At 39.3% G+C, this 229,878-nt stretch overlaps 9 protein-coding genes across 13 annotated transcripts; 5 read left to right on the top strand and 4 right to left on the bottom strand.

Moving 5' to 3' along the window:
* The first annotated feature begins 8,585 nt into the window (after positions 1–8,585).
* LOC134089685 (chromaffin granule amine transporter) lies at positions 8,586–18,918 on the top strand. The gene is made up of 16 exons (XM_062544133.1): positions 8,586–8,624; positions 9,896–10,029; positions 11,172–11,547; positions 11,779–11,837; positions 14,042–14,125; positions 14,211–14,303; positions 16,232–16,321; positions 16,450–16,493; positions 16,873–16,933; positions 17,028–17,123; positions 17,294–17,372; positions 17,478–17,529; positions 17,616–17,679; positions 17,780–17,899; positions 18,030–18,163; positions 18,275–18,918. Exons 2-16 carry the CDS (start codon positions 9,921–9,923, stop codon positions 18,377–18,379), a joined length of 1,566 nt encoding a protein of 521 aa, XP_062400117.1. The 5' UTR covers positions 8,586–8,624; positions 9,896–9,920; the 3' UTR covers positions 18,380–18,918.
* Positions 18,919–24,985: 6,067 nt separating this feature from the next.
* On the top strand, positions 24,986–28,079 carry tti2 (TELO2 interacting protein 2). Its single transcript, XM_062543771.1, has 7 exons — positions 24,986–25,866; positions 25,979–26,165; positions 26,257–26,349; positions 26,447–26,631; positions 27,226–27,369; positions 27,505–27,661; positions 27,763–28,079. The coding sequence occupies exons 1-7, from the start codon at positions 25,202–25,204 to the stop codon at positions 27,844–27,846; spliced, it is 1,515 nt and encodes a 504-aa protein (XP_062399755.1). The 5' UTR covers positions 24,986–25,201; the 3' UTR covers positions 27,847–28,079.
* Positions 28,080–28,129: 50 nt separating this feature from the next.
* Positions 28,130–42,378, bottom strand: mak16 (MAK16 homolog (S. cerevisiae)). Its single transcript, XM_062543772.1, has 10 exons — positions 42,192–42,378; positions 41,883–41,932; positions 41,673–41,782; positions 41,522–41,586; positions 40,880–41,031; positions 40,721–40,775; positions 38,654–38,728; positions 34,067–34,174; positions 33,682–33,747; positions 28,130–28,586 (listed from the first exon to the last, which is right to left on the bottom strand). The coding sequence occupies exons 1-10, from the start codon at positions 42,204–42,206 to the stop codon at positions 28,344–28,346; spliced, it is 939 nt and encodes a 312-aa protein (XP_062399756.1). The 5' UTR covers positions 42,207–42,378; the 3' UTR covers positions 28,130–28,343.
* Positions 42,379–47,235: 4,857 nt separating this feature from the next.
* Positions 47,236–57,053, top strand: coq2 (coenzyme Q2 4-hydroxybenzoate polyprenyltransferase). Its single transcript, XM_062543770.1, has 8 exons — positions 47,236–47,349; positions 49,318–49,653; positions 53,915–54,081; positions 54,214–54,335; positions 54,437–54,522; positions 54,609–54,742; positions 56,402–56,590; positions 56,748–57,053. Exons 1-8 carry the CDS (start codon positions 47,247–47,249, stop codon positions 56,886–56,888), a joined length of 1,278 nt encoding a protein of 425 aa, XP_062399754.1. The 5' UTR covers positions 47,236–47,246; the 3' UTR covers positions 56,889–57,053.
* Positions 57,054–57,850: 797 nt separating this feature from the next.
* On the bottom strand, positions 57,851–77,548 carry gldc (glycine dehydrogenase (decarboxylating)). Its single transcript, XM_062543769.1, has 25 exons — positions 77,182–77,548; positions 76,869–76,947; positions 74,617–74,752; positions 73,169–73,333; positions 73,002–73,079; positions 72,754–72,901; positions 72,335–72,531; positions 72,090–72,186; positions 71,899–72,004; positions 71,652–71,791; positions 71,466–71,546; positions 71,255–71,352; positions 70,894–70,978; positions 70,758–70,799; positions 70,500–70,642; positions 70,210–70,285; positions 67,293–67,418; positions 62,160–62,309; positions 61,947–62,059; positions 61,697–61,838; positions 61,459–61,570; positions 61,243–61,338; positions 59,333–59,505; positions 59,054–59,134; positions 57,851–58,914 (listed from the first exon to the last, which is right to left on the bottom strand). The coding sequence occupies exons 1-25, from the start codon at positions 77,443–77,445 to the stop codon at positions 58,777–58,779; spliced, it is 3,066 nt and encodes a 1,021-aa protein (XP_062399753.1). The 5' UTR covers positions 77,446–77,548; the 3' UTR covers positions 57,851–58,776.
* Positions 77,549–81,212: 3,664 nt separating this feature from the next.
* On the top strand, positions 81,213–92,729 carry mboat4 (membrane bound O-acyltransferase domain containing 4). The gene is made up of 3 exons (XM_062544204.1): positions 81,213–81,331; positions 84,427–84,651; positions 91,796–92,729. Exons 1-3 carry the CDS (start codon positions 81,213–81,215, stop codon positions 92,727–92,729), a joined length of 1,278 nt encoding a protein of 425 aa, XP_062400188.1.
* A 5,803-nt stretch (positions 92,730–98,532) lies between these two features.
* On the top strand, positions 98,533–153,034 carry mfsd10 (major facilitator superfamily domain containing 10). Of its 3 annotated transcripts, none has more exons than XR_009940042.1 (13): positions 98,533–98,647; positions 99,278–99,489; positions 130,811–130,907; positions 131,154–131,257; positions 139,749–139,907; positions 140,254–140,442; positions 141,339–141,447; positions 141,644–141,755; positions 148,528–148,636; positions 148,900–148,920; positions 148,998–149,045; positions 149,929–150,018; positions 151,583–153,034. XR_009940042.1 is itself a non-coding variant. In XM_062543767.1 (13 exons), exons 2-13 carry the CDS (start codon positions 99,283–99,285, stop codon positions 151,684–151,686), a joined length of 1,419 nt encoding a protein of 472 aa, XP_062399751.1. In that variant the 5' UTR covers positions 98,533–98,647; positions 99,278–99,282; the 3' UTR covers positions 151,687–153,034. The 3 variants fall into 3 exon arrangements, 2 of the variants coding, with proteins under 2 accessions (XP_062399751.1, XP_062399752.1); XM_062543767.1 differs by having other exon boundaries at positions 148,830–148,920; XM_062543768.1 differs by having other exon boundaries at positions 98,599–98,632; positions 148,830–148,920.
* A 247-nt stretch (positions 153,035–153,281) lies between these two features.
* ppef2a (protein phosphatase with EF-hand domain 2a) lies at positions 153,282–165,078 on the bottom strand. Its single transcript, XM_062544203.1, has 15 exons — positions 164,953–165,078; positions 164,703–164,757; positions 164,441–164,616; positions 163,945–164,059; positions 163,814–163,860; positions 163,558–163,724; positions 163,429–163,465; positions 163,076–163,225; positions 162,550–162,912; positions 162,261–162,446; positions 161,631–161,773; positions 161,427–161,533; positions 158,573–158,736; positions 154,032–154,119; positions 153,282–153,581 (listed from the first exon to the last, which is right to left on the bottom strand). The coding sequence occupies exons 1-15, from the start codon at positions 165,076–165,078 to the stop codon at positions 153,361–153,363; spliced, it is 2,145 nt and encodes a 714-aa protein (XP_062400187.1). The 3' UTR covers positions 153,282–153,360.
* A 33,415-nt stretch (positions 165,079–198,493) lies between these two features.
* Positions 198,494–229,348, bottom strand: LOC134089324 (N-acylethanolamine-hydrolyzing acid amidase-like). 3 transcript variants are annotated; one of them, XM_062543764.1, is made up of 11 exons: positions 229,104–229,348; positions 217,166–217,330; positions 210,369–210,492; positions 210,138–210,228; positions 209,981–210,054; positions 204,442–204,614; positions 204,156–204,218; positions 204,010–204,076; positions 203,882–203,910; positions 199,482–199,548; positions 198,494–199,374 (listed from the first exon to the last, which is right to left on the bottom strand). In XM_062543764.1, exons 1-11 carry the CDS (start codon positions 229,268–229,270, stop codon positions 199,351–199,353), a joined length of 1,044 nt encoding a protein of 347 aa, XP_062399748.1. In that variant the 5' UTR covers positions 229,271–229,348; the 3' UTR covers positions 198,494–199,350. The 3 variants fall into 3 exon arrangements, with proteins under 3 accessions (XP_062399748.1, XP_062399747.1, XP_062399749.1); XM_062543763.1 differs by having other exon boundaries at positions 198,494–199,064; XM_062543765.1 differs by lacking the exon at positions 217,166–217,330 and having other exon boundaries at positions 198,494–199,064.
* Positions 229,349–229,878: the final 530 nt, after the last annotated feature.

Genomic DNA, 229,878 nt, shown 5'->3' with positions numbered 1-229,878 from the left:
CACTGGAAACGTCTGCCGCGCAGCAGCCGCACAGAGATAGAAAACTATTCTAAAATCTTGCGCGGCAAGCCCAGACCGCCGAACACCGCTTAACGCCGCTTCTGGTGGGCGCCGGGCTTAATGCTTGTTTTTGTGCATCTAATTCAGCTTCAACCGTTTAATGTAGAAACTTCATTCAAACTGTGCTGCGTAGGTCTTACTTAGGTGACTTCAGCTATGTATTTTTCAACTTTGTAACTGTTATACTTTTTGAACTATTAAATAAAAACTATTAAAATGTCCCCATGACTTAACATTACATTATGACATCACAATGGCAATTCGAATCTTACGCCAGATGGCCAGGCCAGCTGCAGCAGCTCTCTCTCTCAGGCTTTAAGCATACAGTCAAGCTCTGATAAGACTACAGATCCTGTTAAACTGTTTCCTGTGCCCAGAACTGTTTCAAAATAAAGGTCCTCACTACTCACTATTTAATCGTTTAACCATTTAAACTACTCAACTATTTAACTGTTTGGCCATTCTAACTGTCTGTTGTCATCTTAAATTGGTTCTTAACTCTCAAAAGACCAAATTTATGTTATTTTCAAGAGCTAAAGTGGCTGATTTTAGGAAACATCATTTTAACTCTGGATGGCTCTCTTATAGAGAGAGTCTCTGAGTATAAATATCTAGGACTTTGGCTTGATGAGAAGCTCTCATTTAAGTCCCACATTAACAGCCTTGCCTCCAAGCTCCGTCAGAAGTTGGGATTTTTATACAGAAACAAGTCCAGCTTTCCCATGATCAGTAGGAAGAGAGTTGTTGAGGCTGTATTTTTATCAGTTTTAGACGATGGTGATGTCATCTATAGGCATGCAACAGCATCTATTTTAAAGCAATTAGACTCTGTCTATCATTCTGCCCTTAGATTCATCACTGGGGATAACTATAATACACACCACTGCACTCTTTACAGTAAAGTTGGCTGGCCCTCTCTTTCTTCGAGGCGCAGTTTCCATTGGCACTTGTTTGTTTTTAAAGCTATTAGTGGTAAATTACCGCCCTATATCTCCTCCTTATTGCAATGGAACCTTGGATCTTACCAAACTAGATTTAACAACTGGCTCACTCTCTGGGTCCCTAGTGTGCACTCAGAGCTTGGCAAAGCTGCATTTCTTTTCGATGCCCCTAGCACCTGGAACGCTCTGCAACAAACTTTAAAGCTAGAGCTATTGCCTTCTGCTAATGTATTTAAGCAATTAGTGTCACATCTCCGCTCATCAATTTGTAACTGTTTTTAGTTTATTTACTTATTTTACTTATTTTATTTGTTTTATATATTTGTTTTATTCTAATATATATATTTGAAATGATGTATTTAAAAAAAAAATTAAATGTGTTTGTATGTCCCTTCTATTGTTTTTCTCTTTTATTAATGCACAACCTTTTCTTGTAAACTCGTCGTCATTGTAAATGAGGGAAACCTCAATGCCTCAATGTTAAAACAATGTCAGGAAAGAAAAGAGTTCATTGTAATGGGTGATTTCAATATAAATTGGGAAAACAACTCCGACCGGAAAAAACTTAGACATAACAGACAAATTCAATCTCACTCAACTGGTTCTTGGTCCCACCCGCATCACTCTCTCTTCTCAGACGCGAATTGAAATGTTTACAAATAGACCAGAAAGGATAAGAAAATCATACAACTTACTAACAGGTTTATCAGACCACAATATTACACTACTGGATAGGAAACTTACCAAAAAACGTTTTAAGAATACAACTACAGTGAAACAATATCATCTGAGCATTCCTAAAAATGATCTGGACAAATTCTGCTTCAAATGATATTAATTGGACTGAACTTCTGGCCATTGAAGACAAAGAGGACAGCTGCAATCTGTTCTCAAGCACTGTCAATAATGTAATATCCTCATATAGCAGAAAAATGGCACACAGACGAAGAAAGAAAAATTCTCTACCCTGGCTCAATGACATTCTCTGGAAACAGATGAGGGATAGAGATTCCTCACTAAAGACTGCACTGAAGTCAGGATTTACAAGTGACTGGTATAGCTACACATCCCTTAGAAACAAAGTAGTAAGGAACATAAGGAAAGCCAAATTTCTATAAAAGTAATTGAAGATGCAAAGGGAGATGGGAAATGAATCTGGAAGAATCTCAATAAATTAATGGGGAAAGACACTCAGCATAGCGCACCGGCACTTGAACTAAAATTAAATGGAATCTTAACCAGAGAAAATGATATTTTAGCAAGCACTTTTAATAACTTTTTTATACAGTCGCCCCGAATTGCATTGCTAGTAATATAGTGAGCATTCCTATCGATATGGACAAGCCTGTTTTTAAAATTGATAAAATTAGTGAACTTGAGGTAGAGAACATCATAAACTCATTAAGAAACTCAAAAGCTAAAGATGCCTTTGGCCTTGACTCTTTTGTTAAAACTCATAAAAAGCCTTTAATCAAACCTCTTACACACTTCAATTTATCAATTAAACAAGGTATTTTCCCAAGTTCCTGGAAAACACTTTGTAACCCCCATTTTCAAGGCCGGTGATAAAACACTGGTGGAGAATTACAGACCAATCAGTATTTTACCTGTAATATCCAAAGTAGCCGAGAAATGGGTGGCGAAACAACTGACTACTCATCTTAGCAAAGGCCATACACCAGTGCATCTAATGCAGTTTGGCTTTCGAAGTATCACTCCACAGAAACAGCCAACTGCTTTTTTATTGAGAATATTAAAATGAAGTTAAACAAAGGAGGCATTGTGGGTGCAATATTTTTAGATCTAAAGAAAGCATTTGATACTGTCGACCATGATGTTTCTTGTCAAAGCTATCTTATTTTAATATTTCTGGGAGCGCAATCAAATGGATGTAATCATACTTAACTGACAGGAAACAAAGCACACGTATTAACAATACTCAGTCTACTTACCTTAATTGTAAAATGGGTGTCCCTCAAGGGTCAGTGCTGGGGCCCCTTCTATTCAGTCTCTACATAAATGACCTGCCCACTATGTGTCCATCTGTACATTTACAAATGTATGCAGATGACACAGTCCTTTATGTGCATACTAAAAATAAACAACAAGCTGCACACAAACTGACTGAGGCTATGAGCAAGGTATCCATCTGGCTAACTAATTCATGTCTACACCTGAACATAAGCAAAACAGTATGTACTTTACAAAACAAACTACTGTCTCTCATGACCCTGATGTAAAAGTCAACCAAGAGAAGATTAGAGTGGTGTCTGAATTTAAATATTTGGCATCATTCTAGATTCACAGCTCTCATTTAAAAACATGTAAAAAAAGGTTTAACCTGACTTTCGCCAGATCCTGTAGTTCGCTGTCTGCTTCACACAAGGATCTGGGACTTCTCGATAGGGTATGTATTTCTGAAGGCGGGTCCTTGTAAAACATCCTCGCATGTGATTTGATAAACCACTTGCCTGTTATCTTGAATGACGTGCTCGGCTTCTTCAAGCTCTTGCCAAACCCGGTCGGAAGAAGAGTAAAAACATCTGCCACCAATAAATGTATTCAAAACTACTCTCTGTTAATCTTTTTTTTTTTTTTTTTTTTTTTAAGTATATTTTTTGGGCTTTTATGCCTTTAATGTGTCAGGACAGTGTAGAGTGACAGGAAGCGAGTGGGAGAGAGAGCAGGGGTGGGATCCGGAAAGGACCACGGGGCGGGAATCGAACCCGGGTCGCCGGCGTGCGGTGCAGGTGCCCCAGCCAGTCGCGCCACGACTGGGGCCTTCTCTGTTAATCTTTTAAAGAATGAATACTCGATAGATCCGACAAAACGGTTGAAATAGCAGAATCAATGTCAGCACAAGACTCCTCGCTGCGTGCCGCCATTGTTATTTGAATCAAACACTTGCTTCGGCGCTCCTGATTGGTTGCTCATTTTTTGAGCAACCGCCAGGGGTTTGGATTGCCCTCGCGTCCAGACCCTTGTGTGGAGCTCAGCGAAACGCCTCTGGTGGAGCATGGCGGAACTACAAGGGTCTGGCGAGAGTCAGGCTAAAAAAGGTTGGCAATACTGTCAAATTTAACCTGGCAAATTTTAAGAACATAAGACCATATTTACCAATGAAGGCGGCAAAGCTCTTCTTGCATACAATGATCTTTTCACATTTCTCCTACTGTTTAACTAGCTGGTCGCAAGCCAATAAAACAACATTGCAACCGCTGGAGTCACTTCATAAACAAGCATTAAAGACACTAGACCGCTAGGATAATAGCTATCATCATTGTCATATTATCAAAAAACACAACATAGCTTTGAAAACTTCAGACACTTTGCTGATGCTTGTCTTGTCTTTAAAGGGATATTCCGCCATTTGTGGAAATACGCTCATTTTCCACCTTCCCTCGAGCAAAACAATCGATATTTACCTTGTTCCCGTTCATCCAGCCATTCTGTGAGTCTGGCGATACAACTTTTAGCTTCAGCCTAGCATAGATCATTGAATCGGATTAGACCATTAGCTTCTCGCCTGCTAGCTTCATGTTTAAAAGTGACTAATATTTCTGGTAATTTTCCCATTTAAAACGTGTGTCCTCTCAAGTTAGAAAGTGCAATAAGACCAACTGAAAATGAAACCTGCCGTTTTTCTAGGCTGATTTGACATGGAACTACATTCTCATCTGGCGTAATAATCAGGAAATTAATTGCTAGACTCTGTAGCTACTCACAGCCATGGTCACACCTTAGATCTGGTTATTTCTAAAGGCTTTGAGGTTTTTATAAATGGCACTTTAGATGTTGGCTTCTCTGACCATCTGTGTATTCTCTTCAGTGTTTCCTGGCCATCGACTAGACAGGCTTCTGGTGTGAAAACACTCTTAAGACGCAACATTAGGGAAGACACCTCTGATAAATTTATTATGGCTCATAGAAATGCTGCTCAGTCATGTGACCTGAGCCAGGTCTCTGTTGCACCCTTAACTTTAATTTCTCCTACTGGTTTTGTGGGTGATTCTGTTGTATCCTCCTGTTCTGACACCTTAGTCAAGTCTTTTAACTCCTCCGTTTTGCAAATCATTGACAGCATTGCACCATTACAAATTAAGACTATCTCAGTTAAACGGAGGCCACCCTGGAGGACCTCACAGACTGTCAGCGCCTTTAAAAGAACCTGCCGCAAATATGAACGACAATGGCGTAAGTCTAAACTGCAGGCTGATTTTATAAACTATAAGAATCATATTTTTATCTATAATAGTGAAATTAAAAAAGCTCGAAGGCAGCATTTCTCTCAGATTATTGCTGACAATTCAAACAACTCCAAAACACTGTTTAGTACCATTGATAAGCTAATCAACCCTCCACATACGATTCCCACAGAGCTTCACTCTGTAGAGAAGTGCAATGAGTTTGCTACCTTTTTTAGCGAAAAAAATTTAACTATCAGGAGCAATATCACGATACCTTCCAATGCAACTGCCAGCTGCCTATCTTCAAGCCACTCTCTATTTCTCTGTTCAACTGGTCTCCCCAGTTTCACTCCTATTCACCAAAGTGACCTGGAAAAGATAGTCAATCAGCTAGGTTCTGCTACTTGCTCTCTTGATCCGATACCTACCAAGCTGTTCAAGCAGGTTTTAAGCTGTCTCGCTCCTGAGGTTCTCAACATTGTTAATACCTCCCTCCTGTCTGGGATTTTCCCTTCTTGTCTTAAACATGCTTTGGTTACTCCACTGCTAAAAAACCATAATCTTCATCCCTTGGCTTGCGGGAGTTATAGGCCAATCTCTAACCTACCTTTTTTGGGTAAAATTCTTGAGAAGGTTGTTTACAAGCAGCTTTACTCTTATCTATCTCATAACACCCTTTTCGATACCTATCAGTCTGGTTTCCGTGTAAATCATAGTACAGAGACTGCTTTGGTCAGAGTTATAAATGATCTTAAAATTGCCACTGATCACCATAAAGTATCTGTTCTCGTTCTTCTAGATTTAAGTGCTGCATTTGACACCATAGATCACACCATTCTACTCCAACGCCTGCAAGATCTAACTGGCATCCAGGGTACAGCTCTAGCTTGGATTTCCTCCTACCTAAATGGGAGAACTTTTTCTGTCTCTATAAATAGATTCTGTTCAGATATTATGAACATCTCGTATGGGGTACCTCAGGGGTCAATCCTTGGCCCTTTGCTTTTTAATTTATACATGTTACCACTTGGGTCTATCATCCGGCACCATAATATTTCTTATCATTCATATGCGGATGATACCCAACTTTACATGTCTATATCTTCTGATGACCCCAGTCCAGTAAATGACCTAATCAGTTGTATCTCGGACATTAAAAACTGGATGGCCCAGAATTTTCTATTGTTAAATGACAGCAAGACTGAGGTTTTAGTTGTTGGCCCAAAGGCCCAGAGAGAACATATTAATTCCTTTTTAACCCCCCTTCTGGTAAAACCCTGTGGTGATGTCAGAAATCTGGGTGTGATCCTTGATCCTGATCTTAACTTTGAAAAGCACATATCCACTGTTACCAAGACAGCCTTTTATCACCTCAGAAATATTTCAAAGGTACGTGGCCTTCTGTCTCTACAGGACTCAGAAAAATTAGTACACGCTTTTATTTCTAGTCGCCTGGATTATTGTAACTCACTTTATGCTGGTGTTACCAAACAGGCACTTAACAAGCTTCAGCTTATTCAAAATGCTGCTGCTAGAATACTCACAAGAACATCCAAATTTGATCACATCACTCCTGTTTTAAAATCACTTCACTGGCTTCCTGTACAACAAAGAATCCAGTTCAAAATTCTCTTAATTGTTTTTAAATCTTTAAATGGCCTAGCACCAACATATATTTCTGACATGATCTCACACTATCTTCCAACGCGTTGTCTAAGATCATCCAATAAAAGTCTCCTGTCAGTCCCCAGAATCAACACAAACGTGGCACATGGTGCTTTTAGCTATTGTGCCCCAACTCTGTGGAATTCTCTTCCTTTGGAATTAAGGTTAGCTCAATCAACTTTCTCTTTTAAAAAGGGTCTTAAAACATATTTATTTTCACAAGCCTTTGTTTGAGTTATGTTTTTTAATTTTTGCCCCTCCGAATAGATTATTTTATGTGCTCTTGCTTAACTCTTTTAACAAGTGAGTTGTATGGATGTTCTCATCTTGGCAAAGTGTTTTATTTATTTTATTTTATTTTATTTTATTTTATTTTATTAAATTGTTCTTTTTCCAGTGCTGCTTTTATTCTTATTTTTTTAACCATTTTGTGTGTCCATATATACATGTGTGTATGTGTGTGTGTGTGCGCGCGTGAGCGTGTGTTCATATACAGTATGTATATTTTCCTTTTCATTCAAAGCACATTGAGTCTATGTATGCCATATGAAATGTGCTATATAAATAAAATTTGATTGATTGATTGATTAATAAGCACCTGATGCATTGATATGTAGGCCAACTAGGCTGTTTTTGACTATTTTGGCAAATTCAGCAAATATGTTTTGTGGTTGTAAACTTATTGCAGTATCATCACAACCTGTGTGTGCATGCTTAGAATTCTTAAGTGCTAAATAGTTTAGGCTTTAGCACCAACATATCCATAGATAAAAAAAAAATCCAGATGGATACATTTAAACATTAAAATATTCAACATTTTCGTACGGAGTAGTCCCCGTACCCCTACGGGGTCTTTTGCCCCAGTGCAGCTTGAGGTCTAGTGATGCCCCTGTTAGCGGCTAAGCACCCCTGGTCTGATCCTGGTCATATCATTTATAACCTGATTTAATATAACATTTTATATCAACACCATCATGGCTAGCAAGCTGCTCACAGAAAAAGTAATCTTGTCCACCAGAAATGGCAAGTGCCGGATACTATGTAATGGAGTTAGATTGAGCAATTTAATGATAAAGAAACATTGTCCAAATGGCCAAAAATATGATGTTAGAATTCTTTGGACACACATACACACACACACAAATCATTAAATGATCTTGTTCAGCAATACAGCACCAAGGAGACCAGGACTTGTTGACAAGAGAAAAGAGCAAACAGAACCTTTACAAGAGAGCAGATTGTCTTTGTGTGTGTACAGGGAATGGGTTAACCACAGTAACAGATCTTAGATAAGTCTCATTGTGTCTCTGGTTGCCTGCAGCTTATTCACTTTTTCCAATTAAGAGCAGCACACACACACACACACACACACACACACACACACACACACACACACACACACACACACACACACACACACACACACATGTAAATACAGAACATGGCTGTAATGTGGCAGAGAGAGGGGGAGGTGGTGTGGTTAGGGTTTTGGATCAAATGTGCTGATGTTTTGAAGGTGAAAAAGATCAACAAGTTATTTTGATTATACATGAGTGTATGGAAACAAGTGGATAGTATTCATATATTTGTACAAGAGAAACAGAAAGTGGAGATGTACAATTCTTTTTGTCCATGATTGCTGTGATAGAACGGAATAATGACTGAGGTATGTGTGTTCCTGGCAGAGGTCCTATATATAGCCCTAGCACAGGCAGATAGCCAGTCTTTGTACCCGCACCTGTGGAGAGTTCACTGGAGCATGCTTTTGAAGGTAAGAATCCACATTACTGGTATTAGCAGAGGTACATATTGTTTCATTTCCTTTATAGGTTTTCCATGCTCAATTTTGAAAACAATATTAACAATATTGTTAAATATTGTACAAATACTATGTCTTACGTTTCTGATTCTATTTCTATTCTAAATGTGATTTCAAAACAGCCGACAGGATATATGAACAAACCTGTAAGATAAATAATAATATATAAGCAGCATCAAAAGTGCACAAAAGTACTTCTTATGTTCCTCATGCCAATGCTGCCTGATGCAGAATTGAGGTATGCAGGACTTAGTATTGGTTTACATTTTAATGGGTGGATGGGAAAGTCATTGAAACCTAATGCGTAGATACTGAAAAGTCATTAGACAGAAAGAAACTTGACAAACGGACAAAATGGAATAAAGGTTTTCTTTTTTTTTTTAAATAAGGTTTTATTATGACGATCATGGTAGAATAATAACAAGGAGGAATATGTAACAGCTGTATTGCTAAGTCAGTCAAAAAGCTATCCCTGTTGATCAGCGTAGGGGATTCAGACATAGATGTATGTACAGTATCAGTTCTAAACAGTAAAATATTGTAAACACAGCACACTATGAGATAGCCTAAGCCTTTGTGGCAGATGTAATTACATTGGTGAGCAAAAACAAAACATGACCTCCCAGATAACTGTATCATGCACTAACTGTCGACAAAGCCAGTATAAACCCTGGCTGCTTCGATTGACATTCTGTGTTTTCGGATTCAGTGACTGTGATCAATAATCAGCTGAGCGTAAAATTTACCCAAGTCATTGAGTCAAAGAAGAAAGGGTTTATTTACTGCAGACAAGAATAATTTGTAGGGCAGTCCAGTGATTTAGATATTTTCTCAACATCCTTTCAGTAGACATCCATACAAGTTGAGCTTGCAGAGTTTCCAAACAAAATGTCATGCCATGCACTTCTATGACATATTCTTCGTCGTCATTATCTTTGCATAATGGTAGAACTTACCCCCCTGACATTATCCCCTTTAAATGACATTTTAAAGGAAAAAGCCAGCGATTTTTCACATAGATCCATCACTGGATTTCAGATAACAGAGGATAGTCACGCTTTATTGTTCCATCTATTTAATCTGTTTGATTAACAAGGTAACTTGTTTCTCTTGACATGTTCAGTTGGAATTAGTGAGAAGTGCCCATGGGTCACAATTCCTTTTAATTCAGTGCTCACCATCTGAGCTTTTCCTTTAACTTGATTTTACTCCATGTCCTTTAGCACTTTTAAGTCAGAGGGAGGAATCATGTTGAATCCAATGTACTGGGTGAGACAGAGCAGGGGATCTCCCAGACTGGTACTGGTAGTGGTGTGTGTGGCGCTTCTTCTGGATAACATGCTACTGACGGTTGTAGGTGAGTTCAGAAGACACAAAACATATTTTTGAACATTAAACTTATATTTAAAACTAAAACATTTTCCACTCATTAGGACACACAATCTAAATATCCTGACTGAAGAGTATTCTAAACTAAATATGACCACTATACAGTCCTGCACATTCTCTCTGCAAAAATAAATCACACATACCAATTTGTCTCAACCTCAACTCATGTGTGTGTATGGAGGGGGATGGATGCTGTGTGTGTATGTGTGTGTGTGTGTGTGTGCGCGTGTGCGCGTGTGCGCGTGTGCGTGTGCGTGCGTGCGTGCGTGCGTGCGTGCGTGCATGTGTGCGTGCTGGGTCAGAGGCAATGGTGTGTGTGTGGTGGAGGTGGGTGGAGGGGTTGTGGGGGGATGTATGTGTGTGTGTGTGGCTGATCCTATACGAGAGCCGCTTCACTATTGCAGAACTCATAATAATGCCAATCACAGCTTGTGTCTTTGAGTAAAAGTTGTTGCAGCACAGGATGTCTTTTTTTTACAAAAAACTATTTTTAAAAAGAAACAAATATGACAACACAAAACTGTAAGGTTGGAAAAAGCCTGAATTTAGATGGTTCTGTGTTGTGACACGATCTGCATCTCTCTGATCATTTAGATACTGGTATTGGTAGCTGCAATTATATTAATGATCTATTTTGCATCTCTTCTTACACAGTTTTACATGAACTGTACTTTTTTAAGAAAACTTTTAGCATCATAATGCAAACTGACTTCAATAGCCCAGGATCATGCAGATTTATGTAAAAGTGCATGTCTGCTCTAGCCATGACTGTGACATTTACTAATGTCGTCCTTTTTTGACCTAGTGTTCCCTTTAAGACTGCAACAGCAGAGAGACCCCTGGGCCAGCCTGATATCTTGCCATCACACATGGACAGAGATCTAAATACACCAGAGGAAATTAAAGTGATACACAGATTTGTCTATTCAACAGTTGTGATCAAACCCTGCCTGATACACAAATTATGTATCATGCAGGGTTTGTAAAGGCCTTTTTGGTAAACTCACACACACTTCAGTAGTCATGTATGCACCTCCCTTCAGCTTTATTTTTAAAAGATCACTTACTAACCTCTTTGGTTTCTGTCCTGTCTGCTCCTATCTCCTCTAGTTCCCATCATCCCTACCTTCTTATATGCCATGGAGCATGAGAAAGAGAACCTCTCCACTTCCCCTTTCTCCTCCTCTTCTTTCAGTATGACACTACGACCTCCCACCAAATCTGCTTCATCCTCCGTTCTCTCTCTATATGACAACACCACCTACAATGTACAAGTCTCTTCCAGCAACACGACTGAGTTCTTATCAGCCCTTCTGCCTAACCAGTCTGGACACAGAGGAAAGGACCTGGGTCAGAAGCAGCTGGAGGGCTGCCAACAGGACAGACAGTTTTTAGAGGAAGAGAACATCCGTGTTGGCCTCCTGTTTGCCTCCAAGGCTCTGGTGCAGCTGCTAATCAACCCATTTGTGGGTCCACTGACAAACAGGCATCTACCTATGTTTACATTTGAATCTGCTTTACAATTTGCTGTTTTATTGTATTCTACTCTAATGGCTTTGCACTGAGTGAATAATATATTGTTTGCACCTCAGCACTATGCCTTGCCTCTACCATTTTTAATGTTGGTACAATATATGAAAGAATAGAACAAGCCAAGAAGCACAATTCTGCAGGGCAGTCTCTAACCAGCCCTTTTCTTTCTCTGTTTACATTTCAGGATTGGATACCACATACCAATGTTTGCAGGGTTTGTCATCATGTTTATTTCAACTATATGTAAGTGTGCATCGTCTACTCCCTAAAGCCAGAATGAATGAATTCAATTAATACATTATTGGTGCTCAATGAAAGTGTATACATAAAGGTTGAAATTGCTACTCTCTTTTTTGTGAGTGATGAGGATGCAGATGGTAATGTTTCAACACAGTACAGCAGATCTGGGCCTTGAGACAATTTAATACAATTTAAGTTATACACAAAGCAATCACAGAATGTAACTGCCTCCTTGGTCATCATCCACTAAAGTAGCACAGGTCAAATTGTTTTCTTCCAGATATATTTTTATAGTTTACGAAATCTAATTTGGAGATGTCTACGCGTACAATTTTGTAGGATTGGTTATGGGTCATCCTTAGAGCACTGTTGGGAGTTTCTCACAAGGAGCACTCCACAAGTCATCAATCCAGTCATCTGGTCATCATTTGACCTGACCATCATTTGTCTCACATCTAGCCTGTCAACAACAAGACTGTCAATTTTTCATATTCATATTTTTATATTTTAAAATTTTGAATTATATAGGTACACATCACACATGTATATATACTGTATATTCAATGTGGGCTGTGAACATTTGATATTTTCATTTTACTTGAAGATTGGCTGAAGCAGTTAACGTTAGGTAGGCCTAGATACTTTGTACATAATGTTCTTCCACCTCTTTTGGTAGGCTGGGTGAACCCTGCTTGACCTGCCGAATTTTGATTTCGCCCAGGCAGCTCAGGCTGGACACCTGCACATCTATCTCCCCTGCTTCCTGTCCACAGCCTTTGAGTCCAATTACAAACTAGCTTATCCAAAAGACGCACCGGTTCATTGGTCTGATCGGTTGAATGATGCCCATTGATCACGCCTCTTGTGCAGTAGAAATAAAGCGCAGACTCCCCATACTAATGATCAAACTTAAAAGATTGAGCTTAGTAGGCTATGGTGATAGCCAGACTGCTCTTTTGGTTGACTTTTTCCTCCTTTTACCTATCCTCTCTGGTTCACATATGGTCTCCCAGAGTGTTGTGCCTGAACGCTATCATTGAACGAAAGTTCATGAACTCGTTCATAATTTTGGTGAACTTGAACTGAACACTATTTCTGCCTGATGAACGATTATGTGAACGCGTTCATTCTGGTGTAGGCTATGTGAACGTCACGTTCACTCTTTTTTAATTTCGTTCAATAAGGTTCAGGCAAAAAACACACTATTAATAGCACTGCCCAACCGTTGCCCAACCGTTGCGTGTGCTTCTTTGTCTATGATACTATGCCTGTCTGAATTCATATTTCCGTATCTAGCCTACCCGAACTTTTCCTGCTGCCGACCTATGTTTCCGTAATGTTGCCACAGCTGATATGTGAATGCAATCGCGGAAAAAATCGCACTTGATCAAGGGAAGTATTAGGCCTACGTGTAGCCTTTTAAAGCGCCCTATGTCACTGAACAGTTCCATCTCTCACGCTGCAGGTAGCTAATGCAGCAAGGTAGCCTCCTCTCCTGGTGTACAAACTACACTCTTCTGACAGCGCGGCCACATTTTGTGAAATGATACTAGAGGGTCATGGATATAATTGGCTGGAGTTTTTCGAGCCCTGACCGTTCCACAGATGATTGACGCGTGTAATTTCCACTTCAGTGCTTCCAACCCAGTGGCTGTAAGTGGGTTAGGAAAAGGATTTCAAGTGATTTTGCAAAAATGACCAAAAAAGAGAATTCCATACCCTACCTTTAATTCCACGATCCAGCTACATTCCCTCTCGCCCACTGCAGTCCTTTGATTAGCGTCTGCTATGTCGGCCTTCCATCAACACTATAGCATCTAAGACTCATCTGTTTACCTTCTGCATAACTTAACAATCATTATAGAGTTGTGGTTTGTATGTGTTCATGTTCATGTTATTATTCTCTAACATTTCATTTGGTCTATGACCATTTGTATTTTTTGTTTAGGCTATATGACTTTAGTTTAAGCTATTCAGTATAATGTTAATGTAATGCTTATTTATGTCATAAGTCATTTTAGATAGAAGAATCTTAACTGGTGTTAATAACAGTTACATGGAAATTGTGGCGTATTGTATTCAGAGCAAGTGTAACTATATGTGTGTGTGTTTGTGTGTGTTTGTGTGTGTGTGTGTGTGTGTGTGTGTGTGTGTGTGTGTGTGTGTGTGTGTGTGTGTGTGTGCGTGCGTTGAATGGGGTGATCCAGTGTTTGCCTTCTCAGAAACATATAGCTTGCTGTTTTTTGCTCGATCTCTTCAAGGAATTGGCTCATCATTCTCCTCTGTGGCAGGTAAGGTGCCTGTGAATGTGTCAGATGATTCAATCATGTTTAAACCTTATGTGAAGCAACAAATGTTCACTCTTCCATTTTATAGGATTAGGAATGCTTGCAAGTGTTTACAAAGATGATGATGAAAGAGGTGTTGCTATGGGAATAGCACTGGGTGGACTGGCCATGGGAGTTTTAAGTAAGTCGCACACAATGACATTAAATAAAGATTTTTAAAGATCATGATGACATTTGGCAGTAGAATTTGAAGTTCTGTTCTTTTACATTGGCATGTATTCATTTAAGAGAATCAAATGGGTAGTGTAGACTAAGGAGCTGGGCAAGCATGCAGTTGCCTGAAATGTTGTTGGTTCAATACCTAGCTTCCACCACTGGGCCCTTGAGCAAGCCACTTAACCCTGAGTTGCTCTTGTGCAGCGGTTCCCAAACTCCCCCACGTACTGTACCTTCTACGTTCTGACTCGGCTCGCCTATCCCCACCATCCGACACATTAAAAAGTAATACATTCTATTGACGTATTCCAGGCATGATGTCTAAAAATCTGCCTCTTTTTTTTTTTTTTTTAAATGAAAACGTATCCTAGAGCTAACAAATTATTTATGTCATGTTTCCATATCATTATAACAAATTATTTATTTATTCATGAATTAATTACAGAACATTTGAAAAGTTAATTTTTAACACCTTTCTGCCATAGCCCTTTTCATCTCGCGTACCCCCTAGAAGCAGCTCGCTTACCACCGGTGGTACGCGTACCACAGTCTGGGGATCCCTGCTCTTGGGAATGGCCCTTGTACAACCCCAAATTAGAAAAAGTTGTGCCTTTGTGTAAAATGCAAATAAAAATAGAATGTGATCATCTAAAAATATTGTGTGTTGCTGGCATTACAGTTTTTCTCTTTGGTACATTTCTAGAATTATCCTTGAGATTTGCAAAACAGTAAGTGCATTTCTCAATACAATTTGTACAAATAGCAAAACACCATGGAATAGGCTACCTGCAAAAGCCAGTCTCTTGCTCAAAAGCCTTAGTTCATCTCGCAAAACTAAATATCTGTGTCAATGAACATCAGTGCATCAGAATGACAAGTCCTTGCGTCATTGTGTATAGATAAGACAGTCAAATGGCTTAGTCATGTTGTCAGTAGCAGTGTACTCCGGAGGGATGTTCTGATGTAAACTATGACTAAAGTTTTGATGACATTTTTTGTAAATTGTAGGTTACACCTTAGTGTATGTGGGAGTGATTGATTGCAAGAGACTGGACAAGATTCACATTTACGCTTTTACTGGTTTTTACTGTAATTGGTTGACAGGCCCTGTCATTGCGACAGCACTGCATAGTACAAAGAAAAAAATAAAATAAAGTAGAAATGTGACCATAGGACAATCTCCTTAGGGAAAACTGTATGCAGTGCTGTAATTGCAGTGCAGTCTTCCTACACCTCCTGGCATTCCTGTCTTTTGGGACACAAATTCTCATATAACAAAATGTTCAACCATTTTGCATGTAAAGACTTATGCCATGAACGGATGCCTAAATGTTGTGGGGGTGAGACTATTCAGCAGAGAATTTTTTATAATAATTTGTGTGGATGTACCAAAACATTTGCAACTTGCTCAACGAAATGAGAATTGATGTGCACAATTGACACAATGATGTGAAGACTGAACAGATAGTTTTGAGAATTTCAATTCTGACCTGAGAAATGTAAAGCGACAGAGAAAAACTGTAAATTCAAAACGAAAATCTTCCATGAAATAGTTACAGTTGTAATTTTCAACATTTGATATGTTGTCTATGTCCTTTTGTAAGATTAGATTAACATATTCTTTTTTTACATAAAGTCCTCACTTTTTCTGATTTTGGGTTGTAATATAATTGATATATGTCAATTACATATATGCCACTATAAGTCGCTTTCGATAAAAGCATGTGCTAAATGAATAAATGTAGGCCTATAAGTTATTAACCACAGAGCCCCCATGGCATAGTAAGACTTTGTTTGATGTAGGAAATGTTTCATGATGCTTTTTATACTCTTGTGATACAGCTGTTATTGTTTTGAATGTCCCTGACCCTGAATTAAACTTGTATTTTCCAGTTGGTGCCCCATTTGGCAGTGTGATGTATGAGTTTGTGGGAAAAAACTCCCCTTTCCTCGTTCTAGCCTTTCTGGCTGTTTTTGACGGAGGTAAAAAACAGAGGAGCAGAACACAATAATATTTTTGTCTGTTCATAAGACTATATAAACTTTATATGACAAACAATAATGTCACATGAATATTAATGAACCATTGATTCTTTATTTCTAATGTGCAGTACTGCAACTCTGTATTCTCCAGCCCTCAAAGATTTCTCCAGGAGTAAGTGTTTGCACACCTTTCCTTGCATATGAACGTTTTCAGCTGACCATGCTTGCATAATTCATTTCCTGTACCTGTATGCCTGGCCATAGTATTACAGTAATTTCCTGTGTATTAGCCACATCGTGTATAAGCCGTAGGCTAGTGTTTTGTGCAAGTTAAAAGAAACAAAACCATATTAATACCATATTAACTTCCTCCATGTATTAACCCAGCTGACGAAATTATGCAAAATCAATGTATAACCCGCGGCTAATAGTTGGGGAATTATGGTAATGCAGTCATAGCATCAGTCCTGTCCTTTCGCTACTTCTTAGACAAACCTATATCTTGACCCAATAATCACACACAATGTTGCTGCTTTTCCCATTTCCTTTAGAGTACAGAGGGAACTCCACTACTGACTCTGTTGAAAGACCCCTACATCCTCATCAGTGCAGGTATGCTCCTCAGAGATCACCATTTTTGTTGTTGTGTTATTTTCTATGTCATGTGTGCAGATGCACCTGTAATTCATGCACCTTTATTATTCAGGATCTTTGTGTTTCGCCAACATGGGAGTGGCCATGCTAGAGCCCACTCTACCAATATGGATGATGCAAACCATGTGTTCTCCAAAATGGCTACTGGGTGAGTGGAGCAGCTAAATCAACTGAATGGTTATTGATTACAAAAACTTTGTGGGAGTTCCATTTTTTATTTTTCCACACTATGCTTTCATTTTGATGGATTTGATATTTTGATTATACCTGAGTCTTCTCGCATGTCCAATTCTTGAATACTGTTATGCAATCTTTCAGGTATGGCGTTTCTTCCAGCTAGCATATCTTACCTTATCGGAACAAATCTGTTTGGTGTGCTGGCTAACAAAATGGGAAGGTACTGAACAGAATAAAAATTACTCACAACTCTGTTTCAAATTCTGGAACGGGTTTGACATTGAATGATCAAAGTGTTGATTTGAGTTCTCTCTTGTATCCTCAGGTGGCTGTGCTCCATGATTGGGATGCTGGTTGTTGGTATTAGCCTCCTCTGTGTGAGCATATCTGATCATCTAATCTGTATTTTCACTGACTAAATCACATCAGTGCGAGTGACCCTAAATAGTAATCAATTTTACAGGTCCCCTTTGCAAAAAATATCTATGGCCTCATCATTCCAAATGGTGGTCTTGGATTTGCTATTGGTAATATGAATCTTTGCCATTGGATAAAAAGACAAATAATATTGCAAAAAAGTTAGCTGAGCTTACTTACATGAAAGAACATGTTGTAACCTCTGTTTAGGAATGGTGGATTCCTCTATGATGGCGATCATGGGGTATCTAGTGGATATTCGTCATGAATCTGTATATGGAAGTGTGTATGCCATTGCAGATGTAGCACTATGCATGGGGTTTGCCATTGGTAAGTAACCTCTTTGTTCACAGGGACAAACACTGCATTAGAACATTACATTTATTTAGCATTAGCATTTAGCCCTTAGCATTCTCTCTCTCTCTCTCTCTCTCTCTCTCTCTCTCTCTCTCTCGTAAAGGTCCATCTACAGGAGGTGCTATAGTGAAAAGCATTGGCTTCCCCTACCTCATGGTTATCATTGGCATCATCAATATTCTGTATGCCCCTCTTAGCTGGTTTCTTAGAAACCCAGCAGTGAGAGAGGAAAAGATGGTAAGTGTGTAGGCCTACCAATAGATACACCTATGATCTTGAAAAGTTAACCGATAAATACATATAATTTGTAAGTTATTAATAGGAGCTGGTGACTGTGGTGTGTTTTAGGCCATCATTAATCAGGAATGTCCAATGCACGTGAAAACTTACGACACGCAGAGACGAAGAGATGTTCCTCTATGTGACACCAGCGAAGAGGAAACTGAAGAGTGACAAAAATGGCACCAGTGACTAAATAAACTCTAAATAATGTAAGGCAATGATAATAATTAAGAAATACATTGTTAAACATTTTTTGTTGACACACACTTGTTTACACAATTAATTTTGTTTAAAGTATTGACAAAAAGTAATGGACCTAGTGGTGTAATTAAAAAGCTCTACTTTAATCTCATCAATCATGTCTCATAGAGACTGAGTAGTGAAATGACATATGATGACAAAACTAACATATATTTTAACACAGTTAACAGCACTGATTCTAGAAATGACAAGCATTGAGGAGGAACAATCAAAATAAATCAAATAATTTTCCTGTTTCACACCAGTCATATGTTAATTATAGGGTTAACCACAGCAGTGCGTTGTTGTTTAAGTTCATGCATCATCTAAGTGAATTAGGGGTACATGTAGTATGTGTCTCAGTAAGTGTTATAGTATTGATAATTAAGTCTCACCATTGCAATCTTGTTTAGTCTTTTGTGTTTAACATACAGTATAATTTGTGGCAAATTCAACTCAATGTGCTATAGACTTTCATCATATTGTTTATTGCCACACACAGAGGTCATATTGTAATTCTGTCACAATTCATTATGATTTCTGATATAGTGGCCTAATAAATCATGTTAGAGTATGTAATCTTGCTGTATTACTGTAGCATGTTGCTGCCAGAATGACTCAGGACATTTTTCTTTGACTATAGGCTAACAAAGCCCCCCTCACAAATACTGTAGGTCCTGAGGTCTCATCAGACAACTGCAACGAGTTTGCATTTTTCAAATCAGACTCAACATTCTGTCTAATAACACTCATTTGACAGAACATTGAACTCTAATAGGAGGTGCGATTAAGCTATTATCAGAATTCAGTTTAATTGACATTTAACTGAAATTTGTGTGGAAACAGTACAGGGTCTCAACTCCTTAACCTGTGTGAGCAAGGTATCTAAACATTCAGAGAGAGCCCATGAGTGACAGGGGCAAGAAAAAACTCCCTAGAATTGGGGATACATATAGGAAGAAACCTCGGACAGATCCACGAGTCAAGGCCCCAACCCAGTTACAGTACAGTAAGGTCATTTGTAGTGTCAGAAACGTCAAATAGTCCAGTTTAGGGAATAAATTGTCCATGGGATTAGGAATTGTTTTAAGGAAAGAATTGGGTCGCTAGGATGCATGCGCCAGGAATCCGGGCAAGGAGACAACGACAGACAACAATAACATTTTGTTACACCGCCTTGAGCACAGGTTTGGTTTTACAGGGACTGTTATTGGTTTAGGTCATATCTAGAAGACAGAAACTTCTATATGTCTATTGGCAACTATACCTCTGCGCCAGCTCCCTTGTCCTATGGTGTCCCCCAGGGCTCCATCCTGGGGCCACTACTGTTTAGTCTTTACATGATTCTACTTGGTCAAATTATAAAGAATAACCTGCTTTCATATCATACCTACTGATGACACCCAGATCTACCTGTCTCTGTCCCCAGAGGAGACTAACCCTCTGGAATCTCTTTATTAAGGCGAGACACGGCAGGTGAAAACATTGTTTTTGTGACCTCCGGTCAATTTCGAGATTTTGTGCTAGTTTGCTACCTTAGCATGTATTCTACCACCCTACTACAACAACAAAGTCTGATTTGTACATTTAGGTGTTTATTTCACGTCATTTTGTCTACTCGTGCTTCTATATTTCTCCACATTTCCTCAAAAGTTCCAATTCTAAAGTGTCATGTACTACCGCGATTGTGATCCAAATCATATCGTGTGTGACACCATTGGAAAGCCCTGTTTCTCCTACCTGACGCTATGCCAAATATGGACATTTCCTTTGTATTAGCAACTAATCGCGAAAGTTCAAAGAGTCTAAGCTGAGAACGCATCTCATTGGCTGTGTTTAAGGCTGTTTTCTCGAAACTAGTTATTTGCGGTTTTGTGTCATTTTCCGGTAGATACTTCTCAGCCTCTGTAGCACCTACGTACACCAAACTTTCCAGTTATACACTTAACAGTATTCTGAAGATATTAACAGAGGGATTTGGTGATACATCATTCCTGGCGTGATTTATGTGACATTTTAATCAAAAAAGCATGGCAAAAATCGTAAGCCTAATAAATCATGTTAGAGAATGTAATCTTGCTGCATTACTGTAGCATGTTGCTGCCAGAATGACTCAGGACATTTTTATTTGACTATAGCCTAACAAAGCCCCCCTCACAAATAGGTCCTGAGATCAGACAACTGCAACGAGTTTGCATTTTTCTTTAAAACCAAAATTGATCAAATCAGACTCAACATTCTGTCTAATAACACTCATTTGACAGAACCTTCAACTCTAACAGGAGGTGCGATTAAGGTATTATCAGAATTCAGTTTAATTGACACTGAAATTTGTGTGGAAACATGTAGGGTCTCAACTCCTCAACCTGTGTGAGCAAGGTAAGTTCAGATGCAAAAGCCTCTAAATCCACTTTTTGTCAAAAATGAGATAATGATGGTGAGTGAATGCTCTTCACATATAGTGTAAGTTAATTCAATAATTTAGCTTCAAAACTCACTAAATACCATTCTCTTCCTGGTCTGAAATATTGATTTGTAGGCGAAACCCTATAGGAGCCTGATACCAAATGCTCATTTAAAAGAAAAGTGGTCAGACAGATTTAGAGGCTTTTGCATCTGAACCCTTCGTATCTAACCCCTCACTGCTCCCCGAGTATCATTGGCAGGCAGCTCACATTGGGATACTACTTGGTCAAATTATAAGTCACCACGTAACGTTTCGGCCCTAGCCCTTCATCAGACATAAGACATGTGGGGAGACACACCTCCATATACTGTATACATCCCTCATTAGACACGTGATCAATTATGTAAAAATGGCATTACATCATAGAAAAACAGTAGCCTATAAGACATTTTAAAGAGACCCTATGCAACTTTCTGCAGGAGACGATCGCTCCTTGTTTACATCTGGAAGTCTGAGACGAAGAACCACGCTTGCAATTTATATATTTTAATATAGCCTACACATGTATAAATATACAAATATACATAAATATACATATATCGGGGAAGCTCTGCAGAGAAAATGCAAGCATAAAACGAGCAAAAACGAAACCGAAACCAAAGATGAAATCGCCAATCCTGCATAGTTCCTCTTTAAAGGTGCCTCTACCACTATATATGAAGTGATACTAGATGGGGGGGGGGGGGGGGGGGGGGGGAATCAAAATGAAAATCAAGAAAAAATATAAAAGGGTAAACATGAATCAGAAACAAGAATCAAAATAAAGACAGAATTAGTCAAGCAAACCACAACAACGTGCAACACCAGTTGATATAAATAAGAGTCAATCCACTGCAATGAGAAGGTACAGTACAACCTGACATTAAATGTCACATAAAGTCAGCAACACATTACCACAATATTTACAAAATGTAAATACTTTTCTTTACGTCTCAGAACGTAGTTTGATATTTCAGGGGAGATTTATATTTGGCTGCTCCAGGGCCGAGGTACTTGAATTGACTCGGGTTAACTCCCTCTCTCCTTCACAACAGCAGCAGGCATGACTTGCACAGTGGTTTGGATCCGAGGATTTATTTTGTGATCTTTAGAACAATATAGCCTACATTCACATCGCTCAGGTCCCTATAACATGCCTCTCTCTCCCACTCCAATCTCACACACACACCCTCGCTCCCTCTCTACCCCTCCCACTCCGCATACAGAGCCTGTGGCTTAAAGGGCATACAAGTTATTGCGATGGAACGCAAAAGTATTGAGAGGTAGGCTAACGCATAAAAGTATTGCGAGGGAACGCAAAAGTGCAGTTAAAAAATATTCACCCACGACCCTTCCCTTAAGTCTCAGTAGATACACTGAGGCTATTAAAGGCCAAGTGAATGTTGCAGACATGTAAACATGGGTTTGATGTTTTTTAATATAGTTTATTTCTAAATGTATAATATAGGCCAAGTGCTTCTCCTGTGACACAGGTCAATGCCTATAGTCGCTACTTTTTACGTTGGTCTACATGTGTTCAATCCTCGCCAACCACAGATTATTTTTTCTAGACCAGCAATGCTTCGACAATTTAGCCTACAGATAGAATAGGTGGCCAGACAGCCTGACCAGCAGTCAGTAAAATGTTTGTAAAACTTAACCATGATAATTTGAAGGCTTACTCCAGATAGCAAAATCAGATTAGCAGATAGTGGGCCGCTTCCCAGATGGCAAAATCAGATTGGCAGATAGTGGACCACTGGTGGCATTCCACTTCTGGTCTGCCATTGGACTAGGCTGGGTGAACCCTGCCTGAACTTCTGGGGAATTTGAATTTCGCCCGGCTAGAAACCAGATCTATCAGAACCTTTGGCTCCAATCAGAAACGGCCATACTCTAGTCCTGGCACACTATTGGCCGATGATGACGTGACATTAGCGAAAAGTGCAGTAGAAACAAAGCACAGCCTCCCCAGACTAATGTTCAATCTTAAAAGATTGAGCTTAGTATGGTGAAAACCAGACTACCGTTGGACCATATGCATATTAGCTTGCTATTATGCTAGACGTGTTTATTTAGCTTTTGCAGCGGAGCTCAATATATGCGACTTACCATGAGACAAGGCTGCTGCCGACTGGCGATTGTGTATGAACTTGCCCTGAACGTCGGCAGAATAGCACCAGTAGATGGCGCTCGAGTTATGTGAAAGCCTGTCTCATAGAAGAACTAGTAGCTAAATGAAAAGTTAAATTTTAATAGCAAGTGGAATTATTTACTCTGCTACACTATTTAGGCATTTATTTTTTGGTGGCATTGGCATATATGGTCAAGTGCATGCATGCAACCTACAAGAGACAATTTTGACATTTAAATCATATTTGTATTTGTTCGTCTCCAGTTTCTAGAGTGACAAATCTGCTAGCAGCCACATCTGTCAAAGACTCGTCATCAATCGTGAAACGTCATCAATGCAGCCAATAGGCGCATTCAAGATGGCTACGCAGCACAAAAACTGCACAGCACAAGATGCACGTGGTTAAAAATCTGTCCACGATGGTCTAGATGGGTGTGTTTTCGACTCGGCAGTCGGTATCACATGGCCTCAACTTATCGCGGGAGAAAGGCGTGACCAGGCAGCTGCTGAGCAGCGGAGCAGCCGCTTTAGAGGTACTGCGGAGCGCAGCGGAGCCTAGACCCTGCCTTCATGACGTCAGGTCTTTGCCCTAATTGGCTTTTACATCCCTGACGTATGTGCAGGTGTTTAGATGCCTCCTCATATCCACAAGGGTCCGTGCGGGTCCGTGCGGGTCCGTGCCTCGTGATTCGTCACATGGTCAAGTCTAGCCAAGTCTAGACTATGGGAAGTAGAGAGTGTACAACTTCATAGCAGCGTTTGTATCCCCTCCCCTGCTGCCACCGGCAGCTCTCGCTGCAGCAAGAGGTCATTTGGAGTTGAACTTGAACGCGCCTATTAACATGGGGCATTTACTTGTCTGAATCATCAGGCCCAAATGATCTGAGTTCCGGTTATACATAGAGTCCCGGCCATAGTTTGAAGATTTACGGTAGTTTATTCCCTGCTGGGCCATTTATTTAAATTAGCCTAATTTCACAGACCTGTTGCTGGGACATTTTCCTACACGTTTTTCCCTATAGGTGCATCTGCAAACAACTGCTGGCTCGAATACAATGCCATGAATTATGATCATCAGCTTTGCATAATGACAAAACAAAGAGGTCTATCGAGGGAGATCCTTTGTTGTGGTAGGATGTGGAAGCACAAAAGTTCGAGAAGACCTTCTAGCCTACTGCCTTAAAAAAAAGATCTCACGAGCTGCGGGCCGCCGTTGCTACAGCAGATCGAATTTGTCAAGTTCATCTGGTCACCACAGACCCAAATCTTCTCAGCTGTTGCTGCTGTCATATGCTGCGCTGTCTCTTCTGATTTACTGATCTCACTTTTCTTGACCTTTTTCACTATGGAAGGTTTTTTTGTGTCAAAATGAAATAAATAAGTGAAATATGAAATAAATAAATAAAAAAGATTAAATAAATAAATAAAAGTTGAACTGGATAAGTAGGCCTAGGCCTAACAGATTGAATAAATAAAATGTGAAATAAATGAATAAAAGATTAAATGTAAAAAAACATATATACATTGATGATATACGTTTTTTACAACATATTTATTTCATGGTGCATTTCAAGGCCGTGCATTATGGAATGTAAACTTTTATTTATTAATGTATTTATTTATTTCCCATTTCATTTATTTATTTCACATTTTATTTAGGCCTATTTAATCTTTTATTTATTCATTTCAACTTTTATTTATTCATTTCAACCTTTATTTATTTATTTCAACTTGTATTTATTTAGGCTATTTTAGCCTATATTTTAGCCTATTTATTTATTTATTATCGGCACAAAAAAAGAAGGTGAGGACTGGTTAACAGTAGCCTATAAAATAACTGAAACAAACGAAATAGCCTAAATAAAGAAAAGGCCCATAAAAAGAGGAAATAGGCTAACATCCGGAACCATGTCATCCGAAGCTTGTTTTTATGTCGGAGCCATTTAACAGTTACTCTCTGACGTTTATTTGTGAACAGAGAGAGATTGATTTTGTTATCTTATCAAATGTGCTATAGACCAACCCTATATTATTTAGCAGAGACGTTGAACTTGCTGAAGTTGCTCTTTCGGTGATAAATGCGTTTTGTCGATGTTGCCCAACTGTTAGGCTACCGCCGTCATCTCCACAATTCTAGTCTATGGTCTCGGTCGGGTAAACATAGGCTACCAAAATGGATTTGTCGATAATCCTGAAAAACCTCCAAATTTCTATGGAAGGAATACAATATGTAGACAATTGTGATTCTTCTGCTGATCGTGGTTGTCCTCTAGCTATGGTACTTAAACATATCCAGGATATGCTCAAGACCTCTGAACAGGGAGTTTTCATACTAGGCACCACTGAACAGCTTTTTCTGAATGCAGATGTTAATTGGCTTTTCCCCGACATTCCCGAAACTGAGTTAAGAAGTATATACATAGACTTCGTGAAATCTTTGATGTATTATGCTGCTTTGCCGGTTTGTGATACGGACAGTGGAAATCTACCCCCGAGTTTCTTCAGGGAAATCCCAGGGCGCTCATGTGCAGTGAGTGCCGTGATGCAGGCTCTCCTTCTCCGACTTGGGAATACAGATGCGCCTTTATCTCACATTACTCGTAATAGGTCACTCACACGCGCACTGGCATCCTTTATGTGCGTGTTTTCGGTGACTCACCTTCAAGACCAGCCATGGACCAGCGAAGCTTCCAAGAAAGATGCCCTTAGTCTGCTGGCTTCCATATCCCAGACTATAGGCCATGAATGTTTTTTGGACATGCTGTGTGGGAAAACTGTAGATGACCATACAGGAGTACTCCAAACTGTTCTGGATATGCTCAAATCAGAGCTGACAAAGTAAGCAAATAAAACTAGCCTAAACTATGACAATGTATAGCCTAATGTAGCCTATAACACAAGATGCATATTTTTTTCTCCATCATAATTTTTACATTTTTCTCCACCTCAGGGAAAACTGGAAACGGAACCAGGCAACAAAGCATGTTTTCTCATGGATCTTGGTCCAGGTCAAGAGGCCGTGGTTGTCTTCTTATCTAGAAAGTGTCTTCCCACCATCCTTGCTGATCTCTGATGATTACCTTTTGGAAAACAAAGTCCTCGGTGTCCACTGCTTGCATCACATTATTCTCAATGTGGTAAGACTATTAAATACTAACTGTAAATACTACACTTGCTTCTGTGGTTCAAGCAATGCCAGTACAGTGCACTTTTCTCCTGTCCTGTCAGCCTGCTGCAGACCTACGGCTGTTCAACCGAGCACATGTCATTTACCATGCACTGTTCAACCATTTATACACTTCTGAAGCACAGCTCTTAGAGGTAAACCACAACAGCAGCATTCCTCTGAAATGGTTTTGTAAATATATAGCCTAATTGACATATTTTCCTCAAATACGAACACCTTTTCCCCTTTTAGGTGGTCCTGCCCTGCCTCTTAGACTTGTTATCTGTTCTGGAGAGGCCCCATGCAGACATATCTTGTCCAAGGAAAAGAAATCGTTATGATCAAGTGCTGTGTCGCATCCTAACCTATATGGAGATGGAGGACAAGATTGCTCTTCGTCTTCTTTATGCTACCACTCTTATTCCTTTCATTGAGAGGTAAGAGTAGTCAGAATGTTAAACCTTTCCCTAAAATGAAAAACTGGTATTATTTTGAGTGAACATAAACCAAAATAGATTAATTTGCCCTTTGGAAATGCTTATTACTGTGAAACATAGCCCCCAGACTATGGAATGATCTGTCCCTTCTTATCAGACTGGCTTTACTCTGAAAATCTCATCTGATACACATTATATGATTATAATTGTTATATATTTTACTTTACTCATGTATTTATTTGTTTGTTTTGTAAACTGATGTTTTTGAACGTTCTTCATAAATAAATTGATGTTGGTATTTAATCTGGCCAAATGGTTAGGTGAAGTTTTAGAATGTAATGCACTGATATAATAGCAAACATCTTAAAGAGATTAGTTGAACTGATGTTATGGATTTTTGGACTCTTGCCTTCATTCGGATTGGATGTGAAGTGGCAGGAAGTGATTGGGAGAGAGGGAGATGTGGCAGGATTGGGATATGACCATGGGTCCAATTCAAACTTCTCAGCATTTGAACATGAATGTGTACACTGACGCTTGTGCCACAGCTATTCCAATTAAGATTATTGTAGTATTTTTATCTTATTTCCAAAGGATGGGCATTGTAATTGTTCGCCATCTTAAACGCCTTGAGAGAGTCATTATTGGATATTTGGAGATATCAGATAGTCCAGAAGAAAAGACCAGACTAACTATCCTGGCTGTCTTAGAGAAAATAATTCAAGTTGCTTGGCCAAGGTAAGTAAATCTAAAATAGTCATGATGTATAGTCTCTGTGTTTTTTAAATACCTCTCATGGTGAGAAAGTAGTAAATTTGAATGTTTTTACTGGTTCTTAATAAAATAAATAAAAAAAACTTTTTTTAAAAAAAGGATTGAGTGCCGGATGCCTGTTCTTGGACGAAGTTTGCTGAGACTGCTGTGTGATGTCACCAGAGAGACACAACCCCCAGATGTTAAAAAGGATCTCCTAGCCAAAACCACTCACTGTCTCCAGATGTTGGATTACTGCTCACATGGCAAACTCAAAGTAGGATAAAAGGTTCTATTTTTATAATTACATAATTATATGTACATATGTATATATATATATATTAAAAAACAAACATGACATCTTTTTTACCATCACAGGGTATCCTTGAAGAGGTGGATAACACCTGTGCCAATGAAACAGTTCTTGAGTGCATAAAGATGATAACTGACCCACCATCCTAAGAATTGATCACACAACAAAGTCCTACTAAGGAATAGATTTCTTTTTGAGGGAAGCCAGTAAGGGATGAACACAGGAAAGCTGACCAGAAGTAAGGTAGACTGTTTATTCAGTCTTTTAACAATCCTTAATAAAAAGTAATCAATGAATGCTATGTTCTGATGGAAAGCAAACTAATTTTATGAGTAACATGTAATTTTATTATTGAAAAATAAAGTCAGAACTTCACATCTAATTATGTGTTTATTATGTTGTACAAAAAAACACTGCCTTGAGAACACACACTTTGGGGTATAAAAAGTATATTTATTACTTCACTAAAGCAAAAATATTCTGCTTCAGAATGGATTGTGAAGTATAACTTCTGTATTCACTGTTAAGTCCAAAGCCAGGCCCAGGACATGGAGTTTGAGTGTTTGGGAAGTCACTGTAGAACTGGGGTTTCAAGTTCACCCCAGTCAGTCCTGAAATATACAATTAAAAGAGGGTGTACACAAATCTATGTAGCTTTGCTCTTTGAAGCTGGCTCAGTCTCTTGCTCATATTCAATTTCCACATAGGCTCGTTTCTTTCTGTAAGGTCCTTTGAGTGGAGCCTTTCCTTTTGAACTGATCTTTGTTTTTGCCTCCGTGTCCATCTCCTCTTCACTGGATTCATCATCTTCCTCGTCATCATCATCCTCATCTTCATCGTCCTCATCTTCATCGTCCTCATCACTGCTTCCCTTAAGGTTGTTCATGTCCTGTATCATTAGTTAAGAGTAATTAGTATATGAACCACACAACACATTTAGGCCAAGTCCACACGTAGCAAAACGATCTCCCCCCCTCCGTTTTCCCTGGCAGCGTTTCAAGAGTATTTGCGTCCAAACGGATCCATCTCAATACGACTCAACACGCTACTTCATATTCCAGGCCTATACGTGGCGCTGTTTCAGTTCACCAAATCACCAAAAACAGAGAGGAAGAGGTTTTAATGAGACGTCGAGGTGAAAACAATTTTTACAGTTTATGAGTGGAGGGCTAGAGCATACCTGCCAAAACTACCGTTTCCCCCTTGTTTCTCTCCTATCTTAAGGTCATCTCCTGGCACCCTCCCGTTTTGTTGTTTCTCATACTTCATTCGAAAATCACTGATCCATTCATTTTCTGCGATTTTCTGACACCAGGTTGCCATACACCCAACACATAGCCTACGCAATCACTTACTTTCAATTTATTGCAACCGTTCTGTCATAGGCTAACACCTGGCAACGTAAACCCAAATAAGGAACCCGGTGCAGTTCACAGCCGAGTCTCGCAAGTAAGCGGGCTAGTTAGCCTATAAGCTACTCCAGAATTAGCTGTTGTGAAATGGTTGGAAATGTAATTGATTAACACAAGACTCTGAACCAGATTTCACATCACTACTCACACCCATTAACCACCCCACCACTAACTCCTCAGGATCCCCTTCATACCCATCACCATCCCCATCCAAGCACATGATGTTCCCGGCAAAAATGGAGAGACTCCTACCAATAGCCAGGCTGATTTTTAGCACCCCGAGATCTTTAGCACTGAAGCGCACTGCACCTCCACACCGTAGTTCATATTCTCAGCTGGTAAATACTGATGGCAGCTGCACTGGACAATTATATGATGAATATGAGAGTTTTGTGTGATGTTCTGAGGGTCCCTGCAATAGAGATGGTAGTGATAGTACTTTTGAGAACATGCCGGGACCCAGTAAGCCTATGTCATTCTCTATTCCTGTTTTGACAAGAAATAGAAGACAAGTACATCGAGACTACAGGGTAAACCAGTCAAATCTCCTATCCGTACCACTACAGCCTCAGATTTCCCCAGTGGATCACAGCTCCCCAATCCTTACAGTAAAACTAGCGCTCCTAAATATCAGATCTCTTTCAAACAAATCATTCTTAATTAATGATCTTATTTGCACACACAAACTTGATTTTTTACTTTTAACTGAGACATGGTTAGACCAAGCAAACAGTGCTGCTATCCTCATTGAATCAGCTCCCCCAAATTTCAGTTTTTTGAGTGCTACCAGAGCAAATAAAAGAGGAGGGGGGATAGCGACAATTTTCAAGGCATCCTTTCAGTGCAATCAGTCATCATTTGGTGAATTTACTTCATTTGAATATCTATGTGCAAGCATTAAGTCTTCTCCTCAGATTTTACTACTGACTATTTACAGGCCTCCAAGACATTCAGCTAAAGTCTTTCTTGAAGAGCTAGGTGAACTGCTATCAGTCATTTGCATAGAGTTTGACTGTCTTATCATATCAGGGGATCTAAACCTGCATGTGGATAATCCTGAAAACAATTATGCCAAGGAATTCATTGCGCTAATCGATACTTTCTCCCTAACACAGCATATACAGGAGCCAACACACTCTCAAGGCCATACACTCGACCTCGTTATCACAAAGGGTCTCAATGTTTCTACAGCTGTTAAAGACCTGGCGTTATCCGATCATTTCTGCGTGTTTTTTGATGTGTCTATGTCTCCACACAGTCAGAACAGATCTATGTTGGTAAAAAGGAGAGTCATAAATGAACAGACAAGTGTTCTTTTTGAGCAAGCACTCTCACAGGCGTCAAGTAATCTGTCAGACTCTGTAGAAGACTTACTGGATCACTTTAATGCAAAAATGGCAAGTATTATGGATGACATTGCTCCATTAAAAGTCAAGAAAGTTAAGGAGAAACAGAAAGCACCATGGAAGCAGATTCCTGCGGTTAAACTCCTAAAAAGAGAGTGTAGGAAGACTGAAAGAAAATGGCGTAAATGCAAACTTCAGATCCACTATGAAATCCATAAAGAGATGCTCCGCACATATAACTCCGAAATATGCAAAGCAAGACAATCATTCTTTTCTAACATCATCAGTAGAAGTTCAAATAACACTCGTGTTTTATTTTCCACTGTAGATAAGTTAACTAATCCTCCCTCACAATTAGCACCCGAACTTCTCTCAACTAATAAATGCAATGAGTTTTCATCTTTTTTTAAAGGTAAGATTGACAAAATCAGACTCAATATATCTGCTAAATTACTCATTCAACACCCGGAACTTCCAGCTACAAATAGAGGGAAACTTAACTTGATGTCAGAGTTCAATTTAATAGACTACGAAACACTTGAAAAAACAGTACAGATTCTCAGCTCCTCCACGTGTGTCTTAGACACCCTGCCTACAAATTTCTTCAAAACTGTTTTTCACCTTATAGCTGCAGATGTCCTTCACATTGTAAATGCATCACTGCTGTCTGGCACTTTTCCTAAGTCCCTAAAAACAGCTGTTGTAAAGCCACTGCTCAAGAAGAATAACCTAGATGCCTCCAAGCTAAACAATTACAGGCCCATATCAAATCTACCTTTTATTGGCAAAATTATTGAAAAAGTAGTCTTTAATCAACTAACAACCTTCTTAACGTCAAATGGGTATTTTGATTACTTTCAGTCTGGTTTTCGGGCAAATCACAGCACTGAAACAGCTCTCATTAAGGTTTTCAATGACATACGTCTCAACACAGATTCTGGTAAAACATCAGTCCTAGTGCTATTGGACCTTAGTGCAGCATTTGACACTGTTGACCACAATATTTTACTACACAGACTAGAACACTGGGTTGGATTTACAGGCATAGTTACCAACTGGCTCAAATCATATCTACAACAGAGGAGCTTCTTTGTTGCCATCTGCAACTGTACCTCAACACCAACGTCCTTGACCTGTGGTGTTCCCCAGGGGTCGATCTTGGGGCCACTATTATTCAACCTCTATATGCTCCCACTTGGACAAATCATCCAAAATAATTTGATTTCATATCATAGCTATGCAGATGACACACAAATCTACTTAGCTCTGTCTCCTAACGACTATGGTCCCCTTGATTCTCTGTGTCAGTGTATAGAACAAATCAACACTTGGATGTCTCAAAATTTTCTTCAGCTGAACAAAGAAAAAACTGAAGTCATTGTATTTGGTAAAAAGGAGGAAAGACTTAAGGTTGCCACTCTCCTTGACACAAAAGGATTGAAAGCAAAGGATACTGTTAAAAATCTTGGTGTATTAATCGACAGTGATCTAAATTTCAACAGCCACATGAAAATGATAACTAAATCAGCTTTTTACCACCTCAAAAATATTGCCAAACTGAGAGGGCTAATGTCAAAACATGATTTAGAAAAACTCATTCATGCATTTATCTCTAGCAGGGTTGATTACTGCAATGGACTGTTCACAGGCCTTCCTAAAAAGACTATCAAACAGCTTCAGGTGATTCAAAATGCAGCAGCTAGGGTTCTCACAAAAACAAAAAGAACTGAGCACATTACTCCAATTCTTAAATCTCTGCACTGGCTTCCAGTAAGTCACAGAATTGACTTTAAAGCACTACTGCTTGTTTATAAATCAGTAAATGGAGCAGGACCTAAATACCTATCAGACATGTTTCAGCAGTACACACCTTCTCGTCCTCTCAGGTCTCAGGAGAAAAACCTGTTAGTAAAACCCGCTGTTAGAACTAAACATGGTGAAGCAGCTTTTAGCTGCTATGCAGCTCAGCTTTGGAACCAACTTCCAGATGACATTAAAAAGGCCCCAACTGCAGCCAGTTTTAAATCTAGACTTAAGACAAAATTGTTCTCAGATGCTTTCTGCTAAATGTCTTAATTATTTCACCTTGAGTCTTTTATGCTTTCTTTATGAATCTTTATTTTTAAATGATGTTATGCTTTCCTTAAAAGTTTTTATTTTGTTTTGGAAATTGAAACCTGATGTGTGTGATCCCTCAACATGCCGGAGAATTGCACTCATGGTGAGTAGTACTGGTTTGTTCCTTTTAAGTACTACGTTCTACCCCTGGTTGGGCAAAGGGAGATTCAGGTGAGTAGGGCCCCCGTTTGGGGATAGTTTTTGTTGGGTGGTAGTCAGCGTCAGGGACGGCTGAGCTATCGGCCCTGGACATTAAGGTCTCTCCAGTAAGAAAGGAAATATTGTGTGCGCACACAGATGGGCCTACGTCAACGAATCTCCAAAGAGTGGCAACAGCTCTGGGTGTTTGAGAAGGATCACTATCACTGGTTTGCTAAATTAGACTCTGGCAAAGTCTATCTGTTAAAAACAGACCTGTCTTCTTGTTATTCCACCTTATGTCTTTTATGTTAATTATTCTTTATTGCTTTCTTTTTATTTTTTTATTTTATCATTATTACTATTATTATTATTATTATTATTCCTCTTTGCTCATCTATGCTTTTACCTGCTATTACTGTTTGGTTTTTTGTTTATGTAAAGCACATTGAATGACCTCTGTGTATGAAATGCGCTATATAAATAAACTTGACTTGACTTGACTTGACAAACTGTTCCTGAGTGTTGGTAGCCTAACTTGTGTCCTCGGAACAAAATCTGACAGCAGCTTTGGAGTTTTGGAAATAGGCTGCAGGCAGCAGTTGGATAGACTGCATATAGGCTCTAGGTAAGGTAAAAACAACGACCAAAATGCAGTAATGTTATCCCGTTATTTTGAAAGCTAAATGTTGACAGGTATGGGCTAGAGGTCGAGGAGTGTGGCGATGACATCATCGAAACGCAGGTATGCGTCTTCCCCCGTCCAAACGAACGCTAGAGGGATGCGTTTTCAAACTTATGCACTCTGGGACCTGGTTTCAGATAGATTTGTTTTAGGGCTATGCGTTTGCAGGATTCATTTAGACGATCGGCCAAAACGATGCAAAACAGCTGCGTTTAACCCAGAACACGTCTCCGTGTGGACATGGCCTTAAATGATCCGCATATTCAAAACATACAACATTTTTACCTCAAAGTCACTCAAATCACTCTCCTCAATCTCATCTTCTGCAACAAACTCTTTCTGGCCAACATCCTGCAAACAACAATAGATTAGCAAAAGTGTTACTCACAGTGTAAAACATGACAACCATGAGAGTGGGATGATCGTACACAAAAGCCTCAACACACTCCATGTACTGAATTTCAGGAATTTTCATTAAGTTTATTATCAGAGTGTTTGTGAAACTTTCGTATTTACAGAATACATATATTGGTTCAAAATAACTGATACCGGTCTCCTTTATTAGAAAAAAATCAGTATTGGAGTCAGCCCTGAAAAAAACCCATATTGGTCGATCTCTACCTTGAAGCGTTGTATACTGCTTAACACAACCCTCCCACAAACTGCTTACCTCATCATCCTCCTCCTCTTCTTCGTCTTCTTCTGACTCGGTCTCCTCATCCTGCTTCTCCAGAGCTTTATCAAAGGCGTGGATGGGGAAGTTATAAATGTCTCCATACTGAAAAAAAAAATACCAGAGATTGTTTGCCATTGTTCAATGAAAGCATTTCAGGCAAAAAAAATGCACATTACACATAATTCTCGCCTTCCTTGAATTAAATCTAGCATATTTTGTTCACATGACTTTCAGGAGAAAAATACCTCAATATGAACTGTGATGTGCTGTAATTACCTCCGCCAAGGAGGTTATGTTTTGATCGGGGTTGGTTTGTTTGTCTGTCTGATCGCAAGATAACTCAAAGTTTTGGATGGATTTCAGGGAAGGTCGGAAATAGGGTTGGGCTCCGAAATACGGTTCTAGTATGGCACCGGTGCCGCTGCAAACGGTAGTAACCACACCAATAACAACGTGGATTTCGGTGCCTCATTTCAGTGCTTCATTTAAATGGCGTTTTCTTTTAATATACAATACATCACTGCAGGTCATGCGCCATATCTAACGTCTTGCTCTGATAGCACGACATCCAGATACAGTTAGCCAACACAAACACTAGATGCTTAAAGCAGAGGCACCACATAGGTTAGTGGACAGTGTTTGAGACCTCACGTGAGCCCATACCAAGTAGCTTAAGCAATATCACAAGCTCTTGTCAAAATCTAGCAGTAACTACACAAAAGGCTATGAAACATCAACAGTTATAGCCTACTTCACACAATAACCTTGCTAATGCGCTAACTGGGATCTATTTGAAATGTTATCAGCAGTTGTAATACGGTGTGTTCCTTACAACATAAAGACACAACATTATTTTTTTCATATGCATGAGGCCAATATAGGATCCCAATGAATATGAAAATCACGCTAAATGTTAGGTGGCCTATGTTGGCGCATTGCCTACATAGTTGCTGTTAAAATGCCTACAAGCCTACAAACACTTAGCCTGGCTAACGCCTACCACTTCTCAAATGAGACGTGGTCTGGCAACCAGACGTTCATTTTCTCGTATTTGAAAAAAATGCCCAGATCCGTTCATTGGGCGCCACGGATGTCTATGAAATGCGCATAGCTCACCCAACTCGTTCGTATGCAACGCTAAGGGCTGCCATTGACATCAGTGTAAATCCTTTGGCGTCGAATGTAGACGCAAGAAGGCAACGGAAACTTCTCGGATGTTCTGTGATTGGTTCGCCAACATCAGGCGAACATTTGGGCGTTAGTTTCCAGACTGGCTTAGCAGCGGGATTGAAATCACCGCGCAAGGCAGTATGGGAACGCCCAGGCTAACAAACACTGGGAATCGAAACACATCATCAGCATATGTAACTTTTTTAAAAACTATTCTGTTAGACGTCAGTTTTCTCGTAAGCATTTGGGAACACACTGAAACATGATCTAAACAAACTTGAAAGCAGAGTCCCTCGACATTACATTAGATTACTCAGAAATGCGTTGTCCATGACCTGGCAGTTCCATGGCAAGTCATTTTAACATACCTTATAGCAAGTCACCTATATGGGGGGGTGCACCCATATTTTTCATTGCATCGCCTTTTTATCGCTCTCCTTCAATATAATGTGAATTTATTTATTATTTATTTATTCATTCATTTATTTTAAAACAAGATGTAAAGCTTCTCTTTATTTGAAACACACACACGTAGGCTATATAGAATTATTTATACATTCTACTAACATTTCTGATATTCATAACAGCAAACTGTATAGCCTACTATTAATATTACAACTCCACCTCTTAAATTCAGCTGTCTGGTTGAAGCCTCAAAATATTGTTAACAAAGTAGCATAGTTGGCTAGCTTATCATCATCATCTACTGGTTGGACTGTTCAGTTTCCCCACGTGTTTAAAGGCCTGAACACACCAACCCGATAATCGGCCGTCGGGCAGTCGGGGGCGGTCAGGGACTTGAGTCTGTTTGGTGTGTCCTGTGCCGTCGCCAGTCGTCGTTGTGGCAAGCTTTGGCCAGTTTTGGGGGTTATTGGCTTATTTTGAGGGCCACAAAAAAAAAAAATGGGTGCCAAAGATATCAGCACAATCTTTATGTGCAGGCCCCTTGCCAGACACACGGCAGGGCTGTACGCTTAGCTTTTTCACTAGGAGGTGCTCCTAAATTAAAAAATTTAGGAGCACTATGAAATTTCCTTGAAAACCTTATTGCCTTAAGCAGGATACAGATCATTCACAGCAGTGGCAATCCTACATTTTGTTAACAATTCATAGAATTATAGGATCTGCATAATTACTAATTAAAAGTAATTTGAAATCTTCATATTGATTACACTTGTCTTTAATGATATTACAGGGGTGGTGTGTAGGTGTAATTGAGTGCCTGTCACTTTAAGTACCGCACCTTAAAGAGTCACTTCACCCCATAACTCAACCCACTTCACATTTCTGAAAAAGGTTTTCAAAATGGGCGAGATGTTATTAAATTTGGAGAGGGAGTGCAGCACTGCTGCAACCAATCAACCATGGTGATTTCGTGTCAATCTGGGAATGAGTGCTGCAGACATGGCTTATCACAGGTAGGTTAATCAGGGCAGCAGGTGTTGGGGCGCTTCATTCCTAATTTGTAACGACCCGGTGACGTAGTGTTGGACAAGAAGTACAGGACTTCGTCAGCATTCCAATAGCATTTTGGAACAACATGCCATGACATGTTTCAACCTGTAGTATGCGCGGAGAGCAATATCTCCAATACAAAATCAGACGAAATGTTACTTTTGTTGAGAAACACGATTTTTGTCAATATTAACCCTGGCAATAGTACAGTTCACCACTTATGAGTATTTTCAATCAATCAACAGCTCAAAAAACATATTTTAGGGTGCAGTGACTAACTCATTAACTGCCATTGACGTCTTTAAACGTCAATTTAGACCCATACGTTGACTGCCATTGATGTCTATAGACGTCAATTGCATTTTTCAATGGGGAGGGCTCATGGGTGGGCTTGGGAACGATCTGGCAGTTTCAGGCTTTTAAACAGACTGTACTAGCGATCCGAACTGCTAGATGGCAGCAGTGCCATTTGGATCATTAGTATCTGCCTTCAGAGTGCACATGCAGAGACAAACAGCAAGAAAACTAACAACACCTTTGCTAGTGCTAGCTTGCCAAGTCTACCGTCCTGTTCAGAGTCTATAGCGACCATCAGAGTCCCTAGCAACCTTGACGAGACTGACGAGATAACAGTGCAATCGTGGTTGACATACTACTGAAACGCTAATGTTAAAAAGTTGATTTTCACAAAAAGATCGTTTTCTCCATTTTTGGTCAAAATTTTGTTTTTTAACAAAACTAACCCATGTTCTACTGACGAAAACTAAAGAACGGTAAACGATAGAAACAAACCGTTTTTTCCTGGTGAAAGCAGAGAGTCTACTCTTTCATTTGGTAGCTTGTGTGTTTACATAGTCATAAAACTCACTGTTCGGTGGATCTTAGAAAAACAGTCAAAATGCTGTAAAACGTCTGGTAGTATGGAGCGCTCTGCACTGAAAATGGCTGGCAGCCAATGAGTTAAGGATTAGGCTACTGACTTTACTCAAGAGTTTTAATCAAATGTGTGCTGCATAGCCTACTAATGATGCTAACTGGATTAAAAAATAATTTTGCTAGTTGTCTTCTGTGCGTCATTACGTTCACAATTGTGAATGGTTTACTTGGATTAAATGTGCATGTCGAGGGGCGGGTGTCCATTGAGTGCGCACGAGAGCGGGGCAAGGAGAATGAGTTTACTTCTATACTGTTTGGTAAAGTTGCATGATAGTCTACAAAACTTGCGTAAGAACTTTATGCTTCCACCTGAGCAGCGTCAGGTGCATCAGTGCGACCACGGGATGATCTCATTGGTTTTCATGGAGACAGACGCGTGAGAGACAAACGCGTGAGTGACAGAGAGGGAGAGCAGGGAAAGGAAATTCAGCGTTAAAAAAATAAATAAATAAAAAATGAGTAACGAAGCGCAATATGGCGGCCGGTGCTGAATCTGTGGCGCACCGCCACAAATTCGTCTATGTGTGGGAAACACTGTATTATGCATAGAAGCAATGAGATATTGATAGTAAATTGAGTATAACAGTTAAATTTCATATTCAAATCGGTCTTATCAATATCAAAAAAAAAAAAAAGTAAAAGGCTTTATGCACAGAAGGCTGTTCAGGTATCTCATTTGTTTCCAGTGGAGCCAGCCAGGTGTGTTTGAACCTTGCTAATGTAATTAGGGTCTACACTGACCTGCTGAAAAGCCTTCCGTGCATATAGCCTATTCATGCTATACCATTTCATTGTAAAAACAAAAGTACCGGTTCAAGCACCATTTTAAAAGTATTGATTTAGACCCGGTATCGGATAAAACCCAAAGGACACCCAACCCTAGTCTAAAATGACTCAAGGAAGAAACTATTAAATGTTGGGAGTGTTCCGCATCACTGTCTGGATGCAGGAGGCGGTTATGTGCTTGCTTGGCGGAGGTTTGCGCTTCGAGTGCTTTTCTAGTTACAAAAATGTACTTACCGTTCCCTGTTTCAGCCTTTCCAAGAGCTCTTTCTCAATGGCATTGTCGAGTTGCGCAGCAATGAGGGCTTTTTCCTAGAGAGAGAAAAGACCAAGCAATACTATAGGAAAAGATATGGTACAATGTCCCACAGATCAGGGATGATCAACCAGTATGAGAACACTACACAACACGGTCAACACTAGGGCAAAAATCTTGTGTGGCCAATAAAATACCATTTTAATTATAGACGCATTTAAATATTCTGAGATAAAATCATATATAGCTATAGGCTTTATCGTTACAACGTGCAAGTGTCCACCGGCATTTTGTATGCGGCAGATTAGCATTCTTGCATATGAGAAAATGAATGGGGTAACGCCCGTGACAGCTAATTAACTCAGATCCAGTGTTTGTTTCCTTTCAACAAAATTGGCATCTCTATTATCTCCGTTTCCATCCATAAATCCATCATTAAGGAATGTAAGACAAAGGAAAGATCTTATTAAATCTCGATTTAAGTTTGCCCAAAGACATGAAGGAGACTCCAATGTAATATGGAAGGTTTGCTGGTCTGATGAGACCAAAACTGAGCTTTTAGGCCATCAGACTAGATGCTATTTTTGGCAGACACCAAACACTGCACTTCACCAAAAACACACCATCTCTAATTTGAAGCATGGTGGTAGTAGCATCATGCTGTGGGGATACTTCTTGACAGAAGTCCCTGGAGGGCTTGTAAAGGTAAAAGTTAAATGAATTCCACGAAATACATGGAAATGTCCTGGGGCCCCCTCTCATTCGTCTTTTTATCTATCCTCCCTTCCTTCCTCGGTCCTCGTTTCCACTGATCTAGATATAGGATGATGGGGCGGCAACAGAGGGATAGTCTGTCCAGTGTACTTTAGATCAGTGGGAACGAGCTGGAGGACCGAGGAAGGAAGGAAGGGAGGATAGATAAAAAGACAAATGAGCGGGGCCTGGAGGACAATCTGATTCAGTCTCCAAGAGACTGCTACTTGGGAGAAGACTTACAACTACGACTTGGGGAGAAGACTTACTCTTCAGTGTGACAATGAGCTAGCCTAGCGAGCTACAGTTTGTGACAAAACATTGAATGACAAATACATATACATAACTCATCAAAGCAAATGCCAAGGTTTTCTGCTGTTGTTATTAAGCACACACATTAGAATAAAATCCCATTCATTTTCTCCGAGATGTTTTTTTTCTAGGGAACCAGTAAGACTTAAAGGAGAATTCCGGTGTGATATTGACTTAAAGTGTGTTGAAACATGATACCGAGTGTGAGCGTTTGTCTCAGAGCTGATCTCGACCTGCCCCCTGCACTCCGAAATCTGACGCTAGCTTGCCAATACTAAAACAGGTTTTCTATAGCAGTGGCTCGGGCATCGTCTTATCCATGCACATAAATCACTGTTTTACACCATTTATGAGGCTCAAAGTAGCTCCACACTTTATTGGTAGACTTCTGAGTGCCCTGACATTTAAATTGAGACATCGAGAACTTTGAAAAAGCACTGGTGGTTTACTTACATGACTGCTTATCCAGGCAGTCACTTCCGAAAGTTTAGCGTTCGCCGCCATCTTGAATTTAGTCACGTGACTGATTCGTGACTAGTTCCATAGATATAAATATTTTATATCTATGGAACTATTATCAATGATATACAATATATAATATGTATATGGAATATTATATATAATTTATATATCTATGACTAGTTCACCTAATAGCTATATTACTATAGCCTCATAAATGGTGTAAAACAGTGATTTATTTGCATGGATAAGCCGATGCCCGAGCCACTGCTATTATATATATATATATATATATATATATATATATATATATATATATATATATAAACCTGTTTTAGCATTGGCAAGCTAGCGTCAGATTTCGGAGTGCAGGGGGGCAGGTCGAGATCAGCTCTGAGACAAACGCTCACACTCGGTATCATGTTTCAACACTTTAAGTCAATATCACACCGGAATTCTCCTTTAAAATGCTTAACAAGCTTCCAGTTGGCCTTCCCACTATAGCCATGCCAACTACCACATACCTCTTTCCTTTTCTCCCTCTTCTCCACTTTCCTACTCAAGGGTACCAATTTCCTCCTGATGAAAGGACAGAAAAAACACTATGAAAGACAATCTGTAAATTAAATAAACCCGAGATTTCAACCCCCAAAGTTTTTGTTTCATTCTATTCAATAACTTACTGTCGCTTAAGTGTGAGCTTGCGAATGCGGATGAGATACTGTGTGATCTTGGTGAACCGCTGTTTGCACTTGTGTCGGATGAACCGTGGCCAATAGATGAGGTTCTCATCAATCTGTTCCAGAGCCTTCTCATAGTTTTTACTTAGTTTCACCTGCAATACAATACAAACTAAATGAGTCATGGAAAAGCAACAGATGCAACTTCCTCAAATCATGTATGCATTATTTTGATGGCTGTTTTCCTTTCACGATACTCTCTGCAATCCTACACTTCATCAAATTCATAAAACTGTTTCTCATGATCCACTCTGAACAGAACAAGTCGTTGACGTTCGTATTCGGTCTTGGTTCTGGAAATGATAGAGGCGCTTAGATTAAGCCAAGGCAATCAACCAACCAATCCGTGTTGCATCAGGAGCACATTTTAATGATATTCAATGGGTATTAAATGGGTTTTACGGTCATATTTTGACCATGAGGCTCACATTATATTTTCTGTGATCTAAGATCATGGTTCGAAAACACCAAAGTAGAGGGCCAAGCAAGAGCAGCACAAACTGTGCGGAACCGAAACAACTGGCATCAAAACTTCTCAAAGAAGGTTCTCGCTCACTCTCTATTTTTGAAATTGATATTGCTTACCTTCTCCCACATACGTGCAGGAAAAGCTGCCCTCTCAATCACCTTCATGTAGAGGAAACACTGACCTGAAAAGAGGAAAATGCGAGTTAGAGATATGGTTCAAAACCTAAGATGTCGAAACAAAACCTTTTTCCAAAACAAAAGCGTTTACCTTTCTCTTCTCGAATGGTTGCATATTGGCTATTGGCAAGTGGACAAGACGACCGATTACAAAGTCCTGTAATGTTATATTCGTTTCGACAGAAACTCTGAGTCTTGGTTCTAAATGAAACACAAGTATAAGGTCACTGTTTGGTAGCGGATATCCGATACCATGTTATTCTCAAACATTTCATACATCAACACATTACACAATACTTACTTGACTTTATAGGAACAGAACTGTTTATTTCCAATTATGTCCCATATAACCTGTGAGAACAACAAAGTGAGACAACGCAAGGCAGCGTTAACATTAGCTCACAAACATCTAGGCCGAGTCTACTTGATGGCTAGGATGATTCAAAGTAGCCTATGTAAACATTCAGCCTAACAGGCCGTCGGGTCGCTTCATTAAAAACACAATTAAGCCTATGTATTAAATGTTTTTGACCAGATGTCTGAAAAGTAGCTAGCTAACGCTAGCTTATTAATCTTCAGAGAAAACTTACAAAAACACATCACTACTTACGTCGTCGTGCTGCATTTTCAATCTTTTTTGTTTTCTGTTTCGTTCTGTCGATAAGATATGTACTGTCGTTAAATACAGTAGTCGGCTACAAAAACCCGGTATTTGTAGATAAACTAAACTGATATATCATAGGAACGTAACCACATGCATTTCACCGGAGGCTGCCATTTCTAAAAACGTGTAGCTTCATCGTGTAACTTCCGGTGGAAACAGCGCAGCTCTCTGCGAATTTGTTGTGCGTTCGAGACAACTCGGAGATAGTGAAAACTCCCAGATACGCGAGTAGACGTTATTTGCGAGATGGGGATTTTCAGCGCGATGTAGTAAAGTGCTCTTGCCCCCATCATGTGCATTTTAATCTAAAGGCCATCTACCCACAGCATATGCTTTTTCAACGTCTAGGAATACTGCCACCACAGTTTCTTTGTTTATTTGAGCTTTCCTTATCTCATCCTCCAAACATACTATTGAGTCAATATAGCAAAGATTCTAGAACAGAGAGCTTGATTTTGTTGATTTTGTCCTTGAATGAAGGAGAAAGGCTCAATCAAAGATACTTAAATACCCTATCCTAATACACAGGGGTGTCCAGAACATCTTAATTGGCGATTTAATATATATTGCCTTCATAATTTCTATGAAAACTAATGTGATGTCAATTTCCTTTTCCCAAAGCGCATCCGAAATGTAGCGCTGTTTTAACCCCCTAACCCTTCAATGCGAGTGTTCTCTGCACCCACGAGTGGACTTGAAAAGGAAGTTCACTCGCTAACCGAGTCGAAGTGAGTAGGACTCCGTTTCGGAAAGGGCTGACTTGCTCCTGGAGGCGTGGTAGCCCCTCTCCCTATAGGCACTTCACTCGACTCAAAATTTGTTTCGGACTCAATGTTGCGGACCCACGCTTGAACGCGCAAACGAAGTGGAAGTGTGTAGGGCTAGGGTTTAGGGGCCCGTTTCGGAGAGGGCCTAGACCTCTGAAGTTCGATCGCCTAGAAAATAGCCACCATCTTTGCCCAAATAAGGAGATCCGGTATCTTGAGATTTGTTCTATGGGAAAATAACATGGGGATTTTCAATTATCACACCTGTTAAACTCTTGCGGGGATGATGACATTGGAAATGCAGACGTTTTTCACTACACAGTTTTGTCCACTGCGTCTAGTGGATACTGTGATCTTCGGTAGGTGAAGACGGCACACTTTGATCTTTGCTACCCCAGAGCTAACTAACCATGCAACTTGCCATAGGCAGTTAGCTTCAATTAACTCCCGGATCTCCTTATGGGCAAAGATGGCAGCTTTGGATCCTTTTTGTAGGCGAACTTCAGAGCAGGTCTCTTCTTAAGTGGGAGAAGCATACAGGTGAGAATAGACTCAGAAATTTCAAGGAAATGTCTGGTAGAAAATGGTACTCCTCAAGGGAGTGTAATAAGCCTATACTATTTAACATCATGATAAATGACTATACTATTTAACATCATGATAAATGACATATTTTCAGAAGTCCATATGGGATTGTTTTGCAGATGATGGAAGTTTGTGGAAAAGGGGGAAGAATGTAAGTTTTATTGTGAAGAAGGTTCAAGAAGCTGTAACTCATGTGGAAGGATGGGGAAGGAGATGGGGCTTTAGGTTTTCTGTAGAAAAGACGAAGAAGATTGGGGAGGACACATAAGGTATGGGAAGGACTTGGAAATGGTGAACAGCTTTACATTTTTGGATGTATTTTTTGACACTAGGTTGACATGGAGGTGCCAAAGTGGTTGACAAGACTGCAAAAAGGTCATGAATATAATGAGGTGTCTTGGAACGGAGTAGGGGGCTGATATGGCATCCTTAAAGGGATATTCCGCCATTTTTGGAAATACGCTCATTTTCCACCTCCCCTCGAGCAAAACAATCGATATTTACCTTGTTCCCGTTCATCCAGCCATTCTGTGAGTCTGGCGATACAACTTTTAGCTTCAGCCTAGCATAGATCATTGAATCGGATTAGACCATTAGCTTCTCGCCTGCTAGCTTCATGTTTAAGAGTGACTAAGATTTCTGGTAATTTTCCCATTTAAAACGCGTCTCCTCTCAAGTTAGAAAGTGCAATAAGACCAACTGAAAATGAAACCTGGCGTTTTTCTAGGCTAATTCGACATGGAACTACACTCTCATCTGGCGTAATAATCAAGGCAACTTGCAAACGTACCATAGGCGCAGTGATATCTTACGCAGCATCTGAAAATAGTCCCCATAGACAACAAGCAGTAGTAGTGCCAGTAGCTGCAAGTTGCCTTGATTATTACGCCAGATGAGAGTGTAGTTCCATGTCAAATCAGCCTAGAAAAACGCCAGGTTTCATTTTCAGTTGGTCTTATTGCACTTTCTAACTTGAGAGGAGACACGTTTTAAATGGGAAAATTACCAGAAGTCTTAGTCACTTTTAAACATGAAGCTAGCAGGCGAGAAGCTAATGGTCTAATCCGATTCAATGATATGCTAGGCTGAAGCTAAAAGTTGTATCGCCAGACTCACAGAATGGCTGGATGAACGGGAACAAGGTAAATATCAATTGTTTTGCTCGAGGGAAGGTGGAAAATGAGCGTATTTCCAAAAATGGCGGAATATCCCTTTAAAACAAATGTATGTGTACCTGGTAAGGTCAAGAGTGGAGTATGGTAGCCTGGTGTATGGATCTGCCTCCAGAACGGTTTTGGCTATAGGCTAGACCTAGTTCAGGCTAGTGCTCTCAGAATATGTACAGGAGCGGTGAAGTCATCTCCCATTTGTGTCCTTCAAGTGGAGACAGGAGAAATGCCTCTCAAGGCCATCGCCCACCGTACACGTACGCGGCGCGCCGCGACAATAAAAAAATAGAACTCCATTGTTTTCAATGGAGCAACGCCCACTGGAAACATCTGCCGCGCAGCAGCCGCACAGAGATAGAAAACTATAAAAAAATCCTGCGCGTCAAGCTTTAGTCTCCGCCGCAAGCATCTGCAGTCCAATTATTGGATAAATATGGCGGGCCAAAGAGACAGTCACCCAGTTAAAGTAGTGTGTCAACCAAGTGGGGAGAGAGAAGTGGCAGTACTGCCAAGCTTTGGGTGGGCAGGTGATGAGGTAGCAAAGGAGATGACTGTGAATGATAAGATCTTCTGTCCTGTGGTATTATGGGCTTCAATTCCCTTGTGGCAATTAGAGGTGCCCAAAGTTGACTTAAGCTTACTTGACTTAAAAGCTAAAGACAGAAAGGTAGATAGTCAGTGAGTTCTACGTCCAAGTAGCAGAGAAATATCCAGGTCACATCCAGATCTTTACTGATGGATCAAAAGACCCAGAGGTAGATGCCACTGGAGCAGCATTTGTTGTTAAAGGGTGGAACATTGAGTCACACAAGAGAACTGCGGACTTCTTGAATGTGTTTAGTGGAGCTATGCTATTTTAATGGCGATGCAGTGGACAGCTCAGTTAAACAACCATAAAGTACTGATGTGCAGTGATGCTGTCTCAGCTGTCAGGATTGTTGGGACAGGCCAGTCTAGAAGTCGTCAAGATCTAGTTTATGACATCATGGCTATAAGGGAGGTGGCAAGGAAAGGTGTTGAGGTCGCATTGATGTGGGTTCCTGCTCATATTGGCATTGCAATGAATGAGAGGGTGGACAAACTAGCCAAAAAAGCTGTTAAAAAAGAAAGTGTGGATGTCAATATAGCTTTGACAAAAGCAGAAGGCAAGACTGTATTGTGTGGAAACAAGTTAACTTAAAATGGCAGCAACAATGGGAGCAAGAGTAAGACATTTATTCTCAATAGCAGAGTGACTGAGTCAGTAACCTGTAAAAGTAGAGGGTGGAAAAGGGAGGTTGAAGTCACTATTACTAGGTTGAGAATAGGATATACCCACCTTAATAACACTCTATTACTTTTAGGAAAACCTCAGAGGATTGTGCTAGTGCCAACAGCCAGAGACAGTTCACCATGTTCTCATTGCCTGTACTGGGTTGTAATGAAGAAAGGCTGGAGCTTATCACAGAACTCAGAAAACTGGGTATGGAAGAAGTGTCAGTGAGAAGCATTTTAGAAATGGGAGCGACGGGGAAGGGAAAGTGTTGGCCTTTTAAGTATCTGAAAGACACTGAACTCATAAAAAGAATTTATAGGCCAGTCAATCTAGCTCAAAAAAGGGCCAAAAATGAAACTAATTGCAATAGTAATGGTTCATACTTTTCATTGATTCTTAAACCCTCATGCATCACATATTAAAAATCTATATTTATATTTAGTGGAACATACTTTTTTTCAAGATCAAAGGTAGCAATTTCCAATGCATTTTGCCATTGGGATTTACTACAGGTGAAATGGGTAAAATTTTAATGATATGGTATGATGGAAGTATCTCAATGCATGCCAAGTCACATAAGGAAGATATTGACCTTTAGACAACATATCAAGTGAGTTGGCATGGATTGAGATACTTCCATCATACCATATAATTGACAATCATTTGTTCTAATCCATTGAAACGCATTGATTTTGACTTGACTTGATTTCCTAATTTCTGAGGTGATATGAAGTGATATCTAATAATCCCTTTATATAGGCTTTTGGTATCCAATATAAGCAAAATGCAGCAATTATTTTGAAGCTGACTGTACCTATTGTTCAGATTTAGCTTTCTAGAAATATATGCAAATTATTGCATATTTAAGTAAAAATAGTCTCATTTGCATTTCTAAACATCACATTTCAGAAAATTTGCAATACCAAAAATCTTTGCCTTAATGTGAGTAAACAACTGTGAAAGTTTCAATTTGATGTTTAAAATTTTACCCATTTCACCCGTAGTAAATCCCAATGCCAAAATGCATTGGAAATTGCTACCTTTGATCTTGAAAAAAAATATGTTCCACTAAACATAAATCGGTAGATTTTTAATATGTTAATAAGATATACGTAGGGATCACAAAAAACTTGGAATGATTACTTGCAGTTATGTCAAACGCTTGACTGGCCTATTAATGCAGTAACGAACTGGACCTAGAGGTGGCAGCAATGCAAAAAATTGGATGCCAGCTGCCCTTAAACACCAAGGAAGAGGAAGAAGAAGAACTGTTCATACATCGAAGATAGGCTATTTTCTTTACAGTCAATGGCTACATTGTACACATGGTGAGTTTACCAAAGATTTAATGGGTCTAAGCAAAGTCTTTGGTTGACACCAAATCGTTCAATTTTAACTGTAAAACATGTTCGCCAATGTTTTCCGAATTTGATTTGCACCCCTGGTTTGGTCCAACTTGGAGACGTTAGCCTAGTGCTACATGAAGTTAGTGAGAGTGACCCATAGACCGGAGTGACCTAACTGTAAAGGAAAGAGGGTTAATTCTCAACCAATGTCATTGTGCTGCAGTTTTTTTGTTTGTTTGTTGAAATTTATCGCTGTCATGTAGGCCAAGGTTAGGCTAGCTAACCCTGTGCTTAGGACGCACTATAACCTGATTTTAACATTGCTGTGCTCTAGAACTGACAGAGATATGCATTGGTCCCTGCTAGTCTGAGGTTGACGGCTCTCATTGATTCCCACTCATCCAAACGAGTTCCAAAATGTGTTCGAACTAACGTCGGTGAATTTTGATAGCAACCATTTAAACTAGATTTATTTACAAGAATAGTCAGGGCAATCTATCTATTGACAGCAACTTCTGTCTGCGTGTGTGCATTTGTTGTAGCCTAGCTGTATCAGAGAAGCTCTCAAAAAGTCACAATTTGTCATGTCCATGAGCAATGTTGCAGTACAACCACATAACCTGCACCATGTGTTCCGATTGGATTAAAGATATCAGTAATACACAACATGTCTGGGCATATTATTAATTAAATATTGTTTTCCATTGTGTTGCCTTAAGCGATGGCCTACATGGGGCAACTTGTTGCAGGGCAACAACAGAACAGGTTAAATGTGTATTGGGAATTGGACGGTTAAAGTTCTCAAGAAACTTGAGGTTGCTGTGTGTGAGAGCAATGTACACATCTTGCTCTGAATCATCTTCCTGAATCTCAATGTCCTGATCATATTTCTGGGCAATTTACAAGTCAGCACCAGTCAGACTACATTCATTGATTGCACCTTAATGAAGCCACTACAACTACAAAAAGACACCCATAAAGTAATTTGATAAAAAGAAAAAAAATGAAGCTATTTTCTTTTTCATAGGACACATAAGCATGTTGAGACTGTAAAGAGATGTTTCGATAGGCAGACTGAGATGTTTCTGGTATGAATGCTCACAGTAGCCACAGAAACAGACAGAACACCCAAGCCACGGCAGTGGTCTGAATCGGGCCCTTAAGCCCAACGCCCACCAGACACGTACGCGGCGCGCCGCGCCACAAAATAAATTAGAACTCCATTGTTTTCAATGGAGCAAAGCCCACTGGAAACGTCTGCCGCGCAGCAGCCGCACAGAGATAGAAAACTATTCTAAAATCCTGCGCGGCAAGCCCAGACCGCCGAACACCGCTGAACGTCGCTTCTGGTGGGCGTTGGGCTTTAGCCCTTGCACACTGCCTGCGTGACTTTGCATGTCTCATGTGGCTTGAGCTGTGCTGCGGCCATGTGCCAACTAGAAATACTTTAGAGGAGGCGAGGCAAACATGCTTGCAGCGTTTTCAGCCGAGTGCATGGGAGGTGTGTCACCTTTTCATTTTAGCACCCATCTTAACAGGTCAGAGCTTGTACACTGCCTGCATGACGTGCAGCTCAAACTGTGCTGCATCCGTGTGCCAGCTAGAAATAGGAAAGGCGACTGTTTATCATGCAAGAGGAAGGCATGTTGGAGGCGTTTTCTCCAAAAGAGACAGTGAAAAGATGCTTTAACAGTCAGGCTGGCAGCAGCAGTGCAGCATCAGTAACGGTTCTGGTATGAATGCTCGCAGGAAACTGTGGCGCAGTACTGACGGTACAGAGATGGAACACACACACCACAGTGGCCGTATGAATTTTGCAACACTTCAAGACCCATACAAAGTTTGGGGCTTGGCACAAAATGTTTTCAACTATTGTTGGCATGCCTGATTTGCATTTTAAATGTTAAAGATTGGCATTTCTGCTTATTCAATGTTTCTATCCATTTGTAGATGTGAAGGAGAGGACCTCCACTGATTGCGTGATGGCCATCCTAAAGCTGTTATCATCACTGCACCACCACTGCAGATGGAAGATGCCTTACAGAACCCTCTACACATGCACATACCCAACTTCACATCACAAAAACAAGGACTCAAGCCTTTTCATTCCTCCCCTACGAGTATCATGTCCTAAACAGAATGACATCCATGCTCGCTCTCTGTGTGGAATAGAGCAGAGGCCTCTTGGGAAAAGACAGTTCAGCATATCTGCTGCGGCTATTGTGAACTCCGCTCCCTCCTCTGTACAGCCATACCTTCGTTTAATGCGACTGGACAAACCCATTGGTGAGGGAACCACACACACATGGACACTCTGCTGCACATCTGCTTTTATTGCATCTGCATATTTATTTGATATTGTGTGATCTTTTAGGCATACACCACATAGCCATATTTATCTGGTATTGTTATTTATTTATTACCTTGGCCAAGGAGGTTATGTTTTCATCAGGGCTTGTTTGTTTGTTTGTCTGTTTGCAAGATAACTCAAAATTGTCAAAAAGTTATGGATGGATTTCGATTAAATTTTCAGGGAAGGTCTGAAATGACCCAAGGAAGAAACGATTACATTTTGGGAGCCTGTATCACTGTCTGGATCCAGGAGGCGGTTATATTTTCGCTTGGTGGAGGTCTACGCTCTCTGAATGCTTTTCTAGTTAGTATTACGTATATTTTTTTCTACACTCTAAAAAATGCTGGGTTAAAAACAACCCAAATTCAGTTATTTTCAACCCAACTGCTGAGTAAAATGGGGTCCAACACAGCATTGGGTTATCTTAACCCAGCAAATTGGGTTACTAAATTTAACCCAGCGGATGGGTTGATGTTTTAACCAATGTGTTGGGTTATTTTGACACGAATGTTTAGTTCTATTTACATAATGTTTGGGTTATATTTGAAACCAAATCCCCCAAAAAATCCACTGGTTCATTTTTAAAACACTTCACTTAAATAGCCAAACTTAAAGTCACACATTTTGTTGACAGCTTGGATACAGACAAAATATTATATGAGAAATGGGCAAGAATAGCCATGCATTGAAATAAAACAGTTAGACATGATTATTTATTTTATACTTTTCTTTATTTTTGAACAGTCTGTGATACTTCCATGAAGGCAGGCAGATTCCATGGTCCGTTTAGGGGGTCAGCCCTGTCAATCAAAGAAAAAAAAGAATCAGTCAGCTTTATATCAAGACTTCCATGAACCATTCCTCATTGAGCTCAATGCAAATCAAACAGGCTAATAGGCCAACTGGAAAAAGCACCATGCCAATCTCTAGCTATGGTGAAGGGTATGTGATGATGTGGGGCTATTTTAATTCCAAAGGCCAAGGGAACTTTATCAGGATACATAATATCCTGGATCCATGAAATAGCTGGCCTTTAGAAATAAAAACATAAAAAATCCTCCTGTTCCTACGGGAATTTAACATAGGGGTCAAATACGTATGCCCCCTGTATTATTTAAGGAAGAACATTTGTGACCATTCATAGCGAAATCAGTCGTTTTGCGCACAACGTTATTTTGAGAAAATCAACAATAACAAACTTCCGGGTTAAAATGTTGAATTTCACGTTTTCGCCTCATTCGACTGTATACAGTCTACAGTTTCATATCGTGAACGCATTTCACGGAAAAACATACGTTTTGACTGTTAAACCCGGCGAAGATTCAACACATTTGCTGTCATTCCCGTTGTGCACGCGCTGCTTAAAAAGGTGATTTCTCCTCTTCTGGCATATCGTGACAGGAGAACCATGTCAACTTTGGATGCTGTTATCTTAGCGATAGTTTGTGTAATACCCTCGATATACATATCGTTGGAAAGCTTAGTTTATGGCCGTTCACGTGAGCACAATAACTTAATTTAATTAATTTTACCGAAACGACTGGTTCCGCTTTACAGGGTCACATTTATCTATTTACGATAAATTCTTCAATCACAAAGAAAATTAATGTCTTTAACGGTTAGATTTTTACTAATTTGTTTAATTAAGGCATTACAATCAATTTTCAAAAGATGATTTTATATTCCTCTTTTTAGTCAACTTTAGCATGGGTGCAAATACTTACTGAACCCACTGTAATATGAAGCTACCCTAAATGAGATAAGATGTTGTTTGCCATGATTATTACCGTCAGTTACGTGTGTTGGGCAGAGACTACTTCACTGTATTAGCTAACATTAGCTGATAAACCTTAGCTGCACCACGAAGCATAATTTTGTTTCTTGTCTGCTAACATTACCTACAGCTGTTATGCTAATTTTAGTTCGTTGTAAAAGTTTGTTTTGTTTCTGTTCGGCGGTTCATACCCAGTGAACACAGAACTGTGTTTTTTATGAGTCTGTCTTTGTGTAGATTTAACATGAACAGAAATTGTAAGTTAATGTTAACTTAGCTTAGCTTATATAGCTGGCATGCTTGAGGCTGAATTAAATCGTCAGGCAGAATATTCATTCATATCACAAAGGGTAGTGGGGTACGAATTGTCATGAAATAATGGTCCCGTAGGATTTTTTTGCTAAAATTGATTTTTTTTTTGTGTTTCATTTGCTATATTTGGGGTCCTACTGTTGAAAAGTGACGGGGTGCAAATTTTCTGACCCCGTTTTGCCCCTCCTCTGGGGGGCGCTTTCTCACCTTGGCCAGGATACTGACTGCAATCATACATCTACTAATAAGGATCACATTTTCACAATCTTGGTGTCAATTTAGGGGTTTTTGAGGATGCTGAGTCCATTTATGACTCAGAAGTGATCATTCGTTTCATTGTGATCAGAAGTTCTGACTCAAGACCAAGTTCCGTTAACATACACCAAAGCGTTCCCAAGATATGAGCTCACTTACTATGTTGTGACAAAATGAGTCATAACAACTTCTGATCACAATGAAACGGTCATAAATGGACTCAGCATCCTCAATAGCCCCTAAAATGACACCAAGATTGTGAAAATGTGATCATTATTAGTAGATGTATGTGTGCAGTCAGTATTCTGGCCAAGGTGAGAAAGCGCCCCCCAGAGGGAGGGCAAAACGGGGTCTGAAAATTTGCACCCCGTCATTTTTCAACAGTAGGACCCCAAAGAAAGCAAATAAAACGAAAAAAATCAATTTTAGCAAAAAAAATCCTACGGAATTACCATTCGTACCCCACTGTCTCTGGGTGGACTTTTAAAATCTGTCTGGATTTCTTTTAAAAAAATAAGTTAAAAACAGATACATACCTTCCGAAATCGCCTGATTTCCATTGCATTTGTTGGCAGCAGCTGCTGGACTGGATGGTTGAAAGAATATGTCTACCAATTTTTTTCTTCAACCTCTCAAATAACTATGCAGCAGTGTTAAAGTCACCCAGGTGCTGGGTAGTGTGCTCCACATCAGGTGGGGTAGGAGGGGCACAGTCCTAAATGGTCAACCCAGCAGCGCTGTACTATCAACCCAACAAGCTGGGTTACAGAAACGACCCAATATGAGTTAAAACAACCCAATAAAAATGACCCAGCAGGCTCAACCCAGCGGTTGGGTTGAAAAAATAACCCAGCATTTTTTAGAGTGTAGTTATTATTACGTACGGTATAGCCTATTTTTTTATGCCTTTAATCAGATAGAATAGTGGATGATAAGAATGATAAGAAGTGAGTGGAAAAGAGAGTCAGGATGAGATCCGGAAAGAACCACAGGGCGGGAATCGAACCCTGGTCAACGGCGTGCTGTGCAGGTGCCCCAGCCAGACCTCCACAGCTGGGGTCTTGGTATCTTTCATTTATTTATGTATTGAGTTCCTAGTAATTAATGCACAGGCAGGTGGTAAGTCAAGTGAGTGAGTCAACTTGTGCAGTGAGATATTGCTCCTTGTCCTGCAATCTTTTACTCTTTTCTAACATAAGGTTTGTGAATAGTCGCTATATTGATATGTTGGAGAAGAGTCAAACCACATAGTTGGATGTACGTACAAAAAGGGACTTTGAGGGAGTGTCAAGCATGGCAGGAGCACAGTGGGGGCAGTCAATTGCTGCACAAGGTGATGCTGTGCTCATCTTTCTTATTGCCTTTGTTCCATATGGAACAATACCAGCATACCATCCACATATTTTTGTGGCACATTTTTAGTCTGGAGCCAAGTTTTGAGTGTTGTTATAAAACTACTCAAACTTGTGCATTCTGTGATTTGGGTGGGAGTGTCACTTAACCTGCTAGTTGACTGAGAATGTTGATTATCTGAAGGCAGTTTTCTTTAGCCAAGCTATCAGCTCTGTGGGGGGGAAAACGTTTAGTCTAGGACTAGACTTGGTGGAGGCGGCAAGATTGTTAACTAATCATCAGGCACACAAGCAAAAAAAAGCACTTTTGAGGAATAATAGCTGTGTGTTTTTAATCAATAACACAGCTTTCACAGATCATTTTAGCTAAGACATTGCACACTTCTTTTCTCACTAGTTTAATTCTCCAAGGGCTGGGAGGAATAAAGAACTCCTGAACTGCATGCTGTATCAACATAGAAATGACATTATTACTGACTGGCTCTTTCTGTTGTGCCACAGGGACGTGGTTACTCTTCTTGCCCTGCACATGGAGCATAGGGCTGGCTGCAGATCCTGGCTGCCTTCCAGACATGAGCATGCTAGCCCTGTTTGGAACTGGTTCGTTGTTAATGAGAGGGGCTGGTTGCACTATCAATGACATGTGGGATAAAGACTATGATAAAAAGGTAAATATTGTGTAATTAGATTTTCTTGTGATCCGCCATAACTGGTGACTGGGGGATCTCCGTTGCAAGAGACGTGTTCTTTTGTATTTCTATTTGAATGATCTGTGTTTCATTACAAACTCTCTTTTGTAGGTAGTTAGAACTGCTACCCGGCCCATTGCTTCAGGTGAAATCTCACGGTTCCAGGCTCTAGTGTTTTTGGGAGGTCAGCTCAGCCTAGCCCTCTGTGTCCTCCTGTGCTTGAATTATTACAGGTGACATCACATACCACATGTCATCTTAAAGTAGAATACATACTAGTTCATATACCTCACTTGCAGATATTTCAGACAAATCAAGTAGTTTTTTTCTATAGTGTAATCCTTGGAGCTGCTTCACTGATGTTTGTTGTCACATACCCCTTCATGAAGCGCATAACATATTGGCCACAACTCATGCTGGGTAGGATACAATCCGAATTCTATTTCAGAAATGATGTATTACAGTGTTGTTGTACTCATCCATCACCAAGTTATTGTTTTTTTTAGGTCTTACCTTCAATTGGGGGACATTGCTGGGATGGTCAGCAGTGATGGGATCGTGTGATTGGTCCATTTGTTTGCCGCTCTATTTTTCAGGTGTGATGTGGACACTTGTCTATGACACCATTTATGCTCACCAGGTAATACCATTCAATTCGATTCAATTCAATTCAATTAAAAAAAACTTTATTTATCCTCAAGGGTCGATTTCTCCATGAAGGCATAGTGACATATAAGACACACAACATATTTAAGTTAGTCCTAGTAAGAGGACAGCGCAGACGCCTGCCAGAGGGCGCTCAGCCATTCAAAAACTAAGACATGGGTAGAGTCTTCTAAGATGGAGTTGGTTGTCTTAGTGTTGCCTTCTCATGCAGAGGTCAGAGACTGAAGAGGGTGATTTTAGAACATGTGTACACAATGAGGTGTTTCTGGTCTTTGATTGATCGAGAGTGAAACCAGCATATTAGTCGCGTTCCCATTACTAATATGCGCAAAAACTTTGTCGATATTGTCTTAATGTCGAAAATCACAATTTTTGCAATTGCGGTGTTTCCATTAAATTATAAACTAAATTAAAATCTTGAGTATTCTTGCGTGCTGTCAGTCATTAGGAGACATGGCGGATATGAACACATCCCAGATTTACACTAAATACAATCAAATTGCCACCACGGCACTGATTATCAGCCACGAGCCACATTTAATGAATAAAAAAGTTTTTTTTTAACATAATTCTCCCGGTACCACTTCCTGTCGACAGTCTTCTTCATCGTTTTCGTTAACATCCGGTTGTTGGATCACGTGACGAAAAAAGTGTTTCCATTGCCGTTTTGCGAAATATACAAATTTTGATACGCTCTAAAAACCACCTCACCCGAGCGCAAAAACTTTTTATCGAAATTTTTTTCTAAGAGTTTTTTCGAAATTTGTGTGTTTTCATTGAGCACATTTCTTTTGCAACTCTTAATTTGCGCAATTTAATGGCCAATGGAAATGCAATTATTGATGAAAAGGTCAGTATACTTTCAGTAAAGGTGATGATTTTCCTCAGAAAATACTGGCGATGTTGACCTTTTTTAAGAATCACCTCTGTGTTGGAGTCAAAACGCAGTTTGTGATCAATGACGGTGCCCAGGTATTTGTACTCCTGTACAAGTTCAACCGGTTCCCCATGTGTAGTTGCAGTCCAGCATCCTCCATGCCTGTTGAAGTCAATGAATATCTCCTTGGTCTCTAGATACACCTATCATGCACCCCAACCCCCTTTCCTAACAAAATCATGCTTTTCTTCAAAGGTCTGGATGTGTAAAATATGAATGTGAATGTTAACATTGAAAATGTTGGGTTGCACACCTTTAGCCCCACGAATAGGGAAACCCTAAAAATTATTTTAATGGATAATCTAAAAGCTGTTCTGATTGACTGATTGTTAAAATCGCTTCAAATCGGTTTTTAGGGTTTCCCTATTCACAGGGCTAAAACAGGTAGTGCAACCCAACACCTTCAATGTTAACAGTCATATTTATATTTTACACATCCAGACCTTTTTTTAAAAAAAAGCATGTTTGGAAAGGGGGTAAAAGGGGGTTGGGGGTGCATGATGCAGGGACATTAAACGTTAAAAACCCTGTTTAAACAACCAAATAACAAAAAACACTATGCCATACACAGCAGGTCGCCACAAGAGCAGCGCCACAACATCACAAGTGTTTACTAAGATTTTTCCGTAAGGGCTCAGAAATTCTCTAGGCAAGAGACTGCACTTACTTCCATAACATCTTTGTTGTGTTCATCAGGATAAAGAAGATGACATTAGAGTGGGTATCAAGTCGACAGCCCTGAGGTTTGGAGAGCAGACTAAACCATGGCTCTCTGGCTTTTCTGTGGCCATGTTGGGAGGCCTTATTCTTGCTGGACTTAATGCCCAGCAGACTCTGCCTTATTATGCAGCAGTCTCAATCACGGCCATTCATCTGACCCACCAGGTGAGTGGAATAAGTAAACCAATGCCATCACAGGTAGATCAAATACCTTCAACTTTTACTGGTGAATGGAAATATGACTAGGAACATAGTATTTTTAGAGTGACTTGTTCCATCATGTGAAATGTCTCTGAATTGATTGTGTTGTTTCATCACACAGATCTCCTCACTGGATATTAATAAGTCAGAAGACTGTTGGAAAAAATTTGCTTCAAATAGAAATCTTGGGCTAATTTTGTTTTTGGGAATAGTTCTTTCCAATGTTATCAAGAAAGAGAATGGATCCATGGAAAAAAATTAAACTTGTCCATTAATATTACAAAAATACAATTATGCTTATGTATGAGCATCATTTAGAGTGTCAAAAGCAAAGGAACACTTTGGACAAAAGGAAAAGGAGGAGTCACCATCATGTGTATCAGAGTGATATATATATATATATATATATATATATATTAATGAATAAGCTGAATTCACTGATAAAGCTGCTTCAACAAAAATGTGTCATCGCTATTCATTTGAAAGAGCTACCATATGGTTATGTTGACTGAGCAGACTTTTTTTAAGCACAGTTCTTGTGTCATGAGTCAGTTACTTTTTCATAACCATTGTGTCAGTGAAAGAACTGAATGTCTTGTGAATTGATAACTAAATGTAACACTAGCTGTCTTTCCTATTAGATATGATACTAGCACCATTTCCCCGAAAAAGGGTCATGGTGCAGAGAAATGTCTCTGTATGACGATATGCTAGTTGTGCGTATATGATCAAATGAGCAAGTGTAAGTGTACCAAAGTTTCACATATTTATGTTAGGTTGTTCTTCTTGATATAGACATGTGGTGCCCCATAAGAACAGAATTTCACAAAAAATAGAATGGGTCCAAAGAATGGTGTACTAGTTGTGTGAACCAAGTATGGTTATGATAGGACCAGCATAGATACAGTCAACATAAAGGTTACCGTACCGCCCCCACATGCACAATGGGAATCAGTGGGTGAAATCGCTAGCAGTTAGTGCCTTGAAGTGGCTGGCTCCATTAGCCTACACCTCTCAATAGTGACAAAAGAATTCCAACATTTTCCTGTTTACACACTGTTATTTGTTTACATTGTAACTACACAAATCACAATGTCATGAGACACAGCCCTTTTGTAAGCATATACATACACTACGGTCAAAAAGTTATCTGGCTTTTGGGTGAAAGTTAGAAAGAGGGATTGTTTATCTCAAAAGCACAGAATTAGGACACACTCGCCATCATGTTGTCAGATTTCTTATTTATTTCTACAGGTTGTACTTGAAGAAAGCTACATTACTTGAGATTGAAAAACCTCTTAACATATACACTATGTGAAAGAGTATGTGGAATGTATACTACCGTAAAACTTCAAATAATAGCCCAGGCTTTTATTTTCCAAAATTGACAAACTTTTCCCTCAGTAAAAAGATGAATGCCTACCCAGGAGAGCCGGTACAGACAAAACATGTAATCAAAACGCAAGTTACAAAGACATTGTACCACACTGAAAGCTAATATTATGTTGGCGACAACCTACATCTGTCCTCTGTCAAATACGGTTGCATTTTCAGTCCTGAACGAAACCGTTTAAGCATAATAAAAACAAGTATACTATAGGCTTACCGCCAGCCTATCTGTCAAGACAAGATAAAATATGTTGTCCAGTGCACAAATTGGAAACAAGATGGGATGAACTGAACTACGTAGGACATGGCATAGGCCTACATAGTCCGGATTGAAAAAAAGTTTGCAGCTGTGGCTTTCATCACCACAGTCTTTGTTGATGACATCTAATCAGACCTGGCTTGCATGCTCAATCTGCACTATACAACTGGCTTGGTTTTAGGAGATAAATAGGCCGAATAAAAAATATAGAATTTGAGACCGGCCTTATTTGTCCAAGCCTGTAGCCACACCAGGCGTGTAAAAGAGACCCGTGTCTATTTGGAACTTGGCTTTTACTTGAAGTTTTACGGTAGTCATTTTTTACTTTAGGGGAAGGGTTGAGATAGCCATTCATCATATATACATGCACAGTAAAACTTAAAAGTTACGTTTTTTTTTATCAAGTTCTCTTTATCAAAAGTAGAACAACATGGAGACTGCACAACACACTTATAAAAAATATATTTGAAAGGAATGGTGTGGATGTGTGATCCCAACTGCTCTAGGAGGAAGCCCTTTCCTCATAAGGGGATTCATAGGTGTCCATTGGTGGGCAGGTGCAGACTAAATGCTGGTCACCATAGATGTCATCAATCCTTGAAATTGTTGGCCAAAACTTGGTTTCCGGTCTCACAAATGGCTGTAAAAATGGTTGTCATCTTGATTAACAAATAAATGCCTAACACATTCATTGTCTCATTCACATCAAATCAATCACAATAGCAATGGAATGTGATTATTTTCAAGCGGAGGGGTAACATGATCCACAATAGACTTACCATAGGGAAAGCAGCAAACTCTCTGGAATAGGGTCTGTCCCATGTGGATGATGCTATACATGCTAGGGAATGTGGTGCCATCTGTATAATAGATATAAGGTGTTATGTTCTGTTTCACAAAAATAACACCTCAAATTTGACAATGTGATTGTGAAGTATTTTGAGCAGCTGAAATGTCTAAAAGTTGTCTAAAAAGAAAGCTGTGTAGACAAGCTAGGGGTAAGACCGCTGTAAATGCTTTGTTGCCACATTGTTACAAAAATGCAAGTCTGGTTTGACCTTGAGGGGGTTGATTCGGGAGTCCATTCTTCCCTCTTCAATGTCTGCTATTTCCTGTCTTATGGCCATTAAGGCATCACAGAACCGGTCCATCTCTGCCTTATCCTCAGACTCTGTGGGTTCAATCATCAGAGTGCCAGACACAGGCCATGACATAGTTGGAGCATGAAATCCTGTGGACAAACAAAGACACCATCAGTTAATTCTCTTATGCGTAAGAAGTGTGGTTGTGTGGAAAAATGTTTTTCTGGGTTCCACAGAATTCTAATCTCACTGTTGATGAGAATGTTCCAGCCATGTCATAACAAAGTAAGATAAGGTTACGGTAGAGAGGGAAAAGAAAAATGTGTCACTTTAAAGGTAAACTATGCAACGTTTTTCAGTTAACCAATTCGTTCCATACTGTTATATATGATTAAATGAGTAATTACCGGTCGAACAATGTTTTTTTCGGCCGCCCTAATGGTCTGTAGCGGTAGAACCACGCTTGCAACTTCAGGAGCCCTTGGGCACGCACCCATGCTCTACTCCAGGAGGTGTCATGTAAAGTCTCATGAAAAGGCACGGCAGACTGACTGATTGAGGAGTTTTGTAAAATAAACACGCTAAAGCTGTGCAGAGAAATATGCAAGCATAAAACGAGCGAAAACAAAATCGCCGATCCTGCATAGTTTTCCTTTAAACCAAATTAAATTGATTTAGCCTGACAAACATTGGGACGCGGAATGATACAAAGACAGTAGCTGCTTTACCCATTGTTTGTGAACAGGTCATAGTAAGGTAGGATTTCTTTCGACTTCTTCAGAGCTGTACCAGGTGCTACTTTAAATACTGATATGCTTCATACAGGACAGAACAGTTTTAAATAATTCGGTCTCTGATTTGGCATTCTGTTGCATTGATAGGACATGATTGCTAAACTGGGATCAAATTCTACTGTAATGTGAATTGGTGATTACAGTTTTTCAGTGGCATCCCATGATTTACATTATTTTATTATTTCTAAATTGAGACCAGTATTAATTGATTTAATAATATATTTAGGGGGTTGGACACCTTTGTGTGGTGTACGCATTGATTTTCAGCATGTGCCACAATGCAATGTAGTCAACTTCCTCAATAACTAAAATATAGTTAGTAAGTCCGTTTCCACCCAGTTAGGATGTTATTTCTTGCCTCCCGAAAAGACTAATTCCATATAGGCCATTTACAGGAAGCAACATAATCTGTTTTTGGAGGAAATTCAGTTTAAAAACTGTGGTGATCTTAGAGTTCCACCCTATTAGGCTACATTAGGCTACATTATGGAAAAATGTTTGTGAATTCATGTTGGCAACATTTAGCTACCTTATCCTCTACAGATGAGAAGGGTTAACAATTTCTGATTTCTGAAGGAGCTACAGCTAACTTAGCTAAAAGTCCACCCTTGATAATAAATATAAAAAATATAAAACCCCATAACTGTCATTTTTCAAGTCTGTGAGCTTAGCCAACATTCATTCCCATTAAGCATGTCACTATTCCAAAAATGCCACTGCAAAACTCGAATCACCTGAATGCAGATATACTTATATTACTATAATTGACCAATTTGACCCTTAAAGTACAACATGTAGTGTTTCAGTTAAGGCTGGCCTTATGATTGATTTAATTTCAATTTATTGATCTAATGATTCCTTTACCGATCTTGGCCTAGTCCATATTAAAAACAGCACTTATTCTGTCAGATCCTAGTTCACAAGGTTAAAAACTGTATCAAAGTCTGCTTTATATCTTATCACTGTTAAAAGGGCAAAAGTCAGTGTACTGGGAGTGAAGGACAGTTGGCTGAATGTTTCAATGTCTGCAGAAATGCATGGAAGCAACTTGACAATAGTTGAACAGTAAACCATGGTACATAGTGTTCATACCATAATCTTGCAATCTTTTTGCCACATCCACAGCCTCAATATTTGCCGTCTTCTTGAATGGTCGAACATCCAAAATGAATTCATGAGCAACAAACCCTAAAAGAAGTTAAAGAAAAGTAAAAACAATGTAAAATAATAGAAAGTACTTTTGCAAAGGATGAACATTTTTCTGTTCCACACTTCATAAAATGGATTACGGTAGAGCATGTGGTTTACCTCTTGATCCCCTGAACAGCACCTTGTAGTGGCTTTCTAATCTCTTGGCCATGTAGTTAGCGTTAAGAATGGCCACCTCTGTAGCGTGAGTCAGACCTCTGGCACCCATCATCTAATACCAAAGAACAGTACATTCTCTCAAGTCTAGGACATTTGGATACATCTAGGTGTAAAATGGTTTCTTGAGGGTTTAACAATGATATTATTGTGATACATTAAATTTAAAAAAAACTTTTACCTTGATATATGCCCATGATATTGGCAAGATAGCACTTGAACCCCATGGAGCAGCACTTATTGTCCCCAAAGAGCTTACACAATCACCTGAGGTCATGGGCACCACAGGGTGACTGGGTAGAAAAGGTGCCAGGTGTTCCTTCCTGTGGAATAATTATACTAAAGAAATCAATATAAACCAGAACCAATATTTAAGGACTACTTTATGTTTATTTATGAGTCATCAGAACGAAGGATGGTAATTCACTGACACTCCAATAGGTCCCATTCCTGGGCCTCCACCACCGTGAGGGATACAGAAGGTTTTATGAAGGTTGAGATGAGACACATCGGACCCATAATCCCCAGGGCGGCACAAGCCTACCTGAACAACAGTGTATACAAAATATTTTCACATATTTAGGAAATCCTCAGTGCTTCCAAGTTAAAGGATACATTTTTCTGATAAATTAGATGTACCTTACCTGAGCATTCATGTTGGCACCATCCAAATACACCTGGCCACCATTCTGGTGAATGAGCTCACACACTTCACTGACATTCTCCTCAAACACACCATTAGTGGAAGGATATGTGATCATCATGGCAGCCAATTTAGACTTGTGTTTGTCCACCTAAGGGAAAATAATTATATTAATAATAACAACTATGTTTACTGCAAGGACCACAACCCAATGTAGAGAGAACCTAAATGAGGGAATTACAATGGCTTCATCATTATACTATTTTAATGTAGTCATAGTAAATAAAAGGACATTGACAAGAATTCAATTTACTTTGACACATGAAATGTGGCTGAGATGCCTCACAATTGTTTTGAGACAAGTACATCTCGATTGGAGTCCACTGTTGTATTCAGCTGATGAGGCATGATTTTGAAAGGCGCGCGCGCACACACACACACACACACACGTCTATTTAAGGTCTCACAGCAATTAATGCATTTCTCTCAGCATCGTGATGTGAGGGTGTTTTTCAGCAATCACTATGTGATTTTAGCAATGCTTTTGTCAAATACCAACTGACAGTGTACAAGTAAATCGCAAGCAATGCAAAGCCAAAGCTCGCCCTTACAAAAGTTTAATGTTTGCAGCAGATTTGCAGCAAATTTGTGGGTGATTTTGCCCATGTTGGCTGCTAAATAGGCTGGGTGAACTGTGCCTGACCTGCCGACAAATTTGAATTTCACCCGGCAGCTCAGGCTGGAAATCTGCACATCTATCTCCTGGTTACATGCTGCCACTCAGACATGCTACCACTACGACATGCCTCTATTTCGACATGCTGCCATTTCGACATGCTGTTAATCCGACACATTTTATACCCCCATTCCGACAGTCTACAAATCCGATCCCCCCCCCCCCCCCCAAGTCAATTTAATGCCAACAACACCTTGAGATAAACGTTGTGGCCTAATGTCCCCCCACACCCCACTTCCTCACCTTGAGTGTCTGAAAGCTGCTATTAGGCTACTCTCGCAGTCTACTGCCTTCTTTCATTCTTTTCGAAAAAGTGGATAGCCTATTGTGGGTGAATACAGTAGCCCAGGCTACGATAAATACGTTTGTTTAGTCTAACAGACAGCTGTCGATTTTTTTTTTTTAAAGATTATTTTTTTGGCCTTTTTTTATGCCTTTAATTGGACAGGACAGTAGAGAGAATGACAGGAAGCGAGTGGGAGAGAGTCGGGGTGGGATCCGGAAAGGACCACGGGGCGGGAATCGAACCCGGGTCGCCGGCATGTGGTGCAGGTGCCCCAGCCAGTCGCGCCACGGCTGGGGCAGCTGTCGATTTTTAAATGTAGCCTACATCACTTGCGAAATCGGACGTGGCACATCTGGATTTAATAGGCTATAGCAAGTCCATAGACTTTGTTCATCCTATATTATATGCTTTTAAAATGAAAATGTGTTTCGGGGAAGCATTGGGGAAGTCAGTTTAGGTTGTCCTGTAACAATTTGCCTCTTAATATAATCAAGAGTATACTGCCACTACGCACATAATATAAGTTTACGGGCGGATGTGAGCAACCCCATACAAAAGAAGGCCTTAAGTTAACAGGCAGAAGGCCTGTTTACATGTCAAACATGCATTCATCTAACAAACGAAAAACACAAATACCACGCTGTATTGTGTCGTAAACAGTTAATGAGTTCGTGGCCACCTAGTGCGCAACTGCATCGCGCGGTGAGCTGAAGGCCCGACACTTGCAAACACAAAGCTTCGTAAAGCACTAACAACCACCCCCCAAAGTTCAGTGTCCATAAGTCCAAACAATAAGCGCAAGAATCCGACAGTCCAAAACGATAACGAGATCTCCCCTCGCCTCAATTTAAACTAAGGGCAAACCCATTAATTCGTGCCCAAAACGAATGGGTTGGGAGCGTCGCCTGGCTGTCAGCAGACTGCAATACAGTCGGTCTCGAGGGGTTAAATAGCGCACGTTACTTGAATTTTAAACCAGCTCTTCTCTTACCAGTAGCCTATAGCCATACTTTAATAATCAGATGTTATGCTCATTTTTGTATAGGCTACACCTCACCGGCAAGCACACACGCAAACTGGTTTTGCACATCTACAATAGGCTATTATTGGCCAGGCTATATCATAGGCTTAGCCGCTTAGGACTGTATTTTGCCTTCGCGCAACTTTAGTTGTGCTCAATCTAAATTATTGTCAGTAAGGATAGGTCATATTACCAAATGGCGAACCTCAAAAATTATTTAGGATAGAGCCGTGTCCATTACGCACAGTTATTTAGGCTATTGTTTTATTTTAGTGTTCTTTGTCCACTACCCATGGCAAACATAGTTGAAACATTCGCTCTAAACGTATGTATTTTCAATCGGCTTTCACAATCAGCTACAGCTGCGCCGATGGTCACCATGAAAACTTGCAATGTCTATACAGAACTGCTTTCACTTCCGAGTCGCGCACGCAACATGCACAACAATATACCGATATATAGCAAACACATGTATTTCTAGCTTTCAAAACTGATGAGGTCCAGATCTCAGTGGCCTCATAGCTGCCTACAGCCATGCCTAGTAAGCCTAATAGTTACAGTATGACATTAATAGCCTATTAATGACCTCATGTCGGAATGGCACGTTGTTTGAAAAAAAAAAAGTTAAATACCGCCACTGCGACCATGAAAACAGAAAATGTCGAAGTGGTGGGACCTTTTCCATAAAGAGACATGCCTCCACTACGACAATTGGGCGTCAATGTCGGAGTGGGGATATGTCGGAATGAACGGGGTATACCCCATCTCCCCTGCTACCTGTCCACAACCTTTGGGTACAATCACAAACTAGCTTATCCAAAAGACGCACTTCGGTCGGATCATCGATCTGATTGGTTGAAGGACTATCCAAGCGTAGAGTCATCTTGTGCAGTAAAAATAAAGCGCAGACTCCCCAAACTAATGTTCAATCTTAAAAGATTGAGCTTAGCATGGTGATATGATATCCAGACTAGGTTGCAAATGGAAAACTTCCAGCAAAGTTTCTGGCAAGAATAAGACATTTGGCACAGTGGCAAATGTGTTTTCCAGTGATTTGCCATCACATTTAACCAATAATGGCCAACCTCCAGTGAACTTCTGGCGATACACCTAAATCAAGCATTCTGCGTTAGTTCTGGCACGCCGCGCAGTCAAACCCGCTGTCAGCTGCTGTCAGTTTCTTATTGGCTATTCCAAACACAGCCCACATAAGCTGTTCCGCTCAGCTAATCGTTCCCTTCACTCATAAGTGGTCTCTCTCATTAGGACGCCTTATTTAAGCTGCATCAGTCTGTTTACGATCATTGCTTTCTCTGCTCGCTGCTTTGCAACCCACCTCCTCCCCAGTTCCACCTCAAAATGGTTTAACTTGAAATAATGTCATACTGTTGTCATTGTTGCTTGCTCTGTTCTAGGGGGAATAGAGTTACTCTCCCAGTTTTAAACTGGGACGCTAGCCCCCTGAGGATGCTGCTGTTCCCTGTCTTGGCTTTCCATGGAGCTCATGGAAAGACAGGGAATTTCCTCTGAACAGAGCCATACCGCCAAATACAAAATAAAGTTGCTTCTAAAAGACATTTCGATCATGTGTATTTTCGACTGAAGTGGTCCTGACAGAATTTGCATTTGACATTGCTGCAAATTTGCCGCAACATTGTCAACTGTTTGCCAGAAAATCAAATTTGATTGTGGAAATATGATCTTGCTGCAAATATACGGCAACAAATCATGGGGTCATGGGGTCATGGGGTCATGTCCATATTCAGAGGTGTCCTGCCAAACAAGTTATTTTATTCTCATAAAATATTTACTCAGAGACCAATTTTTTAAGTTTTATGTTACCACTTACCTTTCTGCATTAACACTGTAATTAACTACGTCAATCTCTTTGACCACAAACACAGGCCAAACATCTGAATAGTATGCCAACGTGGTGGAGCAGTAAAGAAGAATGGAGTAAAATGTCAGTGTCTAGATGTGTAAACCAAACTGAGACTTATCCACACAGACACTGTGCTGTGACTGTGGCCGAGAAATGCATCTACAGTACTAAGTGCTGACTTGAAGGGACTGAATGCAATCACTTATTTTACATTATATATTATTTTTCATTATCTCCCTCAACGATGGAATTCTCTTCTCTGATTGGCTGATGGGGTGGCCATTAACTTCGTATAACCTGCTACCTTTGAAGTAGTTCCCGTATCACACTTGAATATTAATTCGCCAAACTCGTTGCTAAGTTTAAATGAACTGTCACGTTGCATCCAAGCTGAAATACAGACGTGCAGAACCATAGTAACATTGTAGCATATGACGGAGGTGGATTGTAGCTAGTTGGATGCCATGTAGGCTATAAAAGTAGCGATCTTTCAAAGTTAAAGTTAATCAGAATACTGGGATATGGCCGCTTGACAACGGGAGAGATAGAACTAACGACTGGCTTTTGGCCGTAGCAACCAGCCATTTAGAACTAACGACTGGCTTTTGGCCATAGCAACCATCCATTTAGAACTAGTAACGGCAGTTTTGTCCTGCAAGTAGAAAGTTGATATGTGGCGGAAAGTAGTCCCTGCAGTCAAGACAGTTTTAGCGATGTTAACGGACGCAACGGTGGAATAAAACTATGTTCTAAATATACATGTTATGAATACAAACGGGAGATAAGCGGGATAACGGCCTTCGAGGTCGACCGGTTCGATGGAAATAATGGCACGGCGGAGGTAACTCCGTCTCCGTGCTTCGCACGTCGCCGGAGTTCTAGACCTCCACCTAGCCATTATTTCCATCGAACCGGTCACCTCGTCGGCCGTTATCCCTTACTTAATCAACATGACTTTGCCGAGATACGTTTTAATTTTGACAAACTGAATTATTTTTTTTTTTAAATCTAAAATACATTGACCATGACTTAATTTAGAAAAAAACAATAAAATGGGAGAAATATCCAAAATACTTCATTACAGGCACTGTAGATGCCATTTATCCAACTTGAATGAGTACTACTTTTACTACAAACCAAAACACCTGAAATAATTGTGCAAGAACTTAACATTATATTTCCATTATAGTCACAATTTGGACGTCTTACCATGGCCTTCAAGTGAGTCACATCAATGTTTCCGTCTTTATCCACCTCTACCACCTGAACCTTCATACCAGCCATCTGGGCACTTGCAGGATTAGTACCATGGGCTGATTTAGGGATCAGGCATACCTGAGAACAACATCATCATAAATCAGTTGACCAAAAGGACTGGATCTGCAACTAAAGGTTAATTTTCATAGTTGATTAATCTGTTGATTATTCTCATAGGGGGGAATTCTCCCATTCGTGCGTAAATGGCGCGTAAGCCTTTTTTGCGCCTCTCTGTTAAGCGGATTCTCCCATCTCCGCTTCTGTCACACCTACACCGCGCAAATTCGAAATCAAGGCGGGCTTATGAAAGAGGCGTGATTTATTTTTTAAAAAAGAACCAGACTAATCTACCACCTCCTTAATTTAGGTTGATATGAAAACGTGGAACGTGGACTTTCTCATTGGCCTTCTGAATGCCATTTAAATCCAGAAAGAACACCAACCAAAGAACACCTTTGATTTTGAAAACCTATGCAAGGTGAACTGAATAAAGAACTGCTTACAGTAAAATGGTGTGTCATCACATAGCTTAACATAAATGCAGAGACCGAATTTCCCCTCACGGGAAATCAAAAAAGTTTATACTTATATACTTACTTATACACATTACGTAGGAGAAGGTAAATGTCTTAAATTGGCACTTGGCAGGTCTGCGGTCATTGTGGGTGTACCGGTAGATACTAGTTTGAGCAGTGGTGAGAAGTAGAGTTTGCCGTTTTTTGTGATAATGGTTAATCATTGCATTTGTGCTGATTTCACTAATTCCAGCCTGTCAGGAGATCAGGTCACCATTTCCTAACAAGAAAAGCAAGGGTTTTCATGCTTAAGTGCGTTTTGAGCAGGTAGCCTAAATAGAGGGGAATTCACTGTCAGCTGTCACAAAACTTTTACACAGGCATTGCAGCTCGGAGTATTGGCTATTCAGAATTGAGACAGAGTACAGTCACTACAATAGAGTATGTGCTATACGCGCTGGTCTTTTTTTAGTTTCAGGTTATATTAATCTCCTAAAACCCACCCGATCATCTGAAACCAGCTCTATGGTGCATTGTGCACGCTAAAGTTCTGATTAAATGCTGCTAGAGTTCCAAATTGTTCAAATATTTTTTATATGGCCTATGCTATGTCCCATGTCGTCAATGAATCACATTTTGTTTCAAATTTGCGAATTAGACCAAATATTGTATCTTGTCATGACAAGGATAGGCTGACAGAAAGCCTAGGCTACTGATTTATTATGCTGGCAGCAAAACAAAAAGGTTCACAAAGGTTATTAATTAGTTAAGGTTATTATTTCATTTCTAAATTAGTATCTTTCAATACCACCATCGCAACAAAGAGAAAGAAGTAGGATTTGAAATTTAAGTGTGAGTGATTGAGACATTGTCCTGACTAATGGTATCGAGTTCTTACGTTAACTCAAAGAGTCACTGAGATGTTAGTCCACTTCCTGTTTGGCGGCTTCGTCGCTATATTTGATTGTTTGTCCCTAACGGCCAATGTTAAAATAAAAAAATCCACCCACTATCATTTGTGTGGCTCGATCTGAACTTCATCTCTGCAAAGTTCCGTGAAAATCGGATGAACTTTGTAACCGCTGAAACTTTTTGTAGCATTTGGACTAAACCCAATATGGCGGAGGTCCAATATGGCGGAAAGTGACAATAGTGAACTGAACTCAGGTAGGTCCTGGGATTCCAACGGTGTCACATCGTCCAATGGTCACATGCGTGAATGCAAGTCCAGGTTCGACCCATTGGTGGCGCTACAGTATTGGGCATAGTATTTTGTAAATTGGTGAGAGTGATCATGGGACCATCCTGAATCAGTGCGTAGAATTTCATAACTTGACAGTTATATTTTCGGCCACATTTTGACCCATTGGTGGCGCTAGACGGCTGGGTTCAGAGGTCCGTAAAATGAGCTTGAGTGGTCAGCAGAGTGTCCCGAAACGTTCTGCCAAATTTCAGCACTTTTTAGCAAAGCGTTCTATGGGCTGCCATAGATTCCAATGGCAGAGTATAATAATCATAGGAAAAGCTATCGCTTCACTGCTAGGCCCCCAATAAGGGTAAGCACAATAATTTTAAAACTAATTCCTTCTCCAGTACAGTTAAGGTTTTATACATTTTTATTGCTATGTAGGCTATGGTCCAAACTCACAACTCATGAATTTCATTGACATTGTTGCTACATCATTCTCACTTGTATTAGCTCATAGGGAATTGGCAGAGTTGTCTTTACAACAGATGCGAGCACCCATGGATTTTAGCTCCTTTGTGGTCCCCATGGCCAAAGATGTGGATTTCCCTTGCTTTGTCACAACTACTACTACTGTTCTGTAGTTCTCTATCTGATAATATAAATAGTGGCCAGGGTACAGAACATAACGCAAAGCCTTAAGTCTGGTAGTTCTATTCCTACACAAACTCTGATACAAATGTTCCAATAAATAGATAATATCCTGGGCTTTCCATGTTGCTGCTTTAAAGAGACCCTATGCAACTTTTTCATAGTCATAAAATCGCTTAGAAATCGATGTTTTGCTTGACTGACCAGTTTTATTGAAAACAGTAATATTTCCTCCCGCCCCCAGTGTCCCTATCCGCTATCGCAACCTTGCAGTTTATTCAGGAGACGATCGCTCCTTGTTTACATCTGGAAGGCTGAGACGCATAAGGAACAAGAAGAACCACGCTTGCAATTTATATATTTTTATATAGCCTATGTATAAATATACACGCTAAAGCTATCGGGGAAGCTCTGCAGAGAAATATGCAAGCATAAAACGAGCGAAAATGAAAAACGAAACCGAAATCGCCAATCCTGCATAGGGTAAAAAAAAAAAAAACAGCCTAGGGCTACTTACTGTCCTATGTGACTCCCCTTTGGAATTGAGATAGGCTTTGATGGCAGCAAGGCCAGCATATTCTCCTTGAGCACCACTACAAAACAGTAAATATAGAAATCAGGATGAAGACTCCGCCTATCCCTAAGTACAAAGATTAGTACAAAGGTCAGGAAAAAGTACAACAATCTAGTTAAGAAACCATCGACACACTGTTTTTGGAGAAAACATTCAATATACTTTAGTGAGGGCATGCTAAAAGGTTGTGCAATAAGACATAAAGCCAACTCTGTACTTAATCATTGCCTTGCCTGTTGGGTTGAAATGAGATGTTGTCATAGCCAGTAATTTCACAAAGGTCTTTCTCCAGCTGACGGAACAGCTGTTGATAACCTTCAGCTTGGTTCAGTGGAACAAATGGGTGGATATTTGCAAATTCTCTCCAAGTGATTGGCTGTTAATAGTAGGAAATACATGAGGTAAACATAATGTAATGTTATTTTTGAAATCATATTATTATTATTATTATTATGTACGTACATGATGTTGAAAGAAAATGCTTCCCTTACCATCAGTTCTGATGAGCTGTTCAATTTCATTGTACAAGACCCCTATAATGAAAAAGAACGGAAAAATGTCTTCATTGAGAAAAATCAGTCAGCCTAAAAATAAATGTATATAACTATTACTGATGTACCCACTCACAAGCGGAATCATGCTATGCACAAGAGAAATGTCTTTGTTCTCCAGACGTTTCATATATCTCACAATATTGGTCTCAGAGTGGTAACTGTAAAAAATAAACAACACATTTATCAGAAATGTTCCCCGGGGCCAACAGGCAGACATTGCCTCTCTCATGTTTGTGCAACTTTCATGTTGTGTATTCAAACTACTAATACTAAACTACAAATTTTGTTCTCAGAACTGACATGATTTTTTTAAATGTTATTTCTTTTATCATAATGTTGGAAGGTCAATCCAGTCTAGATTGAACACACCTCTTTAAATCTCTATTAACTTCATGTGTAGCTGTGACATTTTTACTATATGATTTCTCTCAAACCTGTGAAACACAAGATGGTTGAGGTACTTGCTGGTCCTCTTGAAAGGACTTCCCAGAAGTCCTTTCATTAGTCCACTCATTTTCTCAGCAATGAGTTCCTTGGGCAAAAAAAGTTGAACCATTATTCTCGGTGTTCATTTCTGTTGTAATTTCTTTCTGTTGCAATTTACATCTGTTGTAAAATGTGTAATTTTAGACATTTAAAACATACCGCTGAAGATTCACAGCCAAACACCCAAAGCAGATCATCCAAATCCCTTTCAGTCACGGTCTCATCCAGGGAAACACCAAGCTATGGTGTACAGAAAATGACCGATAAGTGAAATCTTATAACAAAACATGTTTAAAAAACTGAATAACGGCTAAGGTAACCTTTTCAGAGAAAATGCTGGCTCACCACTTCTTCACTGTAAACTCGTAAATTGATCTGGCGCTGAACCGCTCTTTCCAAGATGTCTTTGGCAGCCACACTACAGTGGACTTTTAAAGTGTCGAAGAACATTTCATGCTGCAGTTTGTGACCTGCACGCTTTAGCCCTTAGACAACAAAGAATTTACAAGTAAGTAAGTTGTGAAAATAATATCACAATTCATCAAAATGTACCATTGGATGGCAGTTAATAATGATTTAATAACTAGCATACCTTCAGACAGGATCAAGGCAGCATTGTGAGTCCTCTCAGCTATGTGGCGCAGACCTTGCGGCCCATGGTACACAGCAAACATAGCAGCCATGTTAGCAAGAAGAGCCTGAGAATATATACAATCGAATCACATTAAAAAGGAAAACATTGTACTGGAATCATGAAATTTGATGCATTATTGATTGACCTACCTGAGCTGTACAGATGTTACTAGTTGCTTTGTCTCTCCGAATATGCTGTTCTCTGGTCTGCAGAGCCAAACGATAAACTTCCTTCCCGGCAGCATCTCTGAAAAGGTCAGAATTAGTCATAATTTCGTTTGTATTGTGAATGGTGTACGTGTTTCTAACCGCCAACAGAATCACACATACTGACTGCCATATTGGACAGTGATTTGCCATAGATGATTACAACAGACAATTTGAAGCTTTTTTACCTCGTCACCCCCACCATCCTGCCAGGCATCATGCGGACAAGGTTTTCTTTGACTGAGAAGAAGGCTGCGTGAGGCCCACCATAACAAAGAGGGACTCCGAATCGCTGAGCACTTCCCAGGGCCACATCCACCCCAAACTCCCCAGGTGGGCGCAGAACACAGAGGGCTAACAGGTCTGTGGCACAACATGCCAGGGCCTTAAGAGATTTAAAAAAGACATGTTTACAATTGAGCCGTACAACTCATAAATCAACTCACATATCAAGAACATCACCAAGCCTTTTTAAATCGTATTTATACAGTAGGTAATATACTTTACATTTCCATTCAGACACCAAAACTGAACCAGAGACCAACAATGACTAAAATGACAGCATCAAAGCATTTGCATAGAAACCCTTTGAAAATGCCGCACTTACCCCACCCTTATGTGCTCGATCAACTAAAGCCGTGAAGTCTTCGACGCGGCCCTCTGTGTCTGGGTACTGGAAGAGAACACCACTCACATCCTTTCCACTGAAGTCCATCTCATGGGGTAGTTTCAGTACAGTGTTCACACCTATGTAGCTAGGATGTTCCACATGGAAAAAGAAAATTGACGTTAATGTAGAACAGTTGCATAAAGGTGGGACCTCAATATGAAACTTGGAAGCACTCAACAACCTACTTTGCACGAGTCTGAACAACTGCAATAGTCTGTGGGTGGCAGCGTGGGTCAATATAGAAAGTCCTCCTTTTATTTTGTCTAGTGGGGGAACATAATAGCGCATCAGACTTGTGCATTACACTTGAGGCCAATCACAACTGCAGAAAATGGAATGTTTGTCCACTGACCTGTGACAGAGCTGCATGGCTTCTGCTGCAGCTGTCCCCTCATCTAAGAGAGAGGCATTAGCTACTGCTAAGCCCGTTAGGTCACACACCATGGTTTGGTAGTTCAGTAAGCTTTCCAGGCGACCTTGCGCAACCTCTGGCTGGTAGGGTGTATACTGAGTCACCCTTCAAGGCAAAAGACAAAAACTAAAATCTCCAAAATGTCCAAATATCCCGTTTTTGTCACTATTTGAAGTCACAGAGTCACAAGCGAATGGTGGTATACAACTGTTACACAGACTACCAAATGAAAAATGAAAGACCATAGATATACAGCAAGCAGTCAAGACTGTCTTAATCATTTTCAACACTACATATGGACATCCTGGCTTCTGATACTGTTGTGTAATGTGACTCAATAACAGTAAAGTAATAACATGCACCTTGATATGTAGCCCAATATATTTTGAGGGGTTTCCATATAAAACATTGGAAGAATGACCTACCAAGAAAATTTAAAGAAATAATAATTTTCATGTAATGTCAAACAGACATTGAAACCAATAATAAAACTTAAACTGCAGAAACTATAGAAGCAGGCACTGGATGTGCAGGGCTGGTGTAGGTGTTTACACTGCCCTAATGTGGTGACTGCATACCTGAACATTTCACTTATGTCATACTGTATATGGTTCCAAAAAATCTAACTCTTCCTGTACTGGTTAGATTATAGCCTATTATTAAGTCCATTCATTGGAAGGAAAGCTCAAATGTTACTACCACTTTAGTGTGACAAAGTGTGACAAAGTATGCCAATTGGCTCTTTACATTCCAGGCAACATTGTAGTAGTTTATTATTAAAACAAATGTACAGTATGTTGTCTTAGTGGATTGATGGTTGTTCTCATGAGCTGGCAGTTTCCAAGCTGGGATCAACCACTCCACATGGATGGTATAATTTATGGCTAACTGTAATGCAGCACCTGACTGACTTGCTTAAGAAAATGTGACCAGAATGAAACACCCATGGGATGCTGTTTTTAATGATGTCTGCAGCCAGAGTTTTGGTTTAAGTAGCTAGCCAGCATCAGCCATAAGAAGGACTGGGGGTACTTCCTACCACTCTCCAGGTCTATTAATACATCCATGATTTCTTAATATCCTCCATTCACAGTCAGCTAGGTCTACATTAACCATACAGTATGTGTGGCGATTGCACACTCATAGAAAAAATGTGCTATATAAAACTAAAAATGGCTATTTTGGCTAAAAATAGTGCAAGCTTCATATATGGCACCCATACATGGTTATTTGATGAGTTAATCTAAGGGTTCTTTAAAGCCTGCATGGTTCGATGTAGCACCCCAGGAGCACTTCTTTTAAGAGTGCAGCTATGCACATCATTACAATACAGCATAATATCATAAAATAACAGGAAAATGACATGGTAAATTATTAGAGACACCAACCATCCTGAGTTTTCCAGCAGATTTCTCTGAATCACTGGTGGTACGGCGCAATTATAATAGCCCATGCCAATATAAGATCTCCATAACTTGTTCTTGGATGCAATCTTCTGAAGAGACTCAAGAATTTCATTTTCACCTGTTGAGTATAGTGTAAAGTTCCATCAAATGGAGTTCCGCATGGAACATGAAAATGCACCTGTAATATTCCTGTTAGGACCTTGAAAGACATTTAATTTCATATTGATTCACCATTCACTCTTAAATATGGCTAAATCTTATATCAAGTTGAAAATGTACCTTTCAAATTACCTAGGCTAATTCTATGCCAACACAGTTCTGTAGCCTATACAGAAGCAGGCAAATCAGGAGGTTGCAACTAACATTCTGTTAAACAAAATGAAAAGGAACCAGTATGAACTCAACTAGGCTAGTAGGGGAAATTAAATCACTTTAGAGAGCACAATCTGCACAGAAAGCCACAAAGGTCACAGATCATTATTAAAGTAGAATAAGATAAGACAATAAGATTATGATTAACAGGAGGCTTGTAAGTCTACAGTCATCAGGTATTATGTCTTCATCTGGAAAAATTCTTATATTAATCATTACAATACCCATGGACTACACACAGACAAAACACAAGACCTTTCCATTGACCCTGGAAAAGTCTTCAAAAGATCAGCACCATTTTTGGCCAATCTATACAGGTTGCTATTAGTAGCCTATGAAGTTATTATTATATAAATAACCCCCACATTACATTAAATAACCTCCATCAATATCTGCTTTGAAATCGGCACTTTTACAAAATCACTATTTAGGCTAAGGATTTCCCTAGTAGGCTACCTGATTTTACTTTCCTTCATGTCATTTTATTTGTTTAATTTTGCTAGACTTACATATTCTATATAAGCTTAGCCTACTCTTATACTTTTTGTAAAGCATACTGACTGTGTGAAAAGGACTAGGTCAATAGGCTAGAAATCTAGAAAAATCTGCTGAATATATTTTTATAGCATGAAACAACTGCCATCTTTGCAAGCTCCACTCAAGAAGGCTAAGCAAGCATATTTCAGCATGGCCTCCCATTCGTAGTCACAGTTTGGCTTTCTGCATGACTACATCAGCGATTCAGAGCTGTACAGTCAGCCAGAAAAGGCTGAGCTATCTAGTTCAGATAGACTAACACAGATAACCTCTTGATTATGCATCTCTTTGATCTTAACTAAAGGATATCTATAGCCTATGCATGCTATAAGCTATCCCACTGAAAATCTACACTAGTCACAACATACATTATTTGTAGCCCACACAATTCAATATATTAACCAGAGCCTGGCTATTTAACCAGAGCATCTCTGGAATGCATAAATCAGTGGGCAGATTCAAATAGCGCTTTTTTAAAATCATTATCGTCGCCTGATCCATGAAAGTATTCAGGGCATTCAAATTAATAAGTAGTCTTGCCCAGATAGATTAACTAATGTTTTGCCATTATAGGCTAATATAAATTAGACTACTACAACAATTGTTGTTGTTGTTTATATTAGGCTATAGCTATTATTACTATTATTATTATTATTATTATTATCATCATCATCATAATCCATTAGGCTACAGACAACGCAGTGCATTCTGTGGTCCCAAACGTGACATCGGGGCTCATCCGATTTACGCCTAAATCATAAGAACAATAGGTCCAATATATTAGTATGCAAAGTTACACGGTTAATGCTTAAGGCGTAGGCAATGTCCCAACCAGATCAAACTGGCCTTGAGACGGGAACTCAAGGCTGAACTTTACACTCTCATCATCCTATTGGCAAGTTCCGTTCCCGGCAAGAGATTGGTGCTGGAAGCGGACTTTCTCAAAAACAACTCCAAATATGTTCAAAGGAAATTTCCAGCGCAATCCTCGCACAATGAATCTCTGACATAACCCACCATGCACATAGCTGTTGATGGGATTATTATAGGCCTACAACTGATTATTTATAGTTTGATGTGATGATCGTTAACATTATTTCACGCATATAACGTACCACAACACATTAAACCTAAAAAAAATAAAAAAAATTCACGCAACCTACTTTTCATTATCAAATTGAATCGGCATATCTGTAAAGCTGGACGATTAGCTTCACATTTAAGAGCCAAGCGTTCATGTAGCCTATGCTGAACACCTTACACAAACAAGGAATTCACAACATTAACACGTGCTCCGATTGTAGCAGAAAGATAGACAAACTTACAGATGGGGTCATCCATTTTCATAGCTCTCTGCAAGCGGATAGACGCTGGAAGGGTCTTTTCTATCAACTCCTCAATGGACTGCAATCACAACATTACAAAACAACACGAATTTCCTTGTTAGCCTATAGCCAGCCTGGAGCACCTTGCAGATGATAATTTGTAGGCTATAGGATGAGAGATTATGTTGGCCCTAACCTAATAAAGTAGGCTATATTTTCGGAATACAAAATATCAAAATGACACATCAACATATTTAAAATCCGTAGTTAGTTTACAGGTAGGCCTATGCTTATTCAAGAAGATTTTGCCTACCTCAATCCCAATACTACTCAGCATCTCCTTTTTTTCCTTTTCACCTGGTCCTATATGTCTCTCAGCAAAGTCGTCATGCCTTGGCAAAATTCTGTCGATTTTTCTCGACTGGAAAACCACAGATGTCCGTAATCCGCAAATAGGTTCAAAAACATGCTGGTTTCGAATAAGCAGTCTTTCAAACTGTTGGCGATTTTTGGAGCGCACGAGGCGGTTGACAGACCTGGAGACGAGAAATCCCCAGTATTTTGCACAGCACTGCATATTGAAACAATTTTCTGTCTACCAAAAGTTGTTTCAAGTATAGTTCTAACGAACTAGGCTATAGCCGCACTCCTGATAACTTGTGCACTCTTCGAAGTGACTGCACTTTATACGCCTCCTCATTACACAATGGCGAACCAATCGATAAGTTACAGCACTATGACGCGAAGACTATTCTCTATCCACGCGGGTTTTGTGCTTGGTCTTCATGCGCGGTATGTCAACGACGCACTGAAAGAAGGCTGTATTTGTTCGGCAATCTGTTGGAAAAGCTTGATTCTATTCTAGTCCTCAACCAGTTTGATTCTATCATCGTCATGGGTCTTGAGTTCACAGCGTTATCAAAAGGCCATGACTTTAATTATCTCACCAGCCTACATCTGTCTTGTGAGAAAACTCACGAGCCTCCTTGTTGTGTGACTTAAGACCCAAAATCATGTGCATCTTGTTTTTTTTATTTTTATTTTTATTTTTTTATTTTCTTGAATGACAACTGACATGGTCAAGCAATATGCCACCTGTGAGAGTGAAGTCTGGACTGTGGTCTGTCCATTACACCAGATGGCATTTGGAGGCCTTTGCATTTTTGGCTACTGTTTGGCATGAAAATAAAAAGAAAAGATAGCTACAGCCTAAAAGTTAGACATCAGAAATGATCAGAATGTCATCACCTTGAATTTTACTCTCTTTTTAAGGTAAAAACAGTTAGGCCTGCTATGACGCTTCCATAGGCCTATTCTTGTTCATTAGTAAGTTAAGTTGTTCATAATATCAAATAGTTACAGTCACAGTTACAAATGGTGTTTAGCAGACACTTTTGTCCAATCATAAAAACAATCTCAATTTAATCAATGGCCTAATGGTAACAAAACAACGCAATAACATACAAACCTTAATCATAAGAACATTAATAGACTAAATGTATATTGAATAAATGCCTTCAGATTCCCCTTTGAAAGCACTGGGCAACCCATTCCACCAACATGGAACCACTGATGAGAAAAATCCTGAATTTGCCCCAGTGTTTATAGCTGGTCGACACAACAGACGCTCGTCAGAAGACCATAGTGGGCGATTGGGAATATAAACCTTGATCATTGAATTCAAATAGGAGGGAGCAGATGCAGTCAATGTCCTAAGCTAAACTAAGAGATTTTATTGAATTTAATTCTGGCCACTATAGGGAGCCAGTGGAGAGTAATTAACAGAGGAATTACATGTGTCCTCTTTGGCTGATTGAAGACTAGACGTGCTGCAGCATTCTGAATTAGTTGTAACGATCTTAATACATAAGCAGGTAGGCCAGCTAACAATGAATTGCAATAGTCCATCTTGGAGAGAACCCTGAACAAGAAGCTGTGTGGTCTGTGTTGCGTCAGATAAGGTCCGATCTTTCTAATGTTGTAAAGGATGAAACGACATGACGTAGCAGTTGAGGCTACATGCTCAGAGAAGTCAAGTCGGTCATCAATTATGACACCCAAGTTACGTGCCGATCTAGTCGGAGTCAGTGAAGATGAGTCAAGCTGGATGTTCATCTGTTGGGGAATAGCTGTCTGATGTGTGTTTGCGTTTTAGTTTTAGTTTTAGTTTTTTTTAGTTTTTTTTTTTACTAAAATTCCTACAAATCAGCAATCTGTGGGGAGTGGTATGATAAAGAGGCCAGGAGACTCATTTGTTGGAAATGAAGCAAGGACAATATAGTAAACCAATTGATATTTTCACATTTTGATTGAATGGGGACTGGATGGACAAAAGCATTTTTAGATGTTTCTTTGTTGCCATGGAGGGGCCACTATACCAGGACATTAGAGTAACGATTTTAGGCTTTCTCAATACTCATTTCCCAATACTCTCAATGTATAATGAGGGAGAGCTGTAGTGCAACAGTAGTATCAGTGATACTACATCATTGATTGTGCAGCACTCAACACACCTGCTTTTTTGTGGAGTATTGGACAATTGAGTGTAGATTGATGAGAAAAAAAGAATTAAATGCATTTAAAAATGAGCCTGAAACATAAAATGTGGAATACCGGTTTACAATAAGAGGATGATAGTACAGATGTTTAAGTACTAGTCAAATTGTAGTTGAGGGAGGTAGTGGTAGAAGAAGGAGGTAAGGAAGTAGAAGGAGGAAAGAAAGAAAATGCATTCAACCCAAAAGAACACCTTTAGGATAAATTAGAGCACAGACTGAGAGCCAATCTCCTCGTCCAACATCAAATGTGTGACCTCACAAATGCGCTTCTGGTAGAATGGTCAAACATTCCCATAAACACCTTGTGGAAAGCCTTCCCAGAAGAGTTGGAACCCTATGGATCAAGAATGGAATGTCGCTTAAGGATATGTGAGTCAAGGCAGGTGACCCAATGCTTTTGGCAATGTAGCATACCTTACATTTTAGGTCAAAACCGCTGTTAGCGATAAGCCCATTTTGATTTGTAATCTTTTTTTAAAGTGAATGAAGCTAATGAATGCTTGGTTGGAATTATGTTTTTTTTTTCAATTACAGAGCATCATTCCATTTATAGTAGATGCAGCCATGTCATTGGGCAACATGTTTTCTACAGGAACAGGCATGGTTTGATATGGACACTGTATACATTTGGTTGAGGGAACTGCATGCAATATTTGGCATATGATTTTGTTGTTCCCTAGTTGTCTCTGCCCCATTTGTGAGTCACTCCCTGTCTTTTCAAAGTTTTCCTATGTACTCAGTCACTCAAGTCGGCATGACTGTGGTCCTACAGTCTCGGTCCTATAGTCTCAGTAATTGATATGTCTTTGCTTGTGTGCCTGTTTCTTGTATCTGTTATTCCTGTTGTTTGCACTTTATTTTGAGTAAAACTGTTGTTTGTCTTAATCCTCTTGCCACCTGTGTGGGTCCTACAGTCTAAAAAAAGCCTGACAGTGCAACCTAAAACAATGGGCCCAGGAAGTGCTTAACAGGGAAGGAACTGAATAGACAAGAAATTATTGTCTTGAAAGGCTTCACTTTGTCATTGACAACTCCTGAGATTTGGAATTATGGATAGTTAGCAGAAATTTTAATGGACAGAACATTTGCTTCAAAGACTTTGTTGTTTGGGCTACCGGCATGCTTCAGTTGGCTTACAAAATTGTGCACATCTGTGCCAGTCTTCAGTCAAATTCACAGGCTGCTGGTGGCCAACCTGTCTCAGCTCAGGTCTGTGGCCGGCGTCTCGTTTGTTTCTATGCCTCACCGAGGTCCCACTTACATTCACCCACCAGTTTTCACCCACCGGATCCACTCAAGCTCACTCCTCTCAAGCCAGACTCTCCTGACCAATTCTGCCTGCTTCTAGTGTTGCTGAATCTGTCTCTGACTTGGCCAAGGCAGTCAACTGTGTCTGTGTCACCAACCTGGTGTCTGATACTGTGTCTCTAACACAGCTTCTGTCCTCAAGTCTGTTCTGGCCACTCTCCTGGTCTGTCTCTCAATTCGTGTTCCTGGAGGAGCTGATAGGGGGACAGTTTTACTAGATAATGCTAACCTTTAAAATAAACCATTAACAGTACAAGGACACATGTACAAACACATACCTCTTTTTCTGAGCACCTGAAGTATCTTAATGGGTTCCTATCATTAATGTAGATACCAGATGCCAGATGTTTTGCTGTAGTGACAGATGGATGTAACATACTGTGAAGATAGTGGGCTTGTCTTACAGTATAAAAATGTGTTTCCCTCATTTTTTCACCATTTAAAACCTTGTATGTGTTGTTAAATCACAAAGACTATAATGGCATCCATTTGGGATTTTAGTGAAAGTGCACAGTTGATGTATCAATTAATCTCAATTCCCTTTGCTTTAATATTCTATTGCTTGGCAACAAATGGATACCTATCCTTGATTCAAAGGTTTGTGTCTGCAATTTTCTGACATGCAAAGTTTTGAGGACATTTTTCCAATAGAGTGAGATCAAAATGACATTCTTCAAATGTATAAATGTTATAAATTCATAAGCGTTACGATGAGAAAGCAAGCACGAGAGATATTGAACAAACAGTCAGCAAATTTAATCAACTTCAAGTGTAGTCAAAATACAATAGAAGTGCTGTTCCAGAAGGACACTAAAAAGGGATGGAATATTCTTTTTCACACTTGAATGTTAATGAACCAGAGTCAACGGTCACCGGTGAAAAGTAAGTTCTCTTCAAAATAGCTATAACTATTTCACTCACTTATTTTGTAAACTGTAAGTACGTATTCGATTTTATTAGGAAACCACAACTTGTGTATCTTTTTTGGAACCTACAAACACACAAATTGTATACAAATGCACATGAATTCGGGTGTGATTCAACAAAAATATACAAAAGAGGAAAAACCTCCAGAAATGTTCTTCATTCACGATGTAACAAGCCGATAAGCATTCACTGACAATGCAATGTTATCTAATCAAGTGAAGTTAGACAACGTCTTTACAGTGCTTGCAGAATACAAGGGCACAAAGTCCAAAGATCAGTTCAGTTTATCTTAGTTTTCCTGTAAGGGCACATGGCTTATACCTACATATATATTATATAGCTGGTTGTTAGGTACATTGTGCATTTCAGGCATAAAAGTAATGGAAGCTCTGCGTTATCACAGATAATATTAGCTGTGATGACCTGCAGCTGAACTCATGCCTTTATCATCACCAGTTCTATCACAAAATACTCAAAATACAAAAAAGTAATTGCTTCAATTTCAAGTAGTCAAGTTTGTTTGTGCTATAGAATAGATGTCATTAAATGTATCCGCATTATAACAAATAAAAATTACATTTTGTAGTAAGTATGTTTGCCTGTATTACACAAATCTATTGTTTAAAAAAGTATATGCAGGCATTCAGCACAATTCATGTTAGATTTTATTCTTTGGAAGGCAGAGCTTAAGGTGGTATGGAGTTCGGGAGGTGACATTGCAAGATGTTTTTGTATATCAAAATAATGTGCACTCCTTTTACTAAATTGTGGTCTCATTTTACTAAATTGTATGCTGAGTTTGGAAATTGTACACTTGTTTTAATTAACAGTATGCTCATGTAAATGAAAGCTATTAATTTAGTAAATCGTGCTAATGTCTGTCTAAAAGTGAACAATCCATGAGAGTATGTAAAGTAAAATGAGCATGCCATTTTTAAATGAACACATAGTGATGGTTGAAAGTGTTGGCACACATGCTAAAGTTGGCTAAAAAGAGGAATATGGAAATTGATTTTAATGCCTTAAGTAAACAAAAGGCAATATCCACCTTTTAAGGACACCATTTTTCTTTGTGAATTAATGATCATGTATCATAAATAAATAAATGTTCTTCCATGAAATACAGAGGGCACTATAATTGGCACCCCATCTTAAATTCCCATCGAGGTAAAAAATAGAGGAAAAAATATAAGACAATACTAGATGTACTGCATAGCGGTACAAAATATGACTGCCGCTCAGTCCTGCACATTCTCTACAAAAATAGATCACACTTGTCAATTTGTCTCCATCTCCATCTCTCCACTCTATTCTCCATCTATAGGCACCGATTTATGTTTCTGTTGGTGGATGCTAGAGCCTGATTTATTAACCATTTTCAAAACTATCAGTATTGGCATTTATAACAGCCGATAAATATCGTTTTTTAATTTAGTAAAGGAAAATTAAATATTGATCCTTTATTTTGGCTGCTTTTAACATTACATAGTTTGTCCAATAGATGGTGCAGCGTCTTCCTGCAGGACACACACATGTTCCTTGATTCCCTTCATTTCTTATAACAACAATCAAAGTTTATGCTTTCAGCTTTGTGGTTTGTGTTTTCATCATAAGATGATTTTCATGTGAAACGTAATTTGAGAATGTTAATTTGACATGCTTGGTTTTTACTGCAGTAATGTTAGGCCAGTGATTTTAGAGATCTGGGACAAAACCACCAGATTTAGAGTAAAAATATAATATTTATTAAAAACATAATATTAATTAAAAAATACAAATATCTTCGAAATCTTACAGTTTTTCTTAATCGCTTTGGTGCTTTTCTCTGATCAGAATTTAAATTCTCATATTAGTTCAACCTCCACAACATTTAGGCATTTGTGCACATCATACAGTAGCAATTTCTCCATCCTCTGAATAAATTGCAAATGCTGTTTTATAGCATTATCATTTGCTTATGTCATGTCAGTCAAAATGAACAATACTTATAGTATTGAATGGTGGATTTTTGGTCACGCGAACAACCCCCCAAACTGCTTATTTTCTTTTTGGACTTATACGGTTGTTCCTCACATGGACTCAATTGTAAAAACTGAACAATCTATCTGGGAATTAAATGGTTGATGCTAAAAGCTTAAAATAAGTAGTAAAGCACCTTTAGTCCATGAACAATCTTGTAAGGAGTAAAGCATGTCAAATGAGTGCTCCAGAAATAGCACTTTTGTTGTGGTTGGACTTCAAGTTGTTTCTGCTGCTGATTTTCATTCTGTTAATGACCATGTTGTGTTCTTATGGTGTGTCAGTTTGATTAATGCTGGAATTTTGACAAAAATGTTCAACTTAGCTGCTGTTTTCTGTTTACATTGTATCCAGTTCAAGTGATAAAATTGTTCAACCCTCTTAACCTCAGAAATTCTCTTCTTGGGTGCATAATTTGGTCATAGTAGAGAAAGGTGGCCAACACCTGAGTGATTAGCATCTTGCATTTTTCTCTCAGGAGTAGTATTAATGATGCGGATTGTGATTAAAATCATAAATATTTTCCTAAAATTCAGCAAATTGCTCCTCATAGTCCTCTAGATGCTTTTTGAGTGTGAATAACTATGTTGTAAATTGGACTGAGAAATGAACAGCTGTAGGCAATGTGGCCAAACAATTACTTTATGGTCTTATTGAACACATCTATTTGAATACACTTTTTTGGTTAAGAGAGTTCTTGTTCCTATGATGTTCCCATAGTTACACTGCATCACCTCTCTTTTCAGATACATCTACCTGGGTGTTGGAGGTTTTTCACTTGCTGTTATAAGCATGGGCTGGTATAGTGCTGTCCTGTTTGTTTCTGTGATCATGTCTACATTGTTGATTTATTTTGTGGACTCACAAAAAATACACTGGAGGATTTTTATTGTTCAAATGCTATGGCAATCCTTTTGGCATATGCTCCTACTTTTCAGGCTTTACTGGCAAGAGGAACCTGCAGATCCTAGGTATGATCAATATTTAATTAAATTCTAAAACTAGTATCAGTGGTAAAGGGATTTCTCTCAGTAGCCTACAATCTCTTCCAATATCATCCACATAAATATGATAGAATTAAAACATAAAAACATATTGCCAATGTAATGCAGAGATGATCAAATAGCTCCAGTGCATAAAGATTAACTTTACAGTGAACATATAATGAAGGTAAGAAATCAGACATTTATTACGCAAACACGTGTGCAGAAATAAACACTACAAAAAAAGTACAAATAAATAATAAAGATATTTATCCAAATAAGCGTATAATATGCACATATGCTTTCCATTAATAGGCCTACCAATATACAGAAATACTTAAAGGAACCGTATGTAAGAAATGTATTTCAATTAATCATAAAATGGCCCTAATATGTCACTAGACATTAAGAAATCACGCTAATTTCAAACACTTATATCACTGACAACAATATTCCGACTAAGATATGAAGGGTTCAGATGCAAAAGCCTCTGAATCCGTCTGACCACTTTTCTTTTAAATGAGCATTTTGTATCAGACTCCTATAGGGTTTCGCCTACAAATCAATATTTCAGACCAGGAAGAGAATGATATTTAGTGAGTTTTGAAGCTAAATTATTGAATTAACTTACACTATATGTGAAGAGCATTCACTCACCATCATTATCTCATCATTGACAATAGTGGATTTAGAGGCTTTTGCATCTGAACTCTTCATATTGTCATTTAAAAGTGAAGTTGCAGCCCTCAACTGATGTTGATGTTATGTTGTGTTTTGGTTTTCTGCGGCGCCGTACTCTTATAATCAAGTCAGAAGTGTTTCGGCATCCGGGTTGCCAGCTCTGCTAGTTACCACAGCTGCAGCTACAAACGTGTCGGATAAAAAATGTCTAACGTTATGAAACCTAAAAGACCTCGTTATGAATCCGAAATACATCCGAAATAAAACAAGGATAGGCTAGGTCTAGGAGATTGACACCCCGTTTATATGACAACGTTTTTGTCTTCATCGCTTTCACACCTTTAACGATACCGGTGTTATGTGGTAACTGGCTTCCTATGTCAACTGGCTTCCTTGACGTTCCACGATTGATGAGGTTTCTTCGACAGATGTGGCACCACGATTTGTCAACTTTCTGATATAAACGGGAGACGAACGAATACAAATATGCATGACATCTTTAAATGTCAAAATTGGTTGTAGTAGGCTACGTGCACTGGATCATGAATATGCCATCGAAAAATTAATACCTAAATAAAGTAATTATAACTCCACATGGGAACTACGCTGCAAGATTGACAGTCCGTTACTCATCTATTCTCACCACCATGAATGCATTTCAGGTGCCACTCTAATCGATAATGGATTAATCCAACACTATTCGTCAGATTTGCAGTTATCATGAAATCTTCCACCCGGTTTACCCTGTACAGTGTTTTTTAAAAGCCTGTTGACTGTTGGACTTAATGGAACAAGTGCATGGAGTACGATGTGAAGAATTCTTACATTAATGTGATCGATACCATACAGCCAGTAGCCTACGTGAGTAACTTTATCTCTGTGTTATCCAAATGTCTTAAAGTTAGCGAGGTTGAGTCTGCTAACACAACAACACACCAGAGCTGGCTGTTTTTTTCACGGACCCGAGATGATGGAAGTAGGCTATAGCTTTTCTCTTCTCGCGCTGGCCCCTTCTTAGCTAGTCGGGCTGGCTCTGGTCGGCCTAATATCAATCCAACAGAGGGGGGAAGAATAGAATAGGCCTATATGTCGATTTTGCAACAAATTATTCCGACTAAGTTGCAGTGTGGCTGCTGGCTGTGTTCAATTGGAAACTCATAGAAACTCTGGGGCGATTTTCATCAACAATAATCAACCCCACGCACATAACCAGAAAATACCGAAATAAGATACCAAAAAACAATTAAGTAGCAACGTTGTGTGAAAAGAGAAATGCAACCAGAATATAACATTTCTTTTTTTAGTTGTAATAACGTTCCGGGAACTTTGATAACCTGGAGCTAACGTTCTCTCCAGGGTATTAAAAGGTTAGGATAAACTAACCACAGGAGAACCAACGGCTAACGTTATTTGCTTGCTGGGATTCAACCAAAATATAACGTTTCTTTTGTTTTGACAACCTGGAGATAACGTTCTCTAGACGTTATTAGTAGGTTGCTGAAAAACGAACCATAGGGGAACCAAAAGCTAACGTTACTTAAAGTTAGCAGAACATTATTTGCTTGTTGGGATAGCTGTCTGCGTATTAGACTATAACTCCTGCGCAACCAAAATGTGTGCGCGTAGGCTCTGCATTAAGTTGATTACGGCTACGTGTTCATTAACTCTTCTAGCAGGGGGAGGTGGTGGATTTAAAAGTAGCCTAGAGACTATTTTGGTGCAGGTTATTGTAATGCGTTGTCGCTGGTCGTCGAAATCATGCAGAATTGCAACGTTTTGTTCCAGCATTGTCAAGAAATGCAGCAGTGTAGCAGCACACACACGGCTCCGTGATCCAGCATTGTAATTGTTGTTCTGCCAAGGGTCTAGTCAGGTGAGGTCAAGCGCGAGGGCTGGACTAGAGGTTCGAGGTGGGGCTATGTCGTCATAAAAACCCCAGATGTGCCTTTACACGGCAAAACGAAAACGGGGTTTTCAAAAACCTCCACCCTAGAAGCAGTTTTCAAAAACCATTGTTTTCAGCCACCAAAACGGCGTCGTCGTGTAAACAAAAGGCCTAACTGATGAAAAAAACACAGTTTTTGAAAAAAAAACCGTTGTCAGGCCTTAAGAGGTAAGAGGTAAGAGGTGGAAGATGTGGGTCATCGATTTGAAAAGGTAGCCTAAGGAATTGTCTGGGAAATAAAAACAGGGAGTCATTGGTAACGTTAGCAATGCATTATCAGAATCCATTTCTCTGTCATTATGCTAAGAAGACGCCGAGGAAAACAACATTAGCACTTGCCATTGAAAGCTGTAGCTGTAGTATGTTCCTGTTGGATCCTGCAGCCTGGCAACCGCAACTCAGAGTGGAGGGGGAGGGGATACACCACTAGCCTGACTATTTTTATTTGAAAAAATCCCAGGGGAACACCCAGGCTACCGCGCTACAGTATTTTGAAAGTAATTGCAGTACTATTTTTGGCCAAAACCCTACATACGGTTCCTTTAAAGAGACTCTATGCAACATTTTCATAGTCATAAAATCGCTTAGAAATTGTTGTTTTGCTTGACTGACCAGTTTTATCGAAAACAGTAATATTTCCTCCTGCCCCCAGTGTCCCTATCCGCTATTGCAGCCTTGCAGTTGTCCAGGGAGCAATCGCCAGGGCTGCCAAGTTTCGGAAAATGGCAATGCGTGAGACTTGGCAGCCCTGACGATCGCTCCTTGTTTACATCTGGAAGTCTGAGACGCGTGAGGAACAAGAAGAACCACGCTTGAAATTTATATATAGCCTATAGGCCTATATGTATAAATATACACGCTAAAGCTGTCAGGGAAGCTCTGCAGAGAAATATGCAAGTATAAAACGAGCGAAAACGAAAAACGAAACCGAAACCGGAGATGAAATCGTTTCTCTTTAACTGGAAAAGTTGGCAGTGCCGCAACTGGCTGGGGCACCTGCACCGCACGCCGGCGACCCGGGTTGATTCCCACCCCGTGGTCCTTTCTGGATCCCACCCCAACGCTCTCTCCCATTCACTTCCTGTCTCTCTTCACTATCCTATCGTTAAAGGCATAAAAGTCCAAAAAATATACTTAAAACCCCCCCCCCCTATAAATTATAATAAGACAACCAGTTCCTATAAGCTCATTTCGTCAGAGCCAGTTTGAGAGGGATCTGATCTCACTTTGAAAAAAAATCAGCAGTATTGCAATATATAGGCCTACTTTATGTCCAGAAAACCTTACAATTTTACTCAATCTAAAGGCCTATTCGGACGGGATTAGTTTTATGGGGGGACGTAGAGTAATGCAGGTTTATCATATGACCTCTGTAATATAAATGTCCAATTCGGACGGGACTAGACATCTCTTGTCATTTTACTTGACATGGGAGGAGTAACTACGTTTACGTTCTGCCGTCACATCTTCGTCGCCGTGCATGTGATACTTTGCGTCAGGTACGTGCGGCATTTTCAGATTTGAAAGACTACACAAGTTGGTTAAACTAGCAAACGTTAGCTTTATGTTATGCCATAAGTAGTTTGAAATGGCTAACAATATCAAGCTATTAGGCAAACTAGCTAACATCCTATTAGGAGCTGCACAGCATGTTATGTTTTCATTCAGACTATGGTGGAATTGTTTTCAAATCAGGATGTGACGAAATATTACAGCCATCTTTACAGAGGGTCGCGTTCGCACGGGATTAATTTTACCTAGGGTAATTTCTCCGGACCGTTTTACGGAAGGTAAAACTGTCTGTAAATGTCACCAACATACTCCGTTATGTTTACTGACATGGCGCGTCCGGACGGGACTACATTACCTGGTAATTATTACTTTACCTGATGTCACCCCATAAAACTAATCCCGTCCAAATAGGCCTTTACTGTAGCTAATTGGGCTAATCTTGAGCTAATCTTAGGCCCTGTTTACACGACAACGTTTTTTTCATCAGTTAGGCCTTTCGTTTACACGACGACGCCGTTTTGGCGGCTGAAAACGATGGTTTTTGAAAACTGCTTCTAGGGTGGAGGTTTTTGAGGACCCCGTTTTCGTTTTGACGTGTAAAGGCACATCTGGGGTTTTTATGACGACATAGCCCCACCTCGAACCTCTACAGTAGTCCAGCCCCTGCGCTTGACCTCACCTGACTAGACACTTGGCAGAACAACAACAATGCTGGAGCCGTGTGCTGCTGCAATTCTGCAATTCTGCATGATTTCGACGACCAGCAACAACGCATTAACAATAACCTGCGCCAAAATAGTCTCTAGGCTACTTTTAAATCCACCACCTTCCCTGCTAGACTGCTAGAAGAGTTGATGAACACCTAGCTGTAATCAACTTAATGCAGAGCATACGAGCACACATTTTGTTTGCGCAGGAGGGTTACATGCTGCTACTCAGACATGCCACCACTACGACATGCTTCCATTTAGACATGCCTCTATTTAGACATGCTGCCAGTCTGACACATTTTAGTACCCCCATTCCGACAGTTTACAAATCCTATTTTTTTCCAAGTCAATTTAACGGATCCGACGGACGCAAAGTGCGTCAAAAAACACACCCATTCTTCTCTGGTACATTGCTCCGCGATTATTAGTCACAGCGAGATGAGACCTATATTGCATGAAAGAGCAGAACCGGGGCTTTCCAACGAGACACGTATGAAAATAAAATAAAATCATGAATTTAAATCAAAGTATATCATATTTACAGTCTATATTGCTCTGCGTTCACCCACGCAGCCACTCTCACTTGAATTACTCTGGGACCAGGCATCGCACAGACATGACACGCTAGGGCTGTAGTCAAGACCACCTTTGTCGAGTCCAAGACAAGTCCAAGACCAGGACCGGTCGAGACCAAGTCAAGACCGAGTCCAAAGAGGTTCAAGTCCAAGACAGACCGAGTCCAAAAGACTCGAGTCCGAGTCAAGACCGAGTCCAGGACAGAAAAAAACAAATTGCATGCATGACAGTATAAAGACAATCATTTTGGGTTATTATTTGCTGATCTAAATACCCACCCAGGATTTGTAAGCATAACCATTCCCCTTGATATCACATAATCTCATCTAAAGAAAACAGAATGATATAAGGTGATACCTTAGTTACAACTAATACAAACACCAATCCACCACTATTACCACTGCTAGGTACTAGTACTGAGCATTTGAGCAACTAAATTACAATAGCTTCACTCCAGACATAGACAAGAATGACCAGTATTACAGAGTGTACTCCTACTTCCCTTGAATATTATAAAATAATAAAGACGCCTGGACTCGGTCAAGACCAATAACCATATTTGGCAAGACCAGTGGCCGAGACCGAGACAAGTCCAAGTCAAATACCAGCGAGTCCGAGACAAGTCCGAGACCATAAAAAAACGGACTCGAGTCCGGACTCGAGTACTACAGCCCCAAATGAAAGAGGAGAAACAGAGCTTTCCATTGATACCAAACACATCGATCCTTTATCGTTATAAAACAGACGAAGTGACTAACAAATAAGAATGTCATATAGCTTCGGCTACCGCTACTTTCGTTTGATTTAGCCTACTCGTGAAACCGTGGTCAAAAAGATATGGCTTGCATGTCAGATAAAAGAGGAGAGCTAGAGCTATCCACAGATACCAAATACTACCTTCTAGGCCATAAAACAGACGAAGTGACAGCAAAATAATAACTTAATTTAGCTCCACTTAGTCCGCGAATAATGCTGGCCTCCTTTACATTTCAGTAAATAATGTAGGCGAATGTCCGTCGCCTATGTTAACCGTGCATGCGAAATACAGGGTTGCTTCAGGTGTTTGGCGGCGGGCAGTTCCGATGATAGACATTCGATATTATTCTAGGGGGGCATATACAACAACATTACAAGACAGAAATTGAAAAGCAATCCTGTGTATTAGCTCTCAATGGTTGTGCAAACATCCACGATGTGCTTGACATAAAGGGCTGCCAAGTTTTCATAACATGGCAAGCGTGAGAGTCCATCCGGCGAAAGTTTTGTGACACTGACAGCTCCGATTAGAGTCGCTTTTTTTGAGAGCGCTCATTGAATGACGAGGAAAAGGTATTTGCATAGCTACTGTTGGGAACACCCACTGGCATGCTTCTTCTGGGCAACTTGGCGTTTTCACCTCTGTGTGTAAACGCAAATGTTTTTTTGACCGGTATCGTTAAAGGTGTGAAAGCGGTGAAGACAAAAACGCCCTGCGTCGTCATGTAAACGGGGTCTTACTGTTGCTACCTAATAAACTGTTATCAGTTGAAAGGGACTACTTTTTAACCATTAATTGTGAACACAGTCGTATTCATCGTGGCACGCAAATGAACAAGATTGGTAAATATGGAGAAAGATTCACTGAGTGTGTGTATTCATTGCCTTATTTATTATGGAACAACATCATGACATGACTTCCATTAAATCTAGATAATATTTTTCACTTCAGACTCTTACTGATGTTGTCCTCCTTGATGCTGCTTACCCAACGAGTGACTTCTGTTTCCATGGATCTTGAAGAGGGAAAAGTGATACACCCTAGATTCAGAGGAAGGATCTCCACTTCTCACCTCCTCCCATACATGTGCTACACTCTCTCGTTTGTTTGTTTGCTTGGTGGTCCTCTATGTCCATATGACCAATTTCTGTCTTTTGTGCAGAACATTCAACAAAATCCTCCACCTTCTCCTCTACACAGAGTTTCTCTGAGGCTTTTATGGGTTGTTGTCTTGGAAGTCATTAAATATGTACTAATATTTTTTCTCAAAGCTAGTTCAGTAAATCTGAATAACTTCAGTGGTCTACTTTGGATGTGGAGTCTGTCACTGGTTCTGAAGATAACCTACTATTCTCATTGGGCCCTAAGTGAATGTCTGAATAATGCCATTGGTCTTGGTTTCTGTGGTAATCGCCTGACTGGTCTCCAGTGCTGGAATGGTCTGTCAGATGGGGAACTATGGATCACAGAGACATCATGCCGATTGTCTGAGTTTACCCGTCGATGGAATGGCACAACTGCTGAATGGTTGCGAAGGCTCATTCACCAGAGATGCCAGACTTTCCCCTTGGGATTAACGTTTGGTTTTTCAGCCCTGTGGCATGGTCTTCACCCAGGTCAGGTGAAAGGTTTTTTTTTCTGGGCGGTCAGTGTGAAGGCTGATTATCAACTTCATAATCTCTTGAGTCCAAGGCTAACCTCACCATGGATAAGGAAGGTATTCAGATGTTTCAGCTGGATACAGACCCAGATGGTCATGGCATGTGTTATCATAACCATTGAACTTAGACATGTAACATGGTCCTTTTATGTGAATTACGTTAGCATCTCTTCTCTTATCTATATCCTCACAGTGTGTTTATCAGCAGCACTTCCATCATGTTGATCTACATTAATGAATGAATAAATGGCTGGGTGCTAGGAGGAGGAACGGTAACTTACTAAGTCCTAAGATCTTATGTATTGTATTGGTGAAGGCAGTGCAGTGCCTGTACAAAAAAATGCCTTTTCCTCTAGAAAGCCTGTTACCCAATAGACCTCTGAAGTTCGCCTACAAAAAGGATCCAAAGCTGCCATCTTTGCCCATATAAGGAGATCCGGGAGTTAATTGAAGCTAACTGCCTATGGCAAGTTGCATTGTAAGTTAGCTCTAGGGTAGCGAAGATCAAAGTGTGCCATCTTCACCTACCGAAGATCACAGTATGCACTTGAAGGCAGAGGACAAAACTTTGTAGCGCAAAACGTCTGCATTTCCAATTTCTTCGTCCCCGTGAGAGTTTAACAGGTGCAATAATTCAAAATCCCCATGTTATTTTCCCATAGAAAAAATCTTGAGATACCGGATCTCCTTATTTGGGCAAAGATGGTGGCTTTTTTGTAGGCGAACTTCAGAGGTCTATAGACCTCTGAAGTTCGCCTACAAAAAGGATCCAAAGCTGCCATCTTTGCCCATATAAGGAGATCCGGGAGTTAATTGAAGCTAACTGCCTATGGCAAGTTGCATTGTAAGTTAGCTTTGGGGTAGCAAAGATCAAAGTGTGCCGTCTTCACCTGCCGACGATCACAGTATCCACTAGACGGCAGTGGACAAAACTGTGTCGTGAAAAACGTCTGCATTTCCAATGTCATCATCCCCGCGAGAGTTTAAGAGGTGCGATAATTGAAAATCCCCATGTTATTTTCCCATAGAAAAAATCTCAAGATACCGGATTTCCTTATTTGGGCAAAGATGGTGGCTTTTTTGTAGGCGAACTTCAGAGGTCTATGGCATTCCCACAGGTAGGTTCTTTAAAAATGGGGTGATGGTGGAACTCTGGGGGCAATGACATGGGAGCTCACGGATATGCCCCCAGAGTGTAGAGCTTTAACTGTCTGGCTCTATTAGCTGTTGGCTGTAGCAACTAGGTAGGTAAAAGCACTTTTTTTTGTACCAACAGTAATTGGTGATCTCGAGAAATGGAGATGGGGGTTGGTTGGTGCAGCCAAGCTCGTCCAGGGCAGGAACAGCTGACTTCCAGGACGGGCATGGCCCCCCAAAGCCCCCCCCATAACACCAGGACTGCTTCCCTGCTTCCTGTCGACAACCTTTGGGTCCAATCACAAACTAGTTTATCCAAAAGACGCACCGGATTGTTGGTCTGATTGGTTGAGGGACTATCCATGCGTACAGAGTCATGATGCTCATGGATCACGCCTCTTGTGCAGTAGAAATAAATCGCAGACTCCCCATACTAATGTTCAATCTGAAAAGATTGACCTTAGTATAGTGATAGCCAGACTACTATCACCTTGTATGTTTTATAATTACTTTTTTTAAACTATACTTTGCTAATTGCCCTTCTGTGCTTTTATTAGCTATTCCTGTTTGCTTGTGTTTATGTAAAGCACACTGAATGACCTCTGTGTACGAAATGTGCTATATAAATAAAGTTCACCTGACACACAGCACAAACACACACATAAAAAAGAGGAATAAAAAAAATCATCTTTTGGTAATTGATCCCTATTAATCCCTTATTTCAAAAATGAAGATCTTCGTGAAAGAATAATGTATTGTAAATAAAGAAATAGTCTTCCTTAAAATACAGAGTGATGGCCCCAGCCGTGGTGCAACTGGCTGGGGCACCTGCACCGCACGCCGGCGACCCAGGTTCGATTCCCGCCCCGAGGTTCTTTCCAGATCCCACCCCGACTCTCTCACCCATTCACTTCCTGTCTCTCTCTACTGTTTTTTTTAAAAATACAGAGTGATTCGTCTCTGTTTCGGCCTCCATCTTTAGAATACATTATCCAAGGAGAGAAATTCTTAGCCTGATTACCATCGACTTTCAAAGGCTCTGCGAGACTTTAGTCTGACCAAGAGCCTGTGCTAACACGGTTTCTCCAAGCGCTGGTTGACCCGCCTCCTTTAAGTGCCTCGATTTGCTACTGGTCGATGTCAGAAAGCTGCCTCTGCCTTGAAGACGCCTCTCAGGGGGTCAGGATTTGACTGATTAGCTTCGCCGATTAGCAAGGCACTTCCACGTCGCCATTTTTCAGAAATACATCGGCTATGTCCAGAAGTCAAGCGTGCATGCTGGGCAGTGTGCATTTTCCGGAAGTTACGTCAGAATAGACTGTCCGAAAGTCAAGCGCTCTCACTAGTTGGGTACTTCGTTTGGTGTGATTTCCAAGCATGCATCGATGCATCTTTTTTGCCCACATGTATCCCATAATCCATTGCGCAGCGCAGGTCAAGCTCCACACGTCATGCAAATCGTCAACACACCCCCCTCCCCGAGTCAGGTGACGCCAACTAGTTAGTGCTGTCCAAATGTAGGTAGGGACGCATACTGAGGAGCAAGCTAACTACGACGCTACTGGGAAGAGGGTACTATCCAGCGTGCACGCTTGACTTCTGGACATAGCCATCATGTCCGGTGCCGTTTTCCCTGCGTTTTCCTCATGCTGATTGGTGGCTGTTCCACTCTCAGCTCATGCACGAGCTTAGTGTGGGCACGAGCTCTCCTTCTGTACCTTACGTCAATCAGTAACCTGGCACTCAATTGGCTAAGTAAAACGGCACCGGAAACAAGTCCCTTGAAACGCCATGTTGAAGCCTGAAAAAATCGTTAAATTTTGGCGCTTTTCACTAGCCTAGCATTCCCATTGAAATGAATGGGGGCGGGACTTGTTCACTTTCTCCAGTTCTTATAATACCTCCATGACGCCTCTACCCAGAGCCGTTGGAGCTGCTCAAAGTTGATTGGTTCTCGACCAAAGGGGGCAGTTCCGCAGATTTCGGGAACTCAGAAATCCTTCCCGATTAGCAGTTGACCAGACCAGCGACAGCAAAAGCCGAAGGTGTTACGTCACTGGGAGGGCGTGCCAAGCTAGGAAATTCTAGCTCTGCCTTTCAACAGAGTTGTGCTAGCAGCTGCTGAGAAACCTCTAAACCGGTAAATCACCTGATGATCTCTGATGCTTCTTAAAGCGCTATCTTGAACTACATATCTTGTATGTCGAAAGAAGTTCAGTTGCTTGCTGAATATAAGCCAAAATATCAAATCCACAACAACATTATTCATCTTGCATGAAGTATGAGCTGTAGATTCACAGACTAAATTACTAAAATACAATTTACATTTACTTTTCTAAATAGCCTCATTACTCAATAAAGTTGTGTATGACGTCCAGTGTTGGTAATGCGTTTAAATATAATGATGTTATTAACGGAGTTACTTTTTTCAGTAACGAGTAGCCCAATCTGATTACTCTTTCCATTCTCAACACTTTAATTACTGTTACTGTCAAAAAAACACCTGTAGAACACCAGGGCACATGAAACATGCCCACCAAGTGTCATGTGCCCTGGTGTTGTACATGACATTTAATCGGAGGTTAGTCTCACTTAGTTCCACAGCAACATTAACATATTTTAGACTTGTGTACAATAATGCATTGCATTAAGTGTCCATTTCATTGAAATATTCAGATTTATCATAAATAATTGAACATGCACATGTATTTTAAGTTCCATTAAAGAGGGGTAGAGGTGGGGGTCACATTTGAGCATTTAACTGTACATGAAAGTAACACAATAGTTACTTTCTGAACTAACCCTTTCATGCACGGCACGCATTATGAAAAAAAATGTCTAGATTTTTTTATTATTGATTTTATTACTCTATATGAGCCCAATATTGAAAATCAATTGGAATTTTTTAAAAATATGATTTTATATGGAAGTTATGGGGTAGTAGAGGGGTGCGCAACAAAGGGGTAAAAAAGAATAAAATGTAATGACAGAAAATATGGAAAATATGGCCCTCTACTTCTTCCATACTACCCACCCAGCCCTCTACTACCCCCATACTACCCACCCACCTCTCTACTACCTCCATACTACCCGCCCACCCCTCTACTACCCCCATTACTACTCACTGACCCTCACCCACCCCTCTACTACCCCCATATTACCCACCCCTCTACTACCACCACTACCCAACCACACCTCTACTACATCCATACTACCAACCCCTCTACTACTACCCCACCCACCTCTCTACTACCTCCATACTACCCGCCCACCCCTCTACTACCCCCATTACTACTCACTGACCCTCACCCACCCCTCTACTACCCCCATATTACCCACCCCTCTACTACCACCACTACCCAACCACACCTCTACTACATCCATACTACCAACCCCTCTACTACTACCCCACCCACCCCTCTAGTACTCTCATACCCACCCCTCTACTACCCCCATATTACCATACCACCTTGGCATTACCACATGTAATTAGGTCATTATTTATAAATATGTTTACCAAATGTTTGTTTCTTTGTAAGTTAAAGCAGTTCAAATCATATTTGAAAAAAAAAGTCCTACTTACAAAATCTGATTTTTGGCCATTTAACTCCTCTGTTGCGCAACGTCCACATACGTGGACAGTTGCTTTTTAGGGTCTACAAACTCTATTTTACATCAGATTTAGTTTCTGAAAATATAGAGTTGTTCAACACACTCTCCTGCACAGCATAATATTTTTCTTACCTGATTTTGCCTTCTTGAGTACTAACTTTTTTGATGTCATCAAGCAGTCAATATTCCAAATATAAGATGATACATATTGTTAATAAATTGCCATGGACCTACTAAAACAGCCCTGAAGTGGATTGGTGTATATCAACATGATAAATGAATAGAAAACAGAGTTAAAGTTACTGTCCATGCATGTGGATGTTGCGCCTGAAAGGGCTAACTATTCACTTTAAAAAGTTGGTAACTCAGTAACTAATTTAGTTACTTTTTGGAAGAAGTAAGTAGGTGTAACTGAAAATGGACATTCATTGTGCAGATTGCGTAGCCAGTAATTTATGCTTGGAGTGGGTGAGAACAACCTTGGAAATCCAGAGTTCTCGTGAAAGCACAATTTGAATTGTGTCTGCAAGAGACCCTTGCATCGGGGGAAACCAATCACATCGGTGTATCTGATAAAGGTGGGCCAGAGGCAAGCTAAACAGATGATGACAGGGCTTCAACATTGGAAGTCAGTAAACATTGGTTGTATATTGTTATCCAATTGCGTGCAGTGAGATTCTTTTCAAATACATGCTTGGTGCTGCCCCTCCAGTTGGGCCATTGAATTATTCGTGGCCAGATCTTTCTAGATTACCAGGGTGTGGATTTTCCAGGCTAGGTGGGACCTGGAGTCTATTGCAAAATAGGCCTACCATTTCACTGCTAGATGAGAGTAGCCTATACATCTATAGGTTGTGTTCCACAGTCAGATTGACCACAAACATCAACTATTTTTAAACTAATAGTTCTAAAATTATATTGAAATAATAAGGTGAGATTGCAATTAATTGTAGGTATTGTGAATTTTGTGTTGTATATATATGCTATTTTAGTCAACTATTTAATTTGATTTTCATAATATGTGCAGGATACATTTTAAAATAATAGCTCTGTTTTCAAAGTAGGCTAGCCCAGTTCTATCTAATCCTATTGTCAATCCTGGAATTTTTGATAAGGGATGGTTAACTTTTTAATGAAACCTATTGAACTCTGTGTGGATTTTCTCCAGATCATGATATTGCCTATAACACACTGTAAATGTAGGCTACCGATAGCTTACTACAAGTCATCACCGGATCTGCTCCACACTCAGCAGCTAAGGAGCTACGTCACGTTGACGGGACGAAACAAGACACCGTTTCCTGATACCGTTCACCCAGTGAATTTATGACATTCCTCTCTTCCCCCGCAATCTATAGATGCAGGACGAACCTAGACAGGTAAAAGTAATACAGGTATGTAGCCTATTCAACTACTACAGTATCAAACATAGTCTACCGCTACCTATCTTTCAAAATACCGCCTGCCAGAATCAAACGGCAGTAGAAAACAAGGAAAAAAAAACTTTTACACACCCATGCATGCTGGTTTATTCAAGCATAGAGACAGCATGACATGGTTGAGGAAGTAAAGTTGCACTAATTTAGCCTAGTCATTTTTCTCATGTAATTCTGAAGCATGTGTGACATTGTTTTGTAAAGAAATAGGCTAGCATTCAGATTCAACTTCTCCTAGTTTGAATTCGGCGGAATTGCTACAAAATTACAATGGTCGAAGGCTATGTAGGCTGTAACATTCGTTTCTTTTTAACCAATAGGCTACTGTAACGTTTAAGCCCTCAAATGTTTTCAAATGTGTTGAACATAGCATGATATGAAAAAGGCTAACTGTAGCGTTGTCTACTGTCAATATTTCGTGTTTCCATCTTATGAAGTTCTTCAGATGGCTGTAGCAGATTGCAGTTTATAACAGCCTATTAAGTCAGATGAATTTGCAGGCTACCAATATAGCCTACAGCTCATGTAAAAGCACCTATTAATTGAACATTAACACGTTCTTTTGACACCTCCACCCCCACCAAATAGGGAAGATGGACCCAAAATCCCCTGCAGTTACTGATCTGTCCAAGGGATCACCAAATAATAAAGAGGAAATGACTACTGAACAGACTGCACAGGAAGGATCCTCTTCTAGGGTTATCACAATAGTTTTCTTCTCACTTCTACTGGATCTTCTTGGGTTTACCCTCATTCTTCCTCTTCTTCCCTCCATCTTAGACCACTACAGTAAAAAAGACGTAAGTGTTCTATTATTATCTAATATCTAGTCTACCCTAATATTTTCAGTGGGTTGATTAGGAACTCATCATGGTGGTAAGCCTGCTGACAGCAGTCTGAGTTGTTCTAAAGGTGTAATGTTTTTGTTTGTGTATGCATCCTATTTGGTGTCATGCTTGTCTTGTTTGTAAGAAATCACTCCTGTTGGTTATTTGACCCCTTATAGCTCTTTTAAACACCAGAAATTACTAATTTTGCATTATGTTTAATTATTTGGCATTAGGAAATGTGTTTTAAATTTGACATTAAAGAGGCAGGGCTCTAGAGTGTGACCAATTTGGTTGCTGACCCCAACACAAAGCCAGCCTTTAGGATCTTATTACAGTGCATGAAAATGCACTGTACTGTTCTTCCTAGGCTTCTTATTATAGTGCATGAAAATGCACTATATTGTTCTTCCTAGGTTTCTTATTACAGTGCATGAAAATGCACTGTACTGTTCTTCCTAGGCTTCTTCAACTTTTTATTCTTCTTCTTCTAACGCACGCAATTCAGCTTGAACCGTTTAACGTAGAAACTTCATTCAAACTTTGTTGCGTAGGTCTTGCTTATGCCATGTGTGCTTTGTATTTTTCAACTTTGTAACTTTTATACTTTTTAAACTATTAGTTAAAAACTATTACAATTCCCCCCATAGACTTAACATTGCTCATTATGACATCACGGCAGCAATTAGAATCTTACGCCAGGTGGCCGGCCACCTGGGCACCAACTGTCAGTTTCTCTGGCTTTAAGCATACAGTCTCTCAGAAGACTACATATCCTGTTAACTGTTTCCTCTGTCCACAACTGTTTCAAAATGAAAGTCCTCACTGCAATAATACACTATTAAATCATTTAACCATTGAAACTACTCAACTATTGAACTGTTCAACCATTCCAACTGTCAGTTATCATCCACTATGCCTCCAGTAAACTACATGAAACCTCCATGTACCTAGCAACCAACATAGCAACCATTAAAATTAAGTGTTTATGACCGTTTCCATAGCAACCAACATGATTATACTGCAGTAACTTCTTGTTTCCTGATGGTGGCCACCATGGATACCCTAGCAACAACTGTTTCAAAATAAAAGTCCTCACTAGCAAGTTAGCTAGTTAGCATGGTTAGCATTGTTAGCATAGTTAGCATTTTTAGCATAACTGCAAAAAATAATCAACTAAGTTAGCTAATCAACCTGGTTAGCGTTGTTAGCATATTTAGCATTGTTAGCATAGTTAGCATTTTTAGCATTACTGCTAGAAATCATCGGTTAAGTTAGCTAATCAACCTGGTTAGCATTGTTAGCATATTTAACATTGTTAGCATAGTTGGCATTTTTAGCATTACTGCTAGAAATCATCGGTTAAGTTAGCTAATCAACCTGGTTAGCATTGTTAGTAAAGTTAGCATTGCTAGCATAATTAGCATTTTTAGCGTAACTGCTAGAAATCATTAGCTAAGTTAGCTAATCAACATTTTAACATGAATAGAAATCATTAGTTAAGTTAGAACTGGAATGTTTCATCTTTAAACTGTCTACCTTCACACTATCAACTCTCTGTAAACTATGCAACCACCATGTTTACCCTAGCTACACCTTAGTAACCATATCTACATGATCTATTTTTGCATTTTCATGCACTGGTAATTCCTTGGAATTGCATTTCTAGTTACAGTGCATGAAAATGCACTGTACTGTTATTCCAAGTCTTCTTATTATTATTAAACTTCTTCTTCTAACGCAGCCAATTCAGCTTCAACCGTTTAACGTAGAAACTTCATTCAAACGTTGTTGCGTAGGTCTTGCTTATGCCATGCCTGCTTTGTTTTTTTTAACTTTGTAACTTTTATACTTTTTAAACTATTACTTAAAAACTATTAACAATTTCCCCATAGACTTAACATTGCTCATTATGACATCACGGCAGCAATTAGAATGTTACCCCAGCTGGTCAGCCACCTGGGCACCAACTGTCAGTTTCTCTCAGGCTCCTCTCTGAAGACTACATATTCTGTTCCCCTGTATCCTCTGCGCACAACAGTATCAAAATAAGTCCTCCTAATTCCATCCAACTTTATATCCATTCATCTTCTTCAAACCATTCACTCATCCACCCATTCTAAACAGTCTGCCTATCAACAACATCAATTAGACGCTCTACATTGAACTTTTAAACAATCTACTCTGTCTCAGGCTGGCTCTCTTTAGCCAGTTAAATTGATTACACCTGTATCTGTATCCACTACTCTCTGTGTCTCTCCATTCTACAAGAATATAAGGCACATTCCATCCAACATTCTATCCATTCATCTTCTTCAGACCATTCACTCATCCACCCATTAAACTGTCTATCAACATCTATTAAACAATCTGTCTATCAACATCCATTAAACTCTCTGTCTATCAACATTAATTAGACTATCTACATTCAACTTTTAAATTATTTACTCTGTCTCAGGCTTTAAGAGTACTCTGGCTCGCTTAAGACTAGCCAGTTAAATTGATTACACCTGTGTCAACTACTCTCAGAGAGCTGTATCAGTGTCTCTCTTAACAAGAATATAAGGCACATTCCATCCAACCTTCTATCCATTCATCTTCTTCAGACCATTCACTCATCCACCCATTAAACTGTCAATCAATATCTATTAAACAATCTGCCTATCGACATCCATTAAACATTCTGTCTATCAACATTAATTAGACTATCTACATACAACTTTTAAAGTATTTACTGTGGGCCCCTCTCAAGCAGCGTTTATATGTCCTCCCTCGCTCCTCGATCCTCAATGATCTACATAAAGAAAGATAGAAGAAGGGCTAGACTATCCCATTGTTGCCGCTCCATCATTCTTTATGTAGATCAGTGAGGAGCGAGAGAGGACACGGAAACGCCATGAGAGGCACCTTCTGTCTCAGGCTTTAAGCATACAATCTCATTAAGACTACAGATCCTGTTTCACTACTTCCTCTGTCCACAACTGTTTCAAAATAAAGGTCCTCACTGCAATAATACACTATTAAATCATTTAACCATTGAAACTACTCAACTATTGAACTGTTCAGCCATTCCAACTGTCAGTTATCATCCACTATGCCTCCAGTCAATTACATGAAACCTCCATGTACCTAGCAACCAACATAGCAACCATTAAAATGAAGTGTTTATGACTGTTTCCATAGCAACCAATATGATTATACTGCAGTAACTTCTTGTTTCCTGATAGTGGCCACCATGGATACCCTAGCAACAAATGTTTCAAAATAAAAGTCCTCACTAGCAAGTTAGCTAGTTAGCATGGTTAGCATAGTTAGCATTTTTAGCATTACTGCTAGAAATCATCGGTTAAGTTAGCTAATCAACCTGGTTAGCATTGTTAGTAAAGTTAGCATTGCTAGCATTATTAGCATTTTTAGCGTAACTGCTAGAAATCATTACCTAAGTTAGCTAATCAACATTTTAACATGAATAGAAATCTTTAGTTAAGTTAGAGCTGGAATGTTTCATCTTTAAACTGTCTACCTTCACACTATCAACTCTCTGTAAACTATGCAACCACCATGTTTACCCTAGCTACACCTTAGCAACCATATCTACATTATCTATCTATTTTTACATTTTCATGCACTGGTAATTCCTTGGAATTGCATTTCTAGTTATTACAGTGCATGAAAATGCACTGTACTGTTCTTCCTATTCTTCTTATTACAGTGCATGAAAATGCACTGTACTGTTCTTCCTTTTCTTCTTATTATTATTACAGTGCATGAAAATGCACTGTACTGTTCTTCCTATTCTTCTTATTATTATTATTACAGTGCATGAAAATGCACTGTACTGTTCTTCCTAGGCTTCTTATTATTACAGTGCATGAAAATGCACTGTACTGTTCTTCCTAGGCTTCTTCTTCTTATTACAGTGCATGAAAATGCACTGTACTGTTCTTCCTAGGCTTCTTCTTCTTATTATTATTCTTCTTCTAACGCACGCAAATCAGCTAGAACCGTTTAACGTAGAAACTTCATTCAAACTGCGTTACGTAGGTCTTACTTAGGACATGTGTGCTATGACTTTTCAACTTTGTAACTTTTATACTTTTTAAACTATTAGTTAAAAACTATTACAATTTCCCCCATAGACTTAACATTGCTCATTATGACATCACGGCAGCAATTAGAATCTTACTCCAGCTGGTCAGCCACCTGGGCACCAACTGTCAGTTTCTCTCAGGCTTTACAATCTCTCTGAAGACTACATATTCTGTTCCCCTGTATCCTCTGCGCACAACAGTATCAAAATAAGTCCTCCTAATTCCATCCAACTTTATATCCATTCATCTTCTTCAAACCATTCACTCATCCACCCATTCTAAACAGTCTGCCTATCAACATCAATTAGACGCTCTACATTCAACTTTTAAACAATCTACTCTGTCTCAGGCTGGCTCTCTTAAGACTAGCCAGTTAAATTGATTACACCTGTATCTGTATCCACTACTCTCAGTAGAGAGCTGTCTCTCCATTCTACAAGAATATAAGGCACATTCCATCCAACATTCTATCCATTCATTTTCTTCAGACCATTCACTCATCCACCCATTAAACTGTCTATCAACATCTATTAAACAATCTGTCTATCAACATCCATTAAACTCTCTGTCTATCAACATTAATTAGACTATCTACATTCAACTTTTAAATTATTTACTCTGTCTCAGGCTTTAAGAGTACACTTAAATTGATTACACCTGTATCAACTACTCTCAGATAGCTGTATCAGTGTCTCTCTTAACAAGAATATAAGGCACATTCCATCCAACCTTCTATCCATTCATCTTCTTCAGACCATTCACTCATCCACCCATTAAACTGTCAATCAATATCTATTAAACAATCTGCCTATCAACATCCATTAAACATTCTGTCTATCAACATTAATTAGACTATCTACATACAACTTTTAAAGTATTTACTGTGGGTCCCTCTCAAGCAGCGTTTATATGTCCTCCCTCGCTCCTCGATCCTCAATGATCTACATAAAGAAAGATAGAAGAAGGGCTAGACTATCCCATTGTTGCCGCTCCATCATTCTTTATGTAGATCAGTGAGGAGCGAGAGAGGACGCGTAAACGCTAGGCTATATGAGAGGCACCTTCTGTCTCAGGCTTTAAGCATACAATCTCATTAAGACTACAGATCCTGTTTCACTACTTCCTCTGTCCACAACTGTTTCAAAATAAAGGTCCTCACTGCAATAATACACTATTAAATCATTTAACCACTGAAACTACTCAACTATTGAACTGTTCAACCATTCCAACTGTCAGTTATCATCCACTATGCCTCCAGTCAACTACATGAAACCTCCATGTACCTAGCAACCAACATAGCCACCATTAAAATTAAGTGTTTATGACCGTTTCCATAGCAACCAACATGATTATACTGCAGTAACTTCTTGTTTCCTGATAGTGGCCACCATGGATACCCTAGCAACAAATGTTTCAAAATAAAAGTCCTCACTAGCAAGTTAGCTAGTTAGCATGGTTAGCATTGTTAGCATAGTTAGCATTTTTAGCATAACTGCAAAAAATCATCAACTAAGTTAGCTAATCAACCTGGTTAGCATTGTTAGCAAATTTAGCATTGTTAGCATAGTTGGCATTTTTAGCATTACTGCTAGAAATCATCGGTTAAGTTAGCTAATCAACCTGGTTAGCATTGTTAGTAAAGTTAGCATTGCTAGCATAATAAACATTTTTAGCGTAACTGCTAGAAATCATTAGCTAATTTAGCTAATCAACATTTTAACATGAATAGAAATCATTAGTTAAGCTAGAACTGGAACGTTTCATCTTTAAACTGTCTACCTTCACACTATCAACTCTCTGTAAACTATGCAACCACCATGTTTACCCTAGCTACACCTTAGTAACCATATCTACATTATCTATCTATTTTTGCATTTTCATGCACTGGTAATTCCTTGGAATTGCATTTCTAGTTATTCTTCTTCTAACGCACGCAAATCAGCTAGAACCGTTTAACGTAGAAACTTCATTCAAACTGCGTTACGTAGGTCTTACTTAGGACATGTGTGCTATGACTTTTCAACTTTGTAACTTTTATACTTTTTAAACTATTAGTTAAAAACTATTACAATTTCCCCCATAGACTTAACATTGCTCATTATGACATCACGGCAGCAATTAGAATCTTACTCCAGCTGGTCAGCCACCTGGGCACCAACTGTCAGTTTCTCTCAGGCAATCTCTCTGAAGACTACATATTCTGTTCCCCTGTATCCTCTGCGCACAACAGTATCAAAATAAGTCCTCCTAATTCCATCCAACTTTATATCCATTCATCTTCTTCAAACCATTCACTCATCCACCCATTCTAAACAGTCTGCCTATCAACATCAATTAGACGTTCTACATTCAACTTTTAAACAATCTACTCTCTCAGGCTGGCTCTCTTAAGACTAGCCAGTTAAATTGATTACACCTGTGTCTGTATCCACTACTCTCAGTAGAGAGCTGTGTCTCTCCATTCTACAAGAATATAAGGCACATTCCATCCAACATTCTATCCATTCATCTTCTTCAGACCATTCACTCATCCACCCATTAAACTGTCTATCAACATCTATTAAACAATCTGTCTATCAACATCCATTAAACTCTCTGTCTATCAACATTAATTAGACTATCTACATTCAACTTTTTAATTATTTACTCTGTCTCAGGCTTTAAGAGTACACTCTGGTTCTCTTAAGACTAGCCAGTTAAATTGATTACACCTGTGTCAACTACTCTCAGAGAGCTGTATCAGTGTCTCTCTTAACAAGAATATAAGGCACATTCCATCCAACCTTCTACCCATTCATCTTCTTCAGACCATTCACTCATCCACCATTAAACTGTCAATCAATATCTATTAAACAATCTGCCTATCAACATCCATTAAACATTCTGTCTATCAACATTAATTAGACTATCTAAATACAACTTTTAAAGTATTTACTGTGGGTCCCTCTCAAGCAGCGTTTATATGTCCTCCCTCGCTCCTCGATCCTCAATGATCTACATAAAGAAAGATAGAAGAAGGGCTAGACTATCCCATTGTTGCCGCTCCATCATTCTTTATGTAGATCAGTGAGGAGCGAGAGAGGACGCGTAAACGCTGTATGAGAGGCACCTTCTGTCTCAGGCTTTAAGCATACAATCTCATTAAGACTACAGATCCTGTTAACTGTTTCCTCTGTCCACAACTGTTTCAAAATAAAAGTCCTCACTGCAATAATACACTATTAAATCATTTGACCATTGAAACTACTCAACTATTTAACTGTTCAACCATTCCAACTGTCAGTTATCATCAACTATGCCTCCAGTCAACTACATGAAACCTCCATGTACCTAGCAACCAACATAGCAACCATTAAAATTAAGCGTTTATGACCGTTTCCATAGCAACCAACATGATTATACTGCAGTAACTTCTTGTTTCCTGATAGTGGCCACCATGGATACCCTAGCAACAAATGTTTCAAAATAAAAGTCCTCACTAGCAAGTTATCTAGTTAGCATGGTTAGCTTTGTTAGCATAGCTAGCATTTTTAGCATAACTGCAAAAAATCATCAACTAAGTTAGCTAATCAACCTGGTTAGCATTGTTAGCAAATCTAGCATTGTTAGCATAGTTAGCATTTTTAGCATTACTGCTAGAAATCATCGGTTAAGTTAGCTAATCAACCTGGTTAGCATTGTTAGTAAAGTTAGCATTGCTAACATAATTAGCATTTTTAGCACAACTGCTAGAAATCATTAGCTAAGTTAGCTAATCAACATTTTAACATGAATATAAATCATTAGTTAAGTTAGAACAGGAATGTTTCAGCTTTAAACTGTCTACCTTCACACTATCAACTCTCTGTAAACGATGCAACCACCATGTTTACCCTAGCTACACCTTAGTAACCATATCTACATTATCTATCTTTTTTTGCATTTTCATGCACTGGTAATTCCTTGGAATTGCATTTCTAGTTAAACTTCTTCTTCTAACGCTCGCAATTCAGCTTCAACCGTTTAACGTAGAAACTTCATTCAAACTTTGTTGCGTAGGTCTTGCTTATGCCATATGTGCTTTGTATTTTTCAACTTTGTAACTTTTATACTTTTTAAACTATTAGTTAAAAACTATCACCATTTCCCCCATAGACTTAACATTGCTCATTATGACATCACGGCAGCAATTAGAATGTTACCCCAGCTGGTCAGCCACCTGGGCACCAACTGTCAGTTTCTCTCAGGCTCCTCTCTGAAGACTACATATTCTGTTCCCCTGTATCCTCTGCGCACAACAGTATCAAAATAAGTCCTCCTAATTCCATCCAACTTTATATCCATTCATCTTCTTCAAACCATTCACTCATCCACCCATTCTAAACAGTCTGCCTATCAACATCAATTAGACGCTCTACATTCAACTTTTAAACAATCTACTCTGTCTCAGGCTGGCTCTCTTAAGACTAGCCAGTTAAATTGATTACACCTGTATCTGTATCCACTACTCTCAGTAGAGAGCTGTCTCTCCATTCTACAAGAATATAAGGCACATTCCATCCAACATTCTATCCATTCATTTTCTTCAGACCATTCACTCATCCACCCATTAAACTGTCTATCAACATTTATTAAACAACCTGTCTATCAACATCCATTAAACTCTCTGTCTATCAACATTAATTAGACTATCTACATTCAACTTTTAAATTATTTACTCTGTCTCAGGCTTTAAGAGTACACTGTGGCTCTCTTAAGACTAGCCAGTTAAATTGATTACACCTGTGTCAACTACTCTCAGAGAGCTGTATCAGTGTCTCTCTTAACAAGAATATAAGGCACATTCCATCCAACCTTCTATCCATTCATCTTCTTCAGACCATTCACTCATCCACCCATTAAACTGTCAATCAATATAAAACAATCTGCCTATCAACATCCATTAAACATTCTATCTATCAACATTAATTAGACTATCTACATACAACTTTTAAAGTATTTACTGTGGGTCCCTCTCAAGCAGCGTTTATATGTCCTCCCTCGCTCCTCGATCCTCAATGATCTACATAAAGAAAGATAGAAGAAGGGCTAGACTATCCCATTGTTGCCGCTCCATCATTCTTTATGTAGATCAGTGAGGAGCGAGAGAGGACGCGTAAACGCTATGAGAGGCACCTTCTGTCTCAGGCTTTAAGCATACAATCTCATTAAGACTACAGATCCTGTTTCACTACTTCCTCTGTCCACAACTGTTTCAAAATAAAGGTCCTCACTGCAATAATACACTATTAAATCATTTAACCATTGAAACTACTCAACTATTGAACTGTTCAACCATTCCAACTGTCAGTTATCATCCACTATGCCTCCAGTCAACTACATGAAACCTCCATGTACCTAGCAGCCAACATAGCAACCATTAAAATTAAGCGTTTATGACCGTTTCCATAGCAACCAACATGATTATACTGCAGTAACTTCTTGTTTCCTGATAGTGGCCACCATGGATACCCTAGCAACAAATGTTTCAAAATAAAAGTCCTCACTAGCAAGTTAGCTAGTTAGCATAGTTAGCATTGTTAACATAGTTAGCATTTTTAGCATAACTGCTAGAAATCATCGGTTAAGTTAGCTAATCAACCTGGTTAGCATTGTTAGTAAAGTTAGCATTGCTAGCATAATAAGCATTTTTAGCGTAACTGCTAGAAATCATTAGCTAAGTTAGCTAATCAACATTTTAACATGAATAGAAATCATTAGTTAAGTTAGAACTGGAATGTTTCATCTTTAAACTGTCTACCTTCACACTATCAACTCTCTGTAAACTATGCAACCACCATGTTTACCCTAGCTACACCTTAGTAACCATATCTACATTATCTATCTATTTTTGCATTTTCATGCACTGGTAATTCCTTGGAATTGCATTTCTAGTTAAACTTCTTCTTCTAACGCTCGCAATTCAGCTTCAACCGTTTAACGTAGAAACTTCATTCAAACTTTGTTGCGTAGGTCTTGCTTATGCCATATGTGCTTTATATTTTTCAACTTTGTAACTTTTATACTTTTTAAACTATTAGTTAAAAACTATCACCATTTCCCCCATAGACTTAACATTGCTCATTATGACATCACGGCAGCAATTAGAATGTTACCCCAGCTGGTCAGCCACCTGGGCACCAACTGTCAGTTTCTCTCAGGCTCCTCTCTGAAGACTACATATTCTGTTCCCCTGTATCCTCTGCGCACAACAGTATCAAAATAAGTCCTCCTAATTCCATCCAACTTTATATCCATTCATCTTCTTCAAACCATTCACTCATCCACCCATTCTAAACAGTCTGCCTATCAACAACATCAATTAGACGCTCTACATTGAACTTTTAAACAATCTACTCTGTCTCAGGCTGGCTCTCTTAAGACTAGCCAGTTAAATTGATTACACCTGTATCTGTATCCACTACTCTCAGTAGAGAGCTGTGTCTCTCCATTCTACAAGAATATAAGGCACATTCCATCCAACATTCTATCCATTCATCTTCTTCAGACCATTCACTCATCCACCCATTAAACTGTCTATCAACATCTATTAAACAATCTGTCTATCAACATCCATTAAACTTTAAATTAAACATTAATTAGACTATCTACATTCAACTTTTAAATTATTTACTCTGTCTCAGGCTTTAAGAGTACTCTGGCACTCTTAAGACTAGCCAGTTAAATTGATTACACCTGTGTCAACTACTCTCAGAGAGCTGTATCAGTGTCTCTCTTAACAAGAATATAAGGCACATTCCATCCAACCTTCTATCCACTCATCTTCTTCAGACCATTCACTCATCCACCCATTAAACTGTCAATCAATATCTATTAAACAATCTGCCTATCAACATCCATTAAACATTCTGTCTATCAACATTAATTAGACTATCTACATACAACTTTTAAAGTATTTACTGTGGGTCCCTCTCAAGCAGCGTTTATATGTCCTCCCTCGCTCCTCGATCCTCAATGATCTACATAAAGAAAGATAGAAGAAGGGCTAGACTATCCCATTGTTGCCGCTCCATCATTCTTTATGTAGATCAGTGAGGAGCGAGAGAGGACGCGTAAACGCTATGAGAGGCACCTTCTGTCTCAGGCTTTAAGCATACAATCTCATTAAGACTACAGATCCTGTTTCACTACTTCCTCTGTCTACAACTGTTTCAAAATAAAGGTCCTCACTGCAATTATACACTATTAAATCATTTAACCATTGAAACTACTCAACTATTGAAATGTTCAACCATTCCAACTGTCAGTTATCATCAACTATGCCTCCAGTCAACTACATGAAACCTCCATGTACCTAGCAACCAACATAGCAACCATTAAAATTAAGTGTTTATAACCGTTTCCATAGCAACCAACATGATTATACTGCAGTAACTTCTTGTTTCCTGATAGTGGCCACCATGGATACCCTAGCAACAAATGTTTCAAAATAAAAGTCCTCACTAGCAAGTTAGCTAGTTAGCATAGTTAACATTGTTAACATAGTTAGCATTTTTAGCATAACTGCAAAAAATCATCAACTAAGTTAGCTAATCAACCTGGTTAGCATTGTCAGCAAATTTAGCATTGTTAGCATAGTTAGCATTTTTAACATTACTGCTAGAAATCATCGATAAGTTAGCTAATCAACCTGGTTAGCATTGTTAGTAAAGTTAGCATTGCTAGCATAATTAGCATTTTTAGCTTAACTGCTAGAAATCATTAGCTAAGTTAGCTAATCAACATTTTAACATGAATAGAAATCATTAGTTAAGTTAGAACTGGAATGTTTCATCTTTAAACTGTCTACCTTCACACTATCAACTCTCTGTAAACTATGCAACCACCATGTTTACCCTAGCTACACCTTAGTAACCATATCTACATTATCTATCTTTTTTAGCATTTTCATGCACTGGTAATTCCTTGGAATTGCATTTCTAGTTATTACAGTGCATGAAAATGCACTGTACTGTTCTTCCTAGGCTTCTTATTATTACAGTGCATGAAAATGCACTGTACTGTTCTTCCTAGGCTTTTTCTTATTATTATTCTTCTTCTAACGCAGCCAATTCAGCTTCAACCTCTTAACGTAGAAACACCATTCAAATTTTGTCGCGTAGGTCTTACTTACGCGATGTGGGCTTTGTATTTTTCAACTTTGTAACTTTTATACATTTTAAACTATTAGTTAAAAACTATTACAATTTCCCCCATAGACTTAACATTGCTCATTATGACATCACGGCAGCAATTAGAATCTTACTCCAGCTGGTCAGCCACCTGGGCACCAACTGTCAGTTTCTCTCAGGCTAGAGCATACAATCTCATACAAGTGCATACAATCTCTCTGAAGACTACATGTTCTGTTCTCCTGTATCCTCTGCGCACAACAGTATCAAAATAAGTCCTCCTAATTCCATCCAACTTTATATCCATTCATCTTCTTCAAACCATTCACTCATCCACCCATTCTAAACAGTCTGCCTATCAACATCAGTTAAACGCTCTACATTCAACTTTTAAACAATCTACTCTGTCTCAGGCTGGCTCTCTTAAGACTAGCCAGTTAAATTGATTACACCTGTATCTGTATCCACTACTCTCAGTAGAGAGCTGTGTCTCTCCATTCTACAAGAATATAAGGCACATTCCATCCAACATTCTATCCATTCATCTTCTTCAGACCATTCACTCATCCACCCATTAAAGGGTCACTGCACCCTAAAATAGGTTTTTTGAGCTGTTGATTGATTGAAAATACTCATAAGTGGTGAACTGTACTATTACCAGGGTTAATATTGACAAAAATCGTGTTTCTCGACAAAAGTAACATTTCGTCTGATTTTGTATTGGAAATATTGCTCTCTCGCGCATACTACCGTTTGAAAACATGCCATGGCATGTTGGTCCAAAATACTATTGGAATGCTGACGTTGTCCTGCACTTCTAGTCCGACACTACGTCACCGGGTCGTTACAAATTAGGACTGAAACGCCCCAACACCTGCTGCCCTGATTAGCCTACCTGTGATAAGCCATGTCTGCAGCACTCATTCCCAGATTGACACGAAATCACCATGGTTGATTGGTTGCAGCAGTGCTGCACTCTCTCTCCAAATTTCAGAACGTCTCGCCCATTTTGAAAGACGTTTTCAGAAATGTGAAGTGGGTGGAGTTATGGGGTGAAGTGACTCTTTAAACTGTCTATCAACATCTATTAAACAATCTGTCTATCAACATCCATTAAACTCTCTGTCTATCAACATTAATTAGACTATCTACATTCAACTTTTAAATGATTTACTCTGTCTCAGGCCTTAAGAGTACACTCTGGCTCTCTTAAGACTAGCCAGTTAAATTGATTACACCTGTGTCAACTACTCTCAGAGAGCTGTATCAGTGTCTCTCTTAACAAGAATATTAGGCACATTCCATCCAACCTTCTATCCATTCATCTTCTTCAGACCATTCACTCATCCACCCATTAAACTGTCAATCAATATCTATTAAACAATCTGCCTATCAACATCCATTAAACATTCTGTCTATCAACATTAATTAGACTATATACAACTTTTAAAGTATTTACTGTGGGTCCCTCTCAAGCAGCGTTTATATGTCCTCCCTCGCTCCTCGATCCTCAATGATCTACATAAAGAAAGATAGAAGGGCTAGACTATCCCATTGTTGCCGCTCCATCATTCTTTATGTAGATCAGTGAGGAGCGAGAGAGGACGCGTAAACGCTATATATGAGAGGCACCTTCTGTCTCAGGCTTTAAGCATACAATCTCATTAAGACTACAGATCCTGTTTCACTACTTCCTTTGTCCACAACTGTTTCAAAATAAAGGTCCTCACTGCAATAATACACTATTAAATCATTTAACCACTGAAACTACTCAACTATTGAACTGTTCAACCATTCCAACTGTCAGTTATCATCCACTATGCCTCCAGTCAACTACATGAAACCTCCATGTACCTAGCAACCAACATAGCAACCATTAAAATTAAGTGTTTATGACCGTTTCCATAGCAACCAACATGATTATACTGCAGTAACTTCTTGTTTCCTGATAGTGGCCACCATGGATACCCTAGCAACAAATGTTTCAAAATAAAAGTCCTCATTAGCAAGTTAGCTAGTTAGCATGGTTAGCATTGTTAGCATAGTTAGCATTTTTAGCATAACTGCAAAAAATCATCAACTAAGTTAGCTAATCAACCTGGTTAGCATTGTTAGCAAATTTAGCATTGTTAGCATAGTTAGCATTACTGCTAGAAATCATCGGTTAAGTTAGCTAATCAACCTGGTTAGCATTGCTAGCATAATAAGCATTTTTAGCGTAACTGCTAGAAATCATTAGCTAAGTTAGCTAATCAACATTTTAACATGAATAGAATTCATTAGTTAAGTTAGAACTGGAACGTTTCATCTTTAAACTGTCTACCTTCACACTATCAACTCTCTGTAAACTATGCAACCACCATGTTTACCCTAGCTACACCTTAGTAACCATATCTACATTATCTATCTATTTTTGCATTTTCATGCACTGGTAATTCCTTGGAATTGCATTTCTAGTTAAACTTCTTCTTCTAACGCTCGCAATTCAGCTTCAACCGTTTAACGTAGAAACTTCATTCAAACTTTGTTGCGTAGGTCTTGCTTATGCCATATGTGCTTTGTATTTTTCAACTTTGTAACTTTTATACTTTTTAAACTATTAGTTAAAAACTATCACCATTTCCCCCATAGACTTAACATTGCTCATTATGACATCACGGCAGCAATTAGAATGTTACCCCAGCTGGTCAGCCACCTGGGCACCAACTGTCAGTTTCTCTCAGGCTCCTCTCTGAAGACTACATATTCTGTTCCCCTGTATCCTCTGTGCACAACAGTATCAAAATAAGTCCTCCTAATTCCATCCAACTTTATATCCATTCATCTTCTTCAAACCATTCACTCATCCACCCATTCTAAACAGTCTGCCTATCAACAACATCAATTAGACGCTCTACATTGAACTTTTAAACAATCTACTCTGTCTCAGGCTGGCTCTCTTAAGACTAGCCAGTTAAATTGATTACACCTGTATCTGTATCCACTACTCTCAGTAGAGAGCTGTGTCTCTCCATTCTACAAGAATATAAGGCACATTCCATCCAACATTCTATCCATTCATCTTCTTCAGACCATTCACTCATCCACCCATTAAACTGTCTATCAACATCTATTAAACAATCTGTCTATCAACATCCATTAAACTCTCTGTCTATCAACATTAATTAGACTATCTACATTCAACTTTTAAATTATTTACTCTGTCTCAGGCTTTAAGAGTACTCTGGCTCTCTTAAGACTAGCCAGTTAAATTGATTACACCTGTGTCAACTACTCTCAGAGAGCTGTATCAGTGTCTCTCTTAACAAGAATATAAGGCACATTCCATCCAACCTTCTATCCATTCATCTTCTTCAGACCATTCACTCATCCACCCATTAAACTGTCAATCAATATAAAACAATCTGCCTATCAACATCCATTAAACATTCTATCTATCAACATTAATTAGACTATCTACATACAACTTTTAAAGTATTTACTGTGGGTCCCTCTCAAGCAGCGTTTATATGTCCTCCCTCGCTCCTCGATCCTCAATGATCTACATAAAGAAAGATAGAAGAAGGGCTAGACTATCCCATTGTTGCCGCTCCATCATTCTTTATGTAGATCAGTGAGGAGCGAGAGAGGACGCGTAAACGCTATGAGAGGCACCTTCTGTCTCAGGCTTTAAGCATACAATCTCATTAAGACTACAGATCCTGTTTCACTACTTCCTCTGTCCACAACTGTTTCAAAATAAAGGTCCTCACTGCAATAATACACTATTAAATCATTTAACCATTGAAACTACTCAACTATTGAACTGTTCAACCATTCCAACTGTCAGTTATCATCCACTATGCCTCCAGTCAACTACATGAAACCTCCATGTACCTAGCAACCAACATAGCAACCATTAAAATTAAGCGTTTATGACCGTTTCCATAGCAACCAACATGATTATACTGCAGTAACTTCTTGTTTCCTGATAGTGGCCACCATGGATACCCTAGCAACAAATGTTTCAAAATAAAAGTCCTCACTAGCAAGTTAGCTAGTTAGCATAGTTAGCATTGTTAACATAGTTAGCATTTTTAGCATAACTGCTAGAAATCATCGGTTAAGTTAGCTAATCAACCTGGTTAGCATTGTTAGTAAAGTTAACATTGCTAGCATAATAAGCATTTTTAGCGTAACTGCTAGAAATCATTAGCTAAGTTAGCTAATCAACATTTTAACATGAATAGAAATCATTAGTTAAGTTAGAACTGGAATGTTTCATCTTTAAACTGTCTACCTTCACACTATCAACTCTCTGTAAACTATGCAACCACCATGTTTACCCTAGCTACACCTTAGTAACCATATCTACATTATCTATCTATTTTTGCATTTTCATGCACTGGTAATTCCTTGGAATTGCATTTCTAGTTAAACTTCTTCTTCTAACGCTCGCAATTCAGCTTCAACCGTTTAACGTAGAAACTTCATTCAAACTTTGTTGCGTAGGTCTTGCTTATGCCATATGTGCTTTCTATTTTTCAACTTTGTAACTTTTATACTTTTTAAACTATTAGTTAAAAACTATTACCATTTCCCCCATAGACTTAACATTGCTCATTATGACATCACGGCAGCAATTAGAATGTTACTCCAGCTGGTCAGCCACCTGGGCACCAACTGTCAGTTTCTCTCAGGCAATCTCTCTGAAGACTACATATTCTGTTCCCCTGTATCCTCTGTGCACAACAGTATCAAAATAAGTCCTCCTAATTCCATCCAACTTTATATCCATTCATCTTCTTCAAACCATTCACTCATCCACCCATTCTAAACAGTCTGCCTATCAACATCAATTAGACGTTCTACATTCAACTTTTAAACAATCTACTCTGTCTCAGGCTGGCTCTCTTAAGACTAGCCAGTTAAATTGATTACACCTGTATCTGTATCCACTACTCTCAGTGGAGAGCTGTGTCTCTCCATTCTACAAGAATATAAGGCACATTCCATCCAACATTCTATCCATTCATCTTCTTCAGACCATTCACTCATCCACCCATTAAACTGTCTATCAACATCTATTAAACAATCTGTCTATCAACATCCATTAAACTCTCTGTCTATCAACATTAATTAGACTATCTACCTTCAACTTTTCAATTATTTACTCTGTCTCAGGCTGTAAGAGTACACTCTGGCTCTCTTAAGACTAGCCAGTTAAATTGATTACACCTGTGTCAACTACTCTCAGCTAGAGAGCTGTATCAGTGTCTCTCTTAACAAGAATATAAGGCACATTCCATCCAACCTTCTATCCATTCATCTTCTTCAGACCATTCACTCATCCACCATTAAACTGTCAATCAATATCTATTAAACAATCTGCCTATCAACATCCATTAAACATTCTGTCTATCAACATTAATTAGACTATCTACATACAACTTTTAAAGTATTTATTGCTATCAAGCAGCGTTTATATGTCCTCCCTCGCTCCTTGATCCTCAATGATCTACATAAAGAAAGATAGAAGAAGGGCTAGACTATCCCATTGTTGCCGCTCCATCATTCTTTATGTAGATCAGTGAGGAGCGAGAGAGGACGCGTAAACGCTATATGAGAGGCACCTTCTGTCTCAGGCTTTAAGCATACAATCTCATTAAGACTACAGATCCTGTTAACTGTTTCCTCTGTCCACAACTGTTTCAAAATAAAAGTCCTCACTGCAATAATACACTATTAAATCATTTGACCATTGAAACTACTCAACTATTTAACTGTTCAACCATTCCAACTGTCAGTTATCATCAACTATGCCTCCAGTCAACTACATGAAACCTCCATGTACCTAGCAACCAACATAGCAACCATTAAAATTAAGCGTTTATGACCGTTTCCATAGCAACCAACATGATTATACTGCAGTAACTTCTTGTTTCCTGATAGTGGCCACCATGGATACCCTAGCAACAAATGTTTCAAAATAAAAGTCCTCACTAGCAAGTTATCTAGTTAGCATGGTTAGCTTTGTTAGCATAGCTAGCATTTTTAGCATAACTGCAAAAAATCATCAACTAAGTTAGCTAATCAACCTGGTTAGCATTGTTAGCAAATCTAGCATTGTTAGCATAGTTAGCATTTTTAGCATTACTGCTAGAAATCATCGGTTAAGTTAGCTAATCAACCTGGTTAGCATTGTTAGTAAAGTTAGCATTGCTAGCATAATAAGCATTTTTAGCGTAACTGCTAGAAATCATTAGCTTAGTAAGCTAATCAACATTTTAACATGAATAGAAATCATTAGTTAAGTTAGAACTGGAACGTTTCATCTTTAAAACGTCTACCTTCACACTATCAACTCTCTGTAAACTATGCAACCACCATGTTTACCCTAGCTACACCTTAGTAACCATATCCACATTATCTATCTATTTTTGCATTTTCATGCACTGGTAATTCCTTGGAATTGCATTTCTAGTTATTATTATTACAGTGCATGAAAATGCACTGTACTGTTCTTCCTAGGTTTCTTATTATTCCAACTTCTTCTAACGCTCGCAATTCAGCTTGAACCGTTTAACGTAGAAACTTGATTCAAACTTTGTTACGTAGGTCTTACTAAGGAGACCTGTGCAATATATTTTTCAACTTTGTAACTTTTATACTTTTTGAACTGTAAATTAAAAACTATTAAACATTTCCCCATAGACTTAACATTGCTCATTATGACATCACGGCAGCAATTAGAATGTTACGCCAGGTGGCCAGTCCAGGTGCAGCAGCTCTCTCTCTCTCTCAGGCTTTAAACTGGCTCTCTTGAGACTACACTTTCTGTTCCCCTGTATCAACGGTATCAACATAAGTCTTCCTAATTCCATCCAACTTTCTATCCATTCATCTTCTTCAAACCATTCACTCATCCACCCATTCTAAACAGTCTGCCTATCAACATCAATTAGACGATCTACATTCAACTTTGAAACAATCTACTCTGTCTCAGGCCTGGCTCTCTTAAGACTAGCCAGTTAAATTGATTACACCTGTATCTGTATCCACTACTCTCTCAGTAGAGAGCTGTGTCTCTCCATTCTACAAGAATATAAGGCACATTCCATCCAACTTTCTATCCATTCATCTTCTTCAGACCATTCACTCATCCACCCATTAAACTGTTTATCAACATCCATTAAACTCTCTGTCTATCAACATTAATTAGACTAGCTACATTCAACTTTTAAATGATTTACTCTGTCTCAGGCTTTAAGCGTACACTCTGGCTCTCTTAAGACTAGCCAGTTAAATTGATTACACCTGTATCAACAACTCTCAGAGAGCTGTATCAGTGTCTCTCTTAACAAGAATATAAGGCACATTCCATCCAACCTTCTATCCATTCATCTTCTTCAGACCATTCACTCATCCACCCATTAAACTGTCAATCAATATCTATTAAACAATCTGCCTATCAACATCCATTAAACATTCTATCTATCAACATTAATTAGACTATCTACATACAACTTTTAAAGTATTTACTGTGGGTGCCTCTCAAGCAGCGTTTATATGCCCTCCCTCGCTCCTCGATCCTCAATGATCTACATAAAGAAAGATCAGTGAGGATCGAGGAGCGAGAGAGGACGCGTAAACACTATATGAGAGGCACCTTCTGTCTCAGGCTTTAAGTATACAATCTCATTAAGACTACAGATCCTGTTTCACTACTTCCTTTGTCCACAACTGTTTCAAAATAAAGGTCCTCACTGCAATAATACACTATTAAATCATTTAACCATTGTAACTACTCAACTATTTAACTGTTCAACCATTCCAACTGTCAGTTATCAACTAGAACTATGCCTCCAGTCAACTACACGAAAACTCCATGTACCTAGCAACCAATATATCAACCATTAAAATTAAGTGTTTATGACCGTTTCCATAGCAACCAACATGATTATACTGCAGTAACTTCTTGTTTCCTGATAGTGGCCACCATGGATACCCTAGCAACAAATGTTTCAAAATAAAAGTCCTCACTAGCAAGTTAGCATGGTTAGCATAGTTAACATAGTTAGCATTTTTAGCATAACTGCAAAAAACATCAACTAAGTTAGCTAATCAACATGGTTAGCATTGTTAGCAATTTTAGCATTGTTAGCATTTTTAGCATTATTGCTAGAAATCATCAGTTAAGTTAGCTAATCAACCTGGTTAGCATTGTTAGTTTAAGTTAGCATTGTTACCATAGTTAGCATTGCTAGCATAGTTAGCATGTTTAGCATAACTGCTAGAAATCATTAGCTAAGTTAGCTAATCAACCTGGTTAACACTGTGAGCATAGTTAGCATAGTTAACATTTTTACCATTACTGCATGAAATCAGTAGCTAAGTTAACCAATCAACCTGGTTATCATTGTTACCATAGTTAACATTTTAACATGAATAGTAATCATTAGTTAAGTTAGAACTGGGAATGTTTCAGCTTTAAACTGTCTACCTTCACACTATCAACTCTCTGTAAACTATGCAACCACCATGTTTACCCTAGCTACACCTTAGTAACCATATCTACATTATCTATCTATTTTTGCATTTTCATGCACTGGTAATTCCTTGGAATTGCATTTCTAGTTAAACTTCTTCTTCTAACGCTCGCAATTCAGCTTCAACCGTTTACAGTAGAAACTTCATTCAAACTTTGTTGCGTAGGTCTTGCTTATGCCATATGTGCTTTGTATTTTTCCACTTTGTAACTTTTATACTTTTTAAACTATTAGTTAAAAACTATCACCATTTCCCCCATAGACTTAACATTGCTCATTATGACATCACGGCAGCAATTAGAATGTTACCCCAGCTGGTCAGCCACCTGGGCACCAACTGTCAGTTTCTCTCAGGCTCCTCTCTGAAGACTACATATTCTGTTCCCCTGTATCCTCTGCGCACAACAGTATCAAAATAAGTCCTCCTAATTCCATCCAACTTTATATCCATTCATCTTCTTCAAACCATTCACTCATCCACCCATTCTAAACAGTCTGCCTATCAACAACATCAATTAGACGCTCTACATTGAACTTTTAAACAATCTACTCTGTCTCAGGCTGGCTCTCTTAAGACTAGCCAGTTAAATTGATTACACCTGTATCTGTATCCACTACTCTCAGTAGAGAGCTGTGTCTCTCCATTCTACAAGAATATAAGGCACATTCCATCCAACATTCTATCCATTCATCTTCTTCAGACCATTCACTCATCCACCCATTAAACTGTCTATCAACATCTATTAAACAATCTGTCTATCAACATCCATTAAACTCTCTGTCTATCAACATTAATTAGACTATCTACATTCAACTTTTAAATTATTTACTCTGTCTCAGGCTTTAAGATATTCTGGCTCTCTTAAGACTAGCCAGTTAAATTGATTACACCTGTGTCAACTACTCTCAGAGAGCTGTATCAGTGTCTCTCTTAACAAGAATATAAGGCACATTCCATCCAACCTTCTATCCATTCATCTTCTTCAGACCATTCACTCATCCACCCATTAAACTGTCAATCAATATCTATTAAACAATCTGCCTATCAACATCCATTAAACATTCTATCTATCAACATTAATTAGACTATCTACATACAACTTTTAAAGTATTTACTGTGGGTCCCTCTCAAGCAGCGTTTATATGTCCTCCCTCGCTCCTCGATCCTCAATGATCTACATAAAGAAAGATAGAAGAAGGGCCGCTAGACTATCCCATTGTTGCCGCTCCATCATTCTTCATGTAGATCAGTGAGGAGCGAGAGAGGACGCATAAACGCTTTGAGAGGCACCTTCTGTCTCAGGCTTTAAGCATACAATCTCATTAAGACTACAGATCCTGTTTCACTACTTCCTCTGTCCACAACTGTTTCAAAATAAAGGTCCTCACTGCAATAATACACTATTAAATCATTTAACCACTGAAACTACTCAACTATTGAACTGTTCAACCATTCCAACTGTCAGTTATCATCCACTATGCCTCCAGTCAACTACATGAAACCTCCATGTACCTAGCAACCAACATAGCAACCATTAAAATTAAGTGTTTATGACTGTTTCCATAGCAACCAACATGATTATACTGCAGTAACTTCTTGTTTCCTGATAGTGGCCACCATGGATACCCTAGCAACAAATGTTTCAAAATAAAAGTCCTCACTAGCAAGTTAGCTAGTTAGCATGGTAAGCATAGTTAGCATTGTTAGCATAGTTAGCATTTTTAACATAACTGCAAAAAATCATCAACTAAGTTAGCTAATCAACCTGGTTAGCATTGTTAGCAAATTTAGCATTGTTAGCATAGTTAGCATTTTTAGCATTACTGCTAGAAATCATCGGTTAAGTTAGCTAATCAACCTGGTTAGCATTGTTAGTAAAGTTAGCATTGCTAGCATAATTAGCATTTTTAGCATAACTGCTAGAAATCATTAGCTAAGTTAGCTAATCAACATTTTAACATGAATAGAAATCATTAGTTAAGTTAGAACTGGAATGTTTAATCTTTAAACTGTCTACCTTCACACTATCAACTCTCTGTAAACTATGCAACCACCATGTTTACCCTAGCTACACCTTAGTAACCATATCTACATTATCTATCTATTTTTGCATTTTCATGCACTGGTAATTCCTTGGAATTGCATTTCTAGTTATTATTCTTTTTCTTCTAACGCTCGCAATTCAGCTTGAACCGTTTAACGTAGAAACTTGATTCAAACTTTGCTACGTAGGTCTTACTAAGGAGACCTGTGCAATATATTTTTAAACTTTGTAACTTTTATACTTTTTAAACTGTAAATTAAAAATTATTAAACATTTCCCCATAGACTTAACATTGCTCATTATGACATCACGGCAGCAATTAGAATGTTACGCCAGGTGGCCAGTCCAGGTGCAGCAGCTCTCTCTCTCTCTCTCTCTCAGGCTACATACACTGGCTCTCTTAAGACTAGCCAGTTAAATTGATTACACCTGTATCTGTATCCACTACTCTCAGTAGAGAGCTGTGTCTCTGCAGTCTACAAGAATATAAGGCACATTCCATCCAACTTTCTATCCATTCATCTTCTTCAGACCATTCACTCATCCACCCATTAAACTGTCTATCAACATCTATTAAACAATCTGCCTATCAACATCCATTAAACTCTCTGTCTATCAACATTAATTAGACTATCTACATTCAACTTTTAAATGATTTACTCTGTCTCAGGCTTTAAGCACACTATGGTTCTCTTAAGACTAGCCAGTTAAATTGATTACACCTGTATCAACTACTCTCAGAGAGCTGTATCAGTGTCTCTCTTAACAAGAATATAAGGCACATTCCATCCAACCTTCTATCCATTCATCTTCTTCAGACCATTCACTCATCCACCCATTAAACTGTCAATCAATATCTATTAAACAATCTGCCTATCAACATCCATTAAACATTCTGTCTATCAACATTAATTAGACTATCTACATACAAGTATTTACTGTGGGTGCCTCTCAAGCAGCGTTTATATGTCCTCACTCGCTCCTCGGGCCTCGATCCTCAATGATCTACATAAAGAAAGATAGAAGGGCTAGACTATCCCATTGTTGCCGCTCCATCATTCTTTATGTAGATCAGTGAATTGTCAATTGTTTCCTCTGTCCACAACTGTTTCAAAATAAAAGTCCTCACTGCAATAATACACCATTAAATCATTTAACCATTGAAACTACTCAACTATTGAACTGTTCAACCATTCCAACTGTCAGTTATCATCCACTATGCCTCCAGTCAACTACATGAAACCTCCATGTACCTAGCAACCAACATAGCAACCATTAAAATTAAGTGTTTATGACCGTTTCCATAGCAACCAACATGATTATACTGCAGTAACTTCTTGTTTCCTGATAGTGGCCACCATGGATACCCTAGCAACAAATGTTTCAAAATAAAAGTCCTCATTAGCAAGTTAGCTAGTTAGCATAGTTAGCATTTTTAGCATAACTGCAAAAAATCATCAACTAAGTTAGCTTATCAACCTGGTTAGCATTGTTAGCATATTTAGCATAGTTAGCATTTTTAGCATTACTGCTAGAAATCATCGGTTAAGTTAGCTAATCAACCTGGTTAGCATTGTTAGTAAAGTTAGCATTGTTAGCATAATTAGCATTTTTAGCGTAACTGCTAGAAATCATTAGCTAAGTTAGCTAATCAACATTTTAACATGAATAGAAATCATTAATTAAGTTAGAACTGGAATGTTTCAGCTTTAAACTGTCTACCTTCACACTATCAACTCTCTGTAAACTATGCAACCACCATGTTTACCCTAGCTACACCTTAGTAGCCATATCTACATTATCGATCTATTTTTGCATTTTCATGCACTGGTAATTCCTTGGAATTGCATTTCTAGTTCCTCTTCTTCTTCTAACGCTCGCAATTCAGCTTCAACCGTTTAACGTAGAAACTTCATTCAAACGTTGTTGCGTAGGTCTTGCTCATGCCATGTGTGCTTTGTATTTTTCAACTTTGTAACTTTTATACTTTTTAAACTATGAATTAAAAAACGATTTCCCCATAGATTTAACATTGAGCTATTTCCCCATAGACTTAACATTAATCATTGTGACATCACGGCAGCAATTAGAATCTTAGGCCAGGTGGCCGGCCACCTGGGCACCAACTGTCAGTTTCTCTGGCTTTAACCATACAATCTCTCTGAAGACTACATATTCTGTTCCCCTGTATCCTCTGCGCACAACAGTATCAAAATAAGTTCTCCTAATTCCATCCAACTTTATATCCATTCATCTTCTTCAAACCATTCACTCATCCACCCATTCTAAACAGTCTGCCTATCAACATCAATAAGACGCTCTACATTCAACTTTTAAACAATCTACTCTGTCTCAGGCTGGCTCTCTTAAGACTAGCCAGTTAAATTGATTACACCTGTATCTGTATCCACTACTCTCAGTAGAGAGCTGTGTCTCTCCATTCTACAAGAATATAAGGCACATTCCATCCAACATTCTATCCATTCATCTTCTTCAGACCATTCACTCATCCACCCATTAAACTGTCTATCAACATCTATTAAACAATATGTCTATCAACATCCATTAAACTCTCTGTCTATCAACATTAATTAGACTATCTACATTCAACTTTTAAATTATTTACTCTGTCTCAGACTAGCCAGTTAAATTGATTACACCTGTATCAACTACTCTCAGAGAGCTGTATCAGTGTCTCTCTTAACAAGAATATAAGGCACATTCCATCCAACCTTCTATCCATTCATCTTCTTCAGACCATTCACTCATCCACCCATTAAACTGTCAATCAATATCTATTAAACAATCTGCCTATCAACATCCATTAAACATTCTGTCTATCAACATGAATTAGACTATCTACATACAACTTTTAAAGTATTTACTGTGGGTCCCTCTCAAGCAGCGTTTATATGTCCTCCCTCGCTCCTCGATCCTCAATGATCTACATAAAGAAAGATAGAAGAAGGGCTAGACTATCCCATTGTTGCCGCTCCATCATTCTTTATGTAGATCAGTGAGGAGCGAGAGAGGACGCGTAAACGCTATATGAGAGGCACCTTCTGTCTCAGGCTATAAGCATACAATCTCATTAAGACTACAGATCCTGTTTCACTACTTCCTCTGTCCACAACTGTTTCAAAATAAAGGTCCACTGCAATAATACATTATTAAATCATTTAACCACTGAAACTACTCAACTATTGAACTGTTCAACCATTCCAACTGTCAGTTATCATCCACTATGCCTCCAGTCAACTACATGAAACCTCCATGTACCTAGCAACCAACATAGCAACCATTAAAATTAAGTGTTTATGACCGTTTCCATAGCAACCAACATGATTATACTGCCGTTACTTCTTGTTTCCTGATAGTGGCCACCATGGATACCCTAGCAACAAATGTTTCAAAATAAAAGTCCTCACTAGCAAGTTAGCTAGTTAGCATGGTTAGCATAGTTAGCATTGTTAGCATAGTTAGCATTTTTAGCATAACTGCAAAAAATCATCAACTAAGTTAGCTAATCAACCTGGTTAGCATTGTTAGCAAATTTAGCATAGTTAGCATTTTTAGCATTACTGCTAGAAATCATCGGTTAAGTTAGCTAATCAACCTGGTTAGCATTGTTAATAAAGTTAGCATTGCTAGCATAATAAGCATTTTTAGCGTAACTGCTAGAAATCATTAGCTAAGTTAGCTAATCAACATTTTAACATGAATAGAAATCATTAGTTAAGTTAAAACTGGAATGTTTCATCTTTAAACTGTCTACCTTCACACTATCAACTCTCTGTAAACTATGCAACCACCATGTTTACCCTAGCTACACCTTAGTAACCATATTTACATTATCTATCTATTTTTGCATTTTCATGCACTGGTAATTCCTTGGAATTGCATTTCTAGTTCAGTTTATTAGTGTCCCTGCCTGTAATGCCACTTCCCCAACAGATGGCAGAAATGAACATTTCACTTGCAACAACACTCTTACATAAAACACACACTTAAAACATCTGCAACATTTTGCTGCACACATTTAAAGACCTGAGCTTTCTCAGGAAATAGAGTCTGCTTTGCCCTTCTCTTGTATACAGCCTCAGTGTTGTGTCTCCAATCCAGTTTAGTTTATTATCAATAAGAACTCCCAAATATTTGTAGTTTTCTACAATGTCCACTTCCTCACCCAGTATTGAAATGGCAAGTATCACCATTTCCCTGGTCTTAGCCACATTCAAGACAAGGTGGTTGTTTTTGCACCATGTCACAAAGCGGTCCATCATGTTGCCTGTACTCTGTCTCCTCACCATCACACAACTCACAACTGCAGCATCATCTGAGAACTTCTGCAGGTGACATATTTGGCTTAGCCTATATTCAGCAAGCAACTTATCGTAACACTGATTATTGCCCCTTTCGTTAAAAAAATCTAAAACAGCAATGTTTTTTAGTACCTCAAAATAACATTTGATAAACAAACCTTTACATTCTTCAGTGGCCATATAGATTTGAGCAAAATTTGGTTTGGTTCTTGCCGGGCTTTTACCTCCAGAGTAGGCTATCTGATTTTGTTTACCACGCTTGGAGTTTAGTGCTGGCATGGTAGTTTGTCCTTTCACACTACATCATTAGACCGAGAATTCTCGTAGTAAGATATTAAGATAAGTAAGATATTGATGCGGGGAGCTAAGGGTAGCCCCAAAAGTGAGGCGTTGATTTTTATGGTGATTGATGTTTTTTATGCTTTGGGAAGACCAGCGAGGTTTAGTTAGGTGGTGTTCCTTCATCTAAGCTCATACAGTATGTCAGCGAGAGAGATGCATCATATGTCAGAGTGTTAATTCCCATGTGACGTCCTGTAGTTATGTCTTGTTTTGATTGGTTTGTTGATATGATTTGTGATGTGTCTGTATTGTGATCATTGCCCTTCATGTGCTGCAGAATAGAGTACCAAAGCCGTGAAGTAGTGTTGTTGAGGCAGCAATTTCACTGGATCTAAACAAATCAGTCACCATAGCAGTGGTTTTCCTAATATATTTAAATAATTTTTCAACGTTCCCAAGATGTTAGTAAATTTTTTATATGTAAGAATCACATACAACATAATATTTATACCAACACAATCAAATTTGTGACTACAAGCTTTTATTTTAGCGTGGGGTTTCCTGCTATTTCAGCCACTTCCAAAGTTTGTTTAGATCCAGTGACACACCCGTCATGGAAACTGAATGTCACACTTTGTACTCCATAGGAACCCGCTGTAAACCAGTTTTTTTTTTAACGAGTCAGGCCCGTTGAACTGTCTGCATTTTTACAACAAGAGTCAGTTCAATGTAGCTTGGTTTCTTTATTTCTCCCCCATGGCTAAACAACGAAAAAAACTTCTCACTCAAACAACAATCTCTCATTACATTCTTAGTAAACATACATTATACCACAATCTGGCGATTTTGTCTCCCTCCATAACACCCACCACACAGTTCACTCAGCACTAGTAATTACTGTAGCCACTCCTCCTATTTCCTTATTGGCACTCAAACAGCATTGTATTGCAGAATTGCACAAACATGTATTGGCATCACAGAAAAAAGGGAAAACATTTAGTTGTTCTGGACTGGTTGCTAAGGGTTGCTTACATCTCGTGACCGTTTGCCTTGTAGTAAACCAGACCCTGGAATTTTTCCGATTAAGGGCCACAAAAAATGAAAATGGCCAAACTTGAGGGGTGGCACCAAGCATGCATTTGAAAATCTCACTGCAGGCAATTGGATAACACTACGACCAATGTTTACTCTGACTGATTCTGGCCTGACACAATTGGATAACACTATGACCAATATTTACTTTTGTAGCGCTGTCGTCAAATTATAGTGCAGTCCCGCCTATATCAGATACACCGATTTGATTGGTTACCCCAGATGGTTGGGGTAAACGTAACATGCATCATTACTCGTGGCCAGAGTATATTACGGACACGATTCAAATTGTGCTCTCGTGAGAACTCTGGATTTCCAGGGTACCTTTCGCTATAGACCTGGGGCTGGTTTCCTGAAGCCTTCTTAACTCTACGTAGTTCTTATTATCTACCTTAAGCTCTTCCTTAATATTTCCATGTCTTTCCCAAAAGGTACTTTGCTACGAATGGCCTTCGTACGTCGTCTGTTGGTATGAGTGGTCTGGAGCACTCTTAAGGCCTTTTTACTGTTGCCGTTCCTGTCGCACAAGATGTCATCTGTTCCTCTGTTGCACAAGACATTTTAGCCTCGTGCAGGCAGGTCGTGCAGGAGATGTTTTTTCAGTAGGGTGTGACAAGCAGGAGGAGCTTGAAGCCAACATCAGCGAGCAGGTGTCCCTCTGCAGGCATCAACCACATTCAGGCATTTCATATAGCGTAGCCCACATCTTAAATAAACCCATGAAGTTTGAAGTTTGATAGTCCGTTTGAGAAGTGTGGGAAGTTAACTTGGCTAGGCTACCAGCGAGAGTGTCAGCTTGGCAGAGTTGCAGATCTCTTAGATCTGGCAACAAATCTCCACATCCCATACTCTCAGCTAAAGCCTTCGCAGTCGCTGCTCCATGCTTGTGTAATCAGCTGCCACCTGATATGAGAACTGCTCCCTCCATCACTGCTTATAAAGGAACACTTCACCGTTTTTTCATGTTATTCCCTTAAAGGAACCGTATGTAGGATTTTGGCCAAAACGAGTACTGCAATTACTTTCAAAATACCGTAGCGCGGTGTATCGCCTCCCCCTCCCCTCTGAGTCGCGGTTGCCAGCTATAGCTGCAGCAGGAGCTTAGGCTGCTAGCTTTCAATGGCAAGTGCTGTTTTCCTCAGCATAATGACAGAGAAACGAACTCTGATAATGCATTGCTAACGTTAGCAATGACTACTAGCTGTTTTTATTTCCCAAACAATTCCTTAGCCTACCTTTTCAATTTAATGACCCACCTCCTCCATATGGCCAACATAACGTTACGTTTCACGAACATGCATAACTTTGTTCAACTGTCATGAATAGGCTATTTGAAATGTCCAGCCTACAAGTAAGTTAGCCAAACTGATGAATCTTTACCTGTCCAGTCCAGGAGCAAATAATCAACACTGACGTCTGTCTTTCTCCGTTTTCAGCCGTCTCAATCTCCTAAATCCTTGTTTTATTTCGACATATTTCTGATTCATAACAAGGTCTTTTAGGTTCCATAACGTTAGACATTTTTTATCTGACACGTTTGTAACGGCAGCTGTCTATGGTGGTAAATAGCATAGCTGGCAACCCGGATGGCGAAATACTACTGACTTCGTGATTCGTAGATAAGTGTAGGGCGGCGCATCAAACCAAAACACAACATAACAACATCAACATCAGTTGAGGGCTGCAACTTCACTTTTAAATGACAATATCTTGGCCGGACTACTGTTGTCAGTGATATAAGTATTTGAAATTAGCATGATTTCTAAATGTCTAGTGACATATCAGGGCCATTTTATGATTAATTGAAATACATTTCCTACATACGGTTCCTTTAACTTAGACGAGTTGATACATACCTCACGTTTCAATATGTGCACTCACTGGCTCTGGTGCGCGGCGCAACTTTGATAGCACTTAGCTAGCCCAGTTCATTCATTAGGATCCAAACAGAGATGAAGTTAGAAGCGACCAAACACCTCCATGTTTTCCCTATTAAAATACAGTTACACGAGTAGTCACACGACCAAGTATGGTGAGGCAAAATAAAACGTGGTGCATTTCTAAGCAGGTAAGAGGGATAACTATATTGTGTGGCGGAATAACAATTTGAGCACTTAGACTCAGCGCAGTAATATCCTCACTCCAAAGTGAAACTGAAAGTGCGAGAGTGAGGATATTACTGTGCCACACAATATAGTTATTCCTCTTACGTGCTTAGAAATACACCACGTTTTATTTTGTCTCACCATACTTGGTCGTGTGACTACTCGTGTAACTGCATTTTAATAGGGAAAACATGGAGGTGTTTGGTCGCTTCTAACTTCATCTCTGTTTGGATCCTAATGAATGAACTGGGATAGCTAAGTGCTATCAAAGTTGCGCCGCGCGCCAGAGCCAGTGATTGCATGCATTGAAACGTGAGAGGTATGTATCAACTCGTCTTAGTTAAGGGAATAACGTAGTTTAATATGAAAAAACGGTGATGTGTTAAGTCCAGGATAAAATCCCATCTGTACTCTCTGGCTTCTCCGTCCTCTCACATGCTATGCTTGCTTTCTGTGTCTTGCTGTTTCTTGTTTAATGTGTAGATGTATCATGTATGTGTATTTTATTTTATTTCAATAAATAAATTCTCTTTACAGTACTTTGGTCAGTGTAAACTGTGTATACATGTGCTTTAGAAATAAATGTTATTTACTGACTTACTTACATAGTAGAATAACAATAGAATAACTGTATTCTATTGTTGTACCTTTTCAATTTGAAGCATTATGCATTTTGCAGGATGGTGTCTACAATTCTCTGCAGAATGTGGTGGACTGGTTTAGAGTTGCTGTCGGAATTCCTCTGGAAGTAAAATATAATAGTGTTCTTTTTGGCGGTAAGGACAACATTGTCTCTAAAAGCATACTTGATGGTTCGATATTAGCATAATTAGCTTACCTGCATTAAACAGCAACTTTCCATTGAATTTTTGTCATAGCAAAATGTCTGACGGTTTCAAACAATTCAGTGTCCCTGTACTCTGGAGTAGTAAATCAAACCTAATACAAAGGGTGGGCCTGAGGGTGTAGTGCTGCTCAAAACACTAATGATGGATACATTTTTTTTATTTTCTGCCTTGTAGGATTAATTGGATCCCTTTTTTCTTTCCTTCAATTCCTTTCCTCTCCGGTGATGGGAGCTGCATCTGATTGCTACGGCAGAAGACCACTGATACTGCTAACGACAGTGAGTTTGTTCCTTGAGAATGGTTCCCTGTCTGTCGGACTAAAAAGAAACAGCTACAAACATGTTATACATGTTATTGATTGCAGCAGATCTGCTGATTCAAGGCAGCACAATTTTTGGTGGTTATGTTTCAGTTGTAGCCTATAATCCCTTCAGGATTTCAGTTTTTTTATGCCTCTGCGACGGCTAAGGCTGGAGCTACAGTGATAAATCAGATTTGCAGAAAAGTTTCAGTGGTCAATTTGTGGAGATTGGATGATATTGTCACCGCATGAATGTAAATACTGTACAGACTTGCATAGATGACATCTGATACATTTCTATACATATCCTACAAAATAGAAAGACGTGTGTGCCTAATACGGTTGTCCCGTTTCGCACTTTACAACATACAGAAAATCAGGATTTACTTGACTCAAGATGCTACCCAACTCCTGGTACAGGCAATGGCCATCTCACAACATGACTGCCATGGACACCCGCCCCTCGACATGCACATTTAATCCAAATAAAACATTCACAATTGTGAATGCAATGACGCATAGAAGGCGACTAGCAAAAAAAAAATCAGATATTATGCATGGAAATCACTTACCTCTGTTATACTGACTCTCCCATTCCCAAAATATATATGAATTTTTAGAATTTGCATTGGAATTAATATTTATTCACTAATGTCTTGTGTTAATGACTAAAATTGTCATATGGTGTGACATGAAAGTTATTGTGTGTAAAACTATGACACACCAAATTATATGGTGTCACACCATATGATAAATCACACCAAATAACAATCTGTTAACGCAAAAATGTGAATATATGCTTTTCTCAAACAATAAAACATAGTTTAAGACAAATATATCACACAAAGGATCACTGTTAAAAACTCAGAACTTTGTAAAATAGAATTCCACCAGATATTGTATAGCACTTGGGTAATAGGTGCCACATATTAAATAATAAATGTTTTTTTTTTTTTTTAAATATGTTCAAATATATAACACTAAACTATTAGTTAAACATGTTTGAAAAAAAACATTATTTATGTAAGAAAATACTGATGAAATCATATAGTGTGACAAATAAATCATATGGTGTGACAGCAAAACCCCATCATACCATATGATATGTCACTCCATATGAGGTTTCACGCACTTAGCAGAACAATGAGTCTTGTGGCTACATGCTAGGACCAAAATCATATGCTCACATCGTTACATAGATTTAAAGGTAATTTTGACCAAAAAACTATTTACTTTTGAAATTTTCCTGAAAAAATGGGTCACACCAAAAGACAGCGAAAAGTGGAACTGAGATAGGAGGGCTGGAAATACTTGATTTGTTGAAAAAAATATGAGATATAACTTTCAATGTCCTTCTGAGAAGTTATTATACTTCCTGAATGAAGAAGGACCCCCTATCCCTAACGGTCTCCACACAATTGCACATTTAAAAAACATAATTTAGGGTCACACCATATGATATTGATTTTTGGGACAATTTTTTTTTGTTTTTGACAAAAATATTATTCCTGGACTTTAAACACCACAGACTTACAAGTAGACATCGTAGGTATTAATTGTACTAAGTAATGGGAAAATATATTAATTAGATTTTTTTTTAATTCAAAATCAAACTTTATGAAATGGGCTTGGGACAGCCATGTATGAGCTTTTCCTGGTTTGGCTGAAAGTTTTGAGAAATAGGAATATGACTGGCATGAATGGTCCATATGTTCATATAAAACAGGTTCTTCTGAACAATATAGCCACATTTATTTGCAGATTAGACATTTCTTAACTTAAGTTTGACACTCTGGACCAAAAAAAGGCCTTGTCATGTCAACCACCCACATATATAAATATTCTTAGTATTTCTCCTTCCTCTGAACAAATTGCAAATGCTTTGTGACATAAATTTCAATTTTTTTTTCAATTTAATGTCGCTTATAGAGCGCCAATACATTACACATGTCTCAAGGCGCTTTACAGAGTGTTAGACATTCAAAGAGAGCCCATGAGTAACAGGGGCAAGGAAAAACTCCCTAGAATTGGAGATACATATAGGAAGAAACCTCAGACAGACCCACGACTCAAGGGCCCAACCCATCTGCCTTGGGTCAGTTACAGTACAGTCATTTGTAGTTTGAAAGTTACAATGAGAATGAACGTTCAAATAGTCCAGTGTAGGGAATAAATTGTCCATTAGTAATCCATTAGTTATTTCGGAAGGTGATGGGTCGCTGAGATCGGAGGGCCAAAGATTCGGGCAGGGAACCACAGCAGGCGATGGTAGGGCAGTCATAGGGATGTGACTTCAGGTGTGATGAGGGACAGGCACAGAGATGGTTGATGGCTGGTAATGGTTTACCTCACAGGTGAGGTATAGGGGAAAGGGAAGAGAAATAGAGTGTGTTAGTATTACTGTAAGTCATATTAAGTATTAATAAGTATATCAATGGTGATATAAATGGTTATACTATAGAGGGTTTACAAAACGCTTTTACACACCTCTTTTGTGGGGACAGGTGCGTAGGAATAGGTTACCCAGTTAAACCCGAAGAGGCATCCCGCACATCGTCCACCACGCATGCAAACATCCACCCATCCACCACGCACGCAACATCCACCCACCCACAATGCCCCCCCCAATGCCTCCCCCCCAGGCGAACCCACACACCACCCCTGAACCGCGCGTCGGAGCAGCATGGCTGAGCATGGCCAGCCAGAGTCCGCCCACAGGCGGCGCCACCCATCCGCAGACAACCCCCCACCACCATCCGCGAGCAGAGAGAACGGGCCCGCGCCAGCCCCACCCCAACCACAACACCGCGCGAACACACACCACGGCCCGACCAGGACACACAATCTGATCCGCCCCGCCGCCCAGGCCCCCCGGTAGCAGCGCCCCCAGAGCAAAAGTCCAGAATGCTTCATGTCTTTGGACGTGTCATCCTGTCATCCTGTTGACAGGGTCGGGAGGCGTAGGGAGGCGATGTAGTGTAATTAAAATCGTTAAAATCATTGGACATTGGTGTAATGTAATTAAAATCGTTAAAACCATTGGACTTCCACTCTAGAAACACCACCCCAAGAAGGCCCGGGCCGCAAGCCCAATACAATGTCGCAACATAGCCCTCCCCTCCGCCATCCACTCCCAGCAATCCCACCTCCCCCGTCCCCCCCATCCCACAAAATGCACAGCCGTGCACATCTGATCAGACCGCATGCCCCAGCCAGACCGCCAATATACGTCCACGCAGAGCCACTGCCGAATGGAGCCGACACAAACCCCACCCCCCCCCCCATCTACAGACGGCGACGGGAGGCCCCCCGCGGACGAGCAACGCCACCCGCGAACGGACCCCGACCGGCCCAGAGCACCCAGCCACACCACCCGGGCGCGCAGCCCAGACATGATACGCAAGCCCACCCGGGGAAGGCCCATGACCGAAACGGCGCAATTGGACAAAAGCCCGCATGCGCAGTGAATGAACAAATGCCCGCACGCGCAACAGACAGCACGCGGGACCCTCCCCCCCAAGCTACACTATAGAGGACAGGACAGGGAGAGAAGGAAAGAGGGAGAGTTGAGAGAGACAGAGGGAGAGGGGAGAAGAGGAGTTGTACGGCATGCCACATAAGAAGTCCATGACAGCGCAATGCTAAAGCAGCATAACTAAGGCATGGTGGAGGGTGGTCAGCACCAGCTCAGGTGTGGTCAGTAGCCACCATGGGATGCATGACTGGGGCACCAGTCACACAAGCCCACAGCAGAGGTGGTCCGTTCCAGTAAGACCCTGAGGTGGTTGAAGTTCCACACTGCACCATACCTAACTATAGGAAGCACTAAAGAGATATGTTTTAAGTCTAGACTTAAAAATAGGGAGGGTGTCTGCTAATCGAATTGAGGGAGGAAGATTATTCCAGAGGAGGGGTGCGCGGTAACAAAAGGCTCTGCCTCCTACTGTAGTTTTTGAAATTCTTGGAATTACAAGAAGTCCAGTATTTTGTGATCGTAAGGGTCTAGGTGGATTATATGGGACTAGAAGATCTCTAATATATTCGGGTGCTCTGCCATTTATGGCTTTGTATGTGAGAAGTAGAATTTTGAAGTCAATGCGACTTTTAACAGGTAACCAATGTAGAGATGCTAGGATGGGGGAAATATGTTCATATTTTTTGGTCCTAGTGAGTGTGCGAGCAGCTGCGTTTTGTATAAGCTGTAGGCTTTTTAGACAGGTATTATTGTAGCCGGCGTATAGCGCATTACAATAGTCTAGCCTGGAAGTGACAAAAGCGTGGATTAATTTTTCAGCGTCTGGTAAGGATAAGGACTTCCTTATCTTTGAAATGTTCCTTAAATGGAAAAATGAGGTTTTTGTGATCTGCTTTATGTGACTATTGAGTAGAAGTTCTTGGTCAATTGTAACTCCTAGATTTTTAACACTTGTGGATGAGGTCAGTGAGAGATCACTATATGTAACCTGTGATGTGGATAGGATATCCCTAGTCTTCTTAGGACCTAAAACCATAACTTCTGTTTTATCTGAGTTCAATAGCAGGAAGTTATTAGTCATCCAAATTTTTATGTCTCTCAGACATGTGTTGAGTTTGGCTAACGGGGTTGGTTCATCGGGCTTTATGGAAATATATAATTGTGTATCATCTGCATTAGAATGGAAATCAATGCCATGTTTTCTAATTATAGAGCCTAGAGGAAGCATATAAAGAGAAAATAATAGGGGGCCTAGTACTGAGCCTTGAGGCACTCCATATTTAACCATAGTCTGGGAGGATGGTTCATTATGGACCTGTACAAATTGTTGGCGGTTAGTAAGGTATGATCTAAACCAAGCAAGTGCAGAGTCCTTGATACCTATGGAGTGTTCAAGCCTGTGGAGTAGTATGTCATGATCTATGGTGTCAAAAGCAGCACTGAGGTCAAGGAGGACTAGTATTGATGCATAGCCGTTATCAGCAGCAATAAGGAGGTCATTAAACACTTTAACTAAGGCTGATTCGGTACTGTGGTGGGCTCTAAAGCCAGATTGGTACAGTTCTTGAATTTTGTTAGTGTGTAAGAAGGCGCTAATTTGTTTGGATACAATTTTTTCAAGTATTTTTGATATAAAAGGGAGATTAGATATAGGCCTATAGTTAGCTAGGATGTTAGGGTCAAGGCTAGGTTTGTTGAGTGATGGCTTGATAACAGACATCTTAAACTGCTGTGGAACATGTCCTAATAACATTGAATTATTTAGAATCTGAAGTAACGTATTATCGAGGAGGGGGAGGGCGGTCTTAAGAAGGTGAGTGGGAATAGGGTCTAGCAGACTAGTTGCAGATTTTGATGAGGAAATTGTGGAGGTGAGCTCTAATGTGTCAATAGGTGTAAATGAATTAAATGTTGTTCTAGGTTGCATCTGTGATTCTGTTATGTTTTCACTATTATTTAGCAATGGAGTATGTGTATTTGGTGAAACTGACTGGTTGTTGATCTTAACTCTAATTGTTTCAATTTTATTATTAAAAAAGTTCATAAAATCATTACTATCTAAGCTTAGAGGAATAGATTGGCTTACTTCAGTATGGCTCTTCGTTAAGCGGGAGATTGTGCTAAAAAGAAATTTTGTATTATTTTTATTTTCTTCAATCAGTGAGGAATAGTAAGCTGACTTGGCCTTGTTAAGTGCTTGTTTGTAAGCGATGAGGCCATCTCTCCATGCTTGGCGAAAGACTTCCATTTTAGTGGTGCGCCACTTTTGCTCTAGTTTGCTCTAAATTGCTTTCATACAATTCTCTGCAGTTTTATAACATTGTCATTTTCTAATGTCATGTCAGTCAAATTTAACTATACTTATGGATGCTGAATAATAATAATAATAATAATACATTTTATTTCTAAAAGCGCGTTTCAAGACACCCAAGGTCGCCTCACAAAATGAAATTCAAAATACAGGCAATTAGCTACAAACACAAAATAGTCAGGTGCCAGACAGAGCGGCGTATTCGCACAGCGTTCCTGTAGGCACCAGGCAGCTAGACATAGACAGACGCAGACAAGCACAACAAATAAAGTCCATTGACGATAGCGACATTCTTGGCGTAGGCCTAGCCGCTAACAGAGCATCACAGAATGGTGTAGTAGGCTACTTGAACAGTCCAACCAGGCTGAAACATGGATCTGAAGTCTTGCAGTCCGGATTAGAGCCTCGTAGACGCTGGAAGGTCAGATGGAAGATCAGCTCTCAGTCGGACTCCTCTATTCCATGCAGACAGTCCTGCCAGTCCTGACTCCTGGAGTGACGCTGGTCTACGCGGCTGCTAGCAGGATAGTAGAAGGCATGTTCTGGTAGGCAGTCGGTCTTTATGTTCAAAGTCTATGGCTCTCTGACTAGCGCTGGCAGCTTTCACATATGAGTTCCTCAAGAGCGCAACGATGCTGACGTTCAGATCTGTCAGCCATCAGCCATCAGACTTGACCGGCAGAAAACTTTAGGCATTCATTAGCCTATAGAATGCTAGAATAGCACTTACAGTAGCGTCTATAAGTGTTACTGACAAACAAATACATAATAAGAACAAAACATTACATTAAATTACAAAAATTATGAAAGAATCAAACAAAAACAAGATGCCAGACGGAGCGGCGTGACTCGCCAGCGTTCCCGTCACCTAGCATTCCCAATAAAACTACTAGTCTTCATTTAATTGCTTGAGTCATTACATGCAAAATAGTTGAACTAGTTATCAAATTCTGTCACAATGCTGTAGTCTGGTTTTCACCATACTAAACTCAATCTTTTAACATTGAACATTAGTCTGGCGAGGCTGCGCTTTGTTTCTACTGCACTTCGCGTCGCTTAAGTTTAGTTTCCTGCGTGTCACCGGCCAATATTGTGCCAGGACTAGTATGGCTGTTTCTGATTGGAGCCAAAGGTTCTGGCAGTAAACATCGAAAATAGATCTGCTGGTTTCCAGCCTGAGCTGCCGGTCGAAATTCAAATTCCCCAGAAGTTCAACGTTGCTGTAGAATTTCAAAGAGAATATTCAGTAAAAATGTGAAACGTATGTATTCAGTGTCTTGTACTCACTTACTCCCCCAACTACAGCAATGTGCAACTTTTCTGTAGTAGTGTATAGTGCTGTCTTTAGCATTTTTAGGTAGTGTCACCGAGTTCTGACCTTTTTTTGCATTGGAAAACACTGAGAGAACTGTCATATTGAATACATGACAAAGCCATTTGACTGTCTTGTTCATAGACTTTTGATGGCAGTGGCAGTTTCATTGACATACAGTGGCTATAGTAAGTATTCATACCCATGCTAAAGTTGACTAAAAAGAGGAATATAAAATCATCTTTTGAGAATTGATTGTAATGCCTTAATTAAAAAAAATAGTAAAAATCAAACCACTAAGGACACTAATTTTCTTTGTGATTGAAGAATGTATCGTAAATAGATAAATGTTCTTCCTTAAATACAGGGAGCATAAGTAATTGACCCCTATGTTAAATTCCCATAGGAGCAGGAGGATTTTTTATATGTTGTTATTTTTAAAGGCCAGCTATTTCATGGATCCAGGATATTATGCATCCTGATAAAGTTCCCTTGGCCTTTGGAATTAAAATAGCCCCACATCATCACATACCCTTCACCATAGCCAGAGACTGGCATGGTGCTTTTTCCAGTTAGCCTATTAGCCTGTTTGATTTGCATTGAGCTCAATGAGCATCAAACAGGCTAATAGGCTAACTGGAAAAAGCACCATGCCAATCTCTAGCTATGGTGAAGGGTATGTGATGATGTGGGGCTATTTTGATTCCAAAGGCCAAGGGAACTTTATCAGGATGCATAATATCCTGGATCCATGAAATAGCTGGCCTTTAAAAATAAAAACATATTAAAAATCCTCCTGCTCCTATGGGAATTTAACATAGGGGTCAATTACTTATGCTCCCTGTATTTAAGGAAGAACATTTATCTATTTACGATACATTCTTCAATCACAATGAAAATTAGTGTCCTTAGCGGTTTGATTTTTACTCATTTTTTGAATTAAGGCATTACAATCAATTCTCAAAAGATGATTTTATATTCCTCTTTTTAGTCAACTTTAGCATGGGTATGAATACTTACTATAGCCACTGTACAGTAAATACTTGCCTTTGAGGAATGGACTATCCATTCTGAGCAAGTGACATGCTTTTGAGGAAAGGGCTATCCATTTTGAGCAAGTGACATGCTTTTGCAGGTTCTCCACTTTGCACTAATTGTTTTGAGAAATGCATTAACTACTGTGCAAATTTTATGTGAGAATAGCACCAAAGCGCCTGAGAAAAACTGTAATGTGTCCTCTGCTGTTTATCGTGCCTATTTTCCTTGTGTTAAAATTTCGCATTGTACGGTATTTCCTTATAAGCCACTTAGTGTTGTTAATGTTATATGCATACCACATTTGAATATGTTTTTTTTTATTATATTCCTAGGTGGGTGTGATGACCTCCTATCTCCTATGGGTGTTTTCTCACAGTTTCAGCATCTTCCTTCTGTCTCGTATTGTTGGCGGAATTTGTAAAGGCAATGTCAGTCTTTGCACAGCTATGGTGGCTGATCAGCGTAATCCACAGGCTAGAAATCGAGGAATGGTTAGTAACTGGTAAAAATGGTTTCTTTTCTACCTTTCATATGTTTATTATGGTTATTAGGGCCCGGGCACCGAGGTGAGGCTGCTGAAGCAGCAACTGCACCGTAGGAGCAAGGCCCTATTGTTTTTGTACAGATTATTATTATTATTATGGCAGCTACATGTGATATTGCTATTGCTACTCAGAGACAGAGCTCTGGCCTAGGTTGTGCCTTAGGGACCCTCAGATCTGCACTTTTAATTTTCTGTACTTTTAATCAAATGTATTGTAAATCACTTTGTACAAAACCATCTTTTAAGCACCTTAACTGTAACTGTAACTGTAATAATTTATTTTGTTTAACCAGGCTATGATAGGTGTTGCCTTCTCCCTTGGATTCACACTGGGACCAATGCTGGGTGCCTATTTTGCACAACGGACTAAAGAAGTCGATGAGTTTTATCAGGGACCAGCTTTATTAGCCCTGGCTTTCTCTGTTGCGGATCTGTTCTTCATCTTATTCATGTTACCAGAAACTTTACACAGAGACAATGAGGTAAGCTTGTCGATAGAGTACATGCACGTAGTGAAACAGGGTGGTGCGCACATCTAAAGAAACTCTGCACAGGTGCTGGACAATTGTAGTAGACGGTAGAGAGGAGATGGACCGCACACTGTTATAGCTCCAAAAATATATATATTTTTGGAGCTATAACAGTGTGCGGACCATCTCCTCTCTACCATGATACATGAGTACATGCAAACATTTGAGCCTTTAAAGTAATACAATGTTAGAATTCCCATTTTTGTCAATCCTCAATGTACTGGATACCCATTTAAGCATAATGGGGGTACTCTTCACCTTCCGCAACAAAATGTAACATAGTGCAATATCAGGCGTTCTGTGAATGCAATGTCAAAATCTCCATTCTGATGGTAAGAGACCAGCATTGTGTTGCTTTAATGGTATTGTGTGTAAAGTCATCTATTTTTAGGAACACTTACTATTTAGCTACCAACAGTCCTGCCTTTCTCTTAATTTCACTTTGTATCTTGTATCTAAAATAACATTTCCAAAATCATTTCAATGCCACCTAAACTCTTGATGGGGCAAACGGCACTTCTGCTGACTCTGAGCTGGTCTTATTGCTGATAAAACAGCCATAGGCAGTTTGATACCCCCCCTCCCATCACAAATGCGTTTCTGGAGGAATGGTCCAAAATTCCCATAAACCTACTCCTAAACCTTGTGGAAAGCCTTCTCGGAAGAGTTGAAATTGTTATAGCTGCAAAGGGTGGACTGACATCATATTAAACCAAATGGATTACAGTAAGAATGGAATGTCAGGTGACCAAATACTTTTGCCAATATTGTGTATCTACCAATCTAGATTCAATATTATTGTGAGGTTTTTGAATTAATCCTTTTGAATGCTTTTTACTCTGACATAGGTTAATGACATTAACCTAGTGGTTCAGGGGCCTGGAGACCTTCTTAACCCAGTGGCACTTTTCAGCTTCACAGCCATTACAAGAACCGATGGTTCATCCTCTGTCCAGAGTAAGACTAAATATATTGCACATTGCATACTGCAGTCTAATAATTGTCAACATAATAGTATTATTAAATATTGTTATGGTTAGGGGCTATGTAGAGATTTGCTTGAACCCTGGTGGACATTTAAGGCAATTGAGGATTACTGTTATTGTCTGATACTATATAGATCTACACTTTTCTTGTCTTTGGTATTCAACAGAAAAGAAGAACCTTAAAGTTTTGGGCATGGTGTACTTCACATACCTCTTTCTGTTCTCTGGACTGGAATTCACGCTGAGTTTTTTAACACACCAGCGTTTTGGATTTTCCAGGTAATAACTCAAATTTATTGATAAATTGACACTGATTTTATTAATAATAGTTTGTTCTTTAAAGCACTTCATAGCAACCGTGTACTTGTACAATGTGGACATCTTTTGGCCTCTAATCAAAAAGAAAGTCATTTTGTAGTTGACAATTTAATGTGCAATTTTGTCATGCAGTTTGAAAATACATTTTCCAGTTAATGTCAAATAGAAGGCTACGCAGAAAAAGAGATCTAATCACATCTTCTTGTTAAATGATAACGAGTTTATGTAAACAACACTTGCCTGATGGCTTCTAGCCTGACTCTCGCCAGACCCTTGTAGTTCCACCATGCTCCACCAGAGGCGTTTCGCTGAGCTCCACACAAGGGTCTGGGCTCGAGGGCAATCCAAGCTCCTTCCAGGGAGCAAAAAATGATGAACCAATCAGGAGCGCCGAAGCGAGTGTTTGATTCAAACAACAATGGCGGCACGCAGCGAGGAGTCTTGTGCTGACATTAATTCTGCTATTTCAACCGTTTTGTCAAATCTATTGAGTATTCATTCTTTAAAAGATGAACAGAGAATGGTTTTGAAGACATTTATTGGTGGCAAGGATGTTTTCACTCTTCTTCCGACCGGGTTTGGCAAGAGCTTGAAGTAGCCTAGCATGTCATTCAAGATAACGGACAAGTGGTTTATCAAATCACATGCCAGGATGTTTTACAAGGCCCCGCCTTCAGAAATACATCTCCTATCCAGAAGTCCCAGATCCTTGTGTGAAGCTCAGCGAACTACAAGGATCTGGCGAGAGTCAGGTTAGATGGCTTCTACTCTCTGCTGCTATTACTACTGCTTTGTCTGCATCATCGTGTGTGTACGTGTGAGTCACGTCGACACAGCGGTAGCAGCAGAGGCCCTGTTTACACGACAACGTTTTTTTTTTTAAAACAGTGGGTTTTTTTTTCATCAGTTACGCTTTGCGTTTACACGACGCCACCGTTTCAGAGGCTGAAAGCGATAGTTTTTGAAAATTGCTTCTAAAGTGGGAGTTTTTGCCGTGTAAACGCAGATCTGGCGTTTTTATGACTACATAGCCCCACCTCGAACCTCTAGTCCAGCCACCGCACTTGACCTCACCTGACTAGATACTTGGCAGAACAATCATGGAGCCGTGTGTGTGCCAGTGGTGTAACTATAGTAGGTGCAGCAGGTGCAGTCGCACCAGGGCCTGTGACCTCCCAGGGCCCGTCGCTACCTGCCTTTTTTTTTCTTTTAGAACTTGACCATTAAGAATCAAACTATCAAATAGAAACGGCTAAATCAAATTTACCATCTTTCCTTGTCGTCATACTGTTTCGAAAGCTTATCTTTCCTTCTACTGAGATACAGCAAGGATATCTGGGTAGCTACAGTAGGCTTAGCGATGTGTTGCGATTTTTTGAATGGATAGTGCGGCCGCACATTTCAGTCATCGTTCAGTCATCGAGCGGCTGCAAGAAGCGGCAGGAGCGTTTTAATTCAGCACAGACAGAGCATGTTCAACGAATTCTCTCACAAACAGCTGGTGGAAATCCTGACACTTTCAACGACATGAAACTTAATAGTAAACCATCAAATACCCCCCAGATTTCAGCGTTCATCAGTCCCAACATTTAGCGATATAATCACAGTCTAAAAGTAAATTAAATCCCAAACCATACCGAAAATGTTTTGATAGCCATTCCAAATGAAACGTCTCTCAAATGCCTCGAAAAACAAGACTGCCCCACAGACTGCCCTGTGCTTTGCGTAGCCTAAGTAAATAAAATAGCCTACCCTAAATCATTTGTACGGTCTGATACCACAATAGCTACTTGCACGCTGGCCTCCATTTTACATTTCAGTAAATAATGTAGGCGAATGTCCGTCGCCTATATTAACCGTGCATGCGGCGAAATACAGGGTTGCCAACTTCAGGTGTTTGGCGGCGGGCAGTTCTGATAGACATTCAATATTATTCTATGGGGCCATATACAATAACATTACAAGACCGAAACTGAAAAGCAATAGGCCTACTGTGCATTAGCTCTCAATTGTTGTGCAAACATCCCAATGCAGAGTGTGCTTGACATCACATTGCATCACATCACATTGCTGTTTAGATTTTGAGTGCGCTCATTGACGAGGAAAGGCATTTGCATAACTACTGTCAGGAACACCCACTGGCGTGCTTCTTCTGGGCAACTTGGCGTTTTCACCTCTGTGTGTAAACGCATTTTTTGACCGGTATCGTTAAAGGTGTGAAAGCGGTAAAGACAAAAACGCCTAGCATTGTTGTGTAAACGGGGCCTTAGATATATAGATAGACAGATAGATAGATACGTTATTGATCCCCAAGGGGAAATTTAAAGTCCCAGCAGCTTAAAGGAACACTTCACCGTTTTATCATAATAAACTACGTTATTCGGTTTTAAGACAAGTTGATACATACCTTTCACGTTTCAATGCGTGCACTCATTGGCTCTGGCGCGCGGCACAACTTTGATAGCACTTAGCTAACCCAATCCATTTATTAGGATCCAAACAGAGATGAAGTTAGAAGCGACCAAACACCTCCATGTTTTCCCTATTAAAATACAGTTACACGAGTAGTCACACGACCAAGTATGGTGAGACAAAATAAATCTTCTCAAATGAGACGTGGTCTGGCAACCAGATGTTCATTTTCTCGTATTTGAAAAAATGCCCAGATCCGTTCATTGGGATGTCGATTAAATGCGTCTGTGCATAGCTCATCATGGTCTTGCTTTCTCCCCTGTTCTGTGATTGGTCGCCAACATCAGGCGGAAATTTGGGTGTTAGTTTCCAGACTGCCTTAGCAGCGTGAATGAAATTACCGCTCAAGGCAGGATGGGAACACCTAGGCTAACTGTGATCCAGTATGAGGTGTGTGTCAAGTTGTTAGTGCAAATAAGTCCAACAGTGCAACAGTGCAAGATTAAATTCTAGTGACCAGCAATAAATATGTACAGTACAAAAATGTAAGCATAGTAATAAAACAGTACAAATATAGTATAGTATATAGTATAAATATATGGACAAATAAGATAAACATAACATAGTAATATAAGAATTATAGCAGCAGTGGTAACACTTTACATTACAGATCAGTAATAAGTGGGTAATGTTATGGTAATATGCAATTTCATGGTAATAATATTTTTAAACCACGTATTACAAATAATTAATGCGTAATTTATAGACAATTACTGTGCAATTACCATACAACAATGAAAATAACTTGGGTAAAATAAAATGGTAATAACTGCTGTAAATATGTACTTACCGAAACAATAAATATTTAGGATTTACTTATTGTGACATAATATTTCTGTAATTATACCAACATTATGGTGCTATGAAGGACTAAATTACATAGTAAGTGTTATGCCACAATTATACAGTTGTCAAAGTTTGTGTTGTGCTGTAGTTAGTTTGATGGTAAAATGTGTCCTGTTATCTGTTATTATGATGAAATAAATGAGGTAATTTCACAATAACTGCATGGTATCAGGGCTGTAAAATATGTTTTGTCTTTTCGAAAGGTTTTCTGTACGGTGGGGGAGTTGTTGAAATCCTTTAGAAAAGACAAAACAGTATTTTTACAGTAATTTCCCGCATATAAGCCGCATTCTGTATAAGCCGCAGGACAGTGTTTTATGTTAGTTAAAAGAAGTAAAACCATATTGATACCATATTAACTGTCCCCGTATATTAACCTCATAGCTGAAGAAATGTTGTAAAATCAATGTATAAGCCGCGGCTAATAGTCTGGAAATTACGGTACAGCCCTGATACCATACAGTTATTGTATTGACGAGGACAGGCATCTACTGTCGGGAACACCCACTGGCGTGCTTTTTTCTGGGCAACTTTGCGTTTTCACCTCTGTAAATGCAAGGTTTTTTTTTACCGGTATCGTGAAAGGTGTGAAGTCGGTAAAAAGAAAAACGCAAGTGTTGTCGTGTGAATGCCAGAGAGTAGAAGCCATCAGGCAAGTCTTATTTAACACCCTGGAGTCTAAACCCCCCCTGGGTATTTGTAAAACTGTTCCAAACACACTTCTAAATCTCTGCTAGTTTTTGTCCTAGAAACATACTGTATAAGTGACACCATTAGAGACCTTTAATCAACTAGCTTCCAAATATGTATTTTAAAAGAGAATGTATTAAGGCGAGACACGGCAGGTGAAAATACTGTTTTTGTGACCTCCGGTCAATTTCGAGATTTTGAGCTAGTTTGCTACTTTAGCATGTATTCTACCACCCTACTACAACAACAAAGTCCGATTTGCACATTTAAGTGTTTATTTCACGAACTTTTGTCTACTCGCGCCTGTATATTTGTCCTAATTTTACCAAAAGTTCCCATTCTAAAGTGTCATGTACTACCGTGATCGTGATCCAAATCATATCGTGTTTGATACCATTTGAAAGCCCTGCTTCTCCTAAAAGACGCTATGCTATCCAAATATGGGCATTTCCTTTGTATTAGCAACCAATCGCGAAAGTTCAAAGACGAGTCTAAGCTGAGAACGCATTTCATTGGCTGTGTTTCAAGGCTGTTTTCTCAAAACGAGTTTTCCCCCACACGCCATGCAAAGGATCTCCACTTCTGCAGCACCTACATACACCAAACTTTCCAGTCTTACTCCTAACTATATTAGGAAGATATTTACAGAGGGATTTGTTGATATAGCATTCTTGGCATGATTTACATGACTTTTTATGCCTAAAAATAGGGCGAAAATCCACTTTTTAAGCCAATTGGCAGTATTTTCTGATTTACTGGAAAACAAAAGAAGATATTCATAATCCCCTCTGTAAATGTTTTTTTATCTGATATATTAACACAACAAAAAAATAATTTTCAACCTGGCTTTTTCCAATGGTCAGATCCTTCGCATCAAAATATATGCAAATTAGCGCATATTTAATGAGATATAGCCTAATTAGCATATTTAAACATTAAATTAAAGAAAACTTGCAATACATTTTATTCTCCTATTTATGTGAGTATTCAACTGGTAAAGTTTCATGAAGATATCTTTAAGTTTAAAATTTTCCCCTATTCACCTGGGGTGTCTCGCCTTAATAGCACCTTGTAAAAACAATAAAAGAAAATCCTAGGATTTCAGTCTTCTCACCTGCAGCAGGTCCATTCAAAAAGCCCATTCAACTCAATTTGCATTTTGCATTTGGAAGAGCCACTCACTGACGCATCTAGTCTGACTTTTTTCCAATTTGTAGTGAAACGACATAACATTTTTTGATGTTCTTTTTACTTATATGGAGCCAACACCGTTGTTTTCAAGGTACAAACTTTAAAAGTCTAGCTAGATACAGTATATTTACAGTGTGTTTTTTAACTTTGGCCTTCGAAAATCGTTTTTTAAATAGTTCACACTGAATTATAATAAAAAGTTAATTAATTACATCCACTTTACTCTCATATAATTATTGTGGAGGACCTCTAGCATATAACCATATGTGCCGCTTTGCATAGGTGTTTTTAGTTAGATGAAAAACGTAAAAATCTCAAGTTACAGCAGACTGTCTCAAAATGCCTGAAAGGGCCCCGACCTCCAAAACTCCTAGTGTACTTACTAACTTTCCAATGCCTCATTCAGCGTACAGACCCTATTGTACTACTGTAGAAGTTTGGTACTATTCTGGGCATTATTAGTGGGGTAATTACGAGATGTGCCATTGGTTCCATTAGCACTTGCACTAAGCTGTGACCACATGTGACCGCTCTGAAGGACTTAAGATCTTCAGCAGCTGAGATGGGAGAAACTATGTATACAGCCACTATTGTCCAGGTTCTTCACCAGTCAAAGCTCTTTGGATGAGTATCAAATATTGACTGACGTTCATCCAAAGACATGTGGGAGACTCCAAAGTCTTGAAGCATGCTGGTGGAGGGTGTAAGACTTGTAAAGGTAAAGGGTAAAAATTAATTCAGTGGCAGGCTGGATGTTACCATTGACTTGCGTTATCTCGGCACCCGATTAGCACCAGATGAACGCTGCAATTTAAGGAAGGGCAGAAATTCACTGAAAATGGTCTCCACCGACCTACTGTATATCATCCCGACTAAGTTGGAAATGAGGTCCAAAATTCTGAACTATTCCTTTAAAGAGCATTTTCTTTGTAAATGATTGAAAACAAGGCCGACCAAGATTGATCAAGATTCAGTTATAAAAGCAATAGAAAAGGAACTGTCCAAGGGCGTGAATACTTTTTAAAGGCACTGTATTTATGCTTATTTATTGTTATTTTTACCATCTGTGTGTCATAATCACGTTACCTTGATGTTTGGCATAAACTACATTGGCAATTCAATATGCAAAGTGGAAATGCAATCTTTCAGTTCATGTATACTGTGGCAATATGAAGAGTTCAGATGCAAAAGCATCTAAATCCACTTTTTGTCAAAAATTAGATAATGATGGTGAGTGAATGCTCTTCACATATAGTGTAAGTTACTTCAATAATTTAGCTTCAAACCTCACTAAATACTATTCTCCTCCTGGTCTGAAATATTGATTTGTAGGCGAAACCCTATAGGAGCCTGATACAAAATGCTCATTTAAAAGAAAAGTGGTCAGACGGATTTAGAGGCTTTTGCATCTGAACCCTTCATATGCAATTAATTGCATTTTCCTCATAATTTGGAACCCAATTCACTTTTCCAATTTTAATTGTAACTGTATCTGAAACAACCTATTGGTAACAGAAGGCTGTATTTTTTCTAGCATGGAACAGGGCAAGATGTTCTTCTTCATTGGTGTTACCATGGCACTTATTCAGGGGGGATGGGCCCGGAGGATCAAACCAGGGCATCAGATCAAGACAGTTCGTTTGGTACACTGGTCTAACCTTATAAAGAAATTATATCCCACTCTTTGCTCATTCTTAAACTACAGTTCATAGCATATATCAAAACATCAATACATTACTTCATAGCTATACTGTAGCTATAATGTTGTAATATCTGACTGTAAGACAGCAATTTGCATGATTAATATGATATAACAACATTTTAATACATCCGTAGGCTCTCATATCACTTATTCCAGCTTTTCTGATTATTGGAATTGCTTGGAATATGCTGTTGCTGTACACAGGACTGGTGTTGTACTCATTTGGTAAGTACAGTTTAGTACTAATGTTAATTGTATAATTATTTTCATGGACATACCTGACACATTATTCTCTGAAACAGCTGCTGCTGTTGCTGTTCCTTGTCTGTCCGCACAAGTTTCTGAGCATGGTAAGCACAACTGAGGTATTTGATATTCAGCAGTTTGCGTATTTGGGAGAAATGGTCATTTATAGCTATGTATACTGTATGTATTGTAATGTGGGTTTGCACAGGAGTTTTTACATTTCAGACAAGATAATTAGAAAGCTTTGCTGGAAATAAGAGTAAAGAGGCTGCAGTTCTCAAGGTTTATGTTGATGCAGTGAAGATGGATTTTCTCAGAGCTTTGAAGCTGATGATACACAAGGCAGGCTTTTGAGCAATGTTAATCGGCAGTGTTTCTGAATATGTTGTTTGGGCATATTCCCATTGATATGGGCCATTTGTATTTGGATAACTCCTCATTGGGAGGCTACTTGAAATGCTCATTAAGTCATAATACATGAACCTGGTTATGTGGTTAACAAACAACATTAAAAAATGGAAAAAGGTTCGCACACTTGAAATCCTTCTTTTTCGTTTTCTTTTCTTTTCTTGAGCACAGAATAAATTACATTTCGAAACGTCATTTATTCTGTGCTCAAGAAAAGAAAAGAAAACGAAAAAGAAGGATTTCAGAAACGTCATTTATTCTGTGCTCAAGAAAAGAAAAGAAAACAAAAAAGAAGGATTTCAAGTGTGCAAACCTTTTTCTATTTTTTATGATTTACCCTTGTTCTGCACCTTGACCTGGGATGTACACAAACTTTTTTCTATAACAAACAACATTGCTCAAAAAGTTGCCCCATGTATCACCACTGATACAGTAGATGTGTTCATGCATTCTTTTTGTCAGGGTCAACAATAGGTCAATTAATTAGTTTGAATGAATATTATTTAAGTCTGTGTTTGTTTCCCGTGCTCCGACACATAACTATTGATGTAAATGTCACAATAAGCTGCATTTTGATAGGTTCATCCAGGCAAAAGGGTATGGTAATGGGCATCCTCCGCAGTCTGGGAGCACTTGCACGGGCATGCGGACCTATTGTTGCTTCATCTGGTATGTGATCATAAACAACTCTACTGATTATTTGAATGATGTTTGGTTTTCTGGAATAATTTACAGTACAAACAGATACTGTAATTATGGAGGCTGAATTTGGTGGAATAAGTATCCTCATTCAGAAAAGCATATTGTTTTGTACAGTATGGGCCATCTAGGTGATTTCACTTCACAAATGAAAATCAATAAATCATCATTGATCGTGCATCATGAAATACGTAGGAAAACAGTTCACCATCAGACCAATGTAATTATTAACCAATGGTCAGAGTGGTCCCTCTGAATTTTTGTGCACCTAAAATTCAGAAGCTATACAACCAAGCCCCCGACAAGCCAAATAAAGAGGAAACATCCATGTTCCCTCATGTTTTATGACGACTACTCCCCTACTATGCGTCTGTGTTTGATAATTTCCTGACATTTCCTGATCGCTTTTGATTGTTTTTCATTTGATTTATTTGTTTTCCTTTCCTGTCGGTTAGCGGTTCCATGAGGTAGAAGCACCTAGCTTAATTCATGCTTTAGCAGCAACATGCTCTGTGTGCAGGGCCAGCAGTTTTTCTGTTATGGACTGTACATACTGTAGTCTAGGATACTTGATACTCGATAATGACAACTCGCACACCTTCAAACTAAGATACTCTCAGACATAGGTGGAAATGTAGACTGACTCTCCAGTTGTTTTTGCAGTCTGCTTTGAAGTAATTTCAGAACTTATTTAGCTGGATCTGCACACTTCTCCTGAGGACGTTGCTGTTATTCTCCCCCTTCTTACCTGGCACAAACTGTGCCCATATTCATAGTCTTTGAAATCAAGGAAAGAGGGAGGCATAAGCAGTTTTTGTTGGATAGGGGTGTGTGTGAGTGCGTGTGTGCTTGTGTGCATGCTTGGTGTGTGTGTGTGTGTGTGTGTGTGTGTGTGTGTGTGTGTGTGTGTGTGCGTGCACGCGTGCATGCTCGAGTCTCCAAAGTGTCTTATGTATTTACAGTTTTTATATTCAATACTCTTATATCTAATATTAGCTGTACCACCAGATCTGTCAATCTCTGCAGTGCTGTCCTGTTGGTAGCATGTGCAGCTTAAGGTTGCTATAAAGATTACTGCATGACTGATATGCAAACCCATTTTTATACCGGTTGGCGATCAAGGACACACACACACAGAGAGAGCGAGCGAGAGAGAGAATGGAATCCACTGATGGTGATCATGGTTGTAGTGACCACTTATATTGATAGAAAACAGAATCATTCCTGTATAAGTACTATTTAATGAATTTGCTTCTAGTAATGTATTTGATAAAAGTCTATAAAATTCAGGGGCCTAAATAGCGACACAGTCCATCTTAGGCCTACTTTATATTCATGCAACAAATTAAATGGTAATCTGGATGAGAAATAAAATAAATTAAAATTAAAAATCGATTGTTGTGATCATTCAGTCATTGTGCTCATTTTCACCCAGATAAATGTAATAGCCATAGGTGTATTCATCTGTCTACACTCATACATATGTCATGTATACTAATATGTACTAATACTCCTCTTTGCTGTTTTTTAACAGTCTATTGGTTGGCTGGAGGAGAAACTTGCTTCATCATCTACGCAGGCCTCTTCTTTGTGCCGCTGATGTTACTGAGCCAATTAGAGAAATGCAAAGATGACTGATGAGAATTTGAAGATCCAAAACATCTTCTAATAGTACACTGAAGCACTTTATATAAAAGCAGGGCAGAATGCCACACTCCAGTGTAATATACACAATGTTCACCAGCCATGCAAATAAGCAAAGATGTTTAAATTCAGGGCTGTTATAGATAACTTTTAGTTGTACTAACTAACAATACAAATGTATTGAATGTAGTGTTAGTTTTGGTAAGTTTGGGATCTATACAACGTGATTTACCCAAACATTGCATAGTGTACTTAATAAAAATAATACAAGACGTGTGTTTCTACCCCAAAAACAAGTCTACTTATGAGAAATAGCTGAACGACAGAAGGAAAGCTAAACCAGCTGACAAGTAGGAGTATAAGGATAAGGTAAATGATCTGGCTATTCATATTAATATTACATGCTGTGGGCAACTGTATTTCACAATACCCTCCACACATCTTTTGATGATTGTATTAGTACATAAACACATCAAAGATCTTGTTGAGACTGCATCCCTGATAGGGTGGTGATAATGATGTTTTGGAAGAGCTTTACCACTATGACCACTAACCGTGATCACGACAACATGCCACTAATGACAGAGGTTGGATCTTTTAATTGAAAATGACAAAAGAAGTTAGTGTATCAAAGTCGTTGAGGCAGGATAAATTGTGTTTTGAATTGGCCCAGTCAGAGTTTCAACTCTTCAACTCTTTATTTTATTATTATTTTTTTAAACAGAAGGAAATTACACAAATATGTTTTTATTATTATTATAAGTGCTTCTGTTTTAAAGAGCGAGACCAACTGTTGTGTGTGACTGATATACAGCTTGTGTAAAAATGTGCATGTTAATTCATTGTTGTTTACATACTTTTTCCACACTTTGACCATTTAATGGATCATTTTGTCAATAAAATAATATGGTAGTACACTACTTTTTGTAAATAAAGTTTGCCCTGCTTTATTGGTTTTTATGATTGGTTTGAAGAGCTGATCACACGTCAGTTATTGCATATTTAGAATGCATCTAACATATTTAAGGGTTTCACTTACTCTATATCACTGCTGTATATTACACACCACCGAGTATAAAGGGATTTAAGAAATTCACCTTTTGGTTAGTCAAACACTGGAAAAATTAGTACTATTCTTAAAAAAAAAAAAAAAAAAAAGGTTAGACAAGCAATTTTTACTGGCTGGTTGATCAGTTGCTTTAAAATGTTTGATTGCACATCATGATTCAAGAGGACAGATTGTTGTGAACATATTTTGGGATTAGAGAGGTGGACTCAAAAACAAATGTTACAAGTTATCATTGGATTTTATTGACTCACACATTTTATTATGCCCAAACATATTTAAATGTGTTTATTAAGTACAAAATAAGATACATTTTCTTTTACAGTACAGCATTTTTCTAAGTTTCAAGTTTGATTTCCCTCATTCAGCATTATTGGGGGCCAATATCACATTTTGTGAAAACTGTATCTTATCCTTGTCACACTGTATTAGCCTATTGCCTGATACTTAAAATCAATATTTTCCTCTGATAGTGGACCTGCTTAATTATTGATAAACTCTCTGGCTTTGCTGAATGACTTCTGGCTTTCTGTACATTTTTATATTTTATTCTTAAGAAATAATTGAGAAAATTATCCATGGTGCTTTCTGCTTACAGTAGGTCAGGACTTGTCTTTGGGGATGAATATACTGCGTCCACGTTCCAGGCGATTTCGATCAACGAAACGAAAAGCTTCCATGAACTCCTCGATGTCAATACTGCCGTCATTGTTGGTATCAATGCTCACCAATAAATCTGAAATAGCCTCATCTGAAATGTCCATTTTTAGATAGGCACCAAGTAGCCTCCATGTCTGTCGGAAGTCCTCAAAAGAGATCAGTCCTGAGGGCCAAAATGTTATTAAAATTATCAGATAGTCACAGCAGTTGAACAAAGAGCAATGGTAGAAAGTAATCACCTAACAGTGTTGCAAAGTTATCATGTGACCGTAATCAATTGGGGTGTTTCAGGTTTCCTACAATGAAAGCATGACATTATTTTCCTTGTCTAAAATAACCATCTATTAGAAGGCTATAGTTTTCATTTTTAAAACTTGTCGAAGGTCACCGAGATTCTAGGATCAGTTCCTGGGATCATGCTGAGGGTAATGTCTTGTGCAGTATATAACCTTTACAGTGTAAAAACATTATACCACCATTGTAAAGTTATTTATTAACATTGACAAGGTTGTGCAATTCTGAAAAAAGTCTGAAAATAACCCTTTTTCATCTTTACTGGGGTGCTAATAAGTACAGTATGGAGAGCTCTGTATATTTCTTTTCATTTCCTTACCTGAATTGTCAGTGTCAACGATCCTAAAGATTGTCTCCAAAGTGGATCGATGCTTGTAGAGAGTCTCCAAAACAGTCTGCTCTACACGCTACACAGACAACAAGAGTCAGTTAGTTTGAAATATTACTGGAGCTAGTGTTTAAAATATTATAATTTTTTTGGTAGGTCTTGCTTAGGCATCATAAGCTACTAGTTTTTTTTTATGTAATCATATGGGGCAAATGGTCTACATAGCCTGAACAACCACCTATTATGTGACACCACTGGGGTGCACTCTTTCTCCAGTGCCACTGTGAGATAAATGCCAAGACAAACTGATTGGCGAAATGGGTTCCAATCCAATCCAATCCACTTTATTTATATAGCACAATTTAAGCAAACAGGGTTTCCAAAGTGCTGTACAACACAACAATAATGACAGTAGAATAAATGTGATAAAAAATAAAAGTAACAAAGTAAAAGTAATACTAAACTAACAGTAGGATAAAAGTAATAAAATAACAAAATAATAATAAAATAAGAAATATACAAATAAAACAAGTAAAATGAAATCAGATAAATAAGTAATTAAATAAGGACCACTGCCCACACAACACATCACATCAATAAACACGCTACCTGGTGTTAAAAGCTAGTGAAAAAAGGTGGGGTTTTAGTAGTGATTTAAAAAGAGATGGTGAGGGGGCTTGTCTGATGTGGAGTGGCAATACATTCCACAGTTTTGGAGCTGCAACAGCAAAAGCTCGTTCTCCTCTGAGTTTTAGCCTAGTTTTAGGCACAGTCAAGAGCAGCTGGTCAGCTGACCTGAGAGAGCGGCTGGGAATGTAGGGATGTAGCAGCTCGGAGAGATACGACGGGGCAAGGCCATTCAAGGCTTTAAATGCAAACAAAAGAATTTTAAAATGAATCCTAAAATGAATGGGCAGCCAATGGAGTGAGGCTAAAATAGGTGATATATGCTCATACTTTCTAGTGTTGGTTAGGAGATGAGCAGCAGCATTTTGGACAAGTTGCAGACGGGCAATGGAGAACCCACTAACCCCCATATAAAGTGCATTGCAGTAATCCAGCCGAGTGGTCACAAAGGCGTGGATTACTGTTTCAAAGTCCTGTCTCTGAAGGACTGGTTTAATTTTTGCCAGCTGCCTTAATTGAAAAAAAGCTGGACTTCACAACAGCTTTAATCAGGGTGTCAAATTTAAGGTCAGTGTCCCCCAGATTTTTAATGATTGGCCTGCGATACTGTGCTAGGTAGCCCAGATCAACCAGGGGGGTCACAGAAGTGCCACCAAAGACCATGACTTCTGTCTTCTTTTCATTAAAATTTAAAAAGTTAAGGGACATCCAGGTCTTAATGTCATGTAAACACTCTAGCAATGGCTTAACACAGTAGGAGTCATAGATCTGACTGTCATCTGCATAGCAATGAAAAGAGATACCATGCTTCCTGAGAATTGAACCAAGTGGGAGTAGATAGAGGGAAAATAAGAGAGGGCCAAGCACAGAGCCCTGTGGCACCCCCTGTGACAGGGGAGCGGTGGAGGACACAGAGTCAGCGAGGCTAACACAGAAAGTTCGCTGGGACAAGTAGGACCTGAACCATTCTAGTGGTGTGCCACTAATGCCCACCCACTGCTCCAAACGAGCAATCAGGATGTCATGATCCACTGTATCAAAAGCTGCAGTCAAATCCAAAAGTAAAAGTACAACACAGTGACCAGAGTCTAGCCTAGACCAGGGTTGTCTAATTTCTGAACAGTGTTGGCCCACCCCTGGCTCTAGGCCTACTATACAGGTACACAAATACATCTATTTAGAGATGGGTCAAACTGTGTGGAGCTTGTCATTTGACTAGACGTTTCAGACCAAACTCCTCCAGGAGTAGCCTACCTTAATCTCTCATAACACTATTGACAACTGGGAATGCTTATCTAGCACTTAGCCTACCATGAGACCCTTTCTGATACTATGGAAATTGTACTGCTGTACTAAGACGTCCTTGTCACACTGTACCAGGTCCCTATTTGTTAGTCACTTTGAATAAAAGCATTGGCTGAACGACTACAATGTATGGTATGGTATGAAGGTACCTTGAAACTTAAACACGTGGGAAAATTTATTTATTTATTTACGATACATTCTTCAATCACAAAGAAAATCAGTTTGCTTTTTACTGAATTGATCAATTGTCAAAAGATGATTTTACATTCCATTTTTTAAGTCAACTTTAGCATGGGTTCAAATACATATGCTCCCCACTGTATGTATCATCTTTGACAGAGAGGAGTCATTGGTATCTATTTATTTACAAAGGTATTGTTGGGAAATTACCAGGTTATATTTCAGACATGCTTATATGGAATTCTGGTCCCTATCAGACTAGATCAAATGGCTCTTTGATGCTCAAGGTTCCTCGTATCCATTCTGAGTTGGGAAAGTCGGCCTTTTGTTATGGTGCTCCTACTTCCTGGAATAATCTTCAGTGTAATATAAAAATTAACTCTATACTGTCCTACAGTATAATCAGTTCAGATCTGTAATCACAAACCTTCCTATGTTAATTTGTACCTGCTTTAAGTAAATGTCTTTAGTATTATTATTAGACTGCATGAAAATGCACTCTACTGTTATCCGATATCTTCTTATTTTTATAGCATTTGATATTGTTCTTCTAACGCTTTATGTGTGTGTAAATCAGCCTCAAACGTAGAAACTTCATTCAAACTGCGCTGCGTAGGTCTTACTTAGGTGACTTGAGCTATGTATTTTTCAACTTTGTTTTTGTACTTTTTGAACTATTAAATGAAAACTATTAAAATTCCCCCCTTTACTTAACATTGCAATTATGACATCATAATAGGGCAATTAGAGCAATTAGAATCTTACGCCAGGTGGCCAGTCCACCTGCAGCAGCTCTCTCTCTCTCAGGCTTTAAGCATACAATCTCTCTGTGAAGACTACATATCCTGTTTAACTATTTCCTGTGCCGAAAACTGTTTCAAAATAAGTCCTCACTACAATAATTCACTATTAAATCATTTAACCATTTAAAATACTCAACTATTTAACTGTTCAACGATTCCAACTGTCAGTTATCATCAACTATGCCTCCAGTCAACTATATGAAACCTCCATGTACCTAGCAACCATTAAAATTAAGCATTTATGACAGTTTCCATAGCAACCAACATGATAATACTGCAGTAACTTTTTTATTCCTGATAGTGGCCACCATGGATACCCTAGCAACAAATGTTTCAAAATAAAAGTCATCACTAGCAAGTTAGCATGGTTAGCATAGTTAGCGTTATTAGCATAACTGCTAGAAATCATTAGCTAAATTAGCTAATCAACCTGGTTAGCATTGTTAGCATAGTTAGCATTGTTAACATGACTGCTAGAAATCATTAGCCAAGTTAGCTACCTAATCACCTTGGTTAGCATTATAACCATAGTTAGCATTGTTACCAAAGTTAGCATTTTTAGCATAACTGCTAGAAATGATCAATTAAGTTAGCTAATCCACCTGGTTAGCATTGTTAGCAAAACTGCTAGCAAACATGAGGTAAGTTAGCTAAGCAATCTGATTAGCATATTAGCATTATTATCATAACTGCTAGCAAACATTAGCAAAACATTAAACATCCATTAAACTATACCTTTTGCTATCCATTTAAAATGATTTACCTATCAACATAAATTAAATTATCGGTTTGTCAACATTCATTAGATGATCTTTTTCATCAACAGCTTTTAAGCTATCCATATTATTTTTAACTGTCTATCTTCGCATCTATCTGTCTATCAACTTTCATAAATTATGAAACCACCATGTCTACCCTAGCAACACCTTAGTAACCACATCTACATGATTTATCTGTACATTTTTGCATTTTCATGCACTCGTAATTTCCTTGGAATTACATTCTCTAGTTATTATTATTATTATCATTATTATTATTATTATTTTATTATTATTGTTGTTGTTATTTTATTATTCATAGTTTGTTTTTTTCCCCTTCCTCCTCTATAATATAATGTATGTTATCTTATTATTATCTTATTTTAGCATTTCTTGTTCCCTCATTGTTTCTGTCATCTCGGCTTCATTGAAAATGAGGGCTACTCTCAGTGACTAATAAAGGTTGAATGAATAAATTAATTTCTTTTTCTTTCTTGTTTATTTATTTATTTTATTGTTAATTGTTTCTTTTATGTCTGTCTTGTACTGTATGTGTAGGTGTCTTGGGTACACTGGCGATTACGCTGCTGCATCTGACATCTTTTGATTGGTGTGTCATTTGTTATTCTGTAAATTTGTTTGTTATGTCACGGGTACGCTGGCGACTACGCCGCTCCGTCCGGCATTTTTTGTCTTGTGTGTATGTCTTGTATGTGGAGCGCTTTGGATTGCACTCTGTGCATGTAAAATGTGCTTTACAAATAAACTGACTTGACTTGACTTGACAACTTACAAAAAGGGAACAATGAAGGTACAGTGATAGTAATAATAAGTCATGTTTGCTTATGGTTTACATTACCTCTACATTTGGTCCTTTTACGGAAAGCTCCTTGAACCAGCTGTGATAGTCAAGCATGTTGTTAGGAGTCAGACTGACCAGTTGAGAACGAAGCATCCTCCAGGGTAAGTCCAGGTGCAACACAGTTCCTACTGCTTTGGCCCAGTCATTCAAGGAGATGAGGCCTGAATTAGTAGGAGCAGAAACAAGTGGCAAAATGTTTATTACTTACCCACTCAACTGCCACTACATTCATTCCAGGACAGGCACAGGTCCCTTCGGTGCAGCAGATCTCAATTTGTCAAAAGCCTGGTACCTGCAGCCATAGCTGTACTCATAAGATATCTCACCACTAATACAACTATTGTGTCTGCATGTTGTCCTTGTGGTGCTATAGCTGTGCGTACTCTGTGTGATATGTTATCTTGGCTGGGAGATGTAATGTGTGAAGATACAAGTGCATTAACGATTGGGCCTAACTGAATTTCCCCTTGGAGACAAGAAACTAGCCTGTTGGCTGTTTTGATGCTGTTTTGATGCTAAATGAAATTAGCTAATAGGCATGGGCGTTGGACGCAATTTCCTCGATTCTGGTACATTTTAACAGGTTGTTAGATACCTAGCTACCTCCAGGCTTGTGCAAAATTCAAAATTGAATTGAGAATGACTCCTAAATTCACATTCCATTCTTGAGTTGACTGATTCATGAAACATGACTCAACATTCATACCAACATTTTCATGAATTGAAGTCAAGAACAGGATGTAGAATTACAATTCGAATTTGAATTAAAGGAAGGAGAATTGAAATTCAATGAAATTCAAACAAATTCATGTACATAATTTAAGGGTAGTGTTTAACAATTAAGTTTCACAAAATATGTCTGATATGATCGCAACAAACACGCAACTTATAATTGAAAACAGTAATCAATTACATTTCCAAAGTAACATTCCTAAAACTGAATGTATGTGATATTCAACACATTCACGTTATGTGACACGTTACAGTATGTGACAGTGACATTCCTCTTCCTGTCATTCCAATTCAAATTCAACTTCCTGTGGAGGCCAATTCTAAAATTCGGAATTGTGCACAAAGCTGGCTACCTCTTACAAAGTAAAGCTTTTGATTAAATGACTAATTCTGAACTAGCTTTAATAACCTCATGATAAAGGCCTAGTTAACATTGCATGCAGTTGCAATATCTGTTAAATACATTGCTTTACTGTTTTGAATGCAGGCCCGGAGTGGCTACAGAGCTTTGGGAGGATTCTGTTAATGTTTTGGGCTGGAACCTACTGTAGTCTGAATGTCTTAAAGAGCTTAAAGATTGTTTCTGAAGCTCATTTGCTGCGCTGTCGTGGCACTTCAGTAGCAGGCAGTGCGGTCGCAGCCCCTTATCCACAGTTTCCCAAATATGAATAAACTAGCACCCACAAAAACTGTCCAAACTAACAATTATAAAAAGTGGGTGGGACACATCCCACCCTTGTATAATGGCTCCAACGCCCGTGCTAATAGGCCAACTGTTAAAAAAAAAACAAGCCAATCTCTAGCTAATGGTGAAGGGTAGCCTATGTGATGAAGTGAGGCTATTTCACTTCCAAAGGCCAAGGGAACTTTATTCATGAATAAGTGGCCTTTAAAGGTATACTATGCAGGATTGGCGATTTCATCGCCGGTTTCGCTTTCACTTTCATTTCCGCTCGTTATATGCTTGCATATTTCTCTGCAGAGCTTCCCCTACAGCTTTAGCGTGTATATTTGACAAAACTCCTCAATCGGTCAGTCTGCCATGCCTTTTCCTGAGACTTTACATGACACTTCCTGGAGTAGAGCATGGGTGCGTGCCCAGTGTCTCCTGAAGTTGCAAGTGTGGTTTTACCGCTACAGACCACTAGAGCGGCCAAAAAAAACCACTGTTCGACCGGTAATGACTAATTTAATCATATATAACAGTATGGAACGAATTGATTAACTGAAAAACGTTGCATAGTATACCTTTAAAGAACATTTATTTATTTACAATACGTTCATTCATTCACAAAGAAATGTGGTGTCCTTAAAGGTTGGATATTTCCTCATTTTTTTACTTGAGGCATTAAGATCAATTTCCAACAGATGATTGTATATTCCTCTTATAGCCAACTTTAGCATGGGTTCAAAAATGTATTATCCTGACTGTAGTGGATAGAGAGTACAGTCACATATCCTGTCTCTTTGGCTACAGCTTTAGCACCTGAGGCCCAAAGTTCATGGGCAAATGGGGTGACTCTTCTCTCCTCTGACTATAAATGGTGTAAGAAGTGGGCTGGCTTGCTGTGGAGTGCCTGTAATATGAACCGCACTGGAGAACCCTAGGTTAGGCTGACCCTTGTGGGACCCCAGATATGGATGAGGCATGGCATTACAGGGCAGGAGAAGTCTGTCAGGGGGATGTACAGCATGGATGTGCACACTTTCTGAAAGGGAGGGCTCTGACTGTGTATTCTCACTACAGTTGAATGTGTCCTCTGACTGCGACAGAACCCTATGAATTTGGGAAATTAAGGTTATCCAAATGAAATAAAGTCATCAACCAATTGAATTTGTCTTTTCACAGATATGAAGAGAATAAAATGGGAACTACAAACATTGAATATTGAAGCCCACCAGAAGAGAAAAACTCTTTTTTATCTTGATGAAGTAATGATAGAATATTATGATACATAAAAATATGCCCCATTATCATTTTGCACACAATAACTTGCATGTTACACCGTATGACAATTGTAGTCACAAACACAACAACTTAGAGAATAAGTATGAATTCTGATACAAAATTAAAACCCCTTTTTCCACCCTTATACTGTACATTACAATAAATAAGTACCTGTGTTGTCTTTGTCGTATTCTTTAAAGGCACTGAGGAGGTCAGTTTTGTGTGCAAACAGTTGCTCTCTCAGGGCTTTGATAGCTGAGCGTTCTGTTCGACCCACACTGCCATAGTAAAAACAAAACAAAAATCACCTAATCAGTGATCATGTGATCACCTTATCACAATGATATGTTGGTAAAGAATACATAGAATAATTACCTTTGCTTGAGGGTAAGTTCGCGTATCATATCACTAGCTTGATATTGAATGAGATAAGGCACCAGGTCTGGACCTAGTCTTATGTAGGCCCCACGGTTACTGCCAACCTCATAGTAGTTGGATGCAGAGAAAAGTGTAAGTACCTGTGTAAAAAAAAACCAAAAAATATGTGTCAATGCACAGTGATGCACTTAAAGTTGATATGATGAGATTTGGGGTTTTACAGATGAAGTAAAAATGAATGACCAAAGCAAAACATATCATTTAGTCTTCATTAACTTCATTGGAATTTGAAATGAAGAATAACACTAACATTGAGAATAACAGGAAATGCTATCTAAGTGCATTAGATAAGAATTGCTCTTTGTTTACATTGGCTGCAGACACAACTCTGAAATCCCATAACTCACAAGTCCCCATGCAATCTAACAAAATACTGTGTGATTGCAATACTGTCAGTCGATCCAATATGACTTAGTAAGACAATGGCTACATTATTATAGCCATTTAGCTTCTCACCACATCTGAGGATGTTATAGGGATATTTGTTAATGAAGGTTTTCAAAACCTTTCATTCAGGTTGCAAAACTGAGACGGGCACCTCTCTATACTTTGATCACAGTTCCTCACCTTGCGGTTGTGGCAGAATTCGTAACCCTCCTGTTTGCACTCATGAGAGCGGATGATTAGCTGGAGGTTGTGTCTGTTCAGAAATTCCTCAGTCACATTTGGTCCCCAGTAGCAACCTCCACCTCGCAACTCATTGGGGAAACAGCCATCCTGAGACATTGGATCACTCCACAGCAGGTCCAGAATCTTAACATCAGCAACAGATGATTATGATACAAAGCAAGAAAAGGTCAAAGGCTGAGTTAAGGTGCACAGTATTTTACAATGGATTAGTAAGAGAGAAAGATACCTGTTTCCACTCAGCATTACTGACATCAGGGGCATCTGTGGAGTCCGAGTCTGATTCTGAGGAGAGGGAGGGCTTCAGATCCCGATGAGAGCGACTGTATCCAGTTTGGAAGAATGCCCCCTGCCTCCGTCTGACCTCTTGTTCCTCTTCCACTGTTCGGTTTACTATGCCAGAGAAGTCCTGAAGTGACCGTCGCTGAAAACCATCACGAGCGCCAAAGGGTTTGCTGTATGTCACTGAGGCACGTCTCTTATTTTGCAAACTTGTGTTTGAAACAGAATCATTGTCAAATTCTGAGTCCATGGATGACTGTCCTCCTGACAGAGTGGTCTTTTTCTTCGGAGGCCTTAGAGCTGACACATACTTAAAACAGAGATTAGACTTTTAGAGTTGACATCCTTCATAACTGTACAGCCAACAATCTGTGGATGTTAGAAAGCTAGAGGAAACATATGCTAATTAAATAGACTGCACGGCATACCAAAACACAGCAATTTGTTTAGGCACCATTATCTTTTTTACTTACTTTGTGTCTGTCAATTCTTGTGATTAATCCCAAGTCAGTGGTATCAGAGATACCTCCATGAATAATCAGTACCCTCTGATCAATTATTGTTGCCAAGGGGAGCCAGCTGAAAATCTTCTGAAGAAGCTTCAAAATTCTTTTGCCATGAAGCTGTAGACAAAAAATCAGGAAATGTATGTTCAAGTACCTGAGTATAATTAAATAAATGAGACAGCCAAAGAGGCAACAGTTGACATACAGTCTACATTTTAGTATTAGTATACATGGAATTACATGCTTGCTGATTCCATCAGCTTCCTCCAAGCCAAGGAAAATGAATGAAATACAAACATGAAATACAAGTAAAAACATACCTTGTACTTTCCAAGTACCTCTTTTGTGAATCCATATCTAAGAGATAGATTTTGTATAAGGTCTATTTAAAAAAAAACCCATTTAATTTGTAATGAACATTTTGCAAAGAGGCTTTGGTTATCTGATACCTTAGGTTTATTATATGGTCTTCGTGGTTCCCTCGATTGAGGTGCACATCTCCAGGATACACAAGTAAAAAGGCAAAGAGGATGAGAAGAATCTCAATGGAGTCCTTGCCTCGATCCACAAAGTCTCCATTAAAAACATATGGTGTGTCCAGGGAAGGCATGCCATTCTAAAATAATACATAACAATAAAATCATGCAGACATCCCATTCATTGTCCATATATTTGCCATTTATTCTTTGTGAACATAAATGTTACCTTGTAAAATATCAATAACAAGTCCTCCAATTGCCCATGCAAGTCACCTAAAACACAGACAAATACAAGATAGCTGATTTCAGTTCCAATCACTATGGACTTTGGGTTTGAAGGGGATTTTGTGCTCTTACCACAGATAGTGATCTCCTTGCTTTGACAGGTTGACACTCGGTTTATATTTGGCAAATTTCTGAGAAGTTTCCAAGTCTCAAGAAGAAGTTGAAGAACATAGCGAGAGTGAAGTTGCTGCAAGATGTCAGAGATGCATATTTTACAATATTTCTGTGGCAGCTGTTATTAATCAAATTTGTAGTAGTTGTTATTAGGAGCATCATTTTGGATTGTCACAAAACTCAAAACACACAAAGATAGTGACAAAAGTGTTACCCCTTTAGAAATGCAAATAGCAAATACACACTTTTTTTTAGAGAGAAAGCAACCAAACCAGGACCATTTCAATATCAACACAACTGGAACAACAATTGGTTTCTTCTGTCAAATTGACATGGTCAAAAGTCTTGTCACACTTCACAAAAAGTTCAAATTTATTTCAAAGGTTAACATCCAAGGCTATGGGTAGTCAATTCAGTCTTAATGTAATGGAAAATGCTATAGAAACAAACATACTTGCTTGTTTTTGAAGGCTTCAACAAGGTCTGCTACCTGGCTGACATTGAGGGGGAAGGTGAGCCGCGGGCCAGAGTAAATTTCAGGTACATCAATGTTCTCATAGGAGAAATACCTCTCCCATTCAACATCACGACAAACTTCGTTTTCTCTGAAGATATGGGAAATTAGGTTCCCTGCACAGAATAGGAAAAGAAAGGAATTGCTATTTTGCAAGTTGTAGAGAAATACAGAGCTCTAAGTAATACATAGTAATACTTACTCTCTGTACTTGATGGTGTGAAGTTGTCCATGAGATAACCAAGGAAGTTATAGAGCTAGATCAAGGGAAATGTATACACATGAGGAGGTGCACATGTGTATGTAGGTAGGTAAGTTTATAGCACATTTTTATATGCACATAGAGCAACCCAAAACGTTCTCATTTGGTGCATATACAAGCATGTTTTTCAGAAGAATTTGGAATAGTAACAATCCATAGATGTATCTATTTATTTCATTTTAGTCACCACCTTGATCTGGTCCTGCTCTCCTGCATATTCCATAGATTGGAAAATGTTCCATGTATATCGACGTCGCATCTCCATCCGTGCCACATACTGCCTGTACCAGCGCTGTATCAGCACTGCAGCTCTCATAGCTATTAGGGCAAAACACAGTATTTATAAATACATCTAGCTTTGAACAACTGTCAAAGCCTGAAATTATTTTAGCACATAAATGAAAACCATTCAGGAACAGTTAAATGTTTGTCTTACATGTGGCCGCTTGTTAATGTTGCATGGAAGGGCGAAATGGATTCAGATGATAAAGAAATAACTTTTTAGCGAATTCAATGTCAAAACCTGTTATATTTAGTCAAAAGAATTGTTTGTTTTTTTAAAAAAATCAAATTTCACGGAACTTGTGTATAAGTATTACCTGGGACTACAATCAATGGCACATCTGCAAAAGGTGGAAAGATAAGATACAGCGTACGTTGCTGGTTAGATAAACCAATTGTTTATTTCTTTTTCCTATTATATAATGTTTTATTTTCTACAAAATGTTCCAATCCCTTGTAGGGCTGTCACCTTTTTCATCTTTTTTACTGTAGAATTCACTTGATTTCGTCACACCACATCCCATTTCTCCTCCTAGTAAGCACAAAGCACTGAATGTGAATAACAAAACTCAACAGAGAGGCTATACAGTAACAAAAACAATTCACTAAGAATTTGAAAGATCAAAGAGTTATGATGGACTTCCTGCTGCAGTAATGAGATTCAAGACAGCCCTAATCTCGACCCAGCCCAGGCTACCCATGACCTTTCTGATTGGCCTCAATCCCCCTGGTTTACCTCACTGACGACATCAACTCCCTCTTAGCTTCTATGAAGGCTTAACTGTTCATTTCCACGAGCTATGACTCCTCACTTAAGCTTGTGAAGCAAAGCATCCGTTATAACTAACTAGAACAATATTAAGTAGCTGCAAACAAAACATTATTACCAATAAATGAAACTGGATTCAATACACAATGTGGGGAAAAAGCAATCCTTCAAATAAAATGTTTATCCGCTCACAGGTCTATTCATATATCTTGCTATGCTTTTTATTCTCCAAGAAACTTAATAATTAAATAGTATCAAAAACAAAAAAAGTAGTTTTGGAAGAAAAAATAGTTACGAAAGAACAAAGGAGCTTAAATAACAGCTCTGTTGATAACTCAGAATGCTCATTTAACTTAAAAACATAAAAAACTTACCTGAACAGCAGCTTTTCTGTCAGCAAATAGTCTCGTCACCTTTGTATCTCCCCATTTTCTCATGCAATTACCAAAAATGATGCATATTAAGCGATATCAACATATCCAGAGACCATACCGAGAGACATGTCAACAGCTCCATTTCAGCAGTGAAAGAGGATGTGCACATACAGACACTACTGTTGAACACATGGGTTACTTTAGATTAGATCCACTCTGGCTTCTGTGCTCCTCTGCCTCTTAAGGTAAACTAAGAGCATTTCTTCAAGTTGCTTAATTAAGATAACAATCCTTAAGTGGATTAGGGTAATACTATGATGCGGCTAGACAGCACTTGAAATAGAGAAATACACTCTACCAAGGTGGGCTCTGGCAAAGGGAAGCACCTGTGTGAAAAACAATCCAATGAGGATCCCACTGGTGTTTCTGTTGATGATTTGTACTAAACATATTTTTAGTCTTTCTTTCAAAGTACTTGCTCTGTGGAAATCTCCTAGCATTTACAGTTTACATCTGTAATACAATACACTTCTTGTCTAATTGCAAATTGCTCTTAACAGTCTTCTGGGTGTTCGTAACCTCTGGTTTCCATGCACAGTCCTGGTTCTGTAAATGGGAAACAAATAACAGTGGCTCAGATCATAAGCAATCTCAAACAACCAACACAGTGCTTCAAATCTGTAGCACATTTCTTGAATAAAAGACCACATTTATAATACGCTAATAGCACTGTGTCTGTGGGTATGCACAACTATTCTGCTGAAAGATTGTTAAATTATGACAAAGTAAAATTCCATTGAAATACTGAGCAACTTCCTTCATAGCCTATTGTTTCATTTATGTTTACACTATATAAAGCTACATTTGCCATGTCAGCGGTGTTCCCCAATAGACCTCTGAAGTTCACTTACAAAAAAAGCTACCATCTTTGCCCATATAAGGAGATCCGGTATCTGAGAAGATTTTTTTTCCTATGGGAAAATAACATGGGGATTTTGAATTATTGCATGTTAAACTCTTGTGGGGGTGAATAAATCGTAATTGCAAACATTTTGCTCCACACACTTTGTCCTCTGCTGCGAGTGGATACTGTGATCTTTGGCATGTTAAGATGGCACACTTTGATGTTTGCTACCCCAGAGCTAACTTGCAATGCAACTAGCCAAAGGTAGCTAGCCTCAATTGACCCCCGGGTCTCCTTATATGGGCAAAGATGGCATAACTTAACTTCAACAAGGTCCTCAATATCACAGGAATCTTACAAACATTTCCAATTTACAATCTACAACAACATTCACTAGGCTATTTAAAGATGAGGCATAGCTCTTAAAGCTTGGGCAAGATTAGGGGAACCTGAACAACATCTTTCAGTCCTTAAAATCTTAGTGTGATTGTGAAATGTATCAGTTCAGACATAATCTAGACAGATAGAAGGCATAATCAGATACAAATATCTGAAAGATAATCAATGCAAAGTTAGGCTACTGGACTGGACTAAATTGCCAAGGAAAAAATGCCAAACAGTGCAACCGGAAAGTTTTCAGACCCTTTGTTTTCCACAAAATTTCCACATTTTGCTATAAACCTTAAAATTGCTTGTTTTTTTCTAATCAATACACACTATATAATACTAAGACTCCACAAAAGCATGTGTTTTGAGTGTTTTGCAAATTGATATAAAAAAGACGAAATATTCTGTTTTCATAAGTATTCAGATCCTTTGTTATGACGCTTCAAATGAAGCTCTGGTGCATCCTACTTCTATAAATGATCCTTGAGATGCTTCTACAGCTTGACTGGAGTCAGCCTGTGCCTCAACGAATACATTGGACATTATTAGGAGAGGCAAACATCTGTCAATATAAAGTCTCACAGTTGATATCACTGCAAAACCTTATTGTAGATCTAAATATTTTTTACAAAATATCTGGTCTAAAGCCTAATTATGAAAAGTGTCCTTGGAGTCTTGAATGGGAGCAATTTTCATCTTTCTTGTAACTTACCAGTGGAATGGGTAGATGGAGCTGTCAATGTGCTTGGTATTCATAGACCATTGCCGAGATATCTACAGTTAATTATAATATCAAGTTAAATAAGATAGCCATCTTACAACCTTGGCAAGGTCATAAACTAACCATATTTGGAAAAGCAACACTGACAAATTCCCTGGTAGTGTCTCAATTCACATACTTAATGTTGGCTCTACCCTCACCCTTTAAAAAAAAATAATAATACGAAAAACAATATACAAGTTCATCTGGAATGGCAAAAAAGATAAAATAAAAAGAGCATATCTTTATAATGGTTATGAATTGGGGGTGTGAATTTACTAAATCTGAGAAGCATGAATAGATCTTTAAAAGCATCACTTATTCCAAAAATGTAACACAGATTGGTTTACAAGCCAGCTGCTAGAAATAATACCTCCTTTGTTTAGAAAAAAGCTATACCCTTTCTTACAGATACAACCAACACATTTCTTGAAGGTGGAAGACATTGTTTCTAAAACATCTACTCTTTTTTTTTTTTACAAAGTTGGTTACATTTTCAATATTATCCTTCTGAAAGTGGTGACCAAATACAGCAGGAAATATTATGGCTTAAAGAATAGAATAGAATAGAATATACTTTTTTGATCCCGTGAGGGAAATTCGTTCCTCTGCATTTAACCCAATTTAACCGAATTAGTGAACACACACAGCACACAGTGAGCACACAGTGAGGTGAATCACACATTAACCCAGAGCAGTGAGGGGTTAGGTGCCTTGCTCAAGGGCAATTCAGCCGTGGACTGGTCAGGGATCGAACCGGCAACCCTCCAGTTCCAAGTCCGAAGCCCTAACCAGTAGGCCACGGCTGCCCCCAAGCATAATGCCCCCCCCCGCCCCCCCCCTTAATTCAAGCTTACATTGTGGAGGGAAAGTACTTTTTTATAAAAAAAAATTTTTGAAAAGGAATACTCTTTGTAAAAGATTTAATGAATGAAATGGGAGAAATTGTGTCTTTAAAACAACTAAGGTATAAGTATGGAGACATATGCCCTGTACAACAATATAATCAATTAGTTAGTTCTGTCCCTTTAGAATGGAAAATAAAAATAAAAAAGAATGGTGACGCTCTTCTATGTAGACCAAATATCAAAACAATCAAATGGATTAATGGGTCAAAGATTAATAAAGAAATATATAGATTTTATTTACAATCAGAAAAACTTGTTGGAACCCCATATAGAACATTTGACAGCTGGGAAGAAAAATTAGATTATCCAATTCAATGGGAACTTGTCTTTAAAACATTGTACGAAACTTCACTAGATATTAAAGTAAGTACACTTGGGGAATAGAGCCAACACCACACTGCCGATTCTGTATGGAGGAAGATGAAACGACAGAACATTCATTTTGGTACTATTCCCCGGTCGTTTTATTTTGGATTGATGTACAGAATTGGATGCTGGAATGCGATACATCTCTACGTCTAGATTTGGCCACAGTACTTTTGGGAGACTTAATGTGTGACAACCAAGAACTCCAAAATATAATTCTTCTGCTGGGAAAAATGTTTATTAACAAAATGACAGATGTTAAAAAACTCAACATAGAAAGATTTAAAAATTACATTAGAAACTACTGTGATATAGAATGTTTAATGGCGAGAGGAATGAATAAATCATATGGTGATAGATGGAAGAAAGTAAAAGATATAGAAGGGTGGACTTAGAAAAATGTATTATAGAAAAAAAAAATTATTATAGAAAAATAAAGGAGATCCGGTATCTGAGAAGATTTATTTTCCTATGGGAAAATAACATGGGGATTTTGAATTATTGCACGTTAAACTCTTGTGGGGGTGAATAAATCATAAGTGCAAACATTTTGCTCCACCCACTTTGTCCTCTGCTGCGAGTGGATACTGTGATCTTCGGTATGTTAAGATGGCACACTTTGATGTTTTTTTTTGAAAAAAAAAAAGTCTCACAGTTGATGGTGTACGTCAGGGTGAAAAGCAAGTCATTGCCATTTTTATTTTTACATTCACAAAGAACATCTACAGTGGCAAGAAATTACCTGCTTTTCAGTATTAAATGGTCGTAAAATATGATTTGGAAAATGAAATGACATTTACCACACAAGCGAGACGTAAATATGCAGTGAGCAGTGAAACTTGACTCGTGACACATGTTTCTGTGTTTTCTATGTGTACACTTCACTTTCACAATAAACTGTCACATGTGATGCCACCTTATAGGTCACAATATCTCTGCAATGACTCAAAAAACACAAGCCACATTTCTGTAGATGTCAATGACATTAAAGGCTAGCTTTAGGAAAAAACAATTTAGAAAGAAAGAAAAAATATTTTAAGATATCACTTGCATAATTGAGAAGGCACTGAACTGGCCGGCTAATAAGCCTGAAGATGGAGAAGCACTCCACACATTTGGGCTCTATCTCACTGGATAAGTAAGTAAGTAACTTTATTTGTCCCCCAATGGGGCAATTTGTTGTGCAGCAAGTACAGTACGGATCACATACAATCACACACACAAACAACAAACACACACAGTTTAAGAGGTTGCCTACATTGCAGCCATAGTTAAAAAACAATAAAAAATCAGATAAAATAAATAAATAAATAAATAAATAAATATATAAAAGGCTCATCATATCCAAAAGTATGACTGGGAGGGGGGGGGGGGGGTTACCTATGTTTTTTTGAGTTAAGAAGTAAAATGGCTGATGGAACAAAAGAATGTTTGAAGTTTGAAGCGTAATCCAGATGGCAACATCTGAAATTCAGTCTGTAAGGGATGAAAACTACCTGACAGGATAGAATCAACCTTTCTCAGAACCTGCTTCTGATAAAGTTCCTCCAGGCCTTTCTGCTTGGAACCTGTGATACTGCTGCTCGTTTTAATGATCTTGGAAAGGGAGTTTTTTTGCTTCACAGAGATAGACCCATACCAGCAGACTAAGGAGAAGGTGACAACTGACTCAACAAAGGACCTATAAAAAAGTGTCATCAGAGTCTTGCCCACATTAAATTTGGCCAGCTTCCTAAGGCAATGCAGGCGCTGCTGGCCTTTCTTGCAGAGCAGAGTAGTATTTGGCTCAAAACACAGCTTATCATCAATGATAGACCCTAAGTACTTGTACTCTTTAACAACCTCTATATCCTGGCCTTTTATGCTCGTCTTGACAGTATTACAGACATTATGCCTAAAGTCAATACACATGTCCTTAGTCTTTGAGGCATTCAATTCAAGAAAGGCATCCTGACACCATGTTAAAAAAATGGTCAATGACCGGACCGTGTGAATGTTCTTCATTGTTCAGTAAGCTGACAATAACCGTGTCATCAGCAAACTTCACAAAGTGTCGGTTTTCAGTCCCAGAGCGACAGTCATTTGTATACAGAATGTAGAGGAGGGGGGAGAGCACACACCCCTGAGGTGAACCAGTTGATGTGAGGGCCAAGTCAGAGAGATGTCCATTTACTTTCACTCGCTGGGATCTATTTGTGAGAAAGTCTAATATCCAGCCCGCAAGGTTAGCCTCCAGTTTGAACTGATGCAAGAGCTTCTCAACCAGCAGATGGGGCTGGATGGTGTTAAAGGCTGATGAGAAGTCCACAAACAGTAGTCTGGCGTGGTTTTTGTTTCCCTCAAGATGTTTAAGGATGAGGTTGAGTACTGTTACAGTTGCATCCTGAACCCCCCTGTTGAGTCTATATGCAAACTGTAGTGGGTCGAGGAGGCTCTCCGTCCTGAGTGTCAGTTCTCTTTTGACCAGTTTTTCAAAGGACTTCATCACAAGTGATGTGAGGGCTATGGGTCTATAGTCATTTAAAGTTTTTGGATGGCTATTCTTAGCAACGGGGACTATAGTTGAAAGTTTCCATAAGTCAGGGACCTTCTGTTGGGATGTCGCAATGCCATGGCAGATGTAGAGTACATGGATGAGCTTGACAGCACAACAAATATGCGCGCCATTGTCGTCAAACTTCCCTACAAACTGAGAGAACGTTGGAGAAGCCTAGCCTATAATATCCTTGATCAGGAGCAGCGTAGAGCAAAGTTTAGTGATCTTGTGGATTTCATCAATAGGCAAGCCAGAGAAACTCTACACCCTGTTTTTGGTAACATAATAGAGAGTACCAAGAGTGCACCACTGCTACAACAGTAGTGAAGGATCAAGAGGATGACGCCAGTTAGAGTAGATTGTGCTTTTTCAAAACCTTGTTTCTTCTGCCAGGGAGAACATTTTACTGTCCTCTCTGTGTGTTTCCAACACAGTTTGACAGCCAGCCTAACTCCTTCAAGAAAACTCACGAGTCAGGATTTAGCCTCAAAGCTCCGGTTTTAATGAATAATGAGTAAAACTGAAAATGATATGTATTCAATATTCTATATTTTAAGAAATATACTAGTGAAAACTAGAGAATTACACCAGTGAAAAAGCATCCAGCAGTAGCTGATCAGTAAACAGAAGGCAGCATGGAATTATCAAATAAAGATAAAATTATGAGAAACTACCCAATCATTTCACTAAATTTCTTAAATATCTACTTTAAGTAAGCAATTATTAAATTTACGGAGGATGCTTGTCGAGGGCTTAAACATGAAGGATGTTGAAAGATAACAATTCAGCAAAAACTCAACACACATCTTATCAATATCAAAACGGTTGTCCTTGTTGCTATGGCTATGGTCATAAATCAAACAATACAGTGAGGCTGTCATAACAACTGCACATCAAAAGGAACCACTAGATGGCACTAAACTGCGTAACTAAAACTAGAATTGCCAGAGGCAGAACAATCATACTATGGGTAATTGCAAACGAATGAAGGGATCCCTTCATAATGACAACATTAATTCCTAAAGTCTAAGGGTCTGAGCTTCAGGTGTTTGAAACAGGGACATACAAGCCGAGAATGCAGGCAAAAAATGAGTTGCGAGGACTGTCAACTGATACACCCCACAGTCCTGCATATGAAGACCAAAGGCACACTCAGAGAAGCAAACTGTAGTCTTGATAAATTGAACAAAAGCGAAAGCCAGTCGATAGTCAGTGGATGCACCAGCACTGACACAAAGATCCATGGATCCACAGGAGCCGGTAACTCTGTCGGAATCTTGGCAATTGTTCCAGTTCACATCAAAACTAATAAAGGCAATAAAGTGGTGAGAACCTATGCTTTCCTCAACCCTGGAAGTACTGCCACATTCTGCACAGAGAGATTGATGGCTGCACTCAATGTCACTGGTAGAGATACAAGTATCCTGCTGAAGGATCCAGCCAGTTGGTGTCAGGCCTAAAGGTCAGTAATCTGGAGAGGGAAGATTTCCTGGAACTACCCAATGTCTTTTCTCAAACGGCTATACTGTACCTGCACATGAACAGAACATCCCACTACAAGAAGACGTGGCTAAGTGGCCTCATCTTAGTCAAGTGTTGCTGCCAAAGATTCAAGCTGGGATAGATCTTCTCATTGGGACCAATGTACCCAAAGCCATGGAACCATGGCAGGTCATTCCCAGTCAAGATGATGGACTGTATGCGGTGAAAACTAGCTTGGTTGGATTATCAATGGACCTCTCAGAGAAAACGATAGTCATGTCACGACACGTGGACTCATGCATGTGACATCAAACCAAATATCTGTGGCAACACTTGATGAACTGTGGAATCAACAGTTTCAAAACCACTTTCCAGAATGTCAAGATGACCAGCTTGAAATGTCGAGAGATGACCTTCAGTCCTTGGAAATGGTAGCACAGTTCGCCAGACTAGTACAAGGACATTACAGCATCAGTTTACCATTCAAGAACAAAGACATCAAGATGCCTAACAACCGCAGAGTAGCTGAACAGCGAGCTCGCTGTCTAAAAAAGAAATTCATTAAGAATTCTCAATTCCGAGCTGATTATTCAGCTTTCATGAATGATATCATTGCCAAAGGCTATGCGGCGATGGTCCTCATTAATGAGCTCAGCCGAAGGGATGGAAAGGTTTGGTATCTGCCTCACCACAGGGTGTATCACCCACAGAAGTTGAAGATCTGAGTGGTGTTTGATTGTGGAGCACCATATAAGGGAACCAGCCTGAACGACCAACTGTTACAAGGGCCGGACCTGACCAGTTCACTGTTCGGACATCACCATCACGGTTCATCACCAGGTTCAGACAAGAACAGGTGGCGATCATGGCTGACGTAAAGGCCATGTTCCATCAGGTAAAGGTACCAGAGGACGACGCTGACCTTCTCAGGTTTCCGTGGTGGCCCTTTGGCGACGTCAGTCAAGATTTGGCAGAATACAGAATGATGGTGCATCTGTTTGGTGCAACTTCCTCCCCCAGCTGTGCGAACTTCGCCCTTCAAAAAAGTGCTGAAAGTCACAGAAACCGCTTTGGTGCCTTGGCAATCAACACTGTAATGCGCAACTTCTATGTTGATGACTGCTTGAAATCAGTGAGCTCAGAAGAGGAAGTCGTGTCTTTGTACCATGACTTAAAGGCCATCCTGAAAATAGGAGGTTTCAGACTTACTAAGTGGGTGAGCAACAGTCGGACAGTGTTGTCCGCAGTCGCCGTAGAGGAAAGGGCCAATGTGGTGAAAAACCTAGATTTGGACCTTGACTCACTTCCAGTTGAACAGGCTTTAGGTGCTCAGTGGTGCATACAATCCGACAGTTTCAAGTTTAAAATAGTCTTACAAGACAAAATACATGATTGGTTCCATCTATGACCCTTTGGGTATCATAGGTCCTGTGGTGTTACCAGGTAAGATGATTCTTCAAGAGCTGTGTAGACTGAAGCTTGGTTGGGATGATGCAATTCCTAAACATCTAGCTCATCAGTGGTTAGACTGGACAAAATAACTCCATCTCTTGAAAAACTTTGAATTTTTTTTTTGCAGATGCCAAAATCGAAGACGTTACACGTCAGAAAGGAATCCAATGGATGTTCAACCCCCCCTCCTGTTGTCATCATGGCGGAGTCTGGGAGCGGTTGATCAGGTCAGTGAGGAAAATGCTCAACACCACCTTAAAGCTCCAGACATTGGATGAGGAAGGTTGTCAAACTTTGCTGTGCGAAGCAGAGGCCATAATCAACAGCCGTCCGATTAGTAAGGCCTCAAGCGACCCAAATGATCTGGAAGCTCTTACCCCCAATCACCTCCTGCTCCTTCAGTCTAAGCCATCTCTGCCTCCTGGTCTCTTTGAAAAGGAAGATCTCTACTCCCGCAGGAGATGGAAGCAAGTTCAGTATATCGCAGATATATTTTGGAAACGCTGGACAAGAGAATACTTACCTCAGTTGTGCAACTTCACAGTTGGAGACATTGGCCCTCATTTATCAACCGAGCGTAGGAACCAGCGTATATCTGAGTGCAGAAACCATCTTACGACGAGGCTCACGTGTGATTCATCAAACTTTCGTATCACTCCAATTCTAGCGTGAGAATAAACGTGTATTGATAAATGTGGCGGCTGGAAACAAGCGTAATTTAAATGTCACGCCCCTATATATGCTCGTTTTAATGGCCTCGCCCCTAGAATTTACGACATGAAGGTGCATTATACGTCCAAAAGAGATCATTAGTGATCTCGAGCCACAGTGACGTCCAGCTGAACCTTGTTAATTTTGACAGCTAGAAGCTGTCATCAAGGAAGGCGGGAAACTAGAACGATTTAAGCGCAACAGACTTTATTTTCGCAGAGAGAACGCATCATACTATAAATACATTCATTACTAAACCATACCACACCGAAATTTGCCCTTTGAAAATAATTTTAAATATATAATTCATAAATGTTGCGTTTGCCCAACATTGCCCAGCTATTTTGGCTCCAACATACCGGCCCCTAATTGTCCTCTTAAATAAGAGACAATTACTAATTTATTGAAATAAGGAGCCAAAGATCAACAAACTGGGAAAACTAAACAAAACGGACTTTCTAATCTTCGTTGCTTGATTTACCGTTTACCTGGTGTCAGAGGTTACCAGCACATGACACACCGTAGGAGAGCAGTCTTTACCACTGCCCTCGAAAAGTTTTTATCTGGTCAGAGGTTACAAGCACATGACACTCTGTAGGAGAACAGTCTTTACCACTGCCTCATTCAGCTTCTTGGAGAAGACAGATCTTTGTGATCGGTCTATCCAGTGTGCTTGTTTTAATTTTTATGCGTACCTGGCACGCAAGACCTTTCTTGTTGGGAAATGTCTCAATGACTTTCCCCAGGATCCATGAGTTGCGTGGAGCACTAGCTACGTTTACATGCACCCTTTCTAATCCGATTCAGGCCCAATCGGGTTGAAATTCCTTCATGTAAACAAGACAATCGGAATGAAAATTGCCGATCTGATTGAAATTCGGGTCGGATTGAGAGAACTGGAACGGACACGTCCGGTAGTAAAATAGTTGTCATGTATACACTGGATCGGATCGTTCTCTGCTACTCTTCCCTTCAGCATGTTCAGAAAAGGAGGTGCAATATTTCTCTTATCAAAAAAGACACCACGGTGTAGGCAGAGAGGGTTAAAGCTAGTAATGAAAGATCTTTGGTTAGGTGTAAACATAAGCACTGGACGTGAGGTTGAACCATATGTTTCTTTTAGGTCTATGGATTGAACAGTGACGGATAACATGGCATCGGAAGAATAGGCTATTTAGTTTCGTGACACTTTCAAAACAACCACAAAATCTGACAGCATCTTTGAAGTTTAGGAAGTAGCCTACTAGGCTGCAGGCAGTTGGATAGGCTATACGCTAACTGGTAGCTGCGTAGGCTTTGGTAAAAGCAACGACTGAAATGCAGTGATGAAGTCTCGTTTTCTGAAATATTAACAGGTAGGCTATGTTTCGGAGACTACAGTGGAGACAGATATTTTGCAATGTCTGAAAGAACAGTGTGGAAGCTAGGTAGACGGCAAGGACCTGATTGAATGCATTTCCGTACAAGTTTGAATTTGTGTTGCTGGGACTTGTGAAACAACATCTGAGGTGCAAAACAACTAGCGAACAGTCAGACGTTTTGGTGGTTTGCTACCCCGTCAGATTACAGGATAATCAGCTATATTTTTGGCTTTGGAATACTTCTGTATGACCGTGCATGAAGTTAACATTTGCTGACCGACTTGCTGTGCAGTGTGAAAGCGGCCAGTGAGTGTGTTAGGAGGACGCAATTTTAGTTTATATTTTCGTCGTTTTAGTCATTCTAATTATAAGGAAAAGAAACGAAACTCTAGGCCTATGATGTTGCTTTTGAACAGAAGAAAGCAGAGGCAGAGGATTGGAAGTAGGGAATATCACGCCTCAAACGTCATAGGCTATAAGCTCTCACGTCCATCTCGGGGAGCAAAACTGCAAGCAGGCTATATGCGCGTGAAGCTGACATGTAAACGCGCGCATCCAAAATACTCCTTGCCATGTAAACTTCCACCAATCCGATTGACCGATCCGATTGGTCATTCCGATGGTTGCATGTAACAGTAGCTATTGTGATCAACAAAGCAACACAATGGCCCTCATTTATGAAACGTGCGTACGACCAAAAACAGGCGTAAAACAGGTGTACGCTTGTTTCCACGCAAAGTATGGCATTTATCAGTGAACGTGATCGGTGCTATACGCTCAAATCTCACGTCTAGTCTGAACTTGCGTACGCAAGATCTTCAGGCGGCATAGCACTGTGCAGCAGTAAATCGGCGGTGGATTACAAAGTTTATGACTATCTCGGACATAACACCTTTCCTGTACATGTGCAGCCTATTTGCTGTAATGTAGCATATTATATTGACACATTTGATGGCTTACTGTGTGTTCACACCGCCAGCGACTTGAGCTTCCAAAGATTCCAGAAGTCATTCATTTTCAATGGAAGCCGGCTTCTCTCAGCTGCCAGCAGCGACCAATCCTTCGGCGTCGCGTTTTGGGCGTCTTGAGCGACTAGAGAAAGTTGAAAGTGGTTTAACTTTATGGTAATGAGCTATGACGCGGTTCAGCGACCAAACGACTTTCAACGAACATAGAATGCTACTACGTCAGAGCGGCCAGGAGCGGCCAACGCTTCCAAGCTTCCCACGGCGTCCTTTACAGGGCGTCCAGAGCGATTTTGGAAGCTCAAGTCGCTCTTGGTCTGAACACACAGTTAGAATAGCCATAGGAGATGATTATCAAACACACCATACTTAGTGTGAAGCATGGTGGGGGCAACATTATGTTGTGGGGATGTTTCTCTTCAGCGGGGACTGGGCAATTGGTCAGGATAGAAGGGAAAATGGATGCTGCCAAGTACACCCACATTCTTAAGAAAAACATGCGTCCCTCTCCTAGACAGTTGAAGATGGGCAGGTCATTCGCCTTCCAACACGACAATGATCCTAAACATACTATCAAAAGAACAAAGCAGTGACTTAAAGGGATATTCCGCCATTTTTGGAAATACGCTCATTTTCCACCTCCCCTCGAGCAAAACAATCAATATTTACCTTGTTCCCGTTCATCCAGCCATTCTGTGAGTCTGGCGATACAACTTTTAGCTTCAGCCTAGCATAGATCATTGAATCGGATTAGACCATTAGCTTCTCGCCTGCTAGCTTCATGTTTAAAAGTGACTAAGATTTCTGGTAATTTTCCCATTTAAAACGTGTCTCCTCTCAAGTTAGAAAGTGCAATAAGACCAACTGAAAATGAAACCTGGCGTTTTTCTAGGCTGATTTGACATGGAACTACACTCTCATCTGGCGTAATAATCAAGGCAACTTGCAAACGTACCATAGGCGCAGTGATATCTTACGCAGCATCTGAAAATAGTCCCCATAGACAACAAGCAGTAGTAGTGCCAGTAGCTGCAAGTTGCCTTGATTATTACGCCAGATGAGAGTGTAGTTCCATGTCAAATCAGCCTAGAAAAACGCCAGGTTTCATTTTCAGTTGGTCTTATTGCACTTTCTAACTTGAGAGGAGACACGTTTTAAATGGGAAAATTACCAGAAATCTTAGTCACTTTTAAACATGAAGCTAGCAGGCGAGAAGCTAATGGTCTAATCAGATTCAATGATCTACGCTAGGCTGAAGCTAAAAGTTGTATCGTCAGACTCACAGAATGGCTGGATGAACGGGAACAAGGTAAATATCGATTGTTTTGCTCGAGGGAAGGTGGAAAATGAGCGTATTTCCAAAAATGGCGGAATATCCCTTTAAGGATAGGATGGTGAATATCTTTGAGTGGCAAAGTCAGAGCCCTGACTTAAATCCTATAGAAAATCTGTGGATTGACTTGAAGAGAGCAGTCCATCACTGTTTCCTACAGAATTTGACTGAATTTTAACAATTTTGCACGGAAGATTGGGCAAATATTCCCCAATCTAGGTGTGCAAAGCTATAATAGAGACATATCCAAACAGATTGATGGCTGTAAAGAAAGAAAAAGGAAGCTCTACAAAGTATTAAATCAGGGGTATGATGACTTTTCCAACCCTGTTATTAATTTTCAGAACTGTTGACTTTTTTTTCATTATTTTGATGTTGTACAGCTACATTTGTAAATAAAACTGGAAAAAGATTTTTTTTAAATGGGTTTTGATTTCAGGCTGTAAGACAAAAAAGGTAACTATTTCAAAAGGGTATGATGACTTTCTATAGGCACTGTATATATTATTGGGTGTTTGCCAATATTGTGTATTTCTTAATACATTTATAATCAACTAACTAATCTTAAGTAATTATAGTATTCTAAATTCTGTGATTATATTATCATTATTATTGATTATTACAGTGCATGAAAATGCACTGTACTGTTCTTCCTAGGCTTCAACTTCTTATTATTACAGTGCATGAAAATGCACTGTACTGTTCTTCCTATTCTTCTTATTACAGTGCATGAAAATGCACTGTACTGTTATCCCTAGGCTTCTTCTTCTTCTACTACTTCTTATTATTACAGTGCATGAAAATGCACTGTACTGTTATTCCAAGTCTTCTTATTAAACTTCTTCTTCTAACGCAGCCAATTCAGCTTCAACCGTTTAACGTAGAAACTTCATTCAAACGTTGTTGCGTAGGTCTTGCTTATGCCATGCCTGCTTTGTATTTTTCAACTTTGTAACTTTTATACTTTTTAAACTATTAGTTAAAAACTATTACAATTTCCCCCATAGACTTAACATTGCTCATTATGACATCACGGCAGCAATTAGAATCTTAGGCCAGGTGGCCGGCCACCTGGGCACCAACTGTCAGTTTCTCTGGCTTAAAGCATACAGTCTCTCAGAAGACTACACATATCCTGTTAACTGTTTCCTCTGTCCACAACTGTTTCAAAATAAAAGTCCTCACTGCAATAATACACTATTAAATCATTCAACCATTGAAACTACTCAACTATTGAACTGTTCAACCATTCCAACTGTCAGTTATCATCCACTATGCCTCCAGTCAACTACATGAAACCTCCATGTACCTAGCAACCAACATAGCAACCATTATAATTAAGCGTTTATGACCGTTTCCATAGCAACCAACATGATTATACTGCAGTAACTTCTTGTTTCCTGATAGTGGCCACCATGGATACCCTAGCAACAAATGTTTCAAAATAAAAGTCCTCACTAGCAAGTTAGCTAGTTAGCATGGTTAGCATAGTTAGCATTTTTAGCATAACTGCAAAAAATCATCAACTAAGTTAGCTAATCAACCTGGTTAGCATTGTTAGCACATTTAGCATTGTTAGCATAGTTAGCATTTTTAGCATTACTGCTAGAAATCATCAGTTAAGTTAGCTAATCAACCTGGTTAGCATTGTTAGTAAAGTTAGCATTGCTAGCACAATTAGCATTTTTAGCGTAACTGCTAGAAATCACTAGCTAAGTTAGCTAATCAACATTTTAACATGAATAGAAATCATTAGTTAAGTTAGAACTGGAATGTTTCTTCTTTAAACTGTCTACCTTCACACTATCAACTCTCTGTAAACAATGCAACCACCATGTTTACCCTAGCTACACCTTAGTAACCATATCTACATTATCTATCTATTTTTGCATTTTCATGCACTGGTAATTCCTTGGAATTGCATTTCTAGTTCTTCTTCTAACGCACGCAATTCAGCTTGAATCGTTTAACGTAGAAACTTCATTCAAACTGTGTTACGAAGGTCTTGCTTAGGACATCAGCGCAATGTATTTTTTAACTTTGTAACTTTTATACTTTTTAAACTATAAATTAAAAACTATTAACAATTTCCCCATAGACTTAACATTGCTCATTATGACATCACGGCAGCAATTAGAATGTTACCCCAGCTGGTCAGCCACCTGGGCACCAACTGTCAGTTTCTCTCAGGCTCCTCTCTGAAGACTACATATTCTGTTCCCCTGTATCCTCTGCGCACAACAGTATCAAAATAAGTCCTCCTAATTCCATCCAACTTTATATCCATTCATCTTCTTCAAACCATTCACTCATCCACCCATTCTAAACAGTCTGCCTATCAACAACATCAATTAGACGCTCTACATTGAACTTTTAAACAATCTACTCTGTCTCAGGCTGGCTCTCTTAAGACTAGCCAGTTAAATTGATTACACCTGTATCTGTATCCACTACTCTCAGAGAGCTGTGTCTCTCCATTCTACAAGAATATAAGGCACATTCCATCCAACATTCTATCCATTCATCTTCTTCAGACCATTCACTCATCCACCCATTAAACTGTCTATCAACATCTATTAAACAATCTGTCTATCAACATCCATTTAACTCTCTGTCTATCAACATTAATTAGACTATCTACATTCAACTTTTAAATTATTTACTCTGTCTCAGGCTTTAAGAGTACTCTGGCTCTCTTAAGACTAGCCAGTTAAATTGATTACACCTGTGTCAACTACTCTCAGAGAGCTGTATCAGTGTCTCTCTTAACAAGAATATAAGGCACATTCCATCCAACCTTCTATCCATTCATCTTCTTCAGACCATTCACTCATCCACCCATTAAACTGTCAATCAATATCTATTAAACAATCTGCCTATCAACATCCATTAAACATTCTGTCTATCAACATTAATTAGACTATCTACATACAACTTTTAAAGTATTTACTGTGGGTCCCTCTCAAGCAGCGTTTATATGTCCTCCCTCGCTCCTCGATCCTCAATGATCTACATAAAGAAAGATAGAAGAAGGGCTAGACTATCCCATTGTTGCCGCTCCATCATTCTTTATGTAGATCAGTGAGGAGCGAGAGAGGACGCGTAAACGCTATGAGAGGCACCTTCTGTCTCAGGCTTTAAGCATACAATCTCATTAAGACTACAGATCCTGTTTCACTACTTCCTCTGTCCACAACTGTTTCAAAATAAAGGTCCTCACTGCAATAATACACTATTAAATCATTTAACCATTGAAACTACTCAACTATTGAACTGTTCAACCATTCCAACTGTCAGTTATCATCCACTATGCCTCCAGTCAACTACATGAAACCTCCATGTACCTAGCAACCAACATAGCAACCATTAAAATTAAGTGTTTATGACTGTTTCCATAGCAACCAACATGATTATACTGCAGTAACTTCTTGTTTCCTGATAGTGGCCACCATGGATACCCTAGCAACAAATGTTTCAAAATAAAAGTCCTCACTAGCAAGTTAGCTAGTTAGCATTGTTAGCATAGTTAGCATTGTTAACATTTTTAGCATAACTGCAAAAAATCATCAACTAAGTTAGCTAATCAACCTGGTTAGCATTGTTAGCACATTTAGCATTGTTAGCATAGTTAGCATTTTTAGCATTACTGCTAGAAATCATCGGTTAAGTTAGCTAATCAACCTGGTTAGCATTGTTAGTAAAGTTAGCATTGCTAGCATAATTAGCATTTTTAGCGTAACTGCTAGAAATCATTAGCTAAGTTAGCTAATCAACATTTTAACATGAATAGAAATCATTAGTTAAGTTAGAACTGGAATGTTTCATCTTTAAACTGTCTACCTTCACACTATCAACTCTCTGTAAACTATGCAACCACCATGTTTACCCTAGCTACACCTTAGTAACCATATCTACATTATCTATCTATTTTTGCATTTTCATGCACTGGTAATTCCTTGGAATTGCATTTCTAGTTCTTCTTCTAACGCACGCAATTCAGCTTGAACCGTTTAACGTAGAAACTTCATTCAAACTGTGTTACGAATGTCTTGCTTAGGACATCAGCGCAATGTATTTTTTAACTTTGTAACTTTTATACTTTTTAAACTATAAATTAAAAACTATTAAAAATTCCCCCATAGACTTAACATTGGCCTCTATGACATCACAATCGGGTCGTTAAGCAATTAGAATCTTATGCCAGGTGGCCAGCCCCACCTGCAGCAGCCCTCTCTCTCTCAGGCTTTAAGCATACAATCTCTCTGTGAAGACTACATATCCTGTTAACTGTTTCCTCTGTCCACAACTGTTTCAAAATAAAAGTCCTCACTGCAATAATACACTATTAAATCATTTAACCATTGAAACTACTCAACTATTGAACTGTTCAACCATTCCAACTGTCAGTTATCATCCACTATGCCTCCAGTCAACTACATGAAACCTCCATGTACCTAGCAACCAACATAGCAACCATTAAAATGAAGTGTTTATGACCGTTTCCATAGCAACCAACATGATTATACTGCAGTAACTTCTTGTTTCCTGATATTGGCCACCATGGATACCCTAGCAACAAATGTTTCAAAATAAAAGTCCTCACTAGCAAGTTAGCATGGTTAGCATGGTTAACATAGTTAGCATTTTTAGCATAACTGCAAAAAATCATCAACTAAGTTAGCTAATCAACCTGGTTAGCATTGTTAGCAAATGTAGCATTTTTAGCATAGTTAGCATTTTTAGCATTACTGCTAGAAATCATCGGTTAAGTTAGCTAATCAACCTGGTTAGCATTGTTAGTAAAGTTAGCACATTAGTGCTAACTTACATTCAACTTTTAAATGATTTACTCTGTCTCAGGCTTTAAGCACACTCTGGTTCTCTTAAGACTAGCCAGTTAAATTGATTACACCTGTATCAACTACTCTCAGAGAGCTGTATCAGTGTCTCTCTTAACAAGAATATAAGGCACATTCCATCCAACCTTCTATCCATTCATCTTCTTCAGACCATTCACTCATCCACCCATTAAACTGTCAATCAATATCTATTAAACAATCTGCCTATCAACATCCATTAAACACTCTGTCTATCAACATTAATTAGACTATCTACATACAAGTATTTACTGTGGGTGCCTCTCAAGCAGCGTTTATATGTCCTCACTCGCTCCTCGGGCCTCGACCCTCAATGATCTACATAAAGAAAGATAGAAGGGCTAGACTATCCCATTGTTGCCGCTCCATCATTCTTTATGTAGATCAGTGAGGATCGAGGAGCGAGAGAGGACGCGTAAACGCTATATGAGAGGCACCTTCTGTCTCAGGCTTTAAGCATACAATCTCATTTAGACTACAGATTCTGTTTCACTACTTCCTCTGTCCACAACTGTTTCAAAATAAAGGTCCTCACTGCAATAATACACTATTAAATCATTTAACCATTGTAACTACTCAACTATTTAACTGTTCAACCATTCCAACTGTCAGTTATCAACTATGCCTCCAGTCAACTACACGAAACCTCCATGTACCTAGCAATCAACATACCAACCATTAAAATTAAGCGTTTATGACCGTTTCCATAGCAACCAACATGATTATGCTGCAGTAACTTCTTGCTTCCTGATAGTGGCCACCATGGATACCCTAGCAACAAATGTTTCAAAATAAAAGTCCTCACTAGCAAGTTAGCTAGTTAGCATGGTTAGCATAGTTAACATTGTTAGCATAGTTAGCATTTTTAGCATAACTGCAAAAAACATCTAACTAAGTTAGCTGATCAACCTGGTTAGCATTGTTAGCAATTTTAGCATAGTTAGCATTTTTAGCATTATTGCTAGAAATCATCAGTTAAGTTAGCTAATCAACCTGGTTAGCATTGTAAGTTTAAGTTAGCATTGTTACCATAGTTAGCATTGCTAGCATAGTTAGCATTTTTAGCATAACTGCTAGAAATCATTAGCTAAGTTAGCTAATCAACCTGGTTAACACTGTGAGCATAGTTAGCATAGTTAACATTTTTACCATTACTGCATGAAATCAGTAGCTAAGTTAATCAATCAACCTGGTTATCATTGTTACCATAGTTAACATTTTAACATGAATAGAAATCAGCAAATCAAAATGTTTCAGCTTTAAACTGTCTACCTTCACACTATCAACTCTCTGTAAACTATGCAACCACCATATTTACCCTAGCTACACCTTAGTAACCATATCTACATTATCTATCTATTTTTGCATTTCATGCACTGGTAATTCCTTGGAATTGCATTTCTAGTTCTTCTTCTAACGCACGCAATTCAGCTTGAACCGTTTAACTTAGAAACTTCATTCAAACTGTGTTACGAAGGTCTTGCTTAGGACATCAGCGCAATGTATTTTTTAACTTTGTAACTTTTATACTTTTTAAACTATAAATTAAAAACTATTAACAATTTCCCCATAGACTTAACATTGCTCATTATGACATCACGGCAGCAATTAGAATGTTACCCCAGCTGGTCAGCCACCTGGGCACCAACTGTCAGTTTCTCTCAGGCTCCTCTCTGAAGACTACATATTCTGTTCCTGTATCCTCTGCGCACAACAATATCAAAATAAGTCCTCCTAATTCCATCCAACTTTATATCCATTCATCTTCTTCAAACCATTCACTCATCCACCCATTCTAAACAGTCTGCCTATCAACAACATCAATTAGACGCTCTACATTGAACTTTTAAACAATCTACTCTGTCTCAGGCTGGCTCTCTTAAGACTAGCCAGTTAAATTGATTACACCTGTATCTGTATCCACTACTCTCAGTAGAGAGCTGTGTCTCTCCATTCTACAAGAATATAAGGCACATTCCATCTAACATTCTATCCATTCATCTTCTTCAGACCATTCACTCATCCACCCATTAAACTGTCTATCAACATCTATTAAACAATCTGTCTATCAACATCCATTAAACTCTCTGTCTATCAACATTAATTAGACTATCTACATTCAACTTTTAAATTATTTACTCTGTCTCAGGCTTTAAGAGTAGCCTACTCTGGCTCTCTTAAGACTAGCCAGTTAAATTGATTACACCTGTGTCAATTACTCTCAGAGAGCTGTATCAGTGTCTCTCTTAACAAGAATATAAGGCACATTCCATCCAACCTTCTATCCATTCATCTTCTTCAGACCATTCACTCATCCACCCATTAAACTGTCAATCAATATCTATTAAACAATCTGCCTATCAACATCCATTAAACATTCTGTCTATCAACATGAATTAGACTATCTACATACAACTTTTAAAGTATTTACTGTGGGTCCCTCTCAAGCAGCGTTTATATGTCCTCCCTCGCTCCTCGATCCTCAATGATCTACATAAAGAAAGATAGAAGAAGGGCTAGACTATCCCATTGTTGCCGCTCCATCATTCTTTATGTAGATCAGTGAGGAGCGAGAGAGGACGCGTAAACGCTATGAGAGGCACCTTCTGTCTCAGGCTTTAAGCATACAATCTCATTAAGACTACAGATCCTGTTTCACTACTTCCTCTGTCCACAACTGTTTCAAAATAAAGGTCCTCACTGCAATAATACACTATTAAATCATTTAACCATTGAAACTACTCAACTATTGAACTGTTCAACCATTCCAACTGTCAGTTATCATCCACTATGCCTCCAGTCAACTACATGAAACCTCCATGTACCTAGCAACCAACATAGCAACCAATAAAATGAAGTGTTTATGACTGTTTCCATAGCAACCAACATAATTTTACTGCAGTAACTTCTTGTTTCCTGATAGTGGCCACCATGGATACCCTAGCAACAAATGTTTCAAAATAAAAGTCCTCACTAGCAAGTTAGCTAGTTAGCATGGTTAGCATAGTTAGCATTTTTAACATAACTGCAAAAAATCATCAACTAAGTTAGCTAATCAACCTGGTTAGCATTGTTAGCAAATTAAGCATTGTTAGCATAGTTAGCATTTTTAGCATTACTGCTAGAAATCATCGGTTAAGTTAGCTAATCAACCTGGTTAGCATTGTAAGTAAAGTTAGCATTGCTAACATAATTAGCATTTTTAGCGTAACTGCTAGAAATCATTAGCTAAGTTAGCTAATCAACATTTTAACATGAATAGAAATCATTAGTTAAGTTAGAACTGGAATGTTTCATCTTTAAACTGTCTACCTTCACACTATCAACTCTCTGTAAACTATGCAACCACCATGTTTACCCTAGCTACACCTTAGTAACCATATCTACATTATCTATCTATTTTTGCATTTTCATGCACTGGTAATTCCTTGGAATTGCATTTCTAGTTATAATAGTTAGAGTGCATGAAAATGCACTCTACTGTTATCCGATTTCTTCTTCTTATTATTCTTCTAACGCTTTTTGTGCGTCTAATTCAGCTTCAACCGTTTAACGTAGAAAGTTCATTCAAACTGCGCTGCGTAGATCTTACTTAGGTGACTTCAGCTATGTTATTTTCAACTTTGTAACTTTTATACTTTTTTAACTATTAAATAAAAACTATTAAAATTTCCCCATAGACTTAACATTGGATTATGACATCATAATAGGGCAATTAGAATGTTATGCCAGGTGGCCAGCCCCACCTGCAGCAGCCTCTGCCTCTCTCAGGCTTTAAGCATATCTCTATGTGAAGACTACATATCCTGTGTAAACTGTTTTCTCTGTCCACAACTGTTTCAAAATAAAAGTCCTCACTGCAATAATACACTATTAAATCATTTAACCATTGAAACTACTCAACTATTTAACTGTTCAACCATTCAAACTGTCAGTTATCTTCAACTATGCCTCCAGTCAACTATATGAAACCTCCATGTACCTAGCAACCAACTTAACAACCATTAAAATTAAGCGTTTATGACAGTTTCCATAGCAACCAACATGATTATACTTCTTTATTCCTGATAGTGGCCACCATGGATACCCTAGCAACAAATGTTTCAAAATAAAAGTCCTCACTAGCAAGTTAGCATATTTACAGTGCATGAAAATGCACTGTACTGTTCTTCCTAGGCTTCTTATTCTTCTTCTTCTAACGCTCGCAATTCAGCTTCAACCGTTTAACGTAGAAACTTCATTCAAACGTTGTTGCGTAGGTCTTGCTTATGCCATGTGTGCTTTGTATTTTTCAACTTTGTAACTTTTATACTTTTTGAACTATTAAATAAAAACTATTAACAATTTCCCCATAGACTTAACATTGCTCATTATGACATCACGGCAGCAATTAGAATGTTACCCCAGCTGGTCAGCCACCTGGGCACCAACTGTCAGTTTCTCTCAGGCTCCTCTCTGAAGACTACATATTCTGTTCCCCTGTATCCTCTGCGCACAACAGTATCAAAATAAGTCCTCCTAATTCCATCCAACTTTATATCCATTCATCTTCTTCAAACCATTCACTCATCCACCCATTCTAAACAGTCTGCCTATCAACAACATCAATTAGACGCTCTACATTGAACTTTTAAACAATCTACTCTGTCTCAGGCTGGCTCTCTTAAGACTAGCCAGTTAAATTGATTACACCTGTATCTGTATCCACTACTCTCAGATACATTCTCTGTGTCTCTCCATTCTACAAGAATATAAGGCACATTCCATCCAACATTCTATCCATTCATCTTCTTCAGACCATTCACTCATCCACCCATTAAACTGTCTATCAACATCTATTAAACAATCTGTCTATCAACATCCATGAAACTCTCTGTCTATCAACATTAATTAGACTATCTACATTCAACTTTTAAATTATTTACTCTGTCTCAGGCTTTAAGAGTAGGCCTACTCTGGCTCTCTTAAGACTAGCCAGTTAAATTGATTACACCTGTGTCAACTACTCTCAGAGAGCTGTATCAGTGTCTCTCTTAACAAGAATATAAGGCACATTCCATCCAACCTTCTATCCACTCATCTTCTTCAGACCATTCACTCATCCACCCATTAAACTGTCAATCAATATCTATTAAACAATCTGCCTATCAATATCCATTAAACATTCAGTCTATCAACATTAATTAGACTATCTACATACAACTTTTAAAGTATTTACTGTGGGTCCCTCTCAAGCAGCGTTTATATGTCCTCCCTCGCTCCTCGATCCTCAATGATCTACATAAAGAAAGATAGAAGAAGGGCTAGACTATCCCATTGTTGCCGCTCCATCATTCTTTATGTAGATCAGTGAGGAGCGAGAGAGGACGCGTAAACGCTATGAGAGGCACCTTCTGTCTCAGGCTTTAAGCATACAATCTCATTAAGACTACAGATCCTGTTTCACTACTTCCTCTGTCCACAACTGTTTCAAAATAAAGGTCCTCACTGCAATAATACACTATTAAATCATTTAACCATTGAAACTACTCAACTATTGAACTGTTCAACCATTCCAACTGTCAGTTATCATCCACTATGCCTCCAGTCAACTACATGAAACCTCCATGTACCTAGCAACCAACATAGCAACCATTAAAATTAAGTGTTTATAACCGTTTCCATAGCAACCAACATGATTATACTGCAGTAACTTCTTGTTTCCTGATAGTGGCCACCATGGATACCCTAGCAACAAATGTTTCAAAATAAAAGTCCTCACTAGCAAGTTAGCTAGTTAGCATGGTTAGCATAGTTAACATTGTTAACATAGTTAGCATTTTTAGCATAACTGCAAAAAATCATCAACTAAGTTAGCTAATCAACCTGGTTAGCATTGTCAGCAAATTTAGCATTGTTAGCATAGTTAGCATTTTTAACATTACTGCTAGAAATCATCGGTTAAGTTAGCTAATCAACCTGGTTAGCATTGTTAGTAAAGTTAGCATTGCTAGCATAATTAACATTTTTAGCTTAACTGATAGAAATCATTAGCTAAGTTAGCTAATCAACATTTTAACATGAATAGAAATCATTAGTTAAGTTAGAACTGGAATGTTTCATCTTTAAACTGTCTACCTTCACACTATCAACTCTCTGTAAACTATGCAACCACCATGTTTACCCTAGCTACACCTCAGTAACCATATCTACATTATCTATCTATTTTTGCATTTTCATGCACTGGTAATTCCTTGGAATTGCATTTCTAGTTAGCATTGTTAACATAGTTAGCATTTTTAGCATAACTGCTAGAAATCATTAGCTAAGTTAGCTAGTCAACCTGGTTAGCATTGTTAGCATAGTTAACATTGTTAGCATAGTTAGCATTTTTAGCATAACTGTTAGAAATCATCAACTAAGTTGGCTAATCAACCTGGTTAGCATTGGTAAACATATCTACATAATTTATCTGTAAATTTTTGCATTTTCATGCACTCGTAATTTCCCTGGAATTACATTCTCTAGTTATAGTGCATGAAAATGCACTATATTGTTCTCCCTAGGTTTCTTATTATTACAGTGCATGAAAATGCACTGTACTGTTATCCCTAGGCTTCTTCTTCTTCTACTACTTCTTATTATTCTTCTTCTAACGCACGCAATTCAGCTTGAACCGTTTAACGTAGAAACTTCATTCAAACTGTGTTACGAAGGTCTTGCTTAGGACATCAGCGCAATGTATTTTTTAACTTTGTAACTTTTATACTTTTTAAACTATAAATTAAAAACTATTAAAAATTCCCCCATAGACTTAACATTGGCCTCTGACATCACAATCGGGTCGTTAAGCAATTAGAATCTTATGCCAGGTGGCCAGCCCCACCTGCAGCAGCCCTCTCTCTCTCAGGCTTTAAGCATACAATCTCTCTGTGAAGACTACATATCCTGTTAACTGTTTCCTCTGTCCACAACTGTTTCAAAATAAAAGTCCTCACTCCAATAATACACTATTAAATCATTTAACCATTGAAACTACTCAACTATTGAACTGTTCAACCATTCCAACTGTCAGTTATCATCCACTATGCCTCCAGTCAACTACATGAAACCTCCATGTACCTAGCAACCAACATAGCAACCATTAAAATGAAGTGTTTATGACCGTTTCCATAGCAACCAACATGATTATACTGCAGTAACTTCTTGTTTCCTGATAGTGGCCACCATGGATACCCTAGCAACAAATGTTTCAAAATAAAAGTCTTCACTAGCAAGTTAGCTAGTTAGCATGGTTAGCATTTTTAGCATAGTTAGCATTTTTAACATAACTGCAAAAAATCATCAACTAAGTTAGCTAATCAACCTGGTTAGCATTGTTAGCATATTTAGCATTTTTAGCAAAGTTAGCATTTTTAGCATTACTGCTAGAAATCATCGGTTAAGTTAGCTAATCAACCTGGTTAGCATTGTTAGTAAAGTTAGCATTGCTAGCATAATTAGCATTTTTAACGTAACTGCTAGAAATCATTAGCTAAGTTAGCTAATCAACATTTTAACATGAATAAAAATCATTAGTTAAGTTAGAACTGGAATGTTTGATCTTTAAACTGTCTACCTTCACACTATCAACTCTCTGTAAACTATGCAACCACCATGTTTACCCTAGCTACACCTTAGTAACCATATCTACATTATCTATCTATTTTTGCATTTTCATGCACTGGTAATTCCTTGGAATTGCATTTCTAGTTATTAATCCAACTTCTTCTAACGCTCGCAATTCAGCTTGAACCGTTTAACGTAGAAACTTGATTCAAACTTTGCTACGTAGGTCTTACTAAGGAGACCTGTGCAATATATTTTTCAACTTTGGAACTTTTATACTTTTTAAACTGTAAATTAAAAACTATTAAACATTTCCCCATAGACTTAACATTGCTCATTATGACATCACGGCAGCAATTAGAATGTTACGCCAGGTGGCCAGTCCAGGTGCAGCAGCTCTCTCTCTCTCTCAGGCTACATACACTGGCTCTCTTAAGACTAGCCAGTTAAATTGATTACACCTGTATCTGTATCCACTACTCTCAGTAGAGAGCTGTGTCTCTCCAGTCTACAAGAATATAAGGCACATTCCATCCAACTTTCTATCCATTCATCTTCTTCAGACCATTCACTCATCCACCCATTAAACTGTCTATCAACATCTATTAAACAATCTGCCTATCAACATCCATTAAACTCTCTGTCTATCAACATTAATTAGACTATCTACATTCAACTTTTAAATGATTTACTCTGTCTCAGGCTTTAAGCACACTCTCTCTTAAGACTAGCCAGTTAAATTGATTACACCTGTATCAACTACTCTCAGAGAGCTGTATCAGTGTCTCTCTTAACAAGAATATAAGGCACATTCCATCCAACCTTCTATCCATTCATCTTCTTCAGACCATTCACTCATCCACCCATTAAACTGTCAATCAATATCTATTAAACAATCTGCCTATCAACATCCATTAAACATTCTGTCTATCAACATTAATTAGACTATCTACATACAACTTTCAAAGTATTTACTGTGGGTGCCTCTCAAGCAGCGTTTATATGTTCTCCCTCGCTCCTCGCTCCTCAATGATCTACATAAAGAAAGATAGAAGAAGGGCTAGACTATCCCATTGTTGCCGCTCCAACATTCTTTATGTAGATCAGTGAGGATCGAGGAGCGAGAGAGGACGCGTAAACGCTATATGAGAGGCACCTTCTGTCTCAGGCTTTAAGCATACAATCTCATTTAGACTACAGATTCTGTTTCACTACTTCCTCTGTCCACAACTGTTTCAAAATAAAGGTCCTCACTGCAATAATACACTATTAAATCATTTAACCATTGTAACTACTCAACTATTTAACTGTTCAACCATTCTAACTGTCAGTTATCAACTAAGCCTCCAGTCAACTACACGAAACCTCCATGTACCTAGCAATCAACATACCAACCATTAAAATTAAGCGTTTATGACCGTTTCCATAGCAACCAACATGATTATGCTGCAGTAACTTCTTGCTTCCTGATAGTGGCCACCATGGATACCCTAGCAACAAATGTTTCAAAATAAAAGTCCTCACTAGCAAGTTAGCTAGTTAGCATGGTTAGCATAGTTAACATTGTTAGCATAGTTAGCATTTTTAGCATAACTGCAAAAAACATCTAACTAAGTTAGCTAATCAACCTGGTTAGCATTGTTAGCAATTTTAGCATAGTTAGCATTTTTAGCATTATTGCTAGAAATCATCAGTTAAGTTAGCTAATCAACCTGGTTAGCATTGTTAGTTTAAGTTAGCATTGTTACCATAGTTAGCATTGCTAGCATAGTTAGCATTTTTAGCATAACTGCTAGAAATCATTAGCTAAGTTAGCTAATCAACCTGGTTAACACTGTGAGCATAGTTAGCATAGTTAACATTTTTACCATTACTGCATGAAATCAGTAGCTAAGTTAACCAATCAACCTGGTTATCATTGTTACCATAGTTAACATTTTAACATGAATAGAAATCAGCAAATCAAAATGTTTCAGCTTTAAACTGTCTACCTTCACACTATCAACTCTCTGTAAACTATGCAACCACCATATTTACCCTAGCTACACCTTAGTAACCATATCTACATTATCTATCTATTTTTGCATTTCATGCACTGGTAATTCCTTGGAATTGCATTTCTAGTTATTAATCTTCTTCTAACGCACGCAATTCAGATTGAACCGTTTAACGTAGAAACTTCATTCAAACTTTGTTGCGTAGGTCTCGCTTATGCCATGTGTGCTTTGTATTTTTCAACTTTGTAACTTTTATACTTTTTAAACTATGAATTAAAAAACGATTTCCCCATAGATTTAACATTGAGCTATTTCCCCATAGACTTAACATTGCTCATTATGACATCACGGCAGCAATTAGAATGTTACCCCAGCTGGTCAGCCACCTGGGCACCAACTGTCAGTTTCTCTCAGGCTAGAGCATACAATCTCATACAAGTGCATACAATCTCTCTGAAGACTAAATATTCTGTTCCCCTGTATCCTCTGCGCACAACAGTATCAAAATAAGTCCTCCTAATTCCATCCAACTTTATATCCATTCATCTTCTTCAAACCATTCACTCATCCACCCATTCTAAACAGTCTGCCTATCAACATCAATTAGACGCTCTACATTCAACTTTTAAACAATCTACTCTGTCTCAGGCTGGCTCTCTTAAGACTAGCCAGTTAAATTGATTACACCTGTATCTGTATCCACTACTCTCAGTAGAGAGCTGTGTCTCTCCATTCTACAAGAATATAAGGCACATTCCATCCAACATTCTATCCATTCATCTTCTTCAGACCATTCACTCATCCACCCATTAAACTGTCTATCAACATCTATTAAACAATCTGTCTATCAACATCCATTAAACTCTCTGTCTATCAACATTAATTAGACTATCTACATTCAACTTTTAAATTATTTACTCTGTCTCAGGCTTTAAGAGTAGGCTACACTCTGGCTCTCTTAAGACTAGCCAGTTAAATTGATTACACCTGTGTCAACTACTCTCAGAGAGCTGTATCAGTGTCTCTCTTAACAAGAATATAAGGCACATTCCATCCAACCTTCTATCCATTCATCTTCTTCAGACCATTCACTCATGCACCCATTAAACTGTCAATCAATATCTATTAAACAATCTGCCTATCAACATCCATTAAACATTCTGTCTATCAACATTAATTAGACTATCTACATACAACTTTTAAAGTATTTACTGTGGGTCCCTCTCAAGCAGCGTTTATATGTCCTACCTCGCTCCTCGATCCTCAATGATCTACATAAAGAAAGATAGAAGAAGGGCTAGACTATCCCATTGTTGCCGCTCCATCATTCTTTATGTAGATCAGTGAGGAGCGAGAGAGGACGCATAAACGCTATATGAGAGGCACCTTCTGTCTCAGGCTTTAAGCATACAATCTCATTAAGACTACAGATCCTGTTTCACTACTTCCTCTGTCCACAACTGTTTCAAAATAAAGGTCCTCACTGCAATAATACACTATTAAATCATTTAACCATTGAAACTACTCAACTATTGAACTGTTCAACCATTCCAACTGTCAGTTATCATCCACTATGCCTCCAGTCAACTAAATGAAACCTCCATGTACCTAGCAACCAACATAGCAACCATTAAAATTAGTGTTTATGACCGCTTCCATAGCAACCAACATGATTATACTGCAGTAACTTCTTGTTTCCTGATAGTGGCCACCATGGATACCCTAGCAACAAATGTTTCAAAATAAAAGTCCTCACTAGCAAGTTAGCTAGTTAGCATGGTTAGCATAGTTAGCATTGTTAACATTTTTACCATAACTGCAAAAAAATATCAACTAAGTTAGCTAATCAACCTGGTTAGCATTGTTAGCAAATTTAGCATTGTTAGCATTTTTAGCATTACTGCTAGAAATCATCGGTTAAGTTAGCTAATCAACCTGGTTAGCATTGTTAGTAAAGTTAGCATTGCTAGCATAATACGCATTTTTAGCGTAACTGCTAGAAATCATTAGCTAAGTTAGCTAATCAACATTTTAACATGAATAGAAATCATTAGTTAAGTTAGAACTGGAACGTTTCATCTTCAAACTGTCTACCTTCACACTATCAACTCTCTTTAAACTATGCAACCACCATGTTTACCCTAGCTACACCTTAGTAACCATATCTACATTATCTATCTATTTATGCATTTTCATGCACTGGTAATTCCTTGGAATTGCATTTCTAGTTCTTCTTCTAACGCACGCAATTCAGCTTCAACCGCTTAACGTAGAAACTCCATTCAAACTATGTCGCGTAGGTCTTACTTACGCGATGTGTGCTTTGTATTTTTCAACTTTGTAACTTTTATACTTTTTAAACTATTAGTTAAAAACTATTACAATTTCCCCCATAGACTTAACATTGCTCATTGTGACATCACGGCAGCAATTAGAATCTTACGCCAGGTGGCCGGCCACCTGGGCACCAACTGTCAGTTTCTCTGGCTTTAAGCATACAGTCTCTTAGAAGACTACATATCCTGTTAACTGTTTCCTCTGTCCACAACTGTTTCAAAATAAAAGTCATCACTGCAATAATACACTATTAAATCATTTAACCATTGAAACTACTCAACTATTGAACTGTTCAACCATTCCAACTGTCAGTTATCATCCACTATGCCTCCAGTCAACTACATGAAACCTCCATGTACCTAGCAACCAACATAGCAACCATTAAAATTAAGTGTTTATGACCATTTCCATAGCAACCAACATGATTATACTGCAGTAACTTCTTGTTTCCTGATAGTGGCCACCATGGATACCCTAGCAACAAATGTTTCAAAATAAAAGTCCTCACTAGCAAGTTAGCTAGTTAGCATGGTTAGCATAGTTAGCATTGTTAGCATAGTTATCATTTTTTAGCATAACTGCAAAAAATCATCAACTAAGTTATCTAATCAACCTGGTTAGCATTGTTAGCACATTTAGCATTGTTAGCATGGTTAGCATTTTTAGCATTACTGCTAGAAATCATCTGTTAAGTTAGCTAATCAACCTGGTTAGCAGTGTTAGTAAAGTTAGCATTGCTAGCATAATTAGCATTTTTAACGTAACTGCTAGAAATCATTAGCTAAGTTAGCAAATCAACATTTTAACATGAATAGAAATCATTAGTTAAGTTAGAACTGGAATGTTTCATCTTTTAACTGTCTACCTTCACACTATCAACTCTCTGTAAACAATGCAACCACCATGTTTACCTTAGCTACACCTTAGTAACCATATCTACATTATCTACCTATTTTTGCATTTTCATGCACTGGTAATTCCTTGGAATTGCATTTCTAGTATTATTATTATTGTTATTATTATTTAAACAATAGGCCTATCACTAGTGCATCACCGCATGCAGCCACGTTCTTTGTCAGTCCAGTTGAGGGCTTTACAAGTACAGAGCAACACAGTTTTCTTACCGTAGCGTATTAAGTTTGAGAAATAAGAACCCGTTTTTTTGTTCTAGGCCTATTTGTGATTTCTACATGGACAACTGGAATAAACCCCTTCCTGTTGATACGGAATTCTGTGGACCTATTTCCTTGAGGCTCCCCACGAGTGAAGAAATTGCTTCTGTTCAGAACCATCAGCATAGCCCTCCCCTCACATATGTTATTTATGCAAAATATAGAGCTAGAAAAGAGCTTTCAAATGACATTAGAACCATTTCTGTGTGACTTACAGTAGTAGAGGAGATGCAATAAGTCAAAGGTATCCCCCACCCCAATTAATTCAAACTTTCGTAGTCTTAATCTCCCTTAATATTGATGCAAGAAACGTGCAAATGAATTTTTTCTGGGTTTCTCATGACTAAATCAGCATGCCGGGACGAGTAGGTCCGAAAGTGTCCTGGTTTGACACGGAATCACCCAAACAGAGCGATTAAGGAGTTCCAATGACTCATCCATGCATCAAATTGTTACTCTCCAGGTTTTTTCTTTACACACTAGTCACAGTACTAAGTCCTAGGTAGTTAGCTTCAATTCACACCCAGATATGGGTGAGGGAACTTCGGAGGTCTATGTTGCGTCAAAATGAAGCAATTTCCTCTGTCGCACAAGAAATGTTGGATAATGAAGGACCCAGAAGCCAAGACCAGGGAGCAGGTGTCCCTCTACAGGCATCATCAACCACATTCAGGCATTTCATTTAGCCTACCCCCATAGTAAATAAACCCAGTCATTTAAATAAAAACATTTTTTTATGTGCACCAGCACAAAAGTTAGGTGCACCCACATTTTTCATTGCATACTATAGCCTTTAACACCATAAGGTCACCTTTTCATCGCTCTCCTTTCATATAATGTGAATATTTTTTTAAACTTTCTTTTTAGCACAAATCCTTATTATTTTTGTAAAAACCTATTCCTTATTTTTCAACTTTATTTCTGCGTCTCTGTTGCCTTGCTGCCTGGTCCTTTACACATGTGCTTCCTATGGATAGGTTTGTTTCATTTGATTACATTTCTGTTTATTTTTATTAATATAGGAAACCTTTTATTTCATCACATTTTACTTCAGTAGCTGACATTCTCTTGACAATAACAAGTACAAACAGGTTTATATTGGGAAATGACAGCAGGATTAAGACCAGGCCATGATACAGTTGAGTTCATGTAAAAACATGATGTTAAAATATTTTGAATACATGTTGAAAGTTTATTAAGAAATAGTTTACATCATTCCCACTGAGCAAGCAACGTCTATGTACGTCCAAAAAACAGTGGTCTGTCCAGGCTGTGATCTGGACGTCTATTTTACAGTCAAAATGAGTTGATAAATGACACTGGGACAATAGTCCAGCCTGACCCGGTTCAGGACGTCTATAGGCAACCAACATTAGTTGCAAATAATCGTTCTGCGAGGTCATAATCTGGACGTCTATTTGACAGCCAGAATCAGTTAATAAATGACATTGGGACAACAGTCAAGCCTGACCCCATTCGGGACGTCTATAGACAGCCAAAATTTGTTGCAAATAGACGTTCTGCCATTCTGGCTACTCTGAGGACGTCTTCTGGATGTCTAATTAAGTCTTTCAGACGTCTTCAAGCGACGCCTATATCACACCCAGAACAACACATCTATTCAACGTCCAGGAAATACATCTTAAAAACTTTCATTCTGGCTACTCTGAAGACGTCTTCTGGAGTTCGGCGACCACGTCTTCTGGACATATTTTGGACCAGTTTTTGCTCAGTGGGTTATGCTACAATAGTAAAACAAAACAACAAAATGATGCATGTGTCACATATGAAAATGATCCCTGTATATTGTGACTATAAGCATTATAGTATTAAGTACAATGGCACTTATTAATTAAGTCTTTAAATTGGATCATAGCAAACACTACAGATGTATCCAACTGCTGCAAATTATATACATAGACAGAATGCATAATGAACTCAGAACTTTTTAATACTATATCCTAATAAAAATGAAGGCAATTCATGTGATAATTCACAGACACATTCGAAGTTACAATCAGCCAGAGTCTACTGATTCATCCAATGCATACACTGTGAATGTAAAGAAGATAATAAATTAGCAAAAGTATATAATAGAACATGGAACATGACTAAATGAAAAAAAAGAAAATAAACTGAAGGCCTTATGGTTAACTTACTTCTCTCACAACAGTCTGGTAATTTCCAGGTTCAACAGCACTCATCATTGTTGTATAAATGGTCATCCTGTAAAGTAGGAATGAGAAAACTGCATAAAGGACCTGGCAGCATGATCACATTCACCATACCTAGTGTGAAGCATGGTGGGGGCAACATTATGTTGTGGGGATGTTTCTCTTCAGTGGGGACTGGGCAATTTGTCAGGATAGGAGGGAAAATGGATGCTGCCAAGTACACCCAAATGATTGAGGAAAACCTGTGTCCCTCTGCTAGACAGCTGAATATGGGAAGGTCATTCGCTTTCCAACACGGCAATGATCCTAAACATACTGCCAAAAGAACAAAGTAGTGGCTTAAGGATAGGATGGTGAATATCCTTGAGTGGCAAAGTCAGAGCCCTGACTTAAATCCTATAGAAAATCTGTGGATTGACTTGAAGAGAGCAGTCCATCGCCATTCCCTACAGAATTTGACTATATTTTAACAATTCTGCATGGAAGATTGGGCAAACATTCCCCAATCTAGGTGTGCAAAGCTATAATAGAGACATATCCAAACAGATTGAGGACTGTAAATGAAAGCAAAAGGAAGCTATACAAAGTGTTAAGTCAGGGGTATGATGACTTTTCCAACCCTGTTATTCTAGTTTTTAATTTTTTATTAATTTTCGGAACTGTTGACTTTTTTTTCATTATTTTGATGTTGTAGAGCTAAATTTGTGAATAAAACTGAAAAAGGTTTTTTTTAAAATGGGTTTTGATTTCAGGCTGTAAGACAAAAAAGTAACTATTTCAAAAGGGTATGATGACTTTCTATAGGCACTGTATCTAAGGGGGGAATTCTATGCGCGTGTGTGTGTCCTGTTTGATGCTCATTGAGCTCAATGCAAATCAAACAGGCTAATAAGTAGGGGTGTGAATCTCTCCCTTTTAAGACGATTTGATTCGTATCAATTCATAAAGCTACGATACGATTCAAAGGCGATGCGGTTTAATACAGCACGATTCAGTGTGATTCGATACGATGCGATACGATGCAGTAATAGGCCCCAAAATGCAACATAGTTCTTAATCTCATTTTATTTTCCATACTGCAGTTTTTTTTTAGAGTGCATGAAAATGCACTCTACTGTTATCCGGTTTCTTCTTATTATAGGCGATTATTCTTCTTCTTCTAACGCTTTTTGTGCGTGCAATTCAGCTTCAACTGTTTAACGAAGAAACTTCATTCAAACTGCGCTGCGTAGGTCTTACTTAGGTGACTTCAGCTATGTATTTTTCAACTTTGTAACTTTTAAACTTTTTGAACTATTAAAGGTAGGGTATGGAATTAGCTTTTTTGGTCATTTTTGCAAAATCACTTGAAATCATATTCCTAACCCACTTACAGCCACTGAGTTGGAAGTACTGAAATGGAAATTAAACATGTCAATCATCTGCGGAACGGGCAGGGCTCGAAAAACTCCAGCCAATAGAATTCTAAACCCCATACCATCATTTCACAGCTCATTTGTCAATCTAACGGTCTTCCTCTTCCTCCTCCCCCTCCCCCTCCCCCTCCCCCTCACCCTCCCCCTCACCCTCACCCTCACCCGCGCGACCCGTTCGTGCACATAGCACGAAAGCTGTTGACCGCGAGTCAGTGCTGAAACGAAAGTAACTAGGCCTGCTACACGTCCCATAATGTTCCCCTCAAATTGTATGTCACTTCATTTCTATACATACTATGGCAGCGGATACCTACGGAAACTCAATCACCCACGCAATAAATAAGCTATGTAGCAAAAATTACATTTTACCGTGACTCGAAGAGTGTTGTAAACATGAAATCGAAACTTAACCGCTTGGAGCTACAGTGGAATAGGCGAACCAGCGGGCCAGCACTAAACTCGGATATTTCAGAAGATAAACGCCCTGGTAAGAACCAAACCAGATTCTGTTCAAATATACACACCTATGGCTACTGAAAGATGTAAGGTAGCCTATATCAAATGTTATTTTGGTGTATTAAAATGCATTGTTGTTTTAGAATTTCCGAACGAAAGGGCTGGTAGACTAAGGTGCTTTTACCATAATGTAGGCTATAAAATCATCTACCTTGTCTTATTTGTGGAACTATTACCTACAACCCTTTGGAGGTGAATAAAGAATGTAATTGGGGAAGTTGATGTGGGCGATTGTATGGAGACTAGAGCTCATAGTGCTGTAGACGCCAGGCTGGCATTTCATTTAGCCTGGCTCGCTCTCTCGCGCATAATTTTCATTGGTGCATGGAGGGCGGGACTTGAGGTTGTATGTATTCAAAATCTGCCGGCCGTTTTGCGAATTCCGTACCCAACCTTTAAATAAAAACTATGAAAAATTTCCCCATAGACTTAACATTAGAATCTTATGCCAGGTGGCCAGTCCAGGTGCAGCAGCTCTCTCTCTCTCAGGCTCTATGCATACAATCTCATTAAGACTACAGATCCTGTTTCACTACTTCCTCTTTTCACAACTGTTTCAAAATAAAAGTCCTCACTGCAATAATGCACTATTAAATCGTTTACCCATTGAAACTATTTAACTGTTCAACCATTCCAACTGTCAGTTATCATCAACTATGCCTCCAGTCAACTACATGAAACCTCCACGTACCTAGCAACCAACATAGCAACCATTAAATTAAGCGTTTGACAGTTTCCATAGCAACCAACATGATTATACTGCAGTAACATCTTTATTCCTGATAGTGGCCACCAAGTCTTCACTAGCGAGTTAGCTAGTTAACATGGTTAACATAGTTAGCAAAGTTAGCATTGTTAACATAGCTGCTAGAAATCATTAGCAAAGTTAGCTAATCAACCTGGTTAGCATTGTTAGCATAGTTAAAATTTTTTGCGTAACTTCTAAAAATCATTAGCCAAGTTAGCTAATCACCTTGGTTCGCATTAATAGCATAGTTAACATTGTTAGCATAGTTAACATTTTTAACAGAACTACTAGAAATCATCAACTAAGTTAGCTGATCAACCTGGTTAGCATTGTTAACATAGTTAGCTTTTGTTGCATAACTGTTCAAAATCATTAGCCAAGTTAGCTTATCACCTTGGTTAGCATTATTAGCATAGTTAGTATTGTTAGCATGGTTAGCAAAACTGCTAGACAACATGAGCTAAGTTAGCTAAGCAAACTGATTAGCATATTAGCATTATTAACATAACTGCTGGCAAACATTAGTGAAACATTAAACATCCATTAAACTATACCTTTTGCATTTTCATGCACTCGTAATTTCCTTGGAATTACATTCTCTAGTTTTTTTTGCTAGCTACTTTAAATGGCATGAGAAAAGTTACAATTGCATGTCATTAGCTATATTTTTCCAAAAGACATGATTGACTGGATTGAAAGACAACAAACATTTTGATAATAAGAACGTGGCCAAATGCCTCTAAATAAAATTACTCGCCCTATCACCCTATAACCTACTTAGCTGCTGAACAATCACAATAGTTTAAAACTATATGATGTAGCTGTAGCTCTTGGGAAAAGAGAGTCTGTCTGGATTACCTTTCATAAATAAGGAGGCTACTAACACACGTTGTGAGAAGCACGTTCAACACATACACAATGACTTTCAGACCTGCACGGAACATACAGTAAGGCACCGAAGCTTTGGGGAGACACCCGCGGAAAGGGGAATGCAGGAGGCTGACGAGGGATGTTTTGTTGTAGCCTATAAGCTAGGTTTAAGGCTTGTGCTTACAACTGAATATGACTTCGTTCAGGATACTGCAACATATGTTAACGTCAGTGTTATCTGCGTTTCACTAAACTCCACAACTAGTTTGTTTCCACTTGCCATTGTAGCAGTGACGCTACTTACCCTCATAGGAGAAGGCTAGACGCTCTGTTGTGTTAGCAAATCAGGGTCGGTCTCATGATTTTGAAAGTAACATAATTTGTACCGTTAATTTTCCGATTCGTCATTTTAAAATCGATTTTTCAATCGATGCATAGTACATTTAAACCGATCCAGGGGTTTGCCTACTCACATTTTGAACGTTCCGAATGATTACCGATACGTAATCGGTTCATCTTTACACCCCGGCTACTAATAAGCCAACTGGAAAAAACACCATGCCAATCTCTAGCTATGGTCAAGGGTATGTGATGATGTGGGGCTATTTTAATTCCAAAAGCCAAGGGAATTTTATCAGGATGCATAATATCCTGGATCCATGAAATAGCTGGCCTTTAAAAATAAAAAATAAATAAAAAATCCTCCTGCTCCCACATCACCGTGCCAATCTCTTGACAAAAAAAGAGACCATTTGTCACAAAAATGTTAAAGCCAAACCACACCACCAATGGGCACTGGCCATTATTAGTACTGCATTTTGAACTTTTCACTTTACCTGTTGCATACTGGGACAACAGACAATACCTGTGAAAAAATATAAACAGAAGAGAGTAAAGAAACTGTGAAATATGTGTTACTCCATCTATCTTCACTCAAATGAAAATAATGAAAACATGATATCACCTCATAGAGTGTTTTTAAGTTAATTTTATCTTGCCCGGTAGCATTTAATGCCTCTATGGCAGCAGCTCTAAAAAAAAAACAAGAGATGAAATCATGAGTGCATATACTAGCCTCTGTAAAAATGTCAGATCATTACAGTCACACACCTTCGATAATCCCGAGATGGAGGGGGCAACCAGTGGTCGTAGTTAGTTTCTACTCTATACCATCTACAAAAATGAGATACATTATATTAGTCAGTAAAACAGTCATTTAAATGTACAATTGTCATACTGTAGAAATAAACCTTATCCCCACCTCCAACTTTACCTAATGCCCATTAAAGGTCAGAATAAGAATCAATCAAACCAGGTAAGACACTCGACAAGACACTCGTTAGTACTGTATAACAAGAAGTCAAAATTTAAGGACCAAATATCCCATCTGTCTTACGCTCCATTAACGGGATCCAGGGGCCAAATGTCAGCTGGCCCTCTTCTATCTCTCGTAACCACAACCCCTTCCCCTGGATGAATTCCACCAACTATGTAGTATACATCAGCTATGAGGGGAACTTTGGACAATCGCATCACAGCATCCTGGAAATTTGTGGCTTCCTCCAAAGTCTTTGAACAATACATAAATAATACAGTTCAAATGTCAACACTGCAACAAGAAAACAACGTTATATTCATGTACAGCATTACATTTAAATGGTGAAAACACAGACCAAAATATTAACATTTGGGATCATGGCCATAAGCCGTTATGACGTTATCAGGTTTCATGTACTTTGTGGATTCAAGTTACATTTGAGGTCAAATAAAAGTAATCAGAAATCCAATTCTTCCTCCATCTGTACATGTATGAAGCTGTTCAGACCATTAGGTAGACTTGTTATTTAATGTCTGTTTGTGTCAGAGTGCGTCAGGGCATCAGGGCAACCCCTCCTTTGTCCGGGTTTGTCTGGTGTTTGTCTGTTTGTTATGTTGGCAAAAATGAAATAAAAATAAATGCCACTGAAGGCCAGACTAAGGCCACGTAACTCCCATGCCGCAGACCGACCCTCCTCTCTCGTTCTGCCTCCTTACCCAAGACTCTAGAGCGGACCAAGACGGATCAGTTCAACTGCACTAAAATCAGCGTCTGGGATGACGCTGCAGCTTATCCCTGTGATCCATCTTGCTCTGTTCTAGAATCTTTGCACCTTACGTTAGAATCTGCTAAAATGAACAGAAATCGAACGGATACCTTCTTATTTGTGATTTCTGGAACAACGGTAGGCTAGCCTACTGAAAACGTGAGGATACTCTGCTATTTTATGCTGTTGGTTAAATATACACACGGAAAACACTTGATATTTAATTAATGTGCTGCAATGCAGGCCTGTTAACTGTATGACAACAGTGGTTTATTTAAACACATCATATCAATTTATTTCGTCAGTCACCATGCTCATTTTAATGAGTAAGAATAAAAGTTTTGCTGTATTTAATACAAAATCCCGCGATATCTACCACGATATCTACCGCGAGGTCTCCAGCAGGTCTCTCGCGAGTAACTACAGGTACGTAAGCTCAGTCAGACTGTCCGGGATGAGCTGCGTGTGCTAGTTGCCCCTCCTGCTAAGACTCTGCAGCTCTCGTTGACGTATGAAGCCAGCCTAAGTCAGCCTAAGTCAGCCGCAGCTCATCGCAAACGCACCTAATGAGATCCGTTGACGGACGTGGACAGTGTGAACGCAGGGTAACTGCACCCCATAACTCCACCCACTTCACATTTCTGAAAAAGGCTTTCAAAATGGGTGGGACGTTCTGAAATTTGGAGAGGGAGTGCAGCACTGCTGCAGCCAATTAACCATGGTGATTTTGTGTCAATCTGGGAATGATTGCTGCAGACATGGCTTATCACAGGTAGGCTAATCAGGGCAGCAGGCGTTGGGGCGTTTCATTCCTAATTTGTAATGACCCGGTGACGTAGATTCGCCAGAGAAGTGCAGGACTACGTCAGCATTCCAATAGCATTTTGGACCGAAATGCCATGGCATGTTTCAACCTGTAGAGGGCACAGAGAGCTATATCTCCAATACAAAATCATACGAAATGTTACTTTTCTCGGGAAATACGATTTTTTGTCAATATTAACCCTGGTAATAGTGTAGTTCACCACTTACGAGTAATTTCAATCAATCAACAGCTCAAAAAAACATATTTTAGGGTGCAGTTACACTATAATTTCATTGCTGGATACATTCTCAATTGAGATGCAGTCTGGTCAACCCAAAGGGTGCTCAAGCACCTGATGTATGGGCCCCCACCATCAACTTAAAGGCAGTGCTGCTTGGAAGGTGCGTTAGGCTTAGGGTTATGGTCAAGATTTACAGGTTTTCGCAGGAAAATGCTTATCTGACACGAGTGCTCAGAATGTTGCTTTTGTCTCTTTTTCGTGAATTTGTGCGAAACCTCTGCGCCGCAAAGGCACCACCTACCGTCATATGTATACAGCATTTTCACTCATTTTAGAGTTTTCGTGTTAACAGTGTAATTTCTAAAAACGATGCCATGTTGTGGATGCGAAACCTTTTGAAAATGTAAAGGAAAAAAAGAAAAAAGCCTTTCATTTTCCTATGTCTAGCGGTCAGAAGCCACTATTACGAAGTTGTTCAGACCCAGGATGCACGCTGCTCCACTGCCCTTTCTGCCCAGAGTACAAGGGTGACTATGCCAGGGTGGAAACGCACATGCAGAGCCATTTGAAAACGGTGGTACATTATGGAGGTATGTTTGAGATTGATAGTTAAGCCCTTAGCCCTGTATCATGGTCTTCTATGAAACTGTATGGGTTCTGAAAGTAATGTTATTAGTAATGAAGTGAAGTTGCCATTCAATTGTTTCATGTAACGTTAGCAGGCTATTTGATGTTTATATCTATTTCTTATTTAATTATTCTTTTGTTGTTCAGAATATGTGATCTACAAATGCAATTTGGGTTGCAGAAAGGGCAGTCACCACCACTGCGGTTGTGGCCTCACCTTTCCCAGGAAGAGTAGAATCTACAGGATTGCACATTTGTTCTCTGCCAACAAAAGTTGGAAAAATGCATGCTTGGTGCTTAAACACAGGCTATGGGTGGTACTTGGTACAAGATGTACAATTTCCAAAGTAGCTCCCATGGCACACGCACACACCAACACACGCACGCACGCACACACACACCAACACAGACACACACAGGCCAAGATTTTGTTTTACTTTTATTTATTTTATCTTGCATGGCCTGCAGAAGTTTCTCTTCTGTGTTTGTTCTACAACAAAGTATTGGCGAAATCTACAGGATTGCGCATTTGCCCATTTGTTCTCTAACAAAAGTTGGGAAAATGCATGCTTGGTGCTTATGAAACATGAAAAAAGTTGATCTCTTCTGGGTTTGTCCTATAATAAAGTTTAGGCTACTTTGCAAATAAATGGTTGTTGTGTCTTTATTGAACAATCCATATTGAGTATGAACTTGAGCTATGCTGTCTGATTACATAATGCTCCATATACCTTAAACACATTTGCTCAATGACCAGGATATTAATCAATATTTTTAATTTGTTGGGATACACAGCCTGGGAATAGTGAGACACATTTGACTGTAGTCAGCCTATGGACTACTTCATCGGAGAGGGTGCTGCAGGGATGGAGGATCAATGGGGAGGGGGGAATGATGTGTTAGGTTTGTGTATTGTTGAGCTAAATCCTTGTAAATACAAAGCAATATTATGAGACTGTAATGCTTTGCCAGCTGATTTGTGACTCACAAAGGAGTGAAGGGAAAACACTACTGCAGCATTTTTGTGTCAGATATTGTATTGTACAGTAGGCCTATCCTACAATCCACTGTCTGGTACAGAAACACCACACAGGCTGAGAGAAGGGCTCTACAACATGTTATAAAGTCTGCAGAGAGGATCATAAGAACAAAACTTCCCTCTATGGAAAACATGTATGCACAGCGCTGCCAGAAGAGAGCAGAGAGAATCATCAAAAACTCCTTTCACCCAGCTCACACTCTGTTCAGACACAAACACTGCACATACAACTTGTGACAAACCTGTAAACATGTGGAATATGGGAAAGGTGCAATACTACAAAGGGGAATAAGGCCAAAATGCAATATCTTATACTGTACTGTATATGGGACTACATGCAAGGCTAACAAGGGGACAATGCAATACTTTGTCAGAGTAATGTGGAGATTATGTGCAATACTAGGGACAATGTGCAATATCTTGTGCGATACTATTAATGGGACAATGTGCAATATGAATCAGGTGCAATATTACTAGTGGGACAACTGCGACTGTAGGCTATTCTTAGACTGGGTACACAGTATAATTTGACGTCAATGTTTGCCTGATGTCTTGTATGAATCATGTTTTTGTCATGTATGCTTTTAAATATTTGACTTGAAGGGTCTGCACAAGAATTCCAATTTGTCTATGGTTTATGCACAAATGGCCAATAAAGAACTGACTTTTGACAATTCAGTAGCATGGTGCTTATGCAGTGGTAACTTTATGAATATAGTTTTTTTCGTATCCAAATAATTGCATTAACTGTAGGCGTTAATGTGCAGTAATTCTGTAATTATTATAGGAAATACTGTCGTGATACTGCAGTACAATACATTTTTTTCGTAACGGATAATCTATTAAGTAGGCCTACAACAATGCACTGCACAACCATTTTCAACTTCTTCTGCTGGATTGCGTTTAAACTTAGTTCTGCTTTACTAAGTTTGCTTCAATGCTAATGGAAAGCGGGCTGTGCCCTTACTTTGACATACATGTTAGACCGGATGTTAAAAGTTCCTTGAAGAAGGAGAAGAAGAAAAGGGGGGTGTTTCCGACTTAGATAGAAACGCCTACTTATGTTTCCGCAGACCGACGATATTCGAACGAGACACCTGTCATACTCGTCATGGGGAGATTCTTCCAAACGGCCCTATCACAACTTTGAACTGACGTCATTGGGGAGGGTTTTAGCCAGCGCAGTTGCTTAAAAACCAACTGCGCTGAACTGCGCTGGCTGAGCTAAGACGCAGTCTCCCGAGATCTTGTAAGGACATGTGACATGATGTCACGGTGGTAACTCCCACCGCGACTGCAAGAAGTCGGACATGATTTCTAACCAGTTTGCATTTCGTCTGTCCCAGTATGCATTGTGTTTAACCCAGCATGCATCACATCAAGTCAGATCTGCGCAGATTTTCGTCAAGTCAAACGCACCTATTCACTTTGCATGGGGCGGACTCGAAATGCATTTTGGGTCCGTATGTTCCTTCAGCTCCGTTGCCTCCGTCGAGGCAACGTCCGTTCCGTCAAGAAAGTTGAGAAATGTTCAACTTTTCAGGCAGCGACGGATCCGTCAGCCAATCAGATCGCGTGTATGCAAATACACATACGGCAGACACAACCTCCGAGATCCGTCGACGGACGTGGACAGTGTGAACGCGGGGTTACACTTTAAACTTAAATTGGTTAAACTGGTTTAAATTTGTTTCAGCAAAGTAGCAATCAAACCTCATGCCGGGTAAGAGATTGTGATTGGTGCCTGGGTTTTTGGAACATTGGAAATAATGTCAATGACCTCCTTGTCAGACTACAGCACAAAGTTCTCTCTGGTCTCTGCAGAAGTGAGTGTGGCATCTGGCTCAATATTCTGTGTGATGGACTGTTGAGGTGAAATTTCATGGGGAAACCAAAATGATTGGTCAAATTTGCGGAAAGGTTTTTGTGTTTGCACAACAGAATTTGCAAATTTGCAGCAATTCAATGTGTGTTAACTGTTGCGATCGCAACATCACAAATTCCTAGAGGGACTGACATGTTGATGCATTATGTATGCTTATGGTGAATTCATTCCTCATTTGAAGGTCATACAAACACACAAGACTACAGAAAAAGAGACATACCTCTCCTTTAAATCATTCATATAATTGTACACACCTGCCTCACCAACCAGCTAGCGGGGGTACTTTCCATTACTGCAGCAATGACGTTTTCCCACCAGTGGCCTTTTGCTGTAAAAATACAGACATGGTTACGCATTTTATACCAAGATTACTGGGTATGTTTTGGCAAAATTAAATGAGTGAATTCCTACAGCGCTGGTCTCCTGACACGCTAAATTTTTTGGAACTCTGTCCTGTCCACAGTCCAACATAGCCAGCAAATGTGGTTCCTCTATACAACTCCTGCAAAGGTGCATATAGTAGTCAAGTGAAATTTGAACAATAACCTGGGAAAATACAGAGGTGTTTCTCCTATTTAACTGTGGAAGCAACTTCGTACAGGTAATCATTTTATTAGTGACACATTGCTTGCATGATGTTACCTTTCCATTTTGTATGAAACTGACATCAATGGTGATATTCCTGAGGACATCGTGGGGATAATCTAAATTTCGACCATGGTAAATGTTTCCTTTTGAGTCTTGAGCTATAATACTACTGCAAAACCTATGGTAAGTGAAGAGAGAGTTATGCCAAGGAAAAAAATCAACCATTACGTATTAAATCACAAAAACACTAAACTGTACTTAATGAGAAGGTCAAACTTTTTCTTGGTTATTTTAAGAGCTAATCATTTGGCTCTTCATAAGGCACAAAAGTCTTCTTTATGAAACCAAGTTTCTTAGTATGATGATGTACACCGTCTTAGGAAATCTTAAAAAAATTTGTCAAGACCTCCTCCTGGGCCTCCTGTGCTTAAAGCAAGCATGCACGCTATTTTTTAAGTATGATGTATTGTGACATCGAAGCAAGTCAAATTTGTAATGTCTCATGGCTCATTCTATCAAACTACAAATCCACTACCCGGTCCTACAGATGGTACGGGTTGAGAATGCTCCTTTCTTTCCCGCACATCGGGACTCCCGAAGCATCGGGACTTTAATTAAAACTGCAACCGCAAGGGGGCAACATAAGACCGCCTTAATAAAAGGAAGGTTCGGCTCATACCGGAAAACACGGAAAAACCCGAAGACACCGCGCTGGTGACAAGCGGAGAAAAGAGACATCACGCTCGGCATGTCAGATTGCAGTTTCAGAGTTTTCGAATGTTTTACAGCGTACCTCACAGCTGGCTCTCTCACTCGACGTAGCCTATAACTCAGTCAGTCCAGCAGAGATGCCAGAGCAACGTTTTGGTCAATGGAGAGGGAGAGAAATGCTCCGCATATCCGTCTCATTTAATCATTAAAATGAAGGTGATGACTGGCGAAATTATAATCAAACGACGTTTCAATAAACCATTGTTGAAATTAATGAAAATGGTTTTAGAAGCCTTCAATTCAACCTGAAAGACTCGATATAGGCAACCTTAGATTAATTCATTAATTCATTACGGTTACAAGACCGCATTTCCGTGAATAGGCTATTATTGTCAAGGCGAAGACGAAAGAGATGGACAAGATGGACATTTAGGCTACATTTATGTTAGGAATACTTAGAAATGTGTAGGCATGTTCATTTTAACCGGCGACGCTGGGTAGCTTACCCAGCACTTTATCACAGATTTTGTCCCCACCACTTTTGACAACTGAAAATAAAACGTATTTAACAGAAATATCTTTAATAGGCCTACATGTCTATCATGTCACTTTACTTATAACCGTAGGCTACATGATTGGAGAAGATCGCGCATTTTGTAACATTATAACAATGGATGGTCAGATATGCGATAGGGCAGTGAGGTTGATTCATTGTAACCATCGACTAGTAGGCCTAGCTCCGCAAAAGAAGTTTCTAGCAACTTAGAATATATGGATCTCGTTATGCATGTTCATGTTGATTCAGAGATAGACATAGACTACCGTGGGCTACTGTGCGTCAATATAACAGCATTTTATCATGTGGTGAATTAATGACTAACGTCAGTTTAACATGTCAGAACTTTTGATCGGCGTTTCAAGTGCATGCCGCGAATAGGCTAAATGAACTCGACTGACTGAATCCTTTATATTTCTTGGCTAAGTGCGAAGAAAATGACACTCGAACTGTGGCGTAAATGGTTGAGGCATCTTAATCATACGTCAGCGACCGGGGTTCAAAACTTACTCTACGAACCTCCGGAACCCATTAAGACAAGAGGCATTATTTTATTAAAAAGTTTTGCGATTTTTTTATGATTGCGATGTCTGCTGAAAAGAAAAGTTAATATGTGAATTCGTGGTTCAGCGCACACACACACACACACACACACACACACACACACACACACACACACACACACACACACACATTTTTACATTTAGGCCTACATAATAGGGCTCGGGCACACGCCTTGCATTCTAGGAATATCGCCGCCATTTGGTAGCGCACTGAACGTAATATCCATTCATTCAGATGCACAAGACAAGAAGCAGAAATAGTAGCGATTTATTCTTTTCCTCTTGCGATCGTGGGTTGCACTGTTACACCCCACTACACAGCAACATACTACCAAGAAGGCAAAAACTAAGTAACAGGAACACACTAAAAGGCGGGAGTAAATCCATAGTAATCCATAGTAGGCTAAACTAAGGAGTGAAGCTGCCAATGTGGCTGTGCCCGCGAAGTTTTGATGTCATGATCCCGAGCCCTAGTGTCAGGAAGTGTCTGTCGAGAGAGAGGGGGGAGGGAGGCAATCGTCCAATGCCGCATACAGGTAGGCTATAATGTCTAGTGAACTGGTTAGACAAGTGTGGGGGAGGGGGAATGATCGCACAAGACAATTGCTCTTCATGAAATGGGTAGTCTCACAGACGTTTGTCGATGTTTAAACGTAGCCTACTACATCACTTGCGAAATCGGACGTGGCACATAGAATTATTAGGCTACTGGATTTAATATAGCATAGACTTTGTTCATCCTATATTAGCCTATATTAAAATGTAATGTGCTGCGGGGAAGCATTGGGGAAGTCAGTTTAAGTTGTCCTGTAACAATTTGCCTCTTATTATAATCAAGAGTATGCAGCCACTACGCACATAATAGTCTAGGTTACGGGCGGATGCGAGCAACCCCATGCAAAAGAAGGCCTTAAGTTAACGGACTAAAGGCCTGTTTACATGTCAAACATGCATTAAATCTAAGAAACGAAAAACACAAATATCATGTATTGTGTCGTAAACAGTTAATGACTTCGTGGCCACTATGCGCAACTGCATCGCGCAGTGAGCTGAAGGATAGGAGGACCGACACTTATTAACACAAAGCTTTGTAAAGCACTAACAACCACCCCTCAAAGTTCATTGTCCATAAATCCAAACAATAAGTATAAAAATCCGACAATCCAAAACGATAACGAGATCTCCCAGAAACGAAAAACAAGTTTGTTGAGTAGCCTAATCCTTCCAACAATCTCAGCTTTTGCGTTTGTTAGATAAAAGGCATTCTGTCCTGCTGTATTCCAATGAGAAAAAAATCATCCACAAGGTAGGCTAAGGGTCACGGTAATGCAGCATGCAGGAATCTATATATTCGCACAAAACGAATGAATGGGTTATATCGGCCAAAACGAATGAATGGGTTGGGAGAGTCGTCTGGCTGTGTCAGCAGACTGCAGTCGGTCTCGAGGGGTTAAATAGCGCACGTACTTGAATTTTAATCTGAAGAAGACCACACGAAAATAAAATCAAATCAAAAAAGAAGGATTTCAAGTGTGCGAACCTTTTTCCATTTTTTTATGATTTTTTATGATTTTCTGCACCTTGACCGGGGATGTGCACAAACTTTTTTACTACACTTGCATTTTAAACCAACTCTTCTCTAGCCTATATCCTATAGCCATACTTTAATAATCAGATGTTATGCTCATTTTTGTAGGCTACACCTCACCGGCAAGCACGCACGCAAATGCTGCTTTTGCACATCTACAATACTGGCCAGGCTATATAGAATAGGCTTTTAGGACTGTATTTTGCCTTCGTGCAACTTTAGTTGTGCTCAATCTAAATTATTGTCAGTAAGGACAGGTCATATTACCAAATGGCGAACCTCGAAAATTATTTAGGATATAGAGCCGTGTCCATTACGCATGCAGTTATTTTTTAGGCTATTGTTTTATTTGAGTGTTTTTGTCTACCATGGCAAACATAGTTGAAACGTTCGCTCTAAACGTATGTATTTCCAATCGGCTTTCACAAAACCGATGAGGTCCAGATCTCAGTGGCCTCGCTGCCTACAGCCATGCATAGTAAGCCTAATGATAGCCTAATAGTTATGACATTAATAGCCTATTAATGACCTCATGTCGGAATGGCACGTTGTTTGAAAAAAAAAGAGTTAAATAGGCCTAGGCCTACCGCCGAGTGGGGATATGTCGGAATGAACAGCGGATACCAGCTGGGTTGTAAAACATTACTGTATTCGTTGATCTTATCGATGCAGTCCTTGCGGCCACTTCTCCCCATCGTAGGAAACTATCTGTTTAGTGTTGACAACACAAAGGCCTTCACGTTGTGTGGCAGTGCTTGCTTGCCCTTCGATCCATCCCAGTTGGTGGTTTTGCACCTGTCCCTGAGTTACAGTATAGTCTATATGAGTAAGCGCTTATATGCTCTAACCGCATAATAAAAGAAGCACCTGCAGCAGTGCTTATGGCAAGGCTATTAACACCTGTCACTGAGCTATGGACAAGCAGTTATGCTCGAAAATTATCATAATAACAGACACACCTAATTGTATGTCTCTATGTTTAAACACATCAAATTAGGAAGCATTTCCGCCGCAACGTTTGCTTTCTTTTTCTGTCGGTCCGCGGTTGCTTGGTCAATTGCGCAGCAAATTGTCAGATCACCGGACCTAATTTCACTATGTCTCGCGGACCAGCAGCAGTCTCCACGTTTCGCGGCCCATAGCTTGAGAAACGCTGCATTAAAGTGTCATTAGGTTGTAGGCTATATGTTTAGTGATTTCTTTGTGTGTTTTTCATTGTAGTGTGTGTGCATTGAGTAGTTCCTTAAAATACGGAACAAAGAGCGTCCTATCTGTTCAATACGGAAGAAGACTAACTATTACTTATATATTTCTTATAACGAAACGCGAAGAAAAAATACGAGGACTGACCATCTCGTTTCTCCGCGTTTCCCCCAATACCATGGCGACAAAGAGAAATAAATATGATTTGACATTTAAGCTGATTGCTGACAAATTTGCCACACAATTCGGGAGAAGCAGCGGACAGGAGCGCCACCACAAGCAAGCACTTCTAGCCCAAATTAACATGGCAACGTTGCCTATGACTAAAGTGTCTAAGTAGGCTAGTCCTACTAATATTACATTTGATTGGTAGCATGTTTGTAGCGCGCCAGTTTACCCATCCCCTACATCAAAACAGCTTAGAATCAATCAAAGAATCAGCTGTGTCGGCGTTAGGCTGTAGGCGATTTTCTATAACCATTTTCATTCATTTCAACAATGGTTCATTGAAACGTCGTTTGAATAATTTCGCCAGTCATCACCTTCATTGTAATGATTAAATGAGATTAAGGAGTCGACTATTGACGGATATGCGGTCTTCATCATTTTGAAATGCGGGATGAAACTTTCTGCCACCTGGTGGTTGTTTGGGTACATTGCCTTAGGCTCGAAAAAAATCGGCTTGACGGCCTGCGGGATCTCTTCGGGAGTCCCGCGGGAGAAGGTGCATTCTCAACCCGTACCCACTGTAGTGCGGTTATAGCCGATAGAGGGCCGCGAAGCGAGCGCAGAAGTGCCGTACATCCTGTTAAGAGTTGATGACCCACTGAAATGATTTGGAATCATTATTTTAAAAGTACAAAAAACTCTTTAATGTTGCTTTAACCTAGGGTATCAGTAACCTGACTCTCGCCAGATCCTGTAGTTCGCTGTCTGCTTCACACAAGGATCTGGGACTTCTCGATAGGAGATGTATTTATGAAGGCGGGTCCTTGAGAAACAGCCTGGCCAGAGCCATAGAAAGAGAGTTGCGACACTCTTTGATGTAGCCGCCACGATCAAAAGTTCCAAAAAAACCTGTGCTGAATGGCTGAATCGCGGGAGGGTGGGATGTACTTCTAATGCTGGAAGGTGTAATCAATTAACTCATTGACTACTGACCAAGAGATTGGCTGTAAACAGTTCCAAAAGCCCCATAACGAGGAAATAGCCTGGAAAAAGCGCTGCAATTTTTTCCTATGGAGGTCTATGGGAGTGTCGCCACTCTGTTTTTATCTACCGCTCTGATCCTTGAATGTGATTTGATAAACCACTTGCCTGTTATCTTGAATGACGTGCTAGGCTTCTTCAAGCTCTTGCCAAACCCGGTCGGAAGAAGAGTAAAAACATCCTTGCCACCAATAAATGTCTTCAAAACTATTCTCTGTTAATCTTTTAAAGAATGAATACTCGATAGATTCGACAAAACGGTTGAAATAGCAGAATCAATGTCAGCACAAGACTCCTCGCTGCATGCCGCCATTGTTGTTTGAATCAAACACTCGCTTCGGCGCTCCTGATTGGTTTATCATTTTTTGCTCCCTGGTAGGAGTTTGGATTGCCCTCGAGTCCAGACCCTTGTGTGGAGCTCAGTGAAACGCCTCTGGTGGTGCATGGCGTAACTACAAGGGTCTGGCGGGAGTCAGGCTAGGGTATCAGGGCTGGGTTTCCCAAAACCTTATAAATGCTAAATGCTCACTTGTGAGCTACAGCCATATGCAGGTTACACAGGTGTGACAAATGGTAGCTGTTTCAATATTGTTTAGGCTATGGGGTTTAAATTTACTTTTCTATGCTCAGGGAACCAAATGGAAAAAACAGATAAGATGGAAATAAATACATAGGCCTACAACTGATTGCAATCTATTAGCCCAAATCCTATAAAATAGACTGTTCAATTTAAATATATCTCATGTAGCAGCTTACATTGTTCAAATGATAAGGTTATTTCATACATTCACACAACGCTACCCAACACGTTGTTCTAAATAATGTTGAGTGACAAGTTAAGCACAGAGAAATGCACAGAAAAGTACATCAAAGTATGCAACACATTTTAATAAGAAAATATCAAATATTTAATTATCAATAAGAATCCTGCCATTAAAATACTTGTAGTCTGTTGTATAGCTTACTCTTCAACTTATTGCTGAAAAAATGTAAAAATTAAATATTGTCACATTTTACTTACGCTGTAACTTCATAGGCAAAATTGAGTAGAACAATATCAGCAATGTTAGCTCCATAGTAAGAGGCCATTCCTTGTATCTCTTTGGCATATGGCGGGGGCATGTATTTTTCCAGGGCATTCACTATGGGAATAACCGCATGGTGAACCCATTTAGGTACCGTTGATCTACAATACAATAGTGTTCAAATTAGGCTCCATGACAGACATAAAATTAACCCACAAAATTAACCCAAATTTGTCAGTTGAAGGTTGAAGGCACGCAAGTTGTGTTGAAAAATGGATAGGCTAGGTTAGCTGTGTGTAGGCCTAGTGCTGACTATTCGCCTATATGTGACCTTCCACGGCGAAATCAGTCACAATGTCCAAATTTTCAAAATCAAAGTTATTACGTTTTCAGGAAGGGGCATAATCAACCTTCAAAACGATACCTATATATAATGAATTGAACGTCATATTACTGAAATATAAACATTCAAAGGAGTTGAGTTCATCCTGTCATGCCAATAGAAAAACGGAGAAATCTGCCTTTGAAGTTAACCGTCGGCTCAACACTCACGAACGCTTTGTAAGGTCGCCGCTATTACAAGATTTACGGTACTTGTATCAACGACACAGCACGCGGAAGGCTTGGTGGTTGTCGATGAGTGCATTTACCGTAAAGCGGCAAAAAACGAGACGCCTCTAACTTCCTGCTTCCTCTAACTTTCTCACCTCAACAAACTCACGTTTTTAGACTACAAAAGGTCAGTTTTTCGGCGAAATGTATTCACGGCCGTACAGTGCAGACCTCCCACTGTTTCAAAACACTTACAAAAAAAAATCCACGATTTTAGCACAAGTGACATAAATGGCCATTTTTCTCAGAAACGCCTGTTGCGACAAGCGACTGGTTTTGCCGTGGAACGTCACATATGGCCATTAAGTGTTTTCATTTGGACAAATAGGTGGACAATAGGGCTCGGGCAAACACACGTTGCATTCTATGAACATTGCCGCCATGTTGGTAGCTCTCCGAACATAATAATCCATTCATTCAGATGCAGAAGACAAGAAGCAGAAAATGTATAGTAATAGCGATTATTTTCCTCTTGCGATCGTGGGTTGCGTTGTTACACCCCCACTACACAGCAACATACGACCAAGAAGGCAAAAACTAAGTAACAGGAACACACTAACAGGCGGGAGTAAATTCTTACATGGCGCATATACCCTATTGTCAATTGCAAGTTGTGAAATAGGCAGGGCTCTGAACCAGTTCAAGGAACGAAAACGAAAACGAATGGAATTTTACGAGGAACGAAAACGAAAACGAAAACAAAAACGAAAACGAAAACGAAAACGTCTTCAACTGTTCCGGAACAGAAACGTTATTCTGAAATCCATAAAACCGGTTAATGACATTTTTTTCCTTCTCTTTATAACATTTCACTAAAGCATAGCCTATGTCAGGGGGAAAAAAGACTATTTCTGGTTGTGCGTTCACTTCGCCGCCTGTTGTTTGTAGGCAATGTACAGTAGATACAGTATATAACATACAGCCTATAGCCTATTTTGCCTGTCCACGCCTTGTCGTTTTAAAGTCAGGATTTTAAGTGTTTGCACAATTATAGGCTATGTAGAGTTAAATAGGAAATTTGAGGTAAGCCTATATTTGTCAGCAACAGGCAGGCTATAACATGTTCGCTTATAAACGGGGTTAGGAATTATTGAGCAAGCCTTTGAAGATCTCACAACCAGGTAAGGAGTTTCTAGCACTTAACCAGGAATTTTTTTGATAAGAAATTATTTATCATAGAATAGGCCAGTAAGCTGTAGGCTATGTGGGATGGATAGCCCATCTGAATGTTTTTGGATGCCGCCTGTGGTTTATTATTTTTGGGCATAGACTAGCTACGGTGTAAATCAAGGGCAAATAGTAATGAGTACGTTTATTCTATAGACCACAAAAACAGACTTGATAGGCCCGCCAAACACTGCCGGAACGATAAGAACGAACAATATTTTACGTTCCGAACCGGTTCAGGAACGATATGTTGGTGGCGGAACTCAAGAACGAAAACGTTAAACATACCTGAACCTTTCGGAACGGAACGATTGAAAAATAATTTCATTTTCAAGCCCTGGAAATAGGCATAATCAGTAGGGTTGGGTATCGTTTGGGTTTTATGCGATACCGGTGCTAAATCAATACTTTTACGGTGCCGGTGCCAAAACGGTGCCTGAACCGGTATTTTGCCTATTGCTTTTTAATTATTTTTTTCTCATTATTTTTTTCTCTCTCTTTTATTTCATTGATAACATAAATTTGAACATTACATTTAACTGTTATAGTCAATTTACTATGAATATCTCTTTGCCTCTATTCATAATACATTTAAATGTTAAAACAGCTTGCCATAGGTGCACACACTACGGGCTCTATTCTCAGGATCAAATGGGCATTGTCGCAAGTCAATCGCGCAAGTTTCTTTGGGGGCGGTCCTAGCGCAAAAGGCTATAATGACTGCGTGAAAAGTGAACATTGCGCTCAGCGCAAAGTCAAAAGGGGTTGTCTTAATTTAGTTAATTAGTCGTGGGTGTCTTTTGGGCGTAGCATGCAATAAACTAATTAGATTTCACGCTGTCATTCCCTTTAAGGCGAGACACTACAGGTGAATAGGGTATTTTTTTTAACTAGCAGATATCACTATGAAACTTCCCCAGTTGATTACTTACATCAACATAAGAAAAAAATGTATTACAAGTTTTTTGTAATTTAATGTTTAAATATGCAAATTAGGCATTATCTCATTAAATATGCGCTAATTTGCATATATTTCAAAATACATAATCTGAGTTTTGGATAAAGCCAGGTTCAAAATTCTTTTTTCATTGTGTTAATATATTACATGGGAGAAAAATTACAGAGGGATTTATGGATATCTACTTCTGTTGTCTTGTAAATCAGCATATAGTGTCAATAGCCTTGAAAAATCGTTTTTTGCCATGTTTTTAAGCATAAAATGTCATATATATCAGGTTAGGAATAATATTTCAACAAACCCCTCTGTAAAAGTCTTGTAAATATAGTTTAGCATAAAACTGGAAAGTTTGGTGCATGTAAGTGCTTCAGAAGTGGAGATTATGTTCTCAGAGTGGGAGAAGAAACTCGTTTTGAGAAAACAGCCTTGAAACACAGCCAATGGGATGCGTTCTAAGCCTAGACTCGCCTTTGAACTTTTGCGATTGGTTGCTAATACAAAGGAAATGTCCATATTTGGATTGCATAGCGTCATTCAGGAGGAAAAGGGCTTTCAAACGGTATCACACACGATGTGATTTGGATCACGGTCGCGGTAGTACATGACACTTTAGAATGGGAACCTTTGGTAAAATTAGGAGAAATATATAGGTGCGAGTAGACAAAATGTCATGAAATAAACACCTAAATGTGCAAATCGGACTTTATTATTGTAGTAGGGTGGTAGAATACATGCTAAGGTAGCAAACTAGCACAAAATATTGAAATTGACCGGAGGTCACAAAAACGATGTTTTCACCTGCCGTGTCTCGCCTTAAAAGCCTGGCGCATTGTTCCATGACCTGTTGGTATTATCATGGTGGATTTACCTACAATGGCGGATTTACTACAATGATCAAATGGTCAAAATTTGCAGAAAAGTTGTGGTGTTTGGACAAATTTTTCTAGTTTTGCCGTAACGACAATATCAAACACGTTTGATATTATCGGAAGTAGGGCTGGGCGATATGGAAATTTTTTTATCACGATATGTTTTTCCATATTGATCGATTCTCGATTCTTATCACAATAAAGTTTTGCAGATGCTGCTAATGTGAGGGACATCCTGAAGCTTGAAGAAACAAGAGATTAGTGCTGAGCAGTATGACCAAAAATGTGTCACTGTATTTTTCAAAACGGTTTTACAGTAGGCCTATATGACTTTTCCATGCATAATCAGGTGTTCTCAGCATTTTCTACTGGATGAGCGAGGAATTATTGCAGTAGAGACTTAGGATGGTCAATTACTGTAATGATGAGTGAATATTGTAGAATAATTCCACACTAGTAGTAATAAAGGTTTACATGGCCCCAAAAATTATGCCGTTTACAAAGAAGAGGCACTCATGATTCTAATGAAGTGAGGAATCCGAATGCATAGACAATTGCAGTCAAAATACAGATCTTTTACTGTGCAAATTTCACAAACATATTTTATAAACCACTTGCAATACCAACTTGCAATAATTATAGGCTACTTTGGTTCAAGTTCAAGCTCAGGTAGCCGTATATTACAGTTTTCAAGTAAATCTAAAAAGGAAATATAAAGTTTGACTTAGTTAAGAGACTATTTGCTATATACTATTTGCTATAGACTATTTACTATATTGGCGGTCTGGTTGGGGCATGATCAGATGTGCACGGTTGTGCGTTTTGTGGGATGGGGGGGACGGGGGAGGTGGGAATGCTGGGAGTGGATGGCGGAGGGGAGGGCTATGTTGCGGCATTGTATTTGGATTGGGCTCGTGGTTCGGGCCTTCTTGGGGTGGTGTTTCTAGAGTGGAAGTCCAATGATTTTAACGATTTTAATTACATTACACCAATGTCCAATGATTTTAACGATTTTCATTACATTACATCGCCTCCCTACGCCTCCCTACCCTGTTAACAGGATGACAGGATGACACATTCAAAGACATGAAGCATTCAGGACTTTTGCTCTGGGGGAACTGCTTCCGGGGGGCCTGGGCGGCGGGTCGGATCAGATTGTGTGTCCTGGTCGGGCCGTTGGTGTGTGTTCGTGCGGTGTTGTGGATGGGGTGGGGCTGGCGCGGGCCCCGTTCTCTCTGCTCGCGGATGGTGGTGGGGGGTTATTTGTGGATGGGTGGCGCCGCCTGTGGGCGGATTCTGATTGGTTCGGGGTGCTCGGCCATGCTACTTGGGCGCGCGGTTCAGATGTGGTATGTGGGTTCGCCTGGGGGGGGGCATTGTGGGTGGGTGGATGTTGCGTGCGTGGTGGGTGGGTGGATGTTTGCATGCGTGGTGGACGATGTGCGGGATTCTCTTTTCGGGTTTAACTGGGTAACCTATTCCGACGCACCTGTCCCCACAAAAGAGGTGTGTAAAAGCGTTTTGTAAACCCTCTATAGTATAATCAAATTTATATCACCATTGATAGACTTATTAATACCAACCATCATGACTTACAGTAATACTAACACACTCTATTTCTCTTCCCTTTCCCCTATACCTCACCTGTGAGGTAAACCATTACCAGCCATCAACCATCTCTGTGCCTGTCCCTCATCACACCTGAAGTCACATCCCTCTGACTGCCCTACCATCGCCATTGCCTTCGCCATCCCTATGACTGCCCTACCATCGCCTGCTGTGGTTCCCTGCCCGAATCTTTGGCCCACGCATCCTAGCGACCCATCACTTTCCGAAATAACTAATGGATTACTATTGGAAAATTTATTCCCTACTACACTGGACTATTTGAACTTTCATCGTCATTGTAACTTTCAAACTACAAATGACTTTACTGTAACTGACCCCAGGCAGATGGGTTGGGCCCTTGAGTCGTGGATCTGTCTGAGGTTTCTTCCTATATGTATCTCCAATTCTAGGGAGTTTTTCCTTGCCCCTGTTACTCATGGGCTCTCTTTGAATGTTTAACACTCTGTAAAGCGCCATAAGACATGTGTAATGTATTGGCGCTCTATAAGCGAAATTAAATTGAAAATTTAAATATTTGCTTGGGCTTCACTACTTTTAAAGGAGTCCTAGAATTCAAAACCACATTCACCTTGTTACTGTTGAATTTAGGCTGCGAGCAGTGTCCAAAGGACAACACCAAAGACTTTACCGCGTCCCCCGCCTGCTTTCGTATGCAAATTGGGAAATAGAAACAGCCGTGTTGAAATGCTCCAATCTGAACAGAGCTCAGATAACACGTAATAGGCGCCCATCCCCCTTTAGATACACCCCTCGGCCCCTCTCATTTGCATACCTTCGATTAATAATTCTTGTTAAACTGCTCTTACGATGCTAGTATCTAGATATGTGGTCTATGGCAGAGACGTTGTAATGCTAGCGTTATTACAGCTAACTTTGGAGAGTTACTATACTAAGAAATGTGCTGATAAAACTTACCAATCTAACACATTCATTCTGTTGGGGAATCTGCTGCACTTCATCTTCGTCAGAACTTTCTTCTGACTCGGTTTATACATGTACGGCTGTATTCCTTATTTAAATCCATTGTTGATAGCTTTATCAAAGACTTTGGCTTTATTTACCAGCAGTAAACGTAGTTTCACTTTGCTCTAGCTTCAGACCGGTGGATTGAGCCAATCAACTTTCAGGACATATCGGCCAATAGACCAATCAGCGCGCATCTCATTTGAATATTCATGAACTTGCTGAGTGGGCGGGAAAAACAAACTGTTTCATTGCAAGGCTTATTTATGACCTTGTATTAGGCGATCTAGCAGTGCTCCTGGGGCGTTTTCAGCCCCACAAATTTACATATGACATTATTTAGGCTCAAAGATCAATTTGTAATGGTCAAAAAATGCGTTCTATGACTCCTTTAACAACTGAATATGAAATTCTCCGCTAATGCTCACTCTGTCAAAATAGGCCTATCAGAAACATGCTGTATTGTTATTGTGTGGTTTACATATAGCGTCTGTAGTGGGCTAACATTAACAGAATTCACATGGATGTCTTGTTAGCCTACACAGCTTCGGTTCGGTTCGCTAGGCAAAACGTTAGTGCACTGATGCCAGTCAGGTTCATGTCACTGGCAGCTAATAATTGCTTTACTTGCTACCTGGATAATTTCAGCGAATATTATTAAGGTAAGATGAATGATAAGAACATCGTCTACTAGCCAGCTAGTTACAGGTCAGCAGAACAATCTTTTCTGTAGGAAAATAACTTTCAATGCAGTAATTACTTAAGTCCCATAACGTTTTTCTTTAACTAAGGAAACCATTTAAGGCATTGTGTGCATACAGCCATAAATAAATCTGTTATCAAAGTAAAAATTAAGCCTCAAACGTCATACTGAAAGGGAAAAACATCCAGGTGTTTTATGCAACTCTACTGTTTACTTTCACCACGCCTCATGCGTGTGTTTATAAGCGCAGCATTGAAAAGGGTCCGTCTGAAACACTGTCGCTCGGTGCAGCTTTCCGAACGTTGAATATTAAAAATTCATATCGAATTATATGTCCCAAGCATATTATCGAAATCATTAAATTATTTATCGCGATCCCGATTTGAGATCGAATTATCGCCCAGCCCTAATCGGAAGTCTTTTCAGTCGTGGCTCATGCAAATAGTGACGTGAACATTAAAAACCAATAGTGACCTCGCTCCAGCACCAAACAGGAAGGGGCAACATAGGCGACAGCTGTAGCCTATATGATTATTTGTTATTTAATTTCTTATAAATTATTAGTCTAATTATTCTACGTGACAGAACAGCTCTATATCTGTTAGGGATGTCACACATGAAACAATACTGCAGAAATGCGAAAAAAAAGTGACCCACAGTCTGCAAAATCCTAATCTGAGACTGGCCTGTGACTAGAAACTCGATGAATTGTCTTTAGATGTGAGAGGGTCTGAGACTGTAGTCTTTCAAAACTCTTTTCCAAATCTTTGCAAAGTCTGTCAATATAAGGTAGGCTTAAGAATGATTTATGTGTGTGTTAAAATGGCAGAGGTGGAAAAGTCCAGCTTCAGTGAGTAAAAGTCCGATCATGTATAGGCCTCTGAAGTTCGCCTACAAATAGGATCCAAAGCTGCCATCTTTGCAGTTCCGGGTGTTAATTGAAGCTAACTGCCTATGGCAAGTTGCATTGTAAGTTAGCTCTGGGGTAGCAAAGATCAAAGTGTGCCGTCTTCACCTACCGAAGATCACAGTATCCACTCGAAGGCAGAGGACAAAACTTTGCAGTGCAAAACGTCTGCATTTCCAATTTCTTCGTCCCCGCGAGAGTTTAACAGGTGCAATAATTGAAAATCCTCATGTTATTTTCCCATAGAAAATCTCAAGATTTGGGCAGAAATGGTAGCTTTTTTGTAGGCAAACTTCAGAGGTCTATTGGTTCTACCCATGGGGGTATTATAAGAACTGGAGAAAGTGAACAAGTCCCGCCCCCATTCATTTCAATGCTAGGCTAGTGAAAATTGCCAAAATTGAACGATTTTTTCAGGCTTCAACATGGCGTTTCAAGGGGCTTGTTTCCGGTGCCATTTTACTTAGCCAATTAAGTGCCAGGTTACTGATTGACGTAAGGTACAGAAGGAGAGCTCGTGCCCACTAGTGCCTTCATGCAGCTCGGAACCTCGGAGGACCCGCCTTTAAAAAAAGCCCCGACCGAAAAAAAGTGTGTTCATGAAATCAGTTCGGAAAATAAATGCAGGAAACGCATAAATACGTTATTAGAACTGCTTACTATGGTTGAGCAAGAAGGAACATGTCTTGGGCGAGTGTTTCTATCTGTGTTGTTAATTTACACAAATGACAAATTACCTTGCCTATTCGTAATGACAGTGAAATACATCTCGTGTTGTTGCAAGGGCGGCCGTCGTGGTTGGAGAATATGATCGTGACGTCAAGTCGGACACCTCGGGGCACAAAACTTCCGCACAGGTCTCCGAGCAAAAGATCAAAAATCTTGTCATTTTTCCGCTATCGGAGGTCCGAATTTCCGAAGATTCGATGTGGCATGAAGGCATATAAGCTTGTGCATGAGCTGAGAGTGGAACAGCCACCAATCAGCATAAGGAGAAATGGCACCGGACATGATGTATTTCTGGAAAATGGCGACAAGGAAGTGCCTTGCTAATCGGCGAAGCTAATCAGTCAAATCCTGACCCACTGGTTCTACCTGTGCACTTAGCACAGGTGAGCTCATCAATTAGCCGCTCTACCTAGCTGAAGAGTTGTGCTAATTAGAACCAGCTTGTTTAAATGAATGTTTGGCACAGATATGTGACTCTCCATGGCAAAACCAGTCGCTTGTCGCAACAGGCGTTTCTGAGAAAAATTTCCATTTATGTTACTTGTGCTAAAATCATGGATTTTTTTTTGTGTGTGTTTTGAAACAGTGGGAGGTCTACGCTGTACGGCCGTGAATACATCTCGCTAGTCTAAAAACGTGAGTTTCTCGAGGTGAAATTCCAGCAGGAAGTTAGAGGCGTCTCGTTTGCCGCTTTATTCCAATATTTACGGTAAATGCACTCATTGACAACCATCCGCGTGCTGTGTCGTTGTAATACAAAGTAAGTACCGTAAATCCGTGAGTGTTGAGCCGACGGTTAACTTCAGAGGCAGATTTCTCAGTTTTTCTCTTGGCATGACAGGATGAACTCAACTCCTTTGAATGTTTATACACTGCTCAAAAAAATAAAAGGAACGCTTTGAAAACACATCAGATACATTATGCTGATATCTATGCTGATATGGACTGGTAAATGTGTTACGAAATGAAAGAGGGGTGTTGGATGGACCAAAACAACAACACTGAGAGGTTCTATTGCATTGAAGTCAGGGAAGTGTGGGGGACAGTAATCGGTATCAATTCCTTTATCCCAGTGTTGCCAACTTAGCGACTTTGTCGCTAGATTTAGCGACTTTTGGTCGTCTCTGGCGACTGAAAATCTTATCTAGCGACTGACAACAAATCTGGCGACTTTTTCGTGTGTCTGGCAACTTTTCCCCCTCATTGTCTGAAGGCCCGATCAGATTACAGGCGGCATGCGCTATGAAACCCATTCATTTCAATGGGTTGAGAGCACAAAAGCGGCTCTGCCGCCAAGCGCAGCAAAGCGCAGCGCCGGCGGCATTTTGCCGCTTTGCCGCTGTTGCGCGTACCGCGGTCAAAGTTGAAATAATTGCCTGGTCGGATCCGGTTGCCCCGGGTGTGACATCGTCTGGGGGGGTGGTGGGCATGGGGCCTTATGTGGGTCAGGGATGGGGTGCCCTCTGGCATCTCCGCCCCCCGGGTCTGTTCTCTCTGGGGCCGGAGTGGCCAGGAGATCCTCATCTACATCTCCTCACCTGCATTTACATCTCGTTCCTTGGCACTAAGCTTTACTATATCCTCAGCAGCGCCCCCCCCCCCTCCCCTCCACCAAAACCATGCTAACCAAACCTCCATATGTGTACTCCTCAGCCAGAACAGCCTATACAATCAAACATGCGCATACCCACACACACACTACCATACACACACAAACTAGCTACATGCATATATCATTTCAGTACCCCCTTCCCCTCCCCTTATGTGTCATATGTTTTATGTCTGTATATGTTTTATGTCTGTATAATTCCTATTATTTTTCTGTATAATCGTTATGTATCCACATTAAGGTTGGTGAATAAAATTAATTAAAAAAAAAAAAAAAGTTGAAATAATTGAACTTTGACCGCGGCGCGCTGTAAGTGAATGGTCTTTTGCGCGGAGCCCAGCAGTAACCATAGAAATAGGAGCGGTAACAGCAACAAAAATCGTACAACGTTATCTCAACCAAGAGCAACCTAGCGGTGAGCGCAGCGCATGCCGTCTACAATGTGATCGGGCCTTGAGTCGTCACTGCACTTCACGCAGCTCTGAGCTCTCGTCCTCCCTCCCTCTCCCGTCCCCGGCCGCGTCTCCCTCCCGCTCCATACCACCACGTTCGGTACGACTGACGTCTCAGTGGCAGCAAATGCAAGACAGCGGTCTGGATTCTGGACGCTCGAAAACGGCAGGCAGTAGTTGAGCTCGGACAAATGTATAGCTTCAAAGAACTACAAGCAAGCATTAGGCTGCACCAGTGCAGGGTCAGAACGTTTCATCCCGATACCTAAGAGCAGTGAGGGTGCCGTTGTCTTCCCTTTATTTTTTTTAGCAGTATATTTCATTAATATGACGTTCAATTCATTAGATATAGGTATCGTTTTGAAGGTTGATTATGCCCCTTCGTGAAAACTTAATAACTATAATTTTGAAAAATTTGAACAATGTTGAATGTTGATTTTGCAACAATTTGACTGATTTCGCCGTGGAAGGTCACAAGGTAGGACTTCTACTCACTGAAGTTGGAGTTTTCCACCTCTGTAAAATGGTTATTATTGGGCAAACAAGATATTCAGTGACAGAGTGAAGACGCAAAACAGCAGAATATAACAGAAAATGGGCTTATACACACACCAAACACCCCCCCATAATAATTACAAGGGATAATGTATAGAACGCCGGTCATTATCGGAAAATAAGTCCCGACAGGATGAACAGAACCCCGATGCACAGCGGACTGGGTATCTAAAATGTCATGATATAAATTCCATGACCTGTAGGAACCCTGAATAATCTTTTTAATGATTGCTTTTGACTGTTCTTTAAAGTTGAGACGTCTAATTTCATTACTTTGGCCTTTAATATTTGATGTCCTTTCTATTCTGATATTGCTGATTTGATCAAAATGGCCACAGCATGAAGATCAATTATATTTTACTAATTGGTATGCTGTGACGCACTCTACATGTTGGTGCTATTCATGGGCCACAGGTGTAGGCCTATAAAATCAAGCACCTTGATTATCAATGCAGACTGCATGGTGCTTGATACCTGTGCAAAGGGACCTGATGAAACCCATGAATACAGGTAGGCTAAAGATTACTATTATTGTTATTATTATTACTTTTATCAGTATTATTACCACATGTCACCTTGAACTTGATTGAATTTGCTTCGCGAATTCCTGGGGGGACTAAAGTTGAAAAAGGATAGGCTACTATGTGAATAGGCTACTGTTTTTCACAAAAGATTCCTGGTAGCCAGAAGCACGCGTGCTGTCCTACTACTTTGTGAACAACTGTCGGTTCATAAACAGACCACTTGACTGACCAATAAAGACTGTCCATGTATCACTTACTCGATTACTTCTGCCGCAACTTGACGTAAGTAATGTTCGTCGAATAATTCCACAAGTGGTGCCCATCGTTCCTCTGACGGCAAATCCAAATTAACAGTTAACAAAGGTGGACTCGCCTCTACAACACAAAACGCGACCATAATTACCCATATGTCTACCATACCCATGTCTTATACTGATTTGAATGACTGTATAAGGCTAACATTGCAGTCGGAGTAGCTTCGGCCCAGAGATGAGTGTCTTCCTCTTCTGCTGTTTACTATGTTGCAACATACTGCCGCCACCAGCTGTGCTGGAGTAGGAGTAGCCTATCGCATTTCATACCCCAGGTAGACACAGTGGCCCTCATTTATCAACCGAGCGAAGAAACCAGCATATCTGAGCGCAGAAACCATCTTACGACGAGGCTCACGGGTGACTCATCAAACTTTATCACTCCAATTATAGCGTAAGAAACCTGGTGACGCTGCTTGGGTGAAAACATACATTTCTCTCACAAGTTTCCATTAGACTATGCGTGCAACTTAACCAAACTGTATAGAAGTAAAGTAAACCCCCTCTCCTTGGTCCGCTTTCTCTCGCTCTCCCCCTCCCACATAAATAATTACATCCCATACAAACAAACGTAGCATCTTAAAAGTATATAATATATTGTTTTCTCTTAAGCTGACGAAAGCAAGGGCACGGGCTAGGCGAGCAATATAAACATCAAATGCTGAGAGTGAGGAAGAGGAGGGAAGGAAGACAAAGCTTCCAATGAGATACAGGCCGGACA

The sequence above is a fragment of the Sardina pilchardus genome, chromosome 8 (assembly GCF_963854185.1).
Source record: "Sardina pilchardus chromosome 8, fSarPil1.1, whole genome shotgun sequence".
NCBI classification, from domain to species: domain Eukaryota; kingdom Metazoa; phylum Chordata; class Actinopteri; order Clupeiformes; family Clupeidae; genus Sardina; species Sardina pilchardus.
Note: the sequence above shows the minus strand (reverse complement) of the source record. Positions and strands in the feature narration are given on the sequence as shown.

Bases quoted from the DNA above. Each gene is read 5' to 3' on its own strand.
- LOC134089685 (XM_062544133.1), top strand. From the start codon at position 9,921: ATGTTGAATCCAATGTACTGGGTGAGACAGAGCAGGGGATCTCCCAGA. The intron at 14,126-14,210 runs GTAAGGTGCCTG...TCCATTTTATAG, and splicing joins ATCATTCTCCTCTGTGGCAG to GATTAGGAATGCTTGCAAGT. The intron at 14,304-16,231 runs GTAAGTCGCACA...TGTATTTTCCAG, and splicing joins ACTGGCCATGGGAGTTTTAA to TTGGTGCCCCATTTGGCAGT.
- tti2 (XM_062543771.1), top strand. From the start codon at position 25,202: ATGGATTTGTCGATAATCCTGAAAAACCTCCAAATTTCTATGGAAGGA. The intron at 26,166-26,256 runs GTAAGACTATTA...CTGTCCTGTCAG, and splicing joins ATCACATTATTCTCAATGTG to CCTGCTGCAGACCTACGGCT. The intron at 27,662-27,762 runs GTAGGATAAAAG...TTACCATCACAG, and splicing joins GCTCACATGGCAAACTCAAA to GGTATCCTTGAAGAGGTGGA.
- mak16 (XM_062543772.1), bottom strand. The intron at 41,032-41,521 runs GTAAGCAATATC...ATTGTATTGCAG, and splicing joins CTGCACGTATGTGGGAGAAG to GTGAAACTAAGTAAAAACTA. The intron at 38,729-40,720 runs GTATGTGGTAGT...TTCTCTCTCTAG, and splicing joins AGAGGGAGAAAAGGAAAGAG to GAAAAAGCCCTCATTGCTGC.
- coq2 (XM_062543770.1), top strand. From the start codon at position 47,247: ATGCCAGCTGCCCTTAAACACCAAGGAAGAGGAAGAAGAAGAACTGTT. The intron at 47,350-49,317 runs GTGAGTTTACCA...ATCCATTTGTAG, and splicing joins ATGGCTACATTGTACACATG to ATGTGAAGGAGAGGACCTCC. The intron at 54,523-54,608 runs GTAGGATACAAT...TGTTTTTTTTAG, and splicing joins TTGGCCACAACTCATGCTGG to GTCTTACCTTCAATTGGGGG.
- gldc (XM_062543769.1), bottom strand. From the start codon at position 77,445: ATGCAGTGCTGTGCAAAATACTGGGGATTTCTCGTCTCCAGGTCTGTC. The intron at 72,532-72,753 runs GTAAGTGCGGCA...AAATCTCTTAAG, and splicing joins ATCGAGCACATAAGGGTGGG to GCCCTGGCATGTTGTGCCAC. The intron at 71,792-71,898 runs GTATGCTAGTTA...TTGTTGTCTAAG, and splicing joins TGCCTTGATCCTGTCTGAAG to GGCTAAAGCGTGCAGGTCAC.
- mboat4 (XM_062544204.1), top strand. From the start codon at position 81,213: ATGGCATCCATTTGGGATTTTAGTGAAAGTGCACAGTTGATGTATCAA. The intron at 81,332-84,426 runs GTTTGTGTCTGC...CTCTCTTTTCAG, and splicing joins TACCTATCCTTGATTCAAAG to ATACATCTACCTGGGTGTTG. The intron at 84,652-91,795 runs GTATGATCAATA...TTTTCACTTCAG, and splicing joins GAGGAACCTGCAGATCCTAG to ACTCTTACTGATGTTGTCCT.
- mfsd10 (XM_062543767.1), top strand. From the start codon at position 99,283: ATGGACCCAAAATCCCCTGCAGTTACTGATCTGTCCAAGGGATCACCA. The intron at 99,490-130,810 runs GTAAGTGTTCTA...TGCATTTTGCAG, and splicing joins ACCACTACAGTAAAAAAGAC to GATGGTGTCTACAATTCTCT. The intron at 139,908-140,253 runs GTTAGTAACTGG...TTGTTTAACCAG, and splicing joins AGGCTAGAAATCGAGGAATG to GCTATGATAGGTGTTGCCTT.
- ppef2a (XM_062544203.1), bottom strand. From the start codon at position 165,078: ATGAGAGCTGCAGTGCTGATACAGCGCTGGTACAGGCAGTATGTGGCA. The intron at 163,725-163,813 runs GTAACATTTATG...GTATTATTTTAG, and splicing joins TGTTATTGATATTTTACAAG to AATGGCATGCCTTCCCTGGA. The intron at 161,534-161,630 runs GTAATTATTCTA...TTACTATGGCAG, and splicing joins GAACTTACCCTCAAGCAAAG to TGTGGGTCGAACAGAACGCT.
- LOC134089324 (XM_062543763.1), bottom strand. From the start codon at position 229,270: ATGGGTATGGTAGACATATGGGTAATTATGGTCGCGTTTTGTGTTGTA. The intron at 204,615-209,980 runs GTGTGTACAATT...TATTGTTCAAAG, and splicing joins CTAGCTGGTTGGTGAGGCAG to ACTTTGGAGGAAGCCACAAA. The intron at 199,065-199,481 runs GTAAGTTAACCA...TTACTATTGTAG, and splicing joins ACCAGACTGTTGTGAGAGAA to CATAACCCACTGAGCAAAAA.